This window comes from Asterias amurensis, chromosome 19 (assembly GCF_032118995.1).
Source record: "Asterias amurensis chromosome 19, ASM3211899v1".
Taxonomy (NCBI): Eukaryota; Metazoa; Echinodermata; class Asteroidea; order Forcipulatida; family Asteriidae; genus Asterias; species Asterias amurensis.
This window is the reverse complement of record NC_092666.1, coordinates 2,838,868-3,127,225: the sequence shown is the minus strand read 5'-3', so window position 1 is coordinate 3,127,225 and position 288,358 is coordinate 2,838,868. Positions and strand designations below refer to the sequence as shown.

Below are 288,358 nucleotides of genomic sequence, written 5' to 3'. Positions count from 1 at the left end.
GCGACTTTGGATGGTGTGGATGGGTTTTAGTTTGGTTTATGGGGTTGTGCTGGGGTGGCATGCGGGACAGGATCAGGGTGGGTTTGGATGGGGTTAGTAAGGGTAGCTTGGGGTAGATTAGCAAGGGTTAGGGTGGGTTGGAACAGGGCGACTTTGGATGGTCTAGGTGGGTTTTAGTTTGGTTTATGGGGTTGTGCTGGGGTGGCATGCGGGACAGGATCAGGGTGGGTTAAGATGAGGTTGGTAAGGGTAGCTTGGGTTGAGATAGTTCTTTGCGTTTTGCTTGGGTTTGTGTTGTGGGTGGTTTGTGTTGTGGGGGGCTTGGGCTGTTATAGGGTGGGTTGGAACAGGGCGTCTTTGGATGGTGTGGCTGGGTTTTAGCTTGGGTTGTTTTGAGGTTGTGGTGGGGTGGCTTGCAGTACAGGATAGAGGTGGGTTTGGATGGGGTTGGTAAGGGTAGCTTAGGTCTTGTAGGTTGAGATAGATAGGGTGGATTGAGCAAGGGTTGGGTTATAGGTTGGGTTGGGACAGGGTGACTTTGGTTGGGTGGGTGGGTTAGTTTGGTAAAAGGTGGTTTGGAGTGGGTGGGTTTGGTATCAAAGCCCAATTTTATGGCTCTGCTTACTGGAAGCAATTAGAATCGTCACTAAGGTCAAGGAAATGTTTTCTTCAAGCATGGACATGCTTCATGTTACTATGCTTTCTTCGCTTTCGTAGCTAACACAGACATTCAACGTTTGCACAGTAAGTTGCAAATGAGCCTAAGCGCAGAATTCGGCAGTAAGCAGAGCCATGATATTGGGCCCTGGCAGGTGGCCTGGGAAGAAAACAAAATAGGAAGACGGCCAACATTAGGGCTAAATAGCTGTTGGCATACATGTAGCACCGACATGCTGGTCTGGAAGTCACAGATTCAAGTCCCTCTCTGTCAACCATTCTTTGCTCAAACCAAAATGACAATAAAAAGTCAGAAAATCCTAATGGCAGAATTGAGCTTAACATTTTCCTAGGATAGGATTTGAAACTTTGCATGGTGGAAATACGATATGGAAAGGTTTGAGGTAACACCCATGTACATGTAATGACTATCTCTAATGAGTTGGGGTGGTGCTGAAAAGATCCGTTGGTCTCAACTCGACGTTTCAATCAGTATGCTGTGATCGTCTTCTGGAGAAAATGATCAGAGCATACTGATCGAAACGCCAAGTTGAAACCAACAGTTCTTTTCAGAACCACTCTAACTCATTAGAGATAGTCATACATGGTGTTACCGCAAACCTTTCCATATAAAATTGTTACCTGTAGATTTCCCAAGGCTGCATCCGTAATTCTGACAAAACATGACCAATGTCTCCGGTACCATGGCTGTGTGGGATCTACATTGTACCATAGCTCGCTGCCAAGGCATAATCTTCTATGCTGAGGTTGAAGGTGACAGCCAAAGCCCGAGCCGATGTCCCTTGGTTGACTTCATACCAACTCCATCCTTCATAGATTGGCCCCCTGTCTTTCATGTCTTTATCCGCAATGATAAAGACAGGTACTTGCTTTTCAGAACTAGTGATTTCATTGGATACAATGAATTCATTAGATAATCCTGCAGTGATGTCAGGACGTTGCCTTACACATCTGTGTTTTGATTGGTCCGAGGTGACGTTTGGCAGCTGCACTTTCGGTCGTCTGCATATGAATCTAGATGAAAGGTGAGCAGGGACTCGGGGGACCTCAATAAACACACAATCAAGTGGCTACGTTTGGTAATTGTCCTTAAAGGGAAGGTATACGTTTGGTAATTGTCAAAGACCAGTCTTCTCACTTGGTGTATCCCAACATACATATAAGCATAAAATAACAAGCCTGTGAAAATTTGAGCTAAATTGGTCATCGAAGCTGCACGAAAATGATGAGGGGAAAAACATCCTTGTTTGACGAATTTGTGTGCTTTCAGATAGGAATAAAAGACTTCTGGCTAGAAGTCTCTTATTATTTTAGCGAGAAATTACCTATTTCTCAAAACCTATGCTACTTCAGAGGGAGCCGTTTCTTATGTTTTATATTTTTAACAGCTCTCCAATGCTTTTTACCAAGTCAGTTTTTAAGTTCGTATTCGTTTTGAGTAATTACCAAACGTGTACCTTCCCTTTAACTACCAAATTATTTACAATTAATGTTCACCTTGATCCAGAGATCAAACATAAGAAGAATGTGCTCAATTGGTCATTGATCTAATAACATTCATGTAGTTATTCAAGCTATGTTCCCTGGCGAGTATACAGCCTGGGCTGCCGTGGCACTCTGAAGGCTTTTTCCTCAAACTATCAACCCCTACCTTCGCAGGTACCTGTTTATGCAGAGAAGCAATACTAGTAAAACATCTTTCTCAAGGACACAAGTGTCATGACCGGGACTCGAACCCACACGCTGATGAGTTACTGATCAGAACTTGAACTCGATGCTCTAAACTACTCCACCATACATCCTACTAAGTGTTATGGTTCAAAAGAACTGTCCACCACGCTCATATTTCTTTTTACCATCAAAAGTTTTATTAATTACAAAAAATTGTTATCAAAATTATTATACTTGATTTCAAAAAGTACTTGTACTGATAGTTACTGGTCTTTTTGTTGGAATACATATTGACAGAGTATATGATTGCAGTTCGTCAAATCGTCAAATAGGCATGGCAAACTTCCAGTGCTTAGGCCTACTGTATGAAAATGAACGACTTAACAATGCAAATCCATGGTAAATGTGCTAGCTGACTGCCTCATTTTCTTGCTAATTTGTGAAATATGCTTAGCGCTAAGCAATATTTCCTGCAATGGGCCAAATTTCATTAAGCTGTTAAGCAGAAAATACTGCTTATCAAATTTCAATGAAAGCAAAAAATGGGTCTGGCACTACTTACAGCAGGTAGAATTAATGGACTTTTTGCTGGTAACCAGTGTCTAGTGTTAGGCAATATTTTTCTGTGCTTAGCAAATATTTATGCTTTTATGAAATTGTGCCCTGATTAGCACAAAAACTTGTTTACCGTTAAACAGTGGTATAGAATTGGCCCCTGGCCTCATGCTTTCATGGCAAGTACGCATCCTTTGTAGTACTTTTGCTGAAACAAATCTTAACACTTTTGGTTTTGCTGTTATTTAAAAAAGCATAAATAAACAAGTACTGTACTAATTATATAACACACATAAATCACATGTAGCTCTTAAAAAGAAATCCAACAAAATCTAAATTGTGAAAAGAAAACAAAAGGAAAGAAGTTCAGTGTTACTGACACTAGAGTAACAATCTCTGCTAACAAATTGTTCTAATTCTGAGATCTCTAAAAAGCAAGCTTTTTTGTGAATTTTCTGAATACGTGATAGCCCTCTAAAACAAACAAAAATCAATAAATAAAATGACGAGATCAAAAATGCTGCTGATTTTACAACATGGTTTCCTCAAGATTCTAATTTAAAAATTACGCATTTAAAAAGATTTATGTACAAAAGTATCTTAATAGTAACAGACTACTGGCAGCAACATTATAAATCTGTGCCTAAAAACTAGTGGCATAAAAATTAGTTATTTACAAATCATGTGCCAGAATATTTCTTTTAATATTAAAAAATACCTGTAAATCCCTTAGCGTACAATCCAATTGATATGTACATGCACCGGCTTAAACAACTTTCCGGTAATCACAATAAAACTTATTCAATTTAAAATCTTGAAGATTGGAATGAATGTACTCTTCAAATATTCAATGGTGTACATTGTACACACATCATTGGCCCTTTATGATGTTTCTTGAAAACTAGAGTGGAATTAATGTACACTTCCAATAATCAATGGCGTATTTTCCTGTTACATGTTTCTTGAAAACTATTGGAATGAATTTACTCTTTAAATTAACAATGATGTACCACCCCATTACGATATATTTCTTGAAACTAGTGAATTGGAATGAATGTACTCATCCAATAACCAATGGTGTACTTTCCTATTATGATGTTTCTTGAACATGTTGAAAACTAGAGGATTGGAATGAATGTACTTTTCCAATAACCAGTGATGTACCATCCCTTTAAGATATGTTTCTTGAAAACTAGAGGATTGAAATGAATGCACTCTTTCGAAAACCAATGATGTACAACCCTCAATACAATATGTTTCTTGAAACTAGAGAATTGGAATGAATGTACTCTTCTAATAACCAATGATGTACTTTCCTATTATGATGTTTCTTGAACATGTTGAAAACTAGAGGATTGGAATGAATGTCCTCTTCCGAAAACCAATGATGTACCACCCCCAATACGATATGTTTCTTGAAACTAGAGGATTGGAATGAATGTACTCATCCAATAACCAATGGTGTACTTTCCAATTATGATGTTTCTTGAACATGTTGAAAACTAGAGGATTGGAATGAATGTCCTCTTCCGAAAACCAATGATGTACCACCCCCAATACAATATGTTTCTTGAAACTAGAGAATTGGAATGAATGTACTCTTCTAATAACCAATGATGTACTTTCCTATTATGATGTTTCTTGAACATGTTGAAAACTAGAGGATTGGAATGAATGTCCTCTTCCGAAAACCAATGATGTACCACCCCCAATACGATATGTTTCTTGAAACTAGAGGATTGGAATGAATGTACTCATCCAATAACCAATAGTGTACTTTCCAATTATGATGTTTCTTGAACATGTTGAAAACTAGAGGATAGGAATGAATGTCCTCTTCCAAAAACCTATGATGTACCACCCCCAATACAATATGTTTCTTGAAACCAGAGGATTAGAATGAATGCACTCTTCCAATAACCAATGATGTACCACCCCCAATACGATAGGTTTCTTGAAACTAGAGGATTGGAATGAATGTCCTCTTCCAATAACCAATGATGTACCACCCCCAATACGATAGGTTTCTTGAAAACTAATGGATTTGAATAAAATGCAATAACTACACATAATGATGTACCAACCCTTAAGGATGTTACATTTCTTTTTATCTAGCAGGGTTGAAAAACAAATTTGAATGTTTCGAGAATGAAAATACCGAATACGGCAAAATGTAACCGGGTACAATTCCATGATTTTTCTTAAAGACCTGCTTGAACGAAAATGTCAAGTCATGAACTTTGCTGAATTCCACTTAAAATGTTTTTGATGAATAAGGAAATCGAGTCATATGATTATAAATAGGTTTTAATTGTGTAAAAAAACAATCACTTTGTATGCCCTTGTCCAGAGCTTTTCTGCGAGATTTGCGAAAAGCCCCGTTCATAATCACTCTCAAAACGTCATAAGTAGATAAAGCTGCTTTGTTGCAGCGTGGATGTATAACAAAGCAAACTCCCACAAATGTCGTCAGCGGCATTGTCCTTTGACGCCCGCTCTCAACGGCAGAAGTGTTTTTAGTTTTTCAAAAAACCTTTAGGTAGGGGCCTGATTTTTTAATCGATAATTACGAAAAGTTTAGAAGTGTACACATATCAAAATTACATTAATATGGTGAACAAGTGCATTAAAATTAAGTAAAAATACAATTTCTGTTGAAAACATTCCGCTCAGGTAGCTGTTTAATATTAAAATCCCAAATTTGTTCATAATTGGACACCAATAGTTCAATAATGTATACATAAAAAAAAGCTTCTTTCAGCAGCAAGTTTAACATCTACTCGGCACAACCAGTTAGTTTGAATGGAAGCATTAATGGAAGTTTGTGGTAGACCTTTGAAGAAATCTTAATGAACTTCATCTCGAACACAAATAAAATTTATGCATTGACATTGTTATAGTCCTACCGTCATCTTAGAGGCAAAAGGGTGATAAAAATGGAAACACATCTATTAAAGCAAGTTCGATTGCGCACATTTAGTTGACACTTGACCAGCAACAAACATGCGCAGTGTTGCACTCACTCGCACGACTCGTTGGGAAGCCTAGTCAACCAATGGTACCACAGTATATAACACTCCATTGCATTCCATGTTTTTGCTATAGTGTCATTGGTTCCCCTCTGCGCTTCACACAGCATGGAACAGGCTATAGGGACCAGAGAAGAAACCATGGGCTCGAGGCTGGTTCCAAACGGTCGACCAAAGTAGTCAACCAATGGTCGACCATCCTGGGGTCGAGCCAAAATAGTCAACCATTGAAATTGCTCTATGTGCATTAGGCATACAGGATGAGCCAATCAGCAACCTTCTTTAAACCTAGCAGAGGGCGCCCTACTCAAGTGCGTTATGTGCATCGTCTATCATTAGGGAAAAAAATAGATATCAACTGATATGTTGCATGCCTACAGGCCTGTTACTTCATCATGTTCATGGAGGCAACAAATGATTGCCTCCATGCCCCCTGGTCATTGCCTTGGTGCCCTTGAAATGCCCCAGTAGAAATTTACAGATTCCTTATGCCATGTATGCGTGTAGGGTGCCCTTTACCAAGGAGAAAATGCCCTGATGCCCTTGCCCTTTAAAAAACAAAGCATATACATGATATAGGCCTGTGCCTTCATGTACATCTATAAACCAGTGTTACTTTCAGAACACTTGTTACAAAAAGTTTGTAAAAACTAGAGTCACTTTCTTAAAAAAACTAACTTTGGTACATGTGAGTTTCACACAGCAAGAACAGAGAACCGTGGTTTCAGCAACGACTCCCGTCGTATTGACTACCACTGTAATGACTATCACCGTAATGGCTACCTTCGTAATCGTAGTGGCCCAACTTACGCATTTGAAGTTCTTGAAGATGGATCTCAGAGGGTGTCCTAGAGTCGGACTCCTGAAGTTGACTGTAAAGGGCAAAAAGCAGATGAGGAATAAGTCAAAACATGAAATGGTTAAGAAGTTAAAGGGACATTATACCTTGGATCAGACAAGTTGGTCTATAAAAAGAGTTGGACACCATTTGTTACAAAATGCATATGGTTAGAAAGATTTCTTTATTTGTAGAATGTACATGATCAACACAAATATGCTTTGAAATTGCATGGTTTACCTTTTACGTTGTGAACTAACACAGCACGCTACTTTGTGGAGTCAAATTTAATTGACTCGAGAAAATTGCCGACTGTTCTTATAGTTTGCAAAGTAAAAGAAAAACCATGCAAATTCAAGGCATGTTTGTGTGGATCATTATTTTCTACTCTTAAAACGCTCTTCTAACCATTGTGCATTTCATAACAAATGCTTTTCAAAGACCAACTTTATGCAAGACAAAATCCTTTAATACAAACTTGACCTAACTATACCAAACCTGCATTAGCCTCAACTCAAGTCTGCCTTCCTGTTCATCTAAAGCAATCACACTACATGTATTAGCCTAAACTATCACAGCAGTTACCATTCATACTGTGGCCTCCCTTACTAAAGCTAGTTCTTTTGGTTGAACTGAGCACATGATTAGACTTGATACAAGTCTACAAACAACAAAATCTTAGGCTAGTCTATTGTAGCAGTTTTTATGCACCGCTAGCTGTGGCAAGCCTTAGGCCTACAGAAGCTAATACAAAGTAATCAGGACAGAACAGGCTAGACTAGATACAAGTATCAGAAACCTAATTAACCTACATGTACTTTATTTTGACTGTAATGTTTATGGTAGCAGGGGTCGATTTCACAAAGAGTTAGGACTAGTCCTAACTTAGGACTAGTCCTAGGAGATATTAAAAACGTATGGCTAGTCCTAAGAGATGACTAGTCTTATCTCTTTGTGAAATCCACCCCTGTAATCCTTATAAATTATTCACTAACCGACTAATACATGTAGCATGAATCTGAGTAGACCTTTGTGCTAAGGAACCAAATCTGCTAAGCAGCAGTTACCCGTAAACCAATGAACATTGTAAGCCAGGTAACTATTTGTTAGTAAGACCCCCCCCCCCCCCCCACCACCACACCGAACTCTTTCTGACTTTATAGTGAAAATGTAGTCTTGGTGCAAGACGTTGTTATTGACACTATCACTCAATTGCCATCCCCGCTCGCTCCCTCCTCGCGGCACACATTACTATCACCTTGTAACAATTTAGAACGTACATGTAGTGAGAACGAATGCGAAGTGATGGGAGTATAGACGATGTTTACAAAACAGCCACAGAGCCTGGACTTCCTGCAGGCACGATTTTTTACACAGCTCAATGGAAGAAAACATAAAATCTTATATTTTATGGAGATTGCACTGTCTAATATAATAGCACTGTATTCTCAGTACTTTCCCAAGCCATCTGTGAAAAAGTCACAGTCATATTACTTGGGTGGGATTCAAACCAACGACCTTGGCAAAGTGGACTACAAATGTCTTTCTCCCTTCGTTGACAGCCTTACTTTTACCAAGAAAACTTGAAAGCTCAAGGAGAATTTGAGAAAATCCTGAAATGAGGAAAAACCTGTCTATACATTACAACTTCTTTCCTATCCTTAAATACTCCTGCCTATACTGTAGGTTGAATCCTCCAAGATACAATAAGTAATATGCTTACATGTAAGTAAGAAATGTAAGCCAGGTAATTGAAGGGTAGAGTTGGCCTACACATAAGTTTAACTATAGGGTGCGTTTGATTAGCTTCCCTGGGTCGACCCCGTAGTGCTCACTCAGGTGAGCCCCTGACAAGAGCTAATCGAACAATCACTCGCCCTCTCATGGTGACCTCATGCACTTCGGGCTAGCCCCCAGTGACCCGTTCCACAAGCAGGGCACTTGGGGCTGACCCGGATGAGCCCCTGGAATGAAGTCAAAGCTATTCGAACATACCGCGGGCAGATCGGGTTGACACAGGTAAGCTAATCGAACGCACCAACTATGACATGGGCTTGAGTTACAATGTGGTAGTGGATTTTGTAATAGCGAAAAGGGAACATCATGAGTGCAAGTTATGTAGGAAAACAAAGCAACATAATACAGTACATGTGTAGAAATAGTGAAGGGAGAGGGGAGAAGGGAAGTGTATGGGTTTATGATGCATGCACAGATGTGGATTGGGATCATGTGGATTTTATGAGCAAAGTGAAGACTAGACATTACCAGATTACCGAGCAGTGGAAGGACAACATAGAGCACGTTCGAGTGTGCACAAGGGTTAACTAAAGGTTGACCATTTGCACTCGAACCCAGGCTGGTCGACCATTGGTTGACTACTGTGGTCGACCATGAGCAAGTTTGAGTGTGCACAATGGTTATAAAACTAATGGTTGACCATTTGCAATCGAACCCAGGCTGGTCGACCATTGGTTGGCTAATGTGGTCAACCATGAGCAAGTTCGATTGTGCATCATGGTTAACTAGAGGTTGACCATTTGCACTCGAACCCAGGCTGGTCGACCATTGGTTGACTACTGCAGTCGACCATTTGGAACCAGCTTCGAGTGTGCACCATGGTTAACTAAAGGTTGACCATTTGCACTCGAACCCAGGCTGGTCGACCATTGGTTGACTACTGCAGTCGACCATTTGGACCCAGCCTCAAGCCCATGGTTTCTTCACTGGTCCCAACAGCATGTTCCATTTTAACATATGTGTAAAGCGCAAAGGGGAACCAGTGACACTATAGCGAAAAAGGCAAGACTATAGACTTCCAAATGAGTCGTTCGAGTGAGTGCGTCACTGCACATGTACTATGCTGGTCAGTAGTCAACCACGGGTCAAACAATGTGCCCACTCGAACTTGCTCATAGACTGTTGTGCATATTTAAACATTGGTACATGGGCGCGATTTTTTAATCTGTTAACCCTATTAAGCATTATATTTATCCCTTAGAAAAAAAGGAAGACAATTTCATTGACCTACATGTAGTGTAGACTTTAATAGACTTTCTGTCTATTTATTAGAAATTTTGCCATCTTTACTGAGCATGCTGAGAGCCCAAAATTTGAAACTTTAGTAGGATGAATATCACGGTTGTCCTAACGAAACGAATGAAATTTTCCACAATTTTGTTTGATGAATGTTTAATAATGTGATGGAAAAAAAAATGTGTCGACTGAGTGAAGCTTTGGAATGAAATTTCAGTAAACAATGGTGTGATACTTTTTCAAAAAAGTAAAAGGACTGAACGTACGGTACAACAGGAGGTCGAGATTTTGTGAACCACTCATAACCAATGTCTTCATCACTAGGAAAAGGTAAAGGAAAATAACAAGAGACAACACAAAGATTTAAGAACGGCAAGGCCTGTTATAGTTGATCAATACAGAGTTTTTGTTTTTGACGACAGATGGTTCTGCAACGTTTCGTAGTTTTCAGCTAAACGCTGTCAGTTTCAGCACAACGCAGATTCATTCCAAGTACTGTCGTAGAAATTGAGGGACGACCGTCCTCAAAGTCAATGCACATGTGCAGATGATGCCAAATGTCATCATTACCATGGCAGCAGAACCATCCGTCGTCCAAAACAAAAATCTCCCTATATTTGGGTTAGCAACAACGTAAGTTGAGTAGACAGTGCCAAGACGGTGCAGCTGCTAAAAGAAATCTCTAGTCCGAACAGTTAGCATGCAAGGAAAACTAACAACTACTCCACTCCATACAATAACAAGATCAGCAAACAGAGAAGACGCATTAAAGAGCTACATTGTACACTGTACAAGGGTGGAGAAAAGCTGAGGGAGAAAGGGCAGTTATTACATGGCAATCTAAGTACTAACTCTGCAGAACAGAAAGAACAATAGAACAGAGAGAATGAAACAACAGAAAGAACGAACGATCAGAAGAACAAAAGAAGAAAAAGAAGAATGGTGTCTTGGTTCCAAGTTGCTTCTCTCGTTAAAATGCGATTCATCTCTATGCAGTGGTTTGTGGGTGGTTAAGGGGGATAGTGCCTCTGTTGGTGATACTCAAACTCATAGTTATGGATCACAACTAGTAACATAGAAACGCCTTGGAACCAAGCCTTAAAAGAATGCAGCACACGTGTTAAGACCTCCACACACTGACACAACATCCATTAATCACTGCCAAGACACTAGACGCAGTTAGAACACGAGGTTTGTACATGTACATGCACTAGCTTTAAACCTATGGTCTCCACAAACCTAGGTTATGAAAATATCGCGTTAAGATCTCGTTCGAGTTCCGCTTTCTCGTTCCTGTAACTACGATTCGGTTCTCCGTACAGGCCCTCGGTGTTAGCGTAGGTCGGGTAACTCCTGTACGACGATGCGATCGATGGCGCGATCGCGGACGGGCTGGCGATGTCACCGTATATGGGATGGACTGTGGGGAGATCCGCTAAGGCCAAGTCGTTGCTATGGATGCAAAAGAGAGAATCTTGATGGTGACTCCGCTAGAAATAAACCATTATCATACTGCCACCATCTTGGTCAAGCACCCTGTATCCAGTACCAGTAATGAATGCTTATGTTAATCCTTAAAAAAGGAATCAGATTATTTTCCCTTTCAGCCTCGGCCCAGGTTTGGTTACATCGAGTTGAATGGGAGAAAATCAAGATGGCCGCACCATGATAAAGATCTTTGTGGCGCTAGTTTGTGAGGTTTGACTCTTCAGCCAAATTTCTTAATTTTCATAAAATGTTGCTTAGCAACATTTACATCCTTTTCACCAGTGGTGTGTGCTTACATTGAATAAGGTCATTTAACTTGATGGATGAGCAGTTATTTTTCCTGGGGCAGCCAGCAGCCCTACTGGTTTATGCATGATCCTATTAAGTAATACAATGAGTTAAATGGGGATAACAGGTGTTAGTTGTTAGATGAAAGGGATGTTTTTATTTAAGCTTCTTTCTTTTATGGAGCTTTCCCTTAGTGTAGCAGTCACATTGGTTACGACCTCAGCTTAAAAATAAAATTTAGAGACGTTAGCTGTGCCATTTAAAATAAATAATGCATAATGCATTTGGCTGTTTGTTAAAAACCATGCTCCACTCTGCAAAAAAAAAGGGGGGGGGGAAATAATTTGTGTTAATAAAGCAAACAAAGTGTTCTTGCGATCAGCCAGAATTTCTGAAACACAAACACCTCTGATTTAGTTAGTATACAGTATGACTCTAACCACAGTGTTTGGAAAAAAATATACAAAAGAAAAATGTATTGCATGATTGGTGCGTTGTTTAGATTCATGTATCGTTTGTCCTATGGATTAACAGCAGATTTATCAACCAATGAAGCTATATTAATTTCTGTTTTACCAAATGTTAGTTGATGGGATAGTTAGTAGATTGCCATCTACTTGCCAGGTAGAGTTTTTCTTTGAGAACTGTCTGTCTTTAGTCTACTAGGATCATAATTAACTGCACTACCTCGGAGTCAGTTCTTGAATTGGTCTCAACATTTCGACTAGCTTGCTCTAGTCATCGTCATAATAGATTGTAAGGAGACAGTCCGGTTTGGGAATTGTATTATCAACAAAAGTGAAAACGTGTTTTGGAAAGATGATGTGTTGTGACCGAGAGCATCAGACTCAAGCTCTGGTGTTTTTGATCAGCAGAGTGTGGGTCCGAGGGGACTGAAAACCAAATACATGAAAGACTCGGTCTGAGTGAGGTGGGATTCGAAACAGGGTCCACAGAGGTGAAAGGCAGGGAAGGAAACCACTGAGCCAACGTGAACCCTGATATATTATTATTTAACAAGATAACATAATATGTCAACATGGTAGAATTTCAAAACTCAGAACTATTTACATTTTTTACAGCGTTTTGTTTAGTAGCAAGAAGCAGAAACAGAAACTTTGTATGTGCAAAAAGCAATAGTGCAATGCAATGAAGCTGCAGTGCTCATAAGAAAATACATGGCTCAAGATCAATATTGGAGGCAGGAGAGGAGACTAGTGATTAGAAATGCAAGATATCAGAGTATGAGACTAATGATATGTTCATGATTTTGTGATTGGTGTGTACTGATATTAAGTGAAATGAAATGTCTTCAACTGGTATGTTTATTGTTAAAGACACTGGACACCTCCGGTACTTGTCATAGACCAGTTTCTCACTTGGTGTATCTCAACATATGCACAAAATAACAAACCTGTGAAAATTTGAGCTCAATTGGTCATCGAAGTTGCAAGATAATAATGGAAGAAAAATCACTTTTGTCACACAAAGTTGTGTGCTTTCAAATGTTTGAATTCAAGACCTCAAAATCAAATTCTGAGGTCTCAAAATCAAATTCAAATATTCTAGTGAGAAATTACTTCTTTCTCGAAAACTACGTTACTTCAGAGGGAGTCGTTTCTCACAATGTTTCATACTATCAACATCTCTCCATTGATCGTTAACAAGTCAGTTTTTATGCTGACAATTATTTTGAGCAAGGACCAATTTGTACTCAGTGCCTATAAACAAACAATGAATACAATACAAGCATGACAAGTGCATTTTCAGCCATTTTCAAAAACATTTGATGGGGCACAGTCTATGTGAACCTCCATGAGGGCATAGTGTTAGCCAGAGGGGTGTCTTTTGGACACCCTGTTTTTAATTTGGACACCCTGTTTCATCTGTCATTTACATGTAAATTTATTGTAGGTGAACAATTTGGACACCCAGTTTTAAAATTTCCAGCAAATTTGGACACCCTTTTACCAAATCCTGGCTAAAACCTTGCATGAGGGAAATGTAAATTTGAATCAGAACTTTGCAAAGGGCACCACAGGAAAAGCAAAGGGCACCACGGCCATTGTTGTTGATGCCTTGGGTTATTTCAAGGCACGGCAGCAAATGCTGGGGTAATTTGAGGACAGCATTGTACAATTATTTTTTCATCGTCTCAATATATTCTACACAGGTTCAAGTACATGAATATATATAAATTTAGACAAAATTATCTTCGGCTGAATTTTTACTGATCTTAATTTGGATTAATCCAATCTTAAAGGCAGTGGACACTATTGGTAATTACTCAAAATAATTATTAGCATAAAACTTCATTCTTGATAACAAGTAATAGGTAGAGGTTGATAGTATAAAACATTGTGAGAAACGGCTCCCTCTGAAGTAATGTAGTTTTCGAGAAAGAAGTAATTTTCCTCAAATTTGATTTCGAGACCTCAGATTTAGAACTTGAGGTCTCAAAATCAAGTATCTGAAAGCACACAACTTTGTGTCACAAGGGTGTTTTTTTCTTCAACTTCAACGACCCATTGAGCTGAAATTTTCATAGGCTGGTTATTTTATGCATATGTGGAGATACATCGGTCTTTGACAATTACTAATAGTGTCCCGTTCCTTTAAGAGAGTCCAAACATTAAGGTGTTTTTCAGCCATCAGTTTGTTACAATGGATGGTTTTGGAGGATCGGGAGGGTCTTTATCCAAATACACTGGGGCTAGGATTTTAAACTAGATAACAATCTAGACCACAACCCCGGCTAACTATCAATCTGGATGATCCAGCTACGGTAATCAACCTAGTTACAGCCAACCACCAACTTGGGTTATGACATCATCAACTTGATCGCTGCTAATCACAAGCCTTAATTCAAGTAAACCAAGTAAGTAACTCATCAACCTTAGATGATTCATTATGAAGATCCAAGAATTTATCAACTTAGATCCACACTAACTAATGTAACTGAGAATCCAACTACATGTAGCAGCTAAGCTAGTTTTAGATAAAAGCTAACTATCAACCTGACGTGTGGAAAATTATTAAAACACTATCAATCTGGATTACTGCAAAAACATAAATCAACCTGGATTAATATTAAAACTAGCCACCAATGTGGACTGCAACTAACTATCAATCTATATAGCTACATGTATAGCTAACTATCAACCTACATTGCTATACATCATCAACCTGGATTAAAATATCCAAGCTACATGTAACCATCCACTTGGATTGCAGCTAACTATCAACCTGAGTGGCTAATCATCAATTGGGTTAACGGATAGCATTGATCAAGATGGACTAACATCCATGCTGACTTCAACTATCAACCTGAATATACCGCTTGTAACATGGATCAACCTGTATTAATCCAAGCTAACTATCAACCTGGGTTGCAGCAGATAACTATCAACCTGGATTATGAATTGTCAATACTACCAACCCCTGCATTAATCTGTCGGCTTCGTATGTGGCATGCGTAGGCATTTTCCAGCGATCATCAGCGAACTGACTAGCGGGTAAACTCTGGTACTGACTGCTGGCTCTGTGAAAGGGGACCAGAAAAGGGGTTCAGTCAATTTCTTTGGATTTTAGTTCCAAGTGTTATTTCTTCATGCAATTTTCGCTCTAATTTCCTTTCCTCATGCGGAGGGCTACTGCTACTTAAGTTTGACATAACATGCATGTTAGCTGACTAATAATCTACAGAATAAAAGAAACGTCCTACGAGAATTTTGAAACTTGCACCAGTTTAGGTTTCCTTTCAAGTGAAGGTGTTAATGTATGGTAATCACTCTTAAATTAAAGGCAATACAAACTGTTGGTAAAAAACTTATTGCAACTTTTGATAGTAAAAAGAATTTTTCTAAGTAAGGCCGTGTCCGAATTGGCGACTTTGGCTACAGCTACGGCTAGATCAGCGCGTCTGTCAGTGTTGAAGAATGGCAGACGCGCGCACCCTAGCCATAGCTGTAGCCGACGTCGCCAATTCGGACACGGCCTAATATAGTTATGTAATACATGTACAATGGTTCTAATGTAAAAAGATCACTTTTTAAGCCCCAATTTGGACTAGGTCAATAAAGGCCATGACCTCAGTGTGCTCATATTCGATACCTTTTCGAGACCATGAACAAAACAATAAAAAGGGTAAATACATGTACATGTAAAAGGACTCCGTAATGGGAAGTTCTAATGACCAGGGTGCTCCTTTAGGAATTTTGGTGTACATGTACATGTACATGTACATGTACAAAGTCCGGGGGAAAATCCTCAGTACAGGAACAATAGATCGAACAAAAGACGTCTCCACAGGGATCCATATTTGAAAATGTTTGTCATTCCAGGTACATGTAGCTACATATGTTTATGAGGTTAGGGTGTGTAATGAGGGATTGACTATGGATGTAAGACATTGGCTCAAAATTAGCCGGCATCTAGAATGTACAGCCTTTTATACACTACGGAGAAAATTCACAGGAAACTACTACTGAGGAGACCTCACTCCAACCATGAATTTGTTTCACACTTCATGGTATTTTCCCAGGAAAAATGCTAAAACTTTGTATTCTATTGTCCCAGTGGTGGAAGGCAGGGAGACATACCATTACACCAACCCGACCGCCCAAAATTGGTCAGACAGTAGGAGGGTTGACTATCTACTGTGTACCTGCATTACACACACAGTATAATGCAGGCTGGCATAATCATTCAAAACCGCTGTGGATGCTTTTAGATGGTTGTATAGTAAGAGGATTAATAATGTGAAATGGCTTAAATGAGCATGCAAATGCAGTGGCCTGGTACAAGATACATGTAGGGCCTCGTCAGTGTATTTCTGCGGGTTACAATAAGTAAACTATCTACAGGTTTTGAATGTCCATAGGATGGTTTGAAATTAGTATGGGAAGGCATGAGGTTAGTGTTGTACATGTAAGTCATGCTTAAAGGAACATTACAGAAATGGTTTTGCTAGCAAATAAGTTGCTGGCAGTGTAAGCACTCTACGTGTATGTAATCCACCATATACATAAACTGATAAACCCGTAGAAGTTTGAGATCAATCGGCCATGTGGGTCACGAGAGAATAGTGAAAAAAAAACGATTACAAAGTTTGCATTGCATCAATGCCAAAACAAAAATGAATAAAAGCGCTCACTGAACGATAAGCTTGGGCGATATCAATTTATTTTATTCACGATATATCGCCGACAATTTATCGCGATATTCGATATAATCGCGATTAATGAAATTTGACATCATCAGTCTTAAAACTCCAAGTGAAAGTTGTAAAAGAGACAGTCCTAGTATAAGAGCGGTGTTCTAATGACCTATTCTTCTGGTTTTAGTCCAAATCTATGGGGTATCAGCTAGCAAATACATCGCGATATTTAATCGATATATCGATATATCGCAATTATCGCGATTATCGCGATATATCGCGATATATCGCGATATATCAATATTTCGATTAAAACCAAATCCATCCGAAATCGAAATCGTGTCCAAATTAATATCGCGATATTCGATAATATCGTGATATCGCCCAAGCTTACTGAACGATAAACTCGAAATGCAAAATTTTGTTATTTATTTCTCATCAAATTTCAGACAGAAACATTTCAAGGGATGTTTTTTACTATCATCATCATTAGACCGTGTAAGTTTTATGTAAATCTGTGATCTTCACGATGTTTGTTTCTTACCAATTCTGTAACGTTCCTAGTGATGATGCACCATGCATTACTATAGAAAGCCAAATATCCTCTGCCCCTACCACATCCTTAAAAATGGGTGGGGTAAGATTACCAAACATTCAAAATTGTGTTTCCTCAAACAAAAAATACGGAGCTGTGACTTGTACCCGATAAATTCCTGTTTCAAATGTACAGACCCAGTTTGGTGCTGATAAACAATGTCTTGTTTTAAATTTCACTCTGAAAGAGTATCAGCTAAAATGGAATTTTTACAATGTTTTTAGTGTGAGGCTAGACACTTTATTTCCTTGTTCATAAGGACTCAATCTATTGGAAAGTCAAATTGACTTTGGAGCCCCTCCTTTAAAGTTCACCAACTACAAAAGTTAGAAATGAATGATATGTTTTTTCTTGTAACAACTATTTCATTACATGGAGATAGATAACAGGTGTGAGTTGCTAGAGGAAAATGATGTATTATGATAGCCTTTTTCCCTTTATGGAACTGCACGTAGATAAAAGCGCAATCTATCTAGTTATTATTTCTCTTCTTCTTAAGATCTGATTATAACAACACACCCATCACGAGGATACATGGAGATAACAGGTGTGAGTTGCTAGAGGAAAAGGATGTGTTATCCTGGCCTCCTTATGTATATATCTAGTTATTATTATTCTTCTTCTTAAGATCTGATCATTACAACACACCCATCACGAGGATACTCCAGGTAATTGATCTCAGTCTCCACCTCTGCAAGACGTTCCATTTTCATCCTCTCACCGATCGACGACGCTGCCCTTCTAAAAAGACCATGGTCGGAGTGAAGGAAGTTAGTAAACAATCAAAAATAATATAACTACACAGAATTCAAAAATTAGAGAGAGAAAACATCACCTGATCACTGGGGTGGTAAAACCCATGGAAACGTCAGCTGTGGAGAAAAGTTCTTTGAAAAGATACATGTCGTTGGCTAAGAGCAGAAAGGACTTATGGCGGCCATCTCAATTTTTTTTGTTTTTTTTTTACTCGGCCTCATAGAGTTATATATAAGAACTAGAGGGCGCACTGGCCTATATACGCGACCCTCCATGTGTGCAGGCGGCCAGTTGACACGCATCGCGTGGCGTTCAATAAACAAAAACTCCAACGTATGTTTCATATTCAACGCGCGTATAGAATGGCGCGCGCGTGTCTCCTTGAGGTCCTGTTGCGTTTGTGCAAGAAGCATCACCAGTGCCCACTCTAGTTCTTATAAATAACTCTATGCTCGGCCTAGATTGACCATCTCAGCTCAGAGCAGAAAGGACCTATACCCCTCATGCGTGTTGGTGTTATACATTGTACGTGTAAGTCCTTTTTGCTCTAAGCCAACTGTCTGACTGTATATTTTCCTCTTTCTTTTTCTTTCCTCATGTTTTTAAAAGAGATATCACCTGACATTATTATTATTATTATTTATTTGGCAATCACAGACTGGACGACCACTTCATGGTGAGGACTACACTTGATTTGAGCTTTGTAAAAATGTGTATGTAGAGACCAATAAACTTTAGAATAATTCATCGGATGTTGACAATTTATACACTGGAATGGTATCAAATACAATGGCAATTTACACCATTTTAATATATGAGCTTAAATAATAATAACCAATTCTTCTTTCTCAGCTCCCTGGGCAACCGTTTAGATTGCTCCAAAGGCTTTTCATTCACAATATCAACCTCTACCCTCGCGGGTACCCATTTATACCCCAGGGTGAAGAGAAGCAATTATAGTAAAGTATCTTGCTTAAGGACGCAAGTGTCACAACCGGGATTCGAACCCACACTCCGGTGACTTAGCATCAGAACTTGAATTTGATGCTCTTAACCATTCAGCCACGACACTCTACTTTCAAAACTTTTGTCCCAAAGGTGGTATCAACATGGGGTTTTAACAGTATTAACGCATATACTATGCTCTTTTCAAATTACCTAGGCCGACAAACGGCTAGTTTTGCTTGATCGCATCAAAATTGAACTAATCATTTCCCATCCTGTTTATAAGTTGCTCTCATTTTCATCAAATTCTTGTGGTATTTTCCAAAACAAACAGAACAATGGCGGACATACCCATACTCCACAGCCTGCTGCATCTCTTCTTCTTCAGGGGACTCTTTGCCGCACATGTGCACACAGATGCACATGGTGAGTCCGCATCTATTGGTGCAGTAGCATAAGCAATCAATGAAGAGAAGAAGGATGAAGAAACCTCCTACTAAGATTCCAATGAAGGCTGAGATGGGCAGCTCTCCAATACGAAGACCGGGTCCTGTTACCCCAGAAAAGAAAAAAAAATCATTATTTTATTTTGACAGAACAGCAAATTCAGCGCCAATAACCATACTGGGATAATTAGCAAGGAGGAATTCAGTTTTAGATGAGGGAGGAAAACTCACAATCACGTAGGGACAATCCACAATCAGCCCTGATACTTCACGACAGCAATTGCCGTCGTTGCCCCTACCGATTGCCGCAATGCCCTTCAAAAACAAAATATTTCATTGCCACCATGCCCTTCCTCCCACATTTTTTTTTATGTTCAACAATGTCCAAGTTCGAAAATAAGCCAAAAAGTCCTGATGTCTGTGTAAATTTCACCCAAAGAAAAAGAACCCAATTTCACGCACGTAATGCACAACAGCAGATTTTAGGCCCGCTAATCGTTGTCCTTTGCGTGCAACAAAAAAATACAAGACACATTGACATTTACTTTTAGTAAACTTACGCCAACCAGCAACATGATCATTGGGTATTTAGGCCTATGAAGCAATATTTTTACAGGCAACTCGGAGTTGTATTTTTTGTTTTCACATTGCCCTCGTGCCCTTTACTACTTTTTACAATTGCCTTGATGCCCTTTGAAATTCTTGAAAATTGCCTTGGTGCCCTAAATTTTTACAAAAAAGTCAAGGCAAAACTGCCTTGCCCCTTAAAGCCATTGGACCCTTTCGGTACAGAAAAAAAAAAAAAAGTTCACAGATTTACAAATAATTTACAGGGTTTACAGAAGGTAATGGTGAAAGACTTCTCTTGAAATATTAGTCCATGAAATGCTTTACTTTTTGAGAAAACGGTAAAACAATATTAATTCTCGTTAACGAGAATTACGGATTTGTTATAAACACATGTCATGACACGGCGAAACGCGCGAAAACAGGAGTGGGTTTTCCCATTATTTTCTCCCGACTCCGATGTCCGATTGAGCCTAAATTTCCACAGGATTGTTATTTTATATATAAGTTGTGATACACGAAGTGTGGGACTTGGACAATACTGTTTACCGAAAGTGTGTAATGGCTTTAAAAGCCGAAGTAACAAGGCTGCACAATGCAAGGCTCCGGTCTGTAGTGGGATTTGAACCTTGGTCCACTGAGATGAAAGACAGGGAAACAAATCACTGAGCCAACCTGATCCCCTGAAAAGGTTCTAAGGCAGTGGACACTATTGGTTATTACTCAAAATAATTATTAGCATAAAACCTTACTTGGTAACGAGTAATTTTCCACAAATTTGATTTCGACACATCAGATTTAGAATTTGAGGTCTCGAAATCAAGCATCTGAAAGCACACAACTTTGTGTGACAAGGGCGTTTTTTCTTTCATTATTATCTCGCAACTTTGACGAGAAATTGAGCTCAAATTTTCACAGGTTTGTTATTTTATGCATATGTTGAGATACACCAAGTGAGACGACCGATCTTTGACAATTACCAATAGTGTCCAATGTCTTCAGGTATTAGGCCTAAACACAGGTTTACATTAACACACACTTTACCTATTGGCGTGTCCGTTACTGGTTGAATCGGAGCTCCACCCTTCATTCTGAAATTAAGAGTAGTAGGTGCACTCTTCCCGTAGGTGCTCTCAGCATATAACTCCAGGTAGTAGTAGGTCCCTGGTTTCAGGTTAGTGAGGAGGTAACGATGGATTGGCGCAGTGTCACTGTCTTTGTCCGCCGGGATCTTTACTGGGTCCAGACCAATTTCATTCACATCCGGACCCGAAACCTGCAAATTAAAAGGAAGTTACTGATTTAATATTCATAGATTCTGTAAAGAAACAATCAAATAAAAATTTGTGCTGGGAAAAGATTGAAGGATTGTGTCACTGATGTCTGATTGTGTTTTGTACGTAAATTATGTAGTCGTGAATAGTCTTGAGCGACACAATTGGTTAACCAAGTTGGAAGTCAATATAAACCACAAGGGAAACTGACTGGGTAAATTTTGAAATGATTTTTGGGGTTGAAACTTTGTCGCAACTTTGACACTAGTCACCAAAGCTTATCATCTACAACACTGTAAATGGAAAAATCTTACAGGACCCGACCCTTTCTGCACTATGAACACCCAGCAGGGTGGATACGTGCGGATTACAAGTCTTATTATTATTATTATTAATAGCTGCTTACCTGTGAGTAGACGATCTCATAAGCATTTATAGGAGAGCCTCCGTCATCGTATGGCTCAATCCAGACTATCTCATACATCGTATCCCTATCCGGCTCCCTCTCAAATATCTGTGATTCGCCCGGTGGACCTGGGTACAGAGAAAAGACAAAGTAAATGACAAGTAAAAATGATAACAATAAAGGGTTTAGGTAAAGACACAAAACACAATAATAATATCTTAATTCCACACCATGCAAAGCTTCAACCAACCCTTGAAACAAATTGAAAGGATTTGGGTACTTTTTTTTCACACAAAACATAATGTCCACAGATTTACATTAAACTTACACTGTTTGAAGCGTACCTTAAAATATTAGTTGCTGAGGTGCTGTAGTTTTTGAGAAAGAGTAAAACAATGTCATGAAAATACGCTTTTACATGCTAACAAAATTTTTGCCTCATGATCACTGAGACGAAAATCATTTCCGTGACATTGTTTGACTTATTTTTCAAAACCTACAGCACCTCAGCAAGTAATATATTTTTAGGGAAGCTTTCTACTATCATCATTTTCAAACTGTGTAAGTTTAATGTAAATCTGTGGACATTGTGTTTTTTGTCCTACTATAAAAGTACATAGACCCTTTAAACCAAAATTAGAAAGTATGAAGTATGGTAAAAAATAAATAAGTTTGAGAAAGCAGTTTAGATGATTCAACAATTACTTTGGTCCAGTGATTGGACTACAGGGCTTGCAACCACCAGGTTGCGGGTACAAATCCTAACAACCTAACGGCTGCTTTCACAATGACTAGAATAGGTCTAGCATGTAGAGTTACTGAAGCACACTTTCTTGATGCGTGCAACTCATAATCAAAGACCGTAAACCAATGTTTTTATGACATAGTGAGATTGCCCGTTGACAGCTTATATCCCCTTGTTTGAGTTTGCCGAGTTCCCATGATGGGAAGATCATCTAAACACACAAACAAACAAGTAAACAATATTTACCAAAATCAAGAGTTCGTTCCGTTTGATTGACCGACCATTCGCCCCAGCCGACCTGGTTGATGACAGCGACGCGGAACTGATAGATACGATCTGGACGTAGACCAGTCACTATGACATCAGCAACTACAAAAAAGATAATGAAAATATATGACAATAATGATATTAGTGGCTTCTTATGAAGCGCTCATATCTGTGACTCATTCATTCATTTATTCATTCATTCATTCATTATTCATTCAGTCGATGCCTTGCAAACACGTTGGTCTTCCATTGCTGTACACAGCTCCTCCTGTCAAAGGCCAGAGTCCTGGCACAAGTGACAAGGTGTCCACATACATGTACATGTAGGGGGTTTGTGGTCTGCCACGGGAACAGTGTCCCCCTGAGCATGCTGAGTAGGGACCCAAAGCACCAGCCTGCTCACTGCCAGCTCAGTATGTCCGAGGCAGTGACCTGCTAATCTCAGCCTTCTTGTCCTAATCTTGGTGCTAACTCTCGGTAGTCCACCATAGAGCTCCAGGTTTGCGACGCTGAAAGCACTTTAACAAGTTTGAGACCAATTCCTTTACATAGCACCATGTCATGGTTTACAAGGTGCTGTGGTGCAATATGCAGCCAACCAAACAAGGAACACCTACTCCTTTACATGGCACCATGTCATGGTTTACAATGTGACGTGGTGCAATATGCAGCCAACCAAACAAGGAACACCTGCTCCTTTACATAGCACCATGTCATGGTTTACAATGTGACGTGGTGCAATATGCAGCCAACCAAACAAGGAACACCTACTCCTTTACATGGCACCATGTCATGGTTTACAAGGTGACGTGGTGCAATATGCAGCCAACCAAACCAGGAACACCTACTCCTTTACATGGCACCATGTCATGGTTTACAATGTGACGTGGTGCAATATGCAGCCAACCAAACAAGGAACACCTACTCCTTTACATGGCACCATGTCATGGTTTACAATGTGACGTGGTGCAATATGCAGCCAACCAAACCAGGAACACCTACTCCTTTACATGGCACCATGTCATGGTTTACAAGGTGACGTGGTGCAATATGCAGCCAACCAAACAAGGAACACCTACTCCTTTACATGGCACCATGTCATGGTTTACAAGGTGACGTGGTACAGTATGCAGCCAATCAAACAAGGAACACCTACTCCTTTACATGGCACCATGTCATGGTTTACAATGTGACGTGGTGCAATATGCAGCCAACCAAACAAGGAACACCTGCTCCTTTACATAGCACCATGCCATGGTTTACAAGGTGACGTGGTGCAATATGCAGCCAACCAAACAAGGAACACCTACTCCTTTACATGGCACCATGTCATGGTTTACAATGTGACGTGGTGCAATATGCAGCCAACCAAACAAGGAACACCTACTCCTTTACATAGCACCATGCCATGGTTTACAAGGTGATGTGGTGCAATATGCAGCCAACCAAACAAGGAACACCTACTCCTTTACATAGCACCATGCCATGGTTTACAAGGTGACGTGGTACAGTATGCAGCCAACCAAACAAGGAACACCTGCTCCTTTACATAGCACCATGTCATGGTTTACAATGTGGCCTGGTGCAAAATGCAGCCAATCAAACCAGGAACACTGGGGTGAACCCCTTCTCTTTTCAATGTGCACTGGGTTCTTTCATATACATTCAAAAAAAATCATTCATTCGTTTTAATTCTACATCATTGCAAAAAATAAGAAGCTGAGGTACATTTTACCTATGGTGGCAGAGCCTTCAGTATCGCTGCCCCCTCCTTATGCAATAAGCTTCCATCATATCTTAAGGACTGTTCATGTACTGACATTTTTAAGCGTCATTTGAAGACATATCTTTTTAGGCAATATTATTTTAAATAATTGTTTTTGTAGAGTTGTTTCTACTTTTTCACTGGCTGGTCCAGATTTGCCTTGTAGCTTTTTTGTAATTGTCTTTTTAAACCGTTTTCTTCAGAAACCCTCTGTATTGTAATGTTGTATTTTGTAAATTGTTTTTTTACCTTTGTATCTAGCGCTTTGAGGCCATATTTGGCAATTTGGCGCTTTATAAATATCTTTGAAAGGGGTTTGCAAGAAACAAGCTTGTCGAGTGCGAACCCCCTCATTTATATTATTTGTGCTCCTAGTTAAATCTACTTAAAGCACAAATAACAAAAACAATCATTTAAGTTTTTGAATTTTGTGATGTGTTTTTTTCAAGGAAATAGTGAGGCTAGATGGAAACAATAGTCGGGTACCCTTTTCTGAAATAACACTTTTATCATTGTTACTTAAACAGGGAACCATGTGAGGGTGGGAGGTATATGTAACTTACTCATAGGTCTATAGAAGGAGTTGCAGGACTCTTCCGATTCGTCAGCGCCATCGACGCAATCGCTGTATTTATCACAGACATAGGCTAGAGGGATACAGGGATTGACTCCGCCATCCCTCACAGGACATTTGAAGCCTCCTGGGCAATCATCGTCAGGATCTGTGGGCAAACCATCAATTGATCAGGGGATACAGTAGGCGAAAAAAGTGGCTAAGCACAACAAAAGTATGCCTACCAGATTAAGATTACCACCAAAACACTACTGACAGAAATGCCGGATAAAAACTTAAATATTTTTACATAACCACATTACTTCAAGATGAAATGTTTTCGTAAAATGCTTTATACATGTACTATCGAAAGCTGTTGTTGGTTTCGAACCAAAGTTTTTATTGCCAATAATTTTAAGAGTGATTACGAAACGTATACCTTCCCTTTAAAGCAAAAACAAGTGACTAAGCAAAACAAAAGTGACTAAGCATAACAGAATAAGGCTAAATTATTCCACATGTTCAATCTGTGACAGGTGTCCAGCTCATTTCTGCAAAGCAGACAATCATTTACGCATCTGTTTAAAATTGGGCTCAGTCCTCAATTTCATAATAACAATGATTAAGATTTACATGGTGCTTTATCTTTGGGCGTCTCAAAGCCCTTAAATCATTATTTATTTCCAGACGACAGGTTTTTGAAGTTTTTGAATAATGATAGCCATTTACACTGCCATTTTAAATTTATCAATACCAGGGGTTATGGGCGAGCAGAGAGAGAGGCTACCAGCCAATAAAGTCATCGTATGGGAGCCCACTCACAGCAGGCGTGGCCCCGGAAGACCCACCAAGACCATGCTCAAGACCCTGATCGAGGATGCAGGAGTAATCAACAAGGAGGAGCTAATCAGCTGTACGGAGCCCGACTCTAACATGCGGCAACGCGACAACTTGGGTCGACTGAGTGAGTGGTTCAGTGAGAGAGTGATCACCCCTGGTAATTAGGTTAGGATATTGTAGACTTACTGCAGTTAATTTCATCACTGTTATCCAGGCAGTCCATCAGCCCATCACATCTTCGCTCCTTCTCCACGCACAGTCTACCACACTGAAACTCTGTCGGCTGACAAACTGTGAAACAAAAATAATAATAATAATAATAACAACAGACAATTTCTATATAGCCCTTTTCAAGCCCGAGGGTGTCTCAAAGCGCTTTTGACATTACTACCCCTAGTCACTGGGTCTTAAATCATTCCTTTAACCATCTCAGCTCCCCGGGGAGTATACAGCCTGTGCGCAATTATGCGCTACTCGGCTAAACCAATCACAAGAACCATCTCTGCCCTCACAGGTACCCATTTACCCCTTGGTGGAGAGAAGCAATTATAGTAAAGTGTCTTGCTCAGGGACACAAGTGTCACGCCCGGGATTCGAACCCACACTCTGCTGAAGTATAGTGTTAGCCAGAGGGGTGTCTGGGTGTCTTTTGGACACCCTGTTTTTAATTTGGACACCCTGTTTCATCTGTCATTTACATGTAAACTTATTGTAAGTGAACAATTTGGACACCCAGTTTTAAAATTTCCAGCAAATTTTGACACCCTTGTATCAAATCCTGGCTAAAACCTTGTGCTGAACAGAAGCATCAGAGCTTGAGTTCAGAAAAGCACGAAAGAGAAAGTCAGGGGGGGCTGATACTGTACGTCATGGAGGCAATTGCCTCAATGCTCCTTGTTCATTGCCCTGGTGCCCCTTGAAAAATTTAGAGGTGCCCCTTATAGAGGTGCCCTTTAGTGAGGAAGTATAAATTTTAAGTATAGATTGTTTTTCAAGTACTGTACATTAGATAACAAATTTATTCTCTGTGGTTTGTGAACAAATGTTACCCCAAGCACAGTGAACTTCTCCTATGGTTTCTCCAGAACCCAATTCTTAACAAGGTAAACTATTCGCTTGTTGAAATTCATCAAATTTGATTTTTAAAATTAAAAAAAAAAGAGAATGAAGTTAGGCTAAAATAATTTGAAGCAAAATATTTAAACTATCAAAATTTTAGTTATTTATCATAATAAAATTGGACAGCATGCATTCCTAATTTAAAAAAAACTTCTTCTACATGAAGATAAACCTGCAGCCGATTTCACGAAACGCTAGGATTAATCCTTATCTCGAGTTAGGACGAGTAAGTAGTCCTAACTTAAGTTTTTCATGTTACAGTGCAAGCCTGGGACTCGTCATAATTTTTAAGATTAAAGGAACACGTTGCCTTGGATCGGTCGAGTTGGTCTTTGAAAAGCGTTCTGTAACCGTTTGTTGTAAAATGTATATGGTTAGAAAGATATTGTAAAAGTAGAATACAATGATTTACACAAATATGCCTCGAAATTGCATGATTTTCTTTTTACCCTGTCGACTAACATGGTCGGCCATTTATGGGAGTCAAAATGTTGACTCCCATAAATGGCCGATTCAAAATGTTGACTCCCATAAATGGCCGACCGTGATAGTTCGCGACGTAAAAGGAAAACCGTGCAATTCCGAGTGATACTTGTGTGGATCATTATATTCTACTTTTAAAACATCTTTCTAACCAATGCATTTCATAACAAACGGTTTCAAACGCTTTTAATAGACCAACTCGTCCGATCCAAGGCAACGTGTTCCTTTAATCCTAAGTTAGGAAAAGTTTGGTGGAATCGACGACAGCAGTGCAACTTGATGATTATTACTCACGGTCTTGGAACTCTTGGTACTGCTGGTTCGGTTGACCGAAAACTCCGTACGCAACAACGTAACCCAAGATCCTTAGATATTCTGGGTAATCTGCGCCGACCTCGACGGGGTCATCGAAGGTGACCTTTATGGTGGTTGAGGTCGTCTCCAGCGCTTGAATATTCCTGGGCTTCTTCATTGTATCTGGAGCAGAGATATCAACAAATTAGACAACTTACATATGATGTCAGGAGGTCAAATACATGTAGTGCCCTCGCTTGTGGTCAAAGAAAATTCTATTGTTTGACCTTAGAAATGGAGGCATTATGTAAGGGGTCAAGTTATATTGATCTGATTTGTGACATCACACTTTCATAAGCAACTATTAAATATTGATTTTCACCATGTTCACTTTAAAATTAATCTTACCTCTTTGCAAAATTAACCCTGTTCCACCAAAACGTGGACGTGTACGTAAATCGCCACGGGATTTCTAGACTGGCCTAAAGCAGAGCCATATATTGAGAGAGTTGCGAAAAATTCTGATTCAAAGATATTTAGCAGGGAAAAAATAAACTGCATGGGCAAACACGGGGTGCCACAGATTACTCTGCCAACTGGGTTGTGCTGAACTTGGACCAAAACATGGCTTTCAGCAACAGCGCGAAGAACAAAAACCTTTTTTTTTTTAAATTTATTATGATGGTTTATTAAAAAAATTGCTCATTGCAGCCTACTGGCTGAATTACAAAACAGTAAACGGTGTATAAAAAGTTCATTTAAAGTAAATGCACAAGAAATGCACAAAGCACATAAAAATAATGCACAGAAAGAAGCACATTGACCACGTAGGACATGAAAAATCAATGTTCAAAATGCACACAAATATACACAAAGTTACAAGAATAGAGGGAGTTTACTTAAAGACTTATTGATAAGTCTGTTGAAGTAGGGGACTGGACTGTTACTAAGTAGAGCAGTTTTACATGGAGAGTTCTTTTGGATCTAAGAGTCATAGAATGTGAGCTTTTGGGTTTGACAAACCATTCGTTAAATCACTCTCTGTCTCAACTCTCTCAATCATGTCAATACACAGCTCTACTTTTTACACAGGTGAGAACAGAATGTGAAGTGCTTTCAATATGTAAATAATAATAATACTAATAATAATAATAACTAGAGATTGAGAGTTTGTGAACAAACTCAAGGTGTTCGGTTTCCGGGAGTAAAAGCCTGGATTCAAAAACAAATATTACACCTTGCTTTGTTCTCAAGATTTGTAGTAAATGGTTCAAATTACAAAAACTGTCAAAACCACATGATTACGTCATCTAGTAAAAGTGTATGTTTGGTGACGTCATCGGTAATATTTGTTTTAAACCAGACCTTTGCCAGACTTGTATGGTGTGATGGTAAAGCATCAAAGGATGTTTATTTCGACCTAAAAGACAATAAACCACGCCCTTTCAAATCATTTCACAGTCACTTCCCGTTTAAACAGGTCAAAAGGTCAACGAAAGTTCACCAACATATCCATCTCTGTCAAGTACGTAAAGCCCTTTCATATGATGTACAGATTGTCAAAATAGCTTATGTAGTTTAGGAAATATGAACTTAGGAAATATTAACTGACGACTGAAGAAAAGACTGTAAGGGGCATGTATGTTTTAACCGCCTTGAACGAAGACTATTCTTCATGAAGCTTTTTCGCGCTCTATTGATAATATTTTCAAAAAGAAGTAAAAAAAAAATGTGGATCAAAAATAATGATTTTTTGAAATAATAATTTGAATTTTTATTACTCAAGAATGGATGATGTCATCATGACCTAACTAACACATTATTCCACTCCTAATGCATGTCTAACTATGTGCGAAGTTTCAAGTTCATTTGAGTGTGCTTTTGTTCGAGGACAAGGGACGAAGAGAAGAAGAAGATGAAAATCTGGATTGTTTTATTGATTTGTTTGTACTAAAGTTTTTTTAATCCGGCAGTTTATTTTAGCAAGACCACTCCTAATTGCTTGGGCCTTATGCTTTAACCATTCTGTTTTCTTTGAATGTTTTGTATTGTAACATCCATGTCTGTGCATGGAGGTAGAAATAGATTAGGTTACGTAACGTCCTTTCCTACTAGAGAAAGTTTGAAAGGGCTTATGTTATTTCAGAGATTTTTTTTCTTCAAAATATTTAACTCAAAATAACTTGGATAGTTGTTTTAAAAAATAATCAAAACAATTGATGATTCAAGAAGTAATAGATATCGTAATACTGACGTGAATTCCGTGGGCCCAAAACGCCCTTCACCCGGGGGGAGTGGTCGATCGATGTAACGTATCTATTCTTCTCGGTGTTTAACCAAAACATGACCAATGTTCGTAATTTTGTACTGAAGATTATCACGCGGAACCCAATTCAAAGCTATAGTAACAACGCGTAATCTAAGCGCGCGTACGTAATCTAAGCGCGCGCGCGTACACACAACCCACGCGCATCATACAGATTCTTCACAAAGTTTTTGAAAAAATATTTCAAACCTCAAATTTTCAATTGTTAAAGTGTCTATAATTGTATTTTAACGATTTTTAACAAAAAGGCATTTATGAATGGGAACAAAAGAGAAGTGACTCGTTCTTAAACGTCCATTTAAAACCTTGCAGGGTCATTGCCGTGCGATAAAGGCGGCGAGGGCCTTTATCACACGGCCGCGGACCCTGCCGGCTTTAAACGGCCGTTAAAGAACTTGTCGCTACACTTTTATTCCCTTAATAAATACTCAGTTCAACTTACAAGCTCGTTCAAACTGTATGCGATGAAGAGCATTGCCGTACTTGTTTCTACCCTGGCATTGGTATGGCAAGAAGTCATTCACTCCTGTATCAACCTATGGAAAGTATAACAATAATATCAAGTTATTAATGGATGATATTGTTGCACCCAAAAAGTTGCTCACTGCAATGGCGTCTGTTGCAATTTAGTTTCTTAATACTGCAATGTTTAGATATGTAAATTTTCCATTTTTATCTTTTTAATGGACAATAAATTAAATTAAATTGCAATGCAAGATTCTCAGAAGCACTATATTTTTCCGTATTCCACTCGCGCTTGTGTGATAACTTATAATATTACTAAAGTAGTAATCACTCGGAACCCAGGGATAATGCATATAGTACAACAAATCTGTGAACATTTTTACTCAAATTGTCATCGAAGTTGCAAGAGAATAAGGACAAATGAAAGAAAAAAAACACAATTTTTTGCACAAATTTGTTTGCTTTCAGATGCCTAAAAAGTGCATCAGGCCTGAAGTCTTTTAATATTTGAGTGAGAAATTACCTCTTTTTAAAAACTATACATTACTTCAGAGGGAGCTGTTTCAATGTTATATACTATCGCCAGCTCTCCATTGCTTGTTATCAAGTCAATTTTTATGTTTTCACTGTTTACCAATGTGTCCAGTGCCATCAAATGCCAATGTGGCAGTGTCATGGCTGAGCGGTTAAGAGCACCGGATTCAAGCACCGGAGACACTTGCTACATAAAATTGGGGAGGTAGTGCTTTCTGCTCTACCGGCTAGGCTTCGAATTGAAGATACCCAAGCCTACATTCATATGGACTGTGAAAGGGGTAACCCTGTTTCAGCCCTAGGAGTAGGTGGCAATGGCCTCTGGAAAAAATAATTGTAGCCCACACCTTGAAGTGGCCTTCAGGCCTTGTGTGTCAGGCGACTTACATAACAAAAAAAACAAAAAAAAACAACTACTAATTTCATTGTTTAGGACTTACATAGAGAGTGCTTGAACCGTTTCTGAAGTCGTAGATGGTGGCATTTCCAGCGACGTCACCGACCGTGCCGTAAAGCGGTTGGCTATTGACGTACCACCTGACTGAGGGTATGGGAAAACCATACCAGTGACACGTCATGTTGATCTGGCGACCAACCCATGAGTATACCTTACCGGGCGTATAATCTAGGTTGATGATGGGTGCGTCTGGAAATAAGAAAGGGTACAAAAAGTAAAGTCTGCCAAAAGCAATTATGGTTTCTCAGGCCGCTGTTTATATCCAGTTTCCTTGGCTTTAAAGGGAAGGTGCACTATTGGTAATTATCAAAGACCAGTGCTCTCACTTTATGTATCTCAACATTTGCATAAAATAACCTGTGAAAATTTGAACTCAATTGGTCATCGGAGTTGGGAGAAAATAATGTAAAAAACAAACTACCTTGTTGGACGAATTTGTGTGCTTTCAGATAGGAATAAAAGACTTCTAGCTAGAAATCTTTTAAAAGACTTCTAGCTAGAAGTCTTTTACTATTTTAGTGAGAAATTGCCTCTTTTTCAAAAACTATGTTTCTTCAGAGGGAGTCGTTTCCCACAATGTTTTATACTACCAACAGCTCTCTAATGCTAGTACCCAAGTAAGTTTTTTAAGTTAATATTTGTTTTGAGTAATTACCAAACGTGTACCTTCCCTTTAAACACTGCAAATGTTTGTATTCCCTCTGGTTAGAATGCCAGTCTATTGCAGAATACTCCCCAGCTCTCGCCGGTACCCACTTGTCAGTTTATACTCCGGGATGGAGAGAAGCAATTATGATTAAGTGCCTTGCTCTACGACACAAGTGTTGCAAATGACCAGGCCAGGATTTAAACCCACTTTCTGTGAACTACATAAATTGAGTCCAATAATGATTTTAACACTTAAAAGTGTCTTGTTTAAGGACACGAGTGTCAAGACCGGGTCTCAAACCCACACTATGCTGATCAGAAAAACACCAGTGTAAATAATAAAGTCACCTTCAAAATCACAGGCCTACAACTTACATCTGACATTCAGCATGCTGTCAACTGCTGCGTACCCGCCGTTGTTTCTGGCAAAGCAAGTGTAGGGTCCTTCGTCCCCTCGATGAATCCCATCAATAGTGAGTGAGATACTTCCTGGGTTGCCAGTCCCCGATCCTGACTCGTCTTGTATGGTGATTCTGGAGTCAACCTAATATAGTTTAAAGGCAGTGGACACTATTGGTAAGTACTCAACATAAATATTAACATAAAAATGGGGAGCTACTGATAGTATAAAACATTGTAAGAAACAGCTCCCTGAAGCGACAAAGTTTTCGAGAGAGAAGTAATTTTCCACGAATTTGATTTTGAGACTCCAGAAATAGATTTTGAGGTCTCGAAATCAAGCATCTGAAAGCACACAACTTCGTGTGACAAGGGCGTTTTTTCATTTCATTATTATCTCACAACTTCAACGACCAATTGAGCTCAAACTTTCATAGGTTTTTTTTTATGCATATGTTGAGATACACCAAGTGAGAAGACTGGTCTTTGACAATAACCAATAGTGTCCAGTGTCTTTAAGAGAAATTACACACTCGTTAAAATCAGGTTTTCATTGTGCCTGTTATATTTTTTCACAGGACTCGGGAAAAAACTCAGTATACAGTGCTAACACACATCGGTGTATGGGTAAACAACCAGAATTAATATGTGGACATTGTGTTTTGTGTCAGACAAAAAGTACCCAAATCATCATTCATTAAAACCTCAGACAGTTTCGCTATTCCTATTGGTGGAGAGCGCGTCATGTGGGTGTGTATAAACCTTTGTTTATGACCAGTTAAAAGTGTTGAAACATGGACGTGAAACGCGAGCTTGCACCTGTTCTTATTAGATTGTTTCTTCATTCCTATTGGTCGAGAGCAACGGCTGAAACAGTTGTGCCACACGATACGAGTGACGCGCACAGCATTTCCTTATTAAGGAGTTGTTTACCCGATCAGGCCGAGGGCCTTACCATTTCATAGCTGGAGAGGCGTTGTGTTGAAAGAAATCATTGAACAATTATAATTTTTGTCTTTTTTTTACTTTTTGGCCAAAAAGTGTTGATGTTTTTGACCGAAAAGGTATTTATGAATGGGAATCAAAGTATGTTGAATTGGTTTTCAACTAGTGGTTTAAACCCGCCGAGGCCTGGTTCTTGATAATTTACCTCGACTTCGTCTCGGTAAAATTATCAAGAACCAGGCCTCGTTGGGCTTAAACCACTAGTTGAAAACCTCTTCACCATACATTGATTCCCTTATTTATCTGTACGTATTTGAAAATATGAAGTGAAAGAAAACCAACAAACAAACTAACCTGTACACCCATCGGCAGCCACTTCTCAAACCGTTTCCACTGCAGTACAAGATGCTCCTGATCTCCTCGTTGGATATCGCAGAAGAACTGCACTGTCTGTCCTTCCTCTCTCTCCAAAGTCACCGCCCTGGTCGGTGTCGGCGGGATATCAACAGTCAGCTCCCCGTCCCGTCGATCGAACCCCGCTTCATTCTCGACGTGACACGTGTATCGTTTCTCGTCATCTTCTTGGAGGTCCGTGATCATCAATCGCCGCCCTTCTTCTTGGACGATGTATTTGACGCCGTCATTGAGTTCGACGGTGCCATCGAACCATGTGTATTCAGGCTGCGGCTCTCCTATGGCCTCGCAGGTGAAGAACGCACTGGTTCCTTCAGTGGCGTTCTTGTTGATCGGTGGGTAGCTTATCCTTGGTTTGACTGTTCAACGTGGAAAACAGAGTTCTTTTCGTCAAATGAGATAAACATGAATGTGCTTACTTTCTTTAAAGGCAGCGGACACTACTGGTAATAAATCAAAATAACTTTTTGCATAAAAGCTTACTTGGAGTAATGGGGAGAGGTTGATACTATAAAACATTGTGAGAAACGTCTCCCTCTGAAGTTACGTAGTTTCCCGAGAAAGAAGTAATTTTCCACGAATTTGTTTTGCAGATTTAGAACTTGAGGTCTCGAAATCAAGCATCAGAAAGCACACAACTTCGGGTGACAAGTGTGTTTTTATTTTCACTATTATCTCGCAACTTCAATGACCGATTGAGCTCAAATTTTCACAAGTACAAACAATGTATGTGATGTTATAAATGCATATGTTGAAATACACCAAGTGAGAAGACTGGTCTTTGACAGTTACCAATAATTTTTGTTTTTGTGACCTCAGATTTAGAACTTTAGGTCTCGAAATCAAGCATCAGAAAGCACACAACTTTGTGTGACAAGTGTGTTTTTATTTTCACTATTACATGTATCTCGCAACTTCGATGACCGATTGAGCTCAAATTTTCACAGGTACAAACAATGTATGTGATGGTATAAATGCATATATATGTTGAAATACACCAAGTGAGAAGACTGGTCTTTGACAGTTACCAAAAGTGTCCACCGTCTTTAAAAGCACTGGACACCCAAAATACCATTCTACATCCGATTGGAGCTAGTATCCTGCTGATTTTCGTTCAGCAGAAAGAAAATTTCTAAGCTCTTTAAGCAGCTTTATGAAAATGGGACCATGTTTCAATTGACTTTTGTTAACTGAGGACTGCACAACTGACTATGCTTTACATCAGGTGATCAAGAAAGTAGAAAATTTCACTAGTCAGATAGTCGCCCAGGCCTACATGTATGTACCTACACCATGTACTCATAAGCAGGAGACCATGGTGTCTTTCCTTTTTTTGAAAAATGTTGATGGTGTAAATGTTATATTTTTTATACAATTTGAACTGAGGGCCTCCATGGAAAGCAGTGCTAGGCGCTGATCAGAGTTTACCCTCATTAAAGATGACATAAATAAAATAATTAAAATATTGTTCTCTTCGTGAACAGGTGGCTCTCTGGACATGTACGTAGTTCATTCAACCGATCCAGAGACAACTCAGAAAGTCACTCGTCTTCAAACATACACTATAATCAGAGTCCAACAGTTTTGGTCTTGAGTTACTGACTGGTGTTGGGCTCACTTTATCTATTTACTGTCAAAATACAAACTTGTTAAGGCTGTTTTCTTATTTACAAACTCGTTTTATAATTGTTAACTGTCTGGTTTACCTTGTTTACAATGTATTTGTTTACAAAATTGTGAACTTGTTAACAAACTTGTTTACCATTAGTAATTATTGCCAAACTTTGTATCTGAAATGCTTATTTACATGTACATAATTGTCTACAAAGTGTTTACCCTTTTCCAAGTTTTGTTTAAAACTTCTTTACGAACTTGTTTACTTGTTTACAAACTTGTTTACCTTGAACGTCAGCAAAGATCCGAAGGTTCTTGGAGGCGCCAACATTTGGGACAGTCCCCTGGCAAATATAATCCCCTTCGTCATCTAGAGTGACGTTATCGATCGTCAAGCCATACATTGGAGTGATTAGAAAGCGCCCTCCTGTGACAGAAAAAAACAAAACATTGTTACACGTTAACTATAGTTATCTTTAGCATGAAACCAAGATGCCTCTCACAGTGCCAAGGTTGTCTATTAAGTGATACTTCAAGGAGGCAACAAAGGCGATTGCTTTGTGCCCTTGAAATGTTCCAGTAGAAATTTACAATGTCCTCATAGGATGCCCTTTACCAAGGAGCAAATGCCTTGGTGCCCTTGCCGTTTCAAAAACGAAGCATAGAGCAGCATTCACTGCCAGAAACACAGGGGCAAACTAAGGACACAAGTGTCAAGACTTGAACACAAACCTACACTATGCTGATCAGAAACACCAGTGTGCAAAGCCCCAATCATTTTTTGGTTTCTTTTTTTGCTACAAAGACACCAAATAAACACCATTTTAACATTGAGTGACTTTTTGCTCTAGAATTGCAAGGGTCGTGGGTTCGAATCCCACCCGAGTAATATGCCTGTGATATTTTTTCACAGGACACGTGAAGTTACTGAGTACACAGTGCTAACACACATTGGTGGTGTATGGGTAAACACCAGAATTAATAACTTTTTGCAGTTCTTGTATTTGACAAACTCAAGCACTTTTAACTCATCATTGCTATACACCATACAAATTTACATTTTTCTCGATGAGTGCCCCTTGGTTACCAGAGGAAAACTGCAGTGCTCCTTCAAGACCTGTATACAATTGAGAAAACTGCTATTGCCTCTCACGGTGCCAAGGTTGTCTATTGAGTGATACTTCAAGGAGGCAACAAAGCCGATTGCTTTGTGCCCTTGAATTGTTCCAGTAGAAATTTACAATGTCCTCATAGGATGCCCTTTACCAAACGAAGCATAGAGCAGGGATGCCAGGGACTTTTCCTTCAGAGCCTGAAACAAATTTGCTGCGAAGGAAAGGAGGCCACCCCCCCCCCAGACGCCAAACAATAACAAAAAAACATAACAGAAAAAAAAACAGAAAATTCTGACGGCAAGTTGGCGGCACATATCTTTTCTTTGGCCAGATGAAATACGGAGCGCCGGAAATCTGTTTTCAATAAAATATATTTTCTCCGGCCAGATGAAATACGGAGCCCCGGAAATCTGTTTTCAATAAAATATATTTTCTCCGGTCTAATGAAATACGGAGCGCCAGAAAAATTTGGGGTAAATTTTAAAAAGCCGGAATTCTGGCAATAGCCGAAAAACTGGCATCCCTGATAGAGGCATGTGTCATACATGTACATGTTTAGTCGTCCACAAAATCCAAAGTAAACTTTCCTTATCATAAGAAAAGTTTACTTTGCATTGTGTTGCGACTAAACAGGTAAGTTTTGAAATGAAACTTACCATTCAGAATGGGTCCGTTGGGACCCAACCAGTCTACAATGGTGTCCGGGTCTCCTTCCATAGTGCAATCCAAGTTACCAGCTTCATGATAGATCAACACTTGCTGCTTCTCAGCTGCCTCATAGGGGAACGACACTTGCTCTGATAGAAGAAAAAAAAAAAAAAAACCCATAATAATTACAATGGGTTTTGGGCTGTTGTGGCAAAGCAGTCCTGGGGAGGTGGAATCAAGTTTTGTAATTTACAGAATGTGGGTTTGAATCCCGGCCTGATCACTCAAGTGTTGCACTTGTGTCCTTGAGCAAGGCACTTAATTTCTTATTAATTACTACATTGTATAAGAAAAAGGTTAATTACTACATTGTATAAGAAAAAGGAACTACAATTACGGTACAAAAATAAAATAACTTAAATGAGAAGCTGTTCTAACTGAAGGCATTGATGGCGATGCTAGAGCAGATGTCTTACCACTAGACCACTGAAACTAGGGCCCCATTGCTAGAGGCAGTCCATTGATGTTGATGGATTCAGCATCACCGTTAGCCTGGCAATCATACCCTCCCTCCCAGCTCTCAATGATGTTGTTAATTACAGATTACATTAATATTATTACTTACTGAAGACATTGATGTTGATGGATTCAGCATCACCGTTAGCCTGGCAGTCATAGCCTCCCTCCCAGCTCTCAATGATGTTGTTAATCTGAAGACGAGTGACTTTCTGAGCTGTCGCTGCATCGGTTGAATGAACTACGTACATGTCCAGAGAGCCACCTGTTCAAAGAGAGAAAAATATTTTATTCATTTTTTACTCCATTTATGACATCATTAATGAGGGTAAACTCTGATTCATAAATACCTCAGACAGTTTCGCTATTCCCATTTGTGGAGAGCGCGTCACGTGGGCAAGGTGGGGGTGTTAAAACCTTTGATAATGACCGATGTTTATAACCGGTTGTGAGCGGATACTCCGCGCTAGTCTTGGTGCAAGACGTTTCTTGTTACGGGCGATGCGGGCGTGTCGGTAAGTTGGCCGCGCTGTGTGATAGGAAAACGAGAACATGTTCCACCAAGACTATATGCGCATGCGAACGGAGCCGAAAACAGTCGGAAATAGAGGCGTCATCTCAGTCATAACAATGCAACACATGGCCTTTGCTTTTTAAATTGTTTCTCTGTGAAGCACCTTGAACATCTTTTAGGCGGACTTTGGCGCTACATTATATAAGTTTTCGTTATTTTTATTATTATTATTAATTGCGACTAATTTTTAATTCCCAAGATTCATTTTTCTCTTCAAAAACTAGGCCTAGACGACTAGTGAAATTTACTACTCGACTAGTCACGCTAGGCCTGGACGATATGACGATAATATCGTCACGATACGATATTGAAAACAATATCGCCAATATCGATGTTGGTTTTGAATTTATCGAAATATCGTCTCAAAACGATATTTTTTTTCATAGACGATATCTTTCAAAATATCGAGTATTTCCCACGCATTTCTTACAATCTCACAGGTAAATAAGATTTGTTAGGGCTGATGCCGTCTTTTACGACTTCGAATGAAAGTTGTGGCTGAACGCATACCTTCATATCTAGACATGGTGGTCTCTCTTTGCAGCGCTGAAGCATGACCAACGTTCTTGAACCGTTTATGTGCTGTGTGAATACCCGGAGCAGTATCTATCACCTCGATCCCACTGTTATTATGGTACTTTATTATTAGGGGATGCATGAACTGAGTGCTGCCGTGGCCAAGCGTGGGTGCAAAGCTGTAGGGGAAATTCCCTTGACCAGAAATCCCACGTTGTCGTCAGGAAATGTCAGACCATGTCGGACGCACTGAAAATACGGGTCCAACTACTTGCCGTCAACTACTTGCCAACTCAACGTCAACTCGCTAGGTGCCGTAAACTCACCATCAAAACCTCCAGTAATTATTTAAAATCCTCAAAAGAGTCATAGAAATGTAAAGTATTAGCCAAAAGAGAATTTTTACTAGTTTTGGTTACATTTCGGTAATAAAATGAGGGTTTTTTTTATCGTGAAAACAATTATCTTGAGGCGGCAAAAGCCGTCAGCCGCCATCTTGCTTCTTCACAGAGCTTGTATTGTACATCATGGACAACAGAGGGCGCTTTCCTGCATTTGGAACTGTTTTGGCCATACAGCTATATAAAATAGCATCGGTCGTGTTGACGGTGAGTTGACCAACACAAGCGAATCGACTGTGAATATCCATGCACATGTATAGTGATGATTGTGAACGCATTGGAATAAAAATAGCGGCACCAGGTTTTTCCTCCATGGGTTTTTAGAGATCGCAACACTCCAATCGATTGAGGTACAAATATGATTTAATTGCTTCAGAGCCAGTGATGTAAAACAAACAAATATTACGTTTTCTGTTTCATGGAATATGGATGTAATGTTAATTCAGTAATTTTCATCAAGGCGGTTTGAATAAAATTTATCTAATTTAGGGCCTACGCAGTCCATTTTTTTTTTTTTTTTTTTTTTAACACAACAGTCATGTTTTGTTTGTCTTGTCTTCGTCCTTGCGGTAAAACTGTTTTTAGCGTGCGATTGGGCCATTGTTGTCCCCTTCTGAAGGGTACTTTCGATTTTCAAAAATCTTCACGATATATCGTCATATCGGCGATATTTACCTGACGATATATCGCCAGTCAAAATTTTCGATATCGTCCAGGGCTAAGTCACGCCTCTTTCAACTTTGCACAAAAAGTTGCTACAGTATGCACAACCTAATAAATGCATACCAGAAAAAGGTTACCAGCTACAATACAATTTTACATACAAAATGAGACTGGTATTCTGCTTATTTTTGCTTAGCAGAAAATTGCTAAGCATAATCCTCTGTTTAATTTAAGCAGCTCTATGAAGTTGGGCCCAGAACCAAACATGGCAAACTTCATAAAGCTGCTTCATAAAAAATAGTTGCTAAGCACAACATAATTATATATGCTTACCAGAAAAAGGTTACCAGCTAAAATACCATTTTACAATGTACAAAATGAGACTGGTATCCTGCTTACGGTGTACATTGTACATACTTACCTCCTCCGTATGTTCCAATAGGTTGACTATAGGGATTAATCCACTGGGGTTGTTCACCTGTTTGGGAGTTAAGGTTGGTACAGGTTACAGACGCACTGTCCCCTTCAGCAACGTTAAATGTAGCATAGATTGGCACTATCCTCAATGCACCATCTGAAAGTTTCACAAATTACAAAAACAAAAGATTATTTCATTCAACTTGAACTGGCATTACAGGTTTACATGTACTTTACATTGTCATCGTTTATGAAGTGACAATTGTGTACATAATACAAATAAATGAAAACTAAATATAATTTTATTTAAGTTTATTATTATTAAAATATTTTGTATTCTCATAAATTTTAGATGTATGTTTATAATGGCTCACTAATTTTTACCCCACACATGTCATGAAAACTAGTTAACTATAAATTATAGTTATACAACAAATCCTACTTAACTATAAATTCTTGAGCCTGCTACAAACATCCAGGATGACATGGATGAATGACACTTCACGTATCATGTCATGCATGTGTACCAGCCAGGCCTCGCACTTACGTATGTAAAGCTTTTTGTTAAGTAGCCAACTTGAATAGAAACATCCCTGGGAACTTTAAGTACATTTTAAATGTAAACATCCTTTCTGATGAATTAATGGTAGCTATCAGGGCCCAATTTCATAGAGCTGCTAAGCAAGAAAGTTTTCTTAGCATGAAATTTCTTTCTTGATAAAAACAGGATTACAAACAAAATTTCCATTTGTTGCTTATTGCTTGTTACCAGGTTACTGGTATTCAGCCGTTGTTTGCTTAAATGCTAAAAATCATGTGTAAATTTGGTTGGTAATCCTGTTTTTATCAAGAAAGAAATTTCATGCTAAGAAAACTTTCTTGCTTAGCAGCTCTATGAAATTGGGCCCTGGCTATCAAAACCCCAGTTTAATGGTCAAATGAAATTAGATTCACACACTAACAAAATATTTTAACACATCTTTATTTTTAACACAACATTTTGTTTACACATCCGAATAAAAACAATGAACATTACACAAACACATACAGGGTTGTCCTCTGGTTTTACCAAAGCATCAGGAACCCAATTATTTTTTATGTTTGGCGAAGCACGCTGAATTTAAAGGAACGTTACAGAATTGGTAAGAAACAAAAATCGTGAAGATCACAGATTTACATAAAACTTAACACGGTCTAACGATGATGATAGTTGAAAACATCCCTTGAAATATTTCTGTCTGAAATGTCATTTTTGATGAGAAATCAAGAATCTAACTTCGTGTTTGGAGTTTATCGCTCAGTGAGCGTTTCTTTCGTTTTCATTTTGGCATCAATGCAATGTAAAACTTGTAATCGGTTTTTCACTATTCTCTCAGGACCAAGACGGCCAATCGATCTCAAACTTCTACAGGTTTGTCAGTTTATGTATTATGGTGGATTACATAAAGTGCTTACAAACACTGTCAGCAAGAACCAATTCTGTAATGTTCCTTTAAGGTCTTTGGAATGTTGGAATGTTTTCCACTTGGTGTTTATCTCGGTTTTAAAAGCCCTAATTTACAGTCCAGAGCATTCTAATTTGTTCCTCTTTGCTTTTTGTAACAGAAGAAGAAGTGGGTTGCACAGATTTTACTTGCCAACAGGGCAAAATGAGAGTGGTTTTTATTAGGGTGCAGACACACGGCAGCTTTTACTTGCTTAAATAAAATTGTACAACATAGTATAGTATTGAAAAAACGAGTCATGCATACAATGTAGCCTTTAATGTCTGAAGTGAATGATTTCCCTTAGTATACAGTAGCATACTTTGAACAGTGTACATTATTAAAAAATCTGAACAAAAGTTGTTCGTTGATACCAAAAAAATACAATTTGGATCTCAAAGAGAGCACAAAGCAAGTTCAGTTAAAATGTTTAAAAATTGCTTTGCAAAATTGCTTGATCAAATCGTGGCATACAGTACATCCCACATCATTGTGATGTCAGGAGGAATAGTCTATACAACAAACAATTACAGTGCTGAGTGTAAACTATTGCAAATTATGTACAGTACAATGCCATCATACAAAATCACTTTGCGATGTCACTGTAGTGTTAATTTTGTATTCACATTCAAGACCAAATTCCAAAGTACAATCCCAGGCAACATATTATTATTAACAGACATAGGCTTTAGTTAATTATTGCCAAACAATGCACAATGGCAACATCACAACTCTCTATACAAACACAGTGCACCCGTCATGGCAGTTCAATAACTCTGTATTATTACAGACTATAGATGACCGCACTGAGTGGTACTGAATAGCAACTCCAAGTCTAGGTAAACAACTTTTGTGAACACCACACAGGTGTAACAGGTACGGACAAAGGAATACATTTCAATGCACAATCTTCTGACCAGCCACATTCAGTATGCATTCATTTGGTTGATTTTATGCAATGCATTGAAAATGAGAAACCTCAAACCTCAGGGCACAGTGATTATTTCCCCTGCATACATTACATTAATCAATGACACCCACAGCAACAGACCGGTCCACTTAAGCTTCGCCCCATCCTACGTATTGACCAATCACAACCCATTACACAGCCAAAAGTCTGACACTATAAAGTCCGACATGCATGCGCGTATGCTTGATTTAATGCAATGCATTGAAAATGAGAAACCTCAAACCTCAGGGCACAGTGATTATTTCCCCTGCATACATTAATCAATGACACCCAGAGCAACAGACCGATCCTCTTAAGCTCCGCCCCATTACGTATTGACCAATCACAACCCATTACACAACCAAAAGTCTGACACTATTAAAGTGATTTTGGGGTTGAACAAAGAATTGACTCGAGTAGGATTTGAACCAACGACCTCCGGATTAGTGGCCCGCTCTACCGACTGAGCTATCAAGCCCTATATTGGAGATAGCCAATATACATGTACAGTGTAGGGCTAGATAGCTCAGTTGGTAGAGCGCCGGCACGTTAATCTGGAGGTCGTTGGTTCGAATCCCACTCTAGTCAATTCTTTGTTCAACCCCCCAAAATCATTTACAAATTTACCCAGTCAGCTTCCCTTGTGGTTAATATTGATACTATTAAAGTCTGACATGCATCCACGCATGCTTTTAGGGTGTGTGGCAGAGTTGTGCAGAATGGCATTGGAGAGGTTCACGTGTTCTTGCTCACATGTGCGCCATGGGTGGAGCCTAATGGATTGGTCTATTGCTTGAGTGTGGTGCCCTCTCAAGGTTCCAATACAAACTTACATTTAACCCATACTGTACAATGTGGAAGTGCCCCTTAAGAAAAATAATGTGCCCCTTAAAGAGCGCAGCTCAAGGCCTGTACAAGTATTTTAATCTGGGCAAGTTTAAAAACATTAAAGTCACCTGGAAGTGGTATTTTTTCAAAATAAAGCTTTTGTCACTAATATGTGTTTTGATGAGTGGAATGTGAATAAACAGTTAACTAAGGTTTTAAAAAATCAGTTCTTATGTTATTTACAAATTTAAGAGTAGACCCCGACCTGAGAGGACGCTGTTCGTGACGTCAATCGAGGCAGACTTTGCCTGTAATGCGTAGAGTAAACACAATTGCAAAGTACATGTACGGACCAAGTTGTGAGTTGGCAATGCCGACTAGGTGTATTGCTGCTGAATGCAGAAAAACACTTCATGAAGCTGAAATTCCGTTCATATATTCATAGTGTCCCTCACTATATTCTCAAAGAGTTCACAGCTAACAAATATATCCACGGAAGAAATTATATCCTAAAATATGTCGAAGTTCTGCATTAGCGATGTTGATCATCGTGTACCAATTGATAGTGTGAGCCTAAGTGCGCATGGCTTTGAGTACAGTGCATTATCTTGTCGCTATTCGCCGTCAAAACAGGGTAGGTGCCGTTAACTCGCCTTCAACTCCTCCAATATACATTTTAAAATCCAGGAGGCATAAAATCTTCCAGCTCAAATAGAATTTTTATAAATTTCAGGTTGAATTTCGGTTACAAATATCAAGTTTTTTTTCTTGTAAAAATTCTAAGCGTGCAGCAAAATCGTCTGCCACTGTCTTGCTTTTTCACATTGCTTCTTGTACATGTGCGGACAACAGAGGGCACTTTCCTGCGCGCGTATATTTTTTTTCTTGGGACGGTTAGCATGCCTCATTTGTCCTAAGAAAAAAATACGCTTCCGGCGCATGGAGTCTTGGCACAAGACGTCTATGCTCGGTATACTATGTTCTGCGCTTTGTGTAAATTGCTCGCTGACTATTATCCACTGCTTAGTGGGTGGTTGACGCAAGTTGATGGCGCCGCCAGTGATCAGTGAAAGTGTTTACACGGAAGTTAGCGCACGACGTGGGGATGGGAAACGTAAATTTCAATTTTCATTTCACAAAATATTAACACCAAAGGAGAAAATTCAACAATTTTAAATAATGCAAACTTTGAGTTCCAACTACAAGTACAAGGAACATGTGAGTAAAAGTTCAGACTCCCGAGTTAGACAGAAATATTTTTAACAGCTTTTTGAAAAAATTTCGCAATGGTACGGGACCTTTATTTATACCCTGGACTCCGTTGCGTTGCCTGCAACGGAGGAGTCCAACCTGGGCTACCTACAGTACCAGATTCCCTTCACAAACTTTTTGTAATAAATAAATAAAAATAAAATCAAAAATAGGTCAGAGATAAAACTCACAAGTGATGACGCCCGACGACAACTGCCGGCAACAAATTTAATTTTTTGTATTTAATTAATTAAATCAACAATTCTAGCTACTGACAAAACAAAGGAAAAACTTCCGTATGGGGCCACCACTTTTTCATTAGAATATATATTTTTTTTATGAAATCTAAAATAGGTGTAATTTACCTCAAGTCAATAAAAAATATTCCTTTTTGTAAAAATGATTGAAACAGTGGTGGCGCCATACGGAAAATTATCCCAAAACAAAACCAACATATTTTTACAGAACAAGACAAGAATTTTAATTTTGCAAGAGAGAGAAGAAAGAGGAAGGCGGTGCCAGAAAACTGCCAAAATTGAAAACAAAATGGGCGTCTTTTTTATTTTATTTTTGGCAGGTAGATTGTTTTTACTTCATGGCGAACTTGTAAGTAGATAGAGGACCAGCATTTCCTTTAGAAAAGTGTAAAAATTAGCTTATCAATTTTAGTAACAGTTTAATTTGACATGTTTGACGCGGACAATATGAAAGTATTGTCCGGAAACTGGGCATATCCTTGACAGCACGTTGACATCTACATTATTTATATATATAGACTGAACACACAAATTAATTGTAAAAATGTGGTGTTTTTATCGTTTTATTCGAACTTTACCTGTAATGCTTGAAGCGTACACAATCAGAAGTAATATCCTCCACGAAAACATGATTCTTAACAATATTTACACATCAGAAACGGAGGGAAAAGAACGTTAACACAAACGTTATCTCACTGCTGAATTTTTGGTGAAATTAATAATACAAAATGTCAGCCAATCAGATGACGTCATTTTGACCTTTGCACTTTTTGTTTGTTATCAACAAAAGGATGAGGCGCTGACTGCTGACTGGTACCTGAATCACGCGCCTAAAATAGTAACTGTTTTGAAAACAATTATAGCAATATCTGACGCAGAAAAAGAACGTGTTTACCAACATTCTTTATATTTTGGGGGTGTTTCAACGTTGAAATAATGTCAAAAAAGGGCAGATAACGTGAAGCAACGTAGTTGCTCAACAGAGGGCGCTAGTCATCTTTTTTAAGACCAATGTATTCTCTGCATCACTGCAGCAGATTAATTATTTTGCAAGCCGAATTGCCATTGTTTGTATAGACTTGATGACAAGTCGTTAGGCGCTGCCTATTTGTCTGCTATTCATGCAACAGCACAGTGCGATGTTACCCATGCAACAGTCGTAGGTAGCGATTAGGCGCTGCCTATTTGTCTGCCTTTCATGCAACAGTCACAGTGCGATGTTACACATGCAACAGTCGTAGGTAGCGCGAGGCACTGAGCTCACACTGACTCAGGCCGTGTCCGAATTGGCGACTTCGGCTACAGCTACGGCTAGGGCGCGCGCGTCTGCTATTCTTCAACACTGACAGACGCGCTGATCTAGCCATAGCTGTAGCCGAAGTCGCCAATTCGGACACGGCCTCACACACACATACTGGGATCGAGGGTGTGTGTATCGTCCCCACAGCTACACCGCGCTGTAACTACACACCCCGCTTAACAATTACCGTCTTGACTTCAAGACTATTGTTTGTACGGTGCTGCCCGCCTGCAGTCGGGCTAGTGTAAATCGCATGTCCCGCGGGTAACCAAACTTATTCCTAGTAGGCCTAATAATGTGAAACAGCGAAGTCCCTGTGACACCTGCTCATATGTTTCGAGGCGGGTTTTTTGCTCACAATTCCAAAATGTAATAAATGTTATGTGCAAAGTAAATGACAGTTCCGAACATGAAATTTACGTGTACGGCTCACAGTGTACAATGAAACAGACGCAATAAAGAAAAACGGATTTAATCAAAGTGATAGTTATTGGCACAATTTCGTAGAGCTGCTTAAGCGGGAAATTCCTCAACAGCTCTCTTTAAGCAGAAACGAGCAGGACACCAGTCACAAATTGTACGTGTGACATGGAATTTTGGCTGGTAATCCTGTTCTGGTGAGTCTAATTTTGTTGCGACAAGCTGCTTTCTGTGCTTAAAGGCAGTGGACACTATTGGTAATTACTCAAAATAATTATCAGCATAAAACCTCACTTGGTAAAAAAAAAAATTGTGCATACACATTAAGCCATGGCTATCTTTTAAAATTTGAACTACGATTCCAGTAATTTACTGCAAGAATCTTGAAAAATTGGATTTCAGCAAACTCGGGCGGTACAGGGACTAAAGGGTTAAGCAGCTCTATGAAATTGGACCCAGATGTGAGCCCATGCTCACAGAAAATTATGTGCGTGGACATCTTTGCAAGTATTGTTCATTTTTACCGTAGAATGGAAATTAAGATTATATATTTAATGAACAACTAGTATTAATAAGGGAATCAATGTGGTGAAGAGGTTTTCAAGTAGTGGTTTAAACCCAACGAGGCCTGGTTCTTGATAATTTTACCGAGACGAAGTCGAGGTAAATTATCAAGAACCAGGCCTCGGCGGGTTTAAACCACTACTTGAAAACCGATTCAACACACTTTGATTCCCATTCATAAATACATTTTCGGTCAAAAAACGAAGACTTTTTGGTCAAAAAGTAAAATAAATGCAAAAATTATAATTGTTCAATTATTTCTTTCAACACAACACCCCCTCCAGCTATGAAATGGTAAGGCCCTCCGCCGCCCTCGGGTAAACAACTCCTTATAAGGGAATGCTGTGCGCGTCGCGCGTACCTCGCCCATGTTCTTAACACGTGTTACTGGTCATAAACAAAGGTTTATACACACCCACGTGACGCGCTCTCCACCAATAGGAATAGCGATACTATTTTATTTAACGGACATCAACGGAAAAGGAACCGTTCTTAATATTAAAAGCCAGTAAGCGTGTTTTCTTTTGCTTACACAAAACTCATGTATACAACAATTCATGATTTTTCAATACAGCAAGCGGATCAATTGACCAATAGGGGCAATTCGTTCTCTAGAAGTGTTGAATAATTCATGATTAACAATACAGCGAGCAGATCGATTGACCAATCGGGGCCGCTCGTTCTCAAGTGTTGAACAATTCATGATTATCAATACAGCGAGCGGGTCGATTGACCAATAGGGGCGGTTCGTTCTTAGAACTGTTGAATATTTCATAGGACAGTTTTGGTTTGTATAAAATATACGTGGATCACTGTTTTCTACGTCACAGTGTGTCAGTAGGGACAAGACGTGATCATTGTATCTGAATCCAAGCATCTTTAAAAACACTTGCACAGCTTGATTCAACAAATCTTCAAATGATTCAACATTGTCTTCATGCACTCATTGCTTGAAACAAACGTGCAAAGTAGTCAAGTATAGCCATATACAATCCTGTAGAACAAAATCAACACAATTTTTGGATCGGGTTTTGGACTCATATGTTACAGTCCAATCTCATTACAAACTAATGTTCGCTAAGACTGGCAAAGGTACCTCTTTATAACATAAAACAAAATATTAAAAAAGAACAGCAAGAAATTACAAATAAATAGTAAGTTTGCGGGAAAAACCAAGTGTATATATTTTTTGGGTGAGTGTTGGCTCTGGAAAGAGTGTGGTCTCGACGTTTCGACCAGTACACTCTGCTCGTCTTCAGCTGAGAGTGTTTTCATCGCAGTCCTGGTTGGTGGAGTGATGGGTGGTGAGCAGAAGATGTTGAAGTGGAGGGCTGTACGGCTAGTCGGGTGCATCACAGCACTCCTAAGCACCGGGGTAATCAGAGGGCAGGAGGTGCCGTTGCAAGGCTCGTTTGACGGCACAGTAGATCTCTACATGGGAGCCTTCTTTGCGTTTAAGAGGAGCCCAATGCTGTCGCTTCAGCCTGAAGTAGCTCAGACTGCGTTAGATCATGTCAACAGCTTAGCGGGAATACTTGATGGATATCGCCTACAAATGCGATGGAATTGGACCGGGGTAAGTTTTCTGAGCTCAGCATTTAAATTGCCATATTTGGGAGGGAAAACACTTTTTGTAAAGAAACTTCCCGCTAGGGGAACTTGGAAATCTCCTATATCACAAGGGGATTTAAACACCAAGCTGGCAACAGCCAAAACCATCTCATACAAACATTGATTCGACGTTATTGATTATGAATTGCACAAATCAAGAAATTATTCTGCTCGTTGTGAAATTAGCTTTGTGGATTCGAACCAACAACCTTGTGGTTGCAAGTCCCGCAGTCTAACCACTGAACCAAGTTTTGCTATAAATTGTGTTTGTAAAAGTTCATACATATTTCGATATCAGCAGTCAAAATTATACTTGTAATTTAGAACGGTTTTTCCTACTGTTTTTGTATACAGGACTGATAAAACACATCAATGGTTTATGTTAGTCTCTATATTATTTCTTTGCATTTCATTCAGTGAGACGCCGTGTTCTTTGTAGAGCGCAATATAAACGCCTTGTTTTATTATACTTATTACTATTATGAAAGGGAATGCATACTTTTGGTAATTGCTAAAACAAATTAATGGTAAAAAACTTACTAAGTAAGAAAGCACTGCAGCTGTTGATAATGTATAGTATGTTTTGGGAACGATTTATTTTAAAGAAATGTAGTTTTAGAGAAAGAGATTCAAAAACATCCCAATCCCCAACCTACACTGTTAAAAGAGCTGGGCAAAATAACGCTGGGTAAACGCCATTTGTGATTTGTTGGTAAATTCTTGTTCAACTACTGAGTAAACCTTAGGGTTGGTTGAGATAAAAAGTTACCAACGTTGAGTATAGTTTAAACAACAATTGTTGGATAAACATTGTCCAATTAATTGATATATTGTTTATTAGATTTATCCAACCACGAATTGCTGGGTAGAAATTGGAGAAACACTCCCGGCAGATGGGCATTATGGCGTGAAAGGGTGTGACGTTAACCATTTTGTTGTGAACTTTGTTATCGTGCGCACACGCGCTCATTACCAAGTCATGAATGTTATAATGCGACGTCGATGATGGCTGACCACCAAGTGTTGAGATTACTGGAGGAGTGTGGCGTTAGCTCCCTAATGGACGTTTTCTGAGGTGAGAATTGAAAAATGTATCTCTAAGTTTAAAAGTACATGTTCTTATTATTATTAAGATCAAGAACGTGTGGGCCTGTCCGAAAACTCGGCTTGCGCTGTGAATGCATGGCCTACCGCAAGTTATCGCAGTTTCAGGGACATCATCGACACATAATACACACACACGACGCCACACGCAGAGCCATGCCTAGCCCTTGTGTAATAGTAGCCTATATAACTTACAATAGAGTCCTTAGTTAACCCCCTTATCATTAACTTTGATTGATAATATCCCTTGATATCAAACATGTACATGAACTTGGGTGAACATGTAATGTATTTTAGCAATTTAAACAGCATGGGTTTGGTAGGCCTCTTCTTCCCAAGGAATGGGAAAACTTTGTTAATTATCTCCGAAGATTTGGTATTTTCTCCTTAAAAAATGGGTAAGTGGTTCTGTTCTTCCAAAACGTTGAGTACATGCTCTTATCCTACCCATCTGTTTGCTTACTGATCTAAACAAGTTGGGTTATATGTTCCTGATCTCCCCAAGGGTTATGGGTACAGTCATGTGCACTCCCAATTATATTCTCCCTAAAAAGTGGGCGCATGTGCTCCTATACCAAGCAGTGGGGGTACGTGACACTGTTTTACCTGGGACCGGGGTACGTCCCTATTTTTAACAAAATGACATCTTCTTGATCAAAAGGGAACACAAAAATCAAAGCAAATAAAAAGTACCCTTAAATTTACCAAGATTACACTAGTTTTAAGCAGGATAGCTATGCCCATGTGTAACAGCTTTGCAAATAAATTTATTTTTGTTTACAACTCATACAGAAAATGAGATCAACATGCAAGCAATGAAGGTGCTGACCGAGGCAGATAATTTGCAACTTATTCCCGAAATCATCCATCGACACTCAACGGGTAAGTGATGAATTTCTCTGAAAACAAGCAGCCTTGCTTTGGTCTTCTATTTGTCACTGTTATCTGAATTTGTTTTATTTAAATAACTCCAGTATGTTTTGAAAATTCAATTTCATGAATCATTTGTTTTCAGAAATAATTACAATTCTTACAAACCCAACACAAAATACTAGTAACACACGTCTCTAGTAAACTACTGTTACTCTTTTCAGTATACGGATCTGTCCTGGTGCGTGGTTCGTGCGTCTTCAGATTGTGCCGTCACCTTGGAAACCATAACAAGGCGCTTTAAACAGCTCTCATAACTCAAAAAATAACTCTGTATATCCTCTTGTTAAATAAAATAATAATGATCACTTTACTTGACATTTGAATGTTATATTAGGCTCTATATCTTAAGAACTGAGTATTAGGACATTAACAAGTTTTATTAATTATTCTTTTTATGCCACAGGATATCACAATGCCACACTACCTGAAGGATAGACACAAAGCTCCATCCCCAGCCCTTTGTGCTATCATTAGGAAGCGCTGATCTGGAGTCAAGAAATGCTTTTCCACAACCATCAGTCATGAAAGCAGTAGATGTCTTCTACAAGGCACACTATGTGCTGGACTGCAAATACCAAGTTCATTGCCAGGGGTATGGACTTTTTTGAAGAGTGTGTGTTCAGCCAGCAATGTGTGCAATCGAGAGAATCCGCCACACTGAGAGGTCTAATGGCTTATCTTGCACATTAAAATGTGCTGTAAGTCACTGCAGTAATGCTGAACCCATCTAAAAGTATAAAAGGCTACCTAGCAAGTCATAATTATTGTAGTCGGTGTGTGCGAGAATCACATTATAAAACTTTGTTTTGAAAAAACATGTTGTTGTTGTTGTTGTTGTTGTTGTTGTTGTTGTTGTTGTTGTTGTTGTTGTTGTTGTTGTTGTTGTTGTTTTTTTTTTGGGGGGGGTGGTATGTGTATAAGTAAGCAGCTTTAAAGGTTTCATTAGTAAACAATACAATTTAAAAGTGTAAGTCCCTGTTACATCTGACTGGTCTAACTTGTCTTTCAAGTGTCAAAAAACTGACAACTCATGTTTGTATTTTGTTTAGAAAGTACTTTGCTTTACAAAATAACTCCCTTTGTTTTGAAAGTCACTGCAGTATCTGCTATAAACCCATTTAAAATTATATAAGGCTACCTAACAAGTTGATCCTTAGGCAGTCTTATTATAGTTATAGTTGGTGTGTAATAGAAGCACATTCTTAACTTTGGTATGAAACAATGTTATGAGTAAATATATTGCATTTTGAAAGTGTACATCCCAGTAACGTCCGACCTGTCTGACTTGTCATTCAAGTGTCATCAAATTGACAGTTCTTTGTTGTATTTGCTTAGAAAGTACTTTGCTTTACACAATACCTCCCATTGTTTTGAAAGTCACTGCAGCAATGTCTGCTGAACCCATTTACAAGTATATAAGGCTACCTAAGAAGTTAATCATTAGGCAGTCATATTGTAGTCGGAGAGTAAAAGAAGCAGATTCAAAATATTGTTTTAGTTTGAAACAAACAGGCTTTTTCCGTTGATTTTTTTCTAGGGGATGGGGTGTTTATAAAGTCAGCAGCTTTAACGGTGTTATGAGTAATATATCCATTTAGCCACTGGACCGCCCAGCCACCTAAAGCGATACACTGTATTATGCGGTAGGGAAAACCTCGCTATAGCTTTTGTTTGTAGAAAATAAGAAACATCAAAATAAAACTAGGTAGTCAATAGTATGCCTACGCATTTGGTGAATCCACCTAGTTGTTTATAGATCATTGTTAATTTTTCTCTTCACAGTTGACTTGACGAAGCTAATGATGATGAAATAATTTAGCACTTACCCAACAAAACGCTTATTAGTAAACACAAAGGAAACTGTATTTATCATTCATGGTTATATTGTCGAAAACTTATGCCTTCGCAAATAATCAGCATTGAGCCAGATAAAAGCCTTGAAAAGCTATTGTATCCATTTTATCAATATACAAAAATAATCGCCATAAATATTACCGTAGGGGTTTTTATTGTTCGCCAATGAGGACTTGTACAAATAGAAAGGGTCAAAAATTGTGCGTTTAATTATAAATAATAAGCCTTGGCTATCTTTAAAAAATTTGAACTACGATTTCAGTAAAGTTACTGCAAGAATCTTGAAAAAACAAAATGATTTCAGCAAACTCGGGCGGTGCAGTGACTAGAGGGATAAAGCCTATGTATGTATTTGTTTGTGCAAAAACGTTGTTTCATTGCTTGTTTGATGTTCACAAATAAAAAAGGAAAAGCAAAGAAATACTTTCTGAAGTCTTTCATTAATGTTTGTGCTAATTACTCAACTGTTGGATTAATAATTTGGTTCAATCTAGTCTCAACAACTGAGCTTTAGTAATGGATTTGTGCCCAACAATTTACAAAAACGAACGGAAATTTACCAACAAGTGGTCATTATCATGATACACGGTTGCCCATCTATTGCATAATCATATTCCAACTACTAAGCAGTTATTCTAAAAGGTTGACCAATATATGAGGAAACATGGTTATACAACGTTTGTGTAACTGTTACTACCCAAGAATTGGGAGACTTATTATTACCAACCTTTAGACATACTTAACAAAGCAAAGGTTGGGCAGAAGTAAATTCCCAACTTGTGTGTAGGTCGTTTGCTCAATCATTAAGCAATGACATTGACCAACGACCGTTTCGGCGCCCCCCATAAGCGGGGAATCATGATCGTAAGTGCAGAATTCGGCGGTAAACAGAGTCATGAAATTTGGCAACAGTAACTAGGGTAACATAACCAGTGAAGTGGAAATACATGAACAGAGAGAGAGGATTAGAAAGTACTCAGCAAAAAGCCAGGGGTGAACAATGAATAGCGAGACAAAATGGAGGGGGGTGGGTGGAAGAAAACACAAAAGGAGGAAACAAAGGACATTATCGAGAGTGGGAAGAGGGACAAAGAGTAATTAATTAGTGAATGAGGCCGACTAAAAAGAGGATCTTCGTGGGGGAAAAGGAGAAGACAGAGAGTAATAACCTTTGTCCTTACCGTCTCATTTTTCTCACATTATCCCCCTTTTTAGCCTGCCTCGTTCACTAATCAACTATTTTTTCTCCCGGGTATTATGCCTGTGATATTTGTTCACAGGACTCGGGAAAGTACTGTTCATGAGTGCTATATAACACACATCGGTGTATGGGTAAAAAAGAAAAATCAATATTATTTATCCCCGATGCAAATTTAGCTTCTATTATATTTGTTTCTCCCTCTTCCCACCCTTGATAATGTCGTTTGTGTTTCCCCATTTTGTCTCCCTATATTCATTGTTTATACCCCTTGTTTTTCTGCGCGCTTTCTGACTCCCCCTCCTCCTCCTCTCCCCCTCCCCTCCTCCTCTCCCCCTCCCCTCCTCTCCCCTCCTCTCCCCTCCGCCTCCCCTCCTCCCCCCTCTCCCCCTCCCTCCCCCTCCCCTCCTCATCTCACCCTCTCCTCCTCCTCTCCCCCTCCCCTCCTCTCCCCTCTCCTCCTCCTCCCATCCTCCCCCCTCTCCCCTCCTCCCTTTCTCCTCCTCCCCCTCTCATCACATCACTCTCTATTCATTGTATTTCCACTTCACTACTTACGTTTCCTTCGAGAAAGACTAATCTGTGATGGTCGAAACTATCGGTCCTCTTGGTTTCTAAGCAGTTTGCAAAAGCTGTTTCTATTTTCTCAATCTCAAATTCTGCGAGGTCAGTAACGAAGCTTGAGCTCAGACATTGTAAATTGCGTTGCCGTAAGAACGAATTATTGTCACATGTGCGACGTGGACACAAGGATTTCCATTTGATTACTTTTGGGTATGTTTTTACAACAAAACATACGGAAAGGGTGGACAAACCAATCTAACTAGGCAACCTTATACGTGAAATTAATAATTAAATACTTTTTAAGCTTCCCCACCTGTTTCCCTTCGGAGGCCGCATGGATTTTGTATTTTTTTATACTTTTGTTTACCAAGTCAAACTAAGATTCAATTTATTCTTCCATTAGTATATAAAATTAGGTTTCAGATCTTTATTAGGCACTGGACACTATTTGTAATAACTAAAATAATTGTAAGCATATAAGCTTACTTGGTACGAGTAATGGAGAGCTGTTGATAGTATAAAACATTGTGAGAAACGGCCCCCTCTGAAGTAGGTAGTTTTTAAAAAGCGGTAAAGTTTCACTTAAATATTAAAACACTTCTGAATGCATAGGCATCTGATAGCACACAAAGTTGTGCAACAATGGTGTTTTGTCTTTCATTATTCTATTGCATCTCCGATGCCCATTTAAGGCAAAGTTTTCACATGTTTGTTACTTTTATGCACAATGTTGTAATACTCCAAGAGAGGAGTATATAGTCTTTTACAATTATTACCAAACGTGTCCAGTGCCTTCAATATAGATTTCACCAAACAAAATTAGCTGAAATTTGATGCAATTGGTGGTGTCAAAATAATTAAATAAAGATGTCGCAGCTGTTTCAGTACTTTTGGTTTTTGTAGAATTAACTCACGCGGATCTGGTGTTGGCAAAAGTACGGAGTCCGCGCCATGCTGCAAAAATATATAAATAATATGGAAAAGAAACCGTGCGAAAGTCTCATCACCCTGCCACAATACCCAGCCAACTCACTGTGGGCATGTCTAATATTATTAACAAAAGGGATCCGGGAAAAAGTCACACCGGGCACAGTCCTCCTTCGATAAATTTTATGTACAAAACCAATGGGGACGTCTGAAAAATAAATTATGTCCAAATAATGGGAGAACAAAGAGAAGTCCTCGGTCTGCACCATAAACATGCGTGTCTGTGCGTGTGTGTGTACGCGTTCGAGGTCAAAGTAATCAATATAGCATGTATATTGTACACACGTAATTGTGCACACACCATTCGCAGGTACATTGACGTCAAGCAGAATTGGATAAATTGGCTACCCCGAAAAACAGAGTGCTATGTATTCCCTTTGATCGGTGGCAAATTTTGACCAACCACATATGTTTTTATATCACTAGATAGCTGAATAAACTGGCCAAGTCATATCATTTGCCCCGTCTTCATCCAACATTCCGTTTTCACGAGAGGACAAGCCGAAATTTTGTCAGCACGTTCGTGTGCACGGCATACTGCGTGCAATGCGTGCAACGGAGAGCCAAACGACCATTTTACAAGACTGAACGGAGATCGTATTTACTGACGACTGGTGAAGTTTCATGTCAGAATTCAATAAAACTTTCATATAAAGACGGAAATTATACACTTCAAATACTGCCGAGTGCCCCAAGTTCCAAACTTATTTCGTTTGCTGTGGTGATATCCAAAAGAAAAAAAAAGTGAATTTATATGCATTATGCTTTTTGTGTGTTTATGAAGGCGGGCGTCATTGACAAGCAAAAGAGACAACGTTTCCGGGCATTATAACTTTTATTTTTACACACATGCCAGCACAATCTCTGCATACAAATAAATTTAAAAAAAAAAACGCTGTGAAATTTCATGAATTAATCCTTCAATGTTCAAATTAAGCTTCCGAATCTACAGACATCACGCATCAAATTTACCAAGTTTGACACTAAATGAATTTGTGATTTAAATTGATTTAATAAAGATGCCACTCGCGTTTTTCAAAGCAATTTTCGGGTTTTGCTCTTTCTATAATGAATGCACGCGTTTTTGACGTTGACATGAGAACAAATGTTAAATTAAATTAATGTTTTTTGTAAGTTGTTGAGGGCAAACAAATTAACTATACACTACGTGACAAATGCGTTCCTTTGACACTCGCGAATGGACGTTGAAAAAAGAGTAAAGAAAGAGGCGAGACCGAACAAAACACCATCGAACAAACTATTGTAAAGAATTTTAAATTGGATAAAAATTACAGTAAATTGACATCAATGGAACAGAACAACAAGTAAAAATAAAAAAGCATTCGTGTTTACCTTAATTACATCAGATTAAAGGCAGTGGACACTATTGGTAATTATTCAAAATAATTATTAGCATAAAACCTTACTTGGTAACGAGCAATGGGGAGAGGTTGGTAATATACAACATTGTGAGAAACGGCTCCCTCTGAAGTGAAGTAGTTTTCGAGAAAGAAGTAATTTTCCACGAATTTGATTTCGAGACCTCAAATTTAGAGCTTTCAATTATGACAGGCCAACATTTTCTAAACATGCCAAACGAGCCGTAACGACAATTAGTGATGACCTTGCAAAAAGTACAACAAAAATGTGAGGCAACCAGCCTTTGTCTGATCTGAGCGGAGAAAAATGGACACTGTAGAGAAATTTACACTACAATGTATCATCACCATAATGGTGTAACCTATTTCTTAATGTACGGTCTCATCGAAGAACTCTATTCATCAAAATTAATCATCTACGGCTACTAAACTAACGGACTAATGCAACGCCATCTAAAAAAAAGAAAAAATAGAAAGAAAAAAAAGAGACGGATTAAAGCCAGTTCAAAGTGTTATCTACCCCTATGTGTGCGTTCTCCTGTTGATACTATCTTTGACTGGGGGTGCATGCCGGCTAGTATTGGTTGGTGACGTTAATTGTGTTATGCTACTCTTACACTTGGGCGAATATTCTTGCGAATATGGATATTTGAAATTCGCGGTGAATTCGCCCAAAATTTGCGAATTGATAGTGAATGTTTTCACGTTCGCCCTCGGTCACCCCTCGACCTGTCGAACCAATATGTTACGAATTTTTACGAATGCTTAAACAATGCTAGCCAATGATTGCCAATGCCTTACAATAGCTTACGAAAGTTGCCAACGCTTACGCACGCTTTACCAACGTTACCAATGGCTACCAATGCTTACGAAAATCCACGGCGAATGACTGTCTTCACAACATTCGCTGAAATTAAAAAGCTCTTCCCAATGCTGTTTCACACTGTTGCGAATAATATTAGAGTGAATTTGCTTACGAATGAAAATATTTGACAATCGCTCATACTTCGCAACATTCGCCGTGTCTTCGTAAGCGTTCGTATCAAATTCGGAACGGTTACCCGTCACGCCCCATCTCCTTACGAAGATCAGTCAATTTACAAACCGGTTTGTTAATTTCAGCGAATGTAAGCATTCGTCATATATTGTTAAGGAGAGGTCGAGGGACGACCGAGGGGTGACCAAGATGAAAATGAATATTCATATAACATCCAAGCATTTGCATTTTTCTGTGATATTCACCATCCAATCGCAATTGTTTGGCGAATTCACCGCGAATGTTAACATTTTTATTCGCAAGAATTTATTCATAATCGCAAGAATATTCGCCACATTTTGATTGAGTGATCTTCGAAAAGAGGTGGAGAATGACTAGTGAACGTTCCGAAATTGTCACCAACGCTTACGAAACACGGCGAATGTTGCGAAGTTTGAGCGATTGTCAATTAATTCCATTCGTAAGCCCATTCGCTAGCATAATTTCCCTAGTGTGAGGGTAGCATTAAGGTAGTTGCCAAAATCGCAACATGAATATCTGTCCGCAAAACGAATTACTGGAGAAGAGATATCTGTATTACACAAACATCTGGATCAAAACTAACATTGATGTTTGTACTGCTTAAAAAGCTTTGACTACCACAACGTTTTTTTTATTCAATTCGCCAGGCACACAACAAGGCCTGAGAAGGCCATTTCTAGGTGTGGACTACAATCATTTTTTTTTTTCAGGACAAAAATACTCTTGAGCTTGGTTAAAGCGTAATATCGCAGTGGAATAGTTGCAGTGGTTGAGGGTTAAATTCAACTTTGGCGAGAGAGTTTCCGGGGAATGGAAAGAATGCAATCAGCGAAAGGTAAAACTATGGGTGCGTTCGTTTAGCTTCCCTGGGTCGACCCCGGTCTTCCCCCGGTGCTTTCGAATAGCTTTGACGTTATTCCAGGGGCTCACCCGGGTCAGCCCCAGTGCCCTGCCCGTGGAGTGGGTAACTTGTGGTCTAGCCCCAGGTGCATGACGTGAGCGGTGAGCGATCGTTCGTTTAGCTCTTGTAAGGGGCTCACCCGATAGAGCACCGCGGGGTAGACCCAGGGAAGCTAATCGAACGCACCCTATATAGTGGATGGACCCTTCCCCTTACCTTCTCGCCGATACTCATGTTATTCTAAGATTCTACCGATTTCTTTCCAACTTCACAGGCTGGAGACCCACAGGAGGGTTTACGACACCTTTACCATCTAGCCTACACAGGCCCACCTGTACCTATAGCATGGGGACCTATCTTATCAGTAGAGGCTCTCGCGGTCAATCAAGTTGCCTCTAGATTTCATATTGTTCAGGTAATTATTAACGTTATGATCTTAAAAGTCTCCTGACGATGACAGAGCAAGCTAGTCGAAACGTTGAGACCAATTCAGAACTGACTCCGCGGCAGTACAGTTAATTACGATCCTATAGACGATGTGACCTGTGACATCACATGTTTACAAAAGAGCCACAGAGCCTGGACCTCATGTATAGGCATGATTTGTACACAGCTCAATGGAAGAAAATAAACAATTTTATAGTTTATGGAGATTGCACGGTCTAATTCTTATCAACTTTTGATATGATTAAAGAGGCACATCTCAAAACTTGTCCAGCGTTTACTTTCATAACTCTTGGTTTTATGTGGAAATTATGACACAAAATGTCAACTTTCCCATAGGACCAGTGTAGTACAGTGCCTGCCAGAAAGGTCACACTTATTGTAAGCAAGGTTCACATGGTCTATAAGCTTAAGTAGTAGTCCAAGTCTATTTTCTATACCATCCGCCCTGGTAAAAGTTAAAAAGCAGGACAGTTCTGTTCAGAACTGAGATTTCTCCCGAACCCCCGATTATCTACTCCGCGGCAGTAGAGTAAATGCAAGACAGTTCTCTAAGAACAAACTCTACCTGGCAAGTAGATACACACATGGTGTTACCGCAAAACAAATATACATCTCAAAAGTCATTTCAAAAAGATGACTCAGAAAAATGGGTGCAAAATACTGATGAATGCCTGAGGGGAGATGTTAAGAAATGTGCTTGCTTTGAGAAACCGAAACATCGGGTTCCCATACTCTTCCACAGTAATTCCATAAACTAGTTCCATAACTCATCGACCCTCTGCTGCCGTACCAGTCTGTAGCCGGGAGACTGAAAACATTAATTTTTATTTCATAACTTCTTCTGCAAAAAAACCCAGGTGAAACCCTTTAAAAGACATAGGGGTGGATTTCACAAAGGTAGTCCTAACTTAGGACTAGTCCTAGGCAATGCTAAGAGAAAGGACCAGTCCTAAGTTAGGATAATGGTCCTAACTTAGGACCAGTCCTATCTCTTAGCATTGCCTAGGACTAGTCCTTAGTTAGTACTACCTTTGTGAAATCCACCCCTGGGCACTTTTGGTAATATTGATAAAGACCAGTCTTCTCACTTGGTGTATCTCAACTCATGCATATAAAAATAACAATCCTGTGAAAACATGAGCTAAAGTTTCAAGATCATAATGAAAGAAAAAACACCCTTGTTGCACAAGTTGTGTGCTTTCAGATGCTTGATTTCGAGAGCTCAAAATATAATTCTGAGGTCTCGAAGTTAAATTGAAATATTTTATTTTTATATTACTTCTTCCTCAAAAACTACGCTACTAATTTGAGGGAGCTGTTTCTCACAATGTTTTATACTATCAACAGCTCTCCATTACTCGTTACCAAGTATAAGGTTTTATGCTAATATTTATTTATGAGTGATTACCAAAATTGCCCAGTGCCTTTAAGCTCTATTCTTTGACAAGTCCGATTGATTTGGTCCATGCTCCCGTAAGGATTCGGAATCTCCAGTTAACAAACACGTTATACATAGGCTTGTGCACACAAATTGTGCAGTTTTACAGTATGAAGTATACTAAGGGAATCAATGTGTGGTGAAGAGGTTTTCAACAAGTGGTTTAAACCCGCCGATGCCTGGTTCTTGATAACTTTACCGGGACGAAGAACCATGCCTCGGCGGGTTTGAACCACTAGTTGAAAACCGATTCAACACACTTTGATTCCCATTCATAAATACCTTTTCGGTCAAAAAACATCAACAGTTTTTGTCAAAAAGTAAAATAAATGCAATTTTTTTTAAATATTGTTCAATGATTTCTTTTAACACAACACCCCTCCAGCTATGAAATGGTTAGGCCCTCGGGGTAAACAACTCCTTATAAGGAGATTGCTGTGCGCGTCGTGCGTATATCGCGTGATGTTGCACAACTGTCCCGGCCGTTGCTCTCTATACCAATATGAATGAATAAACTGTCTTATAAGCACAGGTGCAAGCTCGCGTGTCACGCCCATGTTTCAACATTTTTTACTGGTCATTATCAAAGGTTTAAACACCCCACGTGACGCGCTCTACACCAATAGGAATAGTGAAACTGTCTTAGGTGAATAACTATAAAAACAAATTGGAAATTAATATTTTTAATTTTGTTTAGTTAAACTGTTTCTTCACTTCTAGAAGGCTGCTAGCTTTGCAAACAAAGTGCGAAGTAAACACTACATATGAGTTATCCCCGTTTCCTGACGGTTTACTGGCTGCAGATCGACAAGGCCGAAGTGACATCGCGCGGTTAAACAGTTGTCGTTGTTCTTTTCACTGTAGTTTGGTTTATCATCGGCACGGAAGTTAGAGGACAGGTCTGTGTATCCATACACCGTACGAGCAATTTTCAACCCAGTACTAAGCTGTATAGCAATAGTGAAAGTGCTTAAGAAGATGGGCTGGCGTCGAGTTGCCTTCATTTACGAGGAGTCCCAGCAATTTGCGGAGGTGAGTTTGCTAAAGTGTATAAGTAGACCCCTTGCATGTGACGTCACAACAGAGCTGTGTATTGAGAGAGTTGCACCATGGAGGGACCAGTTTTCTTTGGTCCCGTGGTTGCTGGACGCCATTTGTCTCCAAATGCAACACAACCCTAGTCTGGCCTCCCGTGTTCGCCCATGCGTTTCGTGGGGAACAAAATGGCTTCTAATCGCAAATTGTCGTACCTCTCGCAGTATACGGCAGTGTCCGAATTGGTGGCTACGGCTGCGGATACGACCGTTGCCAGGGGTGTTACTAAGGGAGTCCTATACTTCAATGCATGACTACTCGGCGGTCCAGCCGTAGTCGTAGCCGTAGCCGCCAATTCGGAAACGGCCTACGGCTCTTTGTCACACGCCCAAACAGAGCCCTCAATGAAAGAAAGAGCGATAATGAGATTGCTCCCCTGTTTTTTTTCTCGCAAGGATAAACACAGGCACTGGTCCAACATTGGATACAATGATTTAATAGACCTTCCCATGAAATATGTAAATTGCACATAGCGCGTGCGCACTAACGTTTTGGTTGGCAAAATGTGGGAACATCGCGCTGTTTTGTACACGGCTAATGGGTGCGTGACGCAGACGCGATTGCGCGTCTGCTTAGTGCACAACTTTATGGCGATTGCCAACCATCAGGGTCTGTATGCATGCGTGAATGTAATTAGCATATTTCATGGGAAGGGTCCATTGGATGAACGTGCTGCGACAAAGACTTTCTGATGCCCGGATACCTCCTGCGAATGCGAAGGCGAAGTGAATTTTGGTGACGCAACAATTGCCCGCGCTCCTTTCCCCTTTGTGACGCAATGAAATTCGCATAGCACGAAACATTCGCAGGAAGTATGAACCGGGCTTTATGATTGGTCCGAGGTAATGTATAGTGTCAGTTTGTACATTCGACCTTCTGCATGCAGCGTGCGTTATTACGATTTAGTGTTTCATAATGCTATTGTTTGCAATTTCAATTTGTGACTGTTTTTTTTTTTTTTTTTTTTGTGTTTTTCATATGCAGCAAATGGAAATATTTCGGCTAATCTTGGAGGCTAACGATATGCAGGTTGTTTTGTCTGAGCGCGTCAAAGATTTATCCAAATTTGATTTCCATCTTCAAAGCATCAAGGTAGGTTCTTCGGTTATGGGATTTTTTTGTAACTGCCTAACACCACAAAATCGGACAGCCACTGTAATGCGAGGGCTTTACTTACAATTTTTTGGCATTTGACCCAAATCAACTATCAACCAGGGGGCACATTGCCAACTGCTCCCTGGGCTGAAACAGGGCTACCCCCTTCACAGTATGTAGGTGTGGGTAGCATCCACTTGGAGCCACCTACTCCTGGGGCTGAAACAGGGCTACCACCTTCACAGTCTGTAAGGATGTAGGCATGGGTATCATCCACTAGAAGCCACCTACTCCTGGGGCTGAAACAGAGTTACCACCTTCACAGTCTGTAAGGATAGGGAGGGGGTATCATCCACGAGAAGCCACCTACTCCTGGGGCTGAAACAGGTTTACCACCTTCCCAGTCCGTAAGGATGTAGGCATGGGTATTATCCACTAGAAGCCACCTACTCCTTGGGGTGACCAGGGTTACCCCCTTCACAGCTTTTAAGGATGTAGGCGTGGGTATCATTCACCAGAAGCCAGCTACTCCTGGGGCTGAAACAAGGTTACCACCTTCACAGTCTGTAAGGATGTAGGCGCGGGTATCATCCACTAGAAGCCACCTACTCCTTGGGGTGAAACAGGGTTACTCCCTTCACAGCTTTTAGGGATGTAGGCGTGGGTATCATCCACCAGAAGCCACCTACTCCTGGGGCTGAAACAAGCTTACCACCTTCACAGTCTGTAAGGATGTAGGCATGGGTATCATCCACTAGAAGCCACCTATTCCTGGGGCTGAAACAGGTTTACCACCTTCCCAGTCCGTAAGGATGTAGGCATGGGTATCATCCACTAGAAGCCACCTACTCCTTGGGCTGAAACAGGGTTACCCCCTTCACAGTCCGTAAGGATGTAGGCATGGGTATCATCCACTAGAAGCCACCTACTCCTGGGGCTGAAAGAGGGTTACTCCCTTCACAGTCCGTAAGGATGTAGGCATGGGTATCATCCACTAGAAGCCACCTACTCCTTGGGCTGAAACAGGGTTACCCCCTTCAGTCCGTAAGGATGTAGGCATGGGTATCATCCACTAGAAGCCACCTACTCCTGGGGCTGAAAGAGGGTTACTCCCTTCACAGTCCGTAAGGATGTAGGCATGGGTATCATCCACTAGATTCCACCTACTCCTGGGGCTGAAACAGGGTTACCCCCTTCACAGTCCGTAAGGATGTAGGCATGGGTATCATCCACTAGAAGCCACCTACTCCTTGGGCTGAAACAGGGTTACCCCCTTCACAGTCCGTAAGGATGTAGGCATGGGTATCATCCACTAGAAGCCACCTACTCCTGGGGCTGAAAGAGGGTTACTCCCTTCACAGTCCGTAAGGATGTAGGCATGGGTATCATCCACTAGAAGCCACCTACTCCTTGGGCTGAAACAGGGTTACCCCCTTCAGTCCGTAAGGATGTAGGCATGGGTATCATCCACTAGAAGCCACCTACTCCTGGGGCTGAAAGAGGGTTACTCCCTTCACAGTCCGTAAGGATGTAGGCATGGGTATCATCCACTAGATTCCACCTACTCCTGGGGCTGAAACAGGGTTACCCCCTTCACAGCTTTTAAGGATGTAGGCGTGGGTATCATCCACCAGGAGCCACCTACTCCTGCGGCTGAAACAGGGTTACCACCTTCACAGTCCGTAAGGATTTCGGCAATTATATCTTCAGGAGCCTCATAGGGCAGCTATAGAGTGCTCCCCCCGTCCCAACGTTTTACGAAGTAATTTTGGCCAAGTGTCCTGCTTTTGGGAACAAGTGTCATGTCCGGGATTCGAACCTGTAATCTGGGCCCAATTTCATTGAGTTGCTAAGCAGAAAAATTTGCTTAGCATGAAATTTCTTCCTTGATAAAAATAGGATTGACAATTAATTGTTCATTAGTTGCATTTTGCTTGTTACAGGTTTTCAGCTGTTGTTTGCTTATCAGAAAATCACGTGGAAATTTGGTTGGTAATCCTGTTTTTATCAAGGCAAAAAATGTCATGCTAAGCAAATTTTTGTGCTTAGCAGCTCTATGAAATTGGGTCCAGATGCTGGCAACATCAGCCTCCTTGGGTCAGCGGTGAACGAGACTGCTCTGACACACGACACGCCACAAAGAAACAAAACAGTTTTGTGGCATCAGTAAGTAATTTCCTCTGTTTCTTTCACCTCTGTGACTCCAAGTTTGATTTCATGACAGGAATTTCAGTTCCAACCCACATCTAAAACAGAACTTCTCTTCATCAACTTTTCTTAGCAGGCATTTTAAAAGCTACTGGTAACACTGCTAGTGTTTTTTTCCGGGGACCGACCCTGGTATTGAAAACTAACAAAAATAGGACCCATGTAAGGGCCAAATTTAAATTAGAAAGAATGTGATACTTGATTTAAAGGGAATCAATATGTGGTGAAGAGGTTTTCAACGTGTTTTTTAAACCCAACGAGGCCTGGTTCTTGATAATTTGACCGAGACGAAGTCGAGGTAAATTATCAAATTTGTGACTGGTATCCTGCTCAATTGCGCTAAGCAGGAACATGTCAAGCCATATGCTCTGCTTTGGGTAAGCAGCTTTATGAAAGAGGCCCCTGATAAACGTGTACTAACTAAGGTAATAGAGACCTCCTAGTGCCTTGGTTGACCTTTGTAATAATCCCGAGCACTTTAGATAAGGGGAATCAATGTGTGGTGAAGAGGTTTTCAACTAGTGGTTTAATCCCAACGAGGCCTGGTTCTTGATAATTTTACCGAGACGAAGTCAAGGTAAATTATAAAGAACCAGGCCTCGGCGGGTTTAAACAACTAGTTGAAAACCGATTCAACACACTTTGATTCCCATTCATAAATTCCATTTCGGTAAAAAAAATATCAACACTTTTTGTCAAGAAGTAAAATAAATGCAAAAATTATAATTGTTCAATGATTTCTTTCAACACAACACCCCTCCAGCTTTGAAATGGTATGGCCCTCGGGGGATCGGGTCAACAACTCCTTATAAGGAGTTTGCTGTGCGCGTCGCGCGTATCGCGTTATGTGGCACAACTGTTCCAGCCTCTGCTCTCGACCAATAGGATTGAAGAAACTGTCCCGCTCACAACCGGTTATAAACACTGGTCATTATCAAAGGTTTAAACACCCCCACGTGACGCGCTCTCCACCGATAGGAATAGCGAAACTGTCTGAGGTATTTATGAATTACTATTTTTAAACACCAAAGCGTTTGCTACAGTTTTACTATTTACAGTTTGTATTTTCTTTACATTTCTAGCGCCAAGATGCACGGATTATATTTACCGGCTTCTTCCAACATGAACTGCTGAAACTTTTCTGTCAGGTAAGGGTGTTCTGCTGCATGAGATGTGAAAATAAATAACAACAACTAATGAATCCACCATCACCAGGCCACTAAAAAGTACTTCTATTATGCGAAATACTTTGGAACTACCTAAAACAGATAATTGCCTATAATTTAAAGTGCCTCAATGAGGCAAAACGTCCTTCGTCAGTTTTTTTTTTATTTTTATTTTTTTTTTTTTGGGGGGGGGGGGGCATCGTGTTCAAGGGAAATACCGCAAAAAGGGTTTACAACAAAATCAGTGGTATAGCCTTTACAGACCAAAGCCCCTTTCACACGACACCATCACCAGGCCACTAAAAAGTACTTCTATTGTGCGAAATACTTTGGAACTACCTAAAACAGATAATTGCCTATAATTTAAAGTGCCTCAATGAGGCAAAACTTCCTTCGTCAGTTTTTTTTTTTTTTTTTTTTTTTGGGGGGGGGCATCGTGTTCAAGGGAAATACGGTAAAAAGGGTTTACAACAAAATCAGTGGTATAGCCTTTACAGACTAAAGCCCCTTTCACACGATAGCAATTTAGCAAGGGTCCCTTGCTAAACTTTAGCACGTTTGTAAAAGTTGACAAAATGTACCCCGTGTGAAAGGGCAACAATTGTTTCTGCTGTCCACGTTCTCTTGCTAAATATTGTCAAACATTGCTACATTTTATAATGCTAAACGTTCAGCAAGGGACCCCAGTTAAATTTGCTGCCGTGTGAATAGCACTTAACTAATTACATACAAATATGCACGAACTTTCGTAACTACTTAATCAGATGTGTGTAATTAGTTAGTCTTTAAGTTCCATTACTAGATTTCTTGTTTAACTTTTGGACTGATGGTTATTAAAAAAAAAATGATGATCAGTCGGAATTAACTAATACACAGACATGTGTTTTCCGGCTTTGCTTCCAAAGGCGTACATTTCTGGAGTTTATGGAGCTAAGTATGTGTGGGTAGCACCAGGCTGGGCAAACAACGCATTTTGGCTGAACGCCCCTCAATCAGTCATTGACCCTTGCACGCAGGAGCAGATCACATCAGCCGTTAACTCTACTCTGCTATTCAATGGAAACCCTCGACGGGTGCAGCTAGATGAAGTGAACTTCAATGGAGTGGCGAGTACCAATCATAATGGATACATCCCGAAAGCTACACGCAATTGCAAACTTAAACTAGCTCTAGCTTACCACTAGTTCGTGACACTGGCAGTTAGCCCTTGGCTAAGCATTTTTCAAAGTTCTCTGCGTATGATTTTTAATTAAATCACATTTTCCTTGACTTGAGAAACAACATGTTTACAAGTGTTAGTAGCATAGGCAAGGTCGTTTATCCGCTGGAGTTTTTACGACACAAACTGGTCCGCTGTTTCAAAGAAAACCCACACAATTTGAGATATGTTTCAGACCAACCAACTTTTTCAAATATAATTTGTGTTGACGTTTCAGAAGCCCCTTCCTGACCATTATGATCATTATCACTACTACAACAACGAGCAATGGAAAGTTCATTTTTTTCTGACTTGAGAGAAACAACATATTTACAAGTTTTAGTAGCATAGGCAAGGTCGTGTATCCGCTGGGGTTTTTTACGACACATACCGGTCCGCTGTTTCAAAGACAATTTGAGATATCTTTCAGACCAACTATTGTTTTCAAATATAATTTTTGTTGACGTTTCAGAAGCCCCTCCCTGAACATTATCAGTACTACAACAACGAGTTCCCTGACGACACTGTGCTTTATTACACCTATGACGGTATTATAGCCGTAGCATTAGCTCTGAATGCTTCCATAGCTGACCTGCAGCGTCTTGATCCTCCACGACGACTCGAAGATTTCAGCTACTCCGATGACGAGATGGCTAGAGTCATTCTGAAGAACGCTGACAACCTCGACTTCACGGGATTATTGGTAAACAGTTGACTACTTCTTATGTTTTAATTGTACACAATTCAAACAGCTTAAAAGCACAGGACACCTTTGGTAATTGTCAAAGACCAGTTTTCTTACTTGGTGGTTCCCAACATATGCATAAAATAACAAACCTATGAACATTTTGACTCAATTTGTCTTCGAAGTTGCAAGAGAAAAATGAAAGAAAAAATACCCTCGTCGCAATACTTTGTGTGCTTTGCATAATTAAAGGCTTCATGTCTGAAGTTTGTGAATTATTTTGAGAGAGAAATTACATCTTTCTCAAAAATGAAGTTACTTTAGAGAGAGTCGTTTCTAAAAATGTTTTTAATATCAATAACTCCATTTGCTCGTTACCAAGTACGTTTTAATGCAACAAATTATTTTAAGTTTTAGCAATGTTGTCCATCTCAGTGCCTTTAAACTTTCTGTTTAACGTCAGGAAAAGAAACTAGCTTTGGAAAACGTACGAAATTCAACATTGCAAATGAGGTGGACAAGTTTTCCCAGCACACTGCATGCTGGCTTACTCTAATGCCATTCATAGGATTGAACATTATATTGGCATCGCAAGGTTAAAACAATGACGTACCTTTACGGATTTTTTTTTTTTTTTTTTTATTTAAAAAATGCGAAACAGTGCATCATGTTTTGCCAATAATTTGGCCTTGCATTTTATTGTATTGTTCAAGAGAAAATTCCATGAGTAAAGCCAGTCTACAATGATCTCATAATCTGCTTTACCGTTCCATTTCTTGCAGGGAAAATTTTTGATTGAAAGAGGACAACGCCAAGGCGAGAGAGTTTATATACAGCAAGCCCAAGGTTTAAAAATAAGACATTCTTCATTTAATTTAAGATTCATTTTGTAATGGAGCTTTATTACATTTTCGTTAAAACGAATTTTAATAATCCAATGTCTCTATTCTTATTTTAACTAATCCTTTTTGGGATTATGCAGTTTATTGGGTCAAGATTACGTACCCTTTCCCCGTTTTGTCATTTTGTTTCCTTTCGTTTTCTTTCGTTTATACTTTACGCAATCATGTGATTTAATCGTTCCGAGCTACATCCTATTATTTAGGACAAAATATAGAGCATTTGAACTGCATCTAGCTACCGGGCAATCTCAGTGGTCTAGTTGGTTGGACACTGCTCTAGAATTGTCAAGGACTTATCTATACTATTAACATCACAGTCTTAACCATTTAGCCACTGAACCGCCCAGCCACCTAAAGTGATACACTGTATAATGCGGTATAGGAGTAAACCTCGCTATAGCTTTTGTTTGTAGAGTAAAAAGAAACATCAAAATAAAACTAGATAGTCATTAGTAGGTCTACGCATTGGTGAATCCATCTAGTTTTTTATAGATCATTATTGATTCATCCCTTCACAGTTGACTTGTCGAAGCTAATGATGATGAAATAATGTTAGCTCTAACCCAACAAAACGCTCATTATAGTAAACACAAAGGAAACTGTATTTATCATTTGTGGCGATATTGTCGAAAACTAACGCCTTCGCAAATAATCAGCATTGAGCCAGATAAAAGCCTTGAAAAGCTATTGTCCATTTTATCATTATACAAAAATAATCGCCATGAATATTACCGCAGGCGTTTAACGAGGGGGTTTATTGTCCCCCCCCCCCCATGAGAAAAAAGTTCCGGTAATTTTGCTGCCGGAAAAAAAAATCCGTATTCCTGAAGCAAAAGTACACGGACAAAGTTTTTCATTCCGTAAAATATAAAATCCCTTAACGTGGGTTTGTACATGTGTACACGGTTGTGGCTGAAACTAAATATGTACCTACATGTACTTTATTATGTGTAGGTGTTTGGGCAAACGTGGTTGATTGTAATTACGCTAATTAGCATAATTAATATTTGCACATACGGAAAACCCGTAAAATAACGGCGAAATTTACGGAATAATTCACTTTACGGAGTCCGTTAAAATACGGATACTTTTTACAGTGTAGCCTTGATAGTTGGTGTGTCTCAACATATGCATAAAGTAACAAACCTGTGTAAATTTAAACTAAATCGGTCATCGAACTTGCGAGATAATAATGAAAGAAGAAAACACCCTTGTCACACGAAGTTGTATGCGTTTAGATGGTTGATTTCGAGACCTCAAGTTCTAAATCTGAGGTCTCGAAATCAAATTCGTGGAAAATTACTTCTTTCTCGAATACTATGGCACTTCAGAGGGAACCGTTTCTCACAAAGTTTTATACCATCAACTTCTCCCCATTACTCGTCACCAAGAAAGGTTTTATGCTAATAATTATTTTGAGTAATTACCAATAGTGTCCACTTCCTTTAAAATCGACATCTCTCTTTTGTTTTGTTACAGGGGAACATCTTGAGACAGTGATGGTTTACGAGACAAACTCGCAACAGCTTCTCAATTATGGAGACACTGGCATCAAATGGCAAGGTAGACTATGTAGACATAATCTGCCCGCTTGTTTATAATTTTTATAAGGTCCTATATTTTTATAAGGTCCTATATTTTGTTGTTCTTGTCTCCTTGTTTGCAGTTTGTCTGCCTAGGTTGTCTTCTAGTCTTGGTTTAATCTGACAACCTCCTCTCGTTATTTTGGTTTTCGAGAGACAAGTAATTTTCCACTAAAATATTTGAATTTGATTTCGAGACCCCAAAATAAGATTTTGAGCTCTCAAAATCAAGCATGTCAAAGCACACAGCTTCATGTGACACGGGCGTTTTTTTTTTTCTTCTTTTATTATCTCGTAACTTCGACGACCATTTTTTTTTTATTTATTTTTTTTTTACATAATTTGTTGAGATACACCAAGTCTTTGACAATTACCAAAGGAGTCCAGTGTCTTTAAATTGCGGACTCCCTTGTAATTTTCTATACAAACAAAATGTAGAGCAGGGGAAAGAGGGAAGATACAATTCATTGTTGATAAGATTGCCAGTGGCACCACTTCCCGACGTAAAGATTTCCAGGTCTTGGTGGGCTTTTCCATAGCAATCGTCTTTTCGTAAGCAACTCCCATCATCTGACCCTGTTTAGTTTTTGTTCAAAGCTATAGCCCCTGTGGTAACCTTGACATTCACATTGGGGGATTGGATACAGTTTTGTCGTTGGAACCCGTTGTGGATTTCGATCATACAAAGTTGCATATAAAAAAACTACGATACTAACCTTTGATAACGTCATATCAAAAAGTGGTAGCATTTTTTTGAGATATTGCCGAAAATCGGGAACGTTTTATGTCCTCGCAGAAAAAACCCATCCGTAAATAGAATACAAAAACAAACTGTTCATTTTCCTCCTACTTCCGTTTGGCTTTTAGAATGCTCGAGACGAGACTATTTGGCCATCGGCAACTTGATTTGCAGTTTCAAAACAAAAAGATTCGAGGCCCTCGAAAAAAAATTTGTTTACCAAACTTTAATTGTATTTGTATAATGATTTTTCGCCTTTTCAGATTTTCACTCACTTGGTATGCCTTTTGTCCCCATCCATTCGCCCTGTTCTTTTTATGTGCTTGCTTATTCGACGCTCAATTATGTGTTACATATTATTTAGTCCCTGCTATGGCCCCAACTAAATTACTTTTTAACTTATAAAAACAAATTGTATTTCTGACTGTTTTTTTGTCTGTAATTTTTAACAAAACTCTGTAAAGTTTGAATGATTTCAATAAACCAATAATAAAATGTAAACAAAAATATATATAACAAAAATGCTTACTCTTGGTGGCGCCCTTTTTTGTTACAATTATTTTGTAATTATTATCTCATCAGGTGGCCACGTTCCGGTGGATGGTGTGACTAAACAGGAAATGACTCTTGAAATCTCTTGGAAAACCCGAGCGGTTGTGTTCTCTTTAGCTTCATTTGGCTCCACTATGGCACTGGTGTTTCTCTTCATTGACATTCGATTCAAAAACAAAAGGTCTGCAAATATACATCAGTTAGGGCCCATGGTAACTGATTTCTTTTTAATTAAAGCCACTGGAAGTAATTACTCGAAATAACTGTAGCATAAAAACTTACTTGGGGAAAAAAAAAGCAATGGAGAGCTGTCTAAAACATTATGAGAATCTCTGAACTGTTTTTCTTTCTTTCTAAGAAAGATGTATTTTTCACTCAAATATTAAAAGACTCGAGGCTTGAAACCTTTTATTAGGCATATCTGAAAGCACACACATTTTTGTGCAACAAGGTTTTTTTCTTCTTTCATTATTCTCTTCGAACTTTATTGACAAAATAATTGAAGTCAAAATATCCACATATTTTTGAAATCGACCCCAGGCAAAACGCGGATTGAAGCTTGTAGCTTTCTGGATGGACAAGAAAAACGTACTTTACGGAAACCCAAAGGCATCCACATGGAACATGCCTACTTTGTTTTTGCAACAATGCAAGACTTTGAAAAGCTTAATGGCAGCAGACTTACAAGTCCATTTGCGTAGTTGTATAGGCTGTCACACCTTACCAAAAAACAATGGATTTACTTGGTAAATCCGCTACCACATAGCGTCCCGAAAGTTAGACCAAAACTAGTGACTGTTTATTTTGCTGTTTAAGTAAGTTCGCTTCTATCTATTTTAACAATATTTTATTTCCAGAGCTATCAAGATGTCAAGCCCTTCCCTGAGTAACCTGACTGTAGTCGGTTGTCTCTTTCTCTACACATCAGTCTTTGCCTTAGGATGGGATAAGACTAACCTGCCTGACTCCGCCATCGTCATCAAGTGTCATGTAAGTAAAATGTATAAAACGTATTAAAGGCAGTTGGCACTATTGGTACTACTCCCCCAAAAAACTGTTAGCCCATTTAATACTATCTTTGTAACGAGCACTGGAGAGTTGTTGATAATGTAAAACATTATGAGAAACGGCTCTCTCTGAAAAGTAACGCAGATTTTGAGAAAATTATAATCACTCAAAACAAAAATACTTCAGGCCTGAAGCCTCAAACTTTTCAGTGCAACTGCCTTATATGTATTTGATACAAGTATTCATAGTAGTGAATTACTTGATAATACACAATTTGTAACACATTGTATATGCACACATGCGATGCATGCAGACGATCGAACGTGCAAGCTGACACTACATCACATCGGACCAATCATAACGCAGATATGGAAAGCTTACGTCACAGCGTGTTTATTCAATGAAATCATTGTATCCAATTAAATCATTGCCCTTGTAAGACCGGTGCCTGTCATGCAGATACAGACAGGGGACCAGACTAATTATATACCCAAGTGAACGTACGGTTACTCTTTCTTGTTAATGTTATCGTTGCAGGTTGAGCGAATGCTGGTATCTGTTGGTTTGTCTCTTGCCTTCGGTTCTGTCTTCATGAAGACATACCGTATACACGTGATCTTCTCACAGGCTGTGAAACGCTTCAAAAAGATCGTAAGTAAAACTTTGGGCCCAATTTAATAGCGCTGCTTAGCGGCCGATTTTGTGCTTACTGTGCAATTTCCATTTGTACAGCGCTGCTAACCGTATAAGCACAAGAAAAGGCATGCTTACCTTCCGGTGCTTATCAGACGTAAATAAATAACGTCGACACAATGCAATCCACGGTAACCGCGCAATATGGCCGCCGGCGCCTAATGTTTCTGCTAACCCGTGAAATACGCTTGCACCTTTTAATAGCAAACTGTTCTGCTATCAGTGAGCACGGAAATATTTACGTGAATATTCACAATTTCGGGCACAAATCGCGAATATTTACGTGAATATTGACGTGAATATATTTGCGATTTGGGCATATATCGTGAATATTTACGTGAATATATACGTAAATATTTGCGTTTGGTCAGAATTCGCAAATATTGACGTGAATATTGACGTGAGTATTTGCGATTTAGGGCAATATCCATAAATATTGACGTAAATTGATTAGTTAGCCGTTACGACACACTGGAAAGTAAAACAACTCAGATGTTTATTGCTCTTTTTTTTATTTCATTTCCGTTAGGATTTACCGGACTGGAAACTAATCTGCGGCGTACTGGTCATTGCTTTCTTGGATTGCTTTATTTTTATTGCTTGGATTGCTCTGGACACGACGACTGTTTACAGGTTGTCTCTAGAGCAAATGGTAAGGCAATTCGACAATGAAGAAATTTTGGTGTGTTTGTGCACTGTAAAACAATTTGGTAAAAAAATGCCCAACTTTTTACCCATTTAAGGGCGAATAGTGAACTCCTCCAACTTTTGGGCAAAGTATTACCCATCAAAGTTGGGCGCTCTGATTGCCAAATAATTGGGTAATATTTCATTATCAATAGTTGGGCATATTTTGGTAATCAACAGTTGGGTAATTTTTTGTTTACCCATTTTCTGGGTATTTAATAATTATCAATTACCCACTTATTGGGCGATGATTTTATTCATGATCTAGTTAAAATGTTTAACCATTTTCGGTGTTATCCAACAAATGGTGAATGTATTTAACCCTTTGATTTACAGTTTCTCCTGTGATACGTCATACAACCAGGCATATAAAATATATTTTCCACGATGGCAAACGGTGGTGAGTCGTGACCTTGGCATCTCTCTCAAAATCGTGAGGGTGCTCAGTGGTTTGTAGATGCTTTGGAAGGTTAGTTTTTAACTAAATAAAGTGTGTTTCCTGTTCAGTTGTTGTACACAGTCGTGACAGTTGCAGCGCAAGCAATGCAGTGATAGTTCCATGCATGTATTTCATACACAAAGCAACACAACAACCACGCATACATGCCACAACCGGCGTTGCACATAATGGCATGATAAAACTGAAACTATCACAGTAGTGTCAATGTGTTGCTCGCTCTGCAATTGTCACGACTATATGTACGACTGAATAGAAAACACAACTTCATATTTAGTTAAAAACTCACCTTCAAATTGGATCTATATCCACTGGACAACCCCGCTCGTCACAGCCACTCCTCCACTCGCCATGTTGGAAAATATCTTTGTTCTACTGTTTAATGCCCAACTTTTTGGCAACTCTTTAATCGTAGTGCGCATGATCGGACGATTTTGACCAACTAATGTGTATAATTTTAACCAACAATCGAGATTAATTAAAATTACCAAAAAGTTGCCCAATAAATAAGCAAAAGTGTAACCAACAGTTATAATGAATTCAGATTACGAAATATTTTCCCAACACTTGCCCAACTTTTGTTCCGCTTTTTAAAAAAAGAATGGGCAAACAAAATGTTTGGGCAATTATCGACCAATAATTGTTAAAGTTACTTTGCCCAACAAATGATTTGACCAACGTTTTTGCAGTGTGTGGGCTTCCGGGGGTCTTTTTACACAATTTAACAATGGACCGTACACTGGAAGTCTTTGATAAACCTGGACCCCCACAAGGGAAGTCCTCAGACAAAAAGGGAATACAAGATATGAGGATGTGTGTAGGGGGCTTACGGGAGTGCCCTTGTTGGGTCTTTTACATACAATAGAACAATGGACCCAACATAGAAAGTCTTCAGAATAAGGAATGATACGACAACACATACGATAAACATAGCGTGACCTCACAAGATGTCTTCACAGGGATGTATATTTTGAGAACTTTTAGGAAGAGTCAACTTAGGAAGAGTCAACTTTACTTTAAGATTTTCTCAAGACGAAAAAAAGGAGAATGTTTGGGCTCATGTTTGCTATGAGATAGTTTTAAGAAATGGATTGAAATGGCCCAGTAACCAAGGGTATTAATGTTTGGAGAGCTTTAAGACGCCCTTTGGGTGTTTAACGCGCTACATAATAGGGGCCTACGTTTTTTTTTGTTTTTTTTTATTATTAATATTGGATTTTACCCATACAACGATGTGTGTTAGCACTGTATACTCAGTACTTCCCCTCGAGTCCTGTGAAAAAAATATCACAGGCATGTTACTATAGGGTGGGAGAACATCCGAGTAACATGCCTGTGATATTTTTTCACAGGACTCGGGATAGTACTGAGTATACAGTGCTAACACACATCGGTGTATGGGTAAAAACCAACAATAATATGTTTATCCCCGAAGCAAATTTAACATCTATTACTTTGATAATTATTACTACAAAAATATTTTGTTCTTTATTCTTCTTAATTTTTGCAGCTAAACGAGACTGAACCTGAGAGAGAACTATTTATTGTTCCAGTGATACAATACTGTAGCAGCAAACATGATATATACTTCACCTTGGTCCTTTATGGTGTGAAGGGTGTTCTCTTGGCATTTGGACTGTTTCTAGCCTGGGAAACCAGAAATATTTGCATTTCCCAACTAAACGACAGTGAGTTCAGACCATTAAAGGCTTCCATTAAAGGCAGTGGACACTTTTGGTAATTACTCAAAATAATTATTAGCATAGAACCTTTCTTGGTGACGAGTAATTGGGAGAGGTTGATGGTATAAAACATTGTGAGAAACGGCTCCCTCTGAAGCCGTTTCGAGACCTCAGATTTAGAACTTGAGGTCTCGAAATCAACCATCTAAACGTACACAACTTCGTGTGACAAGGGTGTTTTCTTCTTTCATTATTATCTCGCAACTTTGACGACCGATTGAGCTCAAATTTTCACAGGTTAGTTATTCTATGCATAAAATATGTTGAGATACACCAACTGTGAAGGCGTGTCTTTGACAATTACCAATAGTGTCCACTGCCTTTAAAGGCACTTGATACTAATGTTAATTACTCAAAACTGTTGCTAGAATACTTCTAGCAACCAAACTTTTACGAGCAATGGGAAGCTGTTGATAATAGAAAAACATTGTAAGAAACGGCTCCCTCTGAAGTAACGTATTAAAAAAAAAAAATATCACTTAAAAAAATAATAAACTTCAGGCCTGAAGCCTTTGATTAAAGACACTGAACACTATAGGTAATCGTCAAAGACTAGCCTTCACAAGGGTATCTAACATATTATGCAAAAATTAACAAACCTGTAAAAATTTGAGCTCAATCGGTCGACGAAGTTGCGAGAAAATATTGACAGAAAAAAACCACCCTTTTGTCACACGAAGTTGTGTGCTTTCAGATGCTTGATTTCGAGACCTCAAATTCTAAACCCGAGGTCTCGAAGTCAAATTCGGGTAAAATTACTTCTTTCTCGAAAACTACAATACTCACAAAGTTGTATACTTTCAACCTCTCCCTATTACTCATTACCAAGAGAGGTTTTATGCTAACGATTATTTTGAGTAATAACCAATAGTGTCTACTGCCTTTACGCATCTGAGATGGTTTCATGAATTGTTTAATGGGTGTTTTTGCTTTCATTCTCTTGCAACTCCAGTGACAAGGTGAGCAAAAAAATCTCACATATGTGTTATTATAGCATGGATAGGCCTAAATACACCAAGTGAGAACACTAGTCTTTGACAAGGTGTCCAGTGCCAAACGTGTCCGTAAAAAGTAACCTTTGCCTGTTAAAGGCAGTGGACACTATTGGTAGTTACTCAAAATAATTATTCGCATAAAACCTTTCTTGGTGACGAGTAATGGGGAGAAGTTGATGGTATAAAACATTGAGAAACAGCTCCCTCTGATATGGCATAGATTTCGAGAAAGAAGTAGTTTTCCACGAATTTTGATTTCGAGACCTCAGATTTAGAACTTCAGGTCTCGAAATCAACCAAACGCACACAACTTCGATTGACTAGGGTTTTTTCTTCTTTCATTATTATCTCGCAAGTTTGATGACCGATTGAGCTCAATTTTTCACAGGTTGGTTATTTCATGTATACATTGAGATACATTAACTGTGAAGGCTAGTCTTTGACAATTACCAATAGTGTCCATTGCCTTTAATACATTCAGGACGCATTGAAACATAACTTTGCTGCTGCCGTGTATTTTTCCCTGCGCAATATATTTCCGTACTGTTTATTTTTTTCCCTTGCGCATTATAGTTTCGTATCGTTTATTATACAGGCAAGCACATAGCTGCGTCACTGTACATCGTTGCTTTGACAGTCGCCCTCATCGTTCCAACTTTGACAATTGTGGGTGATGACGTCAACATGATGTTTGCGATACCAGGGGTGGCCATTGTGATAGTCAATACGTGTGTGCTATTACTCAACTTCATCCCCAAGGTAAATTATTTTAATGTATCTTGTAAGTTGTTAAAAAAGAAATCATGTTTGAATGATGTGGCGGGAGATTCAACAGCCCCCCCCCCCACCCCCCTGGAGACTCGGTCCCCAGTGGCAAACTGTTTATAAACTTAATCTGATATCGTCCTCTTTTGAATCATCATCCTCAGTTCATGTTTATGTCCCATATCGATATGGGGGACCACATCGATGGGGGACCACAATTTTGACGTACAGAATTCCCTTGAACACCGGTGTGGTGAGTTTCAACTTTCCGCCGTGTTCAGTTTTTACGAATGACCAAATACGGGATGTCATGCAACGCCAGCGCACAGCAAGCGAAAGTAGTCAATTGTTAGTGCCGTACTGAGTCCCGGAAAACTGAACACGGCGGAAGACTGAAACCGCCACACCGGCACACAGTCAAATCAAGTTTTTTGTTTAACTGCACATTACGAAGACACCACATTCAATCGCAAGACTCAAAACACAGCCTGACGCGAGATACTTCACATAATAGTGAGACTTTCGAACGCTAGGTGGCAGTAGACTTACAAGGAGAACATCACGATGTTCCTTTCTTTTTGCCAACCTAAGTGTGGGAAGGGTTTATCGGAAAAACTATTGAATCACCAAAATTCGTTATATGCGCAAAATAATTGTTCGCACTTATTATTTTATGTTAGTGCATAACTTGTCATTATGTATTCATTAAGAAAGTTTAATCGCATTGATAGATTCGTCTGCTGCTTACATCCGACGAAACTCGCTTACGTGTGAGTATGATGACACCACAGGGATATGGAGAACCTTTAGCATCGGATAAGTCTGTAGACCAAACCAACAAACTGTGTAATCTGCGCATGGATCTTGAACAGGTATCACTATATATGTATATATATTGTTTTATAAATTATGTACATAAAGTATAAATTAATCTTATTTAAAGTCGTTTTTATAAATTCATCACTGTAACTATCTGATGTAAGTTACCCCCCCCCCTTTTTTCCATAGGTCCCTCATACCTATTTTTAAAATCATCATACCTTTGATCTTGCTATTCTTATTAATTGACCATTGTTAGTGGCATCATGATGCAACTTGCTCTCTAATCCTACCCTTTCATGTCTCCCTGCATTGTTGTCGGACAACACATTTACCACTTTTATGGTCCAGTAACCCATCCTTTCATTCTAAACATCCTTTGTCCTCGCCACTTCACTCCTATTGGTTCATAGCCACCTATATTGTTTCTGAAATAGAAACTTTGATTGGCTGTTATTTTCCCGCTTCTTTCTGGATCCTTTCCTTAATCCCTTTCCCCTCTCTTTTTCTATAAATGGATATGTACTTGTTTGTACTTGTTTTATGCCTCTGAAGAAGGTCCGGATTGGATCGAAAGCTAAGGCCATCTACCCTATTCATTATATATATTGTTTTTAATTTATTGATAATTTTTCCGTTCCAAGTGTTCAGGGCTGCCTCTTTTTTTATATTTTGGTTTCGATTATATTTTTCAGAAACGAGCACGGCTTCGCCAGCTGGTTAAAATTGTTCACCAGGCGCACAAATGGAAAACAAGCAGTGATGATCAGTGATGTGTGGCTATACACTACCAACATCACATTACAAGTCTAAGTTTCACAGAGTAGGCCTATGGGACTAGAGTATTAACTGCACAAATAGTAACCAGAATATAATCTTGTCTGTCTTGCTGAGCGGTCCTTCACTGGACTAAGCTCTGGTGTTTATATTTGTCGAGTGAATGGGTTCCAATCCCGGTCATGACACCAATCGTAATTGCTCGGTACATAAAGTTGGAAAGGTTGTGCATTCTGCTCCACAAACCAGGCTCAAATAGTGGATGATGTACGTAGGATTTGACTGCGAATCAGTAGGATTCGACTGCGAATCTCCACGTGAAATGATTGGAAATATAATGGCTGTTATGATCAAGGAGCTACACCACCATGTATCATCTCACCTAAAGTGATGTATTGTTGTTGTACATACATGTACACCCACTTTGTTATGGTCCTTATTAGACTTGATGACAAGTCGTTAGCCGCTGCCTATTTGTTACTAACACACATTGCCGTTCATGCACCAGTCACAGTGTAATGTATGCAATGGTCATAGGTAGCTCTTGACTCGCACACATACTGGGATCGAGGGTGCGTGTACTGTCCCCGTAACTGCACCGCGCTTTAACAATTAACATCTTGACTTCAAGACTATAGTCCAATTGTTAAGTTTCTTTTTCAGTACTTTGTGGTTTAAGTGAATACTAAGCACTTGTAAGCCAATAATTAAGTAATAATAATAAAGACGACTTGTAATGCACACGTATCCACCCTGCTGGGTGTTCAAGGCGCAGTAAAAAACCAAAAACAAAACAAAAACAAAACAAAGAAAAACAGACAAAACAAAATTAATCCTTGAAAAACTGTGACATAAGATAAGTTTTAAGAAGAGATTTGAATGTTGTGGTACAAAGACAAGATCTAAGATTAAGTGGTAGAGAATTCCAGATGCGTGGCGCAGCTGAAGAAAAAGACCTGTCTCCCCATGAGTGCTGAGACTTGGGTTCGATGAGAAGAAGCATGGTACTTGATCGAAGATTTCTTGATGGAGTGTAAACTTGAAGAAGTTCAGAAATATAGAGGGGAGCCTTGCCATTAAGTGCTTTGTGGACAATGAGCATCAGCTTGAAGATGATTCGTTGAGAGATAGGGAGCATGGGGTGATAGAACAGGATTTTCTAGACAGTGTCACAATGCGGGCAGCAGTATTTTGGAGCCGTTGAAGTCGGGAAATCTGGTTGTTAGGAAGACTGTAGAGAAGAGCATTGCCATTGTCAAGGCGAGAAGTAACAAATGCATGAATGACCTTTTCAGTGGCACTTTTGTCCAAGTACTTGCGAATCTTACCAATATTCCTGATGTGGTATGATGACAGACGAACGATGTTGTTGATGTGTGGTTGAAGTGTCATCGATGAGTCAAAAATAACCCCTAAGTTCCGAGCTTTCAGCGAGGGAGCTATCTGAGCATCACCGATGGAAATGTATGGCACTGAAACCTTTGTTAACTGTTGACGTGATCCAAATAGAAGGAACTCTGTCTTATCATCATTTAACTTCAGGAAGTTTTGTTGTGTCCAACGTCGAATCTCTTGGATGCATTTCTCAAGTCTTGCAATAGATGCATTGGCGCTTTCTTGAGAAGATTTAAATGTGATGTATAGCTGAGTGTCGTCTGCATAGACATGGTAATTCAGATTGAATTTCAGGATGATGTCACGAATCGGTAAAGTGTACAGTGTAAACCACTGCGGGCCGAGTACGGACCCCTGTGGCACAGAGTAGTTCAAAACAACAGGGTCCGATATCGCGGTGCCAATACATACATGCTGAGTTCTGTTGTGGAGATACGATTTGCACCAAGCTAGGGCTGTGTCCTCTATGCCAAGGTGGTTCTGGAGCCGAGAGAGAAGGATGTTGTGATCAACAGTGTCAAACGCAGCACTCAAGTCTAGCAGGACTAGTGCTGTTAGGTTACCACTGTCCATTGCAGAAAGAATATCGTTGCTCACACGGACTAGTGCAGCTTCTGTCCCATGGAAAGGCTTGTATGCTGACTGAAACACGTCGGACAGGTTGAAAGCATGAATGTGATCAGAAATGCGTGATGAGACAACTCGTTCGATGACTTTTCCAAGATATTTTAAGTTTGCAACTGGTCTGTAGTTTTTGAATACCTCCTTGTCCAAGTTTGGTTTTTTGATGAGCGGTCTGATGTAGGAAACTTTGAGGCTATCGGGGAAACAACCGGAACCGAGTGATTCGTTGACAAGATTAGTGATGTAGGGTACAAATATATCGATGTTCTGCTTTATCATGGATGTTGACACTGGATCCAGCTCACAGGATTTTGAAGGAGATTTCATAATAACCCTTTGAATCTCAGCAACAGTGGCAGGCTCAAACACAGATAGTCTACACTCTGGTTGAAGTTGTGGCAATGTCTGCGGCACGTTGTAAGGAACTGATGAAAATGATGAGCGGATGTCTGAAATCTTGGTAACAAAGAATTTCTGGAACTCATTTGCCAAATCCTGGTCATTGTAGGTGGATGGAAGGACGGGGGTTTTGGGCTTAAGCAACAACTTACCAATTATCTTGAACAGCTTCTTTTGATCTCCTGAGGATTCTTGTACTTGAGATGAATAATGTGTGATCTTTGCCTGGTTGATTAAATTCCTGACTACTTTACATTGGTTGCGATATTCTTGTCGTTGTATTTCCAGTTTGCCATTTTTCCGCCATTTCCGCTCCAGTTGACGACAGATCTTTCTTGCTGTACGAATGTCATCATTAAACCAGGAGACTTCAGTTCGGACCTTGACTGATCTTGTTTTCCAAGGTGCGTTTTATCCAAGACGTCACTGACAGTACTCTCATATTGGTTGACATAGGAATCCAAGCAGATGTGATCGACTGTTAGCTTTGCCAAATGAGTTTCTATGTCGCGGAACACTTCAGGAGAACTTACATGTTTCCACTGTCGGCTCTTTACAGTAATGGTTGGGACTTTGGGCTTGCACAGACTCAAGTTACACATGACTGCATAATGGTCTGATAATCCAGGTAGAACAACAAAGTTTGAGACAATAGGTGGGGTGATGTCACGAGTTATGACATGGTCCAGGCAATGACCTAGACGATGAGTCGGCTCCTTGATATGCTGGGTGAGACCAAAAGCCTGAAGTAGATGTTTAAACTGAATTGCATTGTTGTTGTGGATGTCATCAACATGAATGTTAAAGTCACCGGTGATGATGATTTCTGATGGATGAAGGAGATATTCCAAAATCAGATTCTCAAACTCCCTAAGAAAACTTGAGAAAGTCACATGTTGGCCGGTTGAATCCCTTTCAGGTCTGTACACAATGACAAGGCGAACAGATTTAGAGTTTCCGGAAACCTCAGCATGAAGAGATTCAAAAGTTGTGTATTGGACGCCGTTACTTTTCACAGAGACAGATAAAGTAGATCTGTATAGTATTGCAACTCCTCCACCAGTCTTGTGAGGTCTTGGGATGTGATGAAAGAAGTAGCCAGCAGGGGTACACTGACGACATGTCAAGTTGTCATCTGGTCTCAGCCATGTTTCTGAAACGGCAACAAGGTCAAGATCTTTTTCCAGAACAAAATCAGCAAAATCGTCATACTTGTTACAGATGGACTGTGTGTTCAGAACACAAAGGCTGAGTTGAGATTTGGCAGGCGTCACAGGTGCTAGAACAGATGGGAGTGTAACTTCGGGTATATGGGGTTTATGAACAGTTATACAGCGACCAGCTTTTTTACCACGATGTGTAGGTCGGTAAACAGTGCTGGGATTTATAAAAAGGCCAAGGTTCTGCAATATCAACATACAGGAAGGCAGCAGAGTTGTAGCACGTGTGGATGGAGCATAACGGAGACTGAGAAGCTTGTTCCGTGAGTAGGAATTTGCAGTTTGGACTAGCTTCTGATGAGTTTGAGTTACTTCCAGCTTCAGGGCCGGGATTTACAGCAATGTCACCAAAGATCACAATTTCCAGATGAAAAGTAGCTGGGGAGTTGTCATAGTAAGTACAGGGCATTTCAGATATCTTCGATGGTGGATGAGTCCTAGCCGTGTCTTTGGTAGAATGCAAGCACTAAGCACAATAGATGCTGATGGAACAAAGCGGACCACAGATGAGTCGGTACAGTACAATGGTCTAGCAAGCAGGGAGAGAATGAAAAGGATACTTACCTCCATTGTCCCCAGATGGGCGAACAATGTCCATGGACTAGGTGGATGACTGCACAGGCAGCCACCAAAGAGTGAGATAGCTTTCTGAACACCAGGAATTTCAACAAAAATTCCAACAGAAAAACACTATTTTCACAATTCAGATGACTCTAGGATACACAGAAAAAGTCCTGTAGATTCCAGGTGTAGTACAAGTGGTTTACAATTGTTTTAGGCGTCATAAGTTTACACTCATTGTTTTTTATACTGTTGTATTTCTTTAGTACAGTAATATTGTATCTTGCACTGTTTGTTGAAATCTTGGCCGAATAAATAATAATAATAATAATAATAATAGTAACAAATCCAGTTGTATAAGAATAAGAACACAAAATAAGCAATATACTAAGAAATTAGCAAACAAACACAAAGCTGATTTGAGTGGCTGCTGTTAGGCACTCAGGCAAATCAAAGTAGGATTTGAAACTTTGCATGGTGGAAATACAGAATAGAAAGGTTTGCGGTAACACCATGTAATGACTATCTCTAATGAGTTGGGGGTGGTTCTGAAAAGAACGTTGGTTTCAACTCAAAATATAAGCTAATAGTTACAAACAATAAATACCAGTTCCAGGATTCGCATGTAGCAATTTGTTGCTTTCGATAAGAGAGGACAGAATAAGGGACTGACAATCGCTCATTCATTTCAACCTGTGTTTTTATTCGTACAGTAAGTTAATGGATGGGTATTTACATTATTTATATACACTATCAACATCGTTGGAGTCTCTGGTGGCCAACACTATCAAATAACTAAACAAAATAAAATGTACAATAAACTGTAAAACACTTTTTTGTTTTGTTACTTGTTACCTCTGCAATCACATAAAGGCTTGACATTCAAGCAAAGGTCAGAGTGGAAATTGTTTTTAAAGCCAAGATAGTTTCTTCATTCCTATTGGTCGAGAGTAACAGCTAAAACAGTTGTGCCACATAACGCGATACGCGCACAGCATTCCCTTATAAGGAGTTGTTTACCCGAGGGCGGCGGAGGGCTTTACCATTTCATAGCTGGAAGGGGTGTTGTGTTGAAAGAAATCATTTAACAATTATAATTTTTGCATTTATTTTACTTTTTGACCAAAAAGTGATGATGTTTTTGACCGAAAAGGTATTTATGAATGGGAATCAAAGTGTGTTGAATCGGTTTTCAACTAGTGGTTTAAACCCGCTGAGGCCTGGTTCTTTATAATTTACCTTGACTTCGTCTCGGTAAAATTATCAAGAACTAGGCCTCGTTGGGATTAAACCACTAGTTGAAAACCTCTTCACCACACATTGATTCCCCTTATCTACAGTGCTCGGGATTATTAAAAAGGTCAACCAAGGCACAAGGAGGTCTCTATTACCTTAGTTATTACACGTTTATCAGGGTCCTCTTTCATAAAGCTGCTTACCCAAAGCAGAGCATATGGCTTGACAAGTTCCTGCTTAGCGCAATTGAGCAGGATACCAGTCACAAATTGTATATGTAAAATGGAACTTTCGCTGGTAACCAAAACCATTGTGATCTTAGCATCTTTTTGTGCTTAAGCAGCTCTATGGAAAAAGGTCCTGGGCTGTCTCACTCAACAAATAAAGACAGAAGATGATCTCTTGCAGCCAATTATGAGTATTATACAAACATAAAAAACTAATTTGAAAAATCTGTTTGGCATATTGAAATAATACAATAAAGCACATCTGATTGGTGCATTGCAGTGTTTTCTTTCAAGCTTGCTTCACTGGCCCAGAGTCTTAGAGTTATATATATAAGAACTAGAGGGCGCACGAGTCATGCTTTTTGCACAAACGCCAAGGGACCGCAAGGAGACACACGCATGCCATTCTGCATGCGCGTTGAATATGAAATACACGTTGGAGTTTGTGTTTAATGAACGCTACGCGATGCTGTTTTGTTAAACTTACAAATGGCCGCACAAACACACGCTGTGGGATGCCAGTTTTGTCAACTTAGAAAATGGCCGCCTACGCGCATGCCAGAGCGCGTATATAGCCCAGTGCGCCCTCTAGTTCTTATATATAACTCTATGCCCAGAGTATAAATTTACGTTCATCACCTTTCGCCCAGTTCATACTTCCTGTGACGTCACAAAGTTGAAATGTGTTCAACTCCCGCAAAACACGTGCTGCGAAAACAGCTCTATGACACAAAAAATTCGCTTCGCATTCGCAGGAAGTATGAACAGGGCTTGAGTGTAGACTTAACTTTTTTTTCTTTGTATCACGTTTTTGGGACTGGCTGGTCGCTGGTGTGGATGGTTCCCATGGCAAGAGTGAACTTCTGGCTTAGGTTCTCCATTTTATGTTTGTGGATCAGAGGCGGGGCCCTGATGCTAGCTGGTTCAGCCGACATGTCTAAGAGCTTCGACAAGATGTCTTGGAACTTGTCCTGCAACTTTCCTGTTTTGGAAAATATAAATAGAAAAATCTTTTACAGTTTCATTGTCATTGAAAATCTTTCAATAATATAGAAGTATCACTCAGAAATATCAGTTGGTTCAAATGCTGTATCATTAAAATATTAGTTCGTTCCAACAAAGCATCATGAAAATAACGAATATCAGTCAGTTTAACCATACGATGGAGGAAGAGAAGGAGTTCAAATGAAGGGACTTCAAAAGCCAAACCTGTGGTACCGCGGTTGTATAACAACATCTCGTATTCACCCACACACCTAACCGAACAATGGGCGACCTGGCATCTGTGAGTTTGCGCGTGCGCACTTGGTTCTTCACGCAACTATGGCGTCGTGTGTGTAATGGATATAATAATGGGAAAAAAACCTACTTTTTTGAGACCTGATAGCATTTTGGACACTTTCACCCACCAAAACAAATAACACAATTGAATACAAACAACCCTCGTGTGCTATAACCCAAATTTTTAACAACTGCCAGTGACCGGAAAGTCGAAAAAAATGTAAAAATAGGCTGTGATATTCCATGAAAACACCACAAACGGTTAACGAAGAAGTCAATCACAACACACCTTCTACATTTCCGATTTGTATGTGAAAAAAATAAAATAAAAATAAGAACCGGAAAAAAACAACGCAATCGTTTGTACCATGAGCGCATCCATGAAAGACAATGAAAACACACTGCGCATGCGAAAACTGTGTATTTTCGCAACTCTTGTCTCCAATGATTCATCTTTACATGCAGGCAACAGTGCAGAGTGGCGGTACCACTCCTTCTGTACAAAGAGATCTAATCCCGCTCGTAAATCGGCCATCCTGCTGGAGGTCTCCTATCTTTTCCCACTGGTCAAACAGGGGCATTGTCAGGGTTTTCTTTTGTTACTCTGCGGTTAGTCTCTTCGTTCAAACTCCTTCTCTTCCTTCTTCTATGGTTTACAATAGTAAAATAAAAATATCAGTCAGTTCAAACATAGTATCATTGAAATATAAATTTGTTCCAACAAAACATTAGTAGATACCAGTTAGTTCCACTATAGCATCATCAAAATATCAGTCGGTTCCAACATAGTATCATTGAAATATCAGTTCGTTCATTCCAATGAAGCATCATGAAAATACAAAAATATCAGTCGGTTTTAAACATAGTATCAAAATATCAGTCGGTTCCAACATAGTATCATTGAAATTTAAATTGGTTCCAACACAGCCTTATGAAGTTATACGATAGTTTCAATAAACTATTATCAAAAAATCAATTGGTTAAAACAAAAGATCAACAAAATATCAGTCAGTTCCAACATATTATCTTCATCAAGATAACTGTTGGTTTAAAACAGAATCATTGACGTATCAGTCAGTTCCAGAATATTATCATCAAATTACTACCTGGAGTAATTTGAAACTGGAGAATCTGGAGAATCTTACCACTGACATCTCTGCCTAGATAGCAACACCACCCTCCACGGATCTCCTCTGCCACTGCCGTGTCTTCAGCCACGTTAGAACCAGTGAGAAGACTCAAGCATGGAACTACGAGGTCGTTCATAATCTCTAGTCCCTGAAGAGCCTCGTGATCTTCGAGGGACTCAAACTGGCTTGTACACTGGGCATTCAGTTGCTAAAGTCAAAAACAAGAACCAGACATTAAAGGGAAGCTACACGTTTGGTAGACACTCTTACATGGCAATTACAACTGGCTTCGCAATAAGTTGCATTACCAAAGACCAGGACTAGACATTTTAGTAATCTCTCTTACAACTAATGGCAATAAAAATAATGATAATAATAATAACAATAATAATATATTTATACTGCGCTTAGTACTAATGATATTAATAATAATATATTTATACCGCACTTAATACTACGTTTCTAAGTGCTATGTAAAAAAGTGGCTCGTACACTGGGCATTCAGGTGCTGTAATCAAAAACAACAACAGGACTAAGAACATGCATGACAGTTTGCCAAATCCTACACAGAGCTTCTGGTTCATTTACCATTGTAGATGCCCTTGCTTGTTTATAGACATGTTAATAAATTGTACAAGTTTTTTTTAAAGAAAAAAGTATATTAAAAAAATTGCTCCTATCTACAGGGCCCAATTTCATAAATTTCATAAAAACTTGCTAAGCACAGAAAAGAATTGCTTAACAGAAACAGGTTACCAGCCAAAATTGCATTAAGTTTACATTGTTGACTGGTGCCCCTCTCAATTTTTGCTTAGCAAAGAAATTTGCATAACAGCTTCATGAAACTGGGCCCAGATGAGTTAAGAGCATTGACCCTACATAAGAAAATCCTTTAAAAAAAAATTAATGCTCATCAACTTACAAACTTCCTAAACTTTTGAAACACAATAACTAGGCCTACTACCACTACTAACTACAGCTTATTTGTGATATCACTAGTCTAACTGATGGTGAATTTGTCAATTAAACTAACATACTTATTGCATCGAGACAAAGAAAAAATGTCTTTTGAATTTAGCCCTTAATAAGCACAGTATACAGAAAGTTGTTTCCAGTCCTGTGGGGAAAAAGTCAATGATATAATAGTCATGTAAATATACTTAACATGTTTACAAGCAAAATACACAGCGACAATAATGAATTCTTCAATGGCTGAGTTCATGTGTAAAACACAGGTAAAATATACAACAATGAAAGCAATAAAGTTCAACAATTAAAAGCAATGACGAAGTAAAAAGCATGTTAATTCAGTCCACCTACACAAAGAAAAATAGACAAAAAAGTCTTTTGACTTTTGCCCTCAATAAGCAAAGTATAGTAAAAGTTGTTTTAGTCCTGTGGGGGAAAAGTCAGTGATACAATAGTCATATGTACTTAACATGTACAAGTAAAATGCACAAAGACAATTTGATTTTTTCAATGGTTAAGTTCATGTACATAAACGAAGGTAAAATATACAACAATGAAAGCAATAAAGTTCAACAATTAAAAGCAATGACAAAGTAAAAAGCATATGATAATTCAGTCCACCCTATAATTATATGATAACACTGGTTAAGAAAAGTGCACATATACAAAATTGAACTTTCTAAAAGAAGATAGATAAAGCAGTAAAGAGAGGTTACAAATTCTTCAGGAGGTGGATGTATAAACAGTTAAAAAGTACAACAATGAAAGCAATGGGGAGGTAGTGCTTTCTGCTCTAGGGGTAACCCTGTTCCAGCCCTAGGGGTAGGTGGCAACCGCCTCTGGAAAACAAAATGTAGACCACACACCTTGAAGTGGCCTTCAGGCCTTGTGTGCCTAGCGACTTGCATAAAAACAAAAAAAAAATTAAATAAAGAACAACATTCAAGAGAAATAACAAAGTAAAAGTCAATGATAATTCCACTCATAATAACACCATTAAAGCCATTGGACCCTTTTGGTACAGAAAAAAAAAAAAGTTCACAGATTCACAAATAACTTACAAAGTTTACAAAAGGTAGTGATTAAAGACTTCTCGTGAAATATTATTCCATGAAATGCTTTACTTTTTGAGAAAACAGTAAAACAATATCAATTCTCGATAGCGAGATTTACGGATTTATTTCAAACACATGTCATGACACGGCGAAACGTGCGGATACAACGGTGGGTTTTCCCGTTAATTTCTCCCGACTCCGATGACCGATTGAGCCTAAATTTTCACAGGTTTGTTATTTGATATAGAAGTTGTGATACACGAAGTGTGGGCATTGGACAATACTGTTTACCAAAAGGGTCCAATGGCTTTAAGAAAATAGCACATTGTAGATAAAAATGAGTTTTTGAAAAATAGATAGATGATAGAGAAAAGAAATTCTTCAAAGGTAAATGTACAGCATACTCTTCACAGATAAAAAGTACAACAATGGAAGCGGGAAATCACACTAATTAAAAGCAACAATGACATACAAATTAACGATGATTGTATTTTTCTGCCCATGGCAAAATCTAGATAAGACAAATGCACATAAAGAAATCAAGTTAATGAAAAAGTGGATGGGCAAAAGAAAATACTGTTCTTCAAAGGTGAACAAACAGTAAATACACAGGTAACAAGTACAATAATGAAAGCAAGAAAGTATCACAAGTAAGGCAATGAAGAGCTAAAGGTGTATGATAATTCAATTTATCTAGACATGACAAATCCTAGAAAAGAAAACTGCACATAGTCAAATCAAATTTCTATCGAAAAGAGCCATTGCAGAAAAGTTCCATTAAAGAATTTCTGAGTTTGACTACAAAACTTGGAAAGTGTGTGAGTTTACACTGGTATTACATGAACAGTAAATCTGTTATTACATGAACATTTAATCTGCCTTTGCAGTCAGGCAGCACTACTGGCTTTTTCTTGATCCAATAACAAGATTATGACCAACTATTAAGACAAGGAGTTACATGAAGATATCAGGTGTGAGTTGGCAAAGAGGAAAAGGACGTCTAATTTTTTTTAAATATCTTTTTCTTCCATTCTGTGCGTGTGCTTTGTGGTTTTGATCTATGTAAGGGACACAATATAGATTTGAAACATTATTATTTAATATTTTAACAATGGAGCTGTGCCATAATGACGGCAAACTTTAAATGATTAAAACTAAAAACTTTCTTACCAGCAAGCACTGCCGTCTGAAGTGAGCGACCATGTTAAAGTCCATTGCCTTCTCCGCTTTCTCATCAATGAACTTGTCGTTCAATTTACAAGCGTGCACGAAATACGGCAACGCTTCTTGAAACCCGTATCTGGTGAGAAAATAATCGTCAACAACACAAAACAACATAAGTTTTAGGGGAACAAAAAGAATTTCACTGGAACAAGCTTTGAAAATAGTCGTAAATAAAATACAAAAACATTTCACTTGAAGAAGCTTTAAACCAGCACCACTCCGTTATTTTTACTGTATCGGGTTAAAACTTTACACTGAACTGCAGGCCAAAGGCCATTGGTTTTAGTGTCGGGCCAGAATATTTAATGACTCAAAAAGTCCAGCGGTCTTGTACATTTTTTCTTTTTCTTTTAACTGAATAACAATACATGTAGCTCTGGCGACTCTGACACTCGGTGCGCTGAGTTGTTATTGGAAGTGCGCAATGTAGACTTAGTTTGAGCCTCTAGCCCTTTCAGCTTTAGTTCTGTCTCCATTTGTATATGTAGTTCCTTTTCCCGAAACTCTAATTCTCTTAGTTTTAACTCTTTTTCCAAGAAAGGCATAGATGTGGTCAGCATTTTTCTGATTGTTCAAGGATTCCAATGTCTGGAATTACAATGTTAAAGGATTTGGGTACCTTTTCAAAATGTCCATAGATTTACATTAAACTTACAGGGTTTGAAGATAATGATAGTGGAAAGCTTCGGAAAAATACGTATGTAAATGATAAAAATAATTTTCATGACATTGTTTTACTCATTTCCCAAAAACTAATGCACCTCAGCATGTAATATTTTCAGGGAAGTTTTCGACTATCATTATCTTCAAACTGTGAGTTTAGTGTAAATATGTGGACATTGTGTTTTTTGTCATATAACATATCCCATAACACAGTTTATCTAAAATGCTGCGTTTTAGTTTGGTCTGAAAACATTTTGCGTGACTGTCCGAAGAAATCTAGTAATTATTTTTAAGACGTATATATTTATATGTAAATGTTTTCATTTTTTTTTCATGCATAGCATTTTGCGTCAAGATTCTTATTTTCAGTACATTAAGTGCGCGTTTAATTAAATAGCTTAAAGAGGCTACTTTTTTCATGTGTTGCATACCTGGTGCTAGGTGTTCCATCCATCTTCTCAGAAAATAATAAAAAACTCTAAACTTCTTGTATTGCATTGTGTTTTCAGGTGCTGCATTCGTAACAAACTGATGTTTTGTGGCTTGATTGTCAGGCAAGTTGGACAGCAGTTTACCCTCGGCATCAAGGACCACTGTCATTCTGGTAAACCAGGGCAACTTACCTTAGCAACCTTAGTCACGCAGGTCAGAGAGAAGGCTGCAGATCAGCTGTTTGCTCCAGCAAGCCAGATTGTCGATCAAGCTCTAATCGATAACATCACTGATGCACCTATCCCATTGGTACCGAAGCCAAGCAGTCTTGCGTGTCAGACAGAGACAGCGGCCTGTTGAGCCTGTTTTTTTATAGTTGATAAAGTAATTGCGAAACAACATCATTCTACATTTAGGCTCAATTTTGGCTAAACCGAAATTGACTCTCGTAATGTTGGCTTATTGAAACAACATTTATTTTGAGTTTCTTCCTTTATAGCTCAAATTTTCAAACATACAATTCTCTTATGCTGCCTTGCTACTTCAACGCTGGTGTGGGATCCAGGACATCTGAACAGAAACAGCTATATTTTGTACTGCAAACATGATTAGATGTAAACATCTAGATATCTTGATCCCTGGTGGCATTGCTAAGTATAGCGCCCTCAATAGTCCAACTTAATTTATCCAACTCGCAGCAACTATAAATAAGATTTTGTATTTTTTTCATCTAAAAATATCTTTTGTATTTTATAGACTTTTTACAGACAGATGTGAAGGTAAAGCAGCGGCGCCATCTTGTTTTCTCCCCCCCCCCCCCCAACCAGCAGGTGCTCCTGGCCAGAGGTAAACGGTGGTACCTGGACGCAACTTTTAAGGTGGTGAAGGCACCATTTACGCAGCTCTTTAGTATTCACTGCTTCGTTAAGAAAGGCAATTCAACAAAGCAGGTTGGTTTCTTTAACTTCATGTATGGGATAATCATTTCCTTTAAATTATTTCCTTTAATTTCTCTTTCCAGCTTTCCAGTTGAGTAGAATGTTCGGAATGTCGATAACACAGAGATGTTCACATGTTTATATTTGAGAGACAAACTTTTTATTATAAGTACTGGTATTGCAGCTTTCCAGTTGAGTAGAATGTTCGGAATGTCGATAACACAGAGATGTTCACATGTTTATATTTGAAAGACAAACTATTTTTTATAAGTACTGGTATTGCAGCTTTCCAGTTGAGTTTAATGTTCGGAATGTCGATAACACAGAGATTTACACATGTTTGCACCTGCAAGTTATGTTTGCGAGACAGACTTTTTCAAGCAAAGTATATCGTTTGAGATCACAGAAATTTACACATAGTTGCACCCGCAAGTGTACTATTTATTTATTTATTTTTTATGGATGGTCATGAGTTCTAACTAACTTTTTTTAACATTTTGTATTTACAGGTTCCCCTCGTTTTTGTTTTGATGTCTGGAAAGAAAAAGCGAGACTACATCGCTGTTCTTCAGGCTGTTCAGGACTTGCTACCGGGGGACATATGCTTAGAGGAAGTCCTGGTACACTTCGAACATGCCCTGTGGAAGGCAATGGAGGCAGTATTCCCTAATGTGGTAATTAAGGGGTGCTGTCTTCATTGGAAACAGGCTGTATGGCGAAAAATTCAAGAAACTGGGTTGCAGCCGGCATACATGGAGAAGGCAGATGTTTACAGGCTGCTTTCCAACCTCATGGGCCTACCATTCCTACCTGCCGAGTTCATTCATCCAATGTTCCAGTCCCTGAGGAGGAAGGCTGGTACACCAATGCTGCAGAGGGTACATTTTTTTTTCCTTCGTCCACCCCCCCCCCAACCAACCCCCCCCCCCCCCCCCCCCCCCCCCCCCCCACGATCCACAATACACAAATTGGTACGAAACAAAATAAATAAACTATCATCCTCTTTTCAGACAACTAAACTCCCAAATTTCTCTTTGGTTTTTTTTCAGCCAAATAGTACAATATTTCCTAAAATGCCGCAGAGGGTATATTTTTTCCCCTTCACCCCAATACCCCCCCCCCCTCCGATCCACACTACACAAATTGGTACGAAACAAAATAAATAAACTAGAGGGTACATTTTTTCTCCAGAAGACGATCAGAGCATATTGATTGAAACGTTGAGTTTCAGACCAACGGCTCTTTTCAGAACCGTTGGCAAGCGCAAACTGTCGAATGAGGTGCATGCTGGTCTAGCTAATGATCAAATTTGATTGCTAGCTAGACCAGCATGCACCGCCTTCCACATCTACAGTTAAAGAACAGTGCCCTCTATTGACCAGATGTGATTATTAAATGAACACATCAAACCTAACAATAATTTTATTTTAATTAACATTTATTTTTGTTTTTCTGATAGGTCTTTGATTATGTGGCTGCTACATGGATAACTGGCCCAGTGTGGCCCCCGACCACATGGTCATGCTACGGGCAGTCCATCAGGACCAACAATGACTGCGAGGGATGGCATCTTCGTCTTCTAACAAAGGCTCGGAAGATAAAGGTGCCAATGTATCTTCTCATTAAAGTCCTGCACGACGAGGCCTTGTTTGTTGAGGTTCAGGTGAAGCTGGTGTCTGAGCACAAGCTCAAGAAACACCAGCGGAAAATCTACCGTAAGACACAGAGATTAGTTTTTAGGTACTGGGGAGAGTTTGCTGATGGTGAACGCAGCGCTAAGAGCCTTCTGCATGCCTGTGCATGTTTATTTTAAATCCGCCTTTAATCTCTCAACAATTGCCAAGTCTACATTTAATAAATTTATGTATGTTTTAACCAGGTTTGTTATGAAATGCATAAATTTGACTCCATAAAATGGTCGACTGCGTTCACGATGTAAAGAGAAAACTATGCAATTTCGATTGATTTTTGAGTGGATCATTATATTTTACTTGTAAAATATCTTTCTTACCATATAAGTGCTCCTTTAACAAGTGGGATTTATTATCATTTAAATGTCGCTACAGCTCATCTGGGACTTAATACAAAATTAGAAATTGGTATTTATTATTATTATTTTTTATTTATTATTAGTGGGGTTGGTGGTGATACCATGGTAATTTCGAGTGATACTTTAGTGGACCATATCTTTTCAAACTCATTCGATCCAAGGCCTTGAACAAGTTAGTTTTATAAATTTTATAAAACTTTTGTTGCATTAATGTAATTTCATGTATGTTGCTACATGTACAGGTACAGGTATGGTCAGTTCTCACACAATTTGATTTTGAAGAATTCATATTTAACAGCTTCCCTGAAAATATTACTTTGTGAGGTGCTGTAGGTTTTGATGGTTCCATGTTTTAATGTGGACATTGTGTTTTGTAACACCATCTTTTAGCAAGTTAGGGGGAGGTTGCTGTTATAAAATATATTTATAAATTATGGACATTGTGGACATTGTGTTTTGTACCCTAATCTTTTTACTTAAATGTTTACTTTTGTATGGTATTTCGTTTATGTGGGGTTTGCAGTAACACCATCTTTTAGCAAGTTAGGGGGGGGGGGTGCTGTTATAAGATATATTTATAAATTATATATATTGTATGTATTTTTGTACAGGGACATTAAAAGCAAATAAACAATTTTTGTACTATTTTCAAACAGATACTTGGTTTCAAGAGTCTCATTATAAGGCGGTTAAGTGCAATTTGAGTTGATCCTCCTAGCCTCAAAATATTTGTTGGGAGAAATTTCCGTATCCTGCCCGACGCCACTTAATCATTCATCATTATTATTACTGTGGGTGCCTGGAGCATAACACTCGACCCTTAAAGTCTTCTCACTTGGTGTATATCAAACCTGTGACAATTTGAACTCGTTCTGTCGTCCAAGTTGTGAGATAATAATGTAAGAAAAAACACCCTTGTCACACGGAGTTGTCTGCTTTCGTGCTTGATTTCGAGCACTCAAATTCTAAGAAAAAACATCGAAAAACCAACCCCTAGCCTTTTAATATCCCACAATAAAACATTAGGGGCCTACTTGCATTTATTTATTATAACATTATTCTAATTGACTTAGTAATTAAAATACAATTTTGTTTGTTGAAAGGAATAAAATTTGCGGCAGGATACGGGAACTTTTTAAAATAATTTACATCACCACAGGACTTACCTTAATTTGTCTTTTAGCAAGTGTACAAATGGGGTCCATGTTCTCGCCAGTCAGTAACCGGTGGTGGTGGTGTAGCTCAGTAACAGACCTGCCGCCCTACGGCGGCCGCGAACACCAGGCCGCATCCCGGCGCGGAGTCCGTACGCTGCGTGCCTATGCGATGCACGCCTAGAAGCGAGGGCTACGAAAAGAGCTCTAAACACCCGAATGTCACTCGCCCGACCGTCCGTGTATTCAGCCATTAGATCGGAATACTTACTTGAGGTTCGCGCAAAAGCTATAGAATCGCAGAACTTGCACAAGCATTTTATTTTGTGTAATCATGTCAGAGAAACGGAGGTCAGCCGCTCAACCGTCGACTTGTCTTGGCCATCCGTCGAGTTGTCTCAAAGTCGAGTTGTCTGAACCGTCGAGTTGTCCGAACGGTCGAGTTGTCTGAACCGTCGAGTTGTCCGAACGGACGAGTTGTCTGACATTCGTTTGGCCGGGTTTAGCTTCAGTTATTATCTGATCTGTATCTTTAGTCTACGAAACCAAAACTGGCATAAACGCAACGGATAATTGCTATTCTGTGCCAAAATATGATGGCCTTCCAACCCAATGCTATGAATCCAAGTATATTTGAGTTTTAAAAAGAAATCCTTCTTTGTATTATATTGATTAAAATAAAATTAAAAAGGGTTCAAAACTCATTTGTTGTTTTCTTTTAACCATGTTAACCAATGAAATGTTCAATTCCTGACCCTGGCCTTCTCCCTATTTATTAACTGTGAAATCTCAACTAAAAGCTGGAAAGTTTGGTCAGCTTCAAACTAAATATATTCAATATACAACACACAATAATAAACCAGATGACAAATCTTTTAACTTTGTTAATTTTACAAAACATTTATTTAAAAGTCCCTTTCAGCTGCTTACATAAAATAACGACATTATGATGCGTTTCTGCACACACAACAAACTTGAGTGACCACTGCAAAATACAAATTAAAAATTACTTGGGAAAGTACCTTGGTATATTAATATAAATTAAACAGAAATATCAGTTTTGTTCAGTTTACAAAAATATCTTGTGAGGGAGTCTCCTAGTGAAATTTATTACCCGACTAGCCGGGCCTCGGAGTCGCAACTTTTACACTAGTTTTCGATGCCCAAGATGCCTTACGGCATATTGTTTGGCACAGGCGCAATGTATTAAAGTTAATGCTGAATGGATTGAAAGATTATGTAACTGGTGAAAAACAATCAGATTGTGTTCCGTCAAGTAAATTAAGACCCTTTTCAAAACCGCGGCTGCGGCTGCGGCATTGGATTCGGCTTCAGGCTCTGTCATGTCTGACACCCCACGGGGCATAAGCAAAGCATGCGCAATTGTTAAAACAACCACGGGGCCAAGCTAGCCTGAGCCGAATCCAAAGTCAAAGCCGTGGTCTCGCAAAGGGCCTTTCGCTGTTGTGAATGGTCGCAAGCGATACAACAGCACTCTGCAATTATGACATCACTTTTGCTTGAAATACCCCGGTGTCAGACAAACATTCCACTAATTTAGCAATCACGCCAAACGCGCCATATGGCACTTGTATGTAGCAGTAAGTAGTAATGCGAGTAAACATATAGTGGACAAGTATGTGTGCATATGTTGTTAGTAAAATTTTGTACGCTTGTCTGAGATCCATGTACTAAACTTGGTTTTAGCATTTAGTGCGGAGTGCTATTGGTTCACAAGCAGGTACACGTAGTTACGACTATGCAGTGGCACGAACACCGAGGAGTTGAAAAATGTTAGTTGCAACTCGACTAAGCAATCAACAGTTCCGACTTCAACAGTAGTCGCCCTATGTAGTCGTCCAGGCTCGGGTCTCCCTGTCACTTTAAACCGTGGAAGATTTTCAGAGAGCTGGGACTGTAAAAGGAACACAAAGAAAGCAAATAGAGTTAAAAACATGCCCAAGAAGACCAAAATGTTTCAGAAACACTTTACACAGAGCAGAAAACTGACATGGACTACAGTTAGTACCAATAAATTGCAATCCCCCCAGTGAAATATTTTTGCTGTGTGAAATTAAAGTTAGACATGTTTGACCGTTCCCTTTTTGATTAACCAAGACTTGAATCAATAGGATTTAACCCAGTATGAACTAGCAAAAGGTATTGACCACCTGATCAAATTGAAACTCAATCAATAATTATTGTGTTATTTATTTTCTCAACAACGTGTCCACAAATAATGAATATACTTTCAGGTAATTAAAAAAATATTATTTTTTGAATAGTAATATACATGTAAAATTTTAACTTAGATTCGAATCAAAGAAATAGAAGACCTACTCATAGTCTTACTCTACACATTATACAGAGTCTCAACAATACAGTACCACCACGAACAAAACCCATCATAACAATTCCATATTCCAATCATGCATCAAACTGCCATGTTTTGTTATTATTGATGGAAATAATTTTTGATATTATTCTTTTTTTTTTCATGAGAAATTTTATTTCTTCATGATTTTTTTTCACAACGATCGTCATCAAACAATCATGATAAAAAAAGAGCGCCGTACGAACAGTACACAAGGCCTTTTCTTACATGATGACGTCACAAAAGCTAAAACGAAGCGGCACAAACAATGATTTTTGCACATTTTTGGCACTGAAAAAAAATATCAACGGCAAAACCTGCAGAAGTGTATGTGGTAACAAACGAAAGAACGATCCTTCGTCTATCAGAATATGGACTCCGTTTGTCTCAATCGTGCTCGAAACAGTCGGGGGCACCCTAAGTGTAAAGCCTATCAACAAAAAGTGTAAAACTTCAACCACATTTCAGACGAAGATTCACATGTATTTGGTCCCGAAAATCCGGTAAAAATGGATTTGTTTTACGAGGAAAATGTTCAAGAAACTTACCACTCCATGCTTGACCCAACACTGCCCTCTTGCTGGGACCTGTAGCCAATTTTGCACATCGTCTCCGAGTTCTCGCGCTGTCACACGAAATCTCGAAGGGTCCGAGTGCGCCGCGCGACTGCAAATGAAACCTGGAAAATATGCTAATTATCTCGCACTGTGCGCACGGACTGACCATGTACTCATAAGCAGGAGACCATGGTGTCTTTCCTTTTTTTGAAAAATGTTGATGGTGTAAATGTTATATTTTTTATACAATTTGAACTGAGGGCCTCCATGGAAAGCAGTGCTAGGCGCTGATCAGAGTTTACCCTTATTAAAGATGACATAAATAAAATAAATAAAATATTGTTCTCTTCGTGAACAGGTGGCTCTTTATGGGGCGCCGTTTGTCCATTAATTGTTTGACACTTTTAAGGCTTGTTTTTACCATGGTTTACAGCAATTAGATGTAAACCATAGAAACTGTTGGCAAATCCTGTTATGGTTTACATACCAGTAAAGTATTTGTTGTGTCTAAGTTTATGGTTTACAAACCATGAACATACAAAAAACATTTACAAATCGTGGTTCATAAACCAAGAAAATTTACGCATCTTAAAAACATGTTTTATAAACCATAAAAAATAAAGCATCAAATTCATGGTTTACAAATCATGGTTTACAAACCATGAAAATTGAGACATCTAAAAACATGGTTTATAAACCATGAAAATTTAAGATAAAAATCGTGGTTTACAAATCATGGTTTATAAACCATAACAAATGAACCATAAAATCATGGTTTGTGACAATGGTTTATAAACCATGAAAATCGAGACTTCTTAAAAAACATGGTTTATAAACCATGAAAATTTACACATCTCAAAAACGTTGTTTTTAAACCATAAAAAAAGTGCACTTACAAATCATGGTTTACAAACCATAAAAAATGTGCACTACAGAAATCATGGTTTATAAACCATAAAAACGTGCACTCAAAAACCATGGTTTATAAACCATAAAAACGTGCACTCACAAATCATGGTTTACAAACCATAAAAAATGTGCACTACAGAAATCATGGTTTATAAACCATAAAAACGTGCACTCAAAAACCATGGTTTACAAACCATAAAAAATGTGCACTCAAAAATCATGGTTTATAAACCATAAAAACGTGCACTTACAAATCATGGTTTACAAACCATAAAAAATGTGCACTCAAAAATCATGGTTTATAAACCATAAAAACGTGCACTCACAAATCATGGTTTACAAACCATAAAAAATGTGCACTTACAAATCATGGTTTACAAACCATAAAAAATGTGCACTACAGAAATCATGGTTTATAAACCATAAAAAATGTGCACTACAGAAATCATGGTTTATAAACCATAAAAACGTGCACTCACAAATCATGGTTTACAAACCATAAAATTCTATTACGATCGTCTCTAAAACCTCCTTCCCAACTCTGATCGGTTCCCATTTCACCCCCATTTCCCCCCATGCCACGTGCGAGCCAGCAATATGCAATTCACCGTGTGTGTCAATGCTGTGATCAATGCACCGTGTGTGTAATGCTGATGCAATAATTATGGTGGCCCTGAAGGGACATCGCATATCGTAAACGTGTGCGCATACGTATGCAATGTCGTGAAACAATTCGCAAATATGTGCGCACACGAATGCATTGTCGTGAAACAATTTGCAAATATGTGCGCACACGTATGCAATATCGTGAAACAATTCGCAAATATGTGCGCACACGTATGCAATGTCGTGAAACAATTCGCGAATATGTGCGCACACGTCTGCGAATATTATTTGCGATGTCGTGAATTTTATTGCATACCATGTTGCATACCTTTGAATAAAATATCTAATAATCTGGGGGTTTCTTTCCAACAGTGAGATAAGCGGTAGTCATTGCAGCAGTAGTCTTTGTTGTGAGGCAAGCGAGGCGGGTGGTCTTCCTTGGCCTGGTGCCAAGTTCCTGGGTATACACATGCTTTACAGAGGGAGCCTGCTGTAGCGCCACAGTACTCCCTAGATCGGTAACAAATTATCCACAACTATGACATCATCCTAATGGTATGCAACATGGTATGCAATAAAATTCACGACATTGCAAAACAAATCGCAATAGTGTGTGCACATATTCACGATTTGGTTTAACGAGATTGCATACGTGTGCGCACATATTTGCGATTTGTTTCACGACATTGCATTCGTGTGCGCACATATTTGCGAATTGTTTCACGACATTGCATACGTATGCGCACACGTTTACGATATGCGATGTCCCTTCAAGGCCACCATAATTATTGCATCAGCATTACACACACGGTGCATTGATCACAGCATTGACACACACGGTGAATTGCATATTGCTAGCTCGCACGTGGCATGGGGGAAATGGGGGTGAAATGGGAACCGATCAGAGTTGGGAAGGAGGTTTTAGAGACGATCGTAATAGAATTTTATGGTTTGTAAACCATGATTTGTGTACGCAACTTTTTTATGGTTTGTAAACCATGATTTGTGTGAGTGCACATTTTTTTAATGGTTTGTAAACCATGATTTGTGAGTGGAAGTTTTTTTATGGTTTGTAAACCATGATTTGTGAGTGCACGTTTTTATGGTTTGTAAACCATGATTTCTGAGAGCACATTTTTTATGGTTTGTAAACCATGATTTGTGAGTGCACGCTTTTATGGTTTGTAAACCATGATTTGTGAGTGGAGTTTTTTTTTATGGTTTGTAAACCATGATTTGTGAGTGTACGTTACTATGGTTTGTAAACCATGATTTGTGAGTGCACGTTTTCATGGTTTATAAACCATGATTTGTGAGTGCACGTTTTTATGGTTTATAAACCATGATTTCTGAGTGCACATTTTTTATGGTTTGTAAACCATGATTTGTGAGTGCACGTTTTTATGGTTTATGAACCATGATTTTTGAGTGCACGTTTTTATGGTTTATAAACCATGATTTCTGTAGTGCACATTTTTTATGGTTTGTAAACCATGATTTGTAAGTGCACTTTTTTTTTTATGGTTTACAAACAACGTTTTTGAGATGTGTAAATTTTCATGGTTTATAAACCATGTTTTTTAAGAAGTCTCGATTTTCATGGTTTATAAACCATTGTCACAAACCATGATTTTATGGTTCATTTGTTACAAACCATGATTTGTAAACCACGATTTTTATCTTAAATTTTCATGGTTTATAAACCATGTTTTTAGATGTCTCAATTTTCATGGTTTGTAAACCATGATTTGTAAACCATGAATTTGATGCTTTATTTTTTATGGTTTATAAAACATGTTTTTAAGATGCGTAAATTTTCTTGGTTTATGAACCACGATTTGTAAATGTTTTTTGTATGTTCATGGTTTGTAAACCATAAACTTAGACACAACAAATACTTTACTGGTATGTAAACCATAACAGGATTTGCCAACAGTTTCTATGGTTTACATCTAATTGCTGTAAACCATGGTAAAAACAAGCCTTAAAAGTGTCAAACAATTAATGGACAAACGGCGCCCCATAGCTCTTTGGACATGTACGTAGTTCATTCAACCGATCCAGAGACTACTCAGAAAGTCACTCGTCTTCAGACATACACTATAATCAGAGTCCAATAGTTTTGGTCTTAAGTTACTGATTGGTGTTGGGCTCACTTTATCTATTTACTGTCAAAATACAAACCGTTAACTAGTTAAGGCTGTTTTCTTATTTACAAACTCGTTTTATAATTGTTAACTGTCTGGTTTACCTTGTTTATTTGTTTACAAAATTGTGAACTTGTTAACAAACTTGTTTACCATTGGTAACTATTGCCAAACTTTATCTTGTCATGTGCTTATTTACATGTAATTGTCTACAAAGTGTTTACCCTTTTACAAGTTTTGTTTAAAACTTCTTTACTAACTTGTTTACTTGTTTACAAACTTGTTTACCTTGAACATCAGCAAAGATCCGAAGGTTCTCGGAGGCACCAACATTTGGGACAGTCCCCTGGCAAATATAATCCCCTTCGTCATCTAGAGTGACGTTATCGATCGTCAAGCCATGCATTGGAGTGATTAGAAAGCGCCCTCCTGTGACAGAAAAAAAACATTGTTAAACGTTAATCATTGTTATCTTTAGCATGAAACCAAGGTACCACTCACCTTTGCCAATATTGTCTATTGTTGTCAGGCCTGAGTGATACTTCACGGAGGCTACAAAGACGATTGCTTCCATGCCCCCTCGTCATCGTCTTTGTGGACTTGAAATGCTCCAGTAGAAGTTTACAATGTCCTCATAGGATGCCCTTTACCAAGGAGAAAATGAATTTGTGCCCTTGCCGTTTCAAAAACGAAGCATAGAGGCATGTGTCATACATGTTTAGTTATGCACACAATCCAAACTAAACTTTCCAAGTTTATGTATTGTTTGAAGCTTTGCATGAAGTGGTGAAACAGGAAGAAACTATAAACAAATAGTAAACTTGCGGGTACAAACATACATGTGTTAATCTCTTTTGTGTGATTGTTGGCTCTGAGAAGAGCCGGTTTGGTCTCGGCATTTCGCACAGTAGACTCTGCTAGTCTTCAGGAGAAAGCGAGCAGAGTATACTGTTTGAAATGTTGAGACCATACCGGGAGTTCTCAGGGCCAACACTCACAAAAAAGAGATTCACACATGGTTGTACCCGCAAGTTTACTATTTATTTATGGTTTCTTCCTATTTCTCCACACCATGCAAAGCTTCAATTTCCTAAGTTTATTTTGGATTGTGTGAGTTTTGAAATGAAACTTACTTACCATTAAGAATGGGTCCGTTGGGACCCAACCAGTCTACGATGGTGTCCGGGTCTCCATCCATAGTGCAATCCAAGTTACCAGCTTCATGATAGATCAACACTTGCTGCTTCTCAGCTGCCTCATAGGGGAACGACACTTGCTCTGATAGAAAATAAACGCACAAATAACACATTAATTGCGCTGGGTTTTGCGGCATTGTATGTTGAGGTATGAAAGTGCATTAGAATGTTTAGTTGCAGTAACACCACGTGTAGTACTTTGCTGGGTTCTTTTGAGAACTTGTCTTGCTAAATACATTCTACTGCCACAGAGTACGTTTCTAAATTTGGGAGACTGCTACATGTAACATACAGTAGTTTTGAAAAGAACTGTCCTATTTATTAATTAAGTGGGAGGGCGTTTACGAGCGGTCTATAATGTACTGTAGTTCACCGAGTGTGGTTCGAATCCCACTCATGACATTAGTACACTTTTATAGTTGTTATAATTGCTTTGTAAAAAGTGGGGAAGTTAGTACTGCTTTACCAGCTAGGCCCCTTACAGACTGTGAAGAGTTAACCCTGTTTCATCCCCAGGGGTACAGTAGTGACAATCCTGGTTACAGTTGATTGAGTTGACAGCCCAAATCAATTACGTGTAAGTTTAGCCCCCACCATGTTGGATGTCTGGCATTGTGATATTGGAGAATTATAATAATAAAAAGTACAAAAAGAAAATAATTGAAATGAAGACATTGATGTTGATGAACTAAGCATCACCGCTAGCCTGGCAATCATACCCTCCTTCCCAGCTCTCAATGATGTTGTTAATTACGGATTACATGTACTGTATTATTATTATTACTTACTGAAGACATTGATGTTGATGGACTCAGCATCACCGTTAGCCTGGCAATCATACCCTCCCTTCCAGCTCTCTTTGATGAAGACGAGTGACTTTCTGAGCTGTTTCTGGATCGGTTGAATGAACTACGTACATGTCCAGAGAGCCACCTGTTCACAGATAGAAAAATATTTTATTTATTTTATTCCATTTATGCCATCTTTAATGAGGGTAAACTCTGATTCATAAATACCTCAGACAGTTTCGCTATTCCCATTGGTGGAGAACATCACGTGGGCATGGTGGGGGTGTTAAAACCTTTGATAATGACCGATGTTTATAACCGGTTGTCAGCGGATACTCCGCGCTAGTCTTGGTGCAAGACGTTTCTTGTTAAGGGCGATGCGGGCGTGTCGGTAAGTTGGCCGCGCTGTGTGATAGGAAAACGAGAACATGTTCCACCAAGACTATACCTGCATGCGACTGGAGCCGAAAACTTGTGGAAATAGACGCGTCGTCTCAGTCATAACAATGCAACACATGGCCTTTGCTTTTTAAATTGATTCTCTGTGAAGCACCTTGAACATCTTTTAGGCGGACTTTGGCGCTACAGTATATAAGTTTTCGTTAATTTTTATTATTATTATTAATTGCGACTAATTTTTAATTCTCAAGATTCATTTTTCTCCTCAAAAACTAGGCCTAGACGACTAGTGAAATTTACTACTCGCCTCTTTCAACTTTGCACAAAAAGTTGCTACAGTATGCACAACCTAATAAATGCATACCAGAAAAAGGTTACCAGCTACAATACAATTTTACATATAAAATGAGACTGGTATTCTGCTTATTTTTGCTTAGCAGAAAATTGCTAAGCATAATCCTCTGTTTAATTTAAGCAGCTCTATGAAGTTGGGCCCAGAACCAAACATGGCAAACTTCATAAAGCTGCTTCATAAAAAATTGTTGCTAAGCACAACATAATTATATATGCTTACCAGAAAAAGGTTACCAGCTAAAATACCATTTTACAATGTACAAAATGAGACTGGTATCCTGCTAACGGTGTACATTGTACGTACTTACCTCCTCCGTATGTTCCAATAGGTTGACTATAGGAATCAATCCACTGTGGTTGTTCACCTGTTTGGGAGTTAAGGTTGGTACAGGTTACAGACGCACTGGCCCCTTCAGCAACGTTAACTGTAGCATAGATTGGCACTATCCTCAATGCACCATCTGAAAGTTTCACAAATTACAAAAACAAAAGATTATTTCATTCAACTTGAACTGGCATTACAGGTTTACATGTACTTTACATTGTCATCGTTTATGAAGTGACAATTGTGTACATAATACAAATAAATGAAAACAAAATATAATTTTATTTAAGTTTATTATTATTAAAATATTTTGTATTCTCATAAATTTTAGATGTATGTTTATAATGGCTCACTGATTTTTACCCCACACATGTCATGAAAACTAGTTTACTATAAATTCTTGAGCCTGCTACAAACATTCAGGATGACATGGATGAATGACACTTCACGTATCGTGTCATGCATGTGTACCAGCCAGGCCTCGCACTTACGTATGTAAAGCTTTTTGTTAAGTAGCCAACTTGAATAGAAACATCCCTGGGAACTTTAAGTACATTTTAAATGTAAACATCCTTTCTGATGAATTAATGGTAGCTATCAGGGCCCAATTTCATAGAGCTGCTAAGCAAGAAAGTTTTCTTAGCATGAAATTTCTTTCTTGAAAAAAAAAACAGGATTACAAAAAAAAATTCCATTTGTTGCTTATTGCTTGTTACCAGGTTACTGGTATTCAGCCAATGTTTGCTTAAATGCTAAAAATCACGTGTAAATTTGGTTGGTAATCCTGTTTTTATCAAGAAAGAAATTTCATGCTAAGAAAACTTTCTTGCTTAGCAGCTCTATGAAATTGGGCCCTGGCTAACAAAACCCTAGTTTAATGGTCAAATGAAATTAGATTCACACACTAACAAAATATTTTAACACATCTTAATTTTTAACACAACATTTTGTTTACACATCCGAATAAAAACAATGAACATTACACAAGTACATACAGGGTTGTCCTCTGGTTTTACCAAAGCATCAGGAACCCAATTATTTTTTATGTTTGGCGAAGCACGCTGAATTTAAAGGAACGTTACAGAATTGGTAAAAAACAAAAATCGTGAAGATCACAGATTTACATAAAACTTAACACGGTCTAACGATGATGATAGTTGAAAACATCCCTTGAAATATTTCTGTCTGAAATGTCATTTTTGATGAGAAATCAAGAATCTAACTTCGTGTTTGGAGTTTATCGCTCATTGAACGTTTTATTCGTTTTTATTTTGGCATCAATGCAATGTAAAACTTGTAATCGGTTTTTCACTATTCTCTCAAGACCAAGACGGCCAATCGATTTCAAACTTCTACAGGTTTGTCAGTTTATGTATTATGGTGGATTACATAAAGTGCTTACAAACACTGTCAGCAAGAACCAATTCTGTAATGTTCCTTTAAGGTCTTTGGAATGTTGGAATGTTTTCCACTTGGTGTTTATCTCGGTTTTAAAAGCCCTAATTTACAGTCCAAAGCATTCTAATTTGTTCCTCTTTGCTTTTTGTAACAGAAGAAGAAGTGGGTTGCACAGATTTTACTTGCCAACAGGGCAAAATGAGAGTGGTTTTTATTAGGGTGCAGACACACGGCAGCTTTTACTTGCTTAAATAAAATTGTACAACATAGTATAGTATTGAAAAAACGAGTCATGCATACAATGTAGCCTTTAATGTCTGAAGTGAATGATTTCCCTTAGTATACAGTAGCATACTTTGAACAGTGTACATTATTAAAAAATCTGAACAAAAGTTGTTCGTTGATACCAAAAAAATACAATTTGGATCTCAAAGAGAGCACAAAGCAAGTTCAGTTAAAATGTTTAAAAATTGCTTTGCAAAATTGCTTGATCAAATCGTGGCATACAGTACATCTCACATCATTGTGATGTCAGGAGGAATAGTCTATACAACAAACAATTACAGTGCTGAGTGTAAACTATTGCAAATTATGTACAGTACAATGCCATCATACAAAATCACTTTGCGATGTCACTGTAGTGTTAATTTTGTATTCACATTCAAGACCAAATTCCAAAGTACAATCCCAGGCAACATATTATTATTAACAGACATAGACTTTAGTTAATTATTGCCAAACAATGCACAATGGCAACATCACAACTCTCTATACAAACACAGTGCACCCGTCATGGCAGTTCAATAACTCTGTATTATTACAGACTATGACCGCACTGAGTGGAACTGAATAGCAACTCCAAGTCTAGGTAAACAACTTTTGTGAACACCACACAGGTTTAACAGGTACGGACAAAGGCCACATTCAGTATGCATTCATTTGGTTGATTTTATGCAATGCATTGAAATCGAGAAACCTCAAACCTCAGGGCACAGTGATTATTTCCCCTGCATACATTAATCAATGACACCCAGAGCAACAGACCGATCCTCTTAAGCTTTGCCCCATCCTACGTATTGACCAATCACAACCCATTACACAACCAAAAGTCTGACACTATAAAGTCCGACATGCATGCACGTATGCTTGATTTAATGCAATGCATTGAAAATGAGAAACCTCAAACCTCAGGGCACAGTGATTATTTCCCCTGCATACATTAATCAATGACACCCAGAGCAACAGACCGATCCTCTTAAGCTTCGCCCCATCCTACGTATTAACCAATCACAACCTATTACACAGCCAAAAGTCTGACACTATAAAGTCCGACATGCATGCGCGTATGCTTGATCTGATGCAATGCATTGAAAATGAGAAACCTCAAACCTCAGGGCACAGTGATTATTTCCTCTGCATACATTAATCAATGACACCCAAAGCAATAGACCGGTCCACTTAAGCTCCGCTCCATCCTACATATTGACCAATCACAACCCATTACACAACCAAAAGTCTGACACTATTAAAGTGATGTTTGGGGTTGAACAAAGAATTGACTAGAGTAGGATTCGAACCAACGACCTCCGGATTAACGTGCCGGCGCTCTACCAACTGAGCTATCTAGCCCTATATTGGCGATATATAGCCAATATACATGATATAGGGCTAGATAGCTCAGTTGGTAGAGCGCCAGTACGTTAATCCGGAGGTCGTTGGTTCGAATCCCACTCTAGTCAATTCTTTGATCAACCCCAAAAATCATTTACAAATTTACCCAGTCAGTTTCCCTTGTGGTTTATATTGATACTATTAAAGTCTGACATGCATCCGCGCATGCTTTTAGGGTGCGTGGCAGAGTTGTGCAGAATGGCATTGGAGAGGTTCACGTGTTCTTGCTCACATGTGCGCCATGGGTGGAGCCTAATGGATTGGTCTATTGCTTGAGTGTGGTGCCCTCTCAAGGTTCCAATACAAACTTACATTTAACCCATACTGTACAATGTGGAAGTGCCCCTTAAGAAAAATGATGTGCCCCTTAAAGAGCGCAGCTCAAGGCCTGTACAAGTATTTTAATCTGGGCAAGTTTAAAAACATTAAAGTCACCTGGAAGTGGTATTTTTTCAAAATAAAGCTTTTGTCACTAGTGTTTTGATGAGTGGAATGTGAATAAACAGTTAACTAAGGTTTTAAAAAATCAGTTCTTATGCTATTTACAAGTTTAAGAGTAGACCCCGACCCGAGAGGGCGCTGTTCGTGACGTCAATCGAGGCAGACTTTGCCGTAATGCGTAGAGGTAACACATATGCAAAGTACATGTACGGACCAAGTTGTGAGTTGGCAATGCCGACTAGGTGTATTGCTCAGCCATTCCATTGTGACTCGCGTGACAATCTCACTGGTTTTTCAGCTTTTGAAAGATTTATATTCCAAAATATAACACATGGCTCTCATGTAACTCAATTTATATTAACTTAGTGAAGAGCCCTATAATAAAAAATAAAAAAGGAAAACAAATTGTGAAGGTATCATGTTTTTATAGGAGTTCCAAAAATGTGACTCGCGTGACTGCCAAAAAATGAAAGGTGTTGCATCACTGTATGCCATTGCCCAGTCGTGAGAACTCAGATGAACTTTTTAGTTCCGGATCACTTTTTTTTCAAGTACAAGAGAAGCACTATATTATACTATAAAAAGTACAAAATAAAAAGATTTAAAGAAATTGAAAATTTGTTAAATGCAACGTGACTCGCGTGACAGAAGTTTGTGACTCGCGTGACAAGTGAGAAAATATACAATAACTAAACAGGATACTGCATAACAAGAACAATTTATTTCATTCAGAACACTCAGAACTTGAAATTGAATCTTTTCATCAAAGGAAGAAACACCTGAAGCAACATTTAAAGGAAAAATAATCTGAACAGGCTTTGACTTAAACATGGTAATGTTGGGGTGGTTCTGATAAGAGTTGGTGGTTTAACGACACTGTCTGGTCGAAACGCTGAGTTGTTACACCACCAGTTCTTTTCAGAACCACTCAAACTCATAGAGAGAACCTTTACTAGAAATTATTATATTGTTTTGTGATAGGGGAAAGGACTTTTTTCTCACTGCGCTTGGCAGAGTAGGTTGATAAGAAACCACAAATTTTGGTGTCAAGTTCTAGCATTAGATTGTGTTAGGCTGAGTACATGTAAATCTGTTAAGTAATTTCTTTATTGATGCCCCCCTCCAAATCTTACTTGAGAATACTGTCTTAAAATACCCAGTTTCATCAAACATTTTTGAATGTTCTTGTTTTAAGTTTATCATTCCTTGTATTATTTAAAAAATGCAGGTAAATTATGCAGACGTGAGCACATTGTACAGTGGAGTATGCAGTGTACATGTAGTTCAACATGATCTGCTGACAGTGTGCCAAGTTATAATTGTACACTGTAATAATTCCTTGTTCTAACAAAAATTTATAAATTCAGGGGCATAGTAATATGTTCCAGTGGGCTGGAGGTGCTTTTGTAACATTCCATAGACATCATCCCCAGAATACTTTGGTAGCTTTTGCTAACCACGTGCATTAAGTGCATTTGCCGTGACTCGCGTGACAAACTCGAGGGTGTTTTTTTTTTTCAAGTAGAAGGCCTAGGTAAAAAAAACTAATTAATTCTTGAAAGACCCTTTGAAAAGACCACTATTATGAGAGAGAAGAAAAAAAATGTTGAGGGTCTATAATAGAAAAAATACTATAATCATTTTTTTTGTGACTCGCGTGACAGTAAAACGAGGGTAAAAACTAACTCCCATTTTTCAAAAGTTAATATTTCAAAAAGGCATTTTTAATTTTGGCTGTCCTTACTAATGACTCTTTGTTGTTTATACATAATGATTAAATCTGAACACCTATTGTTTCATGATTTTTTTTTCGAAACCTGAATTTCAAGGATTTTTCAGACTTTTGTGTACACTTTTCCCCTTTACTCCCAAGGCTGTCGCAAAAACAATAAAGAATATTTTTATAAAGTCTTTTTAGAAGAAGAAGCACTAGGTGTTCTTGTTTCAAAATAAATGTAAAAACTTCACTGATAACCATTTTAATTTTTTTACTATGAAGCGCAAATACCACGGAATGGCTGTGCTGCTGAATGCAGAAAAACACTTCATGAAGCTGAAATTCCGTTCATATATTCATAGTGTCCCTCACTATATTCTCAAAGAGTTCACAGCTAACAAATATATCCACGGAAGAAATTATATCCTAAAATATGTCGAAGTTCTGCATTAGCGATGTTGATCATCGTGTACCAATTGATAGTGTGAGCCTAAGTGCGCATGGCTTTGAGTACAGTGCATTATCTTGTCGCTATTCGCCGTCAAAACAGGGTAGGTGCCGTTAACTCGCCTTCAACTCCTCCAATATACATTTTAAAATCCAGGAGGCATAAAATCTTCCAGCTCAAATAGAATTTTTATAAATTTCAGGTTGAATTTCGGTTACAAATATCAAGTTTTTTTTCTTGTAAAAATTCTAAGCGTGCAGCAAAATCGTCTGCCACTGTCTTGCTTTTTCACATTGCTTCTTGTACATGTGCGGACAACAGAGGGCACTTTCCTGCGCGCGTATATTTTTTTTCTTGGGACGGTTAGTGTAGCATAGCGCCCTCTATTGACTTGTTGTCATACAGGTTTATTATTCAAAGGTTAAAGTTCAGAGGTGAATAAAGAACAAGGATCCATCTTGATTCACGTTGCAACTCAAACAACTACGTTTTATAGCTTCCATATTTCTCTACCTTTGTTTCGAAATATTATAATGGCGACGAGGATGGGATCTGTTTCAACTCACAGCGTAATCATCATCTGTCGAGTGCTCTAATTTCAAGGCGATCCCAACAAACAAAAGTGAGATTTCGGGACATTTTTCGGTCGCACTCCTGAACTGAATGCTGAACATTTATTCACAGTCATCACACACGTGTTTATCTGGACACGTCGTAAGCTAATCGGCTAATCATGGCATCTAACATGCCAACCCTGGCTCCGTTCGACCCCTACAGTGAACCTACCGCTCTCAGTGTCAAATGGGAGAAATGGCTGAAATGTTTTGAAGGAGCTATGGTCGGATTCAACATCACTGGAGCTAAAAGAAAGCGAGCATTACTTCTACATTTCGGAGGTGAGCAACTTCAGACTGTTTTTGATACACTTTCTGACACGGGCGATGAGAATGATTATGAAAAGGCCCAAGAAGCTTTGACAACTCATTTCGTTCCTAAACAGAACCCTATATATGAGACCATCCTTTTCAGGCGCCTGACTCAGAATCCAGAGGAAATGTGACTTCTCTGATCTCAATCGTGAACTGCTCACACAAATAATTACTGGATGCTCTTCAAAAAAACTTCGCCGACGAGCGCTTGAGAAGCTTCACACACTATCACAGTTGCTAGAGCTTGCTCGATCCCTTGAGTTGTCAGAAAAGAGGGCTGGCGACGTTGAAAATCACACCGAAAGCCATCAAACCGTTAACAAAATTTCAAAGCGACCGTCGAGTCAAACTCCCAGCAAGGGCAGATCTACCAATCGTGACAACGCAAACAAGCAGTGGAATGACAAGCCGAAACAATGCTTTTTCTGTGGGGGACAATACCCACATGATAAAGATTGCCCAGCCAAAGGAAAGGAATGCAACTCCTGTGGTAAGCTCAATCATTTTTCGTCGGTTTGTCGGTCCTCTCAAAGCCAACAAAAACCATATAACAACAAGCCACGTACGGTCAGGAATGTAGATGAACACAATGCATCATCATCATCCGATGATGAGTACGTTTTTGCAATTGATTCAACCTCGCGAAAGCCACACGCAACCATTTCCATTGAAGGTTCTAAAGTGACTGTCATTATCGACTCTGGATGCCCCCGCAACCTCATCGACAAATCCACATTCAGTCGTATCTCACGCCACAAGTCACTAACTCTCAGGAAAACACACATACGCCTCTATCCATACGGCGTGAAAGAGCCACTGCCCATACTTGGCAGGTTTACAGCACTCCTTGAAACAGGAAATCACCTCATAACAACCGACGTTTTTGTTGTTGACAACCAAGCTGGATGTCTCCTTGGCCTCCAAACAGCCCAAGATTTAGGTCTTATTACCATCAATGATCCGGTTAACAACATCACTGATCATAACAATAATGACTTTGCCACTTCCTACCCAAACTTGTTTGCTCCACGCATTCGTAAACTAGCAGGAGTCCAGGTACAACTCCACATCAATGAATCTGTACCCCCTGTCGCTCAAAGACATCGCAAAGCCCCTTTCCACCTGAGAAAACAAATTGAAAAACAACTTGAAGACCAAGACATCATCGAGGATGCAGTTGGTCCCACTCCATGGGTATCCCCTATAATCGCAGTCCCAAAACCACACAGCCCTGACAGCATACGCTTGTGTGTAGATATGAGAGCTGCAAACAAAGCAATAATTCGCGAACGCCACCCAACACCAACTATGGATGAGCTTATCGCTGAACTCAATGGATCACGAGTATTCTCAAAATTGGATCTCCGCTCAGGATACCATCAGCTTGAACTATCACCCGAAAGTCGGTATATAACTACATTTGCTACACATGTTGGACTCAAGCGATACAAAAGACTAAACTTTGGCATTTCATCCGCTAGTGAAGTCTTCCAAAACACAATTCGGCAAACCATCGAAGGTATACAAGGTGTACTCAATGTCTCAGACGACATTCTTATCCATGCCCCTACCGTCGAGGAACATAACAAACGGCTCCACCTGCTTCTGGAGCGTTTACAACTAAAGGGCCTAACTTTTAACAACGAGAAGTGTCAGTTCGCTCAGCCACGTATTCACTTCTTTGGGCTCGTCTTCAGCGGCAAAGGTGTCTCCCCGGACCCCGCAAAGGTTGATGCTATCAAAAACGCCAGTGACCCACAAAGCCCGGCTGAGGTCCGCAGCCTACTCGGTATGGCAAGCTATAGTTCGCGCTTCATACCAAACCTGTCAACCATAACTGAACCCCTTCGAGTGCTGACAGAGAAAAACACAAAATTCGAATGGAATGCAACACACCGCAATGCTCTTCAACTGCTTAAAGAATCACTCTCACAGGAAGCAGTCGGTGCATACTTTGACCCAACTAAAGATACTGCAATATGGGTTGATGCTAGTCCGGTTGGTCTTGGCGCAATGCTCACACAAACAAACAAACACGGACAAAGTAAAGTGGTGAGTTATGCAAGTCGTGCGCTCACTCCAACTGAACAACGATATAGCCAAATCGAAAGAGAGGCACTAGGCATAGCTTGGGGTGTTACTCGCTTCCACGTACAGTATTTGGACAAAAATTCACAATCGTCACCGATCATAAACCACTTGTACCAATATTCACAAAGCCACAGGCAAATACATCTCCAAGGATACAAAACTGGCTGTTAAAACTCCAGTCGTATGACATGTCCGTTATCCACTGTGCTGGGAAGGACAATCCAGCGGATTACATGTCAAGACATCCCATCGCAAACTCTGAATCCAACAACCTCTCTGTAGAAACTGAGGAGTTTGTCAACTTCATCGCACACCACTCCACCCCCAAAGCACTAACCCTTGAAGAAATCCGTCAAGAAACTGCCAAAGATCTATCACTCCAATCCTCCATCCAAGCATATCGCGATGGACAATGGTTCAAACTCAAAGAAAGCTACCCCGCCATATGGGCTGTTCGCGAGAACATCACAGTGACAGACTCCGGAATAATATTGCGCGAGCAACGTACTGCATCCCCTCCACTCTGCAACAGCGTGTTCTCAGTCTTGCCCACTCTGGTCACCAGGGAATATCAAAAACAAAGTCGCTACTCCGTGAGAAGGTGTGGTTCCCAAATATTGATCAGAAAGTTGAAGAACTTGTTAAGCACTGTCTCGCATGCCAATCTTCCACTCGAGAGCACAAACGCAAACCCTTGTCAATGACGGAGCTTCCCGCATATCCATGGCAAAACGTCAGTGTTGATTTCTGTGGACCATTCATCTCCGGAGACTACCTTCTTGTGTGCATAGATGATTACTCCAGATTCCCATGTGTTGAAATCTTACGCTCAACATCAGCTCGCGCTACGATTCCCATCCTTGACAAAATCTTTGCATCACATGGCATTCCCGAAGTCGTGAAAACCGATAATGGACCCCCATTCAACAGCGCAGAATTCAAAACCTTCTCCGAATATCTTGGTTTTCGCCACCGCAAAATAACTCCACACTGGCCTGAGGCAAATGGGCAGGCAGAAAATTTCATGAAAACGCTAAAAAAAGCTGTGCGCTGTGCTGAGGCAGAAGGTAAGCCATGGAAACAAGAACTTTGGACATTTCTCCGTGCATATCGCTCAACCCCGCACTGCAGCACAGGCACTGCTCCGGCGGCTGTACGCTTCGGCCGCAACATCAACACACTGATTCCGCAGATACACAACTCTTCTCACGACCAACAGCTCAACTTCCGCCAACGGGATGAGTTAGCAAAGCAGAAAATGAAACAATATGCTGACAAACGCCGTCACACAGTACCATCGACTATTGCTGTTGGTGACACTGTTCTCGTCAAAAACTTTGACACGCTCCGCAAAACAACCCCTCCCTACCACCCTCGCTCTTATAAGGTCACTGATAAAAAGGGCCCAATGATCACTGCTCAACATGACCACCATGTTGTAACTCGCAACGTCTCCCATTGCAAGAAATTCGTGGGAAAGGAGGAACCTACACGTACGCCATCAGTTGAACAAGAACAAGCCCCATCAGCGAACTCAAATAGACCCTCTCGCGACAAACATGCTCCGATTCGGTTCAAAGACTATGTATAACTCCCGAATAGTAAAGGACAACAAATAACAAAAATGACTCTGAACTGTTGTAGGACTCTGCTTTGAAATTTTATTTCTTTTACTTCTCTTGCTCTGCTAAGCCTTAAGCCGTAATCTTCATGAGCAAAACAAAGCAACTGGAGAACCTTCCCTTTTACATTTTCTTTGCCCTCAACCTTTTTCTTTTAACAACTTTAGAAAGTTTGGCTATGCATTCTCCCAATTGATTTGGTTTAAATTTTTATCTAAAACAAAATCATTAACATTTTCTATCTTGAAAAAGGGGAGAGATGTAGCATAGCGCCCTCTATTGACTTGTTGTCATACAGGTTTATTATTCAAAGGTTAAAGTTCAGAGGTGAATAAAGAACAAGGATCCATCTTGATTCACGTTGCAACTCAAACAACTACGTTTTATAGCTTCCATATTTCTCTACCTTTGTTTCGAAATATTATAGTTAGCATGCCTCATTTGTCCTAAGAAAAAAATACGCTTCCGGCTCATGGAGTCTTGGCACAAGACGTCTATGCTCGGTATACTATGTTCTGCGCTTTGTGTAAATTGCTCGCTGACTATTATCCACTGCTTAGTGGGTGGTTGACGCAAGTTGATGGCGCCGCCAGTGATCAGTGAAAGTGTTTACACGGAAGTTAGCGCACGACGTGGGGATGGGAAACGTAAATTTCAATTTTCTTTTCACAAAATATTAACACCAAAGGAGAAAATTCAACAATTTTAAATAATGCAAACTTTGAGTTCCAACTACAAGTACAAGGAACATGTGAGTAAAAGTTCAGACTCCCGAATTAGACAGAAATATTTTTAACAGCTTTTTGAAAAAATTTCGCAATGGTACGGGACCTTTATTTATACCCTGGACTCCGTTGCGTTGCCTGCAACGGAGGAGTCCAACCTGGGCTACCTACAGTACCAGATTCCCTTCACAAACTTTTTGTAATAAATAAATAAAAATAAAATCAAAAATAGGCCAGAGATAAAACTCACAAGTGATGACGCCCGGCGACAACTGCCGGCAACAAATTTAATTTTTTGTATTAAATTAATTAAATCAACATTTAAAAAAAAAAAAAAAAGAAAATGACAATTCTAGCTACTGACAAAACAAAGGAAAAACTTCCGTATGGCGCCACCACTTTTTCATTAGAATAGATATTTTTTTTTATGAAATCTACAATAGGTGTAATTTACCTCAAGTCAATATATTCCTTTTTGTAAAAATGATTGAAACAGTGGTGGCGCCATACGGAAAATTATCCCAAAACAAAACCAACATATTTTTACAGAACAAGACAAGCATTTTAATTTTGCAAGAGAGAGAAGAAAGAGGAAGGCGGTGCCAGAAAACTGCCAAAATTGAAAACAAAATGGGCGTCTTTTTTTATTTTATTTTTGGCAGGTGGATTGTTTTTACTTCATGGCGAACTTGTAAGTAGATAGAGGACCAGCATTTCCTTTAGAATAGATTATCAATTTTAGTAACAGTTTAATTTGACATGTTTGACGCGGACAATATGAAAGTATTGTCCGGAAACTGGGCATATCCTTGACAGCACATTGACATTTACATTATTTATAATGTGGTGTTTTTATCGTTTTATTCGAACCTTACCTGTAATGCTTGAAGCGTACACAATCAGAAGTAATATCCTCCACGAAAACATGATTCTTAACAATATTTACACATCAGAAACGGAGGGAAAAGAACGTTAATACGTTCGTTTTAACACAAACGTTATCTCACTGCTGAATTTTTGGTGAAATTAATAATACAAAATGTCAGCCAATCAGATGACGTCATTTTGACCTTTGCACCTTTTAGTTTGTTATTTACAAAAGGATGAGGTGCTGACTGCTGACTGCTGACTGGTACCTGAATCACGCGCCTAAAAAGGTAACTGTTTTGAAAACAATTATAGCAATATCTGACGCAGAAAAAGAACGTGTTTACCAACGTTCTTTATATTTTGGGGTGTTTCAACGTTGAAATAATGTCAAAAAATGGCAGATAACGTGAAGCAACGTAGTTGCTCAACAGAGGGCGCTAGTCATCTTTTTGTATTACCAATGTATTCTCTGCATCACTGCAGCAGATTAATTATTTTGCAAGCCGAATTGCCATTGTTTGTACGGTGCTGCCCGCCTGCAGTCGGGCTAGTGTAAATCGCATGTCCCGCGGGTAACCCGCTTATTCCTAGTAGGCCTAATAATGTGAAACAGCGAATTCCCTGTGACACCTGCTCATAATGTTTCGAGGCGGGTTTTTTGCTCACAATTCCAAAATGTAATAAATATTATGTGCAAAGTAAATGACAGTTCCGAACATATTTATGAAATTTACGTGTACGGCTCACAGTGTACAATGAAACAGACGCAATAAAGAAAAACGGATTTAATCAAAGTGATTAGTTATTGGCACAATTTCGTAGAGCTGCTTAAGCGAGAAATTCCTCAACAGCTCTCTTTAAGCAGAAACGAGCAGGACACCAGTCACAAATTGTACGTGTGACATGGAATTTTGGCTGGTAATCCTGTTCTGGTGAGTCTAATTTTGTTGCGACAAGCTGCTTTCTGTGCTTAAAGGCAGTGGACACTATTGGTAATTACTCAAAATAATTATCAGCATAAAACCTCACTTGGTATTGGGGAGAGTAATGGGGAGAGGTTGATGGTATAAAACATTGTGAGAAACGGCTCCCTTTGAAGTGACGTAGTTTTTGAGAAAGAAGTAATTTTCCACGAATTTGATTTCGAGACCTCAAGTTTAGAATTTGAGGTCTCGAAATCAAGCATCTGAAAGCACACAAGTTCGTGTGACAAGGGTATTTTGTTCTTTCATATTATCTCGCAACTCCGACGACCAATCGAGCTCAAATTTTCACAGGTTTTTTATTTTATGCATAATTATGTCTGGATACACCAAGTGAGAAGACTGGTCTTTAACAATTACCAATAATGCCATTGTCTTTAAGCAGCTCTGTGAAATTGGACCCAGATGTGAGCCCATGCTCACAGAAAATTATGTGTGTGGACATCTTTGCAAGTATTGTTCTCATTTTTACCGTAGAACGATTCCTCTTTTAGTTTTGCAATAATTCATGTTATTTATGGAAATTAAGATTATATATTTAATGAACATCTAGTATTAATAAGGGAATCAATGTGGTGAAGAGGTTTTCAAGTAGTGGTTTAAACCCAACGAGGCCTGGTTCTTGATAATTTTACCGAGACGAAGTCGAGGTAAATTATCAAGAACCAGGCCTCGGCGGGTTTAAACCACTAGTTGAAAACCGATTCAACACACTTTGATTCCCATTCATAAATACATTTTCGGTCAAAAAACGAAGACTTTTGGGTCAAAAAGTAAAATAAATGCAAAAATTATAATTGTTCAATGATTTCTTTCAACACAACACCCCCTCCAGCTATGAAATGGTAAGGTCCTCCGCCGCCCTCGGGTAAACAACTCCTTATAAGGGAATGCTGTGCGCGTCGCGCGTATCTCGCCCATGTTCTTAACACGTGTTACTGGTCATAAACAAAGGTTTATACACACCCACGTGACGCGCTCTTCACCAATAGGAATAGCGATACTATTTTATTTAACGGACATCAACGGAAAAGGAACCGTTCTTAATATTAAAAGCCAGTAAACGTGTTTTCTTTTGCTTACACAAAACTCATGTATACAACAATTCATGATTTTTCAATACAGCAAGCGGATCAATTGACCAATAGGGGCAATTCGTTCTCTAGAAGTGTTGAATATTTCATGATTAACAATACAGCGAGCAGATCGATTGACCAATCGGGGCCGCTCGTTCTCAAGTGTTGAACAATTCATGATTATCAATACAGCGAGCGGGTCGATTGACCAATAGGGGCGGTTCTCTTAGAACTGTTGAATATTTCATAGGACAGTTTTGGTTTGTATAAAATATACGTGGATCACTGTTTTCTACGTCACAGTGTGTCAGTAGGGACAAGACGTGATCATTGTATCTGAATCCAAGCATCTTTAAAAACACTTGCACAGCTTGATTCAACAAATCTTCAAATGATTCAACATTATCTTCATGCACTCATTGCTTGAAACAAACGTGCAAAGTAGTCAAGTATAGCCATATACAATCCTGTAGAACAAAATCAACACAATTTTTGGATCAGGTTTTGGACTCATATGTTACAGTCCATTCTCATTACAAACTAATGTTCGCTAAGACTGGCAAAGGTACCTCTTTATAACATAAAACAAAATATTAAAAAAGAAAAGCAAGAAATTACAAATAAATAGTAAATTTGCGGGAAAAACCAAGTGTATATATTTTTTGGGTGAGTGTTGGCTCTGGAAAGAGTGTGGTCTCGACGTTTCGACCAGTACACTCTGCTCGTCTTCAGCTGAGTGTGTTTTCATCGCAGTCCTGGTTGGTGGAGTGATGGGTGGTGAGCAGAAGATGTTGAAGTGGAGGGCTGTACGGCTAGTCGGGTGCATCACAGCGCTCCTAAGCACCGGGGTAATCAGAGGGCAGGAGGTGCCGTTGCAAGGCTCGTTTGACGGCACAGTAGATCTCTACATGGGAGCCTTCTTTGCGTTTAAGAGGAGCCCAATGCTGTCGCTTCAGCCTGAAGTAGCTCAGACTGCGTTAAATCATGTCAACAGCTTAGCGGGAATACTTGATGGATATCGCCTACAAATGCGATGGAATTGGACCGGGGTAAGTTTTCTGAGCTCAGCATTTAAATTGCCATATTTGGGAGGGAAAACACTTTTTGTAAAGAAACTTCCCGCTAAGGGAACTTGGAAACCTCCTATATCTCAAGGGGATTTAAACACCAAGCTGGCAACAGCCAAAACCATCTCATACAAACATTGATTCGACGTTATTGATTATGAATTGCACAAATCAAGAAATTATTCTGCTCGTTGTGAAATTAGCTTTGTGGATTCGAACCAACAACCTTGTGGTTGCAAGTCCCGCAGTCTAACCACTGAACCAAGTTTTGCTATAAATTGTGTTTGTAAAAGTTCATACATATTTCGATATCAGCAGTCAAAATTATACTTGTAATTTAGAACGGTTTTTCCTACTGTTTTTGTATACAGGACTGATAAAACACATCAATGGTTTATGTTAGTCTCTATATTATTTCTTTGCATTTCATTCAGTGAGACGCCGTGTTCTTTGTAGAGCGCAATATAAACGCCTTGTTTTATTATACTTATTACTATTATGAAAGGGAATGCATACCTTTGGTAATTGCTAAAACAAATTAATGGTAAAAAACTTACTTAGTAAGAAAGCACTGCAGCTGTTGATAATGTATAGTATGTTTTGGGAACGATTTATTTTAAAGAAATGTAGTTTTAGAGAAAGAGATTCAAAAACATCCCAACCCCCAACCTACACTGTTAAAAGAGCTGGGCAAAATAACGCTGGGTAAACGCCATTTGTGATTTGTTGGTAAATTCTTGTTCAACTATTGAGTAAACTTTAGGGTTGGTTGAGATAAAAAGTTACCAACGTTGAGTATAGTTTAAACAACAATTGTTGGATAAACATTGTCCAATTAATTGATATATTGTTTATTAGATTTATCCAACCACGAATTGCTGGGTAGAAATTGGAGAAACACTCCCGGCAGATGGGCATTATGGCGTGAAAGGGTGTGACGTTAACCATTTTGTTGTGAACTTTGTTATCGTGCGCACACGCGCTCATTACCAAGTCATGAATATTATAATGCGACGTCGATGATGGCTGACCACCAAGTGTTGAGATTACTGGAGGAGTGTGGCGTTAGCTCCCTAATGGACGTTTTCTGAGGTGAGAATTGAAAAATGTATCTCTAAGTTTAAAAGTACATGTTCTTATTAAGATCAAGAACGTGTGGGACTGTCCGAAAACTCGGCTTGCGCTGTGAATGCATGGCCTACCGCACGTTATCGCAGTTTCAGGGACATCATCGACACATAATACACACACACGACGCCACACGCAGAGCCATGCCTAGCCCTTGTGTAATAGTAGCCTATATAACTTACAATAGAGTCCTTAGTTAACCCCCTTATCATTAACTTTGATTGATAATATCCCTTGATATCAAACATGTACATGAACTTGGGTGAACATGTAATGTATTTTAGCAATTTAAACAGCATGGGTTTGGTAGGCCTCTTCTTCCCAAGGAATGGGAAAACTTGGTTAATTATCTCCGAAGATTTGGTATTTTCTCCTTAAAAAATGGGTAAGTGGTTCTGTTCTTCCAAAACGTTGAGTACATGCTCTTATCCTACCCATCTGTTTGCTTACTGATCTAAACAAGTTGGGTTATATGTTCCTGATCTCCCCAAGGGTTATGGGTACAGTCATGTGCACTCCCAATTATATTCTCCCTAAAAAGTGGGCGCATGTGCTCCTATACCAAGCAGTGGGGGTACGTGACACTGTTTTACCTGGGACCGGGGTACGTCCCTATTTTTAACAAAATGACATCTTCTTGATCAAAAGGGAACACAAAAATCAAAGCAAATAAAAAGTACCCTTAAATTTACCAAGATTACACTAGTTTTAAGCAGGATAGCTATGCCCATGTGTAACAGCTTTGCAAATAAATTTATTTTTGTTTACAACTCATACAGAAAATGAGATCAACATGCAAGCAATGAAGGTGCTGACCGAGGCAGATAATTTGCAACTTATTCCCGAAATCATCCATCGACACTCAACGGGTAAGTGATGAATTTCTCTGAAAACAAGCAGCCTTGCTTTGGTCTTCTATTTGTCACTGTTATCTGAATTTGTTTTATTTAAATAACTCCAGTATGTTTTGAAAATTCAATTTCATGAATCATTTGTTTTCAGAAATAATTACAATTCTTACAAACCCAACACAAAATACTAGTAACACACGTCTCTAGTAAACTACTGTTACTCTTTTCAGTATACGGATCTGTCCTGGTGCGTGGTTCGTGCGTCTTCAGATTGTGCCGTCACCTTGGAAACCATAACAAGGCGCTTTAAACAGCTCTCATAACTCAAAAAATAACTCTGTATATCCTCTTGTTAAATAAAATAATAATGATCACTTTACTTGACATTTGAATGTTATATTAGGCTCTATATCTTAAGAACTGAGTATTAGGACATTAACAAGTTTTATTAATTATTCTTTTTATGCCACAGGATATCACAATGCCACACTACCTGAAGGATAGACACAAAGCTCCATCCCCAGCCCTTTGTGCTATCATTAGGAAGCGCTGATCTGGAGTCAAGAAATGCTTTTCCACAACCATCAGTCATGAAAGCAGTAGATGTCTTCTACAAGGCACACTATGTGCTGGACTGCAAATACCAAGTTCATTGCCAGGGGTATGGACTTTTTTGAAGAGTGTGTGTTCAGCCAGCAATGTGTGCAATCGAGAGAATCCGCCACACTGAGAGGTCTAATGGCTTATCTTGCACATTAAAATGTGCTGTAAGTCACTGCAGTAATGCTGAACCCATCTAAAAGTATAAAAGGCTACCTAGCAAGTCATAATTATTGTAGTCGGTGTGTGCGAGAATCACATTATAAAACTTTGTTTTGAAAAAACATGTTGTTGTTGTTGTTGTTGTTGTTGTTGTTGTTGTTGTTGTTGTTGTTGTTGTTGTTGTTGTTGTTGTTGTTGGGGGGGGGGTGGTATGTGTATAAGTAAGCAGCTTTAAAGGTTTCATTAGTAAACAATACAATTTAAAAGTGTAAGTCCCTGTTACATCTGACTGGTCTAACTTGTCTTTCAAGTGTCAAAAAACTGACAACTCATGTTTGTATTTTGTTTAGAAAGTACTTTGCTTTACAAAATAACTCCCTTTGTTTTGAAAGTCACTGCAGTATCTGCTATAAACCCATTTAAAATTATATAAGGCTACCTAACAAGTTGATCCTTAGGCAGTCTTATTATAGTTATAGTTGGTGTGTAATAGAAGCACATTCTTAACTTTGGTATGAAACAATGTTATGAGTAAATATATTGCATTTTGAAAGTGTACATCCCAGTAACGTCCGACCTGTCTGACTTGTCATTCAAGTGTCATCAAATTGACAGTTCTTTGTTGTATTTGCTTAGAAAGTACTTTGCTTTACACAATACCTCCCATTGTTTTGAAAGTCACTGCAGCAATGTCTGCTGAACCCATTTACAAGTATATAAGGCTACCTAAGAAGTTAATCATTAGGCAGTCATATTGTAGTCGGAGAGTAAAAGAAGCAGATTCAAAATATTGTTTTAGTTTGAAACAAACAGGCTTTTTCCGTTGATTTTTTTCTAGGGGATGGGGTGTTTATAAAGTCAGCAGCTTTAACGGTGTTATGAGTAATATATCCATTTAGCCACTGGACCGCCCAGCCACCTAAAGCGATACACTGTATTATGCGGTAGGGAAAACCTCGCTATAGCTTTTGTTTGTAGAAAATAAGAAACATCAAAATAAAACTAGGTAGTCAATAGTATGCCTACGCATTTGGTGAATCCACCTAGTTGTTTATAGATCATTGTTAATTTTTCTCTTCACAGTTGACTTGACGAAGCTAATGATGATGAAATAATTTAGCACTTACCCAACAAAACGCTTATTAGTAAACACAAAGGAAACTGTATTTATCATTCATGGTTATATTGTCGAAAACTTATGCCTTCGCAAATAATCAGCATTGAGCCAGATAAAAGCCTTGAAAAGCTATTGTATCCATTTTATCAATATACAAAAATAATCGCCATAAATATTACCGTAGGGGTTTTTATTGTTCGCCAATGAGGACTTGTACAAATAGAAAGGGTCAAAAATTGTGCGTTTAATTATAAATAATAAGCCTTGGCTATCTTTAAAAAATTTGAACTACGATTTCAGTAAAGTTACTGCAAGAATCTTGAAAAAACAAAATGATTTCAGCAAACTCGGGCGGTGCAGTGACTAGAGGGATAAAGCCTATGTATGTATTTGTTTGTGCAAAAACGTTGTTTCATTGCTTGTTTGATGTTCACAAATAAAAAAGGAAAAGCAAAGAAATACTTTCTGAAGTCTTTCATTAATGTTTGTGCTAATTACTCAACTGTTGGATTAATAATTTGGTTCAATCTAGTCTCAACAACTGAGCTTTAGTAATGGATTTGTGCCCAACAATTTACAAAAACGAACGGAAATTTACCAACAAGTGGTCATTATCATGATACACGGATTGCCCATCTATTGCATAATCATATTCCAACTACTAAGCAGTTATTCTAAAAGGTTGACCAATATATGAGGAAACATGGTTATACAACGTTTGTGTAACTGTTACTACCCAAGAATTGGGAGACTTATTATTACCAACCTTTAGACATACTTAACAAAGCAAAGGTTGGGCAGAAGTAAATTCCCAACTTGTGTGTAGGTCGTTTGCTCAATCATTAAGCAATGACATTGACCAACGACCGTTTCGGCGCCCCCCATAAGCGGGGAATCATGATCGTAAGTGCAGAATTCGGCGGTAAACAGAGTCATGAAATTTGGCAACAGTAACTAGGGTAACATAACCAGTGAAGTGGAAATACATGAACAGAGAGAGAGGATTAGAAAGTACTCAGCAAAAAGCCAGGGGTGAACAATGAATAGCGAGACAAAATGGAGGGGGGTGGGTGGAAGAAAACACAAAAGGAGGAAACAAAGGACATTATCGAGAGTGGGAAGAGGGACAAAGAGTAATTAATTAGTGAATGAGGCCGACTAAAAAGAGGATCTTCGTGGGGGAAAAGGAGAAGACAGAGAGTAATAACCTTTGTCCTTACCGTCTCATTTTTCTCACATTATCCCCCTTTTTAGCCTGCTCGTTCACTAATCAACTATTTTTTCTCCCGGGTATTATGCCTGTGATATTTGTTCACAGGACTCGGGAAAGTACTGTTCATGAGTGCTATATAACACACATCGGTGTATGGGTAAAAAAGAAAAATCAATATTATTTATCCCCAATGCAAATTTAGCTTCTATTTGTTTCTCCCTCTTCCCACCCTTGATAATGTCGTTTGTGTTTCCCCATTTTGTCTCCCTATATTCATTGTTTATACCCCTTGTTTTTCTGCGCGCTTTCTGACTCCCCCTCCTCCTCCTCTCCCCCTCCCCTCCTCCTCTCCCCCTCCCCTCCTCTCCCCTCCTCTCCCCTCCGCCTCCCCTCCTCCCCCCTCTCCCCCTCCCTCCCCCTCCCCTCCTCATCTCACCCTCTCCTCCTCCTCTCCCCCTCCCCCTCCTCTCCCCTCTCCTCCTCCTCCCATCCTCCCCCCTCTCCCCTCCTCCCTTTCTCCTCCTCCCCCTCTCATCACATCACTCTCTATTCATTGTATTTCCACTTCACTACTTACGTTTCCTTCGAGAAAGACTAATCTGTGATGGTCGAAACTATCGGTCCTCTTGGTTTCTAAGCAGTTTGCAAAAGCTGTTTCTATTTTCTCAATCTCAAATTCTGCGAGGTCAGTAACGAAGCTTGAGCTCAGACATTGTAAATTGCGTTGCCGTAAGAACGAATTATTGTCACATGTGCGACGTGGACACAAGGATTTCCATTTGATTACTTTTGGGTATGTTTTTACAACAAAACATACGGAAAGGGTGGACAAACCAATCTAACTAGGCAACCTTATACGTGAAATTAATAATTAAATACTTTTTAAGCTTCCCCACCTGTTTCCCTTCGGAGGCCGCATGGATTTTGTATTTTTTTATACTTTTGTTTACCAAGTCAAACTAAGATTCAATTTATTCTTCCATTAGTATATAAAATTAGGTTTCAGATCTTTATTAGGCACTGGACACTATTTGTAATAACTAAAATAATTGTAAGCATATAAGCTTACTTGGTACGAGTAATGGAGAGCTGTTGATAGTATAAAACATTGTGAGAAACGGCCCCCTCTGAAGTAGGTAGTTTTTAAAAAGCGGTAAAGTTTCACTTAAATATTAAAACACTTCTGAATGCATAGGCATCTGATAGCACACAAAGTTGTGCAACAATGGTGTTTTGTCTTTCATTATTCTATTGCATCTCCGATGCCCATTTAAGGCAAAGTTTTCACATGTTTGTTACTTTTATGCACAATGTTGTAATACTCCAAGAGAGGAGTATATAGTCTTTTACAATTATTACCAAACGTGTCCAGTGCCTTCAATATAGATTTCACCAAACAAAATTAGCTGAAATTTGATGCAATTGGTGGTGTCAAAATAATTAAATAAAGATGTCGCAGCTGTTTCAGTACTTTTGGTTTTTGTAGAATTAACTCACGCGGATCTGGTGTTGGCAAAAGTACGGAGTCCGCGCCATGCTGCAAAAATATATAAATAATATGGAAAAGAAACCGTGCGAAAGTCTCATCACCCTGCCACAATACCCAGCCAACTCACTGTGGGCATGTCTAATATTATTAACAAAAGGGATCCGGGAAAAAGTCACACCGGGCACAGTCCTCCTTCGATAAATTTTATGTACAAAACCAATGGGGACGTCTGAAAAATAAATTATGTCCAAATAATGGGAGAACAAAGAGAAGTCCTCGGTCTGCACCATAAACATGCGTGTCTGTGCGTGTGTGTGTACGCGTTCGAGGTCAAAGTAATCAATATAGCATGTATATTGTACACACGTAATTGTGCACACACCATTCGCAGGTACATTGACGTCAAGCAGAATTGGATAAATTGGCTACCCCGAAAAACAGGGTGCTATGTATTCCCTTTGATCGGTGGCAAATTTTGACCAACCACATATGTTTTTATATCACTAGATAGCTGAATAAACTGGCCAAGTCATATCATTTGCCCCGTCTTCATCCAACATTCCGTTTTCACGAGAGGACAAGCCGAAATTTTGTCAGCACGTTCGTGTGCACGGCATACTGCGTGCAATGCGTGCAACGGAGAGCCAAACGACCATTTTACAAGACTGAACGGAGATCGTATTTACTGACGACTGGTGAAGTTTCATGTCAGAATTCAATAAAACTTTCATATAAAGACGGAAATTATACACTTCAAATACTGCCGAGTGCCCCAAGTTCCAAACTTATTTCGTTTGCTGTGGTGATATCCAAAAGAAAAAAAAAGTGAATTTATATGCATTATGCTTTTTGTGTGTTTAGTGTGTTTATGAAGGCGGGCGTCATTGACAAGGAAAAGAGACAACGTTTCCGGGCATTATAACTTTTATTTTTACACACATGCCAGCACAATCTCTGCATACAAATAAATTTAAAAAAAAAAACGCTGTGAAATTTCATGAATTAATCCTTCAATGTTCAAATTAAGCTTCCGAATCTACAGACATCACGCATCAAATTTACCAAGTTTGACACTAAATGAATTTGTGATTTAAATTGATTTAATAAAGATGCCACTCGCGTTTTTCAAAGCAATTTTCGGGTTTTGCTCTTTCTATAATGAATGCACGCGTTTTTGACGTTGACATGAGAACAAATGTTAAATTAAATTAATGTTTTTTGTAAGTTGTTGAGGGCAAACAAATTAACTATACACTACGTGACAAATGCGTTCCTTTGACACTCGCGAATGGACGTTGAAAAAAGAGTAAAGAAAGAGGCGAGACCGAACAAAACACCATCGAACAAACTATTGTAAAGAATTTTAAATTGGATAAAAATTACAGTAAATTGACATCAATGGAACAGAACAACAAGTAAAAATAAAAAAGCATTCGTGTTTACCTTAATTACATCAGATTAAAGGCAGTGGACACTATTGGTAATTATTCAAAATAATTATTAGCATAAAACCTTACTTGGTAACGAGCAATGGGGAGAGGTTGGTAATATACAACATTGTGAGAAAACGGCTCCCTCTGAAGTGAAGTAGTTTTCGAGAAAGAAGTAATTTTCCACGAATTTGATTTCGAGACCTCAAATTTAGAGCTTTCAATTATGACAGGCCAACATTTTCTAAACATGCCAAACGAGCCGTAACGACAATTAGTGATGACCTTGCAAAAAGTACAACAAAAATGTGAGGCAACCAGCCTTTGTCTGATCTGAGCGGAGAAAAATGGACACTGTAGAGAAATTTACACTACAATGTATCATCACCATAATGGTGTAACCTATTTCTTAATGTACGGTCTCATCGAAGAACTCTATTCATCAAAATTAATCATCTACGGCTACTAAACTAACGGACTAATGCAACGCCATCTAAAAAAAAGAAAAAATAGAAAGAAAAAAAAGAGACGGATTAAAGCCAGTTCAAAGTGTTATCTACCCCTATGTGTGCGTTCTCCTGTTGATACTATCTTTGACTGGGGGTGCATGCCGGCTAGTATTTGGTTGGTGACGTTAATTGTGTTATGCTACTCTTACACTTGGGCGAATATTCTTGCGAATATGGATATTTGAAATTCGCGGTGAATTCGCCCAAAATTTGCGAATTGATAGTGAATGTTTTCACGTTCGCCCTCGGTCACCCCTCGACCTGTCGAACCAATATGTTACGAATTTTTACGAATGCTTAAACAATGCTAGCCAATGATTGCCAATGCCTTACAATAGCTTACGAAAGTTGCCAACGCTTACGCACGCTTTACCAACGTTACCAATGGCTACCAATGCTTACGAAAATCCACGGCGAATGACTGTCTTCACAACATTCGCTGAAATTAAAAAGCTCTTCCCAATGCTGTTTCACACTGTTGCGAATAATATTAGAGTGAATTTGCTTACGAATGAAAATATTTGACAATCGCTCATACTTCGCAACATTCGCCGTGTCTTCGTAAGCGTTCGTATCAAATTCGGAACGGTTACCCGTCACGCCCCATCTCCTTACGAAGATCAGTCAATTTACAAACCGGTTTGTTAATTTCAGCGAATGTAAGCATTCGTCATATATTGTTAAGGAGAGGTCGAGGGACGACCGAGGGGTGACCAAGATGAAAATGAATATTCATATAACATCCAAGCATTTGCATTTTTCTGTGATATTCACCATCCAATCGCAATTGTTTGGCGAATTCACCGCGAATGTTAACATTTTTATTCGCAAGAATTTATTCATAATCGCAAGAATATTCGCCACATTTTGATTGAGTGATCTTCGAAAAGAGGTGGAGAATGACTAGTGAACGTTCCGAAATTGTCACCAACGCTTACGAAACACGGCGAATGTTGCGAAGTTTGAGCGATTGTCAATTAATTCCATTCGTAAGCCCATTCGCTAGCATAATTTCCCTAGTGTGAGGGTAGCATTAAGGTAGTTGCCAAAATCGCAACATGAATATCTGTCCGCAAAACGAATTACTGGAGAAGAGATATCTGTATTACACAAACATCTGGATCAAAACTAACATTGATGTTTGTACTGCTTAAAAAGCTTTGACTACCACAACGTTTTTTTTATTCAATTCGCCAGGCACACAACAAGGCCTGAGAAGGCCATTTCTAGGTGTGGACTACAATCATTTTTTTTTTCAGGACAAAAATACTCTTGAGCTTGGTTAAAGCGTAATATCGCAGTGGAATAGTTGCAGTGGTTGAGGGTTAAATTCAACTTTGGCGAGAGAGTTTCCGGGGAATGGAAAGAATGCAATCAGCGAAAGGTAAAACTATGGGTGCGTTCGTTTAGCTTCCCTGGGTCGACCCCGGTCTTCCCCCGGTGCTTTCGAATAGCTTTGACGTTATTCCAGGGGCTCACCCGGGTCAGCCCCAGTGCCCTGCCCGTGGAGTGGGTAACTTGTGGTCTAGCCCCAGGTGCATGACGTGAGCGGTGAGCGATCGTTCGTTTAGCTCTTGTAAGGGGCTCACCCGATAGAGCACCGCGGGGTAGACCCAGGGAAGCTAATCGAACGCACCCTATATAGTGGATGGACCCTTCCCCTTACCTTCTCGCCGATACTCATGTTATTCTAAGATTCTACCGATTTCTTTCCAACTTCACAGGCTGGAGACCCACAGGAGGGTTTACGACACCTTTACCATCTAGCCTACACAGGCCCACCTGTACCTATAGCATGGGGACCTATCTTATCAGTAGAGGCTCTCGCGGTCAATCAAGTTGCCTCTAGATTTCATATTGTTCAGGTAATTATTAACGTTATGATCTTAAAAGTCTCCTGACGATGACAGAGCAAGCTAGTCGAAACGTTGAGACCAATTCAGAACTGACTCCGCGGCAGTACAGTTAATTACGATCCTATAGACGATGTGACCTGTGACATCACATGTTTACAAAAGAGCCACAGAGCCTGGACCTCATGTATAGGCATGATTTGTACACAGCTCAATGGAAGAAAATAAACAATTTTATAGTTTATGGAGATTGCACGGTCTAATTCTTATCAACTTTTGATATGATTAAAGAGGCACATCTCAAAACTTGTCCAGCGTTTACTTTCATAACTCTTGGTTTTATGTGGAAATTATGACACAAAATGTCAACTTTCCCATAGGACCAGTGTAGTACAGTGCCTGCCAGAAAGGTCACACTTATTGTAAGCAAGGTTCACATGGTCTATAAGCTTAAGTAGTAGTCCAAGTCTATTTTCTATACCATCCGCCCTGGTAAAAGTTAAAAAGCAGGACAGTTCTGTTCAGAACTGAGATTTCTCCCGAACCCCCGATTATCTACTCCGCGGCAGTAGAGTAAATGCAAGACAGTTCTCTAAGAACAAACTCTACCTGGCAAGTAGATACACACATGGTGTTACCGCAAAACAAATATACATCTCAAAAGTCATTTCAAAAAGATGACTCAGAAAAATGGGTGCAAAATACTGATGAATGCCTGAGGGGAGATGTTAAGAAATGTGCTTGCTTTGAGAAACCGAAACATCGGGTTCCCATACTCTTCCACAGTAATTCCATAAACTAGTTCCATAACTCATCGACCCTCTGCTGCCGTACCAGTCTGTAGCCGGGAGACTGAAAACATTAATTTTTATTTCATAACTTCTTCTGCAAAAAAACCCAGGTGAAACCCTTTAAAAGACATAGGGGTGGATTTCACAAAGGTAGTCCTAACTTAGGACTAGTCCTAGGCAATGCTAAGAGAAAGGACCAGTCCTAAGTTAGGATAATGGTCCTAACTTAGGACCAGTCCTATCTCTTAGCGTTGCCTAGGACTAGTCCTTAGTTAGTACTACCTTTGTGAAATCCACCCCTGGGCACTTTTGGTAATATTGATAAAGACCAGTCTTCTCACTTGGTGTATCTCAACTCATGCATATAAAAATAACAATCCTGTGAAAACATGAGCTAAAGTTTCAAGATCATAATGAAAGAAAAAACACCCTTGTTGCACAAGTTGTGTGCTTTCAGATGCTTGATTTCGAGAGCTCAAAATATAATTCTGAGGTCTCGAAGTTAAATTGAAATATTTTATTTTTATATTACTTCTTCCTCAAAAACTACGCTACTAATTTGAGGGAGCTGTTTCTCACAATGTTTTATACTATCAACAGCTCTCCATTACTCGTTACCAAGTATAAGGTTTTATGCTAATATTTATTTATGAGTGATTACCAAAATTGCCCAGTGCCTTTAAGCTCTATTCTTTGACAAGTCCGATTGATTTGGTCCATGCTCCCGTAAGGATTCGGAATCTCCAGTTAACAAACACGTTATACATAGGCTTGTGCACACAAATTGTGCAGTTTTACAGTATGAAGTATACTAAGGGAATCAATGTGTGGTGAAGAGGTTTTCAACAAGTGGTTTAAACCCGCCGATGCCTGGTTCTTGATAACTTTACCGGGACGAAGAACCATGCCTCGGCGGGTTTGAACCACTAGTTGAAAACCGATTCAACACACTTTGATTCCCATTCATAAATACCTTTTCGGTCAAAAAACATCAACAGTTTTTGTCAAAAAGTAAAATAAATGCAATTTTTTTTAAATATTGTTCAATGATTTCTTTTAACACAACACCCCTCCAGCTATGAAATGGTTAGGCCCTCGGGGTAAACAACTCCTTATAAGGAGATTGCTGTGCGCGTCGTGCGTATATCGCGTGATGTTGCACAACTGTCCCGGCCGTTGCTCTCTATACCAATATGAATGAATAAACTGTCTTATAAGCACAGGTGCAAGCTCGCGTGTCACGCCCATGTTTCAACATTTTTTACTGGTCATTATCAAAGGTTTAAACACCCCACGTGACGCGCTCTACACCAATAGGAATAGTGAAACTGTCTTAGGTGAATAACTATAAAAACAAATTGGAAATTAATATTTTTAATTTTGTTTAGTTAAACTGTTTCTTCACTTCTAGAAGGCTGCTAGCTTTGCAAACAAAGTGCGAAGTAAACATTACATATGAGTTATCCCCGTTTCCTGACGGTTTACTGGCTGCAGATCGACAAGGCCGAAGTGACATCGCGCGGTTAAACAGTTGTCGTTGTTCTTTTCACTGTAGTTTGGTTTATCATCGGCACGGAAGTTAGAGGACAGGTCTGTGTATCCATACACCGTACGAGCAATTTTCAACCCAGTACTAAGCTGTATAGCAATAGTGAAAGTGCTTAAGAAGATGGGCTGGCGTCGAGTTGCCTTCATTTACGAGGAGTCCCAGCAATTTGCGGAGGTGAGTTTGCTAAAGTGTATAAGTAGACCCCTTGCATGTGACGTCACAACAGAGCTGTGTATTGAGAGAGTTGCACCATGGAGGGACCAGTTTTCTTTGGTCCCGTGGTTGCTGGACGCCATTTGTCTCCAAATGCAACACAACCCTAGTCTGGCCTCCCGTGTTCGCCCATGCGTTTCGTGGGGAACAAAATGGCTTCTAATCGCAAATTGTCGTACCTCTCGCAGTATACGGCAGTGTCCGAATTGGTGGCTACGGCTGCGGATACGACCGTTGCCAGGGGTGTTACTAAGGGAGTCCTATACTTCAATGCATGACTACTCGGCGGTCCAGCCGTAGTCGTAGCCGTAGCCGCCAATTCGGAAACGGCCTACGGCTCTTTGTCACACGCCCAAACAGAGCCCTCAATGAAAGAAAGAGCGATAATGAGATTGCTCCCCTGTTTTTTTTCTCGCAAGGATAAACACAGGCACTGGTCCAACATTGGATACAATGATTTAATAGACCTTCCCATGAAATATGTAAATTGCACATAGCGCGTGCGCACTAACGTTTTGGTTGGCAAAATGTGGGAACATCGCGCTGTTTTGTACACGGCTAATGGGTGCGTGACGCAGACGCGATTGCGCGTCTGCTTAGTGCACAACTTTATGGCGATTGCCAACCATCAGGGTCTGTATGCATGCGTGAATGTAATTAGCATATTTCATGGGAAGGGTCCATTGGATGAACGTGCTGCGACAAAGACTTTCTGATGCCCGGATACCTCCTGCGAATGCGAAGGCGAAGTGAATTTTGGTGACGCAACAATTGCCCGCGCTCCTTTCCCCTTTGTGACGCAATGAAATTCGCATAGCACGAAACATTCGCAGGAAGTATGAACCGGGCTTTATGATTGGTCCGAGGTAATGTATAGTGTCAGTTTGTACATTCGACCTTCTGCATGCAGCGTGCGTTATTACGATTTAGTGTTTCATAATGCTATTGTTTGCAATTTCAATTTGTGACTGTTTTTTTTTTTTTTTTTTTGTGTTTTTCATATGCAGCAAATGGAAATATTTCGGCTAATCTTGGAGGCTAACGATATGCAGGTTGTTTTGTCTGAGCGCGTCAAAGATTTATCCAAATTTGATTTCCATCTTCAAAGCATCAAGGTAGGTTCTTCGGTTATGGGATTTTTTTGTAACTGCCTAACACCACAAAATCGGACAGCCACTGTAATGCGAGGGCTTTACTTACAATTTTTTGGCATTTGACCCAAATCAACTATCAACCAGGGGGCACATTGCCAACTGCTCCCTGGGCTGAAACAGGGCTACCCCCTTCACAGTATGTAGGTGTGGGTAGCATCCACTTGGAGCCACCTACTCCTGGGGCTGAAACAGGGCTACCACCTTCACAGTCTGTAAGGATGTAGGCATGGGTATCATCCACTAGAAGCCACCTACTCCTGGGGCTGAAACAGAGTTACCACCTTCACAGTCTGTAAGGATAGGGAGGGGGTATCATCCACGAGAAGCCACCTACTCCTGGGGCTGAAACAGGTTTACCACCTTCCCAGTCCGTAAGGATGTAGGCATGGGTATTATCCACTAGAAGCCACCTACTCCTTGGGGTGACCAGGGTTACCCCCTTCACAGCTTTTAAGGATGTAGGCGTGGGTATCATTCACCAGAAGCCAGCTACTCCTGGGGCTGAAACAAGGTTACCACCTTCACAGTCTGTAAGGATGTAGGCGCGGGTATCATCCACTAGAAGCCACCTACTCCTTGGGGTGAAACAGGGTTACCCCCTTCACAGCTTTTAAGGATGTAGGCGTGGGTATCATCCACCAGAAGCCACCTACTCCTGGGGCTGAAACAAGCTTACCACCTTCACAGTCTGTAAGGATGTAGGCATGGGTATCATCCACTAGAAGCCACCTATTCCTGGGGCTGAAACAGGTTTACCACCTTCCCAGTCCGTAAGGATGTAGGCATGGGTATCATCCACTAGAAGCCACCTACTCCTTGGGCTGAAACAGGGTTACCCCCTTCACAGTCCGTAAGGATGTAGGCATGGGTATCATCCACTAGAAGCCACCTACTCCTGGGGCTGAAAGAGGGTTACTCCCTTCACAGTCCGTAAGGATGTAGGCATGGGTATCATCCACTAGAAGCCACCTACTCCTTGGGCTGAAACAGGGTTACCCCCTTCAGTCCGTAAGGATGTAGGCATGGGTATCATCCACTAGAAGCCACCTACTCCTGGGGCTGAAAGAGGGTTACTCCCTTCACAGTCCGTAAGGATGTAGGCATGGGTATCATCCACTAGATTCCACCTACTCCTGGGGCTGAAACAGGGTTACCCCCTTCACAGTCCGTAAGGATGTAGGCATGGGTATCATCCACTAGAAGCCACCTACTCCTTGGGCTGAAACAGGGTTACCCCCTTCACAGTCCGTAAGGATGTAGGCATGGGTATCATCCACTAGAAGCCACCTACTCCTGGGGCTGAAAGAGGGTTACTCCCTTCACAGTCCGTAAGGATGTAGGCATGGGTATCATCCACTAGAAGCCACCTACTCCTTGGGCTGAAACAGGGTTACCCCCTTCAGTCCGTAAGGATGTAGGCATGGGTATCATCCACTAGAAGCCACCTACTCCTGGGGCTGAAAGAGGGTTACTCCCTTCACAGTCCGTAAGGATGTAGGCATGGGTATCATCCACTAGATTCCACCTACTCCTGGGGCTGAAACAGGGTTACCCCCTTCACAGCTTTTAAGGATGTAGGCGTGGGTATCATCCACCAGGAGCCACCTACTCCTGCGGCTGAAACAGGGTTACCACCTTCACAGTCCGTAAGGATTTCGGCAATTATATCTTCAGGAGCCTCATAGGGCAGCTATAGAGTGCTCCCCCCGTCCCAACGTTTTACGAAGTAATTTTGGCCAAGTGTCCTGCTTTTGGGAACAAGTGTCATGTCCGGGATTCGAACCTGTAATCTGGGCCCAATTTCATTGAGTTGCTAAGCAGAAAAATTTGCTTAGCATGAAATTTCTTCCTTGATAAAAATAGGATTGACAATTAATTGTTCATTAGTTGCATTTTGCTTGTTACAGGTTTTCAGCTGTTGTTTGCTTATCAGAAAATCACGTGGAAATTTGGTTGGTAATCCTGTTTTTATCAAGGCAAAAAATGTCATGCTAAGCAAATTTTTGTGCTTAGCAGCTCTATGAAATTGGGTCCAGATGCTGGCAACATCAGCCTCCTTGGGTCAGCGGTGAACGAGACTGCTCTGACACACGACACGCCACAAAGAAACAAAACAGTTTTGTGGCATCAGTAAGTAATTTCCTCTGTTTCTTTCACCTCTGTGACTCCAAGTTTGATTTCATGACAGGAATTTCAGTTCCAACCCACATCTAAAACAGAACTTCTCTTCATCAACTTTTCTTAGCAGGCATTTTAAAAGCTACTGGTAACACTGCTAGTGTTTTTTTCCGGGGACCGACCCTGGTATTGAAAACTAACAAAAATAGGACCCATGTAAGGGCCAAATTTAAATTAGAAAGAATGTGATACTTGATTTAAAGGGAATCAATATGTGGTGAAGAGGTTTTCAACGTGTTTTTTAAACCCAACGAGGCCTGGTTCTTGATAATTTGACCGAGACGAAGTCGAGGTAAATTATCAAATTTGTGACTGGTATCCTGCTCAATTGCGCTAAGCAGGAACATGTCAAGCCATATGCTCTGCTTTGGGTAAGCAGCTTTATGAAAGAGGCCCCTGATAAACGTGTACTAACTAAGGTAATAGAGACCTCCTAGTGCCTTGGTTGACCTTTGTAATAATCCCGAGCACTTTAGATAAGGGGAATCAATGTGTGGTGAAGAGGTTTTCAACTAGTGGTTTAATCCCAACGAGGCCTGGTTCTTGATAATTTTACCGAGACGAAGTCAAGGTAAATTATAAAGAACCAGGCCTCGGCGGGTTTAAACAACTAGTTGAAAACCGATTCAACACACTTTGATTCCCATTCATAAATTCCATTTCGGTAAAAAAAATATCAACACTTTTTGTCAAGAAGTAAAATAAATGCAAAAATTATAATTGTTCAATGATTTCTTTCAACACAACACCCCTCCAGCTTTGAAATGGTATGGCCCTCGGGGGATCGGGTCAACAACTCCTTATAAGGAGTTTGCTGTGCGCGTCGCGCGTATCGCGTTATGTGGCACAACTGTTCCAGCCTCTGCTCTCGACCAATAGGATTGAAGAAACTGTCCCGCTCACAACCGGTTATAAACACTGGTCATTATCAAAGGTTTAAACACCCCCACGTGACGCGCTCTCCACCGATAGGAATAGCGAAACTGTCTGAGGTATTTATGAATTACTATTTTTAAACACCAAAGCGTTTGCTACAGTTTTACTATTTACAGTTTGTATTTTCTTTACATTTCTAGCGCCAAGATGCACGGATTATATTTACCGGCTTCTTCCAACATGAACTGCTGAAACTTTTCTGTCAGGTAAGGGTGTTCTGCTGCATGAGATGTGAAAATAAATAACAACAACTAATGAATCCACCATCACCAGGCCACTAAAAAGTACTTCTATTATGCGAAATACTTTGGAACTACCTAAAACAGATAATTGCCTATAATTTAAAGTGCCTCAATGAGGCAAAACGTCCTTCGTCAGTTTTTTTTTTATTTTTATTTTTTTTTTTTTTTGGGGGGGGGGGCATCGTGTTCAAGGGAAATACCGCAAAAAGGGTTTACAACAAAATCAGTGGTATAGCCTTTACAGACCAAAGCCCCTTTCACACGACACCATCACCAGGCCACTAAAAAGTACTTCTATTGTGCGAAATACTTTGGAACTACCTAAAACAGATAATTGCCTATAATTTAAAGTGCCTCAATGAGGCAAAACTTCCTTCGTCAGTTTTTTTTTTTTTTTTTTTTTGGGGGGGGGGGCATCGTGTTCAAGGGAAATACGGTAAAAAGGGTTTACAACAAAATCAGTGGTATAGCCTTTACAGACTAAAGCCCCTTTCACACGATAGCAATTTAGCAAGGGTCCCTTGCTAAACTTTAGCACGTTTGTAAAAGTTGACAAAATGTACCCCGTGTGAAAGGGCAACAATTGTTTCTGCTGTCCACGTTCTCTTGCTAAATATTGTCAAACATTGCTACATTTTATAATGCTAAACGTTCAGCAAGGGACCCCAGTTAAATTTGCTGCCGTGTGAATAGCACTTAACTAATTACATACAAATATGCACGAACTTTCGTAACTACTTAATCAGATGTGTGTAATTAGTTAGTCTTTAAGTTCCATTACTAGATTTCTTGTTTAACTTTTGGACTGATGGTTATTAAAAAAAAAATGATGATCAGTCGGAATTAACTAATACACAGACATGTGTTTTCCGGCTTTGCTTCCAAAGGCGTACATTTCTGGAGTTTATGGAGCTAAGTATGTGTGGGTAGCACCAGGCTGGGCAAACAACGCATTTTGGCTGAACGCCCCTCAATCAGTCATTGACCCTTGCACGCAGGAGCAGATCACATCAGCCGTTAACTCTACTCTGCTATTCAATGGAAACCCTCGACGGGTGCAGCTAGATGAAGTGAACTTCAATGGAGTGGCGAGTACCAATCATAATGGATACATCCCGAAAGCTACACGCAATTGCAAACTTAAACTAGCTCTAGCTTACCACTAGTTCGTGACACTGGCAGTTAGCCCTTGGCTAAGCATTTTTCAAAGTTCTCTGCGTATGATTTTTAATTAAATCACATTTTCCTTGACTTGAGAAACAACATGTTTACAAGTGTTAGTAGCATAGGCAAGGTCGTTTATCCGCTGGAGTTTTTACGACACAAACTGGTCCGCTGTTTCAAAGAAAACCCACACAATTTGAGATATGTTTCAGACCAACCAACTTTTTCAAATATAATTTGTGTTGACGTTTCAGAAGCCCCTTCCTGACCATTATGATCATTATCACTACTACAACAACGAGCAATGGAAAGTTCATTTTTTTCTGACTTGAGAGAAACAACATATTTACAAGTTTTAGTAGCATAGGCAAGGTCGTGTATCCGCTGGGGTTTTTTACGACACATACCGGTCCGCTGTTTCAAAGACAATTTGAGATATCTTTCAGACCAACTATTGTTTTCAAATATAATTTTTGTTGACGTTTCAGAAGCCCCTCCCTGAACATTATCAGTACTACAACAACGAGTTCCCTGACGACACTGTGCTTTATTACACCTATGACGGTATTATAGCCGTAGCATTAGCTCTGAATGCTTCCATAGCTGACCTGCAGCGTCTTGATCCTCCACGACGACTCGAAGATTTCAGCTACTCCGATGACGAGATGGCTAGAGTCATTCTGAAGAACGCTGACAACCTCGACTTCACGGGATTATTGGTAAACAGTTGACTACTTCTTATGTTTTAATTGTACACAATTCAAACAGCTTAAAAGCACAGGACACCTTTGGTAATTGTCAAAGACCAGTTTTCTTACTTGGTGGTTCCCAACATATGCATAAAATAACAAACCTATGAACATTTTGACTCAATTTGTCTTCGAAGTTGCAAGAGAAAAATGAAAGAAAAAATACCCTCGTCGCAATACTTTGTGTGCTTTGCATAATTAAAGGCTTCATGTCTGAAGTTTGTGAATTATTTTGAGAGAGAAATTACATCTTTCTCAAAAATGAAGTTACTTTAGAGAGAGTCGTTTCTAAAAATGTTTTTAATATCAATAACTCCATTTGCTCGTTACCAAGTACGTTTTAATGCAACAAATTATTTTAAGTTTTAGCAATGTTGTCCATCTCAGTGCCTTTAAACTTTCTGTTTAACGTCAGGAAAAGAAACTAGCTTTGGAAAACGTACGAAATTCAACATTGCAAATGAGGTGGACAAGTTTTCCCAGCACACTGCATGCTGGCTTACTCTAATGCCATTCATAGGATTGAACATTATATTGGCATCGCAAGGTTAAAACAATGACGTACCTTTACGGATTTTTTTTTTTTTTTTTTTATTTAAAAAATGCGAAACAGTGCATCATGTTTTGCCAATAATTTGGCCTTGCATTTTATTGTATTGTTCAAGAGAAAATTCCATGAGTAAAGCCAGTCTACAATGATCTCATAATCTGCTTTACCGTTCCATTTCTTGCAGGGAAAATTTTTGATTGAAAGAGGACAACGCCAAGGCGAGAGAGTTTATATACAGCAAGCCCAAGGTTTAAAAATAAGACATTCTTCATTTAATTTAAGATTCATTTTGTAATGGAGCTTTATTACATTTTCGTTAAAACGAATTTTAATAATCCAATGTCTCTATTCTTATTTTAACTTATCCTTTTTGGGATTATGCAGTTTATTGGGTCAAGATTACGTACCCTTTCCCCGTTTTGTCATTTTGTTTCCTTTCGTTTTCTTTCGTTTATACTTTACGCAATCATGTGATTTAATCGTTCCGAGCTACATCCTATTATTTAGGACAAAATATAGAGCATTTGAACTGCATCTAGCTACCGGGCAATCTCAGTGGTCTAGTTGGTTGGACACTGCTCTAGAATTGTCAAGGACTTATCTATACTATTAACATCACAGTCTTAACCATTTAGCCACTGGACCGCCCAGCCACCTAAAGTGATACACTGTATAATGCGGTATAGGAGTAAACCTCGCTATAGCTTTTGTTTGTAGAGTAAAAAGAAACATCAAAATAAAACTAGATAGTCATTAGTAGGTCTACGCATTGGTGAATCCATCTAGTTTTTTATAGATCATTATTGATTCATCCCTTCACAGTTGACTTGTCGAAGCTAATGATGATGAAATAATGTTAGCTCTAACCCAACAAAACGCTCATTATAGTAAACACAAAGGAAACTGTATTTATCATTTGTGGCGATATTGTCGAAAACTAACGCCTTCGCAAATAATCAGCATTGAGCCAGATAAAAGCCTTGAAAAGCTATTGTCCATTTTATCATTATACAAAAATAATCGCCATGAATATTACCGCAGGCGTTTAACGAGGGGGTTTATTGTCCCCCCCCCCCCATGAGAAAAAAGTTCCGGTAATTTTGCTGCCGGAAAAAAAAATCCGTATTCCTGAAGCAAAATTACACGGACAAAGTTTTTCATTCCGTAAAATATAAAATCCCTTAACGTGGGTTTGTACATGTGTACACGGTTGTGGCTGAAACTAAATATGTACCTACATGTACTTTATTATGTGTAGGTGTTTGGGCAAACGTGGTTGATTGTAATTACGCTAATTAGCATAATTAATATTTGCACATACGGAAAACCCGTAAAATAACGGCGAAATTTACGGAATAATTCACTTTACGGAGTCCGTTAAAATACGGATACTTTTTACAGTGTAGCCTTGATAGTTGGTGTGTCTCAACATATGCATAAAGTAACAAACCTGTGTAAATTTAAACTAAATCGGTCATCGAACTTGCGAGATAATAATGAAAGAAGAAAACACCCTTGTCACACGAAGTTGTATGCGTTTAGATGGTTGATTTCGAGACCTCAAGTTCTAAATCTGAGGTCTCGAAATCAAATTCGTGGAAAATTACTTCTTTCTCGAATACTATGGCACTTCAGAGGGAACCGTTTCTCACAAAGTTTTATACCATCAACTTCTCCCCATTACTCGTCACCAAGAAAGGTTTTATGCTAATAATTATTTTGAGTAATTACCAATAGTGTCCACTTCCTTTAAAATCGACATCTCTCTTTTGTTTTGTTACAGGGGAACATCTTGAGACAGTGATGGTTTACGAGACAAACTCGCAACAGCTTCTCAATTATGGAGACACTGGCATCAAATGGCAAGGTAGACTATGTAGACATAATCTGCCCGCTTGTTTATAATTTTTATAAGGTCCTATATTTTTATAAGGTCCTATATTTTGTTGTTCTTGTCTCCTTGTTTGCAGTTTGTCTGCCTAGGTTGTCTTCTAGTCTTGGTTTAATCTGACAACCTCCTCTCGTTATTTTGGTTTTCGAGAGACAAGTAATTTTCCACTAAAATATTTGAATTTGATTTCGAGACCCCAAAATAAGATTTTGAGCTCTCAAAATCAAGCATGTCAAAGCACACAGCTTCATGTGACACGGGCGTTTTTTTTTTTTCTTCTTTTATTATCTCGTTACTTCGACGACCATTTTTTTTTTTTTTTTTTTTTTTTTTACATAATTTGTTGAGATACACCAAGTCTTTCACAATTACCAAAGGAGTCCAGTGTCTTTAAATTGCGGACTCCCTTGTAATTTTCTATACAAACAAAATGTAGAGCAGGGGAAAGAGGGAAGATACAATTCATTGTTGATAAGATTGCCAGTGGCACCACTTCCCGACGTAAAGATTTCCAGGTCTTGGTGGGCTTTTCCATAGCAATCGTCTTTTCGTAAGCAACTCCCATCATCTGACCCTGTTTAGTTTTTGTTCAAAGCTATAGCCCCTGTGGTAACCTTGACATTCACATTGGGGGATTGGATACAGTTTTGTCGTTGGAACCCGTTGTGGATTTCGATCATACAAAGTTGCATATAAAAAAACTACGATATCAAAAAGTGGTAGCATTTTTTTGAGATATTGCCGAAAATCGGGAACGTTTTATGTCCTCGCAGAAAAAAACCCATCCGTAAATAGAATACAAAAACAAACTGTTCTTTTCCTCCTACTTCCGTTTGGCTTTTAGAATGCTCGAGACGAGACTATTTGGCCATCGGCAACTTGATTTGCAGTTTCAAAACAAAAAGATTCGAGGCCCTCGAAAAAAAATTTGTTTACCAAACTTTAATTGTATTTGTATAATGATTTTTCGCCTTTTCAGATTTTCACTCACTTGGTATGCCTTTGGTCCCCATCCATTCGCCGTTCTTTTTATGTGCTTGCTTATTCGACGTTCAATTATGTGTTACATATTATTTAGTCCCTGCTATGGCCCCAACTAAATTACTTTTTAACTTATAAAAACAAATTGTATTTCTGACTGTTTTTTTGTCTGTAATTTTTAACAAAACTCTGTAAAGTTTGAATGATTTCAATAAACCAATAATAAAATGTAAACAAAAATATATATAACAAAAATGCTTACTCTTGGTGGCGCCCTTTTTTGTTACAATTATTTTGTAATTATTATCTCATCAGGTGGCCACGTTCCGGTGGATGGTGTGACTAAACAGGAAATGACTCTTGAAATCTCTTGGAAAACCCGAGCGGTTGTGTTCTCTTTAGCTTCATTTGGCTCCACTATGGCACTGGTGTTTCTCTTCATTGACATTCGATTCAAAAACAAAAGGTCTGCAAATATACATCAGTTAGGGCCCATGGTAACTGATTTCTTTTTAATTAAAGCCACTGGAAGTAATTACTCGAAATAACTGTAGCATAAAAACTTACTTGGGGAAAAAAAAAGCAATGGAGAGCTGTCTAAAACATTATGAGAATCTCTGAACTGTTTTTCTTTCTTTCTAAGAAAGATGTATTTTTCACTCAAATATTAAAAGACTCGAGGCTTGAAACCTTTTATTAGGCATATCTGAAAGCACACACATTTTTGTGCAACAAGGTTTTTTTCTTCTTTCATTATTCTCTTCGAACTTTATTGACAAAATAATTGAAGTCAAAATATCCACATATTTTTGAAATCGACCCCAGGCAAAACGCGGATTGAAGCTTGTAGCTTTCTGGATGGACAAGAAAAACGTACTTTACGGAAACCCAAAGGCATCCACATGGAACATGCCTACTTTGTTTTTGCAACAATGCAAGACTTTGAAAAGCTTAATGGCAGCAGACTTACAAGTCCATTTGCGTAGTTGTATAGGCTGTCACACCTTACCAAAAAACAATGGATTTACTTGGTAAATCCGCTACCACATAGCGTCCCGAAAGTTAGACCAAAACTAGTGACTGTTTATTTTGCTGTTTAAGTAAGTTCGCTTCTATCTATTTTAACAATATTTTATTTCCAGAGCTATCAAGATGTCAAGCCCTTCCCTGAGTAACCTGACTGTAGTCGGTTGTCTCTTTCTCTACACATCAGTCTTTGCCTTAGGATGGGATAAGACTAACCTGCCTGACTCCGCCATCGTCATCAAGTGTCATGTAAGTAAAATGTATAAAACGTATTAAAGGCAGTTGGCACTATTGGTACTACTCCCCCAAAAAACTGTTAGCCCATTTAATACTATCTTTGTAACGAGCACTGGAGAGTTGTTGATAATGTAAAACATTATGAGAAACGGCTCTCTCTGAAAAGTAACGCAGATTTTGAGAAAATTATAATCACTCAAAACAATAAAATACTTCAGGCCTGAAGCCTCAAACTTTTCAGTGCAACTGCCTTATATGTATTTGATACAAGTATTCATAGTAGTGAATTACTTGATAATACACAATTTGTAACACATTGTATATGCACACATGCGATGCATGCAGACGATCGAACGTGCAAGCTGACACTAAATCACATCGGACCAATCATAACGCAGATATGGAAAGCTTACGTCACAGCGTGTTTATTCAATGAAATCATTGTATCCAATTAAATCATTGCCCTTGTAAGACCGGTGCCTGTCATGCAGATAAAGACAGGGGACCAGACTAATTATATACCCAAGTGAACGTGCGGTTACTCTTTCTTGTTAATGTTATCGTTGCAGGTTGAGCGAATGCTGGTATCTGTTGGTTTGTCTCTTGCCTTCGGTTCTGTCTTCATGAAGACATACCGTATACACGTGATCTTCTCACAGGCTGTGAAACGCTTCAAAAAGATCGTAAGTAAAACTTTGGGCCCCATTTAATAGCGCTGCTTAGCGGCCGATTTTGTGCTTACTGTGCAATTTCCATTTGTACAGCGCTGCTAACTGTATAAGCACAAGAAAAGGCATGCTTACCTTCCGGTGCTTATCAGACGTAAATAAATAACGTCGACACAATGCAATCCACGGTAACCGCACAATATGGCCGCCGGCGCCTAATGTTTCTGCTAACCCGTGAAATACGCTTGCACCTTTTAATAGCAAACTGTTCTGCTACAGTGAGCACGGAAATATTTACGTGAATATTCACAATTTCGGGCACAAATCGCGAACATTTACGTGAATATTGACGTGAATATATTTGCGATTTGGGCATATATCGTGAATATTTACGTGAATATTGACGTAAATTTTCACGTAAACATATAGGTTCAATGTCCCTTCAGGGCCACCATAGCTTACCGTTAAGAAGCGCTATGAAATTGGGCCCTGATTAGTAAGCCGTTACGGCACACTGGAAAGTAAAACAACTAAGATGTTTATTGTTCTTTTTTTTATTTCATTTCCGTTAGGATTTACCGGACTGGAAACTTATCTGCGGCGTACTGGTCATTGCTTTCTTGGATTGCTTTATTTTTATTGCTTGGATTGCTCTGGACACAACGACTGTTTACAGATTGTCTCTAGAGCAAATGGTAAGGCAATTCGACAATGAAGAAATTTTTGTGTGTTTGTGTGGGCTTCCGGGGGTTGGGGTCTTTTTACACAATTTAACAATGGACCTTACAATGGAAGTCTTTGATAAACCTGGACCCCCACAAGGGAAGTCCTCAGACAAAAAGGGAATACAAGATATGGGGATGTGTGTAGGGGCCCGGGGCTTACGGGGGTTCCCTTGTTGGGTGTTTTACACAATAGAACAATGGACCCAACATAGAAAGTCTTCAGAATAAGGAATGATACGACAACACATACGATAAATATAGCGTGATCTCACAAGATGTCTCCACACAGGAATGTATATTTTGAGAACTTTTAGGAAGAGTCAACTTAGGAAGAGTCAACTTTACTTTAAGATGTTCTCAAGACGAAAAAAAGGAGAATGTTTGGGCTCATGTTTGCTATGAGATGGTTTTAGAAATGGATTGAAATGGCAGTTACCAAGGGTATTAATGTTTGGAGAGCTTTAACCCTTTGGGTGTTTAACGCGCTACATAATAGGGGCCTACCGGGTTTTTTATATATAATATTTTGATTATTAATTTTGGTTTTTACCCATACACCGATGTGTGTTAGCACTGTATACTCAGTACTTTCCCGAGTCCTGTGCAAAAAATATCACAGGCATTTTACTCGGGTGGGAGAACATCCGAGTAACATGCCTGTGATATTTTTTCACAGGACTCGGGATAGTACCGAGTATACAGTGCTAACACACATCGGTGTATGGGTAAAAACCAACAATAATATGTTTATCCCCGAAGCAAATTTAACATCTATTACTTTGATAATTATTACTACAAAAATATTTTGTTCTTTATTCTTCTTAATTTTTGCAGCTAAACGAGACTGAACCTGAGAGAGAACTATTTATTGTTCCAGTGATACAATACTGTAGCAGCGAACATGATATATACTTCACCTTGGTCCTTTATGGTGTGAAGGGTGTTCTCTTGGCATTTGGACTGTTTCTAGCCTGGGAAACCAGAAATATTTGCATTTCCCAACTAAACGACAGTGAGTTCAGACCATTAAAGGCTTCCATAAAAGGCAGTGGACACTTTTGGTAATTACTCAAAATAATTATTAGCATAGAACCTTTCTTGGTGAAGAGTAATTGGGAGAGGTTGATGGTATAAAACATTGTGAGAAACGGCTCACTCTAAAGCCGTTTCGAGACCTCAGATTTAGAACTTGAGGTCTCGAAATCAACCATCTAAACGCACACAACTTCGTGTGACAAGGGTGTTTTCTTCTTTCATTATTATCTCGCAACTTTGACGACCGATTGAGCTCAAATTTTCACAGGTTAGTTATTTTATGCATAAAATATGTTGTGATACACCAACTGTGAAGGCGTGTCTTTGACAATTACCAATAGTGTCCACTGCCTTTAAAGGCACTTGATACTAATGTTAATTACTCAAAACAGTTGCTAGAATACTTCTAGCAACCAAACTTTTACGAGCAATGGGAAGCTGTTGATAATAGAAAAACATTGTAAGAAACGGCTCCCTCTGAAGTAACGTATTAAAAACAAAAATTATCACTTAAAAAAATAATAAACTTCAGGCCTGAAGCCTTTGATTAAAGACACTAAACACTATTGGTAATCGTCAAAGACTAGCCTTCACAAGGGTATCTAACATATTATGCAAAAATTAACAAACCTGTAAAAATTTGAGCTCAATCGTTCGACGAAGTTGCGAGAAAATATTGACAGAAAAAAACCACCCTTTTGTCACACGAAGTTGTGTGCTTTCAGATGCTTGATTTCGAGACCTCAAATTCTAAACCCGAGGTCTCGAAGTCAAATTCGTGTAAAATTACTTCTTTCTCGAAAACTACAATACATCAGAGGGAGACGTTTCTCACAAAGTTGTATACTTTCAACCTCTCCCTATTATTCATTACCAAGAGAGGTTTTATGCTAACGATTATTTTGAGTAATAACCAATAGTGTCTACTGCCTTTACGCATCTGAGATGGTTTCATGAATTGTTTAATGGGTGTTTTTGCTTTCATTCTCTTGCAACTCCAGTGACAAGGTGAGCAAAAAAAATCTCACATATGTGTTATTATAGCATGGATGGGCCTAAATACACCAAGTGAGAACACTGGTCTTTGACAAGGTGTCCAGTGCCAAACGTGTCACAAAAAAGTAACCTTTGCCTGTTAAAGGCAGTGGACACTATTGGTAGTTACTCAAAATAATTATTCGCATAAAACCTTTCTTGGTGACGAGTAATGGGGAGAAGTTGATGGTATAAAACATTGAGAAACAGCTCCCTCTGATATGGCATAGATTTCGAGAAAGAAGTAATTTTCCACGAATTTGATTTCGAGACCTCAGATTTAGAACTTGAGGTCTCGAAATCAACCAAACGCACACAACCTCAATTGACTAGGGTTTTTTCTTCTTTCATTATTATCTCGCAAGTTCGATGACCGATTGAGCTCAATTTTTCACAGGTTGGTTATTTCATGTATACATTGAGATACACCAACTGTGAAGGCTAGTCTTTGACAATTACCAATAGTGTCCACTGCCTTTAATACATTCAGGACGCATTGGAACATAACTTTGCTGCTGCCGTGTATTTTTCCCTGCGCAATATATTTCCGTACTGTTTATTTTTTTCCCTTGCGCATTTTAGTTTCGTATCGTTTATTATACAGGCAAGCACATAGCTGCGTCACTGTACATCGTTGCTTTGACAGTCGCCCTCATCGTTCCAACTTTGACAATTGTGGGTGATGACGTCAACATGATGTTTGCGATACCAGGGGTGGCCATTGTGATAGTCAATACGTGTGTGCTATTACTCAACTTCATCCCCAAGGTAAATTATTTTAATGTATCTTGTAAGTTGTTAAAAAAGAAATCATGTTTGAATGATGTGGCGGGAGATTCAACAGCCCCCCCCCCCACCCCCCTGGAGACTCGGTCCCCAGTAGAAACTGTTTATAAACTTAATCTGATATCGTCCTCTTTTGAATCATCATCCTCAGTTCATGTTTATGTCCCATATCGATATGGGGGACCGCATCGATGGGGGACCACAATTTTGACGTACAGAATTCCCTTGAACACCGGTGTGGTGAGTTTCAACTTTCCGCCGTGTTCAGTTTTTACGAATGACCAAATACGGGATGTCATGCAACGCCGGCGCACAGCAAGCGAAAGTAGTCAATTGTTAGTGCCGTACTGAGTCCCGGAAAACTGAACACGGCGGAAGACTGAAACCGCCACACCGGCACACAGTCAAATCAAGTTTTTTTTTAACTGCACATTACGAAGACACCACATTCAATCGCAAGACTCAAAACACAGCCTGACGCGAGATACTTCACATAATAGTGAGACTTTCGAACGCTAGGTGGCAGTAGACTTACAAGGAGAACATCACGATGTTCCTTTCTTTTTGCCAACCAAAGTGTGGGAAGGGTTTATCGGAAAAACTATATGTAAAACTATGGCAACTAAAAGACCTACAAACTATTGAATCACCAAAATTCGTTATATGCGCAAAATAATTGTTCGCACTTATTATTTTATGTTAGTGCATAACTTGTCATTATGTATTCATTAAGAAAGTTTAATCGCATTGATAGATTCGTCTGCTGCTTACATCCGACGAAACTCGCTTACGTGTGAGTATGATGACACCACAGGGATATGGAGAACCTTTAGCATCGGATAAGTCTGTAGACCAAACCAACAAACTGTGTAATCTGCGCATGGATCTTGAACAGGTATCACTATATATGTATATATATTGTTTTATAAATTATGTACATAAAGTACATAAAGTATAAATTAATCTTGTTTAAAGTCGTTTTTATAAATTCATCACTGTAACTATCTGATGTAAGTTACCCCCCCCCCCTTTTTTCCATAGGTCCCTCATACCTATTTTTAAAATCATCATACCTTTGATCTTGCTATTCTTATTAATTGACCATTGTTAGTGGCATCATGATGCAACTTGCTCTCTAATCCTACCCTTTCATGTCTCCCTGCATTGTTGTCGGACAACACATTTACCACTTTTATGGTCCAGTAACCCATCCTTTCATTCTAAACATCCTTTGTCCTCGCCACTTCACTCCTATTGGTTCATAGCCACCTATATTGTTTCTGAAATAGAAACTTTGATTGGCTGTTATTTTCCCGCTTCTTTCTGGATCCTTTCCTTAATCCCTTTCCCTTCTCTTTTTCTATAAATGGATATGTATTTGTTTGTACTTGTTTTATGCCTCTGAAGAAGGTCCGGATTGGATCGAAAGCTAAGGCCGTCTACCCTATTCATTATATATATTGTTTTTAATTTATTGATAATTTTTCCGTTTCTTTGTCTCGTTCCAAGTGTTCAGGGCTGCCTCTTTTTTTATATTTTGGTTTCGATTATATTTTTCAGAAACGAGCACGGCTTCGCCAGCTGGTTAAAATTGTTAACCAGGCGCACAAATGGAAAACAAGCAGTGGTGATCAGTGATGTGTGGCTATACACTACCAACATCACATTACAAGTCTAAGTTTCACAGAGTAGGCCTATGGGACTAGAGTATTAACTGCACAAATAGTAACCAGAATATAATCTTGTCTGTCTTGCTGAGCGGTCCTTCACTGGACTAAGCTCTGGTGTTTATATTTGTCGAGTGAATGGGTTCCAATCCCGGTCATGACACCAATCGTAATTGCTCGGTACATAAAGTTGGAAAGGTTGTGCATTCTGCTCCACAAACCAGGCTCAAATAGTGGATGATGTACGTAGGATTTGACTGCGAATCAGTAGGATTTGACTGCGACTCTCCACGTGAAATGATTGGAAATATAATGACTGTTATGATCAAGGAGCTACACCACCATGTATCATCTCACCTAAAGTGATGTATTGTTGTACATACATGTACACCCACTTTGTTATGGTCCTTATTAGACTTGATGACAAGTCGTTAGCCGCTGCCTATTTGTTACTAACACACATTGCCGTTCATGCACCAGTCACAGTGTAATGTATGCAATGGTCATAGGTAGCTCTTGACTCGCACACATACTGGGATCGAGGGTGCATGTACTGTCCCTGTAACTGCACCGCGCTTTAACAATTAACATCTTGACTTCAAGACTATAGTTAAGTTTCTTTTTCAGCACTTTGTGGTTTAAGTGAATACTAAGCACTTGTAAGCCAAAATAACAAAAAGAAAAAGAAAAAGAAAAAGAAAAGGAAAAGGAAAAGGAAAAGGAAAAGGAAAAGGAAAAGGAAAAGGAAAAGGAAAAGGAAAAGGAAAAGGAAAAGGAAAAGGAAAAGGAAAAGGAAAAGGAAAAGGAAAAGGAAAAGGAAAAGGAAAAGGAAAAGGAAAAGGAAAAGGAAAAGGAAAAGGAAAAGGAAAAGGAAAAGGAAAAGGAAAAGGAAAAGGAAAAGGAAAAGGAAAAGGAAAAGGAAAAGGAAAAGAAAAAGAAAAAGAAAAAGAAAAAGAAAAAGAAAAAGAAAAGAAAAGAAAAGAAAAGAAAAGAAAAGAAAAGAAAAGAAAAGAAAAAGAAAAAGCAAAAGCAAAAGCAAAAGCAAAAGCAAAAGCAAAAGCAAAAGCAAAAGCAAAAGCAATGCAAAGCAAAGCAAAGCAACAGCAACAGCAACAGCAACAGCAACAGCAACAGCAACAGCAACAGCAACAGCAACAGCAACAGCAACAGCAACAGCAACAGCAACAACAACAACAACAATAACAATAATAATAATAATAATAATAATAATAATAAGACTTGTAATGCACACGTATCCACCCTGCTGGGTGTTCAAGGCGCAGTAAAAAACCAAAAACAAAACAAAAACAAAACAAAGAAAAACAGACAAAACAAAATTAATCCTTGAAAAACTGTGACATAAGATAAGTTTTGAGAAGAGATTTGAATGTTGGGGTACAAAGACAAGATCTAAGATTAAGTGGTAGAGAATTCCAGATGCGTGGCGCAGCTGAAGAAAAAGACCTGTCTCCCCATGAGTGCTGAGACTTGGGTTCGATGAGAAGAAGCATGGTACTTGGTCGAAGATTTCTTGATGGAGTGTAAACTTGAAAAAGTTCAGAAATATAGAGGGGAGCCTTGCCATTAAGTGCTTTGTAGACAATGTGCATCAGCTTGAAGACGATTCGTTGAGAGATAGGGAGCCAGTGTAGTTGTTTCAGAATGGGGGTGATGGAACAGGATTTCTTAGACATAGTCACAATGCGAGCAGCAGTATTTTGGAGGCGTTGAAGACGGGAAATCTGGTTATTAGGAAGACTGTAGAGAAGAGCATTGCCATTGTCAAGGCGAGAAGTAACAAATGCATGAATGACCTTTTCAGTGGCACTTTTGTCCAAGTACTTGCGAATCTTACCAATATTCCTGATGTGGTATGATGACAGACGAACGATGTTGTTGATGTGTGGTTGAAGTGTCATCGATGAGTCAAAAATAACCCCTAAGTTCCGAGCTTTCAGCGAGGGAGCTATCTGAGCATCACCGATGGAAATGTATGGCACTGAAACCTTTGTTAACTGTTGACATGACCCAAATAGAAGGAACTCTGTCTTATCACCATTTAACTTCAGGAAGTTTTGTTGTGTCCAACGTCGAATCTCTTGGATGCGTTTCTCAAGTCTTGCAATAAATGCATTGGCGCTTTCTTGAGAAGATTTAAATGTGATGTATAGCTGAGTGTCGTCTGCATAGACATGGTAATTCAGATTGAATTTCAGGACGATGTCACGAATCGGTAAAGTGTACAGTGTAAACCACTGCGGGCCGAGTACGGACCCCTGTGGCACAGAGTAGTTCAAAACAACAGGGTCCGATATCGCGGTGCCTATACATACATGCTGAGTTCTGTTGTGGAGATACGATTTGCACCAAGCTAGGGCTGTGTCCTCTATGCCAAGGTGATTCTGGAGCCGAGAGAGAAGGATGTTGTGATCAACAGTGTCAAACGCAGCACTCAAGTCTAGCAGGACTAGTGCTGTTAGGTTACCACTGTCCATTGCAGAAAGAATATCGTTGCTCACACGGACTAGTGCAGCTTCTGTCCCACGGAAAGGCTTGTATGCTGACTGAAACACGTCGGACAGGTTGAAAGCATGAATGTGATCAGAAATGCGTGATGAGACAACTCGTTCGATGACTTTTCCAAGATATTTTAAGTTTGCAACTGGTCTGTAGTTTTTGAATACCTCCTTGTCCAAGTTTGGTTTTTTGATGAGCGGTCTGATGTAGGAAACTGTGAGGCTATCGGGGAAACAACCGGAACTGAGTGATTCGTTGACAAGATTAGTGATGTAGGGTACAAATATATCGATGTTCTGCTTTATCATGGATGTTGACACTGGATCCAGCTCACAGGATTTTGAAGGAGATTTCATAATAACCCTTTGAATCTCAGTAACAGTGGCAGGCTCAAACACAGATAGTCTACACTCTGGTTGAAGTTGTGGCAATGTCTGCGGCACGTTGTAAGGAACTGATGAAAATGATGAGCGGATGTCTGAAATCTTGGTAACAAAGAATTTCTGGAACTCATTTGCCAAATCCTGGTCATTGTAGGTGGATGGGAGGACGGGGGTTTTGGGCTTAAGCAACAACTTACCAATTATCTTGAACAGCTTCTTTTGATCTCCTGAGGATTCTTGTACTTTAGATGAATAATGTGTGATCTTTGCCTGGTTGATTAAATTCCTGACTACTTTACATTGGTTGCGATATTCTTGTCGTTGTATTTCCAGTTTGCCATTTTTCCGCCATTTCCGCTCCAGTTGACGACAGATCTTTCTTGCTGTACGAATGTCATCATTAAACCAGGAGACTTCAGTTCGGACCTTGACTGATCTTGTTTTCCAAGGCGCGTACTTATCCAAGACGTCACTGACAGTACTCTCATATTGGCTGACATAGGAATCCAAGCAGATGTGATCGACTGTTAGCTTTGCCAAATGAGTTTCTATGTCGCGGAACACTTCAGGAGAATTTACATGTTTCCACTGTCGGCTCTTTACAGTAATGGTTGGGACTTTGGGCTTGCACAGACTCAAGTTACACATGACTGCATAATGGTGTGATAATCCAGGTAGAACAACAAAGTTTGAGACAATAGGTGGGGTGATGTCACGAGTTATGACAAGGTCCAGGCAATGACCTAGACGATGAGTCGGCTCCTTGATATGCTGGGTGAGACCAAAAGCCTGAAGTAGATGCTTAAACTGGTTTGCATTGGTGTTGTGGATGTCATCAACATGAATGTTAAAGTCACCGGTGATGATGATTTCTGATGGATGAAGGAGATATTCCAAAATCAGATTCTCAAACTCCCTAAGAAAACTTGAGAAAGTCACATGTTGGCCGGTTGAATCCCTTTCAGGTCTGTACACAATGACAAGGCGAACAGATTTAGAGTTTCCGGAAACCTCAGCATGAAGAGATTCAAAAGTTGTGTATTGGACGCCGTTACTTTTCACAGAGACAGATAAAGTAGATCTGTATAGTATTGCAACTCCTCCACCAGTCTTGTGAGGTCTTGGGATGTGATGAAAGAAGTAGCCAGCAGGGGTACACTGACGACATGTCAAGTTGTCATCTGGTCTCAGCCATGTTTCTGAAACGGCAACAAGGTCAAGATCTTTTTCCAGAACAAAATCAGCAAAATCGTCATACTTGTTACAGATGGACTGCGTGTTCAGAACACAAAGGCCGAGTTGAGATTTGGCAGGCGTCACTGGTGCTAGAACAGATGGGAGTGTAACTTCGGGTATATGGGGTTTATGAACAGTTATACAGCGACCAGCTTTTTTACGCAGAGTTGTAGCACGTGTGGATGGAGCATAACGGAGACTGAGAAGCTTGTTCCGTGAGTAGGAATTTGCAGTTTGGAATAGCTTCTGATGAGTTTTGAGTTACTTCCAGCTTCAGGGCCGGGATTTACAGCAATGTCACCAAAGATCACAATTTCCAGATGAAAAGTAGCTGGGGAGTTGTCATAGTAAGTACAGGGCATTTCAGATATCTTCGATGGTGGATGAGTCCTAGCTGTGTCTTAGGTAGAATGCAAGCACTAAGCACAATAGATGCTGATGGAACAAAGCGGACCACAGATGAGTCGGTACAGTACAATGGTCTAGCAAGCAGGGAGAGAATGAAAAGGATACTTACCTCCATTGTCCCCAGATGGGCGAACAATGTCCATGGACTAGGTGGATGACTGCACAGGCAGCCACCAAAGAGTGAGATAGCTTTCTGAACACCAGGAATTTCAACAAAAATTCCAACAGAAAAACACTATTTTCACAATTCAGATGACTCCAGGATACACAGAAAAAGTCCTGTAGATTCCAGGTGTAGTACAAGTGGTTTACAATTGTTTTAGGCGTCATAAGTTTACACTCATTGTTTTTTATACTGTTGTATTTCTTTAGTACAGTAATATTGTATCTTGCACTGTTTGTTGAAATCTTGGCCGAATAAATAATAATAATAATAATAATAATAGTAACAAATCCAGTTGTATAAGAATAAGAACACAAAATAAGCAATATACTAAGAAATTAGCAAACAAACACAAAGCTGATTTGAGTGGCTGCTGTTAGGCACTCAGGCAAATCAAAGTAGGATTTGAAACTTTGCATGGTGGAAATACAATATAGAAAGGTTTGCGGTAACACCATGTAATGACTATCTCTAATGAGTTGGGGGTGGTTCTGAAAAGAACGTTGGTTTCAACTCAAAATATAAGCTAATAGTTACAAACAATAAATACCAGTTCCAGGATTCGCATGTAGCAATTTGTTGCTTTCGATAAGAGAGGACAGAATAAGGGACTGACAATCGCTCATTCATTTCAACCTGTGTTTTTATTCGTACAGTAAGTTAATGGATGGAACTTTACATTATTTATATACACTATCAACATCGTTGGAGTCTCTGGTGGCCAACACTATCAAATAACTAAACAAAATAAAATGTACAATAAACTGTAAAACACTTTTTTGTTTTGTTACTTGTTACCTCTGCAATCACATAAAGGCTTGACATTCAAGCAAAGGTCAGAGTGGAAATTGTTTTTAAAGCCAAGATAGTTTCTTCATTCCTATTGGTCGAGAGCAACAGCTAAAACAGTTGTGCCACATAACGCGATACGCGCACAGCATTCCCTTATAAGGAGTTGTTTACCCGAGGGCGGCGGAGGGCTTTACCATTTCATAGCTGGAAGGGGTGTTGTGTTGAAAGAAATCATTTAACAATTAAAATTTTTGCATTTATTTTACTTTTTGACCAAAAAGTGATGATGTTTTTGACCGAAAAGGTATTTATGAATGGGAATCAAAGTGTGTTGAATCGGTTTTCAACTAGTGGTTTAAACCCGCTGAGGCCTGGTTCTTTATAATTTACCTTGACTTCGTCTCGGTAAAATTATCAAGAACTAGGCCTCGTTGGGATTAAACCACTAGTTGAAAACCTCCTCACCACACATTGATTCCCCTTATCTACAGTGCTCGGGATTATTAAAAAGGTCAACCAAGGCACAAGGAGGTCTCTATTACCTTAGTTATTACACGTTTATCAGGGTCCTCTTTCATAAAGCTGCTTACCCAAAGCAGAGCATATGGCTTGACAAGTTCCTGCTTAGTGCAGTTGAGCAGGATACCAGTCACAAATTGTATATGTAAAATGGAACTTTCGCTGGTAACCAAAACCGTTGTGATCTTAGCATCTTTTTGTGCTTAAGCAGCTCTATGGAAAAAGGTCCTGGGCTGTCTCACTCAACAATTAAAGACAGAAGATGATCTCTTGCAGCCAATTATGAGTATTATACAAACATAAAAAACTAATTTGAAAAATCTGTTTGGCATATTGAAATAATACAATAAAGCACATCTGATTGGTGCATTGCAGTGTTTTCTTTCAAGCTTGCTTCACTGGCCCAGAGTCTTAGAGTTATATATATAAGAACTAGAGGGCGCACGAGTGATGCTTTTTGCACAAAGGCCAAGGGATCGCAAGGAGACACACACGTGCCATTCTGCATGCGCGTTGAATATGAAATACACATTGGAGTTTGTGTTTAATGAACGCTACGCGATGCTGTTTTGTTCAACTTACAAATGGCCGCACAAACACACGCTGTGGGATGCCAGTTTTGTCAACTTAGAAAATGGCCGCCTACGCGCATGCCAGAGCGCGTATATAGCCCAGTGCGCCCTCTAGTTCTTATATATAACTCTATGCCCAGAGTATAAATTTACATTCATCACCTTTCGCCCAGTTCATACTTCTTGTGAAAGCGAAAGTGATTCAAATTGTGACGTCACAAATTTGCATGAATGATTCGCAATAGTTGAAATGTGTTCAACTCCCGCAAAACACGTGCTGCGAAAACAGCTCTATGACACAAAAAATTCGCTTCGCATTCGCAGGAAGTATGAACAGGGCTTGAGTGTAGACTTAACTTTTTTTTCTTAGTATCACGTATTTGGGACTGGCTGGTCGCTGGTGTGGATGGTTCCCATGGCAAGAGTGAACTTCTGGCTTAGGTTCTCCATTTTATGTTTGTGGATCAGAGGCGGGGCCCTGATGCTAGCTGGTTCAGCCGACATGTCTAAGAGCTTCGACAAGATGTCTTGGAACTTGTCCTGCAACTTTCCTGTTTTGGAAAATATAAATAGAAAAATCTTTTATAGTTTCATTGTCATTGAAAATCTTTCAATAATATAGAAGTATCACTCAGAAATATCAGTTGGTTCAAATGCTGTATCATTAAAATATTAGTTCGTTCCAACAAAGTATCATGAAAATAACGAATATCAGTCAGTTTAACCATACGATGGAGGAAGAGAAGGAGTTCAAATGAAGGGACTTCAAAAGCCAAACCTGTGGTACCGCGGTTGTATAACAACATCTCGTATTCACCCACACACCTAACCGAACAATGGGCGACCTGGCATCTGTGAGTTTGCGCGTGCGCACTTGGTTCTTCACGCAACTATGGCGTCGTGTGTGTAATGGATATAATAATGGGAAAAAAACCTACTTTTTTGAGACCTGATAGCATTTTGGACACTTTCACCCACCAAAACAAATAACACAATTGAATACAAACAACCCTCGTGTGCTATAACCCAAATTTTTAACAACTGCCAGTGACCGGAAAGTCGAAAAAAATGTAAAAATAGGCTGTGATATTCCATGAAAACACCACAAACGGTTAACGAAGAAGTCAATCACAACACACCTTCTACATTTCCGATTTGTATGTGAAAAAAATAAAATAAAAATAAGAACCGGAAAAAAACAACGCAATCGTTTGTACCATGAGCGCATCCATGAAAGACAATGAAAACACACTGCGCATGCGAAAACTGTGTATTTTCGCAACTCTTGTCTCCAATGATTCATCTTTACATGCAGGCAACAGTGCAGAGTGGCGGTACCACTCCTTCTGTACAAAGAGATCTAATCCCGCTCGTAAATCGGCCATCCTGCTGGAGGTCTCCTATCTTTTCCCACTGGTCAGACAGGGGCATTGTCAGGGTTTTCTTTTGTTACTCTGTGGTTAGTCTCTTCGTTCAAACTCCTTCTCTTCCTTCTTCTATGGTTTAAAATAGTAAAATAAAAATATCAGTCAGTTCAAACATAGTATCATTAAAATGTGTATTTGTTCCAACAAAGCATTAGTAGATACCAGTTAGTTCCACTATAGCATCATCAAAATATCAGTCGGTTCCAACATAGTATCATTGAAATGTGTATTTGTTCCAACAAAGCATTAGTAGATACCAGTTAGTTCCACTATAGCATCATCAAAATATCAGTCGGTTCCAACATAGTATCATTGAAATGTGTATTTGTTCCAACAAAGCATTAGTAGATACCAGTTAGTTCCACTATAACATCATCAAAATATCAGTCGGTTCCAACATAGTATCATTGAAATGTGTATTTGTTCCAACAAAGCATTAGTAGATACCAGTTAGTTCCACTATAGCATCATCAAAATATCAGTCGGTTCCAACATAGTATCATTGAAATGTGTATTTGTTCCAACAAAGCATTAGTAGATACCAGTTAGTTCCACTATAGCATCATCAAAATATCAGTCGGTTCCAACATAGTATCATTGAAATGTGTATTTGTTCCAACAAAGCATTAGTAGATACCAGTTAGTTCCACTATAGCATCATCAAAATATCAGTCGGTTCCAACATAGTATCATTGAAATATCAGTTCGTTCATTCCAATGAAGCATCATGAAAATACAAAAATATCAGTCGGTTTTAAACATAGTATCAAAATATCAGTCGGTTCCAACATAGTATCATTGAAATTTAAATTGGTTCCAACACAGCCTTATGAAGTTATACAATAGTTTCAATAAACTATTATCAAAAAATCAGTTTGTTAAAATAAAAGATCATAAAAATATCAGTCAATTCCAACATATTATCTTCATCAAGATAGCTGTTGGTTTAAAACAGTCTCATTGAAGTATCAGTCAGTTCCAGAATATTATCATCAAGATACTACCTGGTTCCAGTAATTTGAATCTGGAGAATCTTACCACTGACATCTCTGCCTAGATAACAACACCACCCTCCACGGATCTCCTCTGCCACTGCCGTGTCTTCAGCCACGTTAGAACCAGTGAGAAGACTCAAGCATGGAACTACGAGGTCGTTCATAATCTCTAGTCCCTGAAGAGCCTCGTGATCTTCGAGAGACTCAAACTGGCTTGTACACTGGGCATTCAGTTGCTATAATCAAAAACAAGAACCAGACATTAAAGGGAAGCTACACGTTTGGTAGACACTCTTACAAATAATGGCAATCACAACTGGCTTCGCAATAAGTTGCTATAACCAAAGACCAGGACTAGACGTTTTTAGTAATCTCTCTTACAACTAATGGCAATAAAAGTAATGATAATAATAATAACAATAATAATATATTTATACTGCGCTTAATACTAATGATATTAATAATAATATATTTATACCGCACTTAATACTACGTTTCTAAGTGCTATGTAAAAAAGTGGCTCGTACACTGGGCATTCAGGTGCTGTAATCAAAAACAACAACAGGACTAAGAACATGCATGACAGTTTGCCAAATCACACACAGAGCTTCTGGTTCATTTACCATTGTAGATGCCCTTGCTTGTTTATAGACATGTTAATAAATTGTACAATTGTTTTTTAAAGAAAAAAGTATATTAAAAAAATTGCTCCTATCTACAGGGCCCAATTTCATAAATTTCATAAAAACTTGCTAAGCACAGAAAAGTATTGCTTAACAGAAACAGGTTACCAGCCAAAATTGCATTAAGTTTACATTATTGTGACTGGTGCCCCTCTCAATTTTTGCTTAGCAAAGAAATTTGCATACAGCTTCAAGAAATTGGGCCCAGACGAGTTAAGAGCAATGAATCTACATTAGAAAATCCTTTCAGAAAAATTATTACGCTCATCAACTTATAAACTTCCTTAACTTCCTAAATAACTAGGCCTACAACCACTACTAACTACAGCTTATTTGTGATATCACTAGTCTAACGTGATGGTGAATTTGTCAATTAAACTAACATACTTATTGCATCGAGACAAAGACAAAATGTCTTCTGACTTTTGCCCTATATAAGCAACTGAAAGTTTGTTTTAGTCTTGTGGGGAAAAAGTCAATGATATAATAGTCATTTACATATACTTAACATGTACATGTACAAGCAAAATACACAACGACAACATGAATTCTTCAATGGCTGAGGGCGTGTACATAAAAAATACAACAATGAAAGCAACAAAGTTCAACAAGTAAAAGCAATGACAAAATAAAAAGCATATGTTAATTCAGACCACCTACACAAAGAAAAATAGACAAAGAAAATATGTCTTTCGACTTTTTCCCTATATGAGCACTGTATACTAAAAGCTGTATTAGTCCTGCGGGGGAAAAGTCAATGATACAATAGTCATACCTTTACAAGTAGAAGTAAAATGCACAAAGACAATATGAATTCTTCAATGGCTAAGTTCACGTACATAAACACAGGTAAAAAATACAACAGTGAAAGCAATAAAGTTCAAAAGTTCAAAAGCAATGACGAAGTAAAAAGCATTATGATAATTCAGTCCACCCTATACATGATAACCCTTGTTAAGAAAAATGTACATAGACAAAATTTAACTTTCTAAAAGAAGATAGATAAAGCAGTAAAGAGAGGTTACAAATTCTATAGGAGGTGGCTGTATAAACAGTTAAAAAGTACAACAATGAAAGCAATTGGGGGGGGGGGTAGTGCTTTCTGCTCTAGGGGTAACCCTGTTTCAGCCCTAGGGGTAGGTGGCAACCGCCTCTGGAAAAAAAAATGTAGACCACACACCTTGAAGTGGCCTTCAGGCCTTGTGTGCCTGGCGACTTGCATAAAAACAAAAAAAAATTAAATAAAGAACAACATTCAAGAGAAATAACAAAGTAAAAGTCAATGATAATTCCACTCATAATAACACCATTAAAGCCATTGGACCCTTTTGGTACAGAAAAAAAAAAAAAAGTTCACAGATTCACAAATAACTTACAGAATTTACAAAAGGTAGTGATTAAAGACTTCTCGTGAAATATTATTCCATGAAATGCTTTACTTTTTGAGAAAACAGTAAAACAATATCAATTCTCGATAGCGAGATTTACGGATTTATTTCAAACACATATCATGACACGGCGAAACGTGCGGATACAACGGTGGGTTTTCCCATTAATTTCTCTCGTTAATTTCTCTCTCACAGGTTTGTTATTTGATATAGAAGTTGTGATACACGAAGTGTGGGCATTGGACAATAGTGTTTACCAAAAGGGTCCAATGGCTTTAAGAAAATAGCACATTGTAGACAAAAGTGAGTTTTTGAAAAATAGATAGATGATAGAGAAAAGAAATTCTTCAAAAGGAAATGTACATGTACAGCATACTCTTCACAGATAAAAAGTACAACAATGGAAGCGGGAAATCACACTAATTAAAAGCAAGAATGAAGTAAAAATTAACAATGATTCAATTTTTCTGCCCATGGCAAAATCTAGATAAGACAAATGCAAATAAAGAAATCAAGTTATTGAAAAAGTGGATGGGCAAAAGAAAATACTGTTCTTCAAAGGTGAACAAACACTAAATACACAGGTAAAAAGTACAATAATGAAAGAAAGAAAGTATCACAAGTAAGGCAATGAAGAGCTTAAAGTGTATGATAATTCAATTTATCTAGACATGACAAATCCTAGAAAAGAAAACTGCACATAGTCAAATCAAATTTCTATCGAAAAGAGACATTGCAGAAAAGTTCCATTAAAGAATTTCTGAGTTTGACTACAAAACTTGGAAAGTATACATCATTTTCAGTGAGTGTGTGAGTTTACACTGGTATTACATGAACAGTAAATCTGTTATTACATGAACATTTAATCTGCCTTTGCAGTCAGGCAGCACTACTGGCTTTTTCTTGATCCAATAACAAGATTATGACCAACTATTTGGACAAGGAGTTACATGAAGATATCAGGTGTGAGTTGGCAAAGAGGAAAAGGACGTCTAATTTTTTTTAAATATCTTTTTCTTCCATTCTGTGCGTGTGCTTTGTGGTTTTGATGTATGTAAGGGACACAATATAGATTTGAAACATTATTATTTCATATTTTAACAATGGAGCTGTGTCATAATGATGGCAAACTTTAAATGATTCAAACTAAAAACTTTCATACCAGCAAGCACTGCCGTCTGAAGTGAGCGACCATGTTAAAGTCCATTGCCTTTTCTGCTTTCTCCCCGATGAACTTGTCATTCAATTTACAAGCGTGCACGAAATACGGCAACGCTTCTTGATACCCGTATCTGGTCAGAAAATAATCGTAAACAAAACAAAACTATAAGTATTAGGGGAACAAACAAATTTCACTGGAACGAGCTTTGAAAACAATGGTAAATAAAATAAACTACAAGTTTAAGGGGAACAAAAACATTTCACTGGAAAAAGCTTTAAACCAGCACCACTCTGTTATTTTACTGTATCAAGGCTAAAATTTTACACTGAACTGCAGGTCGAAGGCCATTGGTTTTAGTGTCGGGCCAGAATATTTAATGACTCAAACAGTCCAGCAGTCGGTCATGTACATTTTTCTTTTAACTGAATAACAATACATGTAGCTCATTGGGTAACATCTTGAACAGAAACAAATTATTTTCAAATGTTGACTTTGAGTCTGAAAAATACCTTTGATTACTATTGAGTGATTAAAGGCAGTGGACACTATTGGTAATTACTCAAAGTAATTATTAGCATAAAAACCTACCTGATTACGAGAAACGGGGAGCTGTTGATAGTACATATAAAACATTGTGAGAAACAGCTCCCTCTGAAGTAACAGAGTTTTCGAGAAAGAAGTAATTTTCCACGAATTTGATTTCGAGACCTCAGATTTAGAATTTGAGGTCTCAAAATCAAGCATCTGAAAGCACACAATTTTGTGTGTTTTTTCTTTCATTTTACCAGTAGTGTCCAGTGTCTTTAAGTATACTTAAACAGAGACAAAGAAATAAATTTTATATTTTGTTTTGACAAACAATGCTGAGTGGCTCAAACTGCTTTGCGCACACTCTTGTTAAACACTTTCAAGCGCTTGCATAGACTTTCAGAAAGAGCAAGTTTGAGTGCGCACATTAGTCGACCCGTGATTGACCACTGACCAGCAACGTACATGCGCAGTGACGCACTCACTCGAACGACTCGCTTGGAAGCCTAGTCAACCATCAGTACCACGGTATTTTTGCCTTCCGCCTTTTTGCTATAGTGTCACTGGTTCCCGTCTGCGCTTTACACATGTTAGCATGAAACAATGGCTATCGGGACCACAGAAGGAACCATGATCATGACGCTGGTTCCAAATGGTCGACCACAGTAGTCAACCAATCGAACCAGACTGGGTTCGAGTCAAAATAGTCCATCTTTAGTTAAAGGGAAGGTACACGCTTGGTAATTGTCAAAGACCAGTCTTTTGACTTGGTGTATCCCATCATAACCATAAAATAACAAGCCTGTGAAAATTTGGGCTCAATTGGTCATCAAAGTTGCGAGAAAATGATGAAAGAAAAAACACCCTTGTTGGACGAATTTGTGTACTTTCAGATAAGAATAAAGGACTTCTAGCTAGAATTTATTATTTTAATGAGAAATTACCTCTTTCTCAAAAACTTTGTTACTTCAGAGGGAGTCCTTTCCCACAATGTTTTATACTATCAACAACTCTCCAATGCTCATTACAAAGTCAGTTTTTAAGTTAATATTTCTTATGAGTAATTACCAAACGTCTACCTTCCCTTTAACCATGGTGCGCACTCGAATTTGCTCTAAGTGGGCTGGTATCAAAATGTAATATTTGATTGATCGCCACCAGGAACAAGGATGGGGTTTACACTTACGCTTCCTGCTGGAAAAATAGCTTGATTCCCTGAATGAAGAATGCATTGGCTTTGCAGAAGTTGTTGTACTCTTCCTGCCAGCAGGTATGAATCTTTCTCTCTAAATCCTCCATCGTCTGACTCTCTAACTTCCTCTGGGCCATTGTCCGCAATGACTGGCATCTGAAAGACAACAACAACTCTTGAGTTAAAGGGTTTATGAACACTTTGTAGGACAAAAACACACTGTCTACAGATTTACACTAAAATTACACAGTTTGAATATTATGATAGTAGAAAGCTTTCCTGAAAATATTACTTGCCGAGGTGCTGTAGTTTTTGAGAAATGAGTAAAAAAATGTCATGAAAATAATTGGTGTCTCAGTGATCATGAGACAAACATTATTTTAGCATGTAAAAACATATTTTAATGACATTGTTTTAATGATTTCTCAAAAACTACAGCACCTCAGCAACTAATACTTTAAGGTACGCTTTCTACTATCATATCTTCAAACGGTGTAAGTTTAATGTAAATCTGTGGACATTGTGTTTTGTGTTACAAAAAGTACCCAAATCCTTTAAGGCACTGGACACAAAGCTCGGACGGCTAGTCAAATTATTACTTGATTATTGTGAGCAGCAAATAGTCGCGACTGCGACACTAGTCGCGACTAATTTTTAATTCCCAAGATGCATTGCAGCTAAAAGTTTGCCGCAGGCACAGTTTGGCAAAACTTGTGCTGAAAAGATTGTCTGATTGTCTAGAGCAAGCTAGTCAAAACTTTGTGGCAAGGGGAGTCTTGGAAATAAACAGCATGCTGCCCCATGACCTCAGAGAGGAAATTATAATCTTTGCGTCTTACCTTACACCCATGTTCTCTCCTTTGGCAGCTGCAAACTGTTCCAGAATGGCTCGTTGAACAATTAATCTGGGAGCTTTGTTCTTTAGGAAGTAGAGGACCGGGTTTTCTAAGCGTACATCTCGCTTTGGATACAACTCATTGGATAGCAGCCCCTGCAGCCTCTCCTGTTCAGCGGTACAAGCCTGAAAAAAATTCCATGAAATATTTCCACACGTAAAACAAGGGTTTCTCAATAAGTATTTCAAAAGTCCACATGTGGTTGCCACTAAAAGGCCGTTTTTATAATGGTACCCATTTATAGTGCTACCCATTTATACCCCTGGGTGAAGAGAAGCAGTTATGGTAAAGCATCTCGCTTAAGGACACAAGTGCCATGACCGGGAGTTGAACCCACACTCCATGACTTAATCACCAGAACTTGAATTTTATGCTCTTAACCACACCGCCATAACACCCTACATTACACATTAATAGATTATAAAACACACAGGACCAAAGGCTTTACGTCCCATCTGAAGGACGGCGGTTAAGTGTCTTGCTTAACTACAAAAGTGTCGCTATCAGGACTCAAACAAATACCTTCTCTAATGCTTCTTCTGCTCCTCTCTCCGATATGATATCCCCGAGTGACGATACATGAGTTGAGGTGGCATGGTCGGAGGTGGTACACTGTGAGGACACCATAGCTTCCTGGGGTGATGTAAGGGCCTGGTCAAGAGGAAAGACAGGTACCACTGGGGACGATGGCTGCATCAGGGGTCTGGTCTTTGCTCCTCCTTTAAAGAGAAGATAGATAATTGGTGATGAGAATTTATTTCTGGTATATTTATAATTGGTATCATTTTTATTGTCATGTAAGATAGAGATAGTTGGTCCTGAAGAGAGTGCAATATAAATTCGATAAATTATAATTACTATTATTATCGACACAACAAAATTTACACAGGTGGCTAAAAGGCCAAAATCGATTCACTGTACAAAGTGAAAAGGTCAAAAAATCTCATTAAATTATTGAAAAGCTACAATTACAAAAATACAACAAACTCAAGAGCCAAGTGGCTTTAGCAATACACAGCAAATTAAAAAAGAATTCAACTTGAGACTTAAAATATACAAACAAGGAGCGAGCAAGATGGTCATTGTTGTTAACCACAAACCAGGCCCGTCTTTGGCATTCAGGAGTTTTGTTACAGCAGGTATTGTGGAATGTTTGAAGCGACCTGGGCCCAATTTCATGGCTCTGCTTACCGCCGAATTCTGCGCTTACGATCACGATTCCCTGCTTGACATGCTAGCACCGAATATTTGCGCTTGCCTTGTAAGCGTAGAATGCCTAGTAATGTGGAGTAAGCACGCACACAAGGCCAAAATTCGCTGCGCCGATTCTGTGCTTACGGTAAGCAGAGCCATAAAATTGGGCCCTGTATTGCAAAAGGGAACAATTAAGGAAGCTTGTGCATTGGACCTGAGAACTCTTGCACTGTTCCGAATTGGGGGAGCAGATAATTTGTTGGAGTGGAGTACTTTCTTCCCAAAACTATGCAGTAGATTTTGAAGCCTTTCCAGGATAAAAGTTAAATTTCAAACCTGTGTAACGTACCTATGTCACTTGGGAAAAAGTATATGATCAGTGTGCACTACCAACAACTTAGGGAGCAGAAACATGGACAACAACAAAACTTATATGTATAGAAAAAACAAACATCTACTAGTATTAGTATATTACATACATCTTCATTCACAGTGAGTAAGGATTCATGTCACGGCCAAAAACTTGATCTAAAAAAGTTATCAAACCCTTTAAGCTTTACCTGAAGCTAGTGACGTCCTCTCACCCAGGAATACAACCTCATCCTCTTTAGTAGACGTCGATGCATTGGCAGCTCTGGTGGTTCTCTTGTCTTTATTCTCGTCCCATTGTTTCATTTCACTCTCGAAGCATTGATTGTCCTCACTTACAAGTTGTTTGAGTTCATCGGCAAGGGGGTCCAGACTCAGACTGCTGCAACCAGTTTCCTCATCTTCTTGCTCTATTAAAACAACAACCACATGATAGAAGAATAAAACTATTAAAGACAATAGACACTATTGGTACTTGTCACAGACCGGTCTTTTGTATCTCAACATATACATAAAATAAACCTGTGAAAATTTGGACTCAATTGGTCATCAAAGTTGCAAGGGAATAATGAAAGAAAAAACACCCTTTTTGCACGAATCTGTGTGCTTTTAAATGCCTAATAAAAGACTAGTCTTTAAAAATTACCAAAGGTGTTCAGTCCCTAAAAGTCCAGTCAACCCACAGAGGATAAATTTACTAGTAAAACTTCTCACCTTCGAACAGATCGCGCCTCTTTGCATCAACATACATGAGGCAGTACGCGCTGACGTTACCCGATCCTCCGACCGACTCTCGCTCAAGGTCCTCCCATGCAACCTCCGTCACAGAAATGTCGTTGAACTTGAGCCAGACATTTCTTCGGTGGTTTAGGATGTAGGCCCAGTAGTGTCCCGCCGAGGCTTGGCCTTCGTGGACCAGTACAGCATGAAGATGGTACTCATTCTGTCAAGTCAAAACAGGAGTACTGTTTAATAGCTTGTCAGGGCCAAGTGTTTCAGAGCCATGCAGGTTGGTGCAAAGTGTGTCAGGGCCTAGCATGGCAGGCCTAGCTTGTCTTGGCCTACATGTAGCATGTTAGGGCTTAGCCAATCGTGGCCTAGCCAGTCAGGGCTTATCGTGTCAGGGCATGGCGTGTCGGGGCCGGGCGTGTCTGAGCCAAGCGTGTCAGGGCCTAGCGTGTCACGGCCTAGCCTGTTAGGGCCTAGCAGGTTGGGGCCAAGTGTGTCAGGGCCTAGCTTGTCAGGGCCTAGCCTGTTAGGGCCTAGCCTTTTAGGGTCTAGCCGGTTGGGGCCAAGTGTGTCAGGGCCTAGCATGTCAAAGCCTATGTCAGGGCCTAGCATATCAGGTCATAGAAAGTCAGGGCTTAAACTGTCGGGTCCTAGAAAGTCGGGGTCTAGCAAGTAAGGTCCTAGCCTGTCAGGGGGTGGGTCATGGTTGAGTGCCTGGAATTTTCAATTGGCTCATTAGCCTTTTAGTTTGCAGACCACTGGTCTATGGCACTACTATACAATTTTGTCAAAGATCAATCTAATGCGTCCAAAGTCTTCCTTTGATTTGAGCCTTAGTGTCTACTTACATTCATGAGGTGCTCATCTACGTAGACTGTGTCTTTCAGATCTTTAAGGGTTGCTATTCTCTCTTGTAGATCTAATCGGACAGTAGAAAAAACAACTTTATGAGCAACTTGTAGCTGCACCTTGCACCATTCCTAACACAGAATGCCACCAAGACCTACCCAAAAGACTGCAACTATTCTTAAAGGCAGTGGACACTATTGGTAATTGTCAAAGACTAGCCTTTACAGTTGGTGTATCTCAACATGTGCATAAAATAACAAACCTGTGAAAATTTGAGCTCAATCGGTCATCGAACTTGCGAAATAATAATGAAAGAAAAAAACACCCTTGTCACACGAAGTTGTGTGCGTTTAGATGGTTCATTTCGAGACCTCAAGTTCTAAACCTGAGGTCTCGAAACCAAATTCGTGGAAAATTACTTCTTTCTCAAAAACTATGGCACTTCAGAGGGAGCCGTTTCTCACAATGTTTTATACTATCAACCTCTCCCCATTACTCATCACCAAGAAAGGTTTTATGCTATTAAATATTTTGAGTAATTACCAATAGTGTCCACTGCCTTTAATGCACCATGCAGAAAAGTCCATTTGCAGTCTACTTGAAGTTAGTGGTAGTGTCATGTTCATTGTACCAGATGTTTATCAAACCTAATGCATCAGTGGTTTATTGATTTAATTTTTCAAAAGCTAATGAGTTCTTCTTCCGATAAAACTCGGATTAACACTCACGAGTCCAGATTAACTTATGGCAAACACGCCTTCTCATACTCTGCTGCTGAACTTTGGAACAATCTCCCAATTAATGTCGTGAATCTTATTGTGTTGTTACTTTTAAGAAAAGACTTAAAACTCAACTTACACATCGGTGTATGGGTAAGAACCAAAATTAATATTCTTTATCCCTGATGCAAATTTAACATCTCTTATATCGTTGCAGTACCCGCTGCCAAAACATAGGATTCGAACCGCCTCTAGCTACCGAGCAACCTCGGTAGTCAGGTTGGTAAGACACTGCTCTAGAAATGCAAGGGTCGTGGGTTCATATCCCACCCGAGTAACATGCCTGTGCTATTTGTTCACATGACTCGGGAAAGTACCGAGTATACAGTGCTAACACACATCGGTGTATGGGTAAAAAACTAAAATTAATAAAGCTCATCTCTTTCCTAAATAGTAGATTAATGATTTGTTTCTAGCTAGTTTTAATTAATCCTTTTCTTTGTTATGCGCTTTGATCATGTTTTGGAAAAGCGCAATATAAGTGTGAACCTTTTAGTATTTGTTTATTTATTTATTAAAATACTGCACCAGACATTATTAAAGTTAACTGACCTCTGACATCAGCTTCTACCTCAGTTCTCCATCTGCGTAGACAAGCTTGAAGTATATCTAGCTCTGTGTCGGTAATGTGCCTTGGGGAAGGGGTTGTCTCTGGTAGTGCCGAAGGGCCAGGGGAGGTCGGGACGGATGACGGAGAGGCCATGGCAACGTCAGTAACAACCGTTGAGACTAAGGGCTTAGAGTCTGGGCTGAAGCTGGACAACAAAGTAGAGGAGCTAAAGTTAGCATTGATCAATACTTAGAGCTGATTTCTTAGTGAGGTGGCTGCTAGCTCAAACATCTCACATTGCACTTCAAGGCGCATGAGTCGCCTGCAACCGGCCTTCAGAACCGGGTGGCCTACCTTTGACCTCGCTATGCCATGATGCTATGTGAGACAACCAGTAGCCCAGCGGCATTACAAGATTTTGTCTTGCTATTTATTCTACTGTCGCAGTGCATTAACTCCCAAATGGCAACCAAGATCATTGGTCTGATGAAGTCAGGGCTCATATTCATGGTTCTGCTAGAGACGATGTGACCTAATGTTTACATTCAATCCGCCCTCTATTGACAAAACACTATATGGGTCATTCCACCAAGTTGGGTTACACTTTGATTTTTGTGCAATATTTGTCCATATTATGAAAAGAAATCATTTATTTGACCCAATTATTTCATGTAACATTCTCCTTTGAGTGTGAAAATGTTTGATGAAGTATAAATTGTTTTAACGCATTTTAATGGAAATTATTATGAAAAATGTGTGATTTGGATGTAACACGGAAACCGTGTCCATGTTACATCCGGAAGTTTATTTTTCAAATTTGTCCACACTCAAAAACATTATTGTGCAAATTCACTTTGTGCACTAATTACAAGGAACAAATTGTACCAGCCAAAAAGGTTTTTGTAATAGTGATAGCAGAAATGGGGCAGGACTAAAACCATGCACAAGTCATACAAATGTCACAAAGTGTCCCCCAACTTGGTGGAATGACCCATATACGTCATGTTTCGCCGGGCACTGAGTTGCGTAGTCGTAGTAAGATTGCGTACACTTTCTAGCTGGCTGCCAAAACACAAAGGTTTTGCCCGGCGGTGTGCCGTCAGAGGTCACATCGTCTATACCGTAAGCAACAAATCCACACTTCTGGAAGCAGGGATCTCCGTGCTTACACTGTACATGTACATCAAGCATATTTTATTATTTTTTTGCTTGTCCATGTGCGTACTCCACATTACTAGGCATTCTTTGCTTACACAGCTAGCGCAGAAATTCAGCACTTGCACTGTAAGCAGAGAATATAGATCATAAGTGCAGAACTTGGCGGTAAGCAGAGCCATGAAATTGGCCAAAGTGAATCATGTAAATATTAGGGTCAAAGGATAGGTCAAAGGTCAGGGGTTAACCTACCCTGATGAGGGTGGGCTGCTGGTCAGTGATCGAGGCGGTGATGTCATCTCTACATCCTGGATGTTGGAGTTGTTGGAGGAGAGAGGAACGTGCCGTTGCCTCGGGCTGTTCTCCGGTGAAGTACTGTGGGCAAACTCCAGAGCGTACTGTAAAACATCTTGCAATGGGAATCTCTTTGAACCGGACCCGTAGTTTAAATATCTGCAATATTGAAACATTATTAACTTTCTGTTAAGACTGACCATTTTCATGCATCAAGTGTGGTTTGAACCTGCCACTATGACAACCTTACCTGTAAATATAACAATTTAAAAATATGCTGAATGCATGTACACATCTACACAGTCAACCCTCCTACTGCTTACATGTACCATTCAATATCATTCAAACAACATGTACCATGTCACATGTACATTTTGTGACTGGTAGCCTGCTCATGTGTGCTAAAAAAGTTACTATTAAGAACAATCTTCTGCCCCAGGGTTCAATTTTATAGAGCTGCTTAGAAAATAATGCTTAAAAAGGTTCAGGTAAGCAAAAATAAGCAGGATACCGGTCACAAGTTGTACATATGCAGAATAGTACTTTGGCTGGTAACCATAATCTGGTAAGCTAAATTTCATTGTGCTAAGCTTATTTTGGGGCTGAAGCAGCTCTACGAAATAGGGATCTTAAGTACGAGGATGGTCCGTGGATGTAGAGAGACAAGGAACTTGAGGGTATGAGGGGTGGGAGGGGGGGGGCTTGAGGGTATGAGGGGTGGGAAGGGGCGGGGGTAACATACCTTTCTAGCTTGAACTGCAGCATGTCTAACTGTTGGATGAGCTCATGTACATCGGTTCTCTTCATCCTTATTGCTGCTTGATTGCACTCCATATACCTAAACACAGACACAACATCATCATAATAAAAAACGTAAGGTATCAAATAATAGACCAACGATCTCTAGATTTTCGTGCGGGCACTCAACCAACTGTGCTGTCTAGCCCTATGTTGGCGGTCTTCCTATTTTTCGCAATATTTCTGCTTAAAACATAGGATTCAAAATACCTCTAGCCACTGGGCTCGCTGGGTGGTCTAGCGGTAAGATTTTCTGCTCTAGCACTGCATAGATTATGGGTTCGTATCCCACTCAAGGGATCGTTCTGTGATTTGTTTCCAGAACTTAGTAAAGTACCGAGTATACAGTATAGATGTTATACACATCGGTGTGAGAGTAAAAACATACTATTTCTCTGGTCTTGACAGAACAGCAAACTCTGCTCATCTTCTCGACCAAAATAAAAACTCTTGAGAGACATTTTGTTTACCTGTCCATGTAAAGGACGCGAGGGAAGATGAAGCGGTTGTGAATCTTCTCTGGTCTGCCGATGACTTGATTAAAGTGAAACCTTGACAGCTCAAACGTTAGTATGTGAGGAAGCCTCGTAAACCAATGCTGTATGAAAAAAAGAATAGATTCATTAACTTCACATTCTCAACGGAAAAGTAAACCTGTCTCAACAGTCGTGTCATGGAAATGTTGTGGCCGAGCAGTTAAGAGCCCTGAATTCAAACTCTGGTGTTTCTGATCAGCAGAGTGTGGCTTCGAATCCTGAGTCGTGACACTTGTGTCCTTAATACATGACCATCCAACAAGACAACTCAGATGGGTTAGACACGTCCTGCGGAAGCTACCAATGAGCCACTCAACATCTATGCTCTCAACTCCCCATCGCATGACTAGCGCAAACAAGGTCGTCAGGGCTTACTATACGCAGAGTACATCGCAGAATACATCACAACATTAGTGACACAGTACAGGGCCCAATTTCATAGAGCTGCTAAGCACACAAATTTGCTAAGTGTGAAATTTCATCCATGATAAAAACAGGACTACCAACAAAACTTCCATGTGATATTCAGGATAAGCAAACAATAGCTGAGTACCAGTAACAAGCAATATGCAACAAATATAAATTTGGTTGGTAATACTGTTTTTATCAAAGAAGAAATTTCATGCTAAGCACATTTTTGTGGAAATTGGGTCACGTTGGCTAGTGCAGTGACTATATATTTTGTCTGAGAGTCCTGGGCTTCATAACCGGAATAAATAAAATGAAATGATAGTGCTCGGACAAACCTCTTGAGCAGATTTTTCACTGGTGTGGTTGACAGTTTCGATCTCCCTGTGCGACATGGAGGCTTCGATGCTCTCATGTAGATCCTCGTACCCACTGATCTGAAGTGGGTACTGGCCAAATGTCTCCTGATTTGTAAACACTTTACCTAAGGCCAACAAAACACAATAATTAGTTGATGTAATGATTTAAAGGCAGTGGACACTGTTGGTAATTGTCAAAGGCCAGTCTTCTCACTTGATGTATCTCAACATATATGCATAAAATAACAAACCTGTGAAAATTTGAGCTTGATTGGTCGTCGGAGTTGCGAGATAACTATGAAAGAAAAAAACACCCTTGTCACACGAAGTTGTGTGCTTTCAGATGCTTGATAAAATCAAATTCGTGGAAAATTACCTCTCTCTCTCGAAAACTGTGTCACTTCAGAGGGAGCCGTTTCCCACAATGTTTTATACCATCAACCTCTCCCCACTACTCGTTACCAAGTGAGGTTTTATGCTGATAATTATTTTGAGTAATTACCAATAGTGTCCACTGCCTTTAAGGGTACATAGGGTACATACAAAGGATTGGTAGAGCTGACATAATAGTTGCAGACAGTGTTCATGGTTTGTGTGATCAACCATATAAACATAAAATAACAAACCTGTGAAAGTGTGGGCTTAATTGTTAATCTGTTCAGTAGTGAAAAAGCATGCACAATTTTCAGCAGCAATTCAGATTATTATGACAAAGAGCTATTTAAGATACACATGTAGAGCAATTAAGATATATGTATCACATACAGCATTTCAGATAATATCCCGTAGAGCATTACAGATACATGTACATGTACATTGTGTACATGTATATATCACATACCATGTAAAGGAATACAGAAATATCACATAGAGCATTACAGATATATCAGATAGAGCTTTTCAGATACATATTATAGAGCGTTTCAGATAGAGCATTAAATAAATATCACATAAGGCAAATCAGATATATCACACAGAGCATTTCAAGTATATCACATAAAACATATCAGATATCACCGCATCCCATAGAGCATTTCAGATATGTCACATATGTAGAGCATTTCAAATTATATATCACATAGAACATAGATATTATATATCATCATAGAGTATTTCACATAAAATACAAATATCAGGTATCACTCACATAAAACATTTCAGACACAAAGCATTTCAGATATATCATATTGAAAACTTCAGATATATCACATAAAAAGTATCAGATATCACAAGAGCATTTCAGATAGAGCATTTCAGATATATCACATTGAGCATTTCAGAATATCACATTGAGCATTTCATTTATCATGTAGAAAATTTTACAAATATCACATTAATATTTCAGATAACACAGAGCATTTCAGATATATCACATTGAGCATTTCAGATATATCACATTGAGCATTTCAGATTATATCACATTGAGCATTTCAGATATATCACATTGAACATTTCAGATATATCACATTGAGCATTTCAGATATATCACAATAAACATTTCAGATATATCACATTGAGCATTTCAGATATATAACATTGAACATTTCAGATATATCACATTGAGCATTTCAGATATATCACAATAAACATTTCAGATATATCACATTGAGCATTTCAGATATATAACATTGAACATTTCAGATATATCACATTGAGCATTTCAGATATATCACAATGAGCATTTCAGATATATCACATTGAGCATTTCAGATATATCAAATTGAACATTTCAGATATATCACATTGAGCATTTCAGATATATCAAATTGAACATTTCAGATATATCACATTGAGCATTTCAGATATATCACATTGAACATTTCAGATATATTACATTGAGCATTTCAGATATATCACAATAAACATTTCAGATATATCACATTGAGCATTTCAGATATACATGTATAACATTGAACATTTCAGATATATCACATTGAGCATTTCAGATATATCACATTGAACATTTCAGATATATCACATTGAACATTTCAGATATATCACATTGAGCATTTCAGATATACCACATTGAACATTTCAGATATATCACATTGAACATTTCAGATATATCACATTGAACATTTCAGATATATCACATTGAGCATTTCAGATATAACACATGGAGAATTTCGGATATAATAAATCAAAATATCACTTAGAACGTTTCAGATATTCAAGAGTGCTAATTGAGGGTGAATGTGTGTTAGATACCTTCATTGATTCCTTCTGCTTTGAATTGACCATAGAAGAGATCCAACATGGGATTCCTGCGTGATGCCTCCAGGCCTTCCTCCCTAGAAATAAATGGAAACACTCCCATTACATGTAGCTCGAAAGTACATGTAGAGTAGACGCCACACTTATCATTTTCACGGTCGCACAGGTCAAATTAGGTCAAATCAGGTCAAATATGGATATTTGAAGTTTAAAGGGTTTGGGTACTTTTTGAACGACACAAAACACAAAGGTCCACAGATTTCCAATAAGCTTACACGATTATACCATAATGATGGTAGAAAGCCCCTTGTTGGACAAAAAACACAATGTCCACAGATTTCCATTAAACTTGAACAGTTTGAAGATGATGATAGTAGAATGCTTCCCTGAAAAAATTATTTGCCGAGGTGCTGTAGTTTTTGAGAAATAAGTATAACAGTTTTACAAAAATAATTTTGGACTCAGTGAGACAACCATTATTTTAGCATGTACAACGGATTTACGCGACTCTCCTGAAAACATTGCTTTGTGATTTTCAAATATTTTTTTAAAGAACGTGATGACTATTGAAGCTGAAACTTTTACAGGTAAATTATATTACATACATCTTCGCTCACAGTGTGTAGGGATTCATGTCATGGCAAAAAACTTCATCCACAAAAGATATCAAAACCCTTTAAAAGTAACTTACCCAGCTTGAGGCGACGGTGGTCTTGAGCAGTCCGACTTGAACGCATCTTCCAACCACTCTAGGAGTTTATGTGTAAATTCACTGACATCCTGTAACATCACAAATAGTTTAAACTTGGACTAAATCTCGCTCTATTCAATTTTGTCTTTGTTTACCCCCAAATTCACTCAAGACTGCTAACAAATGTAGGGATCCCAAGAGCGCCCTCAGTGTGCATTATGTATAATAATGAGAGCGCCCTCAGTGTTCATTATGTCTAAAGTTTACTTTACTTTTTGAGTTGTCATGTGACAATCTTCCTCTTTTTCTTTAGCTTAGTTTCTTGAAGAAGCACATTTTTATTGAGTGGCATTGCTCTCTATTTTCATAGGGAGCATGACCCTACATGTAAATGTAGCTGGGTGGGATAAGTTTTAAGAGATATATGCGAGTATTATTTTGTATGTAAACCCTCACTTATACCTGAATTACTGTGATTTTTAGGGTTCTACTTTGATCAGATTATTTATAGATCATGTGTAGTGCGTCCGTGTGTGTAGCATGGAAGCCACATGGTTGACCTGTTTGTGAACTGTTACCGTGCACTGTGTAATGTACATGTAATGTCAAACTGTAGTGTTGTAACTTTGTGTATGTTTGCTATGGGTTTGAAGAGATGAAACCGGTACAGAAGAAGTTTATTTGATACATGTATATCTTAGAAGTCATTGATTGGCTGTTCTTTATAAATGCTTGTATTTTGGTGAATGCTCGTCCTTTATAAGAGGACAGGGTCTCCTTCCAGGGTCGATACCAACACTGGTCTCTTACACAAAAAGGATGAAAGAAGACAGCATTTGAAAAAGTCTTCCAATGTACTTCGCAAACTTTGATGTTTTCAGACATGAAACATGAAATATTGATGCAGCCATGAAAAGGTAAAATGCACAGAAAACTGGGCCGAATTTCAAAAGCACAGAAGCAGGGAATTCTGTGCTTTCGACAAGCGTACTTCACAGGTTAGCGACGAATTTTGGCTTCTGCGCATGCATACTCCATGTTACTAGGCATTCTACGCTTACAAGGCTAGCGCAGAAATTCCGCGCTTGCGCGTAAACGGGGAATCGCGATCGTAAACACAAAATTCGGCGGTAAACAGAGCCATGAAATTGGGCGCTGCTTGACCTTTTTATTTAGCTGAAATATTCATTATTTTTACCTGTTGACTGTTCACACCTCCGCTGTTTATAAAAGCACCCTTCAGGATCTCAACAGCTTTGCTGGGGTCCACGTATTTCCGCTTTGTGCCGAGCATGAGAGCAAACAACGCCCTCAACTCCGACATGAAGAGAAGGTTTCGATGTTCCTAAAGTCCAATAAGAAAGTAAAATATTCAAGGGTTTGTTTTTTTTGGGGGGGGTTATTTATTCACTGCACTGGCAGCCAAGCAGGCCGAAAAGTACATGTACAAGTAAAAATAGTTTTCCATCACAAATAAAAGGGAAAAAATGACTGGTAGCCACTTAAAGGGGAAGTTTACGTTTGGTAATCACTCTTCAAATTAATGGCAATAACTTACTGTTAAAAGACTACAGCAGCTTTCAATAGTATACAACACATTGAGAATCATTTCACTTCAAAGTATTGTGGTTATATGTAAAAAGATATCAGGTTTTACCCCCCCCCCCCAAATTTGAATCTGAGAAACATTACTGTCAGAATCATTTCTCAGATTGTGAATTCCAATTGAAGATAACTCTTCCTGCATGGACATAAAAAGCTCTAGACTCTTGGCAACATCTCAAAAACTAGTACCCCCCTTTGAAATGAAGTTTTCACAGGTGAGTTTTACGGTATATATCAAAGTTATTCTTATTAACCTACCCGAACCTCTGTGGAGGCAGTGGATGGATTCGTGGATGCAGCATTTTGGGCCGGTTGTTGAGCGTGGATGTTTGCAGGTGGAACGAAGTTCAGTACCATTTGGCGAAAGGCAGGAAGGTGGAACAGAGACTGCAATGCAGGAGAAGAAAAAAGAATGGTCAGTCAGTAGGAGGGTTGACTAACATATCTGTATTACTACACTGAACCAGCATGTGTTTCCCACATTCTTCAGACCTACTGGCCAGCCATTCTCCCTGCATCTATCATGTGGATTCATTGGACATACAGTGGGAGGGTTGACTAACATACCTGTATTACTGCACTGAACCAGCATGTGTTTCCCACATTCTTCAGACCTACTGGCCAGCCATTTTCCCTGCATCTATCATGTGGATTCAGAGGGTCGCTGAACCAGACCTCTCCGGGTCGTAGGCCAGACTTGTTTTCCGCCATACTCTGCTCCAGAGCTCTGAAATAAAACCAATACAGAACTATCACATTATCATTTCTATAGGCTTTTCTCTCACTATTACAGCAAAAAAAAATTACATTTCAAACACGCACTTCAATTCCCTCATAGTCTACACAAACTATTGGGGTTTTTTAAGCTAAAATGTATAATGCATTCAATTAATTTTTCTGGGCACACTTCATTTGGTTTTTCTCAGTCAGATTTGTTTCAGTCATTCTATTTCAATTAGAGCCAAACCTATTGAGTTAGGGAGCATCTCAAAAGTCGGGCACGTTCCTACGGGCATATGCCCCTGATCCTGTGGCCTGCTGGTACATGTATGTTCCACAGGACCGCAGCACTGTGATGATTGAGCCGAACTTTCTACATGTAAAAGGAATGGAGAAACGTACTGTCGTTCGTAGATGGTCTGAGCTGTTTACTTTTATTATCGTTTGATTTACGCCTGTAATGGATTCTCTCCGTATTTGTTCATTGCTGCTGAAATATATTACTTCCTTTCAATTATTCATCATCAAGGCCTTTTCAAAGGTTCGTCTCCTGGTCTAATTAATTAAGATAACTTGAAGGGGCAATGTCAATTTCAACACATTCTTTGTATTGTTGCTATTATTTGTTTCAACACCTGGTGCGGGAGGCTGGTTTGGACGGTTGAGCAGGTCCTACAGAGCGGTCCAGGAATACCCACAGGCAAACTCTATCATTCCAAAAAGATTGTTCCGACCCTTCTGACTTTTGAGACGCTCCCTTAGTTGCCTCCAAGTTGCTAGCCTTTTGTCAAGAACTTTGTGGCTTGGAGAGCCACAATACCAAGCGACTGGAATGGGAGACCAAGCACCGCAAGTGGCAACCGTTGCTTCGCCACTCACGTGCCAATAGACCTTATGCACATGTCATTTCAGTAGGGCGCCCTCACCTAGAGGTCAAAAGGAGATTGTTCATTGGCCAATCCTGTGCGCCGCGCGTAGAAATCTGTGCGTTTCGATTGTTTCGTCACCGTTTTTCCACTAAGATGGCCGCCGGATGACGTCAATGCATAAGGTCTATCGTTTTGGATCGCTGCTCTCCAAGCCACGAAGGCCTTGACAAAAGGCAACCAAGTTGCTAGCCTTTTGTCAAGAACTTTGTGGCTTGGAGAGCCGCGATACCAAGCGACTGAATGGGAGACCAAGCACCGCAAGTGGCAACCGTTGCTTTGCCACTCACGTGCGTGGTCTCCCATTCCAATCGCTTTGGATCGCTGCTCTCCAAGCCACGAAGGCCTTGACAAAAGGCAACCAAGTTGCCTCGTGTGACAAACGCCTTATTACTGACCTGCTGATGTCTTGTTCTTCGGTTGACACTCCGATTGTCGTACTTTGTCCCGTCGTTTCCCGCAGGGACAGGGCGATGGCCCTCTGGAGGTCATCTTTCTCATCTCGATCATGGGTAAGGTCAATCACTTCTAGGAAAAATATTTCAAAATGTTATTCTCTGAACAGGGTTCTCCTCAGGATCCATTAATGGGTTTGGGTACTTTTTGAAACACAAAACACAATTGAAAGTCCTCAGATTTACATTAAACTTACACCGTTTGAAGATAATGATAACAGAAAGTGTACCTAGAAATATTAGTTGCTAAGGTGCTGTAGTTTTTGAGAAATGGTTAAAGGAACACGTTGCCTTGGATCGGTCGAGTTGGTCTTTGAAAAGCGTTTGTAACCGTTTTTTTATAAAATGCATATGGGTAGAAAGATGTTGTAAAAGTAGAATACAATGATCCACACAAACATGCCTCGAAATTGCGTGGTTTTCCTTTTACCTTGTCGACTAACACGTCGGCCATTTATGGGGGTCAAAATTTTGACTCCCATAAATGGCCGACCATGTTAGTTCGCACAGTAGAAGGAAAACCACGCAATTTCGAGGCAAACTTGTGTGGATCATTGTATTCTACTTTTAAAACATCTTTCCAACCATATGCTTTTTATAAAAAACGGTTACAAACGCTTTTGTTTTGACCAACTCGTCCGATCCAAGGCAACGTGTTCCTTTAAGAAGTGACACTAATGGTAATTGTCAAAGACCAGTCCTCTCACTTAGTGTACCTCAACATATGCATAAAATTACAAGCCTTTGAAAATTTGAGCTCAATTAGTCATCGAAGTTGCGAGATAATAATGAAAGAAAAAACACCCTTGTCACACGAAGTTGTGTGCTTTCAGATGCTTGATTTCGAGACCTCAAAATCTAATTCTGAGGTCTCAAAATCAAATTCGCGTAAAATTACTTCTTCGAAAACCACGTCACAACATTTTATACTATCAACCTCTCCCCATTACTCATAACCAAGTAAGGTTTTATGCTAGTAATTATTTTGAGTAATTACCAATAGTGTCCACTGCCTTTAATCTAACCGATTTGATACACACCCATTAAATTTAATATTGTAAATTTGACATAAAAAGCTATAGGAAATTGAATTCATGTGTACCTTGGCCTTTATTCTTGGGGCCACACACCGGTGCACCCTCCCCTCTCGTAGCTGGATCCACCAACGCTGTGTGTTGATTCTTGGGCACCGATGATGTGGCCGGGGTACCCGAGGGTAGTGTGGCTGACTGGGCAGCGTTCTCAGCACTCCCATCGGTGAGGAACGTGATGGCTTGAGGGATGTCTCCACCACTCGCCTCGTAGGCGTGCTTCAACGCCTGCTCGTCTTGGACCCCGGTTATCTCCTTCAGTTGATTCAGCACAATCTCTTGATTCTGTAAGATAAACAATGAATACATGGTTTTTGTTACTTGATTTACATAAGGTTTATCGCGAACATAAAAACATCAAGAGAGGGCGCTGTTGAAACCACACAAAGATATAGACAATGCGTGCGCGAGTCGTGAATGACAACATACGTGTACACCGCGGTAGCAAATCTGCCCCATCTGCCTACCCATAACACATTGCGGTTCTGAAACGCGATAAACCTAGCATCGATAGAATTCTATACAGTCTCCTGATGAGAACTCCACGGTAGTGAAGTTAATAACAATCCACTAAAAGCTAAACAAGTGTACAGTACATGTAGTCCCTGTAGTACTTAAAGGGATGCTGCAGTGAATTAAAATAAAACAGTTAATTTGCTGTCATTTATTTCTGATATATGTATCAAACATCAATAAAATGTGTTTTGTTTATTCCCGACATATCTGACTTGCGTTATGAGCGAATAGTGGATTGTTACCCGCCCCTACCATCAACGTCACGTCGGGAATTCAAACATATCGTCGGCAAAAAGAGTCTGGTCCCTAACTACACGCGCCTAGGTACCAGGCCACACAGTGCACACGTCTCTATATGCACACAGCCAGGGGGCTCGACGGCTCAGTTACCGACATGACGTCACGTTTATGCAAACGCTTAATCTCTTGAAAACCATCTTTAAAATACTTGCACATGTAAAACAAAAATTTTAAAAATATTTCAGGTTTAAAAAGTCTGTTTAATCGTTTAAATGAATAAAAAAACACTGCAGCCACCCTTTAAAATGCAGGACAGTTCATTCTGAACTGAGAAGTCTCCTAGATTCTGAAAACCTTCTCCGCGGTAGTAGAACATTTAGCAAGACAGTTCTAAAAAGAACATTAAAGTGACACACACATGGTGTTACCGCAAACATATTGGTACATGCAATGCCTAAAATCTTTAGAATTCCACTAGTTTAAAAATCTAGGGTCTAAATTGAGGAAGAAAACCATGGAGCCAACATACACTCAACACTACACACATTGCGACTATTCCACCAATACGAGGGCGTACTCTTGAAGCTGCAAACTCGTCAGCAAGTTGTTTTGTGATCAAGAACTTTTGAATTTGAGCACTAAGAAAATATCCCATTAATGTTGTCTTACATTAAGTATGCTTCAAGACTCAACTTCAGTCAGTTAAGCCCGGTTCATACTTCCTGCGGATACGAAGCGAATGTTGACGTGTCACAAATTCGCAACGAATAATTTGCACTTCGCAGCAGTTTAATCTGCTCTACTCACTTGCGAATATCGCTGCGAAAGGATCAGAGGGTTGTGACGTCAAATTCACGTCAAGTTCGCTTCGCATTCACATTCGCATGAAGTATGAACCGGGCTTTAGTCAATTGAAAAACACAATACCAACGGACTTCTCTGGTCCCAAATTAAGTTAGTTAACTGGCCCGAGGCTACATGAATAATCACTTGACCAGTGTTAAAATCTAGACCTGTCAAGTACATACCAGCTGACGACGTTTCATATACCGACTGTAGTAAACTTCAGGCTCCCCTGATGCTGTTGTCGCAGTGTGATCAACAAGTAGAGACATCCTCAAAAGACGCGCTACAAAAATCCTTCTCAGTTAATTTCTTCTGAACACAATCTTAAAAACTGCTACTCTGTCCCCAAGAAAGATGCTCATCAACTCATTATCAGGGAGTTACGTGTGTTTACAAATCCATGTGCATTGGCAGCCAAAGCACTGTGTTGCAAATCCTTCAAGGAATCACAAACCTTCCTATAGATCCTGGTAGAATTGTATCAAAGTCTTCACACCTCCGATTAAAATAAAAAACTCCACAACGCAACAGCATGGAACAAACCGCATCGAAGGCAGACTGTAATGCCTTGCCAGACAAGTTCTTACAAATGTAATTTTACCGACCGAAGAACAGCTGCCACGTAAGGGTATATTGGTGATCCAAGTGTGCTAAAAAGGACAACGTGCTGATAAGTGAGTAATTAAGAAATTAATCAAAGCTCTTGAGTTCACGAGGTGCCAGGCCCACTTTCATCTATTGCAACTTTACACCTGCAAAGCATATAATAAGAAAAGCACTTGGGCTTGTCTGGTACACTGTGCTACATGTATGCACTGTGTAAGTGCAGTATGCCGATGGAATGTCTGGAATTTCCTTGCTGCCTTACTTGGAAAGTGGAGACAGACTTCCCCCTCCTTGACAAATCTGAAGGTCATCTTGATGAACACCCCTTCCATGAAGTAATGGAGTCACCCTGTGGTTTAGTTTCACACACTCTTTGTGCATCAACCAAATTACATACTTGTATGTGGACCGCTCTATTTCTCACATAGGGAGTTTTAAAAATTGAAATGATGAACACGACATTGTGTTTACATTGGATGCCAATACTATTAATACATTACAAAATAAATTGTACAAAATGTTCTTGTGAAAAATTCCTCTGAACAAAACTTCCTGAGCTAATGTAGCTACTCACCAACACCTCTTCCAAACCTTTACCCAATCCTCTAACAGGGTGAAGCCCCGACTTGACAAAGATTACCAAACTCCACAAAACAATATTTATTTCAACCACAGAAGGAATGGGGGTAACATAGGTGCAGAAACTACTCTTGTCTGTGGTACCTCCATGGTGTGTTACTGTTCATGTCACTCTGCTGCTGGCAGCAATTTGAATAGATTTTTAATAAAGCATTGAATGAATGAATGAATGAATGAATGAATATTTATGCACAAAACTGTATGCAAAGGTCGTGGGTTCGAATCCCACCTGAGTGATTTGCGTAAGGTGTTTTTCACTTAACTTGGGAGTACATTGTAATACATTCAGTGAAAGGGTATTTAACACAATATTCTAATATCCACAATGCAATCTAAAAATCTTTGTATTATACATGTATTGTTCACTATTGACCCAATTCACCTGACGTCATCATCAGAATAATCTTGGATGCGCCATTTTGGTGGTCAATGTAAACGTGTGTTATTCAGAGAAGTGTGCATTTTAGCCGACGCGGCTTTTACACACAAACCTATTGACCACCAAATGTTGAGCGTGGCATTGTACATTGAATTTGTATGACGAGTTCCATCTAATTGTGGAATCATTCCCAACTGTCATCCCAACTGTATAATCAGCTCAACTGAAGAATCAGCTCAACTAGGCCTATACAACCAGCCCAACTGTACAACCAGCCCAACTGTAGAATCAGCTCAACTGTACAACCAGCCCAACTGTACAACCAGCCCAACTGTACAACCAGCCCAACTGTACAACCATCCCAACTATAGAATCATCCCAACTGTAGAACCATCCCAACTGTACTAACCATCCCAAGGAGAATCAGCCCAACTGTAGAATCAGCTCAACTGTACAACCAGCCCAACTGTACAACCTGCCCAACTGTAGAAAAGCGCCACGGCAAAACAAAAAGCGCCAAGGCAAAACAAAAAGTGCCGTGGCGCTTTTCGTTTTGCCGTGGCGCTTCTTGTTTTGCCGTGGCACTTTTTGTTTTGCCGTGGCTCTTTTCGTTTTGCCGTGGCGCTTTTTGTTTAGCCGTGGCGCTTTTTGTTTAGCCGTGACGCTTCTGTGAAGAAGCAAGACGGCGGCCAACAGCTTTGCCGCCTCGAGATAATTTTTTTCACGAAAAAAAAACCCTCATTTTATTTCCGAAATGTAACCAAAACTAGTAAAAATTCTCTTTTGGCTAATACTTTACAGTTCTATGACTCTTTTGTTGATTTTAAACATATTACTGGAGGTTTTGATGGTGAGTCTACGGCACCTAGCGAGATGACATTGAGTTGACGGCAAGTGGTTGGACCCGTATTTTCAGTGCGTCCGACATGGTCCGACATTTCCTCACAACAACGTGGTGATTTCTGGTCAAGGGAGTTTCCCCTACAGCTTCGCACCCACACGTGGGCACAGAAAAACTCGGTTCATTCAACCCCAAATAATAACTTATAAGAATAAACGTGGGATCGAGGTGATGGATACCGCTCCGTGGTGATTTCTGGCCAAGGGAATTTCCCCTACAGCTTTGCACCCATGCTTGGCCACGGCAGCACTCAGTTCATGCATCCCCTAATAATAAAGTACCAGAACATTAACTGTGGGATCGAGGTGATGGATACTGCTCCAGATATTCACACAGCACATAAACGGTTCAAGAACGTTCGTTCTGCTTCAGCGTTGCAAAGGTAGACCACCATGGCTAGATATGAGGACGTATTACAAGGTATATGCATTGAGCCACATCCGTGGGAAAATACTTGATATTTTGAAAGATATCGTCTATGAAAAAAAACATCGTTTTGAGAAGATATTTCGATAAATTCAAAAACAACATCGATATTGTTGGCGATATTGTTTTCAATATCGTATCGTGACGATATTATCATCATATCGTCCAGGCTTACATGCGGCGTGATTTTATAACATTGCGTTATTTGCTTATTGTATGTAGTTCTCAGTTTTTTACCTGCAAAAAATAAAAAAATTCTTTGCAACAAAAGAACAATTTTTATAGATAAATGTATGATTTACAATATAAATAAATAAATTAAACTACAATATTTATAAGTACGAGTTGACTTGGGTAAACAATTTTTGCCGACAGAGAAACCACAAAATTTGGTAAAAATTTATTTGGGTACGAGTTGACTCGACTTGGTTGGTTGGGTACGAGTTGACTTGGGTACGAGTTGACTTGGTTGGTACGAGTTGACATGGTTGACTTGGGTACGAGTTGACATGGTTGACTTGGGTACGAGTTGACATGGTTGACTTGGCCTGGGTACGAGTTGACTTGGGTACCTGTTGACTTGGGACAACTTGGGTACGAGTTGACTTGGTTACAAGATAACCTGAATTCAGATGTTGATGATGTATCCTCTGCTTACCAGTTATCACGCTATTATGCCTTTTTCTTTGAATTGGGAAAAAAATAATGATGCAATATATCAACCGATGCCCTAATTATCTTCATTTGTTAATACGAAGTATGCAAACATATATTAAAACTTGATGGACATTGAAATGTTCACACCACTCACCGATCTTGGATGACTTCAACTGGCCCCATTTGTTTTGAGTTTTTCCTATTTTCACGGCAAACAAGAAAGTATGGTTTCCCGGTGAAGCCATACATGGAAGAAACATCTGCAGTGACTACAAGTGTTCTTTGAGACTCTGTGTATGACTGTATAGCCAGCAATTGCCTTCATTTTATTCAAAATATTTTTTTATTAAATTTTTTAAATTACCATGGTAACTTGCAAAAAATTTAAAAAAATTAAAAAAAATAAAAAGTGTGAATAATTACTGGCTTCAAAATCTGATTTCTATTTATTTTTTTTCTACTTTTTTTCTTAATATTTATAATAAAGCGTATTAATAAACAGTGATAATTGAATCAACAAGCTGATGTTTAAATTTTAATATAAATAATAGTATAGTATTGATACGAGGGTTACAAAATCAAAATCTCAAAAAATATTAGAAAATGATATAAGGCACATGGCTGCTTTAAGCCTCTGTATTTTTCTTTAAGAATGCTCAGCAAAACATTCAGTCACATGATTTTGATCATCATGAATTGTGAATTGAAATAGCGTTTGATAAAACTTTTTCGGTGGGCAAATATTTTTTTATGGCCTCAACATTATGACATATTTTTGTACCTTGTAGAAATACCTAAAATACCAACTTTTTTGCATTTACAAGTGCAAATGACCAGTGGAGCATTACGTGTTTCTAAGTTTTGGTCAAAGAAGAGGAGACTCTATGCTTGGCAAATAAAACCACACAATTTTTATCTAGGGACTGTTTACATCGCGCACAGAGAGGTAAAAGATTTGCCACGATATTAGGGACACCTCGAAAACAGGACCTCCTACGATACATGTAGTTCAGCATGTTTTCAGTCCACCACCAAATTATTAATTAGCTTGTTTCATCAGATTCAGACTCCAGCAGAGAAGCGCCGGAGAATGGAGGAAGACATGATGCCAAACAAACCCAAAGTTTCAAACTGAAAATGCTGATTGCAATCTCATCTGCACAACCTCTTTAAATTAAATACATGTTATTGTACAGTCCGATCGGACCGAGTCTACACAAACAAAAAATACCGTGCCGTGACCGGTCCGACTTCCGAGAACACGGAAACAAATTGCTGAAAAAAAACCTACCTTTAACTCATCACGCTGTTGAAACACACCATGCTCCACCGTCATTATGGTCGTCCTTCTCTGACCCATAAATATGGGTCAATAAACGAGTCCAAAAAACTTTGCATAAATGCACGAAAATCAAAACATTGAAAACAACATGCTTAGCACACCGTCCATCAATCAAGGTCAAACTGATGTACCGAGTGCTCTGAACTATTGGGCTATAATGCCAGCCCAAAAAGCTGCACGTACTTCGTGGGATGTAATGACCAGGCGAAAAATTATTTGACAGATTTGAGTTCTTCAACGCGCACACTTGGGCGATAAATGTTGAGCTTTTCACAGTGACAAACATTTTTATTGGACAATTATTGGAAGAGCTAAACAATAATATTACAACAATTTTTTCCACAAAACTATTGGGTTTTTACTCTTACAGAAGCATACAACAATTCCTGTTTCAAAATGATTGTGAATTTTGCATTTTTTAAAAGATACTAGAAGTAAGCTATTTATATCCAGCCAATGAAATGGGTTGTTTCTTAAAGGTTCAAGCAACGTCATTCAAAGATGGCAGCCTCCATGTCACACAGATATTTCTAATTCACTGTAGTGTAATGTAAACTCTACAAAATCACTTAGTTAAACAATAAATTAGCTGCTAAATGTTGAATAATTATATCCTTTATTATTATAGGAATTGCAGCCGTTAACAAAAAGTGAAAATGTCGTTCTTTCTGGATTCTTTTGTTATGTTTACAACCCAGGTAAGTTTTTGGGGGGCGGGGGATCTGGGAAAGGCCAAGGGGGGGAAAGAAATTCACGGCTATTTTGTCGAAACTTACATTTGAAACTTTGTGATTGTTCCGTTGCAATTTTGTGTTTTTGGTTTGAGGGTCATGCTTTTTCACTTGATTTGTTGGTACATACCATAGAAACCCCAACTAGAACTGCAGTTAAATGAGTTAGTTGTGGTAAATAATTATAAAGTAACCCTCCTGCCCACGGGCGGCGAAGCTTACACTACAGACAGTTACTGTACATCATACATGTACATGACAATGACAGTGTATTTTTCCTTTTAACTCTAGATTCTATTTTTCCTGGGTGGTTGGATTTTTTTCATGCGACAACTCTTCAAAAATTACGAGGTGAGGATTTATAATTAATAAATTATAGATAACAGAAGATATTTCATACCATGTCTGATGTTGCGACTTCTGCGAATGTTCGTAGGGCAGTTGCTATGGGTGACCAATGAAAGTGTACTCCAACCCTGCTAAAAACGGGTGATCTAGCATTAGTTGCGGTGATCGGTACCCTTGACAACGATCATTGCAACTAACATAGCCGTAGCTGTAGACTACTCAATCCGGCAGCCCGCATTGCATTCCAGGTTCAACGCCGTCGTTCCACATCACCTCTGTTAAACTCTCTACACTGGCTGCCAATCTCCTCTGTTAAACTCTCTACACTGGCTGCCAATTGACAAAAGGATCAAGTTCAAAGCACTACTCTTCATCTACAAAGCTCTGAATGATCTGTCGTCTGTCTACCTGAAAGACTGCATTGCCACCAGATGCACCATTTAGGGAAGGCCTGCGATCGAGCCGGGCGTAACTCGTTTTTCTGTCCCAAAGAGTAGCAGGCGGATAGGCGATGGGTCGTTCAGTGTTTTCAGGCCAACTCTCTGGAACACATTGCCACATACCATCTAAGGTCCTCTCTAACAGTTTTAGCTTTCAAACATGTCAAACGCAACCTCAAAACTGATTTAGTCTAGTGTATTACATTTGCTTTTGTTTGTGTGTAAAGCGCATTGATCATTTTTGGAGGAATTGCGCTATAGAAGAGCTGGTTTTATTATGGCCTTGGAAAATGGAAGATAAAATATTTACTTCATTAGGTCTACGTACAAATCAGAACTAGTATAGTGCAATTTGTATGGGTTTGATAAAATTGGTTTGCATAATTTGGAGCTCCATCCTGGTTAAATGGGTTTATTGATTAAGAGTGGTATTCAAGGTAGTTATTTGACCTAAAAAAGTAAAACATTATATGTTGATTTTGATCTCTACGAATATGAAATTTCAGAATGACCTTAGCTACTTGCTTGCAGTGTTGTAGCTAGGACATTTTTAGTGGTGGGCAGCTGAATTTAAATTTGGTCAGAGATTGCGAAAAACATGACATTTTAGTCTTGCAATGTGATCAATATCGGCAGAACTTTTTTTTTGGGGGGGGGGGGAATTTTGTGGTGGGCGGCAGACTATTTTTCAGCTGAAGTGCTGGGCGGAAATTGTCAGTGCTGGGCGGGCCCGCCCACCGCCGCCCACCGTGACTACAACCCTTGTAAAAGCACTGAGCCGGTTTGTATTTTCTCTCTTTTTCCCAATGACACTGCAGGTTCGCCATGTCATAGTTCAGCTGGTTTTCTCTGCAACCTTTGCCCTCTCATGCACCCTGTTTGAACTCATCATCTTCGAGATACTGGGCGTATTAAACTCCAAGTAAGTTTCTAAATTGAATCCTTCGGCTTTCAAGGTCAAAGTGGCTATTTACGTAGGTGGGAACCCAAGACTCCCTTACTCTAGAGCATCTGACAGGAATAATAATATTAAAAATAAAAATAATAATAACAACCTGTTTTTATATAGCGTTCTCCACACCGGGAGGGCGTCCCAAAGGGTTTCACATTATTACCCTTGTCGCACCATGGTCACACAAAGTTGTGTGCTTTCAGATGCTTGATTCGAGACCTCAATTTCTAAATGAGCTCTCAAAATCAAATTTGTGGAAAATTACTTCTTTCAAAACTACATTACTTGAGAGGGAGCCATTTCTCACAATGTTTTGTACTATCAACAATTTTAGGCTCATATTTATTTTGAGTAATTACCAATAGTGTCCACTGCCATTAAAACGCAATATATAATTTATGATTTATTTGTTTGTTTCAGCTCTCGTTTCTTCCACTGGAAGTTTGACCTGTATGCAATCCTCTTCATCATGATCGTGATCCTACCATTCTATGTATCCTGGTTCATCTTTACCAATATACGCATCGGTAATAAAACAGTATTCATTTCATTTATTAATTCTGCATACAAATGTATACATATTTGGTTTACAGTGTGTGCATCTACTTGGAGACTCCCGACGATTACTAGAGCAAGCTAGTTGAAATGTTACTACTCCGCGGTAGTGAAGTTAATAACGAGAAGTCCCCTCGATCCACTATAGCTAAAGGAGTAGTCCTGGCTGATTTCCTACCTTCTGCCCAGGTAGTAGTTAAAAAGCAATACAGTTTTTCTAAAGAACAAAATCTACCTGGCAAGTAAACATACACATGGTGTTTGTACTGCAAACCAAATTATATATTCATAGTGCTGCTTTTAAGCAGCACATAAAAGTTATTTAAAAGTTTCTCAAAAACTTACTTCAGAGGGAGTCATTTCTCACAATGTTTTAAACTATCAACAGCTCTCTACCAATGTTTTCTGCTGTCCTCTGCTGATGTTTTCAGCAATTACCAAAAATGTTCAGTGCCTTTAAACAGCTTAAAGATATCAAGCACTTACCACCAATTGATCTTTTGTATCCTGTAGTTCAGAATCGCCATCTGACGTTCCCACTTTCTCTCGTCGCTTGGCTGATCTTCGTCTACTTCTTCTGGAAGTTAGGAGACCCCTTTCCCATCTTGAGTCGCAAACATGGAATATTCTCAATGGAGCAGGTGATCAGTAGGATCGGTGTGATTGGAGTGACCATTATCGCAGTCCTGTCTGGTTTTGGTGCAGTCAACTGTCCCTACACCTACATGGCATACTTCATGAGGTATGTAGATGCAGTGACCATTTTTGCCATTTGAAAACTCAGCAAAATATTCCCGCTTCTGAAGTTTGTCTGTGGCTTTACCACACAGAGTGCAAAAGCACAACTGTGTATCATCCAAAGGCATCATTGTGGTCAAGTGGTTAGACTGCATGACTTGCAATCACAAGGTTGTAGGTTCGAATCCTACCAAACTAACCGTACTCTAGTGGTTAGACTGCAGGACTTGCAATCACAAGGTTGTGGGTTCGAATCCTACCAAACTAGCCAAAGTCTAGTGGTTAGACTGCAGGACTTGCAATCACAAGGCTGTAGGTTTGAATCCTAACCAAACTAACCATGGTCCAGTGGTTAGACTGCTGGACTTGCAATCACAAGGTTATGGGCTCTAATCCTACCAAGCTAACCATAGTCCAGTGGTTAGACTGCAGGACTTGCAATCACAAGGTTGTGGGTTCGACTCCTACCAAGCTAACTGCTGATTTTACAATGACTAATAAAGTAATGTCATCTAGTTACTGAATCACAATTATTTTGATTTGTTCAATTCGTTATCATAGATGCTAAAGCAATGTTTGAATGAGAGAGATTGGTTGTTGCCAGCTTGACGTTTATATTTTCTTGTGGGAGTTTGCCAAGTGCCTAAAGAAACAAACAAAAAACAAGTAAACAAAAAATATTGTTTGATATAAATTCGTCTTTAATTTCAGACATGTGAGTGAGGCGGACATATTGGCTCATGAGAGAAAACTAATGCAGGTCATGGAGATGATACTCACCAAGAAAAAAAGGTAGATATATGGATGGGAAGATTCAGACTCTCGTCTGGTTTCAGATTTGTTCATGTCTTTCTTGTGAAAGATTAGCCAACTAATTAAGTATCAGTTAAGTTCTAACACTTGTATGTTTCTGTGCATAGAATACTAATGATAGAGAAGGATCAACTACAGCGAGCTTCAACAACCCCCAAGCAGTCAGGTATATGGGGAATGCTGAAGAGTGTTGCAACATCCAGCGGTGGAGCAAGTATCCTTTCTGTTATGTTATGAAGCCTATTCAACCCTCCTACTGTTTGATCATTTAGTGTCATCCACTAATTTTGAATGATCAACTATGCCAGCATGCAATATGATGAGGTGAATGCCACAGTCAAACCTCCCACTGTTTGACCATTCAATATCATCCACTATGCCATCCTGTTACATGTATACGATATAAGGGGATGAATGCCACAGGACACAGTCAACCATCCTACTGTTTGACCGTTTAGTTTCATCCACTAATTTTGAACGATCAACTATGCCAGCATGCAATATGATGAGGTGAATGCCACAGTCAAACCTCCTACTGTTTGACCATTTAATATCATCCACTATGCCATCCTGTTACATGTATACGATATAATGGGATGAATGCCACAGAACACAGTCAACCCTCCTACTGTTTGACTATTTAGTTTCATCCACTAATTTTGAATGATCAACTAGGCCAGCATGCAATATGATGAGGTGAATGCCGCAGTCAAACCTCCTACTGTTTGACCATTCAGTACCATCCACTTTGCCATCCTGTATTGTGATATAATGGGGTGAATGCCACAGTACACAGTCAACCCTCCTACTGTCTGACCATTCAATATCATCCACTGTGGCCTTGAATGATAGACAAGCTATGCAATATGAAATGATGTAAAGAATCCATCTACACAGTACATAGTCGACCCTCCTACTGTCTGACCATTTAATATCATCCACCCTTGCTTTGAATGATAAGCTATCACAGCCTGCAATGTGACTTCTGGTGAATACCACAGTACACATTCAACCCTCCTACTGTCGTGCCATTCAATATTACAATTAGAAATTTACACACGAGATGCAGTTAACACATTTGAGAAACAAATCAACAGTTTGTTTCCTTAACTCCGGGTGTCACATCAGATCTTAGTCAACTGCAGCAAGAAGTTGCTGGATATGAAGAGCTGAGTCGACAGTTATTCCTGGAACTCATTGATCTGAATAGCACAAAGGTCTGAATCATTCTTTATTGTGGACAAGTTCCCTATGTGCACACAGTACACAGTCAACCCTCCTACTGTCTAACCATTCAATATCATCCACTATGTCAGCCTCTCCGTGATACAACTGTATAATTGGGTGAATGCCACAGAACACAGTCAACCCTCCTACTGTCGCACCATTCAATACCATCCTCTGTGCTCTTGAATGAAATACCCACTGTTTTCTTGAATGATAGACAATCTATGCAGTATAATAAGATGTGGTGAATGCAGCTACACAGTTCACAGTCAACCCTCCTACTGTCGGACCATTCAATACCATCCACTGTGCTCTTGAATGAAATACCCACTGTTTTCTTGAATGATAGACAATCTATGCAGTATAATAAGATGTGGTGAATGCATCTACACAGTTCACTGGCAACCCTCCTACTGTCTGACCATTTAATGTCATCCACAGTTCACAGTCATCTTAAATGTGTGTGGGGGGGGCAGGTTTCGACAGAATGTCAGGACCCAGCAATGGCGGCTCGGCCATCCATGGCAGTAGCAGCACTTACCCATATATGTATCGATCTATACAGTGCTTATTATATAATAATAAGTGTAAGGTCAAAGAAAAAAAAGCATTCTTTATCTTCGTTGCAATAGGAGCGTCAATATTTCAGAGACTTTAAAATTTTCTTCCACAGGAACGAATCGAGTATTCAAAGACACTGAAGGGCAAGTATTTCAACATCATGGGGTACGTCTTCTCCATGTATTGCCTGTGGAAGATTACAATATGTACCGTCAACATCATCTTTGACCGAGTTGGAAAGACGGACCCAGTCACCAAAGGAGTCGAGATTGCTGTTCATTGGTTAGGAATTGAGTTTGACGTGAGTGATGCTCCCAAAATGGATGTTTCATTTATTTATTATGTTGAGTGTTGTACCTTGGTGCATGCTTCAAGACAGTGGACACTATTGTAATTGTCAAAGACCAGTCTTCTCACTTGGTGTATCTCATTATACATGCACAAAATAACAAACCTGTGAAAAGTTGAACTAAATTGGTCGTCGAATTTGCGAGATAATAATGGAAGAAAAAACACCCTTGTCACACGAAGTTGTGTGCTTTCAGATGCTTGATTTCAGGACCTCAAAATCTAATTCTGAAGTCTCAATGTTTTATATTCAACCTCTCCACATTACTCGTTACCAAGGAAGGTTTTAAAATGCTAATAATTGTTTTTAGTGATTACCAATAGTGTCCTCTGCCTTTAAAGGGAAGGTATACGTTTGGTAAATCACTCTTCAAATGAATGGCAATCAACGAATTTGGTGAGAAGCCTACATCAGCTTCTATCACTTGATGAAGAATGAGAGATAGGAATGTTAAAGACCTGCTTGAACGAAAATGTCAAGTCGTGAACTTTGCTGAATTCCACCTAAAATGTTTTCGCTGTATAAGGAAATTGAGTCATGATTATAAATAGGTTTCAATTGTGTAAAAACACAATCATTTTGTATGCCCTTGTCCAGAGCTTTTCTGCGAGATTTGCGAAAAACCCGTTCCTAATCACTCTCAAAACGTCATAAGTAGATAAAGCCGCTTTGTTGCAGCGTGGATGTATAACAAAGGAAACTCCCACAAATGACGTCAGCGGCATTGTCCTTTGACGCCCGCTCTCAACGGCAGAAGTGTTTTTAGTTTTTCAAAAAACCTTTAGGTAGGGGCCTGACTTTTTAATCGATAATTACGAAAAGTTCAGAAGTGTACACATATCAAAATTACATTAAAATGGTGAACAAGTTCTTTATAAACAAGTAAAAATACAACTTCTGTTGAAAACATTCCGCTCAGGTAGCTGTTTAAATCGTAGTCTGTTTGATGATGATTTCAGATTGGGCCGAGGATGGTACATTTATGTCCATGCATTACTCAAATTACAGGACCTATGACAGGACGAAGGACAGAGTAAGAATGGTTAAGGGTCTTGCTAAAGCAAACGAGCATCAAGACCATGACTCAAGCCCACAATCAGAAGCACCAGAGCATGTGTCCAGTGCACGTAGTCGCTCGACAAACAACACCAGGAACCCATGGACTTGAACCCACACTCTGCTGTACAGAAACACCTAAGCTTGAGTCTGGTGCTCTTGACCGCTCAGCCACAACACGACAAAGAAAGCTTACCGTTTTTTGAATATCTCTTTACTTTATCTAGGTCAAATTCTGGTCCCAACATGTGTCCTTCATACTCGTAGGAATCATCATCGTCACCTCTATACGTGGTCTGCTCATCAAGTTCACTAAGGTAAGGTCAAAGTTCACCAAGGAAAGGTCAAAGGTCATTGTTAATATTCATACATAAATACTTCAATTGAGCTTGATACAATGATTAACATTGGTGACAGCTTGTCCATTCTTGTATGCCCAATTTGTACCAAAAAAAACCACAGGTCTGGACCCAGTTACACAATTATCCACAGAAAAGGGATATGACAAGGATTGTTTTCCACCTGTTGTCTCTCTTTGTATGGGTAAAACGCAGCGTATGAGGTGCATGCCTACTTGTAAAACACAATCTTGATAGCACAAGCAAAGAGCACAAATGGAATTGTCAACCCACCCGCTCCAGGACAGCAGCAAATCTTGTTGGAGAGTACAACAATGCAAGATAACTACTCAATAGAAAGTCTTTGTTAATATTTCAAATGACTGTGTGGCTGCAAAAACAAAAATGAACCGTCAACGGCAAGTCAGTCCAGAAAGATTAGGCAAGCTCGTACATGTATGCATTCGCCGATGTGAAGTGGTTTCAAGATGTTTAACTCTAATATTGTGTAATCTTGTTTGTTTGACCTCCAGTTCTTTTACACAATGTCAAGTAGCAAGTCTTCCAACGTCATCGTTCTGCTGTTGGCGCAAACAATGGTGAGTGCGAAGACAATCAGAGCTTGATTTCTACTCATTCCAACAGGCCTTACAGACGATGTGACCTTTGTTTACATTCAAACCGCCCTCTGTTGACAAAACAATCTATACGTCATGTTTCGCCAGGCACTGAGTTGCGCAGTCACAGTAAGATTGCATACACTTTCTAGCTGGCTGCCAAAACACAAAGGTTTTGCCCGGCGGTATGCGCGCGAATCAAGGTATGGTTTTCGTGTGACGTCAGAGGTCACATCGTCTATACTTCGGGGCAATTGCCCTTCTGCCTGGGCTTAATTTCGTAGAGCTGCTTAAGCTGAAAATATTGCTTAAAAAGTTTCTTCAAAGCTTAACATGCTTAAGCTAGCAGAATACCGGTCACAGACTGTGCATTAGAAATGGTATTTTGACTGGTAACTAGATTTTGGTAAACATATTTTGGTTTTGCTTAGCTGATTTTTTGTTTCGCAATACTGCATGATCATCACCTCATCACCGAGGTACTGCATTGCTCTTGCAGTGTTTTGTCTGTTAGACTTGTCTTAGTCCTCCTCGATACAAATTTTCATTCATCTTTCATTGGTGTACTCTATTACAGGGAATGTATTTCGTTTCTTCTGTTCTGCTCATGCGCATGAACATGCCCCCGCAATATCGCATGATCATCACCGAGGTACTGGGAGACCTGCAATTCAACTTCTACCATCGCTGGTTTGATGTGATCTTCCTCATCAGCGCACTGTCTAGCATAGCCTTTCACTACTTGGCTCACAAACAGACACCGGAGAAACAAATGTACTCATCATGATGAAATATCTAAAGCCCTACTGGTTTATGCATGGTCTAATTAAACTCACTGTTTGGAATATAAGGAATAACATGGAGATAACAGGTGTGAGTTGTCAGGCGAAAATGATGTTTTTATGTCAGTCTCTTTCTGTAACGGAGCTTTCCCGTAAAGATAATCACTACTCGTCATGATGAAAGATCTGAATCTGAAACTACTGGTTTATGCATGGTCCAGTTGGATAACTGTTCAGAAAAGGAAAGACATGGAGATGTGTGAGGTGCCTTTTTCTGTTACAGGGTTTTCCCATAAAGACATTCACCCAGGCTGTGAAGTTGAGATTCAAAATGAATATTCTGAATCTGATTTATTATACATAGTTGGGCCTGTAAACTCATGACTTGACATGTCCGAAGGTCTTGCGTTTTTAGTCCCTACCAGCTGGCTTATTTTTTATCCTGGAATAATTCTCAGGATTTTTCCTCCGATATCTAAAACTGAAACTTCCTTCTTTGTCATCTCTCCATGGGGTACTTAGCTAGTACACATAGTGATCAAGTTTGCTTTTTTATGAATCCTTAGCTTTACCAACAGAATGAATTTATGAACATAAAATTAGTATACAAAAAATAAAATTTTTTTTTTAAAAATAAGCAAATTCTTTTAGATTTTCCTTCAGTATTTTATTTACCCAAATAAAGTTGAATATATTTCAAAGACACCAAAAACAGGGTTTCGTATTTAAGGCCATAAAATAATTTACAACAAAAGGAATACATACAATGTACTAAACCTGTACCAACTAGTAAAAACCTATGTTCCGATACCCCTAATGTATATATTCCTAATCCTAAGCCCAACCCTTACTCCAGCCTGTGGATCACAAGTGATTATCAGAACATAGGTTTTTGTCAAAACATGTGGGTTAGAACCAGTGTTGTAGCCACAGTGGGCGGTGCCAGGTTGGCCTGCCTAGCACTAACAATAAAGATGGTCTCCCAGGCCTGATATTTCACAAAGGCAACACAAATTCGGTTCATACTTTGTGCGAAATTGAAGCAAGTTTGATGTGAATATGACGTCACAACTACATGTATGTTTTCACTGCTAATTCGCAAGAGAGTTGAGCACAACTCAACTGCTGCGAATTACTAGTAACGCCAACATTCCCGTTCGCGTTCGCAGTAAGGACATGTATAAACCAGGTTAGTTCGCAGAAGTAAGTGTATGAACCAGGTTATTTCGCAGGAAGTACATGTTCAAGGCGATTGCCATTGCTTTGGTGCCCTTGAAATATGCTCTAGTAAAAATTCATTTATACAATTTCCTCATAGGGTGCCCTTTACCAAGAAGAAAGCACCTGGGTGCCCTTGCCCTTTCAAAAACGGAGCATACATGTACGGGCCTCATATCTAAAGATAATTAAAACTTGTTGAGCCGCTCGACCTTGATTGGCCAAGTTGGGTTTAGAGCCCACCACTAAAATTGGTCTAGATTTATGTACAACACTGGTTGCGACACACATCTATCACCACTGTACAGTAGATTATATTTTATACAGCTACTGCCAATTATGAAAATAGAATAATAAAAAAATTTGTAGAAAATTTCTTAAATTAATAAAAAGTTCATCTCATGATACTTCTAAACTTAAGTTCAACCATTAAACCCTTTAGAGATCATTCAGTTCTGTTTACCACAAAAACACCCAGACGTCAACAGTAGTTTCTGTAATGAATTTTGTTCAGTAAAAATGTCAACAGAAATTACAAGAAACAGAAAATTTATTTTTTTGTATGGAAATTGTGATACTATGTTTAAGGCAGTGGACACTATTGGTTTACTCAAAACAATTATTAGCATAAAACCTTACTTGGTAACAAGTAATGGGGAGAGGTTGATAGTATGAAACATTGTGAGAGATGACTCCCTCTGAAGTGACATAGTTTTTGAGAAAGAAGTAAATTTGCACAAATTTGATTTCATGACCTCAGAATTGGATTTTGAGGTCTTGAAATCAAGCATCTGAAAGCACACAACTTCATGTGACAAGGGTGTTTTTTCTTTCATTATTATCTCGGAACTTTGACGACCAACATTGACCAATTGAGTTCAAATTTTCACAGGTTTCTTATGTTGTGCATATGTTGCGATACTGAGAATACTGGTCTTCGATAATTACCAATTGTGTCCAGCCGTCGATTTCACAAAACTCTTCCTAATTTAAGACTAATCTTAGGATTTAGGACGAGTCCCAACCCTGCACTGTTTGCTTGCTTTTTTTTTATTTCCAAATATCACAATAAATAATCATGAAATATACAAGAACAAAAACAACGAGTGCTAAGAGGAGGGCACCAGGAAAAAGCATGGGCTTATACAGAGCCTGGACCCATGTAGCATGCAAACCTTTGAAGATTAATTCTGAAGTGTTTCTCGTCCTAACTTGAGATAAGACGAGTCCTAACTCTTTGTGAAATCGACGGCTGTGCCTTTAACAAGGATACTACATTTACATTGGATACTACATGTACATTACATTGAATAATTTCTTATTTGTACATGGTTTAATCTTTGACCTCTTTATGTGAATGGAAGTACATGTACAATGTACGCATAGGTCGAACCTTGCGGCTGTTTGAGACTGCTATGGGCATTTTGGTATGAGCCACTTTTTGACCACTATGGGCATTTTGAAAACTGCTCTTGTGAGTTTGCGACATTTGACTTCTCTTTTTTTGGTGAATATTTAAAAATTAAAGCAGTGGATGAAATAAAGTTGAAATCAAAAGTTAAAGTGTATACCACATGTGTGAGTGGGCGAGTGTTTTTGTGCTTGGCTATGCGATCAAATGGTTCATTTACACTTGAACAGTTGAAGGGATTGCCCGTCAATTTTTCAAGTGATTTGCAAGCGAGACCACTTTACATGTACATACATATATTTACGACAACAATTGTTTACCAGAGCTCACAAATATGCAAATTATGTAAGCTGTTTCATATAAAATCTATCATTATGTAGGTCTAACAAACAACTTTTTAAAATTCATTTAAACTTAAAACTCTTTATTTTTACACATTTTTTACAAAAAGGGTATGAATGGAAATAAAAGAGTGGTTGGTCATACATCATGTATGCTGCCTTGAGAATAAACGACCATGCAACTCGGCGCATAATCCAGCCCTTAAAAATTGCTATGAAATTGGCCTAGGTCCTTGGAGAATAAATTAATAATAATAATAATAATATCAAAGTCTTACATAGCACACGTATCTATCAACAAGGTAGCCTTCTCTTTGGGCATTCTATCGGAAGTGTCGTGGTCGTGTCTTGTTAAGAGCACCTAATTCAAACTCTGGTGTTTCTGATCAGCAGAGTGTGGGTTCGAATCCCCAGCCATGATACTTGTGTCCTTGAGCAAGACACTTTGCTTCGTCCATCGGAACTTTGCACCATTGCTTCGTCCATTGAAAGAAACATAAAGCCGTTGGTCCCATGAGTTGTGTAACGCATGTAAAAGAACCCAGTGCACATATCAAAAAGAGAAGGAGGTTCGCCCCGATGTTCCTGGCTAAGTACCTTGTAAAACCCTTATCCATGACATAATTGGGTCTACTCTCAGAATACGTTTATAAACTGTAACTTTAAAAACCTTTCTGAAAATTTGTATCTCAGCGCCTTTAGTACCTTGGTGGTAGATACGTGCGCTATAAGACTTCAATATTATTATTACAAATTATTATATTATTGGTCAGCAACATCTAAACCTTCGTTGTCAGAGTGCAATTTCTGGTGTTGTAACCATTGCGATTTTTTACCGTAGCTTTTATCGCAAAAATTACAGACAAAAGGTTTCCGCATTAAGACAGGTAAGTGGACCAGAAGGTGTTTTTTCAGGTATTCATTTTGTGCGAAGGCTCGGCCGCAAATGTTACACACAAAAGGTCTCTCGTTGGTATGTATCATTTTATGCCTTTTGGCGTTAGCCTTTTGTGTGAAGCATTTCCCGCAGACATCGCAAATGAACGGTTCATCTCTTGGTTGAGTTACGCTCCTTTTGGTCGCCCTCCTAGAAGTATTCTCATCATTTGTATGAACCCTCTTGTGCTTCTTCAAATTACTCTTCTGAGAAAAGCTCCTTCCACAAACGTCGCAAGGAAACGGTTTCTCAAGGGTGTGGGTCATCACATGTTTCCTCAGATTGCTTGATTGCGTAAAACGTTTATCGCAATACTCACAAGAAAATGGTTTTTCCAGAGTGTGGATTCTCAGATGCGTTTTAAGATTAGACTTTTGTGAGAAGATCTTATTGCAGAAGGTACAACGAAAGATGTTTACTGAGTGATTTCTACTTGAATGGCGGGTCTTGCTATGAGTCGATAGTTTGGATTGATGGGCAGAGGATTTAACGCAGGTGTCACAAGTGAATTGCGTCTTGCTACTGCGTAAACGGCGCTTATTTTGTTGACTACCTTTCTTCGCAAAAGATTTTTTGCAAATCCTGCAAACATTATCCTCGGAAGTAGAGTCGGCTGCCAGAAGTTCCTTCTCAGAAGGTTGTTTTTCAGGGGATTCTTTTTTGAAACCATCCGGTTGTTCATCACTTGTGACAACGTAATGTTTCCTGTTGAAATGTGTCTTAAGATTAGACAATTGGGCAAAGGCCTTGCCGCATACCTCACATGAGTGTGGTCTGTCATTATTGTGGAGTCGTAGATGATCTCTTAACGAGCCTTTTTGCGTGAAAGTCTTATCACATACATCGCACTTGTGAGGTTTTTCCTTAGTGTGGATTTTCTCATGTCTGATGAGATTGCCTTGGTTGGAGAAAGCTTTTCCGCAAAACGCACAAATGGAAGTTTTTTCAGAGCTGTGGATTTTTAGATGCAAGTTGAGATTGGCTTTACCAGAGAACCCTTTACCACACACATCGCAGAGAAATGGTTTCTCATTGTTATGGACTCGCACATGGTCTCGCAGAATGCATTTTTGTTTAAATGACTTGCCGCAAAAATCACAGTTATGTCTTTTCTTTTGATGGACACTCCTTGAATGCCTTTTCAGAGAAGACTCGCAGCCAAATTTTTTAAGGCAGATTTTGCAAACGTATGACTCATCATCATCGGATGGATCCATCTTGAATGAAAGTGGGAAACTTCTGTCTGGAAGCTGCGTGCATTATTGGATAAAAGAAACCCAAAATGTTATCTAAAAAGTACTTTGTTACGTTAAAGCCAGTTACAGTTACACTGTTCCAAAGAATGCCAGTCATCTCGCCCCCTGCAAAGTCGCCCCCTACAAAGTCGCCCCCCAGCAAGCTCGCCCCCTCCAGTAACAAACTCGCCCCCTCACAATGTCGCCCCCTACAGAGTTGCCCCCGACACAGTCCCCCCCCCCCCCCCCCCGACTTTGCGGGGGGGGGGGTGGGCGAGATGACTGGTTTCTGTTCCAAAACTCCTTTGTAAGTCTTTTGAAACCCAATGTATTTTCCTAATTCTAAAGTAAAGTAATCGCAAAAATATAAGGTTAGTGGCCGAGCGAATTCAAGGCTTCCAGCACTACTCCTAATCGTTCTAGAACGATGAGGTTCGTTCTGCTAAATTGTGGTCATAGAAGATAGAGGAACGAACACCATACATATAGTATAGTTCTAGAGTAGTAGGAGTACCTGGTGCCTATACAATTTCATCCTACACCTTACCAAACTTTCATAGCGAATAAAGCCTACAACTGTACGTATAAAATCTTGCTTTTACATTAATTTGTAAAGCAAAGAAAAATCTTGCTTTAAAAAGAAACTGGTCTTCAGCCAAAAATCAAAATGAATTTGTTGGCGTACCGTTAGGGCTTTGCCTTTTTTTAGCCCACTTTTTTTGGCAATTGAACCCTTGCACGTGCGTCACATGCGGCGACTGATGCCACGCCCACCACAATGGTGGGCAGTTTACGTGTACATGTATTAACGCAACGTCTCAGACAATTTGCATTTCACTGCATAAACGCACAGCATAGAGTTAATATAATAACGTGTAACGGATCAATAACTACTACCCTACCATCAGGTGGCCTAGTTAGTAGTTGCTTAGTTGCTAGAATAGATTTTTTTTTAAAGTAATTGCTAAGCAGTACTTTTCGAAAAGGAGTACAGCGCAGTTTTCTTCCTGGGTCTATCTAGTATCATTTTTTATCTAGCCGGCCCAGCTGGGATGATATCGATGAAATGAGATGCCCATTTAAAATACACCTTTTTAGGTTAGGCCTGTTTATTACTTAATTCAATTTATAAAAACAAATAACACTAAACTAACAACAGTCAATAGTAACACTGTTTTATATTTAACATGTTTAAGTTAGCTACTAGTTAGTGTAAGTTACTACTGTAAGTAGTGTATATATGTGTAACTTGTCTCGTAACTTGTTAGTAACACTAACACAGGCTACATTATTACATAGTACATTTTCCTAAATTAAACAAAAAGACTAGGTTTTTATACCCTGCATAGTATTATTATCTTACCTTTCTTCAGCTGCCCAGCTTCTTTGATACTAACGTCTTTCTGTCGTCGTAAATCTGCAAAACCAAAGCAACTCAGCAGCTCAGGCAGTTCACTTCCGACGACAAGTCCGATTTTATCAACAAACAGTAATTGACCAAGGGCGACCTCTGTTGTTTGAAACTTGTGTTCGCTTTATGGCGTTTTCGAAACCCAGTTTTTATAGGTGCATGATCATCAGCATTATTTCTGCATGCAGATTCTTGTCCATGACAGGATAACTTTCCGTATGGCGCCACCACTTTTGCACTCATTTTTACAAAAAGGGATAATATCAATCAGGTAAATTAGATACTATATTATTTTATTTCGAATGAAAAGGTGGTGGCGCCATGCGGAAACTTTTCCGCTTTAATTGCAAGCAGCCTTCACACAACGGGAAAAGTAGTGTTGTACGACCAATAGCACGTGCGTCATGTCATACTCATAGGATCATGCATAAAAAGGTGGGGGCAGCTTAAATCAATACATACTTAAAAGTACAAGAGTGTGCCAGTCGTCAGATACGGATATATTATTTCATAAAGTTACTGACAAAATACCTTTGACTTCGACAATGCGTCCATTTGGTTCTGATTCCTGGGAATTTGCCTCACACGTCATAATTCCTCCATGCGCACACGTACACACACCCGCCGAACCGCTACCCGTGTAGAAGGCCTACTTGACTCATTAAGGGGATAGCCTCGTGTTCTCCTCCATGGCCAGACTAGCACATTCTCTCCCATCACTATAAAGCAACACCTGAGTACCATTCATTTGGTTTAATTACATGGCTCTTTACAAAACCATTCGACCCACCAGACTATTGGAATCTCCAAACTCTACACCAGAGTACCATTCCTTTGGTTTAATTCCATGGCTCTTTACAAAACCATTCGACCCACCAGAATTCCTCCATGGCCAGACTATTGGAATCTCCAAACACTACAACAGAGTACCATTCCTTTGATTAAATTCCATGGTTCTTCAAAAAAAAATAAAAAATCGCGACCCACCAGAGTTCTAATTGTTGTAACTGAACAAAAGTGTTCAATGTTATTGTCACTTTCTCCCACGTGTGTAGCCCACTATTCAAATAAAGGCACCCAAAAACTTGTGTAAAAGTTGCATTCCTTCTGTTACATCATCATCTCCTCCCTCAGGAATAATTGCAGGAACTGTTGTTTAAAATGTTAGGGGCTGAGGCTTTGAATTGCACGAGTTTATACATGAGGTCGCCCAGCCACACAGCATGTAGACTATTATAGTGACCATTACGGGGAAGGGGGGGGGGGGGGGGGGGGGCTCTCCCTGGATTGGGAGAGCCCCCCCCCCCCCCCCAATTCACAGGGCTGGCATAAAGATTTGCCAGTTTATAAAGACTTTTCTTCCTTGCTCAGCATACCAGATCCTATTCCAAGATGGCCACATTATTTCGTCTATATTGTAACGCCTTTGTATAGAAAAATAGCAATTTATAATAATGGTTGCCTTCTTTGCATGCTCAACATACAAGATCCTATTAATTCCAAGATGTACACAGGGCTGGCTTGGAGTAGAATTGCCTTTTTATAAATATTTTCCTTCTTTGCTCAGCATAGGCCCTAATAGATCCTATTCCAAGATGGCCACCTTTTCGTCTAGATTGTACCACCTTTGTAGTAAAAATTCCAGTTGTCAAAATGATACATTTTTTCCCTTTTTGATTCCAAGATGGCCACCTTTTTGTCAAGATTTTAACATTCTTTCATGAGACAACACCGTACAAAAAAAATGAAGAAAGAAACCTGAAATTTAGATGCTACTGGACCTTTTTTATTTCGAAAAGCTGTCAGACTTCAATAATTACTATTTTTTGCATTAAGCGTTAATTAGCAATAACAGGAGGGCAAGGTATACATGTACATAGTTACTCTCACTGGCCTTGCTAGGGGAGTGGGCAAGGAAGACATGCTCAGGGCACATAAACAAGGGGGGGGGGGGCGCACAAAACTGACCACGTTATTACCATCGAGCGCAAAGCAGATAAATTATGCTCTGATTTGAAACTTGTGCAGGATACTTTGTGCTCAACACTGCTATAGCAGTAATCGCATAATGCCAAGTGTAATGTTGTTGTGATAAGATCTATCTTAGAATAATCAAATATTTTCAAAAACAAAGTGAGTGAAGGGCCCACACCTGCCAACAAAGTGCCAAGAACCCAAGTTACGCCAGTATTTGAGTGCTAAGTACATATAGACAAAATTGGTAATAATATTGAAGATAAGTTTACAAATTTGCACATAATTATAACATGTTATAAAGTTGTCCATGGTGGGAAAACTTCCCTCTAAAATATTTCTGCCTGAAATGCTACTTTTTGATCATGCATTCCAAAACCTAATGTTGGAAAATTCCCTGATGACCGATTGAGCTAAACTTTCTCAGATTTGTTATTTCACAAGGGTCATATAAAAAGGAGCGGACACTGGCCAAAATTTCATCAAGCTGCTTAAGTAGAAAATATTGCTTAACTACTTTATGCTTAGCAAAAATGAGCAGGATACCAGTCACAAATTGTACATGTGACATGGTGTTTGGGCTGGTTATCGCCTAATGTAAAGTTGTTGTGCTTTTAGCTACTATAAAATTAGGCCCTGGTTTTTGACAGTAACCAAAGTTGTTCATAGGCTTTAAACTTGTGTCTAGTAAATCTTAAAATTCAAACTTCATAAAAATTACTGAATTTCTTACACATAAAACCGGATAACTGCACATAATGAACATTGCAATATTATTAACTAAACATAATTCTGAGGTTTTACACAACATTGTGATTAAAATTAACAATAGTAACATCTATTAAAGTACACATTTAAAATATCACTTTTCTTATGAATATTATTGGCATACTTAAGTTGACTTTATACTTTCAAAATAGATTTGCCTGAAAAACTAAACAGAAAGATAACAGGCACAAATGCCCACAGAAGAAACCCATCAACGCCTTTTGAAATTATACAATATTGTAAAAAAGCTGTGTTTTTTTGAGACTGCTAAACAATTGCATAAATCAAATGATCTGGTTGGTTGTTTGGTTGAGTGATCAATTATTGATCAATCAATATAATTGGTTTGTCGATTGATTTATCAGTTATTGATTGATTGGTCAATTACTGACCAATCAACCAATGTGTTTATGATAAATTATTGATAAATCAATTGAACAACGAATCCAATCAATTGATTGCTGGATCGCATTGATTGATCAATATATATCAATCCATCAATCAATTATTGATCAATCAACCAATACTCACTCTATTGACTGATATTTAACCAATCAATCCATCTATCAATCTATCAATCAAACAACCAATTAATTATCAGCCTTTTGAACAATTAAAAAGATTACACAAAGCTATTAAGTGAGACTAAATAAAATAACACAATTAACTGAACCAATAAAAAACAATAACAATAACACATAAAATAACAACATAAAAAACCTCAGTTCTCCAATTGATACAGCTTCTTTCATTTAGATATTTTGTTCAATATTGTATACACATTTATAAGGAAGTATTTGTGCAGACATCTAATCAAATTAATGTCCCAATAACTTTCAAACTGAATACTTACAAATATTTATAAATTCTTACCAATATATTTGTAATAAGGTATTAATTTTGCTGATATCTTCTACTATACATGTATATTTGTGAGTCAATTTACATGAACATGTGCATGCTATTTTGTTCATAATATAATTTTAAACTATATATTCTTGCCATTTCTTGTGAAATAATGTTCAATGTTATGTGCCTGTGCTATTTCATACAAGAAATATTTGCTGTATTAGTGCCTTAACTATTATGCACATCAAATATCTCACTTATAACATATTCTTGTGCCTGTGCAATATATTTTTCTATGATATTTTGAATTATACAATTTCTTCATGGGCATGCTATTTTGCAAAATATATATAAATACAGTAAACTTAGTATTAATCTTATTATATTTTTGTTTTGTTTGTTAAACAATAAAAGGCAGTTGGTTTCCCTAAGCGCGCATTTTGTTTTAAATTTTAATACAATTTTTATATCAGATTAATTTTTATTACCAACGACTTCCGGATTAACGTGCCGACTCTTTATCAACTGAGCTATCCAGCTCTATGTTTCAGTCTCCCTATTCTGTCAGTATCAGTAAGTTAAGCCACGCAGTGTTAAAGCCAATGGCCACTATTGGTAATTGTCAAAGACCAGTCTTCTCACTTGCTGTATCTCAACATATGCATAAAATAACAAACCTGTGAAAATTTGAGCTCCATTGGTCGTCGGAGTTGCGAGATAACTATGAAAGAAAAAACACCCTTGTCACACGAAGTTGTGTGCTTTCAGATGCTTGATTTCGGGACCTCAAATTCTAAAGGTCTTGAGGTCTCGAAATCAAATTCGTGGAAAATTACTTCTTTCTTGAAAACTACTCCACTTCAGAGGGAGCTATTTCTCACAATGTTTTATTCTATCAACCTCTCCCCATTACTCGTTAGCAAGTAAGGTTTTATGATTATTTTAAGTAATTACCAATAGTGTCCACTGCCTGTAAGTGATACCTAGATCGACTATGGTTAAAGGCACTGGACATGTTTGGTAATTGTCAAAGACCAGCATTCTCACTTGATGCATACATTATAAAACCTGTGAATATTCGGGCTCAATTTATTTGTCATCGAAGGTACAAAAAAAATAATGAATGAAACGAATTTGTGTGCTTTCAGATGCCTAAAAAGGAGCCTCAAACATGTCTTTTAATATTTGAGTGAGAAATTACCTCTTCTCAAAAACTACTTGAGAAGGAGCCGTTACTCACAAAGGTTTGTACAAACAACAGCTCTCCATTGCTCGCTACCAAGTAAGTTTTTATGCTGAAAATTATTTTAAGACATAGTTACCAAGTGTCCAGTGCTTTTAAGTCTAGTCAAGTCTAGTCACTCACTAAAACTCGCTCAACTTTTGTTAACAAATCGCCCTTGGAGTTAAGGGGTTAGTATCAAGCTTGTTACACAATTATTTTATGCTGAAGACCGTAAATGGCCTGACGCTTCAACCCTAGCAGCATCTTACTGCAAGGCTTTGAAAACTGCAATTAAAGGCACATTGCTGACACAGGCTTTCATGTGAAAATGAAAACGTTATACAAACTTCAGATTTCACAAGAGGCCGCTTTAGATGGCGACAAAGTGCGCATGGTCTATACAGCGTCTCACCCTTGACCTTAATTCAGAAGTCTAAAACTTTGGAAGAGTAACTATACGCTGAACACAACTGCGCTTAGATTTCACAAAAGGGCGCTTTGCTCAGATTTCACAAGAGGGCGCTTTAGATGGAAATAAAGTGCGCATTGGCTACAGCGTTTCACCCTTAACCTCAATTCGCAAACTTAGAACTTTGGAAGAGTGACTACGCTCTATAAAATTGCGCTAAGATTTCACTAGAGGGTGCTATGCTCAGATTTCACAAGAGGGCGCTTAAGATGGCCAAAAAAAGCGCATGGTCTAAAGCGTCTCACCCTTGACCTCAATTCGCAATCCTAGAACTTTGGAGCAGTCACTACGCTCTTTCGATGCGCCATGCTCTTGATTGATTGGTAGATGGTCGTAAGTTCCTCGGTCAGCGTCTCGAACCGGAAGGCACTTCGGATGTCGGGGATGTTTGTGCGTGTGATGTCGTTGCCTTGTGTTCCTTCTTTTCGCCAGTTGGGTGCTAGCCAGTGGTCCTTAAACTGGAAAAAAGCAAAGTAATACACGTGTTAAAACACATGAACACTAATGGTAATTGTCAAAGACCAGGTTTCTCACTTGGTGTATCTCAATATGCATAAAATAACAAACCTGTGAAAATTTGAACTCAATTGGTCATAGAAGTTCGAGATAAAAAAACACCCTTGTCACACGAAGTAGTGTGCTTTCAGCATGTTCAGACGCTTGATTTCGATACCTCAAAATCAAATTCTGAGGTCTTGAAATCAAATTAAAAAATTTCAGTTGAAAATTTTTTCTTTCTTGTAAACTCTGTTATAGAGGGAGCCGTTCCTCACAATGTTTTATACTATCAACAGCTCTCCGTTGATTGTTATCAAGTAAGTTTTTACGCTAACAATTATTAGTAACTACCAATTAGTGTCCAGTGCCTTTAAAAGTAAACCAAAACTTGTTTCAGATTTTATTCTGTAAGCATGGTAAATCCATAGAAAAAAGAGAATGTTCTTCCATCCTACATAAATTTGCATAAATGAATATATTTGAGTAATCACCTCATCAGGGAATCCACTCATGATGACACTGTTTCTGGCTAGCTCACTCATATCACATGTAGTCAGCTTCCAGACTTGAGCAGCAATGCTGTATTCTTCCATCAGTGGTTCCTGGGAAAGCACAATTAAATTTACATAAATTAACATAAATTTACATATGCAAATTCAAAGACACTGAAATTATTGTACTTAAGTTAACCATTGAAGTTAACACAAATGTACATAAGCGAATTCAAGGATACTTACAGTTACATGAACAAAGTAACGGAACAAAATTCAAAGATTAACTAACTTAAATAAGTTATAACAAAATTTCATCATGTGCTTGCACTGCCAGCAACTGTTTTGTTAGCAAAAACTGATTCTGTAATGTTCCTTTAATGATTACCTTGGTGAAGTGGAACTGCAGTGGGTCGTCAGTGGAGAGCGACACGCACAGCCCACGGGCATGAAACTCCGGCAGAGGGTTCCGGTGGTAGTTCAGGAAGAGGGAATTATTGGAGAGTGGAGACATGGCAATCCCGATCTGACACAAGTAGTAGAGGTATTGAAGCACTGGAGTCTACAGAGATGGAAGAAAATATAATTTTTACAACAATTTAATTCAATTTAATTCAATTCAATTATGCGCTGTTAAGGCCCAGTCCCACTGCAGCAAAAACGAGAACGATAACGATCACGACGCAAAGATAACTCGTTCTATTGGTTGAATTGCTCCACGCAGAATACGCACACGCTCATTCAACCAATAGAATGCGTTCTCATTATCGCTGCAGTGGGACCGGGCCTTTAGATCCCAAATTGGGATTTGGTTGGTAAGACACTGCTCCAGAATGCAAAAGGTTGTGGGTTCGAATCCCACCCGAGTGTTATGCCTGTTATTTTTGTTCATAGAACTTGGGCGAGTATACAGTGCTAACACACATCGGTGTATATGGGTAAAAAACCAAAATTAACATTCTTTATCCCCGATGCAAATTTAACATCTATTAAATTTTTAGTCTTGTTACAAGAAACAAAAGAAAGCAAACAAAACGAGACAAACACATGACGCAACTAACCTTTCTGAGCAGCAAGCCATGAGAGATATTCTCTGCCAGCATGAAAGCAGTGACGAGGTGATGAACTGGTCCAGCCTCCCCACAATGAGGTCTCAAAACAAAGGTGTTAAAACCTCGCTCTCTAAAAACAGACACAAACAAAACCCACAAATTTCATTTTTTGTTTTAATAATTGGGACACAAATGCTGGCAAATCAGAACAAATAATTTCATTTAATTTAACTTATTCTGGTCATTGGGTCATTTCATTTCATTTCATTTCATTTCATTTTTTTTGCTAGCAAACATGAAAAAAAAAACCATACATGTATTAAAAAATTGCACATCAAAGATTTACAAACATTCCTTTAATCTTTCTCAGCTCCCTGGGGAGTATACAGCCCTGAGCTGCTGTAGCGCTCCGAAGGCTTTTTCATACACAATATAAACCTCTACCCTCGCAGTTACCAATTTATACCCTTAAGTGAAGCAACAGTAAATCAACTTGCTCAAAAACACAAGTGTCATGAACCACCTGAACTTGATGCTAAAAACCACTCAATCATGACACCCTGATTGTGAGAAATGCTCCCTCTGAAGTAACATCGTTTTCGAGAAAGAAGTTATTTCTCACTTTTTTTGAATTTGATTTCGAAACCTCAGAATTTTATTTTGAGGTCTGGAATTCAAGCATCTAAAAGCATACAACTTCGTGTGACAAGGGTGTTTTTTCTTCCATTGTTATCTTGCAACTTTGATGACCAATTGAGTTCAAATTTTCACAGGTTTGTTATTTTGTGCATGTTGAGATACACCAAGTGAGAAGACTGGTCTTTGACAATTACCAAAGGTGTCCAGTGTCTTAAAGTGTCAACTTTATTGAACAATCTCTCATATTATATTTTCAAAATTAGCTTTTGTAGCCTTTTGTGAAGCTAGAACTCTCACCTTCGGAAGTTGTTGAGCACCACCAGGTTGGCGTACATGTAATAGAGGTAGTAGGAATACGGTGGGTTCTCAGCGCAGTTCCACTGCTCTGGGTCCGGGCTTTCGCTAGTGAAGATAAGATCTTCTGGTTTGGATTCATCATCCACACTGTCAAAGCCGGTCACCTGATGATGAATGGCAACAAATTTGTAGTGGATCAACAAATAAATTGTTACTGGATCAACAAATAATTAGTGGATATATAAATTAGTAGTGGATCAACAAATGATTAGTGGATCAACAAATGAATAGCAGAACAACTCCATAGAAAGTTTCATCAACTAACTATTTGTTTTTACACAAAATGAAGGAAAACTTACATAGCGAAGGAACTTATGCATTTCTGGATGTGAGCTTGGATCTCTAGTCGCTTCAAATAGCGGCATGAAGATGTTATCGATGATCTCGGCAAAGTTGTCCACCATTTTGTTTGATCGATACACATCGCTGGAGGAAAGAGTCACAATTGCATTAGTAGGAATCACAATGTAGAAGAGAGCAAGTTACATGATGTAAGAATGATCGTGTAACGTCAAGTGAGCGCGCGTCACGCATTAACGCTAGTCGAATTGGGGCACCTCATTGATGTCATTTATATGGCTGAATTCACATTATTTGTCTAGCACACATTCATATTATTGCGGCCCTACATATACACATTTTTACAAAGTTTGTTAATTATATTTAAACTATGAGCAAAATGACAGTAATACATAGTAACTTAGGATATGAAAACAAAAAATGTAGTTGTACATTATTGTTGCCAAGCTTATATAAGGCATGCCATGCCTTAGCCCTATACAAAGAAAAAAAAAGGGAAAAAAGGAAGAAGAAAAAAAAACGGAAATAAAAATCGCACCTGATCAATAAAAAAGCTCAGCACTTTCCCGTGTCCTGTGAAAAAAATATCACAGGCATATTACTTGTGTGGGATCCAACCCACGACCCTTACAAATCTAGAGCAGTGTCTACCAACTAGACTACCGAGGTTGCCTGGTAGCTAGCAGTTTGAATCCTATGTTTGAATCTCACCCGAGTAACATGCCTGTGATATTTTTTCATAGGACTCGGGAAAGTACCGAGTATACAGTGCGAACACACATCGGTGTATGGGTAAAAACCAAAATTATTATTCTTTATCCCCGATGCAAATTTAACATCTCTCAAATAAAAAAGCTGATATCCACTTTAAGCGAAGATATCACAGGCCTTACGGCCACAACACCCTACGCCTGATGGCAACTTACTATAGTCTCGGCACCTGGATCAGCCATCTAATATTGTCCGAGTACACCGTGTGATCAACGGCCCACTTAGAAAGCTTGTCCCATTCCGTTCTGCTACGTCCATATATGGATAACCGGTACTCTGCATTCTGGTACTTGCTCTCTTCTAAATCTGCACCCATCTCCTGTGAATGAGAACAAATTGGCAACCGTGGAAAAACTTGTTGGAATACCACTTACAAATTAACTCTTTATCGATGTGCCCTAAAATGAACCACTTTGCAGTATTTTTGTTTTTATTTTAGCAAATGTTTCAATTCTCCCTTTTTTTCTTCCTGTCTCTCATGAAAATTTGAGTAACTCCTGAACTTAAAGGTTTTTGATACCCTTCGAGATCAAGTGTTTGGCCATGACATTAATCCCTACTCACTGACTCAATGTGAATGAAGATTTATGTAATATAATTTACCTGTAGAAGTTTCAGCTTCATTAGTTGTCAATTATTTGAGAGAAAAAAAGGTGAAAATCGAAGAGCAATGTTTTCAGGAGAGTCGCGTTCATTATTTTGTTATATGTACATGGTTAAATTTACTTTTGAAATTTGTGTGTGTGGAATTGTTATACTCATTCCTCAAAAACTACAGCACCTCATCATGGAATATTTCTAGGGAAGCTTTCTACCATCATTATCTTTCAACTGTGTAAGTTTAAAGTAATTCTGTTGAATTTTGTGTTTTGTGTCATACAAAGAGTACCCAAAACATTGAAAGGCAGTGGACACTATTGGTAATTACTCATATGGGGAGCTGTTGATAGTATAAAACATTTTGAAAAAACGGCTCCCTCTGAAGTAACAGAGTTTTCGAGAGAAGTAATCAGAATCAGAATTAGATTTTGAGGTCTCGAAATCAAGCATCTGAAAGCACACAACTTCGTGTAAAAAGGGTGTTTTCTTTCATTATTATTTCGCAACTATGATGACCAATTAAGCTAAAATTTTCACAGGTTTGTTATTTTATGCATATGTTGAGATACACCAAGAGAGAAGACTGGTCTTTGACAATTACCAATAGTGTCCAGTGTCTTTGACTTACGTTTATAAGTTGAGCAAAGTATTCGCCACCAATGTAGTTATCAGTCTTGATGAAGATTTCTCTCAGTTTACTTTCACCGATGGGGTTGTACTTGGAGTTGAACTTGTCAAAGCGATGGAAAGTATTGCGATCCTGTGGTGGATTAAAATCATTCAAGAAGTGGACTTACAAACATTTACAAAATTATATTCAAACTATGAATTTCCCATTATATAAAATCGCTGAATAATAATAATAACAATAACAAAAAATTATTTGTTATATATATATATATAGTGCTTTACACAACTGAAGGGCGTCTCAAAGCACTTCCAACATCATTACCCCTGGTCACTGGGCCATTTAATCATTCCTTAAACCATCTCAACTCCCTGCGGAGTATACAGCCTGTGCCACAAATTTGCGCTACTCAGCTTTCAACCACAAGAACCATCTCTCTGACCATTTACCCCTGGTTGGAGAGAAGCATGTTGTTACATGTAAGTGTCTTGCTGAGGGACAGAATCACAAGAGCTCGAGTTTGATGTGCTTATCCGCTCGACCAAGACACCCTACGTGATGGAATATTAAAGTAATTCATTCCAGGTTTTTCTCGTCAGCCAGCAACCCGAGTCAACCATGGACTCACTCAGGGTTGGAAACTGCAGTTTCAATTCTGAGTATTTTCCTGCAGTTTTTAAATTATGAGACCAGCCGTCGATTTCACCAAACTCTTCCTAACTTAATCTTAGGACTTAGGATGGGTTCAGTTCCATATCAAATTACGTAGGAAGCATTGAACCCATCCTAAGTTAGGACGGGTTACTCGTCCTAACTCGAGATGGGATTGATCCGAGCGTTTCGTGAAATCGGCTGCTACTCGTTTTACATAGCACTACAGGGTGTCTAAAAAAAAAACTACACTTTTTAAATGGCTGCCCAACAAATTTGATTATGGGGAAAAGGGGTATATGTATGGATAGCTTATGGATTCGACTTTCATATGACACAAAAAAGTCTGAAAAAAATTCATGATTGGGTGAGCAGTCTTTTGTCAAGGGTATAAACATTAGGTTGCGCAGTAATTAGCCTTCCAATTTGTGAGAGGTAAGTCCTTTGGAGCTTACAAAATTCACTCCAAAATGTCGGCTACTTATTCTTTAGTGAGCAGTGCTCACCCAAGCATGAATAATTTTTGGTGTCATGTGAAAGTTGAATCGAAAGCTATCCATACATATAAACTTTTTCCCCCAAAATCATATATTTTTATTCCGCAGCAATTTCAAAAGTGCATAGTTTTTTGTTTAGACACACAGTATGTACATGATGTAATGATTAACAAGGTGCTGTGGCGCAGTACGCAGTCAATCAGAACAGGAGCATCGGGCGAACCCCTTCTCTTTTTGAAAAGTGCACTGGGTTCTTTTACATGCATTATACACAACAAACAAGACCAACAGCTTTATGTCCCATCCGAAAGGACGAAGCAATAGTTAAGTGTCTTGCTTAAGTGTCATGACTAGGACTCGAACCCACACTCTGCTGATCAGATACAGTTGAGTTTGAATTCAGTGCTCTCCACCACTCGGCCACGACACTTCCACAAGTGTCTCAGATCAATGCACAGTGGACATATTATAATTTATTCTAGGGGAAATCTGTGCTGGGTGGTACGAGGTATTTTGCTCAGAGTGCTGGGCAAAAACTGTTAATCCAAGGCAGGCCGGCCCAGCACTGCCCATTGTGGCTACAACACTGATGCTAAAGTATCTTGCTCTAGGACACAAGTGCAATAACTGGGACCTAAACCCACACTCCATTGACTTAACCAATAGAACTTGAATATGCTTCTGTTAAAAGAACACGTTGCCGTGGATCAGACAAGTTGGTCTATAAAATGCGTTTGTAACCATTTGTTATAAAATGCATATGGATAGAAAGATCTTCTAAAAGTAGAATACAATGATCCAAACAAATTTGCCTCGAAATTGCGTGGTTTTCCTTTTACTTTGCGAACTATCTCGGTCGGCCATTTATGGGAGTAAAAAATTTGACTCCCATAAATAGCCGACCGTGTTAGACGACGAGGTCAAAGGAAAACCGTGCATTTTCGAGGCATGTTTGTACAACATCTTTCCACCCATACATGCCATATATGCATTTTTTAACAAACGATTACAAATGCTTTTCAAAGACCAACTCGACCGATCCAAGGCAACGTGTTCCTTTAACTATCCAGCACACTACAAATTTTTCATCCAAAGGACCAAGCAATTATGGTAAAGTATCTTGCTCAAAAAACACAAGTGCAATAACTGTTACTGTACTTACTGCATGTACATCCAGGGTGTCCACATTGATGTCGTATGCCGTTAGATTAAGGCTGTCAAACACCTGTGAAGAATCCACAAGAAAAAAATTGAATGAACCGTAACATCATAACAATAAGCTAAATAACAAGGAAATTAATAAGTGGGACAAAGTATGTATGTATATCAGAGAGGTTGGGAACTAGACCATTTCCATACCTGTTTCAGTGTCAGTCTGGTGCCATCTCTATTCTTGCACACTTCTCTATCAGCATCGGTCTTCATTCTCTTCTTGATGAAGCGAAGTAGATGTTTTTGGTTCATTCCTGACGAAGCGTGCACGTGAGTGTCCACCTGGCAATAAGGAAAACATTTATAAATAATTAATACTTTTTATTTTTTATATAACAAGGGCACACACAAAAGCAGCTAAACACAACAAAATTATGCTTACCAAAATACCAGATAAAACACCATGCCACATGTACAATTTGTGGCGGGCATCCTGCTCATTATTGCTAAGCAATAAAGACATGCCATGAGCAAGTTCGAGTGGGCACAAATAGACTACTGACCAGCATAGTACATGTGCAGTGACGCACTCACTCGAACGACTCATTTGGAAGTCTAGTCAACCTTCCGCATTTTCGCTATAGTGTCACTGGTTCCCATCTGCGCTTTACACATGTTAGAATGGAACATGCTGTTGGGACCAGTGAAGAAAGCATTGGCTCGAGGCTGGTTCCAAATGGTCGACCACAGTAGCCAACAAATGGTTGATCAGCCTGGGTTCGAGTGCAAATGGTCAACCTTTAGTTAACCATTGTGCACACTCGAACCTGCTCATATGGTCGACCACAGTAGTCAACCAATGGTCGACCAGCCTGGGTTCGATTGCAAATGGTCAGCCTTTAGTTAACCATTGTGCACACTCAAACTTGCTCATGGTCGACCACAGTAGTCAACCAATGGTCGACCAGCCTGGGTTTTAGTGCAAATGGTCAGCCTTTAGTTAACCATTGTGCACACTCAAACTTGCTCCATGTGGTAAACTTATGGGGGGTGGTGTAGGAAATCGGCTGTGACTACTACATTCGCTTAGTGGATTGAGAGGACTTCTCGTTCTTAACTTCACTGCGTAGGAGTTCTCAATTGGTCTCATTGTTTTGATTAATTTTTTTGGGGGAGGGTGGGGTTTAAAATACAGAAACTAGATTTTCGATTAAAAACGGAGAAATCGGAGCCGAGGGGTTAAGAGCACAGAATTCAAACTCTGGTGTTTCTGATCAGCAGAGTGTGGGTTCGAATCCCCAGCCGTGACACTTGTGTCCTTAAACAAGACACTTAACCATTGTTTCGTCCTTCGGATGGGACGTAAAGCCGTTGGTCCCATGTGTTGTGTAACACATGTAAAAGAACCCAGTGCACTTATCAAAAAGAGAAGGGGTTCGCCCCGGTGTTCCTGGCTGTGGCTGCTGTATGCGCCGTAGCACCTTGTACAGTATGTAAACCCTTAGAAGGTGCTCAATAATTGGGTCTCAGAATTCATCACTGCAATAATATATATCTTTAGAAGACTTTGACATTATTATTATTATTATTATTATTAATTATCTTCTTAGTTTTCAGCCTACCTTCCTAATATTGTAGAAGTCCCGGTGTGGAACGGACTTCTGTGCGGCTAATTCTTTCATCTCGTTTAGAAGACTGTGAAGATGAAATCGTGAAGACAAATAGGACAGCCTCCGATATGAAAAAGATTTGCTGAAGAGAAAAAGAAAAGTACACAGAAATACTCAGTACACAGAAATACTCCCGAGGGAGCTGAGATGGTTTAAGGAATGATTTAAGGCCCAGTGACCAGGGGTAATAATGTCGGAAGCGCTTTGAGACACCCCTTGGGCGTGAAAAGCGCTATATAAAAACGGTCTATTATTATAACAAAAGCAACTTCGACTACACTGCTAAAAATGGTCTTCGTTTTCGAGGGAGTGACACAAGAAATATATTCTCAAAATAAGATTGTTTTTTCTTGTTTCAAGAATACCATTTTTAGCAGTGTATGAACTCACATCAGACCATTTGCGATGGAGATAACAGGTGTGAGTTGGTACAGATGAAAAGGATGTGTTATTCTGGCCCCTTTCTCTAATGGAATGTTCCCATAATGCTTTCTACATTCTTTTTGCCAATATTATAAATGTAGTAAACCGGTCAGCTAAACCTCCATCATGACCACGGTTTAAAATGTGATTCCCCCAGGTCATCTGTCACTGGAATAATGAACTACATGTAAGGCCCAGTGACCAGGGGTAATAATGTTGAAGTGCCATGAGGGTCACTGCATGACGGACCTGAGCGCTGGATAAGAAGACTCTATTATCATTATTATTATTATAAATTATTACTCACATCGGACCGTTTGCGATGAGTGCCATCAGCTTGTTAGAATCAGCTAGGAATGTCGACTTGTCAACATATGGCAAATCTACCGGCTTGTCGTTCTCGGCGTCCTCTTTGGTCTCGTAGACGTGGATGAGGCCCTTAATCATCTTAAACTCACACTGGATGGGTTCTGGCATGTCACACGCGAAGGGGTCACCGACCATGGTTGGCGGGTGGATGGGATGGTCTACAGGGAGGTAGAGGAGGCAATAGTATTATTGATGAAGGAATATACAGCTCAGCAAGAAAGAGGATGATGAAAAGAAGCATGTAGCGCAAATAGGTACTTTTTAAACTGTATGAAAGAAAGCTGATTCTTCACGGAGGCAATAAAGTAGGTTGCCTCCGTGCCCCCTGGTCATTGCCTTGGTGCCCTTGGAATGCTCTAGTAGAAATTAACAATTTTCTCATTAAGGGTGCGGGAGCCCTTTACCAAGAAGAAAATGCCTTGGTGCAACAGCAAAAAACAGGCTACTTGGGTGGGATGTGAACCCATGATGTCCACTTTAGAGTAAGACATTTCTAGAACATTAAGCATGCCCAGTGACAAGGGCTGGAATGATACAATTAAAATCAAAACGATAGCCATAGCAACAGCAAAAAACTGCTCAATCATAAACAGCCTTAAAACACAGCAAAACATCAACTTTTAAATCCAATTTCAAAACTACATGGGTCTACAACAAGTTTTTGGATACAAATCACTTTGTTTTTTATTAAGTCATCTACTTATTTATTTATGGATTGGGATTTTATTATTTTTAATTGAACTCATTGTACCCTATCATTATTTGAATTAGTTATAATTTTATTTTATTTTAATTTTAATTGTTTATTTATTTATGTTTTATTGTTACTATTATTCCCCCTCCCCCCCCCCCTTTTTTTGTTTTTTTTGGGGGGTTCATTATCAAAGTTTAAGTATGACCCAACCTTCAAAACGTATGTAACTGATAAAAATCAATCAAAACCATTAAAAAACACGGTGAAATGATCGTGAATGAGCAATGAGCCAGAGCAGCTTGAAAGCAAACTTTGAAAGTAGTAAAATAATGGAGCAGTCTGCACCTTGTGGGAATATCAACAATTTATAAAGCTTAAAAACCCTAAACTCCGATAAAAATCTATACCTATTCCAGCTCCAAAACCCATTTGAAAACTTATTTTTGTGCTTAACTATACTCTTTGCAATCTGGCTTCAGCATCTCTCCTGCGCCAGGAGTGTCTTTTAGACAGACATGGCCCAATATAAATTGCCACTATTATTATTATTATTATTATTATTATTAAAAGGGTTGATAACTTGTCTTGCTTGTGTAGATCAAGCATATTACAAGAATCTCTACTCGACTCACGGTGAATGAAGATGTAGGCCTATGTAATTATATTTACCTGTAGAAATTTTAGCTTCATTAGTGGTCAAATTTTTGCATAAATCAATTGTAAATGCCAAAACAATGTTTACCGTCATTATCTTTAAACTGTGTAAGTTTAATGTAAATCTGTGGACGTTTGTGTTTTGTGTGGTACATTTAAGTACCCAAACCCTTTAAGAATTTTTCCCGAGAGCTTTCAGCCACAGCAAATCTTTACAGAAGCCATTTAGAAGAAGCAAAAACAGGTGATTTTATAATTTCACAGCGAAGTGTTAATAAAAAACTGCAGCTGTTGCTTAGTTATGTAGACTGATTGATCAATATAAAACACTGAATTGATTGATTATCAGGTAGGACTACATGTACGGTTCTTCCATCTGGTGATTTATTGATCAATAATTAAATCGATCGATCAATCAATCAATCAATCATTCAGCTTAAAATGTATCAGCCAGTCAATACTTCAAACTGTACATGTTTGATTAATCAATAGCTGATAACTATTCAACTAATAGTCAATTTATCAATCAGTCATTTAACAGATTGGTCGATAAACAATTATTTGTTAATCAGTCAATCAGTTAGTCAATCAATTTATCAGTCAATGTTTCAAACTGAACATGTTGTTTGATGATCAATCAAAAATCTCATAACTAATCAACTTATTAATCAATTGATGATCAATGGTCAATCAATAAGTTATTCAACCAGCAGCTGATCAATAACGCAATCAGTCGTTAATCAAATCAGTTAATCAACCAATATATCAGCCAGTCAATAATTGTACATATCAAATCGAAATCATGTGTTATCAGCAAACTTAACTGAACAGCTGAAGGTCAAATTGAACACATGTTTGAAAAAATCAATCAGCAATTCAATCAAATAAGCCGATCAATAAAACAATCAATCGTTAATCAATCAATCAATCAGAAAAAAATTGTCAAATTTATCAAACAAAATACATACTGCCAGAGCTTCCATCAGCCATATCTGGGATCACACCTGTTACAAATAACATACTGGTTAAGAACTAATTGCGGCCATGCCACCAATTTTTCAGCAAGCAGCAGAGTATTATACACAACGTTGGGTCTCAGAATTCATAACTTTTAATAACCTCTCTTTCTGTTTAATTGTATACATGTATACTAAGGGCCTTGAGCCTTGTTGGTAGATAAGTGCTTTAATAATGTAAGACTTTGATATTATTATTGTTATTATCAATTTTCTTCAACAGGGGATTAACAGGTAGACAATAACTAATTTATATACATAGAAAGCTCACTGTTATAAAAAAATTGCAACAACACTAAAGCTTATATTGGATTTGAGGCATTGCATGGTGAGGTATCAAAATATATTTGGTTTGTGGTCAGGTAGATTACATTCTTTTGAGAATTTGTCTTCTTTTATAATCTGCTACCGCAGAGTAGATCTTTGGACTTTGGGAGGCTTATTAGTTCTGAAAAGAACTGGACTGCTTTTTAACTACATGTACCCGGATGGAAGGTTGAAAATCGGCCGGAACGACTACTTTTTAGCAGTAGAGGATCGAGGGGACTTCTCATTATTAACTTTACTACCGCTGAGCTTGTTGGCCCTTTAAAAGTTTCTCATACACTTTAAGATTTCCCGCTCGGAAGTGCCCTTTGAAAAATGAAAATGGCCCTGCCCTCTTAAAGATCAGAATTTCCAATTACAACGACCACAAGACGTAACTCTGACAATTTTTTCTTTTGGGAAAAAAAGAGATAACTGCTAGGCCTGATACTTCACGCAGGCAGCTGAGAGGCAATGATCGTTGCCTTGGTGTCCCTTAAATTCCCTTTACAATTCCCTCACAGAAGTGCCCTTTAATTAACAAGGAACAAATGCCTTTGTGCTCGCGTCTTTCAAAAACACAACATCAAGCCAGAACAGCCTAGCATACACAACTTGGCACAGTGACTTTCAATGTTTAATTGCATTCAAAATCAACCGAATAAAAGAGCAAAACTGAACTTGACCATAGAGTTCCTCTTTACCTTTTCATGCACCATTTTTTGGGGGTGATTAATTGATCATATGGACACATTACTTGTTACCTCATTTTTTGGGAAATGACAACCCTCATAAAACAGATCACAATAGCACCCTCTTTCCCATTCTGAAAACTTTGTGGCCGCGCAATCTTAACATTTTTGTTTGACAACTATTTTTCAGAAGGGATTTAAACCAGTTGCTAGCTGCCGATCAAAGAAAGAGTCTAACACCAGATTCAGACAGGCGCGTTAGAGTCGCGCCGAACCAAATAGACTAGGAGAGACTCTAGGTCGACCAAAGTAAACGTTGGTTACAGACGGGCGAGCTTACATAAAACAAAACATTTGAATTGGTTGGGCCCATTACAAGATCGCAGTCTGAAACCAAGGCGCTCCAGAGTCGTTCCAAACAACTGCAACAGTAGATCTTTCGACTTCTAGCGCGACCAGTCGCTCCAAACTGTTCAGACGACACCCCTTTCATGTACTTGGTTCGCGCAACTCTGAAGTGCCTGTCTGAAGCGGGTGTAAGTCTTTCCCAAAGTCATCATTTCATCCTGTTAAAATGTTACAGAAGTTACAGGACTTACTTTCTGCATCGAATACTGGACTTGACATATGACTATCGTCCATTGGCTTCCCGTCAATCTTGCGCAGGAATGACGCGGCTGTTCGTGGAAACGACTGCAATGCCAGCTTCATGTATTTCTCGCGAACATTTAGGGCGTCTATGAGAGATCTTGAAGCGTCATAGAGGTCCTGGGGTGGCACCTGGAGAGTTCAAATCGATTTTTAAATACAGCTGTAGTTTTCATAATTTTAATAATGTGGTTAATTATTTGATGTTTTTAAAGGAACACGTTGCCTTGGATCGGTCAAGTTGGTCTTTGAAAAGCGTTTGTAACCATTTGTTATGAAATGCATATGGTTAGAAAGATGTTTTAAAAGTAGAATACAATGATCCACACACATTTGCCTCGAAATTGCGTGGTTTTCCTTTTACTTTGCAAACTAACACGATCAGCCATTTATGGGAGTCCAAAATTTGACTCCCACAAATGGCTGACCATGTTTGTTGACAAGGTGAAAGGAAAACCACGCAATTTCGAGTGATACTTGTGTGGATCATTATATTCTACTTTTAAAATATCTTTCTAATCATATCTATTTTATAACAAATGGTTACAAACGCTTTTCAAAGACCAACTGGACCCGATCCAAGGCAACGACTTCCTTTAATATCAAAATCTTGCCAAGCAGAAACAGGTTACCAGCCAAAAATCCATTACAAATCCACTTATAATGCATCCTACTTGAAACAGTAACTGGAAAAATTAGCAGGGTAGGCCTCGGAAGAGATGGGAAAAAGACACCGTCATAAGCAGCACATTCTACCTGGAACACCGAAGAGTGCAAGACAGGCGAGAATGGAGAGTGTAAATTTGTGGTGGCTATGTCCCGGGATGCAATTTAGTTCCTGTACATAAAAATTGCCACTGTCGTTGTGCTTTTAAACAACGGCTAGTTTGCGGTCTCCTTTTTCCTCAACAGATATTCCCCCTCCCAAAGCCAGTCCCTTCCCTTCAACCCCCACCCTTTTGTCTCCCTGTTCATTGTTTATACCCCTTGCTGTTCCCCTGTATGCTTTCTAACCCTATTCATGTACATGTATCTCCACTTCACTGCTTATGTTTCACTAACACTGAGTTCACACTTGATCCTGCTAGGAGGATCAAAGGAGGATCTGATCTCGAAAGGGAAATCAAAGGGAGATCACCGGCTAGTGTGAATGCGTTCAGGATCAGGATCAGATCCTCCTTTTTGATCTCCCCTTATTGCGAGATCGAAGGGAGATCAGATCCCGCAAAGGAGATCAAAAAACAAGTGTGAACGCAGGGCATAAAAAAAAAGCAAAACAAGGAATTGTAACTATCATTGTCTGTAGCCTGCCAACGCTGTGTAATGTACATGGGGGATTGTATGTATTGAGTCATGTGCTATCGTGAACTGGTTGATCTCGCTTCCGGCATCTGATCCTCCTTGGATCCTTGTAGGAGGATCAAGTGTAAACGCGGTGTTGGTTACCTGTTCATGTTTGTTGTGTTGTCATTTAGCCTTCCAGAAAGACCCTGCTAGGGTCAAAAACGTCAGGCCATTAACTATTTTGTGCTTTTCAATTGTGAAATCTTGTTCTTCTAAATCGATTATAAATAAAAGGGAATCCTTAAAAATCAGGATTTTGAGAGGGTGGCAAATTCTATATTACAGAAAATAGTTGTCTGCGTGATATAGTGAAAGATTGACTGATTGATGATTTGTCTCTTACCCCACTTGTATCATCTCCGCTGATAGACACACGCTGGAAGTCTAGTCCTAGTTGGGTGGTGGTTTCACTGGCACCTCTTCCCTCTGCGCTTTCATCAAGTAAAGAGTCTTCATCGTCTGATACTGCCATCGAAGTCTCTATGGTCCTAGATCTAGCTCTGTAAACAATTAGAGACCAGTGTTAGAGACAAACCTTTGCCTTTGTCCTTTCTGATCTCTGCTATTTTCCAGGCCCAATTTCAAAGCACTGCTTAAAGGCACTAGACACTATTGGTAATTGTCAAAGACCAGTCTTCTCACTTGGTGGATCTCAACATAATATGCATATAAAATAACAAACCTGTGAACATTTGAGCTCTATTGGCTGTCGAAGTTGCAAGATAATAATGAAAGAAAAAACACCCTTGTCACACTAAGTTGTGTGCTTTCAAATGCTTGATTTCGAGACCTCAAAATCAAATTTGTGTAAAATAACTTCTTTCTCTAAAACTACGTCACTTCAAAGGGAGCCGTTTCTCACAATGTTTTATGCTATCAACAGTTCCCCATTACTCGCTACTAAGTAAGGTTTAATGCTAATAATTACTTTGAGTAAATACCACAAGTGTCCACTGCCTTTAATGGTAAGCAAATTTTTGTGCTTACTGTACCAGAAAAATTAAATTTGCTATTAGGTTTAAGCATATTTCACAGGTAAGCAAGAAAATAGCTTGTCACCATAGATTGGATTGAGACGTCAATAATTGTTTGTGCAGTAAGCACTGAAAGGTTAAGATGCCTTTTCATGTGCTTACAGCTATCAGCGAACAGTAAGCACATTATCGGCCGATAAGCAGCTCTATGAAATTGGTCCCTGGTGGTAAGCAAATATTTCCTGTGCTTACAGCAGAAAGTCTACATCAAGTATTTGTCATCACAAACGATTAAGAAGTTTTTGTGTCTGCTTCACTCGTCTGCCTAATACAGGTGTCTTGTCAAAAAATAAATGGCCTTGTCCTCTCGAAGATGAAAATCCAGGCCTGTGACGGTTGAAATTTCTTGACGTACTTTATGTAAGTGCCGTACGTGTGCTTACACCTGTAATTAAACTTAAGATCACAAAGTTATAGAGTAGTGTGCCCTTAGAATAGGAACACGGGTGTAATGGCATGAAAGCGATGATCCCACTTCTGCCACTAATCCTGCTTATAATAGACCTTATGCACATGACGTCATTTGAGTAGGGTGCCGTCGTCTAAAGGTCAAAAGAAGATTGCTCACATTGGTCCAACCTGCGCACTGCACCTGCATAGATGTGTGTTTGCCATTGTTGCATCATCATTTGACCTCCAAGATGGCGGCATGATGACATCAATGCATAAGGTCAATTACTTGGATTCTACATGTATAACTTCTGAACAAAATAACGTGACACACAGATCATACAATGTTGATTGTAAACTTATTTGGTAAAATAAAAGTCAGAAGCTTTCTGGCCTCCTCAGTCATGTGTGTCAGTACACTGTAACCTTTGCAGATAAAGTAAAACAAAAAAATTCAAACATACTCAGAAAGAAATTATAGAGCAAAAGTGATACAAAAAAGAGGTTTGTGCTGAAATAATTTCGTCCATAGTTTTCCCCACTGTTTGAGTATATAAGGGTTAGATGGTAAAATGCAATTTAAAATCACAGGACAAAATGTCAAGAAGAAGAATAAACTTGAACTTTTGAGCAAGCAAAAATACAAAAAAACAAAAGCTGAAAGCAAGGTTTTGTGGCATGTGAAAAATAGTGGGACAACAGAACAAGAACTGACTTATTCTGAGAAAATTCAAGAGTCAAAATTGAAATCTGTCCGCCTTTCTTACAACCACTGAAATTCACAATGAAAAACGTGCAAATTACTACACCAACTTTGTTTTTTTTTAACATCAAAATGAATCCAACAGGGAAACAAAAAACTCACTCTGTGATTTCGCTGGCTCTCAAATGGCTGTCGGGATGATGACGGGAATTTGTAATTTTATCGCCGTGTTGATGCGCTTTTGCACTACGCATTTGTTGCGCCCACAACAAACACACAAGAGGTCACCGCAGGTGAAAGGTCAAGATGAATGAAGCCATTATGAAAAAGGGGTGATTGTGAGAGTAAAGGAGGAGGGGAGGGGGCATAGGGGGGAGGGGAGGAAAAGGAAGAAAAGAAGAAAGTGGCACACATGTTAGTAAAACACACTCATGAATTTTTGCATCATTTTATGGACACAGCTCCTCAAAATAATTTTCAAATTCAGGCTGAAAGTGAAATGTTCAGAGTCGAGGCATTACTTAAACCTTGGGAAAAAGTAGGAAAAATAAAGTTTGCGCACTAGCGCTGAACAATACTTGTTCTTGGTGTAGGTTGTTTTCTTTTCATCACGCTATTTAAAGACACTGGACACTTTTGGTAATTGTCAAAGACCAGTCTTCTCACTTGGTGTATCTGCATAAAATAACAAACCTGTGTAAATAAGAGCTCAATTGGACTTCAAAGTTGCGAGATAATAATGAAAGAAAAAAACACCCTTGTCACACGGAGTTGTGTGCTTTCAGATGATTGATTTTGAGACCTCAAAATCTAATTCTGAGGTCTCGAAATCAAATTCATGGAAAATTACTTCTTTCTCAAAAACTACATTACTTCAGAGGGAGCCGTTTCTCATAATGTTTTATACTATCAGCAGCTACCCATTACTTGTTACCAAGTAAGGTTTTACTAATTATTTTGAGTAAATACCAATTTAGTGTCCACTGCCTTTAAGCACCGTTTCCCTGATTTTTCCCCGAGGGTAAAATCAAATCAGAAATCAGACTAAAGTAGGAGGATTATCAAGCCTGCAGTTACACCGAGAAGAAAAACGAGACAAAATGCTGCAGGTGTATTTTCCCTTTTTCTTGTGTAAAAACAAAAAACACAAAAGCAGGAGTTGTCCTTGAGGACAGACACTTTGCACAGGCCGCTATCACTGAGAACAAACAAAGGAAACAGTTTGTGGGTCCAGCTATGGTTATTTTGTTATTCCCCTTTTTCATATGTAAAGTATTCCGTTGTGGGGTCCTTGCAGCCCCTGAAGGAGCTAGACAATCTGGCCACACGATGGCATCTTGACACTAATGGGAGACTTTTGGGACTCTTGGTGGCAGCAGACTTACCAGGTAAAATCCATTGTTCTCAGGAATGTGCACATGCTCAGTACTACATAAACTATGGCAGTTAACCTGGTAAGTCTGCTGCCACCTAGCGTTTCAAAGTCTCCCATTAAATCGTCTAAGGGTAGCAATAATCTGAGACATAGGCATTGTGGGTCAAAATTCTTTCTGCTTAGCATTTGTTTTGTGCTTACAGACTTTTAACTTTTGGCCCAGTTTGCAATCAGCTCTTTCCTTTTTAATATTTGTCATTATTTTGCATGACAACTGTTTAGAGACAGAGTTTAAAGGAACTGTTGTCCATTGGATGTAATATGAAATTTAAAAAAAACTGGCAAGAATGAAATAAATCAATGCAAAAATATAACAAAGGCTTGAAGAAGTTCCTTTAAATGTGCTCTTTTAAAGAACAGTCCAAGAATTTGATGTTAACATCTTGAGAGAAGACTATGTGAGGTATCCACAGAGCATTGCAACATTGATTTAATTAATATGAAGTTCCCAGATTAGTCTTCATTCAAAACTCTCCCTTTAACAGTGTTAATATTTCAGAAGTCTCCATGACCAAACATTATGCAACATGGTTAGTGTCAAACACATTAATAATCAGTCAAACAGTTAGGAAAACGCTGATAAAAAAAAAGGAAACAATACAAACCATCGCTATATTAAAAAAGCATTTTTAAAGTGCTCTTTTTATACACTGTAGATTTTGAACTAAGGGGTTGATATCAGGAATGTTTAATTTTTCTAAATATTATTCAAAATATCCTCTCTTTTAAAAGCCCACTTCAGTGACACAACAGCCTTGACAAGCAAAAACCAGGGTTGCTAAGCATTGCTGGTACACGTGTACTTGATCATAATTCTAGTATACAATCAAACTGCATGGTTAAAAAAGCTGAGCAAAAAAACAATTGATAACAAACAAAGTTGGCTATTTTTTAAGCAAGCACTCTTTTCACAATTAGCATTTCGTTTGAAAAGTAGCAGACAATTGAACTGTTCATTCATTAGATTAAACTCTATTCACAAGCATCATGTTTCAATCCTCTTTACTGTACACTACACATAATGTACACAAAATTTAATCTCTGCCATCCAAAGTTTCAAGTCCTATTCATAAATACCTCCAGCTATGAAATGGTAAGGCCCTCCGCCGCCCTCGGGTAAACAACTCCTTATAAGGGAATGCTGTGCGCGTCGCGCGTATCGCGTGATGTGGCACAACTGTCCCGGCAGTTGCTCTCGACCAATAGGAATGAAGAAACTGTTTATACATAAGCACAGGTGCAAGCTCGCATATCACGCCCATGTTTCAACACTTTTTACTGGTCATAAACAAAGTACACACCCACGTGACGCGCTCTCCACCAATAGGAATAGCGAAACTCTCCGAGGTATTTATAAATGCTAGATTGTACTCACCATGTAAAGTTTTAAATCCTACTCATGTACAAAGTGGTGTTACTGCAAACAATGCTAGATTGTACTCACCATGCAAAGTTTTAAATCCTACAATGTTCAGAGTACAGTGTCACCACAAACCTGACTAGATTGCAAAATGTTTATATTATAATAATTTGGGAGCCTAATCATCCTTACTTGGAGCTGAGAAGCTGCCTGTATAGGACGCGGCTACAACGTGTTCGATACAAAGGCATGCACATGTACTGGTAGCCAGCAACATCAACCCAATGACCACGGAGCACAGGCAAAGATGACAAGTGTGTGATTTTTCCAGAGGGAGGAAAACTGAGAAAACCAGAGGGCATGGTGAAAAACCCTTGTTGTACAACTCTTTTCACACATTCACATGAGGCCTTAGCCGGGTATCAAACCCGAGTCACATTGGTGAGAGGCGGGTTTTCACGCACAAGCCATCCATGCAACGCATGCCAGCCTTCGGATTGGTAGAAGGTCGTTTGTCTCATGTTTTGTACCGCACGTTTAAGAACCCGGTGCACTTATCGAAAAGAGAAGGTGTTCCTGGTTTGATCGGCAGCATATTGCGCAGGCCCTGGTAAACCAAGGGTGCTTGTGCTTTTAAAGGATTAGGTCTTTACTTTAAAACGTAGCTCCACATACATACATTACATTGCAGGGAAAAAATACCAAGCACTTTGGTACTCCCTTAGGGATGTGATAAAGCACTAAAAGAACCTAAGGCCGTGTCCGAAACGACGACTTCGGCTAAAGCTACGTCTAGATCAGCGCGTCTACTAGTGTTGAAGAATAGCAGACGCGCGCGATCTAGCCGTAGCTGTAGCTGAAGTCGCCGTTTCGGACACGGCCTTACTTTATTATTATGACACCCATATATAATAACATCAACAATCTAATTTATCATTCTAAATCACATAATGTAACATCTGAAGAACTAACGTTTAAAAAAAGAAGAAGCAATTTTAGAACTTACATGTACTTAACTCTGCACGAAAAATCGTAGTCCATAATTGAATCTCGGACTGAACAAAGAAACCACTGTACTCAAGCAAATGATGAAGCCTTGTGATTCTGACAGCACAATATTAACGATCCCCAACAACAAAAAGCCGAGACACATGGTACACAAGCCTTGAACAGATGCGCACCCCACACTGACTCTACTAATAAGTAAATTCATAATTACTAAACACTTCTTTATCATGTACGACGGCCCAACAAGACATACGTAATCATAGAAACCTTGACAGAAAATGCAACGGAGGGGGGGGGGGGGGGAGAAACGAAACAATGGTAGAAAACCAAAACAAACATCGATCATAAATAGCTGTCTCTATATTTAGCAATTTGTTCTTACTCATTATATTGATGGCATCAACAAACTTTAGATGTATTTCTGCAAATTCGCGCCAAACAAAGCACCAATTTTGGTATGGGGATACGAGTCAAAACAAAAAATAAAGATTAGAAGAAAACATTTAAGATCAAAATAAGGAGAGCTGAAGGTAGGAATTGATAGTCCTCTTATTTTAAAACAGTTAAGAAGGTAGGATGGAGGGAAACAAGCACAAGGCAAGGAGTTCCAAAATAATAAAAATTATAATAATATTTAGTGGCTTCTTATATCGTTGTAGCATCCGCCACTCAGTGATGCTCAAGTCCCTTGCATCTTTAACATTCAAGTATTTTCCTGCAAGGTGTGTGGTACTCATTTGATGAGACGTACTCCTTTTACACACAACACCATTGGTTCACAAGGGACTGTGGGGCAATGATGCCAATCAAACCAGGAACACCGGGGCAAACCCCTTCCCGATAAGTGCACTGGGTTCTTTAATGTGCACTACACAACACACGGGACAACGGCTTTATGTCCCACTCGAGGGATAAAGCATCATGGTTAAGTGCCTTGCTTTTTGAAGGACACAGGTGTCACGACTGGGACTCGAACCCAAAACTCTGCCGATCATAAACACCAGAGTTTGAATCCAGGGGTGAATTTCACAAAGGTAGTCCTAACGTAGGACTAGTCCTAGGCAATGCTAAGAGAAAGGACCAGTCCTAAGTTAGGATGAGTTACTGGTCCTAACTTAGGACCAGTCCTATCTCTTAGCATTGCCTAGGACTAGTGAAATCCACCCCAGTGCTCCTAAGCCCGGTTCATACTTCCTGCAATGCCAAGATGTTGACGTCACAAATTCGCAACGAATAATTCGCAGCAGTTCAACTCTGCTCAACTCACTTGCAAATATCCCTGCGAAAAGAGCGGAACTTTGTGACGCTAAATTTGCTTCGCATAATTTGCTTCGCATAATTTGCATTCGCATTTGCATGAAGTATGACCCGGGCTTTATCCACTCGGCCCTGACACGCCACAGAGGGCGAAAAGAAAACCTAACCTGCATTATGAAACTACATTGTCATTGTTGAAGCCTTAAGACTAATCCGTTGATGTGATTTCCCCTATAGGAGCTACATTATAAGTGTACTAATTAGGTAACGGCACTGCCCCCTAAGTCAGATATGAATGGTTTCACCAAGGGCCTGGGTGGTCTTACGGTTTATTGGAAATCCAATTGTTTTGTTTTTGTCCAAAATTAGAATCCAGGTTCATGTACAACAAACAAATCAACACTCTGTTTCCATACCCGTCCTTTGCAGGGGGTGGGTAAGAGAAAACAACTGGGCCCAATTTCATGGCTCTGCTTACCGCCGAATTCTGTGCTTACGATCACGATTCCCCGCTTACATGCAAGCGCCGATTTTCTGTGCTAGCCTTGTAAGCGTAGAATGCCTAGCAACGTGGAGTACGCATGCGCAGAAGCCAAAATTCGCAGCTAACCCGTGAAATACGCTTGCCGTAAGCACAGAATTCCCTGCTTCCGTAAGCGCCGATTCTGTGCTTACGGTAAGCAGAGCCATGAAATTGGGCCCTGTTTTCATTTTGTTTACATTACATTGTAAATTCAACTTTCAAGTCACCTTCGTCTCAGTAAAATTATCAAGAACCAGGCCTTGTTGGGATTCAACCACTAGTTGAAAACCTCTTCACCACACATTGATTCTCTTATTAAGAAGGCCTTTAAACAAATTAAAGTCGTAATAATTGTTTGTTTTTAGGGGTAAGGGGCACCTTGGATCATTTTTAGAGGACTGAAACATCAGAGTTTCAGAAGTCTTTGAAAATGTGTGAATGTGTGAGCTACACTTTCTTTAGAAATGTCAAAAGCTAAATTTAGTTTCAGACTGTGAATACATGTACTTATGTTTAAAAACATAAAAAATGTATGAAGGACGAAGCATGATTAAGAACCTTGAAAATGTGTGATCATACATGTATGAGCTCTTTTTTCTAAAGAAATGTCAAAAGCTAAATTTAGTTTCAAACTTTGAATGCTTATAATGTACATGTTTTAAAAAACACCAACTGTTACCAAAATAATGTAACTTTTGTGAATTTCGTACAACGATTTTAAGAATAGAAACCTACCACACTGAGCCCTATAAAGCCATTCAAGGAAATTATACAAAAACGTACTATTTCGTGAAATCCTTTTGCTATATTAGGCTCTAAAATGCATGTAAAAATAGAATGAGAGAGTTTTTTTTATGCAATGTGTCTTGTAGCTAGAAATCCTGAAGGTTTTAAAGGGAAGGTACATGTACATGTTAATGTACATGTGCAGACCTTTCGTAATTACTCCCCTGGTTAAATGACCTCACAAAACTTACTTGGAGCACCCTTGGCGAACTGCTGATGTTATTAAACATTGTTAGAAAAGACCCCCTTGAGAGTAGTTTCAGAGAAAAATCAAATTTTTCTCGAACTTCTTAAATTTAAGGGTCTCTGGGAAAGTGGAACGTCATAGAACTTACTTTGTGTTGTACAAGCCTACTGGTGAACGCTGTAAACTTTTTCCAGGCTTAATAAACTTGAGCAAAAAAAAAAGTTTTTGATCTACAGTATAAATAGTTTATGTGTATTGCTTTGTAAAAAATGGGGAGGTACATGTAGTGCTTTCTGCTCTGGAGCAGGATTCTGATGGATGATACCCAAGCTTACGTTACATCCGTAGAGGAGTAGGTGGCAACGGCCCCTAGAAAAAAATAGTTGATTGTAGCCCACACCTTGAAGTGGCTTTCCTACCTTATGCATGTTATGTGTCTGGCGACTTACATACAAAATAAATTACAACAAAAGTTGACTAGTCTTCTTTACCTGGCGTAACTAATTTGTTTTTCGACTGCCGTTTTCTTCTCTTGCATGTTCTCAATGGGGATCTCATCTGGGAACTCATAGTTGGGGCAGCGGGACTCATCATAGCGGCTGTTGCGGAAGACAGTCTTGGCGAGCTCCTCGTAGGTCTTGTCCATTTTGCTCGGTGTGTGCTTAGGGAACGGTTTGACGGAGCGGGTTGGCGAGAAGGGTGCCTTTTGAGTTGGGCTTTGATCTAAACAGAGAGAAGCAAAGAAAACTACAAATAAGTCAACAGAAAAGTTCAATTTTGAAGGAAACTTTCCTTGATGAATGCGATCAGGACTTTTTAAATTAACAATGGTCCGCAAGCACAAGGTTAGTCTTGCTCCAAGCAATGCTGTTGTGATTTTAAAAACACAAAATGAACTCAGTTTACACTTAGTTACTACCCCTACAAAAATGTATGTATGACTACTGTACCTTGAGTGCTCCTTGAAATGTGATAGAAATTTACATCACCAAGCTAACATAAGGACAGGAAGGTCACTGCTGGTACTATGTACTTGTGTGTACTGTGAGAGAGGCCAATGACATTATGTACAATGTATTCCTTCCACCATGGTATTTTATAGTACAGTACAGTACAGTTTAGTCAAACAGGATTATAAAAATGGTCTGATAGAGAGAATGGATTTTCAGATAGAAATCTTGTGCAAACTGTTAAAAATAGATTAGAAATCCGGACCCCTGTTGTGCAATACATAGTCGGTTACGTTAGGACAGTGTAGTGGCCATGGCAGTCATAGGGCTCGAGTTTTACACTGGACCACAGAACCAAGGCCAGTGATAGGATGGGGCCAGTAGACTCAAAACCAAACAAGTCTACATTGTGTCGCTGTCTTGTGTTTTTCAATTGAATAAACCTCATTAAGCCTTTTTGAGGTATGGCGGACAGGATACGCGCGCGTCACACGCCGCGACTGATGCCACGCTCACCATGTTGGTGGTCATTAGGTTTACGTGTAAACGCCGCGTCGCCTAAAATACGCACTTCACTGAATAACATACGTTTTATTTCTATGGTCAATACCCACAAATTTACCACAACTTTACAGTGTTGTAGCATTGTGTCCGCCATGTATCTCAAAAAGGCTTATTGTGTAGTACGTGCAATGTAACAAAACATGACGATGTTGACTTTGAGTCTGAAACTGTTCCTTTCAGTTCTGCTAATAATAAAAAATAGTACAAGAGCTTCGTATCAGGCCTACATGTAGTCGCTCAAAACCATCACTCAGTGATGCTCATGGCCCTCGCACACATTTTTACCCCTTGTTCATAGAGGGCTCATTGCGCCATCTCAGCTCCCTGGGGAGTTACATGCAGTGTTGTAGCCACGGTGGGCGGTGCTGGGCGGGCCTGCCCAGGACTCACAATTTTTGCCCAGCACTCTGAGAAAAATACATTATGCTGCCCCCAGCACAGATTTCAATTTTTTTTGGACCACTTTGCATTGATCTGAGACACAGATAATGATGAGGAGAATCAAATGTCACAATCAAAAGCCTATTCAACTTATTGCATGGCCCCATAACACGAACAGTTTGGGAACATTGGCCCCACTTCAGCAATATTGGCCCCATAATTACGGTAAACATGAATAATTTTGTTAATCCCCTTGCCCTCGGTAGACTTCTAACAAAATTTGACATATTGCCCACCACTAAAATTGGTCTAGCTACAACCCTGGTTACATGTACATGTACATGTACATGTAACAGCCAGTGCTGCCAAAGTTGGTCATAGAGGGCTCATTGCAAACCATCTCAGCTCTATGGGGAGTTACATGTAACAGCCAGTGCTGCCAAAGTTGTAACGCACGAAAGCTAAATCAATCACAAGAACATAGTACCAATTGTCGAACTTTGAAACTAAACAGAGTTGAACGAGAATCAAAGATAACAATTGAACATCATTAATAATAAATCAAGATATCAAATTGAGAAAAAAAGCAAGACCACCCAGTGATAAAAAAAATGGATACACTAAAATCATCATGACCATTGACCTTAGCCCAGCAGTGTAACTAAGCCCTGGTGCCAAATCTCATACTTACACGCGCCATCAATGATCACTTTGTACACTGCCTACATGTATTCCAATCTTATAGGCCTAGCCTACGTAAACATGCATTTCACCAAGGCAACATTTAAGGCAATACATGTAATTGTCGCCATGCCCCTGGTAATTGCCTTGGAGCGTACAGTAGAAATTTACAATTACCTCATAGGGTGCCCTTAAATTCTGCATACATGTACCAAGAAAAAAAGACTTGGCGCCCTTACCCTTTCAAAATCGAGACATACAGTACATTGTTAGCCTGGATGTACATAGACAAAGGCAACAGAGGCATGGCCTCTGTTGTCTGTGGTCTTGGCATTGATGCCCCTTCACAATAAAGTTTCTCGCTGACTTTTAGATTTTGAAGAGTGCCTGATACAAAATGGAATGGCCTGTGAAATCCCAGTACTTTTTGCAAAATCACTGCCCTAGGGCATGTGGTCCAGTGTAAAATTTCAGTCATGGCATACATTTGCAGGCCTGGGGGCCGATTTCGCAAAGCAATAATATTCATCGCAAGACAAATTTTCAGTATCACCACAGTAATTTGTATTGTGACATCACACTTTACTTAGCAACTACGATTGATTTGCAGTTACGATCAATCTTAGATCTTAGTGAAATCGGCCCCTGGAATTACAAGCAGACCATGGAGGTCATTGCCTCTGTTGCCCCTGGTCATGGCCTTGGTGCCCCTTCAAAAGTTTCTCATTGACTTAAAGATTTTCCAATGAAAGCCCATTGCAAAATAAAAATGGCCATCTGCCCTCACAGGTACATTTTTTTATACAAATTTTACCCGTGTGGAGCGAAGCAATGGTTAAGTGTCTTGCTCAACGATACAAGTGTCACGACAGGGATTTGAACCCACATCCCGATGACTTAACCACCAGAACTCGTGTCCGACGCTCTTATCCGCTCGGCCATGACACCCCACACTTGGGGCTGGCACCTCCCAATTACAATGTGTATGGGACTGACAGTATGGTGACTATATTTCCAATTGAGGTGGCAAGGCCACCTGCTTTCCATGTAGTGATAAGTGAACATGGTGAATTGCAAAATAGTTAGGAAAAGTAAAAAAAATGAAACATGTTTAGCGTGCCGGTTTCCCAAAAAAAAGTAAGGAGGAAGGGCATTTGAGTTGTTATTTTCAAGATGGCCGCCATTCTTTTTAAAATTTTAAATATCCACATTTTTTTTTCTACTGTTCAACAAACAAACAAGGTATTGAGAATTTTTGCTGAGATCGTTAAAATATCTCTTTTTCTGTTAAAAAAAAAAAAAAAAATTGGTCTGGGTAGTTTTTGTAGGACACAACACAATGTCCACAGATTTTTATTTAAACTTTCATGGTTTTGAAGATAATGATGGTAGAAAGCTTCCCTTAAAATATTACTTTAATGTGGTGCTGTAGTTGTTGAGAAATAGGTAAAACAAGTCACACACTATAATTTTAGCATAAAACGTATTTTCGTGAGATTGTTTTACTCATTTCTCAAAAACTACAGCTCACCTCAGCAAGTAATATTTAAAGGGAAGCTTTCTAAGTCATTTATTTCAAACGGTGAAGTTTATAAAACTGTGGACATTGTGTTTTGTGTTACTAAAAGTACCAAAATCCTTTAAAGACCAAAAAAAGAAAAATAGCAGGCGGCCTCTAAAAAGGAAGCAGATGGGGACGCTAAACATGTTTATTTTTTTTACTCTGCCTTTATGGCCAGATGTTTCAACCCTAGATGTAGAGTCTTTCTCTATTTAAACAGCACTGATAATTGTATTACACCAGTCATGCTTTTACATCATTGACCTTTCCCCAATGAAAATTAGCTATAAATAGTCAAGGTCAATGCCTATGACTATGTATCCTTGATATTTAATTTGTTCACATTTTGTAAAGAATCCGGATGAAAAGACCAGGGTCGGTCGTTCACACCGTTGATTAATAATGGCTCAATGTCGTGCATCAGAGTTTGCAATATGGACACAGGAAATCTGTGATATTACGTAGGCCTATGCGTTTACAAATTCAGTGTGCAAAATGTACAATTGGAGATTGAGGGGGTACACGTGTACATGTAGTGTACAAAGTGATAATTGATCAAAGTCACTGGCTCTGTCTCAAAAACTACGTTACTTCAGAGGGAGCCTTTTCTTACAATATTGAGCAAGTTCCAGAGGGCACACAGGGCTGTATGCTTCGTTTTTGAAAGGGCAAGGGCACCAAGGCATTTTCTTCTTGGTAAAGGGCACCCTATGATGAAATTGCAAATTTGGTCTGGAGCATTTCAAGGGCACCAAGGCAATGACCAGGGGACACTGAGGCAATCGCCTTCGTTGCCTCCGTGAAGTATCAGGCCTGGGCACATTTACTTGACCCGTGATTGACCACTGACCAGCAACGTATGCGCAGTGACGCACTCAGTCGAATGACTCATCGAGGCTCAATTTCAAGGCTCTGCTTACTGCCGAATTCTGCGCTTATAAACACGATCCCCGCCTTACGTGCAAGTGCCCCATTTTTGTGCTAGCCTTGTAAGCGTAGAATGCCTAGTAATGTGAAGTACGCACGCGCAGAAGCCAACATTTGCCGCTAACCCGTAAAATACGCTTGCCGTAAGCACAGAATTCCCTGCTTCCGTAAGCACTGATTCTGTGCTTACGGTAAGCAGGGCCATGAAATTGGGCCCTGGAAGTCTAGTCAACCTTCCGCCTTTTCACTATGTGTCACTGGTTCCCCTCTGCACTTTGCAGTTTAAAAAGGAAACATGCTGTTGGGACCCGTAAAGAAACCATGGGCTTGAGGCAGGTCCCAAATGTTCGACCACAGTAGTCAACCAATTAATGGTTGACCAGCCTGGGTTCGAGTCAAAATGGTGCACACTCGAACTTGCTCACTGTATACTACACGTATCAACAGCTCTCCATTAGACCCCTTGCATAACGCGAAACACCACACTGACGTGCATGTTTTCACGCACAAAGAACAGCTATCGTCCAATCATTTGCCTCCTTTGACCTTATGCGGGCGCTTTTTGACCCCAGTGAGAGCGCTTTTTGAGCGTGTGACGTCACAAAAAATCTCACTCTTACTCGTTACCAAGTAAGTTTTTATGCTAATCACTTTGAGCAATTACCAAAAGTGTCCAGTGCGTTAGACTCAGGTTCTGTTTGTCGAGTTATCAGGGTTAGGATTTGAATCACAGTTATGACATTTGAGTCCTTTAGAAAAACACATCCTTATTGCCCTGGGGTGGATTTCACAAAGAGTTAGGACTAGTCTTATCTCGAGTTAGGACCAGTTACTCGTCCTAACTTAGGACTATCCATGCAATTTGTATATCTCCTAGGACTAGTCCTAAGTTAGGACTCTTTGTGAACTCTTTGTGAAATCGACCCCAGGTGTCAAAGGGTACACTGATGATTGATTTACAGTGTAGCAATAAGCTCCTTCCACACAAAAGCAATTTAGGAAGGGTCCCTTGCTAAATTGTAGCATGGTTTTAAAACTATATAAAATGTACCTCACCTCATGTCATGTGAAAGGACAACAATTTGTTTCTACTGTCCAAGTTCTCTTGTCAAACATTGCAACATTTAACAACCATGCTAAAATTAAGCAAGGGACCCCAGTTAAAATGCTGTCGTGTGAATAGCAGTTTTAGGCCTAAAAATAGTGTACTTGGCAAATCCAAGATCCTGTACCGAAAGTGTAGTAGGCCTCGCCTACCATCCACTTTAAAAGCTGAAATTTAGCTTTAAAAATCTTTGTACGCTGGACCCTGAAACTTCCTTCCTGTTCTCATGTCAACAATACAGTGTCAACGATCATGTCAATACACAATAAAATGTACATTGATCTAATCTGCATTCTCAATGCACAACAGCTGTTTTTTACATTTGGCTACATGGGTAAAGTGTACACACGTACATGTGCCTGTACTATAAAGTAGTTTTCTTGAAGTGCGGAGTATTTAACTTTGATAAATGTTTAATTGACATGACTGATGGTTTTGTAGAGGTGCAGGTCACCTGTTCCTCCTTGCCACTTACTGGCTCGACTTCAATTTTTCATGTATTCAAATCTCCAAGCTAGCAGTTTATTATTTATTAGTTACTGTTTAGTTTTAGCCAATCACCACGATATGTAAGCCGGGTCTTTACTGAGTGATAATGACCGGAGGCCTGGCGTTTCAAAAGTCAAATTACATGTTAAAAGCGACTTTTGTTGTGTTACATGCTTTCTTTGTTGCAGGCCTTCAGTGTGTAGTCGCGACTATTTTTGTAGTTAGTCGTGGCGGCACAATTAACTGAGTATAGTAGTTGAAAAACAACAGCCGCGACTCACCTAAGCCAGGGGTCGAAATTGCCACTAGCCCGCTAGCCCGGGACTACCAGATTTACAGCCGGGCTACTCATTTTTCCAGTTTGAAAGCCCGACGGGCTAGTGGAAAAATAATGCAAAAATCATCATCACAAACAATAAAGAACTATGTTATTGGTGTATTGTAAAGTTTGAGCCGTGACGCGAGACAATGATAATGTGTCTTTCGGGCTACCAAAATCTAATCAGGGCTACTAAAAATTATTGGTCACTAGCCCTGCTGACTACCATGGAAATACACTCAATTTCGACCCCTGTAAGCAATCAATAGTTGCGACTATGACACTAGTCGCCAAAGCTTTACATGTACAGCCGTCGATTTCACAAAACTCTTCCTAACTTAGGACTAATCTTAGGACTTAGGACGAGTCCCAACCCTGCACTGTAGCATGTAGACCTTAAGATTAATCCTAAGTTAGGACGAGTAACTCAGATATATATGAGTCCTAACTCTTTGTGAAATCGACCGCAGTAGTGTCCAGTGCTGATTCAACATACAGCCCGAGTTGCCCTTTTGCACATGGGGCTACACAATCTTTGATAACACCATGGAGGAATATTAATACTTAGGATAAATATAATCTTAGTTCTTACACAATACCTGCACAGGAAATCCAGCACTAGACAACAATGAACAGTTTGAGTTCACACACAACACCACAAAATGTAGGCATCCACAGCTAGATGACAGCAAGCCCAACACACACTTTACAACAGCAGCAGTCTATGGTACTATACAAGGAAGGAGCAGTCCTTGCTCAATGGTTCTAATAATACCAGCAACTTGTAGTGCAATTCTACATGTACCAGCTGTTGTCAACACCAGGACATGTTTAGAATACACATTTGTACAGTAATAGCACAACTATCCTTCAATCAGCACACATTAATCTGTATTAAATATCCTAAGCCTTTCATCCTGTGATGATATAATATGACCACTGGTATTGCCAACTCACCAACCCAACTATCCACTGCCCTTTACTTATGTCCAGTGTTTGTACAATCCTTGTTGACTGTCCTGATGTGTAAACTATGCATAACTTCCTCACCCATCCAGGGACCATAGCCTTTGGCCTTGGGTCAAAGAACCTTGACTAGTGTACACAAGGACTGTATATATTTTTATCAGGAAGTCCAGGCTATGAAAAAAACACCCAGAGCACTCCAGTGGCGCTCATAAAGTACAGCCTCTGGTTTTTAGAAGCAGGAAATAGGTGACAGTTTTCATGGTTTTATTACGATGCAATGAATTGGAACAGGGGGTAGCGGAGTTATTCTTCAATGTACTTTTAATTTTGATGCTGTGGATTACAAAAGAGCCACAGAGCCTGGACTTCCTGCAACCTGCATGATTTGTACCTTGGTAAAAAGTATGTACGAATAAGGGCTAGACTACAGTCGTTAAGACTAACATCAATGTATGGTAGGCTTTAAATAGCTTTTTTAAGCTATTTTTATCACAATGTCATTAAAGACTTTTTCATGAGCATACATGTGTACAAAATTGACAACCAGACAGTAGGAAGATTATCAAAAATATTAAAGTCACCTGGAAATAGAATTTTTTTTCTTCAAACATTAGAGATGTTTCTGAACAATAAAATATTTTTTGAGTAATTGTTTTTAACGATTTATATGTTTAAAAAAAATAGTAAAGTTGTGTGGGGGGTGACTCCGCCTACCCCTTTTGTGACGTCAATCGAGGCAGACTTTGCCTCGATCGAACATCGAACACACGTACGTGCAAGTACATTCAAGTCCTAGTTGTGAGGTTGAACGTTTCGAAAAAGTTGTTTTCTTGCATTTTTCCGGCAATGTCGACCAGGTACTGCTGCTGGATGCAGCAAAACAACTAAAGATGGGGTCAGTTCACAAGTCTTTTCCAGCGCTGTGCAGCAAACTTCGAGCCGCCGTGCTTTGAGAATCTGGAATACACTACACATTTTAACATGAACAGAAAAACTCTTTTCGAAAACATGACGCCACCCCAACAATTTTTTTCAGCTAGTTGGGAAGTCGAAGAAGGTATACCTGAAAGACGTAACGAACCTAAAGGAGCATTTGTCCAACGCAAACAAAATCAGGAATTGCTTCAACTTTGACGGCATGTTTTTAGCTTGCCCCAATCATCAATATCTTGTGTTGGCACTGCATGCGATTCATCGCACCTCGATTGACGTCACGAACAGCGTCCTCTTGGGTCGAGCTGATTTTCAAATTTGTAAATAACATGGAAACCAATTTTTTTAAACCTTAGTTAATTGTTTATTCATATTCCACTCATCAAAACACATATTTTAGTGACAAAAGCTTTATTTTGCAGAAAAACCACTTCCAGGTGACTTTAAAAGTACATGTAGGAAGAATGCCAAGCCTGCTGCGGGCAGTAAAATGCGATAACCTGGCAGGCTCAAAGTAAATACTTCAATATAGTTTCTAGCCAAGGGCTAAAGAGTTTACTAGCCGAGGGCTAAAATCGCTGGCATTTGGGCCTGCGCTCCAGTGTAAATTTTGAGTCCTCCATGGAGGCCCTTTTGGTTGAGAACAACTTCACAGAGTACATTATAAACCTACCTTTACCACCGTTCATTGTTTTCTCATCCAGACATAAAGGTTCAAAATCTCTTACTGCACAGCTTGCCATTTTGGGTTTAATATCAATAGCCTCAGATGACATTGCTTGAATCTCTCTTTCCTAACAGAACGTGCTGTAATTGAACCCAAAATGGAAACAAATCAGGTATTTATTAAGTTTGTTAGCAAAATAGAGCCAAACGGGAAGAGAAGATGATACAAAGAAATTTCAGTTTTAGGTGTGGGAAGAAAACCCAGAGAGATTTATTCCAGGGGAAACCCACCCAGTTGTATGTACGTAGGGACTGAATAACACAATCCACATAAAGTGCCCCTGGTAGGAGTCGAACCGGGGTCCAAGTGGTGAAAGGCAGGGCAAAACACCACTACACCAACCTGCGACATTGCTATTATTTGTATTAAATAAAAGGTTTTTGATATTTTCATCTTCTCACATTTTGAGGCTCGTGAATAATGCCAGAGACCGGCCCTCTGTCTCCAGCTGGCGTGTACATTCACCTTTGACCTTCACTCTACGCAGTCAAATTCTACAACAACATTACATGCAAGTACACTCACATGCATGTACTATACAATACACACGTGTGGACACTGCATGCAGACGACCGAAAGTACATGTAAGCTTTCCATATCTGTGTTTTGATTGGTCGTCCGAGGTGACCTCAGACCAATCAAAACAAACCCAGCTACAGTAGCTTTTAGCCACTGCTTTTATCCAATGATATCAATGTATCCAATGGAATCACTGGATCTGAGTAGCAGGTACCTGTCTTTGTCCTTGCGGATAAAGACAGGGGCCCAGTCTAGCTACAGACCTACGGTGCCGGGGAAAAGAGGTTGCCACGTAGCGTTGATCCAAAACTCTTCACCAACAAGATTGACAATACGCTAAATACTGCACCCTATAAAGATACTATGCAGGCGCTCCGGCCCAATGTGACGGAGAAGTCCCAATAATCAACATCATAAACAACAGCTAGTGTGTAAAACCATGGAGGTCTAATTCTACCTCCATGGTAAAACCATGGAGGTTTCTACCTCCATGGTAAAACCCAAGTGACTGGTGAAAGGGAGATCCAAACTGACTGTAGATTCAGTTTGGGTTGACTGTTTTTGCACAACAAATAACATAACACAGGCTGATGAAGCAAAAAATAACATTCTAAAAAAGTCATTATGAATTAGGCCTATCTTAAAAATAAATATTAACAACACTATACTACAGTCAAGTGCATCAAAAACATCAAATATATGTTGTTAAATTGTATTGCTAAAATTTAGTAATAAAAACAACCAAACATGGCAATCAAATCAAACATGAACATTGAACCTTTGGTTTGGAACAACAATACATTATGGGTCAACTCAATAGTCAATTGCTTTGTGTTTGATGATTTGGTGAATTAAAAAAAAAGAAAAAATGTTGCAAATCCTCCTCTTTTTATTTCAGATCAAGCTTCCACTTTTTAAAGCAGCAGATGCAGTTGAATTTACTCTGGGAATAAATCACTGACAACTTGACAAACGTTTGATACAAAACAAACAATAATAATATGGCCTTGGTGAATTCTTCACGAAAATGGGTGAAATCAAAATCGGACACAAACAAAACAAAACAAGTTGTTTATGAAAATACAATCACTTCACCATCGCACTACAACATTATTTTCCAAAATCTCTCAAACAGTCTTTTAAGTAAATCATAATGAATAGTTACCTCTGTTTTATTGGGGATGTCCTTAACAAAATAGTAATCGGATTAAAGCTGGTTATCTTTCACTTTTCCACCCCGTAAACAGGCGAGTTTGGATTTGACCTCTTTCTTGCACTTGGTGCCAAATTCAGTCCTACAAGTACAAGTTACCGTCACACACCGTCGACGTGAACAGTACACCAAAATACCATCAACACATCCAAAACACGTTTTGTTTTAGCTAGTTTAAAGTGCATTTGATCAAGTCAAAGCTACATTTAATTTACTTTGCACATAAGGAGGATTGTCTTAAAACTGCTGTTTTAACTTCTGTTGTAAGTTCACGAAAAAGTGTCTCTGGTGGATGATACAGCTTCAAAATCGGGCGGCCATGTTTGACTGGGGGGGGGGGGGGGGTGGGGGAGAGAGCACCGCGGACCATACCATTACGCTAAAGGGGCAGTAATCATACAAAACCAATAGAGGGCGGTCGCTTCATTTAACGGTCAGGATCAGAAGGTTACCACAGCATGCACAATCCGCAATGGGAAGTGTTGGTGCAAATTGAAGTAAAACCAGATATTGATGATTTTTTTTATTATTTGCTGACCGTAAAGTTTGTACTGTAGCAAAATCCTTTGAGCCCCATTCCCTTTTTACAGCTCTCCAGTCGATTTTTTGTAAGGTGTGCAAAATCCTCTAAAAAAATGAGACGTGGTAAAAGTGTGGCTATAATCTTTATGCACCACACCCTAAAGCATAGACTGTGCAATCCCTGTTTTTCCCTTTCTAAAAGGTTTTCATCAGGGGGATATGTGTCTTACGGTCTTATTTATGACAAGTTATCACAGCCTATAGGGGATTGGGTCTTCAATGTCTAAGGATATTAATGAAAAAAATTGCATTACACACTAAACCAATAAAGGGCGGTCTTTACATTTATTAACGGTCAGGATCAGGAAATTGAATTGATTGATTATTAATTTGTTTTTGACCGTAGTGCGACATGTGACGAACGAAATCTTTTGATACAAAGGGTATTAATATCCCCTTTTAGCCCTCTTCCTTTTGCCAGCTTTCAACATTATTTTACACCCACTTATTGTCGATTTTGTTAGGATTGCAGAATCATCTTCTAGAGACTTCATCTTATAAGGAAGGGTGGAGGATCTGGATTATCTTCTCTACCTTGGAACAAAGAGGGACATGCCGGGAGCTTTTAATCTCACAGTTCATGTATAATTAAGAAAGTGGTAATTCTCACTTCAAATAAAAGACTTCAAGCCTGAAGCCATAAACATGCATCTGTTGTGCAATTGCGGTCTTGAATTGTTCCTTGTGATAGATAGACAACCGCCGCATACATGAGTTTATTAAAAGGCAGTGGACACTATTGGTAATTATCCAAGTAATTATTAGAATAAAAGACCTTACTTGGTAACGAGTAATAGGGTGAAACGGCTCCCTCTAAAGCCTTTGATTTTGAGACCTCAAATTTAGAATTTGAAGTCTCGAAATCAAGCATGAAAGCACACAACTTCTGGTGACAAGGTTTCTTCTACCATTATTATCTCGCAACTTCGACAACCAATTGAGCTCAAATCTTAACAGGTTTTGTTATTTTACGCATACAAATTATGTTGAGATACACCAAGAGAAACGGGTCTTTGACTTACCAGTAGTGTTCAGTGTATTTAGGCACTATGAAGCACTTTTGTGATGTCAGGCCTATAAAAATTATTCTCACTTGGTAAGTCCCCAACTTATTGTTGAGAGTATAGTACCACTCACAGAGCCGTTATAATAATGATTATGGCTCTGACCACTCATCTTATCTGCCGCCCTCTAGTGCCAGCAAACAGTGTAACTCGAGTGTGCTATTATATCAGAGAGTCGAGTAAAGACAGACTATGATTATAAAAGCATTAATTGGACTGAACATGACCCAAAAGAGTTCTTTGTGTCAGGAACTGTTTTCTTTGTCAAAATTGACCTAAGTTACTTCAAAGGGAGCCGTTACTAATTATTCCTCCATGGTTATAGTAAGAGGTTTTTCCCCCAGAGATCATCCCCCAAACTTCTGACTGCTCTCCCCCCCCCGCCCCCGGTGGATTCGACCACTTTCTTATAGGGGGTATCAATCAGTTATGATAATTTCAAGAATTATTTTGGACAAGCTAAAATCATAATTTCTTGTTTGCTGTACCATTGATATTTCGGCTACTATTCACATTAACATCTCAAGCAATTTAGCAGCACTTCGATTTGTCTTTGTGAGTATTTTGTTTTTCAAAATAATGTGTTGACATTGCAACTCGGCACGTTCACTCTGCGCGCGGCGAGCGAAAGTCAAACGGGTGTGTGTTTACGTGTGGTGCTGGGGCGTGTGGTCATGATGAAATGTGTGCATAATGAATGTGTGCAGTCTTACAAATGTACGTCGTGTGTGTGGATACTGGATGGGTTGACTTTTCCAAGACAACTTGCTACGTGAGTATAATTTTGTTTGACTAAAAATGCAGCATTTTTATTTCACTTTAATAACTGGAAAAGGATATGAAATGTAGTATGTTTGATACAGACAGAAGTGAATAAGGGTAGGTTTTAAAAAGCATTTTTGAGAGATTGCAGACGGGCCGTCCAACCACCACAAACACAGGGATCATGTTTTCGTTGTTGCGGCACTTTTCTGTCGTCTGCTCAGCAAGTGCACCAGTCATGTCAGTGCCAGCTCTATGGGGCAAGCAAATGGGGCTAGGTACCTACTAGTCCGCCTTGTTGAGCTGTAAATGGCTCCGCTTTTAAACATCGGTCTCATCACTGTCGCCGGAGCCATTTACAGCTCAACAAGGTGGGCTAGCTACTAGCCCAGGTTGGACTCCTCCATTGCAGGCAACGGCACTGACTAGACTGACGTTCTACCAGGGCTAGGCTAGGTACCTAAAGTCAGAGCTGTCAGCTCTCCCTGATTCTGCAGAAAAAAATCCCTGAAAACAAAAACAGTATTTTATGTTCTGGATGAACACTTCACAAATCTCCCTGCTGATGAAATGACAAATGAGTTAAATTATTAAATATTGTTGATATTATGGAAACCAACATTCAACAATCCCAACATTATTTATTTATTTAATATCCCTTTTTTATTTTATGTTGAATTAACCCACACCTGTGACGTCATGCTATTGTTAAATCGCTCCATTATTTTGCACGAATAGCGCGATGGGTACATCTATTCACCCATTGTGCATAAAAGAGTTAGGGAATAAAGTAAATGAAGTCAATGACGCCATGGACCATATATTATATTGTTTTTAATGGATTTTAACACAGGTTAATAGAGCTACACATGTATTGCAAAATGATCGTTAACACTTTCCACAAGTGAACAGCTACATTATTAAATTATTATTGAGCTGAGATGTTAAAAAATAATATAGAACTACACCGTAATTTAAGCAGGTCTTAAAGTCAGATAAATCAATTTCATTTCAACCAGTATTTTTGTTTTTTGTTTTTATTAATTCAAAATGCTTAATTTATCATACACAAACATGGTAAGTGAGTAAAGTCCCTAAAATTTAAGGTTGCAAAGATACTTTTTTTCAATATCATCATAAAATAACAGGAATTCAACTGAAATTGTTGATCATAAAGGTAGCTTAAATTTGTTTATTAAAAACAAATCTGAAACTACAGGCTTGTACGCGGGTAGGTCACTTCTTTTATCTTCACCTTTTGGGTTTTTTGTAGACCGAGAAAGTCGGCTACAACATCATCTGATAGTCTGTTTCTATAATTTTATAATGTTGTATAATTTTACTTAAAGTCAAGAAACAAAATCACTTATCTGCTGCCACTTTCGCTCCCGATCTATAATGCCACTATCGAAGGAACGAGCATATTTCCTAAATGTTGGTCTTCGTCCATTGTTCACACACCACCAGTGGTGTTCACTGGAGTGAACAAGCTTACGTAATACATACAAACAATTGACTTAAAAATTAAACAATATCGCGCCATTCGTGCGAAATAATGGAGCGATTTAACAATAGCATGACGTCACAGGTGTGGGTTAAGTCGCATAATGCCCTCGGTGAACGCGCCATTCGTGGGTACGAATGGCCCGGGCCATTCTTACCCACGAATGGCGCGCACCTCGGGCATTATCCTATACTGAAACTTCGGATAACTTTCCGTATGGCGCCACCACTTTTTCACTAATTTTTACAAAAAGGGATATCAATCAGGTAAATAAGTTCCTATATTATTTTATATCGAATGAAAAAGTAGTAGACCATACAGAAACTTTTCCGAAACTTCATTCAATACTAAAAATCTAAAACATTTCCCAGTTATTGTCCTACAAATCTCCCTTTTAGTGATTGCACTTGCAGTTACTGCATAAAATTTTGCAAAAATGTTTCGGGCAGCTCTGCATGCTGTTCGATTTGATGGATTTTAGTGTTGTTGTTGAATACATAAAAGACGTGTTGACAATCATGACAATGTGGTAGGATTGTTGGTTTAACTTTAAACCAACAGTCCTACCTCATTGTCATGATTGTCAACACGTCTTTTAGAATTCTGGTGTCATGAAAGTGCAATAAATCTTTGAAGTATAAAATTGATTGTTAACGAGTGACTGATTATGAAAAGACCAAAAAAGGGTGTCAAAGCGACAGCCGATTCTTCACTAATATTTTGTTTCAATTCTATTCCCAACAACAAAGCAGACATCATTTACACACCCCTTGAGGTAATCATGCATATCATCTGAACATAAAGGGTGTGCTTTAATGGCAAATTGTACTCAAATGTACTTGTATCTTAGTTCAGTTTTTTTTGTCTACCTGGTGACAAAACAAATTAATTAAATCAAGCTCTTTCATCTACTAGAACTACTCTAGCAACTGGGCAATTCCACGGTTAGTTTCGTTACACTTTTAGCTGCTTAGCACAGCTCTGTGATCTCCAATATTAACATGAAAGCCTATCAAGTCTCCATTTTTGTACCATGGCTACATCTTGGTTAGACCTAATATACAACAAAATTACAAACTTCTAGACACATTTATTCCGTTGTTATGATCAGTTTAATTTTGGTTAGTTACGTTACAAAAAAGGGACATGGAAAAAAAATGCATGTCTTTGAACAAAAAGTTTCCTCAAACAGGGTACAGCTTTACTTTACTATTTCTATAACTACAAGGGTACTAGCAAGTGTTTTGGTAGGGGGAAAAATAAAATAACTCTTATCAGTTCCAGGCATTGCCCCAAAATCATGGTTAGTTACGTTACAGTTAGTTACGTTACACTTTGTCCGTGACTAATATTATTTGTGATACACCCTTTGTACTTCACTCACAGCTCTAATCTGGTCTATATTAGTAACTAGTATGCAATACTACACTATATACAAATCAATTAAGCAAAAAACAATGGAATAAAGTAATATTTGGTAACAAAATTGCAAAAAGGTATAAAAAGCCATTACCTCGCCATATCATTAACCCAGGTCACATATATTACAAAATGTTTATATCTGTAACATATAAACTTGTTCCTTTACATTCATAAGCCATGCAGTATTTTAAAGTCACAACAAACCAAGTGAATTTCTCTCTTACATAGATACCAAAGAAAACAAAACAATAGAAAGGATGTTAAATGAGTCGCTTGTCTTGACTCTTGGTCATGGACACTAATCTTACAGTTAAACAGAAATTTTGAAATGCTCGCGATTGTTGACATTTTCTGGCACATCTAGCTTGAAAATCATTTTGTCCCTCGTATAGAAGATACAAACATTTTGAGTGGGCCATTTTACAGAAGATGCTTCACTGCCCCTCCCATGCCATCCACATGACCTTTGCCATGGGAGGTGCAGAAGAAAGTCCAGCGAATTTCAATCTTGTGCTGCTCTTGAAGTACAGCTGTCATGCTCCACAATGCTTTTCAGCTTAATGCTTAAGAGTCCCTGCCTGTAAGAATGTACCAAATTAGGGGGGGGGTGTGATTTATGGGTTCGCAGATCTTCTTCCAAAAAATTAGAGTGATACACCATCATACCATACGAATAAATCCAAAATTTTAGTTTGCTGACGCTTTCGGTTTTGGAGTTACCAGTTATCAAAGTTTGGGCCAAAAAGCCCTCGAGAAACGAATAGTACATTCCCTGTAAACACAAAAACCAGCGCCAAGGTCATCCCAAAAAAAGTAAAACATTTTTTGAAACCTCCAGTTGGGCTTATATCAAAAGTAAAAAAAAAAAGTTGGGATCTCGTTGGCGCGTCATGTTACGCGCACCTGAACCTTTGACGAACAGTGCCCTCGTGACATATTTAACGCCTCATAACTCAGCGCGCCTATAGGATCCCATGAATTAAACAAGTTCAAATGAAAGAGCTTGCATCCCTAAAACAAATTTAAGTGCAAAGTGCGTGGGATCTCGTTGGCGCAGAGAGATAATGGAGGTCAAAGTTCAAATTTTACCAATATATTGCGTTTTCGCACCTCCGTAACTTCGCGCGCCAACAACAAAAAATTGTTTTAATGGCAACTGGGTATTGGAACAGTTTTCATCTAATGACAAATGGAAAAAGAATCTTGGGATCTCTGCAACTTGCATGTCAAAAGATTTTTTGAAAATTTCCTAAAGTGTTGCCATTTCACACATTTTTGCCTAAATTGGGACAACATTCACTTTTCTCATCACTGTAAGTATCTGTGCCAAACAAGATCCCATCAATTTTTTCTTGTATTTGGTTAAGTTGAGTGTTCCTTAACAGAATTCAATTGAAAAATAATTGAGATCATGTTGGCCCACCAATATAACAAAGGTCAAAGGTCATATGAAACTACAATACTGCCTATTTCGGGCGATTTTGCGTCGTCTAGAAATCCACGTGCCAATATGATCCCATTAAGTTGTCTGCATTTTATGATTATATAGATTCTCAGCAACACATAAAAAGCAAAAACCTAATGGGATTTGAGTGGCGCTAACAAATATTACAGATCAAAAGTTCGCAATACATGCCTATACTTATGCATTGCTGTGGCAACCGAAAGTGAGAAATATCCCCCAATTTGAAAATGTTGGCAAACCATGAAGGGGATAGGTCTCCAAAACGAATTTTGGTCAAGAGATAAACTGGACTTGTTTTTACAAATGGTGTTAGTTTAATGTTGGTGGGTAACTGTTGCCAAGGTCAAAGGTTACAAAGAATATGGCTGTTTTTGATATTTTCTGTCAAGAGCCAACTTCAGAGCCTTTTCAAGAATTTATTTAATGAACAAGGGCTCTATCCTTTATGTTGGGGAAAACCACTTATAATATCTAGGCACATGTGATTGTCCCAAATTAATTATAGAGCCCTTGTTCATTTAATAAAATGTTGACATGGCTTTGAAGTTGGCTCTCCACAGAAAATATTGGTGTTTTGTAATTCATTTTTTGTGGAGAGCCAACTTCGAAGCCCTGTCAACATTTTATCAAATAAGGAAGGGCTCTATAATTAATTTGGGACAACCATATGTGCCTAGATATTATAAGTGGCTGTCCCAAACTGAAAGGATAGAGCCCTTGTTCTTTAAATAAAATCTTGAAAAGGCTCTGAAGTTGGCTCTTGACAGAAATGTTAAAAACACCCATATTCTGTGTAACCTTTGACCTTGGCAACAGTTACCCACCAACATTAAACTAACACCATTTGTAAAAACAAGTCCAGTCTATCTCTTGACCAAAATTCGTTTCGGAGACCTATCCCCTTCATGGTTTGCCAACATTTTCAAATTGGGGGATATTTCTCACTTTCGGTTGCCACAGCAATGCATAAGTATAGGCATGTATTGCGAACTTTTGATCTGTAATATTTGTTAGCGCCACTCAAATCCCATTAGGTTTTTGCTTTTTATGTGTTGCTGAGAATCTATATAATCATAAAATGCAGACAATTTAATGGGATCATATTGGCACGTGGATTTCTAGATGACGTAAAATTGCCCGAAATAGGCAGTAGTGTAGTTTCATATGACCTTTGACCTTTGTTATATTGGTGGGCCAACATGATCCCAATTATTTTTCAATTGAAATCTGTTTAGGAACACTCAACTTAACCAAATACAAGAAAACATTGATGGGATCTTGTTGGCACAGATACTTACAGTGATGAAAAAAGTGAATGTTGTCCCAATTTAGGCCAAAATGTGTGGAATGACAATACTTTAGAAAATTTTCAAAAAATCTTTTGACATGCAAGATGCAGAGATCCCAAGATTCTTTTTTCATTTGTCATTAGATGAAAACTGTTCCAATACCCAGTTGCCATTAAAACAATTTTTTGTTGCTGGCGCGCGAAGTTACGGAGGTGCAAAAACGCAATATATTGGTAAAATTTGAACTTTGACCTCTATTATCTCTCTGCGCCAACGAGATCCCACGCACTTTGCACTTAAAATTGTTTTAGGGATGCAAGCTCTTTCATTTGAACTTGTTTAATTCATGGGAACTTATAGGCGCGCTGAGTTATGAGGCGTTGAAAATGGCACGAGGGCACTGTTCGTCAAAGGTTCAGGTGCGCGTAACATGATGCGCCAACGAGATCCCAATTTTTTTTTTTTACTTTTGTTATAAGCCCAACTGGAGGTTTCAAAAAATGTTTTACTTTTGTTGGGATGACCTTGGCGCACATTTTTGTGTTTACAGGGAATGTACTATTCGTTTCTCGAGGGCTTTTAGGTCGAAACTTTGATAACTGGTAACTCCAAAACCGAAAGCGTCAGCAAACTAAAATTTTGGATTTATTCGTTTGGTATGATGATGTATCACTCTAATTTTTTAGAAGAAGATCTGAGAACCCATGAATCACCACTTGGTACACTCTTACAGGCAGGGACTCTTAAATGGGCAGTCTCTCTCTCTTCATCACACCCTCCCTCCTTTCCTAACCCCACCCTGACCTACCAACACCAGTTCCTCTTTGCCCTTCTACTACATACATGTACCCCCTCCCTAATTAATAACTAAAGCCTTTGATTATCCATGTACAAAGGAAGACTTATTATAATATTAAACCTTTTGAACACGTTCTGGTCCTACTGTTTTTTGTGCTTTGTCCTAAAAAAAATCTCTACGAGATGCACATCAAAATGTTTTTGTTTTTTTCACACTAATCGCATCCCATGGTCTGTTTGCACAGGGCAACAAGCTTATAATGAGTTTGCTTCCCCCTTACATACAAGCTGATATTGTTGACGATTAGACAGCAAAATCTCTCGCTGTTTCTTATGTCACAAAATGTCTGGACGGCCACTGCCTTTTTCTCCTAGTTGTATTTTTTTGTAGTGACTAGCTGCCTTTATCTTTTCTTAGTGTTGCTAATTGCTTTTCCTTGTTTGAAAATGGCCAGTTTGATCTATGGAGATAAAAATAAGGAACAAAGTCAATCAACTTTTTTGAAAATTGCAATTTTTATAACTACACATATGTATGTACCTGATGAACAATGTTAGAATTATACACATGCAGCACTTGTACACAAACTCTCATTAATTTAGTATATAGAAGAGAAATACAACTTTAAGATAACCCTTTAAAATAAATTCATGTGGATTACACCATGTAACTTTATTGTCATCAAACTTACCCCAAAAAGTTCACCACAAAAGTTGAAAAAGATGAACTTGTAGGACAGGGGTGTTGCGCATGGATCTTGCATACATAATATGCATACAGACAAAATGAGGCACATGGCAAACAAAACATTGCTAGAAGTTGAATTGTGGGTCAAAGAACAGTATCACATTTCCCTAACTTGTTTAAACTCTACAACATGGCTGAAAACTTATGCTTGTGTCAACTTAGCAGCATCTTAATAGTCTTTATGTCGGTTAGTTACGTTACGGTCCGGTTAGTTACGTTACATAGTTAGTTACGTTACAGTTTTTGACTGCTTCTATTTTCCACATGGTACAATTTTTATGATTTTTCCTTCCTTATTTTAATTAAGGATTGCACCAAGTAGGAAAATTCAAGATATAAACATTTTAATTGATTGCCTTCTCTACAGGCAAAAACAATTGGAAGTTTTGGTTAGTTACGTTACATAAGGTTTAATGGGGGTACAAGCTTCACAGATTGATGGTCTGAATCTATCACAAACACAAATTTTGACGATTGCAGCCAATGTGTAGGTCCAATCAATGAATAAATATGACTAGATTGATTTGATACCTTGTTATCTTCCCCCTTCAGTAGTAAATTGAAGTTGCACAACTTTTTTACACATAATTTCATGATAAAACATTGTTGGCACAAAAATTTTTTTTTTGTAACTTTCTTGCAAAGACATGACATTGAAACCATTTTTTCCTGAATATTTGATGTATATGCTACAATATAAGCCTAATTTTTACTTAAAAAACACAATTCTAAATTTTGAGGTCATGTCCACTTCTTCATGGAATTGCCCAACTGAGTATCTGGCAAGGGGAACAGTTTTGTCCTAATTTTGCATGGCGAAATCTGGTAACTACATTAGAATCTCATCGCACCTGGGGGGGGGGATGTACAGTCTTTAATATTCTTTGCAGCACCACGCTAAACCTTGTGCACCGTGGGAGAGCCCCGAATAATCCTCACAATTTTGTTTATGTGACCAGGACCAGAGCCCAATTTCATAGGGCTGGCTTGCAGCCGATTTTTTCCATTTCATAGCGCTGCTAACCGTAAGCACACGAAAAGGCTTGCTAACCTCTCGGTGCTCACCGCATGAAAATAAATTACCTCACAATGTAAATCCATGGTAAACGCCCAATATGGTCGCCCAATTTTTTTGCTAACCTGTGAAATACGCTTTCACCTTAGCAAATTATTCTGCTTAGTACAGTAAGCAGGCTGGTTGTTCGTTTGGTGAAAGCTAGTATTTTGTTATAATTCTTTTGCTTACAAAAAAAGATATTGTTTTCTAAGTAAGCGTTGAACTATCAAGGAGGCAACCAGAGGCAAAGGGGCAATGTCATTTTTGTTGTCTGTTGCCCTGGTCTGGGCCATAATGCCTAAAAGTTTCTACTGGACTTGTCAATTGTCCTTTGCAAACTGGCCTTGTCCTTTCAATGATGATATTCCGGGACTTTAAAAGAGAATGAAAAAGGAAAACCAATTAAAAAAATATATAACACAAGTTGCCCTAGATACAATTACAACTTAGGGCTTTGTCCTCTCACAGACAAAATTGCTTGCCTGTTTAGGAGAAAAACATTTATAAAATGAACAAATATTTTGCTTGGCAGTGCCCTTTGCAAGATAAAATGGCCTTGCCCTCTCAAAGATCTGCTAAAAAGGAAACAAACGAGAGAGAGAGAAAAAAAACCTTGGAAAAAATCAGAAAAGTAGTGATTTAAATTTCCTGAAAAAATATTAAACCATGCATGCACTCACATGTATTCATGAACAAGTAGCTGACAGCCTAGTCTTGAAGTCAAGACGGTAATTGTTAAGCGCGGTGTGTAGTTACAGCGCGGCGTAGCTGCGGGGACGATACACACACCCTCGATCCCAGTATGTGTGTGTGAGTCAGTCGCAATTACCTCGCGCTACCTACGACTGTTGCATGTGTAACATCGCACTGTGACTGTTGCATGAAAGGCAGACAAATAGGCAGCGCCTAACGACTTGTCATCAAGTCTACTGACAGCCTTAATCATTTATTTTCATATTTTTTCAAAGGACCAATCATGCCTGAATTATAATTCAATGTTGAAAGTCATGTTTTTGTACCTTTTCCATAAATAGCACATACGCGCTGAATGGGTTACACTTGAACTGAAACCTGTCAGACCCGGTTAAGACTCACTGTGAGCATGCTCAATCATCCCAATAATATGCTGTTCATTGTCATTGTATGTTAATTTCACACAAAAAAGTGTCCTAAAAAAGCGCACCAGACCAAAGTGTAAACATGGTTGTTTCCTTTAAAGGGGCACTAACATTGCCTGGAGCTGAACTCTCATACATACAAACCTGGGCCCAATTTCATACTCTAGCTGTAAGCACACAAGCTTGCTAAGCACAGAAGAATCCTCGTCAGCAGTAACAGGTTTACCAACCAACATTCCATAAAGTTTATACTGTTACCACTGGTAATGATGTTGTAATGTATTTTTGTCTGTGTACACTCAGAAGCACATGGGGATTGTGGTTAAAAAAAAAGGTAAATGACCAAGTATTTAAGAAACTGGAAGAAAAAGTCTTCAAGATTTATGTACATTTAACAAGTTTATACATTTTGGTTATCATTTTGATAAAAGTTACATGTATGTAGACTCAAGTAAATGTATTGCCCCCATGTTGTCCAGATATCAATTCTACAAACCCTTAGGGATAGTTACCAGCCAAAATTAAGAAATTTTCTTCCCTGGCTATTTAAAGACAGTGGACACTATTGGTAATTGTCAAAGACCAGTTTTCTCACTTGGTGTATCTCAACATATGCATGAAATAACAAACCTGTGGAAATTTCAGCTCAATTGGTCGTCGAAGTTGAGAGATAATAATGAACAAAAAAAAACCCTTGTCACACGAAGTTGTGTGCTTTTAGATGGTTGATTTCGAGACCGCAAATTCTAAACTTGAGGTCTCGAAATCAAATTCGTGGAAAAATACTTCTCTCTCGAAAACTATGTCACTTCAGAGGGAGCAGTTTCTCACAGTGTTTTATACCATCAACCTCTCCCCATTAATCATTACCAAGTAAAGTTTTATGCTAATAATTATTTTGAGGAATTACCAATAGTGTTCACTGCCTTTAAATAAATTAAGTTTTAAAAACAAATGTGTATGTACTTAAACAAGTACAGAGTTTTGTCACAAAAGTGTTTGTCCATTGTTCATACATGTATACACCTGTACACTGTATGTGTTATTTCCCAGTTTTATTGCCTTAATACCCAAGGCAACATCTCAGTTTTATTGCTTACAATCTTTAAGAGTCAGGAAAGTTACTAACACAATATTTTGTAATTGTTTTCAAATTCTTTCTTTACTTTCCAGGCCATACTGTCTTTGATTCGTAATACATTTCACATGACCTTAATAATTCCTTTGACATGTACATAGGTCACTGAGTAATTTTTAAATTTTTTACTCCGAAAACAGATTTAAAATGTAAAGGAAAAGACTGACAAAATAGTTACTTTTGTCTCGCTCTCACATGCCTGTCATTACAAAGTTATCTTATTTGCCCATTATTGTGGAATTGCCCATGTAGCAATTTTTCTGAGCTTAGCAAGATGCTATGAAATTTACCGATAGTAACAGGGATAAAGAAGTCACATGACTCTGGGAACGTACTAAGTACATGAATGCAGTGCTTTTAAAAAACACACAACAGTGTATGGGTAAAACCAAAATTAATATTCTTTATCCCTGATGCAAATTTAACATTCATACAACAGATATAGTCGAGGTGCATTAGAAGATTTGAAATCACGAACATAGCATTATAACATGTGTACAGTAGGCCTACATATTACAATCCTACACTACAGTATGCTCCCTCCTATGCCCAATGCATAATTCTGACTTGTACTGAGTGACAGGTTGAACCTTGAGGTACAGGTTATGTGTAATGCCAAACTATCAGGCTATTGAGTTGCCATGGCAATGGCCCCCCCTTCTGTGTCTTGGTTGCAAGGGAATTTATTGCTTGCTGATGTAGGAAGGTGGCGTGTTTGATGTTGAGTATTGTACAATGTACATGTTTGTAAAGGGGCAATTCGTGATTTATAATCAATTTTAAAATTTGCAATTTTCTTGACCTACCCTGTCAACTCTGAAGTTGAATTTTATCTGAAAAAATTGTCAAACACGTACAGAAATCTTTAAAATAAAAAATTCAGTACTATCAACAGCAGTTTTTTTTAAATTGGTTAACATTGTGCATTTTTTTTTTTTTTTGGGGGGGGGGGCTGTGGTGATTAATCTACAGAGCGATTTACTTTGTATTGTTGGAAATCAGTGATGTCTAGATTAATAGTGTAAGTTAAATACACTTATCAAATTCGTCAGTGATAATTGTTTGTTTTCTTCTATTTCAACATTGTGGTCAATGCGGTTAGAGTTCCATGGCTGGTATGTGTATTTTGAATCTAGTTGTTTCTGGTTTGAAGGGAGGGTCTATGTCTGCCCTTTTTTTCTTCAAATACAGTATCCCCACATCCCAACATGCATAAAATAACAAACATGTGAAATTTGAATTATAATAAAATTTGTTTGTTTTGCTTGAAATCTAATAACTTGAATATATTTAAATTAATTTCCGCAGAGTTCATGATGGTGACCTGCTTCAGCTGAAACACTCGGCCAATCAACAGCAACCACGGATGAATTGTCACCAATCAGGAGTCTGTATTACATGTATAAGAGGATGAATGAAAAGACCATGAATAATTCGTAATCAGCGAAGGCAGCTCAACCAATGGGAATTGATTGATGGTGAACAAGGATCTCAACTCATGAATCATTCATGATCAAGATACACAAGCTTTTGAGAGATTGTTAGCAACTTTAGGCAGCAACCAATGGGAATTGGGCATTGGTGAACAACTGATCCCAACTCATGAATAATTCATGATCCCGAGTTGTCAGTAAGGGTAGCAACCAACAAGAATTGACCAATGGTGAACAGCGGATGAAGCCAACTCATGAATCATTCATGATGACTTTAAACACAACTTCAAGCACTGAAACTTGTGTAATATCATTAAGGTGTGTGAGAAGAGGATGCCCCCTATCAGAAACTTTCCAATGAAATAATTTGATTTCAACGTCCACATTGTCTTTCACGCTAACAACTGTAAAGTGAGTCTAGCTCCTTTGAACAACCAACTATGGACTATTAAACTTTTAACTCGGTGCTGATTAAGTAACTGTTCTTAATGAAAGTTTTCACCAAAGGATTTTCACTAGACTACGATTTAATCAAGACATCAAAGTTTGTGAATTTCAGCTCAGTGTGAATACCAGTGCCATATGGTCAGCAGACCGCATCCCAGCCTTTGAACAGCATCTGTGGGTAATTATCTTCGATGTTCTCATGAAAGAAAATGTCCTGCACAATCTTGAACAACAACTCTTGATTAAATTTTCAGTGGATACATCTCATGTTAGGATCGTTCCGGTTAATTGAATGACTGGTGACTTTTGCATTGTGGATCAAAGCATTAGGCTAGTCTGAGCATTGTTGGGCCTCGGAATAACTCACAGCACCCATGCAGCAACTGCAGTAGTCATCATCAATCGTCGTAGGCTGCTGCCCATTGACACAACAATAGTTCACTTCTCCTGGGTTGTGTGGCTTGTGAAGGGGTGATTTTGCGTCGCTGAAGGGTCGCCGCAGTTAAGTTCAGCCACATACACATGTAGTGGTGCCCTGTGCTTTTGCTGTGGTGCCCTTTGGAAGTTCCAATATAAAGTAACATTTTCCACTAAGTGCCCCTTACCAGAGGAAAACTGCCACACCTCTTTTCAAGAGTAAAGTGCAAGGCCTACATTGTTCTGTGTTCTTTCTGCTCACATCCTAGTACATGGGACCATCTTGCTAAAGGACACAGTTAGGGTAGTGTATTATCACTATGCACTATATCGACATGGACACCGATTGCGGTGGAAGCGAACTCTCCGAATCAGACACCCTGATTCTCCAATCCGTTCAGGTGCTCACAGAACACATGAAGGTCCTGTCGGACGAGACCAAATCTCTGGCACGCGAGGGCCTGTCATTAGGAGGGGAACTGGAACGAATGGCCACTCAGGTGGACCAGAATCTGGCCTCGCCGTCCCATACCCCATCCCCGGTGTGCTATCTGGAAGGGCAGAAGGCTTTATGTAAGTTTTCTTGCAACGCTGACTGTGTGGTTCATCAACGCACGAAGCCAGCGATGGTACACCAGGCATCGCAAGTTGGTAGGTATTCCTTTGCAATCAGAAAAACTTTTGATTTCATAAAGCTGTTTTAAAGGAACACGTTGCCTTGGATCGGTCGAGTTGGTCTTTGAAAAGCGTTTGTTAACCGTTGTTATAAATGCATATGATTAGAAGGATGTTTCAAAAGTAGAATACAATGATCTACACTTATTTGCTTTGAAATTGCGTGGTTTTCTTTTTACTCCCATAAATGTCTGACCGTGTTTGTCGAAGAGGTAAAGGAAAACCACGCAATTTCGAGTGATACTTGTGTGGATCATTTTATTCTACTTTTAAAATCTTTCTCATCATAATGCATTCTATAACAAACGGTTGCATAGGCTTTTCAAAGACCAACTTGACTGATCCAAGGCAACGTGTTCCTTTAAGCAGAAAATTTTTGGCCAAGCAAGAAATGACTGCGGATACCACATGCAGCAATGGTGCATGTGATAACTGTATCGTGTTCTGGTTGGTAACCTTTTTTTGCTAAGCAATAAGCTTTTTGTGCGTGGTAAGTTTTTTTGTGCTTACAGGCTGTACGCATGAAAGTTGGACCAGTGCATGTGTTATTACATATATGTCCAAACTTGGTGACAAAAAGGTTATTATAATGGGTGCGTTCGTTTAGCTTCCCTGGGTCGACCCCGGTCTGCCCTGGTACGTTCGAATAGCTTGACGGGGCTCACCCGGGTCAGCCCCCAGTGCCCTGCTTGTGGAGTGGGTCACTTGGGGGTGACCTGAGGTGCATGCCGTCACCACGAGAGGGCGAGTGTGATCGTTCGATTAGCTCTTGTCAGGGGCTCACCCGAGTGAGCACTGCGGGGTCAACACAGGGAAGCTAAACGAACGCACCCTGTGTATCATTGCACACTAAGCCTGAGTACAATCAATGAAAAATGTTACTCTGCATCCTGCACTGGATAGTGTATTGCATCTTGCATGAAGACTTTGTACCCACTTTATTAGAGAGGTTTTGCAAGCCTGCGGTTACAGATAATGTAACACATGATTGATGCCAACCGATTTCTTGTAATTGTAACAATCACAGGGATGCAATTTTTCCATTTTAACTGGAAATCCGTTAATTTAAAACCCCCCCCCCCAAAAAAAAAAAAAAAAAAAAAATCAATTAGAAAAACAATTCATTTAAAATTAAATTTTATTTTTTCATTTTTTTGGGGCTCATTTTTTTCAACAGCCTGTGATATTTTATATATTTTATATCACATCCCTGCAATGGACGAATCTGAAATGAAAATGAAATAATACAAAGAGAATTTATCACCTACATACATAGTCACCATCTTGGTCATGTTCCCTGTTTCCATAACAGTAATGAATGCTAACATTCATTGCACAAACATGGCAACAGACTATTATTTCGTCCAGCCTCACTTTGGTTACATCGTGATGAAGGTCTATTGTAGTTGACAGTCTTGTGTAATCAGTTGTCAAATGACACAGCCCTGTATGCTTCGTTTTGGAAAGGGCAGGGGCACCAAGGCATTTTCTCCTTGGTAAAGGGCACCTTATCAGTAAACTTCAAGGGCACTAAGGCAATGACCATGGGGCATGGAGGCAATCACCTTTGTTGCCTCCGTGAAGTATCAGGGCTGTTCCACTGTACATGTAGGCCTATTCATGTAGCATTGAACAGATGTCTTGTTTGTGCACAAAACAAACAGGATGAATCTGAAATGAAAATAATACAAAGAGAACATGTTGTCTTTCAAGCTGACCTTATTGTACATTGACAGCCTTTTGTGCAATCAGTTTTTATCTCTGAGTCTGATCACACCATGTGGTTCAGACAAGGTTGACAATTTAATCAGTCCCTCGTTATCATTGTGTCAATAAATGTGTGTACAGAGTCTCTATTAATGGCTGTGGCTATTGTCACTCGATTGTACAGGCCTGATAGACTTTATTGGAATATTGGTCACAAGTATAATGTAATCACTCAAAGTTGACTCGCTACTGAAAACATGTTTAAGACGGACATACAACAAATGGTAGCCCCATGACATTTGTTTCGGGGCAAGCTTTTTGTCCTCAAACACAATTTGTACACATTATACATAATACATGTAATAGGACATTTGTACATGTATAGTGCCACTACGTCAATTCTTAACCCTAACACATTTTTTAGGCCTGACTCCTTCAAGGCATTTTTGCCTACAGGTGACCTCAATCCTCCAAAATCCTTCAATTCTTCATCAGGCCTTGAAATCAGGAGGTCACGGAAGTCACGGCCTCTGGTCTTGGCCTTGGTACCTCTTCAAAATTTCCCCATAGACTTTTAAGATTTTTTATTATCCATGATGGAAGTGCCCTTTCAAAATGAAAATGGCCTCAAGTGCCCCATTTCAAAGATGAAATTCCAGTCCGTGCCTACTGTGTACATGTAGGTCATTCCTCGCAAAACTTGTTGGTCCTGATTTGATTTTTGGGGAAATCTCAAAAACACGACCACCTTTAGAAAATCAAACTTTCAGATGTTAGTTAATGATATTTTTGTAGACAACAATTTTTGTAATTTTAGCTGCCCAGAATATGAGCCGCATCTTTAACAAATCTTTTTTTGTTTGTTATTTTTTTTTCCTCTGTATTTAAGTCGCTCGGACTAGCCGCCGTGCCCATGCGGATGCATAAATCTGTGTTCTCGCTAATGGTACCGTGCTCATTGAATCCATTTTTAAATACATTGAAACACGCACGAGGCAGTTCAGGACCGACACAAAACCTTGTATTATGCGAGCTCATAATAAGGGAGTCATCTGTAATAAGTGACGATACAAACAACAGTGGCTTGTGATTCTGCCCAGAAATCTGTGCGGATTAAATAATATACGTCACTACATTTACAATGTATTTAAGCAGCCCTGAATACATGGAATATAAGCCTTGAGAACATCTTTAGCGGTGAAAATCAATTTGTCCAAAATTAATAATCCGTTTGTAGTAATTAATGCAGTTTTGGAGAAAGAGGTGCATGTAATCTTTCACCCACAAATTTGAATTTGAGAAAGGCTATGTTTGGCTCAAGCTTTTCTCCTAAGGCATTTTAAATTTGGGCCCAGGCCTGAAAATTTGTATGAGGAGTTTGGTAAAAATATGTAGTCACTTTCTGATGCTATGAGGAGTTTGGTAAAAATATGTTGTCACTTTCTGATGCTACATGTAAGTCCGGGGTCAACAAACTACTGTATGATTATGAAATCCCTGATGATGCAGATGGATGCATTACTGTCCAAGGATTTTAAATCAATCAAACTCATATTTTAGAGTAGTAGCCATCTGTGTATGCCTCGGCAGTGCTTTTAAGGCACTGGACACTATTGGTAATTACTCAAAATAACTGTTAGCATAAAAACTTACTTGTTTTACGATCAATGGAGAGCTGTTGATAGTATTAAAAAATTGTGAGAAACGGGTCCCTCTGAAGTGACGTAGTTTTTGAGAAAGAAGTAATTTTCCACTCAATTTATTGAATTAGATTTTGTGGCTTCAGAATTAGATTTGGGGGTCCTGAAATCAAGCATCTGAAAGCACACAACTCCTTGTGACAAGGGTGTTTTTTCTTCCATTATTATCTCGTAAATTTTGACGATCAAATTTTCAAAGGTTTGTTATTTTGTGAACATGTTGAGATACACCAAGTGATGAGAGACTGGTCTTTGACAATTACCAAATGTGTCCAGTGTCTGTTTTGAAATCACTATGAAAATTAGTGACAATACACATTTTTGGTTAGAAAGAAGCCTACATCAACTTTTGAAAGCATTTTGAGAAATTTTTCACCTTGAAGTAAATGTAAAAAAAGATTATCTGTTTTTATGCCCCAAAGTTTGCATAATATGAGAAGTGTTACAGCGTAACAATTCTCAGATCATGTACTGTACTAAGGGAATATATAGTGTACTTTCTGCATGGACCATTATGTAGCTAAGATTTTTCGGCTAATCTTAAATATGCAACCGTTGACATTTTCAGATAATTACATTAAGTGACAGTACGTTTTTTGATTGTGAATAGGATTTTATAAAACAATCTTTAAAAACGATTCCCAAAACCAAAGTACCATGTATACTTTGCCTTTAAAGCTTCCGATTATGCATGTACCGCTATACTCAACCGGATCGTAAGAGTCTTTCGAGATGCTTGGTTTCACAATTATTGAATTATTGTTCAAGTGCGTGTGTCATGTGTGTGTGCGTACATGTAACAGGAAGGCAGGAGTTGGATGGTACTAGTGATCATGGTGATATGTGCAGTTTAGGGGTTTTCTTTTGCGAAATTATAATTTTTTTATGTCTGGCATATACGATGGAGGGTCATTTAAGGTGATGAGGCCGTTGTTGAGGTTTTGTTTTACAGCTTGGGCGAATGGTCATCAAAGTATGATCATATGGAAGTTTCATGGCTGAGTGGTTGAGAGGACCGAGTTCAAACTCTGGTGTTTCTGATCAGCAGAGTGTGGGTTCGAATCCCCAGCTGTGACACTTGTGTCCTTTAAAGCAAGACACTTGACCATTGCTTCGTCCTTCGGATGGGACGTAAAGCCGCTGGTCCCATGTGTTGTGTAAATGCATGCACATAAAAGAACCCAGTGCACTTATTGAAAAGAGAATGGGTTCGCCCCATGGTCCCTGGCTAGATTGGCAGCATATTGTGCCATCAGCACCTTGTAAACCATTACATCACTAAGGATTAGGTGTCAGTCTTAATTCAATTTTCGTCCTACTCACCTTGCAGTAAAAATACCTGGCGCTTTGTATCCTTTGGCAAAAGGCGCTGTTATAGGCCTAAATATGAGTATCAGGCCTGCATAACATGTACAGCCGAGATCTCATCCTACTTGGCAAAATGTTGCACGCAAGAATCCGTACATGTATTTATTCAGAATAAGATGATCTACTGCTCAGGAGAAATACAATGTACACTCTGACTGATGACTGCGTGGGTTTCCTCTGGGAATAATTCTCTTGGAGTTTTCCTCCCACATCTGAAACTGAAACTTTCTTGTCTTCGCGCCATTGGTTTCTTGGCTAGTAGGGCCTTAAATAATAAAGTTTGCTTTTCAGAGAGTCCTTGGCTCCACAAGAAGAAGAAATCAAAGGAACATAACAGAATTGAAAATCGATCGGCCATCTGAGTCACGAGAGAATAGTGAAAAACCGATTACAAATTTTGCATTGCATCGATGCCAAAACAAAAATGAATAGAACGCTCACTGAGCGATAAATTCTAAATGCGAAATTAGATTATTTATTTCTCATCAAATATGAAATTTCAGACAGAAATATTTCAAGGGATGTTTTCAACTATCATCGTCATAAGACCGTGTAAGTTTTATGTAAATCTGTGATCTTCACAATTTTTTTTTCTTATCATTCTTTAACGTTCCTTTAAATGAAAACCAAATAATTATAATACATTTACATTTACACTGATTTTTTAAATGGAGAAAACAAGTTATAACAAATAAGATGTCTTTGTCACTCGCATTTCATACTGTCTTCGCACGCAGTTGTGCACAAGTCTTCAAGAAAAGTCACGGGCACCCTTACAAATTTTCTTTTATAGAACTCTATGGAAGGGTTTATAGAGCTATAACCTTTATAGAAATTCTGAAAATCTAAAGAAAATGTTTAAAACAAAACTGTTTAAAATAATTATTTGAAATAGCTTTCTAAAGAAATCTAAGAGCAACTTTTCTCTAGAGAAATTTATCTTATTATCATTCTACTAAGTCCTGACACAGTAGAGAAAATCTTTTATAGAATTTTACAAAGAAGAAACATTTCTATCAAAGATTTAAATCTGAGCTCCCGTACGATTCTTATAAGATTCTTCTTAGATTCTTGAAGATTCTGAAGAGTCAGAATCAAATAAGAGAGCCAAAATCATATAACAATTAATTTTTTTTATACATATTTTTTTTGTGAACTTTTAAATTTTTAAAAACAAATTTCTTAATGTTTTTCTGAAATTTTAAACAAAATCTATTTTATATAAAACCCTGTATTTTAAGCTCAATTCAGCCTTTGGCTGCAAAGTTTGAATGTTTTTAATAAACCAATAATAATTATAGTTACTGTGAACTGCATTTAAAAGTGTTATAAGTGACAACTGCTTCTTTTAAGAAAAAAATGCAATCGGATGAAAATGCCGATAAAATAGTTAATTTTCTAAAGTCGAAGGAAGAAACATGACATATTTCATTATAAAACGATGTAGATTTGACTAAAATTGTTCAATATCCAGTTCCTAAAATCTATCAGCAAAACTTAGAAATAAAAATGAAGTTCAGGAATGATTTTAATTTTTCGGGGGGGGGGGGGCATGTTTCTGTTTGCATGGAATTGTCCAGCTACATGTATACATGTACAGCGATGCAGTACAGGCTTGTCTCAGGGCAAATTGACAATACCACCGTCTGATAAATAATCGCGGCAGCAAACAGAGAGCACGTTTTAATTGCAACCCAACCCTCGCCAAAAACATCATTGAATGTTTTTCGGAGATTCACGAATGCAAGGTGCAAGATTTATAAGAAGATTGCTGAGCGGACTTTTGTATTCAATAAATAATTCATGCAGGAAGAAGTTATTTTCACATTTTAGATTTTCCATCCCACCTGACAGATGTGTCAAAGTGGTTGTATTTTAAAATGACGTTTAAAGGCAGTGGATCGACACTGTTGGTTGGTAATTACTCAAAATAATTATTAGCATAAAATTATACTTGGTTACGAGTAATGGGGAGGTTGATAGTATAAAACATTGTGAGAAACGGCTCCCTCTGAAGTAACATAGTTTTCGAAAAAGAACTAATTTTCCACAAATTTGATTTTGAGACCTCGGATTTAGAATTTGATGAGGTCTCGAAATCAAGCATTATTATCTCACAACTTCGACGACCAATTGAGCTCAAATTTTTACAGGTTTGTTATTTTATGCATATGTTGGGATACACCAAGTGAGAAGACTGGTCTTTGACAATTACCAATAATGTCCAGTGTCTTAAATGGTGATGAGGGTTTGAATTTTGGTGGAAATTCTACAAGACTGTACACAGCAGGGCTTGTACATTGTTGCTCAAAATGTTTACTAGGAACAAGGAGCCATTCCAACAGCTTTATTCCACGTACTGCATCTCTTCGGAACTCCTTGCCTGGTGCATGTTCCCCTCTATCCTACATGTACTTGCTATGCTATTCTATGAGTAAGAATATCAAGTAGACTTGCCCAACATGATGTATATTATTACAACTCATAGCTTACTGAATCCACAGCCAGCAATTTAGATGAACAGGATGTAATAAAGAACACTTGAAAGTAAAAGTATGATTGTTTTAAATACTGGTAAAAGGTGCATTGCATACATGTAGCAATGTTTATGGACTGTAATTTATGATGTAGGGCCTAGTTACACAGGATGTAATAAAACAAAAACCGGAAATAAAATTCTTACGATTTTGTTAAATACGGGTAAATGTATACATACTGTCAAGTTGCAAGATAATAAAAATAATACTATGTGCAGTGCTTGTAAAGCGCTATTCCAATGTAGCGCATCGTAAAGACTGTAGTCTCTCCATAAAAATATATGTTTCCTGTAACGTGATTGAAAGAAAAGATGGTCAGCGGGTAGAAAAAAAACCACAGTAGTTTGAGAATGTTAACTTATAGTTGACATAAAATCTGATTTTTGATTTGTTTCCCCCTCAGAAAAATCATGCAAAAATTGCGGCAGACTGAAAAGTCTACAGTGCAGATTTAGAACATTTCTGTCATAAAATAATGACATTCCACTGGCACATCTGGTAGAGCTTGTTTAAAAAAAAATGATTTTATGAGATCATAGCAACCATTGACCTTGAAATAGATACAAGTTGAGGTGGTGGTGCAAGTGGCAAGTGTCATGGCCGAGCTGTTAAGGGCACGATATTCAAACTCTGGTGTCTCTGATCTGTAGAGTCTGTAGATCTGTAGGTCCTGTAGAGTCCCAGTCATGAAACTTGTGTCCTTTTAAAAGCACAACACTTAACCATTCTCGTCCTTCAGATTGGACGTAAAGCAGTTGGTCCTGTGTGTTGTGTAAAGCATGTATAAGAATCCTGTGCACATATCAAAAAGAGAAGGGGTTCATCCTGGTGTTCCTAGCTGTGGCTGCTGAATGCTAATGCGCAGTAGCACCTTGTTAACCCTTTACGCCCCTATACATGCTATAAGGTGCTACAATATAATTGGGTCTCAGAATTCATAACTTCTTACATTCTTTCTTTCTGTAAAAATGTAATTTAGAAGTGCCTTGAGCATTGAGTACCTCTTGGCATGCTTGACATGACTTTGATATTGTCATATTTATCATATTGCTGCCAGAACATGCCAGAAACACCATTGCATCTTCTCTAATGATAATGGGTTAATTATTATTCATCAATAATTTGTCCATTGGTTATTTTAAGCTCACTGGACCATTACTGGCTTGATGCCCTGTCTGAAGGACAAAGTAATTATAGACAAAGTGACTAATTGTGATGACAAAAATGTCAATTAGAATGCGACTTTAATCCACATACACTCCTGTTTGAGAAACACTGTGGTGCGTGTTGCCAATGGTTAAGTAAAGGTATGTTTTGTGCGACACAAAACACAAAAGTACACAGATTTACATTTTTGTACACGGTTAAAGATAACGATTGTAGAAAGCTTCCCTTTAAAAAAAATGTGTACTGTAATACATTGTAAGCATGGAGAAATAACAACGTCAGCCCTTGTACTAGACCCAGAGGTATGTTTTAATTTGCATCAGGGATAAAGAATAATAAGTTTGGTTTTTACCCATAAAATGTTCCCTGATTGTGTTAGCACTGTACCTGAGTTCTGTGAAAAAACATTTGTATGCATTTAACTTGGGTTGGATTCCAACACAGGACCTTTGCCGTTCTAGAGCAGTGTCATACATGTACACCTAAACCTCTGAGATTGCTCGCTGGCTAGAGGCAGTTCGAATCCTATGTTTAGCAGATGAAATGTTCTTGTGCTGGATAAAAGCGTTTCTGATGACCGTCTACTGCAATGTCGAATGATTTCCTTTTAAAAATGTTTCTTTTTACAACCCAACAGATCTTGAGTTGGACCAAGCTTTATGGCATAGAGCCATTCTGAAGAAGGTTGAAAATCGAACCTTTGAGGCTCAGAAGTTATCTCATTTACCAGCAAGACAACCCGTTCATATTGAGTTCAACAATATCTCATACACAGTCAAGGAAGGGAGCATCTGGTCCAGGAAAAGAGGTAAGTACCAAGCCGTCGGTTTCACCAAACTCTTCCTAACTTAGGATTAATCCTAGGACTTAGGACGAGTTATTTTCCGTATCTGAAGACGTTAGGAAGCATTCAAACAATCCTAAGTTAGGATGAGTTAGTCGTGAAATCCGCTGCAGGGGTCGATTTCACGAAGACAGTAGTCCTAACTTAGGATTAGTCCTAGGAGTTATTAAAAACCTAGGCTAGTCCTCAGTTGGGACGAGTAACTCGTCCTAACTCGAGATAAGACTTAGTCTTAACTTTTTGTGAAATCCACCCCGGGTTCTCTTTTAGTATGGGTGTCATGGCCGTGTGGTCTAGGGCGGTGGAGTCAATTTCTGTAATTTACAGATTGTGGGTTCGAATCCTGGCCTGGTCAGTTGCGACATTGTGTCTTTGATCAAGGCATTTTACCATCTGCTTCACTCCACCCAGGAGTACAAATGGGTACCTTTGAGAGATGGGGAGTAACTTGCGACTGGCATCCTGTCCAGGGGGAATGGAAATATTCTCAGTCGTTTAAGTATAGGATAATGCCCGAAGTGCGCGCCATTCGTACCCACGAATGGCGCGTTCACCAAGGGCATTATGCGACTTAACCCACACCTGTGACGTCATGCTATTGTTAAAATCGCTCCATTATTGTTTACGAATGGCGCGTTATTGTTTAATTTTTAAGTCAATTGTTTGTATGTATTACGTAAGCTTGTTCACTCCAGTGAACACCACTGGTGGTGTGTGAACAATGGACAAAGACCAACATTTAGGAAATATGCTCGTTCCTTCGATAGTGGCAGCAGATAAGTGATTTTGTTTCTTGACTCTAAGTAAATTTATATAGTGATAGAAACAGACTATCAGATGATGTTGTAGCCGACTTTCTCTGTCTACAAAAAACCCAAAAGGTGAAGATAAAGAAGTGACCTACCCGCGTACAAGCCTGTAGTTTCAGATTTGTTTTTAATAAACAAATTTAAGCTACCTTTATGATCAACAATTTCAGTTGAATTCCTGTTATTTTATGATGATATTGAAAAAAGTATCTTTGCAATCTTAAATTTTAGGGACTTTACTCACTTACCATGTTTGTGTATGATAAATTAAGCATTTGGAATTAATAAAAACAAAAACAAAAATACTGGTTAAAATGAAATTGATTTATCTGACTTTAAGACCTGCTTAAATTACTGTTGTAGTTATATAATTATTTTTTAATATCTCAGCTAAATAATTTAATAATGTAGCTGTTCACTTGTGTGTCAACGATCATTTTGCAATACATGTGTAGCTCTATTAACCTGTTAAAAACCATAAAAAACAAAATAATATATGGTCAATGGTGTCATTGACTTGATTTACTTTGTTCCCTAGCTCTTTTATGCACAATGGGTGAATAGATGTACCCATCGCGCCATTCGTGCAAAATAATGGAGCGATTTAACAATAGCATGACGTCACAGGTGTGGGTTAATGCCAAAGAATCCTGCCTGATAGGCATATCGGCTTGGGACAGAATTTACTTTTTTCTGTACATTACTTTTCTTCACCCTACCCAGGTAATTGTGGGGCATTTTAATTTTTTAGTTTAACCTAGGTATACTGAATGGGGGACTTTTAAACAGTAGGTGGCAGCAGACTTACCAGGTAAATTTCCATTGTTTACATAGTTCCGATCAAGCGCACATTACTGAGAACAATTGATTTTACCTGATAAGTCTGCTGCCACCATGCGTCCCCAAAAACCCTAAAAATTTGGGTACATGTACTTGGTGTTAATCTTTAGTTTTAAAAGGCCCTGTGCAATCTGGGACATTCTAAATGTTTTTATACTGAAATTTGGTTTGTGAACTTGATCCGAGTTTGAAATTGATTTGGACCGATAGCCTAAATCAGTTTAAGTGTAGCCCTCACCATGAAGTAGCCTTAAAAAAAAAAAAATGGTGTTGCCACAATCTGAATACACTTGTTACCTCACCATTCAATGCATCATAACTCACACAGCAGAAGAATCAAAACTCGCACCAGAAGACAATCAGAGCATACTGATCGAAACGAGTTGAAACCAACGGTTCTTTTCAGAACCATCCCCAACTCATTAGAGATATAGTCATTACATGGTGTTACCGCAAACCTTTCCATATCACACAGACTACATGTAACCCTCTTCCTTTCCCCGTCATCCCCAGGTAATAAGACCATACTGAAGGGGCTATCGGGGAGCTTTCTACCCGGAGAGTTGATTGCCATCATGGGACCATCAGGAGCTGGCAAGTCATCATTTATGAATGCCCTAGCCGGATACAAGTAAGAGATCAGCTTTGTTGCGAGACTTTTTCCCCTGAATTATTGACAAATAGTCAAGAGTCTTTACTTGTTTTGCATATTCTATAATGTGTAGTTCTCTAGAGATTATGAATGCGGAGGTGTGAAATTCACTCTTGAAGGGGCTCAGAAAAGTTTCCTCCGGTAACGGGGCACTTCTTTGAGGACAATTTAAATTTATATTATCGGAACTTTGCAAAGGGCAACACAGCAAAAGCACAGGGCACCACGGCAATTGCTGTAGATGCCTATAAAAGGGTTAGTTTGAGGCATGCATGTACCACTGCACATCTATCTGGACCTCTCTTGGGCTTGTTTGGTAATATTGTCAAAGACCAATATATTCTCACTTGGTGTATCCCAACAAATGCATATAAATCAACAAATCTGCACAAATTTTGGCTCACAATGTTTTATACTATCAACAGCTCTCCATTGCTCCTTACCAAGTAAGTTTTTATGCTAACAATCATTTTGAGTGATTATCAAACGTACACCGTACCCTTTTATAGACACTGGACACCTTCGGTAATTGTCAAAGACCAGTCTTCTCACTTGGTGTATCTCAACATAATGCACAAAGTAACAATCCTGCAAAAAAATTGATTCATTTGTTCGTCGAAGTTGCGAGATAATAATGGAAGCCTTGTCACATGAAGTTGTGTGCTTTCAGATGCTTGAACTTGAAACCTTGAGGTCTCAATATCAAATTCAAATATTTTAGTGAGAAATAACTTCTTTCTCAAAAACGACGTTATATGTACACTTCAGAGGGAGCCTATTCTCACTATGTTTTATACTATCAACAACTCTCCATTATTGACCAAATCCAATCCTTAGAACCCGTTGCATGAAGGGAGCCGTGCTGATCAACGGCAACGCCAGGAATCTGCGCCAGTTCCGTAAGATGTCATGCTATATCATGCAAGACTGTTACCTCTTACCACATCTGAGCGTCATGGAAGCCATGATGGTCTCCGCTAATCTCAAACTCCCCGAGAAGATCGGCCATGGTGCGAGGAAAATTGTTGTAAGAGAGAAACAAAGATGTTTATTAATTACTCCTGATTTGTTTTGCCTAAAAGTGTCTGAATTGAGTTACAATGTGCATGGTTTGTGGTTATTGTCCTGTATACTGCGTGTTCACCACTTCAAAACTACAGTCAGACAGTGGAAGGTGATGAATGGTCAGACAGTAGGAGGGTTGACTTTGTATCTGTATTGCATTCACCACATAATGTTGGCTGGCAATGCATATCCCCCTGTCAATTCAAAAGCACTGTGGATGATATTTAATGTTGATAAATATAACTGAAGGTTGTGTTTACTGCAGTCACCCCAGCCTGGCAAAGTTTGTCATTCAATTATGATGAATGGTCAGACAGTAGGAGGGTTGACTGTGTACTTTTCTTTCATCAACTGCTGGATTTGTTTTGTTATTTTGTCAATTTACCTGAAAAGCATGAATATCTTAGTTTAAAATTCAATCTTGTGTTTTCCTTTGTTTATAAATACTTGTATAGTATAAATATTTAATTTGTGTGTGATGTTTTTATTTTGTTTTCAGAAAGCATGATTTTGAGGAAAATTTTAATGTGTACTCATAACATGTGCTATATGCTGCTTGTCCTGCGTACATGTATGTACCCTGCTTATTCATTCTTAACATTGCTTGTGCAGAACCATTAGCCTATACCTTCATACCAACCCTAACCTACATGTATTAGCCTAGCATTATACACCATGTTTACCTGCAACCCTAATCCATGTATGTAACCCTAACCATAGCACTGACCATATAACCATTAACCCTACCACAACCCTACCAAACCCTAACCCTAACCCCAACTATAGCCATTAACCGTCATGTATCCAAGGTTGTAGGAAGGATTTGGTAAAAGGGTGTTCGAACATTAGCTAATGTTAAATGCTAAATTTAAATACTGAGTGTCCAAATTGTTCATTTACAATACATTTGGGTCTGTCCTCACTAATGAGACCATTTGGAGTGACATTTTTTTAATAAATTGGTGGCAACAATAAACACGAAGAGTTTTGTCAAGCTTGTTTCCCATGCACATTCCAAATCACTTCAAGGTTTTTCTTTGCAAAGAGCAAGACAAATTTATCTGTATTTATCTTTAGCAATAACTGGGGATCATCTTCAAGGTGATTATGTTTGTAACCATGGTAACAGGGGAATGTTGGACAGACATTTCGTACATAAATGGTGTCAAAAGGCATTATAATATAAACAGATTGCTGAAAATGTTGTCCCCTAACAACGCTGTCCCTGTTAAGAATGTTTCCAGGCAAAACCAAGACATCTGCGTGGGTACTCAAGAAACTACAGAAAACTATCTTGAAGATATTAGGTTTGTAACATGGACAGATATAAGCCTAACCACATCCCTAACCTCTAACCCAAACTGCAGAACAACATTAGCTGCAGGTTATAATGAATAGTAGCCTAACATGGTTTTAGTGTATTCTGCAGTCCAAAGTAAAATTCACTGTGTGTGACAGTAACAGACTATTGAATATAACTGCAATCTCACAAATTAGACAGTTAAAAAGAGAAAATTAAACGCTGAGGGGTTGTTTGTCAGTGTTCATTACATGCTTCATCTTTACCTATACAAAACCCTCGCTGACCATTTCAATTACATTCACAAACATTCCAAAATAACTTTTTGATGAATCTTGAGTGATCAGAAATCAAGAAGGATCAATCAATGTCTGAATTATCCCGTTCAGAAGAAAGACAAATCCAGAGGCTTCTATGTTAAGATGGACGGCCGAAGTAAAAGGCAACAGGTAAGAACACCTGAGTCAGGCAGTCCATAATTCTCTCCTCTCAGCCAATCAGCAATGAGCTCTCATAACAATTGACCAATTGAAAAACAAGTTATATTCTCTCCTGTAAACTTCAAGCCAATAAGAGTTTGAGCTACATTTGTATTAACCCAATTGATGTCATGGCACATACAGTTAGCCAATCAGCAATGAGCTTTCATAATCTTTGACCAATTGTAAATAAGTTTACTGAGAAGGTAAAGATTTCTCTTTACTTTGTAGTAGGTTTTTACAGGCACAAGCAAGGAATCGATGAACACACAAAACTGGCAACAGCCAATCTCTCTCATACAACAGTGGTTTAACTTCTACAATTATGAATTGCACAAACCAAGAAATTGTGATTCAGTAACTAGACGACAATACTTATTCTATGAGTCATTGCGAAAGTTTTGGTTAGCTTGGTATGATTGCAAGTCCTGCAGTCTTACCACTGGACCAAGGTTCCCTTTAAATATAATGCCAACAATTTTGATTCCCTCCCACCCCCCCTTCTTGTGGTCGCTGAGGTTCTTAGATTTTATACCAACCAGTACAAAGATATCTTCAGTTGCTCGTAGAAATCCACTAAACTCCTCCTGAATATCTTTTTCAGTTTTCCATTTTGTTTTCTTTTTGCTTGTGATTGTATGTAATATTATTTGCACAGAGCTTTTAATTTTGTCTTGTGACCTCCATCTTTGCACCAATTTTAAAATATTTAAGTATGGGCACGCGACTTGAACCCTGCGTATGTCTTCATCACACATACTCTATGTTCCCAAAACTCGTCTGGCAAGCTATGGAGACCATGCCTTTTCCAGCTGCGCACCACAGCATCTCTGTAATTCCTTACCAGATGAGTTGAGAGACACACCGGATCTGTCAATATTCAAACGCAACCTCAATCTGTTCAATCTGTCCGAACTTGCTAGCAACTGGCGCCTTTGAATGGTTTCCAGATATTGTGCGCCTTATAAATTTTATGTTATAATTATATGCCTGAGAGGAATGCACCCCTGTTCTTACTTTGTGTCTTTGATGTTCTATTGCTCCCTGCTTGATGTGTAAATACATGATATGATAGCACCCTCAAAAGGGCAGCATGTCAATGAGCTCTACAACATTTAAGTAGTTTCTTATGCAATTCCCTGCTCCAAATCTGTCAGCCGAGGAGCCATCGGTTATATTGGCCCCCGCCTCTAGAACATGTTCCTTACAACATCCGGGCATCTACAACGTACCTCAGCTGCTACTCCCAAGAAACCTCTCCAAACTAAACTGTATTGAACTTTTCAATATTATTATTATTATTATTATTATTATTATTATTATTATTATTATGATTAACTAACAGGTGGAGGAGATACTGAGTCTTCTGGGTCTGATAGATTGTTCTCACACGCGGACATCCAAGCTGTCTGGAGGTCAAGTCAAGCGTCTTGCCATCGCCTTAGAGCTGGTCAACAATCCACCGGTGCTCTTCTTCGACGAACCTACAAGGTAATAATAATAATAATGGACACTTTAAAATTGCCTATCCGCCCCAAGCGGAGCTCATGGTGATGCTGTCCAAAAAACAACCAACAAGCAATGAAAGTAGAGTTAACAAAATGCAAACTTTGTGCAGATGAGTTTTTAAAACTGTTCTTTAGTATGCCAGTATAAAGTAAGTTTGAAAGTTTCACAGTTTCAGGTAGGGAGTTCCAAAGCATTTGCTCTGAGCTCTATCACAATAATATATTAATGATAACTAGTTCTTATACAGCGCATTTTACAACACCATGCGTCTTAATGCACTTTATATTAGCGCCCAGGTGATTTCATTGGGTCAATAACATTCCTTTAATTTTTCTCTGCTCCCTCCGCTTCAAAGGCTTTTTTATACACAACATTAACCTCTACCTTTAAAGGTACACTACAGTAAAACCCATGGTGAAGAGAAGCAATCATACGTTGTAGTAAAACATCTTGCTCAAGGACTCCAGTGTCATGACTGGGATGCGAACAAAACAAATTTAATTTGATGATCTATTCTCGCTCCCTCCTAACTGCTTGATTTCTCATCACTCGACTGCTTTATTTCTCTTCTGTAGTGGCCTTGATAGCTCTTCTAGTTTCCAATGTTTATCTCTCCTGAAGTCTCTTGCCAGAGGTGGCCGTACTGTCATCTGTACCATCCATCAACCAAGTGCCAAACTCTTTGAAATGTTTGATAAGGTAGCGCCTTTATAGTAGAATACCCAACCGATTAATAACATGAATGATAATAAAATAATAATAAGTCTAGGTCTTAAATAACACATGTAGCGATAATGCGCTTTTAATAGGGCAAACATTCCTGTAATCTTTCTTAAAGGCAGTGGCCACGATTGGTAATTGTCAAAGACTAGCCTTCACACTATGTGTATCTCAACAAATGCATAAAATAACAAACCTGTCAAAATTTGAGCTCAATCGATCATCGAAGGTGTGAGATAATAATGAAAGAAAAATAACCCCTGTCAAACGAAGTTGTGTGCGGTTAGATGGTTGATTTTGAGACCTCGAGACCTCAAATTATAAATCTGAGGTCTCGAAATCAAATTCGTGGAAAATTACTTCTTTTCGAAAACTATGGCTCTTCAGAGGGAGCCGTTCTCACAATGTTTTATACCATCAACCTCTCCCCATTACTTGTTACCAAGAAAGGTTTTAGGCCAATAACTATTTTGAGTAATTACTGATAGTGTCCACTGCCTTTAACTCCCTGGGGGGAATGCAGCTCTTGGTCGCCGTGGCAGCAATTATAGTGTCCAAGAAACAACTGTCTTGACCAGGGTTACAACCCACACCAATTATTTACGGCTCAAATTCTCCACTGGGTCGTAGGCCCGGCGTCAGTGGTTTTAGTGTCGGGCCTGTAAACTCATATGACCGAATAAGTCTGACTTTGAATCTGAAAAATTCCTTTAAATTCTATTGAGTACCGGTAATGAAGTATGCTAAATACCTTGAAAGACATGACTTCACATGTGCCATGCGTGCAATTTCTGTTCAAGTAAAACATTTCATGCATGTTGTTAAGAGTCAAGAATTTTTTTCTCATTTTGATTCTGATCGCTGGTCCAGTAAACACTTCAAGCTACAAGCCCTGTTTCTTGTAGATTTTTCTTCCATTTTTGAGTCCTGGGCCTGCAAGGTTATTCACTTTATTGTACATATCGTACAGCTGTACATCCTGTGATTGGGGCAAATGCCATTTCCCTTGTTGCCCCTTGAAGGAGGTGCCCTTCACCAAGAGGAATTGCTTGGTGTCCTTACAAGGTGGTTTTCACTAATATTGTATACTGACATGACTGACATACACTGTATCCTCCTGTATGTCTCTTACAGCTGTACATCCTTGGGGAAGGCCAGTGTCTGTACCGAGGAAGTATGCATGGTCTAGTACCCTACCTCAAAGCGCAAGGGCTTGTATGCCCGCCCTATCATAATCCTGCAGACTACGGTAAGACACTGCCATACTTCTCATGTGTTAAATAAGACCAAAATGGATACATTTAAACAATAATTATGCACTTAAAAAAAAAAGTTTTGCCCCCCTACCCCTTCTTCTACGTCCTCCATCCGAATATTTTTGAAAATTACGCAAGAGTCGCGTGGTCCCCTCACTAGGTCTATTTGAAAGCTCTGCTATGTCTTACTTGAAGGTAAAATGTTGTAAAAATATGATGTAAATTTAAGTAATGTTTTTGTTCTGTTTGCTATTAAAACTCTGACATGTCTGATTGGTACACATCATGATTTTTGTGTGTCCAGTGATGTAAATTTCTACCTTAAATGTCCACAAATTTCAAAATATTCCAATTCGTACAGCTACTACTTTTGAAGAACTTTCCCTCCCCAAAGCAGTACTTTTCAAAAAATGTCTTTCAAAAGTTAAGCACATTGTTTATGTATCAACATTTTACACACATTTAAAGTCTAAGGTGGACTCCTTAAACCAAACCCCTCCACCGTCATAATTAACCATTAAAACCACTGAAGACTTCGGGTAACCCCTTAAAATAAAGATTGATCAAAATTGATTTGATTTTTTAAGTGCAACATTTATAGTTTGTATTTTCGATTTTTCTGTACTTTTTTATTCTCCATCGATCATTAGTTATTGAAATCGCATGCGGGGAGTACGGGAACAAGAACCCAACCTTAGCCAAACAAGTCGTTGACGGAAAATGTGAGGAATTTCTGAAACTTGGGCTCTCCTTGCACAGCACCAGCTCCAACAGTTTAAACAGCAACAACAGTCTCATGTACTCGCATTCCAACAGTGACACAGCGTCCATGGTTGCGCTAGCAGCGATTGCAGCTGCGAAAGTCGACGGTAGTGTTACGAACGGTCCAACGCATTCTGGTGCGCAGACCAACGGGGTAACAACGAGGGCAGTGTTCATGGAGGCTAATGGTGTTTCAACACAGTCAATTGTGGTAAGTAATTCTCTGAGAGGGTCGAGTCTGCACACAACATTTTTAAATTCTTTTACTCATTTTTCAAAAACTACAGCACCTCGGCAAGAAATATTTGAAGGGAAGCCTTCTGCCATCGTTATGTTTAAACCGTTTAAGTTTAATGTAAATCTGTGGACTCTTGTATTTTGTGTCGAAAAAATGTACCTTTAAATCTGAAATCTGACCTTTGACTTTTGACCTATTGCAGAACTCAAGTGACCTGGAAGGAGGACATTTTGCCACCAGTTTCTTCACACAGTTTTGCGTCTTATTCAGGAGAGCATTTCTAATGATAGTTAGAGATCAGGTCAGTTTTGCATTATTTGAAAATCTGTTTCTTAACTAAAAAATACAAGTTATAGGACTTCTAAAACCAATAATGATATGTTGAAAAATATTTACATTATTGGCCCTCTGGTTTATGGAACCATTGGATTGTTTTTATATAAATGTACATTGTGTTTAAAAAAAAACAGAATTTGGGAAAGGAGCGAGTATACTGTGCTGGCACACAACGGTGTTAAAACCAACATTAATATTCCAAAGTTGAAGCTGTTCCATTTAGTGTACTGTTTTCAAAAGTTTACTGTCACTCGTCCATCCTGAACTTCTTCTCCGTCTGGTTTTTCAACAGTTATTGACTCATATTCGAATCGTCTCTCACATTGCCTGCGGTTTACTCATTGGACTATTGTACTTGGATATCGGCGACGATGGCAACAAAGCCTTCAATAACACTGGATTCTTATTCCTCTCCATCTTGTTCCTGATGTTCACAGCTCTCATGCCAACTCTACTCTCATGTAAGTATTAACGGTTGCGTTCGTTTAGCTTCCCTAGGTCAACCCCGGTCTGCCTCAGTACGTTCGAATGACTTTGAAGGGGCTCACCCGGGTTAGCCCCCAGTGCCCTGCTTGTGGAGTGGGTCACTTGGGGGTGACCTGAGGTGCATGTCGTCACCACGAGAGGGCGAGTGTGATCATTCGATTAGCTCTTGTCAGGGGCTCACCCGAGTGAGCACTTCGGGGTCGACCCAGGGAAGCTAAACGAACGCACCCATAGTGTTCGCTGCGAACTAATAAAGTAGAACTCCTGCATAATGCATAACGGGTCTAGCATACTGGCAATTTTGCGAGCTTGCAATCACGGATTGTTCAAACTTGGACAAAACTGCAATCACGGAGTGTTCAAACTTGGACATAACTGTGTGTAATGTGCAAAGCTTGAACATTCTGTTCTTGAAGTAGCTCTCAAGTGTAAGTACTTACCGTGTTCACTGCGAAAGACCCAATAACGGGTAGAACTCTTGCGCATTGCGTAACGAAATTCAAACAAAATGGCAATTTTGTGCATACCCCCATTGTGCATACCCGCCATGCCGGAGTGTTCACATTGGGACATGACAGTGTTTTGTGCGCAGTGCGAGCACTTGCCGTGCTAGTATGGTTTGTTGTACCCTGTACAAAGAGGGTTAGAGGGTACTGGGATTCACACTCCAACTCCTCCTCTTTCCGGGGGTTATTGTGTGTATTGTCTGGTAACATATGCTGCCGGTATCGCTGAGACTTGTAACGACTTATAATATTTGAGACAACATTTTGACAAGGGAAATAACCATCATTTCGGCTTGGTTAGCTCAGTCAGCAGGGGAATCCGGAAGTTGCTGGTTTAAATCCCCCTCTAGGAATGTTTGTTTGTTCAACCCATTAATATAATAGTCTGTAAGTCTTAAGTTTGAATAAAACAAAAACAATTTTGTTAATTTCTATTTCAGTTCCGTTAGAGATGGGAGTTTTTGTCCGAGAGAATCTGAACTACTGGTACAGCATCAAGGCATACTATCTAGCCAAGACAATGGCAGACATGCCTTTCCAGGTAACCAGTTTAAAGGGTTTTGATATGCTTTGTAGGTCAAGTTTTTTGGCCATGACCTGAATCCCTACTCAGTGTGAAGTTTCAGCTTTATTAGTCGTCAAGTTTTTGAGAAAAAAAAGTGCAAATCACAGAGCAATGTATTTCAGGAGAGTGTTGTATGTCCATTGTACATGTACACAAGCTGAAAATGTTTTCATGTCACTGAGTTGAAAACTGTATTTGTGGAATTGTTTCACTCATCATTTCCCCAAAATATATTTTAATAATATTTTAAGGGAAGCTCTCTACCATAGTATCATTATCTTTCAACTGTGTAGTTTAATGTAAATCTGTTAACATTTGTGTTTTATGTCGTACAAAAGTACCCAGATACCATGTTTACAATCATTGCAAAGTTAAAACTTTAAAAAATATTTTTACTTGCAGCTCGTACTACCAATATTCTATTGTACAATAGTCTATTGGATGACCAACCAACCACCGGAAGCTTGGCGATTCCTTCTGTACATTGCCATGGCAACGATGACATCATTATGTGCGCAGTCATTAGGACTTCTTATTGGTGCAGGGTCCACATCTTTGCAGGTGAGCTTCCGAACTTAAAGAACGACGATGAAACTCTTAGTGTTTGGGTTTACACATTACACTGAGGAAATAAAGGCTATAAACTTGAGCAATTACAGTGGCCAATCTTAATGATTTTTTACACTAAAGGCACTGGTCCACTGTTTGTAGTTTTTCAAAATAATTGTTAGCATAAAAGCTTACTTGGCAGAGCGCTGAACATACTAAAAACCTTGTGAGAAACGGCGCCCTCTGAAAGGGTTTATTTCTCACTCAGATATAAAAACGCTTCACCTGATCTGTCTTTTAATATTTTTTTTAGGCATCTGAAAGTTTTTAGGCTAACAATTATTTTGAGTACTCGCCAATAGTGTCCAGTACCTTTAAACAAACACTGTCTAGTTTATTTGGGAATTAAATTGTCAATCTAATTTTTTTGTTGTTGATTTTTTTCAAATGAAAACTGACTTTCGTTGTTTAGTTATTTCTTTTGAAACACCCAGCCAGAATACAAAAAAGAAAGAAAAGAAAATGTTAACACAAACATTTTCTGAGGAGAGGGTTAATTAATGCTTTAATCTATTTTGTTATCTCCTGCCCTTTCTTACCAGGTGGCCGTCTTTGCTGGTCCCATATCCAGTATACCAATCCTTCTCTTCTCAGGTTACTTTGTCACATTCAACACCATCCCAACCTACCTCCAATGGCTCTCCTATAGCTCTTACGTACGCTACAGCTTTGAAGGCACGGTCATGGTGGTGTACGGCATGGACAGAGGGGACCTTGGCTGTCCAACGAACACCACGTGTATGTTTAAGACCAGTCAAGAGGTATTAGAGGCGCTTGATGTCAGTGGCGCTGAGATTTACTGGGATTTTCTGATCATGTTCGGGTACTTTGTTGGGCTGCGGATACTTTGTTATCTCGTGTTAAGATGGAGGGTCAGACAGCACCTTGGTTGAATTTTTGTTTGAAACAAAATTTTATTGGGTTTGATTTTTAAAAACTTTTGCATGAGGATTTCACCCAATGGACAAGCTACATGGAAATTGCGAGTCACAATGCGCTTACTGTGGCCACCACGAAAATTTGTGTTTTCCCGGATTCACATTATGGGAAAGACTCATTAAAAGGAGAGGCTAAAATAGAACATCATTTTTGTCTAGCAACTCACACCTGTTATCTCCATGTAAATTCTTTGTACAGAATGCACCCCAGTTTTGTGAGGCCTGTATTGGTTTTTAAGGCATTATAAGCCAATCATAATTTAGGCATGGACAGAGGCGACCTCGGCTGTCCAGCGAACACCACGTGTATGTTTAAAGGCAGTGGACACTTATGGTAATTACTCAAAATTATTGTTAGCATAATGGTAGCGAGTAATGGGGAGAGGTTGATAGTATAAAACATTGTGAGAAACGGCTCCCTCTGAAGTAACATAGTTTTTCGAGAAAGAAGTAATTTTCCACGAATTTGATTTTGAGACCTCAGATTTAGAATTTGAGGTCTCGAAATCAAGCATCTGAAAGCACACAACTTTGTGTGACAAGGGTGTTTTTTTCTTTCATTATTATCTCCCAACTTCGACGACCGATTGAGCTCAAATTTTCACAGGTTTGTTATTTTATGCATGTTGAGATACACCAAGTGAGAAGACTGGTCTTTGATAATTACCAATAGTGTCCAGTGTCTTTAAGACAAGTCAGGAGGTCATAGAGGCGCTTGATGTTATAGTGGCACTGAAATCTATTTAATGTACTTAAAGTCACCTGGAAGTGGTATTTTTTCAAAATAAAGCTTTTGTCACTAATATATGTGTTTTGATGAGTGGAATGTGAATAAACAGTTAACTAAGGTTTTAAAAAATCAGTTCTTATGTTATTTACAAATTTAAGAGTAGACCCCGACCCGAGAGGGCGCTGTTTGTGACGTCAATCGAGGCAGACTTTGACTTTGACTGCGTAGAGTAAACACAATTGCAAAGTACATGTATGGACCAAGTCGTGAGTTTGTACGTGTCAAAAAATTTTTTTTTGTTTTTTTCCGGCAATGCCGACCAGGTGTATTGCTGCTGAATGCAGAAAAACACTTTTTGAAATGTACCAATTCACGACTTGGACGTACATGTACTTTGCACGTGTGATTACTATACGCATTGCAGGCAAAGTCTGCCTCGATTGACGTCACAAAAGGGGTAGGCGGAGTCAGCCCCTAAACAACTTTATATATTTTTTAAACATAAATCGTGACAAACAATTAGTAAAAAAATTGTTTTATTGTTCGTAAGCATATACTCTTATGTTTGAAAGAAAAAAAAATCTATTTCCAGGTGACTTTAACTATGGATTTTTTGGGTGCTTTTTAAATGCTGTATAAAAATAGTTTAACTTGTGTGGAATAAAATGCTGCCGCATCGTTGCCTAAAAAAACAAGTGCAGTAGATCATCCTGATTGTTGAAAAAAATGCCATATTAATTTGCCGTCTTTCTGCAACTTTATAAATATATAAACATGTAATAAACTTCAGATAAAAAAATAACTAAATCAATTTTATGCTATATATATAATGCTCTGCTATTAATCTATGAACTTTTATTTGTTTGTAACTTATTGATCGCAATATGTTTTTTTTTTTTTAAATCACATCTATTTTCTTTGGAACAGTCTTTGATTTGAATCATCGCAATGCTATTGTATTGTATGCAGCTGATTTATTTTTTAAAGCAATGCTTGCATGCCGTCGGGGAGAAATGTTCAATAGTTCTTAAAACGAGGTTTGCTAATAGCTGTTTACACTGTTCATGTTTTAAGCAGTTTAACGTTAAACTGGTTTCAGCTAGACTGGTTGTTCAAAGGGAGGGAATACATCTGGTGTCTACTCCAATAAATAATGACCATTCATAAATACCTAAGACAGTTTATCCATTCTGATTGGTCTAAAGGGCATCACGAGGTGTTGTTTGAACGGATGATATAACACCAGTAAAAAGTGTTGTAACATGCACCTGTGCGTATAAGACAGTTTCTTCATTCCTATTGGTCGAGAACAACGGCCGGGACAGTTGTGCCACATTATGCGGTACGGGCACATCATTCCCTTTAATAAGGAGTTGTTTACCAGATCGGACCGAGGGCCAAACCATTTCATAGCTGGAGGGGTGTTGTGTTGAAAGAAATCATTGAATAATTATAACTTTTGCATTTATTTTACCTTTCGACCAAAAAGTGTTGATGTTTTTTGATTGAAAAGGTATTTATGAATGGGAATCAAAGTGTGTTGAATCGGTTTTCAACTAGTGGTTTAAACCCGCTGAGGCCTGGTTCTTGATAATTTACCTCAACTTTGTCTCGGTAAAATGATCAAGTCCAGGCCTCGGCGCGGGTTTAAACCACTAGTTGAAAACCTCTCCACCACACATTGATTCCCTTATTACAACTCACTTGGTACGAAGCACTGCAGCTGTTGCTAATGTATAATAGTTTGAGAAATGACTCCCTTCAAGGGAATGTGATTCAGTACTTTATCCTGGCCCAAAGACTCAACAGTTTTTTCTAACATAACTCATACTTGGCTCGACTTCATAAAGCAATAAAATCCATCTTAAGACAAATTGTCAGTATCACCATAGTGATTTGCATTGTGACATCACATTAACATTGCCAATGTTGTTCCTTATCTTGATTCAAAAAGAGTTAGCATTCCAGTCTGCCAGTTGCAACAGTTTGCTTACATTGCAATGTTGTACCTTATCTTTATTTAAAAAGAGAAGCATTCCAGTCTGCCAGTTGCAGCAGTTTTCCTAACATTGACAATGTTGTACCTTATCTTGATTCAAAAAGAGTAAACATTCCAGTCTGCCAGTTGCAGCAGTTTTGCCTACATTGACAATGTTGTACCTTATCTTGATTCAAAAAGAGAAGCATTCCAGTCTGCCAGTTGCAACAGTTTGCTTACATTGCCAATGTTGTACCTTATCTTGATTCAAGAAGAGAAGCATTCTAGTCTGCCAGTTGCAGCAGTTTTCCTAACATTGACAATGTTGTACCTTATCTTGATTCAAAAAGAGTAAGCATTCCAGTCTGCCAGTTGCAGCAGTTTTCCAATTGACAATGTTGTACCCTATCTTGATTCAAAAAGAGAAGCATTCCAGTCTGCCAGTTGCAGCAGTTTTGCTTACATTGACAATGTTGTACCTTATCTTGATTCTAAAAGGAGTAAAAATTCCAGTTTGCCGATAGCAGCAGTTTTTCCCAAGCAAACCCATTTATGTACTTTGTGTTTATTTGTAGAGAATAATTTGTGTATTCAAAGTGTGGTAGCTCTCTCCTTGAAAAAGGAAAATCAATTAAAGTTGTCTTGGAATTTTTACAAACTGTTTTTAACTGAAATGGAAGTTTTTAGTTAAACATTTTTCTTCAGTCCTACTCCAAGCAAAACCATTGGTGTATTTTATGTTTGTTCAAAGAAAATAATGAGTCAATTCATACTGTGGTAACTCTCTTTGTCAATGGAAAATGTCATGAAATTTTTACGCATTAGGTCCTACTTTTAACTGAAATGGAAGTTTTTAATTAAGCATTTTTCTTCAATGCTACTCCTAGGACATTTAGGATAACCATTGATGTATTTTATGTTTATTCATAGAAAATAATGTGTCTATTTAAAAAGGAAAATCGAAGGAAAATGTATTGACGTGTTTACAAATTTTAATGTTTAACTGAAATGGAAATCGTTATTATATTTTTTTTCTTCAAGTGTACAACTCCCCAACGAATGACTTAAGAAGTCTCAGGGATAATCATTGTACAAACAATACTTTTATTGTTTATATTTTATACTTTCAATGAAATCAATATATTGTTGTCGCTAATGATTTCTTAGAATGTTAACAAAACAAGTTGTGGTCCAAAGATCAACACTTTGTGATTTGAAATAATTTATGATGTAAAATAGATTTTCCTATATGAACATGCACATAGTATTATTTTCACATAATACCTGTTAAATGTAGTACTAAAATTTGTACCAATTCTATAAAATTATGAATCAAAAGATTTCAAATTAATATCACCATGTGATCTATATAAATGTTTAAAATCATAATTGCACATCAAATGTTTTGCTTGTAAATGTATTTTTTTTAGAAGGAAATGTCTATTGCTATGGAAGCTTATAGTGACCATCCGCATCGTCAAAAGATGCAAAACTAAGGTTTCAAGTAACAAGGAACTGTGTTTGTTAGTTACACTTACAATGATGTGTTTTAAAGCCATTGGACCTTTTCGGTACAGAAAAAAAAGAAAAAGTTCACAGATTTACAAATAATTTACAGGGTTTACAGAAGGTAATGGTGAAAGACTTCTCTTGAAATATTAGTCCATGAAATGCTTTACTTTTTGAGAAAACCGTAAAACAATATAAACTCTCGTTAACGAGAATTACGGATTTGTTATAAACACATGTCATGACACGGCGAAACGCGCGAAAACAGGGGTGGGTTTTCCCGTTACTTTCTCCCGACTCCGATTGAGCCTAAATTTCCACAGGATTGTTATTTTATATATAAGTTGTGATACACGAAGTGTGGGACTTGGACAATACTGTTTACCGAAAGTGTATAATGGCTTTAAGCACACTCTTTCCTTAGTTCTGTGAAAATCACTCGGTGGATTTGAACCATTGAGCAAGTTCGCGTGAGGCACTATAGTCGACCATTGGTTGATTTTGCCTGGTACCCAGGATGTATTGAATGCATAGGTAACCAGGCAAAATCAACCAATAGTCGCCTATAGTGCCTCACTCGAACTTGCTCCTTGACGCT

General features: G+C 39.0%; 10 protein-coding genes and 1 non-coding gene across 25 annotated transcripts; 5 read left to right on the top strand and 6 right to left on the bottom strand.

The window, feature by feature from the left end:
• Positions 1 to 2,523: 2,523 nt before the first annotated feature.
• Positions 2,524 to 45,952, bottom strand: LOC139951283 (neural cell adhesion molecule 1-like). 6 transcript variants are annotated; one of them, XR_011787747.1, is made up of 21 exons: positions 45,793 to 45,952; positions 40,450 to 40,602; positions 37,984 to 38,139; positions 37,367 to 37,507; positions 35,882 to 36,022; positions 33,922 to 34,340; positions 32,599 to 32,767; positions 31,559 to 31,764; positions 30,562 to 30,655; positions 27,794 to 27,976; positions 26,084 to 26,188; positions 25,068 to 25,226; positions 22,719 to 22,841; positions 21,728 to 21,855; positions 21,092 to 21,323; positions 19,386 to 19,584; positions 17,982 to 18,074; positions 15,020 to 15,121; positions 11,044 to 11,256; positions 10,071 to 10,124; positions 6,730 to 6,805 (listed from the first exon to the last, which is right to left on the bottom strand). XR_011787747.1 is itself a non-coding variant. In XM_071950085.1 (20 exons), the coding sequence occupies exons 1-19, from the start codon at positions 45,842 to 45,844 to the stop codon at positions 11,049 to 11,051; spliced, it is 3,063 nt and encodes a 1,020-aa protein (XP_071806186.1). In that variant the 5' UTR covers positions 45,845 to 45,952; the 3' UTR covers positions 6,666 to 6,805; positions 11,044 to 11,048. The 6 variants fall into 6 exon arrangements, 5 of the variants coding, with proteins under 5 accessions (XP_071806187.1, XP_071806190.1, XP_071806186.1 ...); XM_071950085.1 differs by lacking the exon at positions 10,071 to 10,124 and having other exon boundaries at positions 6,666 to 6,805; XM_071950086.1 differs by lacking the exons at positions 10,071 to 10,124; positions 11,044 to 11,256 and having other exon boundaries at positions 2,524 to 6,805.
• A 15,867-nt stretch (positions 45,953 to 61,819) lies between these two features.
• Positions 61,820 to 86,435, top strand: LOC139951590 (gamma-aminobutyric acid type B receptor subunit 2-like). Of its 2 annotated transcripts, none has more exons than XM_071950551.1 (15): positions 61,820 to 61,964; positions 63,012 to 63,119; positions 66,413 to 66,478; positions 67,513 to 67,602; positions 68,167 to 68,397; positions 69,162 to 69,225; positions 70,761 to 70,844; positions 72,186 to 72,336; positions 73,013 to 73,145; positions 73,701 to 73,814; positions 74,386 to 74,508; positions 76,511 to 76,688; positions 78,333 to 78,496; positions 79,234 to 79,374; positions 80,017 to 86,435. In XM_071950551.1, the coding sequence occupies exons 1-15, from the start codon at positions 61,911 to 61,913 to the stop codon at positions 80,092 to 80,094; spliced, it is 1,779 nt and encodes a 592-aa protein (XP_071806652.1). In that variant the 5' UTR covers positions 61,820 to 61,910; the 3' UTR covers positions 80,095 to 86,435. The 2 variants fall into 2 exon arrangements, with proteins under 2 accessions (XP_071806652.1, XP_071806651.1); XM_071950550.1 differs by having other exon boundaries at positions 67,402 to 67,602.
• LOC139951591 (ubiquitin carboxyl-terminal hydrolase 28-like) lies at positions 84,980 to 118,388 on the bottom strand. The gene is made up of 10 exons (XM_071950552.1): positions 118,229 to 118,388; positions 106,295 to 106,447; positions 105,234 to 105,378; positions 104,387 to 104,527; positions 103,538 to 103,678; positions 96,669 to 98,571; positions 92,706 to 92,876; positions 91,366 to 91,495; positions 88,187 to 88,379; positions 84,980 to 86,742 (listed from the first exon to the last, which is right to left on the bottom strand). The coding sequence occupies exons 8-10, from the start codon at positions 91,408 to 91,410 to the stop codon at positions 86,564 to 86,566; spliced, it is 417 nt and encodes a 138-aa protein (XP_071806653.1). The 5' UTR covers positions 91,411 to 91,495; positions 92,706 to 92,876; positions 96,669 to 98,571; positions 103,538 to 103,678; positions 104,387 to 104,527; positions 105,234 to 105,378; positions 106,295 to 106,447; positions 118,229 to 118,388; the 3' UTR covers positions 84,980 to 86,563.
• On the top strand, positions 91,967 to 96,642 carry LOC139951812 (uncharacterized). Its single transcript, XM_071950878.1, has 5 exons — positions 91,967 to 91,971; positions 92,592 to 92,823; positions 93,345 to 93,464; positions 93,962 to 94,330; positions 94,912 to 96,642. The coding sequence occupies exons 1-5, from the start codon at positions 91,967 to 91,969 to the stop codon at positions 95,263 to 95,265; spliced, it is 1,080 nt and encodes a 359-aa protein (XP_071806979.1). The 3' UTR covers positions 95,266 to 96,642.
• Trnan-guu (transfer RNA asparagine (anticodon GUU)) lies at positions 109,266 to 109,338 on the bottom strand. The gene has a single exon. It is a non-coding gene; the product is annotated as a tRNA-Asn (tRNA).
• A 15,682-nt stretch (positions 118,389 to 134,070) lies between the features above and the next one.
• Positions 134,071 to 151,745, top strand: LOC139951473 (gamma-aminobutyric acid type B receptor subunit 2-like). Its single transcript, XM_071950385.1, has 15 exons — positions 134,071 to 134,215; positions 135,262 to 135,369; positions 138,663 to 138,728; positions 139,652 to 139,852; positions 140,417 to 140,647; positions 141,412 to 141,475; positions 143,011 to 143,094; positions 144,415 to 144,565; positions 145,242 to 145,374; positions 145,932 to 146,045; positions 146,603 to 146,725; positions 147,590 to 147,767; positions 149,430 to 149,593; positions 150,366 to 150,506; positions 151,172 to 151,745. The coding sequence occupies exons 1-15, from the start codon at positions 134,162 to 134,164 to the stop codon at positions 151,247 to 151,249; spliced, it is 1,890 nt and encodes a 629-aa protein (XP_071806486.1). The 5' UTR covers positions 134,071 to 134,161; the 3' UTR covers positions 151,250 to 151,745.
• Positions 151,746 to 155,667: 3,922 nt separating this feature from the next.
• On the bottom strand, positions 155,668 to 188,534 carry LOC139951341 (ubiquitin carboxyl-terminal hydrolase 25-like). 3 transcript variants are annotated; one of them, XM_071950192.1, is made up of 22 exons: positions 188,363 to 188,534; positions 181,873 to 182,146; positions 180,714 to 180,843; positions 179,237 to 179,396; positions 178,928 to 179,056; positions 178,263 to 178,409; positions 177,065 to 177,153; positions 176,368 to 176,450; positions 174,139 to 174,284; positions 173,327 to 173,454; positions 172,801 to 172,896; positions 172,017 to 172,217; positions 170,612 to 170,814; positions 169,280 to 169,350; positions 168,417 to 168,645; positions 167,894 to 168,112; positions 166,662 to 166,858; positions 166,083 to 166,264; positions 165,238 to 165,399; positions 163,524 to 163,653; positions 160,334 to 160,526; positions 155,668 to 158,419 (listed from the first exon to the last, which is right to left on the bottom strand). In XM_071950192.1, the coding sequence occupies exons 1-22, from the start codon at positions 188,429 to 188,431 to the stop codon at positions 158,241 to 158,243; spliced, it is 3,417 nt and encodes a 1,138-aa protein (XP_071806293.1). In that variant the 5' UTR covers positions 188,432 to 188,534; the 3' UTR covers positions 155,668 to 158,240. The 3 variants fall into 3 exon arrangements, with proteins under 3 accessions (XP_071806293.1, XP_071806291.1, XP_071806292.1); XM_071950190.1 differs by lacking the exon at positions 188,363 to 188,534 and adding an exon at positions 183,646 to 184,324; XM_071950191.1 differs by lacking the exon at positions 188,363 to 188,534 and adding an exon at positions 183,646 to 184,323 and having other exon boundaries at positions 180,714 to 180,840.
• A 383-nt stretch (positions 188,535 to 188,917) lies between these two features.
• On the top strand, positions 188,918 to 198,678 carry LOC139951423 (Golgi pH regulator-like). Its single transcript, XM_071950308.1, has 12 exons — positions 188,918 to 189,111; positions 189,436 to 189,495; positions 190,751 to 190,854; positions 191,305 to 191,411; positions 191,953 to 192,181; positions 192,889 to 192,969; positions 193,098 to 193,204; positions 194,119 to 194,207; positions 194,891 to 195,079; positions 196,411 to 196,500; positions 197,055 to 197,120; positions 197,716 to 198,678. The coding sequence occupies exons 1-12, from the start codon at positions 189,070 to 189,072 to the stop codon at positions 197,923 to 197,925; spliced, it is 1,374 nt and encodes a 457-aa protein (XP_071806409.1). The 5' UTR covers positions 188,918 to 189,069; the 3' UTR covers positions 197,926 to 198,678.
• Positions 198,679 to 198,813: 135 nt separating this feature from the next.
• On the bottom strand, positions 198,814 to 204,537 carry LOC139951422 (uncharacterized). The gene is made up of 2 exons (XM_071950307.1): positions 204,426 to 204,537; positions 198,814 to 203,077 (listed from the first exon to the last, which is right to left on the bottom strand). Exon 2 carries the CDS (start codon positions 203,042 to 203,044, stop codon positions 201,653 to 201,655), a length of 1,392 nt encoding a protein of 463 aa, XP_071806408.1. The 5' UTR covers positions 203,045 to 203,077; positions 204,426 to 204,537; the 3' UTR covers positions 198,814 to 201,652.
• A 2,656-nt stretch (positions 204,538 to 207,193) lies between these two features.
• On the bottom strand, positions 207,194 to 245,527 carry LOC139951873 (AMP deaminase 2-like). 6 transcript variants are annotated; one of them, XM_071950947.1, is made up of 19 exons: positions 245,184 to 245,527; positions 243,446 to 243,579; positions 234,385 to 234,616; positions 227,500 to 227,583; positions 225,554 to 225,710; positions 223,818 to 223,998; positions 222,173 to 222,208; positions 219,795 to 220,014; positions 219,017 to 219,146; positions 217,602 to 217,736; positions 217,405 to 217,467; positions 215,095 to 215,226; positions 214,022 to 214,185; positions 213,095 to 213,221; positions 212,736 to 212,899; positions 211,809 to 211,929; positions 211,136 to 211,309; positions 210,748 to 210,858; positions 207,194 to 210,216 (listed from the first exon to the last, which is right to left on the bottom strand). In XM_071950947.1, exons 2-19 carry the CDS (start codon positions 243,546 to 243,548, stop codon positions 210,025 to 210,027), a joined length of 2,526 nt encoding a protein of 841 aa, XP_071807048.1. In that variant the 5' UTR covers positions 243,549 to 243,579; positions 245,184 to 245,527; the 3' UTR covers positions 207,194 to 210,024. The 6 variants fall into 6 exon arrangements, with proteins under 6 accessions (XP_071807048.1, XP_071807049.1, XP_071807050.1 ...); XM_071950948.1 differs by lacking the exon at positions 222,173 to 222,208 and having other exon boundaries at positions 245,184 to 245,526; XM_071950949.1 differs by lacking the exon at positions 227,500 to 227,583 and having other exon boundaries at positions 245,184 to 245,525.
• A 2,014-nt stretch (positions 245,528 to 247,541) lies between these two features.
• On the top strand, positions 247,542 to 284,483 carry LOC139951874 (ATP-binding cassette sub-family G member 4-like). Of its 2 annotated transcripts, XM_071950953.1 has the most exons (15): positions 247,542 to 247,649; positions 259,487 to 261,126; positions 270,267 to 270,437; positions 272,636 to 272,753; positions 273,612 to 273,801; positions 275,529 to 275,588; positions 276,964 to 277,109; positions 277,703 to 277,826; positions 278,982 to 279,096; positions 279,754 to 280,076; positions 280,306 to 280,404; positions 280,732 to 280,900; positions 281,872 to 281,972; positions 282,399 to 282,557; positions 283,148 to 284,483. In XM_071950953.1, exons 2-15 carry the CDS (start codon positions 260,796 to 260,798, stop codon positions 283,496 to 283,498), a joined length of 2,457 nt encoding a protein of 818 aa, XP_071807054.1. In that variant the 5' UTR covers positions 247,542 to 247,649; positions 259,487 to 260,795; the 3' UTR covers positions 283,499 to 284,483. The 2 variants fall into 2 exon arrangements, with proteins under 2 accessions (XP_071807054.1, XP_071807055.1); XM_071950954.1 differs by lacking the exon at positions 275,529 to 275,588.
• The last annotated feature ends 3,875 nt before the right edge of the window (positions 284,484 to 288,358 follow it).

Coding starts and splice junctions, on each gene's coding strand:
- LOC139951283 (XM_071950085.1), bottom strand. CDS start 45,844: ATGTTTTCGTGGAGGATATTACTTCTGATTGTGTACGCTTCAAGCATT. Junction 34,341..35,881: donor GATCTTTGCTGACGTTCAAG/GTAAACAAGTTT, acceptor CACGTTGAACAG/TCAAACCAAGGATAAGCTAC. Junction 25,227..26,083: donor CAGTGATGAAATTAACTGCA/GTAAGTCTACAA, acceptor GTTTGCCCACAG/ATCCTGACGATGATTGCCCA.
- LOC139951590 (XM_071950550.1), top strand. CDS start 61,911: ATGGGCTGGCGTCGAGTTGCCTTCATTTACGAGGAGTCCCAGCAATTT. Junction 63,120..66,412: donor TCCATCTTCAAAGCATCAAG/GTAGGTTCTTCG, acceptor TTACATTTCTAG/CGCCAAGATGCACGGATTAT. Junction 74,509..76,510: donor GGTTGTCTCTAGAGCAAATG/GTAAGGCAATTC, acceptor TAATTTTTGCAG/CTAAACGAGACTGAACCTGA.
- LOC139951591 (XM_071950552.1), bottom strand. CDS start 91,410: ATGGACTTTAACATGGTCGCTCACTTCAGACGGCAGTGCTTGCTG. Junction 88,380..91,365: donor TCAGACGGCAGTGCTTGCTG/GTAAGAAAGTTT, acceptor TTTTGACTTTAG/CAACTGAATGCCCAGTGTAC. Junction 86,743..88,186: donor TCTAGGCAGAGATGTCAGTG/GTAAGATTCTCC, acceptor TTTCCAAAACAG/GAAAGTTGCAGGACAAGTTC.
- LOC139951812 (XM_071950878.1), top strand. Junction 92,824..93,344: donor CTGATGCACCTATCCCATTG/GTACCGAAGCCA, acceptor CCCAACCAGCAG/GTGCTCCTGGCCAGAGGTAA. Junction 94,331..94,911: donor GTACACCAATGCTGCAGAGG/GTACATTTTTTT, acceptor TTTTTCTGATAG/GTCTTTGATTATGTGGCTGC.
- LOC139951473 (XM_071950385.1), top strand. CDS start 134,162: ATGGGCTGGCGTCGAGTTGCCTTCATTTACGAGGAGTCCCAGCAATTT. Junction 140,648..141,411: donor TCGACTTCACGGGATTATTG/GTAAACAGTTGA, acceptor CATTTCTTGCAG/GGAAAATTTTTGATTGAAAG. Junction 150,507..151,171: donor TGCGCATGGATCTTGAACAG/GTATCACTATAT, acceptor TATATTTTTCAG/AAACGAGCACGGCTTCGCCA.
- LOC139951341 (XM_071950190.1), bottom strand. CDS start 183,732: ATGTCTCTACTTGTTGATCACACTGCGACAACAGCATCAGGGGAGCCT. Junction 174,285..176,367: donor AGCAGAAGGAATCAATGAAG/GTATCTAACACA, acceptor TGTTGGCCTTAG/GTAAAGTGTTTACAAATCAG. Junction 160,527..163,523: donor TCAGACGGCAGTGCTTGCTG/GTATGAAAGTTT, acceptor TTTTGATTATAG/CAACTGAATGCCCAGTGTAC.
- LOC139951423 (XM_071950308.1), top strand. CDS start 189,070: ATGTCGTTCTTTCTGGATTCTTTTGTTATGTTTACAACCCAG. Junction 189,112..189,435: donor TTGTTATGTTTACAACCCAG/GTAAGTTTTTGG, acceptor TTTTAACTCTAG/ATTCTATTTTTCCTGGGTGG. Junction 192,182..192,888: donor TACATGGCATACTTCATGAG/GTATGTAGATGC, acceptor CTTTAATTTCAG/ACATGTGAGTGAGGCGGACA.
- LOC139951422 (XM_071950307.1), bottom strand. CDS start 203,044: ATGGATCCATCCGATGATGATGAGTCATACGTTTGCAAAATCTGCCTT.
- LOC139951873 (XM_071950947.1), bottom strand. CDS start 243,548: ATGTCATCTGAGGCTATTGATATTAAACCCAAAATGGCAAGCTGTGCA. Junction 234,617..243,445: donor AACAATGAACGGTGGTAAAG/GTAGGTTTATAA, acceptor CTCTCTGTTTAG/ATCAAAGCCCAACTCAAAAG. Junction 219,147..219,794: donor CTCATCGCAAACGGTCCGAT/GTGAGTAATAAT, acceptor TTTTCTCTTCAG/CAAATCTTTTTCATATCGGA.
- LOC139951874 (XM_071950953.1), top strand. CDS start 260,796: ATGCACTATATCGACATGGACACCGATTGCGGTGGAAGCGAACTCTCC. Junction 279,097..279,753: donor TCATAATCCTGCAGACTACG/GTAAGACACTGC, acceptor ATCGATCATTAG/TTATTGAAATCGCATGCGGG. Junction 281,973..282,398: donor TGGCAGACATGCCTTTCCAG/GTAACCAGTTTA, acceptor TTTTACTTGCAG/CTCGTACTACCAATATTCTA.